This window comes from Pristiophorus japonicus, chromosome 12 (assembly GCF_044704955.1).
Source record: "Pristiophorus japonicus isolate sPriJap1 chromosome 12, sPriJap1.hap1, whole genome shotgun sequence".
Lineage (NCBI taxonomy): Eukaryota > Metazoa > Chordata > Chondrichthyes > Pristiophoridae > Pristiophorus > Pristiophorus japonicus.
In genome coordinates, this window is record NC_091988.1 from 165830975 (window position 1) to 166051993 (window position 221019).

The 221019-nt window shown below is 43.9% G+C and overlaps 3 protein-coding genes across 5 annotated transcripts; all 3 read left to right on the forward strand.

The window, feature by feature from the left end:
* The first annotated feature begins 74754 nt into the window (after positions 1–74754).
* On the forward strand, positions 74755–90715 carry LOC139277040 (protein FAM110A-like). 2 transcript variants are annotated; one of them, XM_070895043.1, is made up of 2 exons: positions 74755–74896; positions 89379–90715. In XM_070895043.1, exon 2 carries the CDS (start codon positions 89600–89602, stop codon positions 90599–90601), a length of 1002 nt encoding a protein of 333 aa, XP_070751144.1. In that variant the 5' UTR covers positions 74755–74896; positions 89379–89599; the 3' UTR covers positions 90602–90715. The 2 variants fall into 2 exon arrangements, with proteins under 2 accessions (XP_070751144.1, XP_070751145.1); XM_070895044.1 differs by lacking the exon at positions 74755–74896 and adding an exon at positions 84535–84565.
* Positions 90716–129288: 38573 nt separating this feature from the next.
* Positions 129289–161497, forward strand: nsfl1c (NSFL1 (p97) cofactor (p47)). The gene is made up of 9 exons (XM_070896105.1): positions 129289–129424; positions 133655–133752; positions 135508–135579; positions 139038–139203; positions 142910–143002; positions 146193–146302; positions 148525–148662; positions 157631–157798; positions 160868–161497. The coding sequence occupies exons 1-9, from the start codon at positions 129320–129322 to the stop codon at positions 161028–161030; spliced, it is 1113 nt and encodes a 370-aa protein (XP_070752206.1). The 5' UTR covers positions 129289–129319; the 3' UTR covers positions 161031–161497.
* Positions 161498–168426: 6929 nt separating this feature from the next.
* LOC139277535 (sodium-dependent lysophosphatidylcholine symporter 1-like) lies at positions 168427–218472 on the forward strand. Of its 2 annotated transcripts, none has more exons than XM_070896106.1 (14): positions 168427–168728; positions 169462–169587; positions 178309–178433; positions 180191–180323; positions 189040–189118; positions 189850–190007; positions 193741–193831; positions 195099–195220; positions 195987–196070; positions 201060–201143; positions 203057–203169; positions 208255–208398; positions 214313–214489; positions 216305–218472. In XM_070896106.1, exons 1-14 carry the CDS (start codon positions 168636–168638, stop codon positions 216342–216344), a joined length of 1569 nt encoding a protein of 522 aa, XP_070752207.1. In that variant the 5' UTR covers positions 168427–168635; the 3' UTR covers positions 216345–218472. The 2 variants fall into 2 exon arrangements, with proteins under 2 accessions (XP_070752207.1, XP_070752209.1); XM_070896108.1 differs by having other exon boundaries at positions 189850–189986.
* The last annotated feature ends 2547 nt before the right edge of the window (positions 218473–221019 follow it).

A 221019-nucleotide genomic window follows, 5' to 3' on the forward strand; every position in this document is an offset into this window, starting at 1 on the left:
AGTTCAGCACCCTAGTCTCTGAATTAACTGCGTCACTCTTCATCTTAATGAAGAATTCTACCATATTATGGTCACACTTCCCCAAGGGGCCCCGCATGACCAGATTACTAATTAATCCTCTCTCTTGCATAAGACCCAGTCTAGAATGGCCTGTTGCTTCCTCAACATATTGGTCTAGAAAACCATCCCTTCTACACTCCAGGAAATCCTCCTCCAAGGTATTGCTACCAGTTTGCTTAGCCCAATCTATATGTAGATTAAAGTTACCCATGATAATTGTTGTACCGTTATTGCACGCATCCCTAATTTCCTGTTTGATGCCATCCCCAACCTCACTACTACTGTTTGGTGGTCCGTACACAACTCCCACTAATGTTTTCTGCCCTTTGGTGTTTTGCAGCTCTACCCATATAGATTCCACATCATCCAAGCTAATGTCTTTCCTTGCTGTTGCGTTAATCTCTTCTTTAACCAGGAATGCTACCCCACCTCCTTTTCCTTTCTGTGTATCCTTCCTGTATATTGAATACCCCTGGATGATGAGTTCCCAGCCTTGGTTACCCTGGAGCCATGTCTCCGTAATCCCAATTACATCATATCCATTAACAGCTATCTGCTTCATCCACCTTATTACGAATGCTCCTTGCATTGAGACTCAGAGCCTTCAGGCTTGTTGTTTTAACACTCTTTGTCCTTTTAGAATTATGTTGTAATGTGGCCCTTTTTAATTTTTGCCCTTGATTTCTCTGCCCTCCACTCTTACTTTTCTCCTTCCTACCTTTTGCTTCTGCCCCCTTTTTACTTCTCTCTGCCTCCCTGCATAGATTCCCATCCTCCTGCCATATTAGTTTAAACCCTCCCCAACATCACTAGCAAACATTCTGCCATAGACATCGGTTCCGGTCCTGCCCAGGTGCAGACCGTCTGGTTTGCACTGGTCCCACCTCCCTATGCAGGGAATCATATTTTCATTGTCACATTTCCAAATGTTTACCAATTTGACCCAGGAGTGATTTTGGGCTCATTTATATTATGATATTGCTATTATGTTAAGTTCAGCCAGGAAGAGATTAACTTCCAACACTGCACAAGACATTTAAGAATATCAATTAGGCCCGCTAGCTGAACCAGACAGCATGAGTAACAAAATTGTGTTTCTCGCATATCATATCAGTTTGAGACAAGCATGGTTTTTCAGTGCATTTATAATATTGGAATGGTTTCATTAATTTGAACACAGCAGCGGTCTTAAACTAACAGGCCATGAAGGTGCCTTGGGGTGGGGTGGGGTGGAGTAGAAGTTCCTAATTCAAGGTAAATGTTTTGATTGGCAGTGCAATCAAAGTGGAGCTTTTTAATCAGGCTTGCTCATGCCTGCAGCAGTATAATCTGCAGTAAATTGGAATTTTGAAACAATGATAGAGGCAGAAAATTGTCTTTTGCTGAAGTTATTACCAGTCAGTTTGATAAATACTGACTTGTAAAGTGGAGCTAATTCAAAATGAAGGGCTATATTTGTGCAATTTGATGTTATGATGAGTGATAGGAAACAAATTATATGTCACTGAAAAGTTCAGCAATGTATTTCATGTAAAATAAACCAGTTTGTTGCTTTAAAATTGGCATTGTCTCACCAGAATATTTAATAGTCTACCTTTCGGAAATTAGGAGAAATCGATATGGGGCACAAGTGAGATCACAGAATCCAGTACATACAATGAGGGGTCTATTAATAGATATTAGGCAGTAAAGATACTCTCCAGGTCATAGGTGATGCCGGATCTGATTACAGGATGATGCTGAACCCAAGAGAATATCTCTTGCAGATCTGAAATTTGTAACAGTCCTTTTATTTCTACAAACTTATGCTAATCCATCCACTTCAAAATTCACAATATTCAAAGAGCATTCTGAGCAAAAGCTTTCTTCTCAGTGTGATCCTGCGTGGGGAGTAACATGGCAGCCACATTTTGGAGAATAAAGACATTGTTGAACAGTGATTGGACGGATTTTTGTGGCAGTGGGATTGAGTGTGATTTGTTTGGGTGCAATGTAATCAGGAAGAGAATTGAAATTGAGGAGTAAAGTTTTCATAATATGATCTAATATAATATTAAAAATAGAAAATAATCCAAATGACCACTTGGAAAAAAAGAACAGTGGAGAGACGTCAACAGTGAAGAAAAGGAAAGCACTTAATAAATTAAGAAAGTTGAAAATTGACACACAATTTCAATGCAGAAGGCAGGCAGAAGTCATTTTGTGATAAAGATAGCAATGTATATTCCATTGCTTATGGATAACAATTTAAAAAGAAATTGAGTACATATATACATCTGTGCTCTTCATCTACTTCACTTCGATACATAAGTACATCTATGCCCTGTGTCCTATTTAAATAAATCTATCCTTCCTATGCGTGGGTATGATATCTGAGAGTAATCTGCATGTCAGCTTGGCCATAGATGATTAATTACAGAGAGAACAATGAGATCTCTATGCCCATGTGCTCCCTTGCATACGTTGCACCAACTGTAGCTCCGCTGGGTAAGGCATCAAGTCAGACTGTAATATATTGGGGAAGGGAATACACAAGTTCCGGGACCGTTCTCTTGAAATAAACATAACAAATAGCCATACAAGTGATGTCAGGCTATGCAGGGAGTGCAAGGTTACTGAGTTACAAAATTATGGTCCTATCACCTATATGCTTGTCACCATGACTAAGTTGGTAGCTGAATGACCAGGAACCTAGTGGAAATATGGGGATTTCAAAACAATAACTTGCTGCTTTAAGTTCTGGCTCTGAGAATTAAGCAGGTCCATAACTCAGTCAGGATTCTGCTTGATTTGGAAAATGGCCAGCTCACCTACCTCTAGTATGCATTAGAAAACCAAATTGTATCTGAAGATTTGTAGCAAACATTAAAATAAATATTAATGAAATGGCAGACTGCATCCATTACTTTGAAAAAATCTATGGAACAGCAGATGTCATCGGAGGCTGAAAAGAAGAGTGGAATAAGATGAAACAAATATAAATCAGTAGAATTCAGATAGCCAATCAAAAATTTGAATGTGAAAATCAGAAACAATAAAGACACTTGGATCAAATGGAACTGACATTTTTTTTTAAATTATGGTAAAAACACTGCAAAGAAATTAGAAAAAATGTTTCAAGCAAAGATGATGGGCATCATTCAAAATACTGAAGTTGTTATTAGATTCACTACACTAAGTTAGAGGCATGGGAATTTATATAGCGCCTTTCACGACCGGACGTCTCAAAGCGATTTACAGCCAATGAAGTACATTTGGAGTGTAGTGGCTGTTGTAATGTAGATGAGAGCAGAAAGTTACAACGGGACATACAGTGAGTGGGCGAAACTGTGGCAGATGGAGTTCAATGTGGGAAAATGTGATATCATCCACTTTAGATCCAAGACAGACAAATTGGAATCTTTTTTTACTGTCAAGAGACTAGAAACTGTGGAGAAGCAAAAGGAGTTAGGTGTCAATCATTACAAAAAGTATTCAAAAAGGCGAATGGAATGTTGGATTTTATCTAAAATGTGTAAGTAGTTTCCCTGAGGTGTTCTCGACGCACCCCCACGTTACACTAATTCTAGACCTGGGAGTGATTACTGTACTGAACAGATGAATGAGTCATGGACAAATACCTCGGTCTCAACCGGCAATGCTTTATTAAAGCTAAATACACACCTGCACCCAGTAAAACCACACACACCCTGGTGTGTAAAACAAACAAATGCAGTACAATACACAGTGTGGCCTGTGTAACAGGCCCCTAACGTGAAGTACCCACGTATGAAACAACCCCCCTGAAAACCCCTAGGAATTTGGTTGGGAGAAGGCAAGATACCCCCTCACACCATGGCTGTGATCTTAAAAGATTGTGTGCGCAGAAAATGCTCACCGATTTCACTGGCTTGCTCACCGCTTCTTCCAATGAAAAGGTGTCCCTTCTGGTTTCTTCTCTTCGTCTCAATATGGAGGGTTGGATTCTTGTAGGGGCGAAGCAGCTGTATCCATATGGCATGCTTTTATATCCCAAGTTCAGGCTGAATAAAGTTTGTTTTGAGGCTACCTGTGGGTGTGCCTTCTGCTTTTACCCAATAAAGTTCCTTGTTTTTGAGGCTTCCTGTGTTTGAATCCAGTGATGGGTTTTCGCTTCCAGGCAGTCTGGGATTAATGGCTCTCTATTGTTCTGGTAACTCATCCAGGTACTCACTGATTGACGAGGTCACCTTGCCTAACAATGGACTCCATTAGCCCACCTCTTGCCTTATGTTGGCCATTGTCATTCCAGACTCCACCCCCATCATTCTAAGTCCAACATGGATCTGCACCTGGGCCCCTCCCACAAACAGCTTCCAGCTTTCTTTCTGTGGTGAGAAAAATATTAAACGCAATGTCCAGACAATGTCCAATAAATCCTTGGGGGTTCGATGCTTCCAGTCCTTCCAGTCCCCCCTATGATATTTCAAGAGTCTTCTAGAACATATTGACGTGCGCTGGTGAGCAAGCATCGTGGTTCCCAACCAATCGTGTCCCTTTTTACTTTTACAACACCCCGAATATACATCTCTGAAATACAACTGTGCCTCGCTCTGTTACCATATAGATACAGAAAGTTACATTCAAGGTTCGTTAACTACGGCCTCCCATTGACTCCGGAGTGCCTGACTTCTCTTTTTACAAGAAATACACAACAGGTATATCACAATCAAAAGCTGCACAATGACGAGAGCATGTGAGCATATCCGGATCCACGGAGGAACCTCCACACTTATACCAAGGTCCCACCAGGGCAGGAAATTTATCCCTTTAATTCTTTCCCGTGTCCTGGTTCGTCTGTTCCAGCATGAAATGGTTTTTGGATAGCTCAACGGCCTTTAATAACGTTGTTAGATGTTCCGGCAGAAAAGGAATCCGAACTGGGTAATGTACTGTTGCAGGTTCGGGATCGTGTAATTTACCGTAATGTGTACCGTGGATGGTTCTGGGATTGGAATAATACGTTCCTGTGCCATTTGAACTTCGGCGTAGGGTTTGAAGCAGAAAGTGCTGTCGGTGACTGGATGCCAAGTGTCCCGGTGCACTCAATACCGGTCCACATTCATGGTTACGCAGTATGTCCCATTGCCCGCATATGCTACCTGAGGTGGAACGTGGCCCTGGGCCCTCACCTCCATGGTGCAGTTGATAGGCTCTCGACTCTCGGATTCAAACCCGCACTCTGGCCGATCGAACGCGTTCAAATGCTGGGGACACAATATGACGTGTGTACCCCTGCTCTGGCACCCCTTGAGGTTAGTGCCGGTCATGGCATGCTCCCACTTTATTACAAATGGTGGGACCGCATGATACTGCACATGCACCCCTTCCCGTATGACCCCGATGTTCTCCACCCTGTATACAGGCGTTGGTTGTGATGCCCCACCCATTACCGGCATACCCATACTATCCCCATGATTGTGTGGTTGGACCGACCGCAATTCACTGGGACTGGGTAGGCTTCGGAGGCTAGACGGAGCTGACACAGGCTCATCGAATTACTATACAGGCTGAGCGCTGAGAGGTGCCGGTTGCTGTTCCATGACGGAACGCGACCTTGCAGGAGGACCTCTAAATTACTGCACCCCTCGCACAGAAACCAGGCACCGTACAACACGCACACTTTGTTTCATGCTGCCTGCGCCGAGGCAGTCCTGTCCTCCCATATTAATGCATTTACAGTCTTTGCATGTGCCTCCAGCTCTGCGATAGCCTCCTTTAAATGGACAGCCATTGCCTGGTCCTCCTCTAACTCCGACCCTACCACCGCGTTCCCTTCCCCCAGGATTTTCCATAGCTGGTCCTTTAAACCACTGATCTGCATCTGCAGCTGCACATCATTCATACTGTTGACGAGAGATGTACACGTGCCTAATGCCGTAGCGACACCATTGAGCACCCCAAGCCTCTGCCCCCTCGGACCAACGTTATCGTACACTCCCATAACGTATAATCTTTCCCAACTCACATCCCCGTAACTGAGTTCAAAGAACTGGCGGAACATTTCTTTAATGAGCACCTCATACAGCTGCTCAGTTTCTTTTGGACACCACTCGGGCAGATGTACCCTAGTTAGGTTTCTGGAACACGGTATGGAAACCTCCCCATATGTGAACCCGGCGTGGCTGGAGTATTTCGTCGAATTCGACCCCAGCCACCCTGGTCACCTTCCCTCATGGAAGTAGGCTGCCATCCCGTTCGTGTCCCCTGTCCTACCTCCCTATGTCATGGTGGGTCCGTTCCCCCCAGTACATCCGTAGAGGAAGGACAACTCAGCGTCCCCCCTCCTGCTGTACCCTGTTCCGGCCAAGCTCCAAAGAATGATTACCAGGGTTGTCTCCATCTTTCTCTCAGCTTTCTGTGAAGATTCAAAGAAACAACCACCTTTCTGTGAGAGGGTATACCTGCACAGGGCTGGCTTCATCAAAAACACACTCTATAAAACACGAAACTGAGAAGGAAACTATACACACCGTCACCCGTCTCTGGGTGGCCCCACTAGATTTCTACGACCGAGGGCCTTTTACGACTCCTCGGTGGTGTGTAAGGAGGTGACCACAGCGCTCTCGGCCGTGGGATTCTGCTACTCCTCCTCACCATCACCACGGGCTCCTCACTGTCCCAAACTATGGGAGGAAGACCCACGGCCAACCTCCTGTTTACAGTAGCTTGGTGCTTCTTTCTGTTTCTCGTTCTTTCCCCCGGGTTAAACAACTTGCACTGGTTCACATGGAACCACTTTGTGCACTTCAGAAGCTTAACCGCGGACACCATAGGACTGGTCTTATCCACCATGCTGTAAGGTCCCGTGTACAAAGGCTCAAACCGAGCGTAATTGCGGACCATGACCTGATCCCCTAACTTCCACTCGTGGGTTCTCCGGGACTCGAGCAACAACCGATTGCTCCGGTGCTGCTTCCCCATGTTGCTGGCAGCTTGCCAATGAATCTGTTTCAAGTGCTTGAACAGATTCTTGACAAACTTGTCCCGGTTTACCTCTCTCACCTGCCCACTGTGAGAACCGGCGCCAGAACATGGGTGGGCGTGAGCATGACCCTACCAGTCATCAGCTCATGCGGGGAATACCCTGTGCTTCTGGAGAGGCTGGCTCGGACCCCCATCAGGACAAATGGCAGGACCTCAACCCACTTTTTCGGGGACTGTTCTGTTTCCTTCCGCAGCCTTTCTTTGATGGTCCAATTAAGTCGCTCCACAATCCCCGATGAGCCACATGCCATTTCCCTTCTATCCCTTGCACTTTCAAGGTAGCCTGCATGACCTGCTCTTTGAAGTGGCTCCCCTGATCAGACTCCACGATCTGTGGTAGTCCCCAACTAGACAATACTTCCCTCACCAAGATCCTTGCCGTCGCCAACGCTGTGGCTGATCGGCAAGGGAAGGCTTCAACCCACTTCAAGAAAACTTCCATTAGGACCAAACAGTACTTGTAACCCCTCTTTGCGGTGGGCAATGTCCCAATGTAATCGACCTGTCCCGACTGCCATGGTCCCTCTAACTTTCTCGTGTGTCCCATGGGAACCTTTCTTTTCTGGGGATCAGGGTTGTTCGTTGAGCACACCAGACAGTCTGCGCAAAAATCGCGGACATCCTCCCTCAGTTGCGGCCACCACCTGTTCTACCCTCTGCCAGGTAGTCTCCGGCCCTGGGTGTCCTACTCCTGGGCCCCCGTGGGCTATCTGGAGGAATTCCCTCTGGTGCTGTTCGGGAACTACCCGCTGATTCCCCCCTGAAAAGCATTCCCTCCTTTAAAGTAATGCCCGCTACCCCGAATGGGCCTTCTACTATTCTCCCCTAGCCAGCTGCTCCAGGACAACCTTGACGACAGGATCCTGTGTCTGGACTTTCCTCAAGTCCGGGGCCAAACCTCCCACAAACAGCTTCCAGCTTTCTTTCTGTGGTGAGAAAAATATTAAATGCAATGTCCAGACAATGTCCAATAAATCCTTGGGGGTTCGATGCTTCCAGTTCTTACAAATGGCCTGGAATACAAAGTGGAGAAAATGCAGCTTTAGTTGTGCAGAATCTTGGTCAGACCCACTCTAGAGAACAGCATTCAATTTTGGGCCCCACATCCCAGGAAGGATATATTTTCTTTGGAAATGGTACAGCACAGATTAATCAGAATGTTACCATTAAAGGATTAATTTATGAGGACAGCTTGCATAAACCTGGCTCTTATTTCTTTGAGTTCAGAAGGTTGAGAGGTGACATCATTGAGATGTTTAAAATAATAAAATTATTCTTCTGGACTAAATACAAGGATTTCATATTCCGGGCCACAGACTTCTCTACGGTTATTGTTAGTGTCACTGCATTATGAACATATGCTTCGTCAGAGAGGGATTGTTAACGCTTTGTTTTCCTTCTTGTTGAAATGGAGAACAGTGCTACTGCAAAATGCTAACAAAACTTTCTCATTTGGACTCAAACGGAAATGGCAGTTGAGGTTAAAGTTGAGCCTCAATCAACCTCAGGAAGAAACCAGGGGGGGCGAAATTACCCTAAATCCCACCCCCGTTGCTGAATTGGGCTGACCGTCCCTCAAAGGAAGTGGAGTGCAAATTATTCTTATGGAGTAGATACAAGGATTTCATATTCTGGGCCACAGGCTTCTCAATGGCTATTGTTAGTGTCACTGCATTATAAACATAGGACGGGTCCTGGGGCGCTGCTGGGGCGGGGACTGAAGTTCTACGCAGATGCTCCGTGTAGCACTGATGCGCTTCAACACCCCTCCCCTTCGCTTAAAAGGGAGGGCCACTGCACACCCTACAAAGCCTCTAATGGTCTCCACTAGGCCACCAGGGCATCATGCAGCCCGACATCCAAAACGGAGCACAGTGCGGTGAGGGGTTACTGCGCACGGCAATAACATCATTGCTGGTTGCACGGCGACTCAGGGCACGGGACTGCCAATTTCCCAGGAGCTGGTAGCGCCCCACCACCCCCGTCCACCCACCCCACCCAAGCAAAAAGTCTCTTCTGCTGTTAGTGCCCCCTGGAAGTACTAACGGGCTTCTAAAAATGGAGCAATTGCACCCCCCATTTTCTAAAATTAAAACGTCCAGACCACTGTTTTTGCTTCATACATTATTTTTAAAATTGAAATGTGAGTTTATCTTGTCCTCCTTTGCTTTGGGCCCATAGGCATAATTCCTCAGTTGAGGTGATGGGCAGCTGGCCTGCTCCAAGATCTCAGTTAACGTAACAAAACCTGGTGAAGTGCATGACAGTAGATACGAGCATTTTACCTCTAGGATCAGGGTTCAAATCCAACCTTTCCTCTGTGTGTTGGCTGTAAGGGTCCATTGTGAATTACATTTGGGCAATCTCCATCCATTTCCTTATAAACATGGACCAACAGCATAAAACTGCTGCCAATTCAGCACTAATTGCCAGCCTCACTCATAATGATATGGGATGGCCAGAGTAGGAAAAGGACAAATGCCAAACTAGAGCAGCAGGAATTACTCTTTGAGTTTTGGACTAAGCCATGTTGTTAGGGTGGAGAGTTTCTCTATCCAGGCATGTTATACCTGATCTATGAGTGCATGATACTGATACCAGGTGCTCTAAAGTCAACGGTTTCCATTCCAAAGTCCAAAAATGTCATAAAGCATAAGTAAAAAAGACATTCATAGAAATTACAGGGAGAATTAAAGGAAATGTTAAATCAAATATTTCACCAACACCTGCTCCGAACACAGTGATAGAAATGAGTATGTCACAGTGATAGAAATGAGTATGAGTACTTTACATTCATTAGTTACATGAAAGCTTTTGATTCTGCAATTTAGAATAAGGCAATATTGGAAAGAGGCAAAAGAGATATTATGGAAAGTGATCTCTCCTCTTACAGTGAAGAAATAATTACTCTTTTTTGCAAAGCACTGCAGAAATAATAAATAGCTGGACAGCATGTGTTCACAGTTAATGACTCCATCTAAACCTCTTAGTTATATTACTGCTTTAAATCAATCCCAGGCATATTCTATATTAATCTGATGTTTTAAGTATCCATCTTGGTACTAAAACTTGCGGTTTTATGTGACATTGTGAACACCTTATCACCCAAACAGATGTCCCACCTTTCATTTGTAAAGCATGTTATTTTAATTGTCAGAGGCAGTCGTATAACTGATGTTTTCAGAATTGACCAGGAAGAGTTGAATGGTATAGTGGATTAGCACCATGTTTTTTCACCTTTTAAGGCCAGAATTTGAATCTCACTGTAAAGGCCTTACATAAAATGAAGTTTCCCAGTGTTAATCCAATTTATATTGGGCTCAAATCTGTAATGGGGCATTCAGCAACTTCTGTTCTCTAGTGGCTTTGTGGGCTGGAATTTTGTGGGGGGGTCAGCGGGCAGGTCGGGTGGGAAAGTGTTTTTTTGTCACAGTGGGCCGGGACCCCGCTGTGAATCTGCCACCACGTGTCTTTTCCGATGTCCGGTCTGTCATCGCTGAGCAGACCAAACACACAGCGGTGACTGACCCAATTCAGATAATTCGTGGCTTGTTTAGAGCCACTTTTGAATGAATTTTCAGCCTACCTTTTCCATTTGACAGCTCACCCATGGGGACTACGTCTGTCAAGCTGAGGCACGAGTTCAGTGCCCACTGAATCAGCTGTTGAGTTGACAGCTTCAAATGTACAGTAAAAGCTCCCATCTTACAAAGATATCTTTCCTCAGCCACAAGCTCTACCTCACTGCATTTCCACAATAGATTCACCATGCAGTAAGTTTTTACACAAGCCTCCATCCAGTCTAACCTCGACCTCTCTCACCATTGACAGATCACTTGTGTCATCCTGCTTCAACTGCCATCTATTCCATTAGCATGGGTGCCCTTTATACTCTCTCACCTTGGTCCTCAGAATCACACCTCAGAATCCTTTCACTCTCATCACCATTGCAGGGGATACTGTTATGTCTCACCATTCACTGCAACTCACTAAGCCACTTCGAAAGTAGCGCACCAATCTGTCCAACAATGCAAAGTGTTGAAAATAAAAGTTTCAATGTTTGACACCACATTAACAGAAATTTTACATGAACATTGCATAAAACATCCAAGTGCCTATACTTGTGTTGTTAGTTGGTAATATTGCACTAGGATGAGGGTGAATGTGAGGAGTGGCTAGTGAGATTGGATGTGGTAGAGAGGGATGGGTGGAGGTGCAAGGTAGGTTGGTGTGAGTAAGGATATGCAGGACTAGGGTAGGCAGAGTGACGGGGATGTGATGAGAGGCACAGCAGGATGAGATTGGGTGTGACTTTGCACTAACATCTACTAAGATCATTGAAACATTTGCGGCAGTGCACCCAGGTCCTCCTGACCACATCCTTGCTTGTGCCCTCTTGTACAATGTGCAACCGGGCTGTGTTGAATCCTGGGGAGGTCTCTTCCACCCATGGGAAGGGAAGAGGACCACCCTGCGTGATGTGACCCTCTCCATGAGCATATGGAGGGAGTCATGGGAGAGCCTGGGTGCAGCCCTGTGCCTTTGTGCAGCCCTGTGCCTTTGGGCAGTCATTGTCACTGTTTGCAGCACCTCAATGCTGTAGAACACTGACAGCACAAATGTCAAGATAAATTTGTCCATGATCCCTTTAAGGAAACCAGCTGATGACACATCATCAAATATCATCACCAGACCCACTTCCTCTAATTGGATTGGGTAATGCGCTGGGCGGGCTTAACAATGGAAGTTTATTTCACAGAGTGGGATGGAGCCAGCAGCGAAGTTGGTATCCGTCACCGACTCGCCGAGGTTAGTAAAATCCCGGCCTTTATTTTTGTTTCATCAAGCACGTAACCAAAGTAGAGTGCACAATAGCTTAACTAATTGTATATTGTGGCCTGCTTTTACATCTGCAGCTACAGTGAGCATTATATCCCCAAATATCCATCTATTCTAATCTTTGCATTATATAAATATTGTTAGATATCACAGCACAAAATGTCCCATAATTCTGCACTCTGATGAGTGTCAGATGTTAGTGAAGATCACAAGTCCTTTTGCCACCCTGATTCCAGCTTCAGCCCTGTTGCTGGAAGCCATGCTGGCGTGAATTGAACATGGATGATGAATTGATTCCTTTACATGTTGTGCTGCGCTCAATCACAACCCTGGTGTGCTGCAGGTCAGGGGTCAAAACCAACGTCGATTTTTTTAAATTCTAAACAAATTGCATATCTTAGATTAACTTACAATCTTTGTGATTGGAGACAGCAGATTTTAGTGCAAAGTATTTAATAAAATGCTGCTGCAAATGATATTTTTGTATTATTTTACAAATACATATTATCAGAAAGTGTAAGTGCCAATTTCAGTTACAGAAAGTTCATGTTAATCATGCAAAATAATAATTTTAATAAATTAAAATACTAAAGAAAAGCAACTTTAAAAGGCTAATTTTAAGAAATGAACCAAACCAACGTGTAAAAATGCTTAAGGTTATTAAATATGTTGCACTTCTTGTTGCAAGAAACATCATTAGAGTTTGCTTACTACATAGATCAACATCTTCATTAAATAAAAAAAGATAATTAATTTGACTAATTACTTCCCATTTCAATAAACTGTCCTAGATCCTACCTAACCATATTATCAATGTTGTATATCTTTTAACCAAACCAAAGGATTACTCTCTTTTTTTGTACATAACATTGTTTACTGCAAAACCATATCATGCATTTAATAAAGATATTGTAACAAACTGTAGCATTGTCCCAATGGATATAGGCTTGTAGAACACTGAGGCTGTAAATTATTGTTGGTAATATTTGGAAAACTTAATGCGTTTGTACAGCCTCCTTTTGACACCTGTGTTAGAAAAATGGATAGAGGAATGTAATTCAAAAATAATAAGCCTTTGTCCACTGCTTTGCCAGGAGTAATTTCTAGCCCTGATAACTGTCACTGTATACCAATATACAGGCATGAGTCATTTAATAGTTGCTAACAATTTCCAAAGTTTGTAAGTATAGTACAACATCTTCATTTTCAAACAATTGTATTTCCTTTAAAATAATATTTTGAGAAGCAATGCAGCTTTTCTGTCATATAACTAATACTTTATGGTTTTAATATTTTATAGTTTATTGAAGAAGAAAATGGCAAAAGCTCTTGCAAACATTTTTATGTTTCTTGCAGAGTTTACTTCTGAGGCTACAAATTACACACATTCATTTTCTTATAGAGCTATGCTTACCTTTTGAACTCTAAAGATGTTATGAACAATTATGCATTTATATAGGAAATACTCTCTTACGCGGTCCCTCGAACCGAGGATGCCTTGCTTCCACGTCAAAAAGGGATGAGTTCAATGAGTTCACAGGTGTTTCAATGAAAGACCTAATATTCCAGGTCCCAAATTGCATATTGAAGGGTGGACGATGCCTGTACGTGAATTTTTTTTAACGTGTGGTGGCCGTTGCACACCAGCCACCACACGGGCTTGACAGAGCTAGGTCTTGGCCCAGTGGCAAGGATTAACCAGGACGACTGGAGACCAGCTCTGCTGCACGGACCTAGTGCGCACGCATATCAAAGTGTAGGCTGGCTCGTGCTGCCCCAGGGCTCTCGCCTCTGCTGGGCCCCGAACTCACACCTCTCCTGGGCCCCGATCCACGTCACTCCACAATCACTCACGGCTCCTTCGCCCCGACCTCGCCGCTCCTGCTGTACCAGCCCACACTCCAATCACCGACCTGGATCTTGGTGATGTCCAATCTAGTTGCACTCTTCACTGACGTCGCCTTCCTGCACCAGCTCGCACTACTCCTTATAGTGGCATGCCACCATGCTGCTCCCGGGCCACCGCACGCCACTCTTTTTAAGGCCCTGACCTGTTGTTGAGGTCCCCACGCAGGTCATGGGGATAGGAAAGACACAGCAGGCCAGACAGCATCTGCGGAAAGAGAAACAGAGTTAATGTTTCAGGTTGATGACAGAAGCACATGCAACGGCCACTCTTCCCACCCACTTCCCCCTCAATGCCACTGACACAAAGCAGTCCTGCAAACATAAAACTACCCCTTGCACATCCCCCCATTAGTCGGCGTAAATCAAGAATGGGCAAGTGGTGCAAAAGAATACAATTTTGGCGATTGAACTAAAGGACAGAAACGTCACAGCAGAACATTTTCTCATACACCCATGTACACACCCTTGTGTACTACAAAACTTTATTCTTCCTTTCCCTACTGCTCCTACATAGTGCAACCCCTGTGGCATCAGCAGAGGTAGAGGCCGGCTGTTCAGATCCCTGCCCTGACTGCTGAAATGCTCTTTGACGATGTCCTTTGTGGCTTGGAGTCTGTGAGGGCCCCTGCCGAAGGCTGCTCCACCTGCACCTTTGCAATGGAAGACTCGGCCATCGAGACACGAGGCAGCAAGTGGGCTGCTGACCGAAGGTGGGGGGGGGCAACGCCAGAGAAGTGGAAGCGCTTTGACTGGAGTTCCCATTTCCATGTCTCTTTCGCCATCATCCCTCTCATGGCCCAGCCGTACTTCATTGCTACCATTCTGTTGGAGAGCACTTTGGTGCAGATCATTGCGGCACTCTAAGGCCAAGGCTAAGGTATATGCCATCCTATTTAAGGTGGCAGATAGGTTAGCATCCTGAGACTGCATGGCTGTGGTTAAGGCGGGCATGAACTCATGTTATTGCCACGATTTATGTTCCATGGAATTGGCCACTCTATCCATGCAAAAATACATCATCGCAATGCCCTGCGACATCAACTCAGTCATGCTTGAGGTGGGCTCTTCCATTCTCTCTGCAGTCCTGGTCAGTGTGCTTGTAAGGCCTATACACACATCACACATTCTCTGCTGCAGCTCAATGATTATCCTTTTCATCGATGGCCTCTGGGTACAGCAAAGATAAACACCGGTTTCTTTTCTCTACTGCAAATCATCTTCTTAAAGCTCTCTCCCCTTTCTTCTCCACCCTCAGCTCCAGCAACAAGTGTGAGGAGCCCATGGACTTCTTTGTCCCTAAAATTGAGACGATCAGATCAAGCTGCCTCTGCCACTTCCCTTACTTCTTCTAGCCCAGTGGGCCAAGCTTCCTCGAAGATATCTCCCTGCCCTAGCCCTGACCTCACATCTTTCTCCAGTTTCTCTCCTTTCTCTCTCCATGCCTGGTCCACACTCCTCTTATCCATGTGACCCACTTCCTGCTCCTTTGACTCTATTCCAACTAAACTGCTGACCACCCATCTTCCTTTTCTGGCTCCCATGTTTGCTGACATTGTTACCGGTTCTCTCTCCTCAGGTACTGTCATCAAGTCTGCCGACATCACAGCATTCCTCAAAAAAAATCAACCCTTGACCCCTCTGCCCTTCTCCAAATCCGTGCCCATCTTTCCCAAAACTCCATGTTTGGATCCCTCAAATCAGGTTTCTGCCCCGCCACAGTACCGAAATGGCTCTTATCAAAATCACAAATGATATCCTATGTGACTGTGACAAAGGTAAACTATCACTCCTCCTCCTTTTTGACCTGTCTGCGGCCTTTGACACAGTTGACCATTCCATCCTCCTCCAACAGTGCATTTGAAAAGCAGTGACACGATTGGTCCAAGTCAGCATGGATTTATGAAAGGGAAATCATGCTTGACAAATCTTCTAGAATTTTTTGAGGATGTAACTAGTAGAGTGGACAAGGGAGAACCAGTGGATGTGGTGTATTTGGACTTTGAAAAGGCTTTTGACAAGGTCCCACACAAGAGCTAATGTGCAAAATTAAAGTATATGGTATTGAGGGTAATGTATTGATGTGGCTAGAGAACTGGTTGGCAGACAGGAAGCAAAGAGTAGGAATAAACGGGTCCTTTTCAGAATGGCAGGCAGTGACGAGTGGGGTACCGTAAGGTTCAGTGCTGGGACCCCAGCTACTTACAATATACATTAATGATTTAGACAAAGGAATTGAAATGTAATATCTCCAAGTTTGCAGATGACGCTAAACTGGGTGGCAGTGCAAGCCGTGAGGAGGATGCTAAGAGGCTGCAGGGTGACTTGGACAGGTTAGGTGAGTGGGCAAATGCATGGCAGATGCAGTATAATGTAGATAAATGTGAGGTTATTCACTTTGGTGGCAAAAACAGGAAGGCAGAATATTATCTGAATGGTGACAGATTAGGAAAAGGGGAGGTGCAACGAGACATGGGTGTCATGGTACATCAGTCATTGAAAGTTGGCATGCAGGTACAGCAGGTGGTGATGAAGGCAAATGGCATGTTGGCCTTCATAGCGAGGGGATTTGAGTATAGGAGCAGGGAGGTCTTACTGCAGTTGTACAGGGCCTTGGTGAGGCCACACCTTGAATATTGTGTACAGTTTTGGTCTCCTAATCTGAGGAAGGACATTCTTGCTATTGAGGGAGTGTAGCAAAGGTTCACCAGACTGATTCCTGGGATGGCAGGACTGACATAGAAAGACTGGATCGACTAGGCTTATATTCACTGGAATTTAGAAGCATGAGAGGGGATCGCATTGAAACATATAAAATTCTGACGGGATTGGACAGGTTAGATGCAGGAAGAATGTTCCCAATGTTGGGGAAGTCCAGAACCAGGCGTCACAGTCTAAGGATAAGAGGTAAGCCATTTAGGACCGAGATGAGGAGAAAAGTCTTCACCCAGAGAATTGTGAACCTGTGGAATTCTCTACCACAGAAAGTTGTTGAGGCCAGTTTGTTAGACATATTTAAAAGGGAGTTAGATGTGGCCCTTACAGCTAAAGGAATCAAGGGGTATGGAGAGAAAGCAGGAATGGGGTACTGAAGTTGCATGATCAGCCATGATCTTATTGAATGGTGGTGCAGACTCGAAGGGCCTACCCTTGCACCTATTTTCCTTTTTTCTATGTTTCTATGTTTCTAACACCTCTCCACTCTCATCCAGCTGGGTGGGACTGCACTTGCCTGGTCCCATTCTTATCTATCTAATCATAACCAGAGAATCACCCGCAATGGCTTCTCTTCCTGCTCCGCATTGTTACCTCTGGTGTCTGCCAAGGATCTAACTTTGGCCACCTCCTATTTCTCATCTACATGCTGCACCTTTACAACATCATCTGAAAACACAGTTTCCACATATACGCTGATGACACCCAGCTCTAGCTCACCACCACTTGTCTCGATCCCTCCACTGTCTCTAAATTGTCAGACTGCTGATCTGACATCCAGTACTAGATGTTAGATCTCTTAATTTCCAATGAAATACGAACTCCGGTTGTAGTTTTAATGTAATTTTATTCTGGCAGCAGTAACAAGCTCTTGGCTTTAAGCCAGGCCTTTGTCCTTCTGAGACCACATGGCCAAAATGGCTGTTTTTATACCTGGTTCAATTTACAGAAAAGAACACGCCTTCTTTGACCGTATTTGCTCAATTGATATACTGTTACCCTTTAATTGGCTCGCTACCAAAGGTCCTAAAATGTCAAGTTGATTGATGACTTAATGCAACATGCTGAGTTGCACATAGCAGCTTTGACTTGGGGTCTGTGAATTTTCACATCCTGTCTGAATGCAGCCTGTTTGAGTTCTCTATCAATCCCCCCTTTGATTCTTTCACAAACTGAATCATAAAACATCAGGTATCACTGGTTAAACATTCTACAAAATAATTTCATACATGTTAATAGAGTTTCCTTCTAAAATTTGTTGATGTGTTTCACCACATGTCCGGACTAGTAGCTTCCACACAAATTTACACCAACCCGAATTCCATCGTGGCCACAATGGAAGTCTGATTTTAGTAGGTTAATTAACCTTATTCCAATTTAATCCAAATCAATATCTTAATTTAACCAGTAAACAACCTTCCCTTAAGCATAACATACCCCTGTGCCACATACAGGGGTGGGACCTGCAAGGTGTCTCACATGCGGGACAGCAGCTGCAGCCGCCTGGTCGCAACAACATTTAATCAACATAAACAAACAATATAAAAGTAAAATAATTACAATGACTAGAATTAAACCTTCCACCAATGAAGTTCCTATTGAACCTAGCCATTCAGTGACTCCGCTCCACAAAGTGAATGATGGGGGTTGCTTAAGTTTTTCTACCTCCTTTTGGACATGCTCCGCTAAGTGGGTAATTTCTTCGGAGCTATCTGGGATATACGGGCAACACTCAGTTCTGAGTAGGGCGCAAGTACCTCCCTTTTCAGCCAGGATGTAGTCAAGGGCCAGTCTATTCTGTAGGGCTACTGTGCGGATTGCTACCATTTCTGCATTGATTTTAACTAGGGCCTCTGAGATATCATTGGCTACCCGTTCCACAACGGATGCCATGTTAATGGATTCCCTTGCCAGTCTGGCGGTCCCATACCTGGGGATCAGAATGGCAAAGAATCTCTCTGTTTCTGTGATATCTCTCTTAGGACGGTGTAAATGTTAAGACAGTGACTTTACATGATACATATAAGGCACAATGTAGGCTAAATAGCAGGATCCCGTCCAATTCTGGGGCAGCCAAGGGTAGGCCTTGTGGCCACACACCCAATAGGTGCCATTATAGGCAATGAATGTTAGCTGTTTCTTTGTCAGCAACACTCCGGGGCCTGAACAGGCTTTTCCATCTGTTTTATTCAGAATCCCCGTTACGTTAAGAATTCCCACATCAGCCCAGTTTGGACGGTTCCGTGGCTTGATTACATTATAATTCCAGGAGCAGTTACTATACCCCATATTTTGGCCTCCTTTGATGTTTCTAATCAGACAGACCGATTCCCCCGGTCTTCCTATTCCCATTGTTTTAGTGATAACAAAAAATGGGGGCCGTTTGGAATTATTGTACCACGGTTGGTAACCACCTTCAAAGGTAGTCAGATTGTAACCTGCTAACTTCCATTTTCGTGCCCAGTTTTCCATATCCTGAAACGCATTGCCTGTTTTGTTTTGATTAATTATCCACTCAGCCATTTCCGAGATATTCAAGGGAACTGGCCTCAAGGGAATCCCTCCCTTTGGGTGAATAGGAATATGCGCACACACCCAACAACTAGAAATGTTACCTTTTTTGGCATAAATGTATGACATATATAAAAAGGTATTTACATGTAATTCCCTTGGTACTCTACTATTTCCCTTTGGTGTAGAGGGTCGGCTAGTAAGAAGTAGGCAAATGCCTAGAATATCTACAATCAGTAATACAGTAAATTTATACATTTTGGCAAAAAGTAATTGTCCTTATTAGATTTCAGCTTCAGTTACGGGTGCTCATTTAACGTGTAAGGCGTGGATCCAGGCTTTCTTTCCTTGGACTTTAACAGCTGTCGGGTGGTCAATAACACTTGATAAGGTCCCTCCCACTTGGCACCCAAAGGTTCTTTATGCAACTTTTTCACATATACCCAGACTCCCGGGATGATGTCGTGTCCTCCTTCGGGTGGATTACCCCAAGCTGCCGATACCTGTCGGGAAACAGAACTAATAGCATTGGTTAGGTTCTGACAGCATGATAACAAAGTGTCACTCATTAAGTGAACATCAGCTTTCCTTAAATCAATAGTTCCTGGCAGTGACATGGGTCTTCCTGTTATAATTTCAAATGGGCTTAGACCTGTAGTTCTGTTCGGGGTTGCCCTAATGCTACATAGCACTATTGGTAGTGCCTGGAGCCATGGTGTTCCTTCTTGGTGATATTTGGCAAGCCGTTGTTTCAGAGTTTGATTCATTCGCTCTATTTGTCCTGATGATTGTGGATGATAAGGACAGTGTAAATCCCACGCAATGTTCAGTAACCTACAGACTTCTTGGCAGACAGCACCTGTGAAGTGTGTTCCCTGATCTGAGTCAATGCTACTCGGGACTCCCCATCGGGGAATGTAATCCTTACACAAAACCTTTGCAGTGTGATTGGCTGTGGCTCTTTTAGTTGGGACAGCTTCTACCCATCTAGGGAATCTGTCGACCATGACAAGAATGTTAGTGTATCCTTGGCATAGAGGAAGAGATATATAATCAAACTGCAGATACTGGAATGGTCCGACAGGGGCAGGGGGCCTCAGCTGGGGCATTACCGTGATGGGTCCAGAATTATTTTTCTGGCAGACCACACAGCGGTCTGCTACCAGCTGGGCATGTTTTTTAAATCCCCGACCCCACCAGCTTTTCTGGAACCATGCTGTCATCTGTTGTGAGGCCAAGTGTCCCCACGAGTGGATCTGTTGGGCTAAAAAAGGCATTTGCACTTGTGGCGCGACTGGCTTGTTGGTATCTCTTTGTCTCCAGATACCATCTTCACATAGCTTAATTCCTGCCTCAATCCATGTCCATGTTTCCTCTCGGGAGTACTCGCCTTGCATTGTTTGAAGGTCTCGTGTCAGAGTCCTGAGTGCTTTCAATCTGCACATCTGTGTTGGTTCTTCTGGGAGAACGCCCTGTGAGGCAGCATCTTTAGCTGCCTGGTCGGCTAGGGCATTTCCCTGTGTTTCCGTGGTATTTTCCTTGGTATGGGCCTTACACTTCAGGATGGACACTTCCTGAGGTAATTGTATGGCCTCTAGTAATTCTCGGACTTCTTTTCCATTTCAGATAGGTGTACCAGCAGCAGTGAGGAATCCTCTTTTCCGCCATAACAGACCAAAGTCGTGAGCGACTCCAAAAGCATCACGCAAATCTGTGTAGACATTAGCTGTCTGTCCTTCTGCTATTTGACATGCTTCTGACAGGGCCCGTAACTCAGTCTGTTGTGCTGATGTTCCAGAGGGTAAACATCCTTTTGCCACTACCTCATATAAGGTTGTAATTGCCCATCCTGCTTTTCTGGTACCATTGTCAACAAAGGAGGAACCATCTGTAAACAGGATGACGTCTGGGTTGTGCAGAGGCTCCTCTGCTGCTAAGGCTGCTTCTTCTGTTTCTTTTAAAATCTCCACGCAGTCATGCTCTTCACATTCTCCCCCCTCTTGCTCCCTCGATTCTGACATCGGGAGCATAGTTGCAGGATTAACCGGGCTGGCCAGGACGATATGGAGATTAGGAGCTTCCAAAACTGCTGTCCAGCGGGTCCATCTTGCTGCTGTCACCTGAGACATTCTATTCATAGACAGCAAAGCGTGTACGGTATGGGGACACTTGACAATCAGCTTTTGGTCGAGGGCTAGACCCGCAGTGATCATTACGGCTCAACATGTAGCTTCCATGGCCCTTAGGCAACTTCTCCATCCGAGGGCTACCGCATCCAGTTTTGCCGAATAATAGCCAATAAGTCTTTGCCGATCCCCATGTTCTTGTGTCAGTATAACTGTCATATATCCTTCTTTCTCATGGACAAACAGGGTAAATGCCTTACCACTGTCAGGGATTCCCAGAGCCGGTGCCGAACACAAAGCCTTTTTCAAACTCAGGAAGGTCTCTTACTGTCCCTTAGTGAGGGTGATGGCTCATTTGGAGGCACGTTTCCCCTTTAAGATATCATTCAATGGCTGAGCAAGCTGTGTGAAGGAGTCAATCCAATTTCTGTTAAAGTTACACAATCCCAAAAAGGACCTTAGTTCCTGACTAGTGGTGGGTTTTTTAGCAGCCCGAATGGCTGCAGTTCTATTCTGGGTAAGTTCTCTCTTTCCTTGTGAAATCTTTTGTCCCAGGTATACAACCTCTTCTTGGGATATTTGTGCTTTGTCGATGCTGGCTTTATGTCCTTTCAGCCAAAGGTGGTCCAGCAAAGCTCGTAAATCTTGTTCATGCTGTTCTTCCGTGTTTGAAGCTAGCAGGATATCATCTACATATTGGATGACTGTGGATGACAGGGGAGGTAATTCTCCCAAATGGCTTTGTAAAGCCATGTGGAATACCGTAGGGCTGTTGTGGAAACCCTGCGGTAACCAGGTCCAAGTATACTGTTGTCCTTGGACCGTGAAAGCAAACCACTGTCGAACCAGAGGCACCGATCAAAATCCGTTGGCCATATCTATAACCGAGAAATATTTATGTTCCGGTTTGAGGGCATTAAAAATGGTGGAGGGATCTGCGACCAAAGGAGCTTTTTGATCAATACACTGGTTAGCTTTCCTATAATCGACAGTCAAACTCCAAGTCTCATTAGATTTCTGTACCGGCCACACGGAGCTATTGGAGGAGCTATGCATTTTAATAAGCACCCCTTGTTTCTCCAATTGCTGAATAAACAGTAAGATTCCCGCAATGGCAGTTGGACTGATGGGATACTGTTTAGTGCATGGAGGCTTGGTCCTGGTAAATGATGCAGGCTCCATCTGGAGTAGGCCACAATCGTTCTTATCTTTCGCCCATATCGGGTGTTCCTTCAATTCTTCTTTCTTCAAAGTTCTAATTGACCATGTCACCCGACCATCCTCAAAATGCAACGATGAATCTACTTGGATTAGAACGTCCATTCCCAAAAGAGGTTGATCTATTGGGCCTATCCAGACCGGCATGGTTAGTTCATGTGGACCCAACCCTATAAGTACTGGTGTTGTCCTTTTAATTTCCATTTTATGGCCCCCAACTCCATAGGCTGTACGTGCCCTACCATCCAACGGCAAAAAGTCTCCATATATTAGAGGGAAAACATGTTAATTCCGCCCCTGTGTCTAAAAGACAGTCCACATCCTTATCGCCCACCCTCACAGTTATATATAGCCCAACTCCCCTTTGTTGTATTAGTGCGAGTAGGGGGGCCAGGGTGGGCTCTAATCATTTTTTGCTATCCCAAGTAACTCCTTCTGTTATTGTATTGTCAGTCGCTTAAATGCTTCTGTGAGGTCATTATCTTGTGACAAGCCTGGTTTGTTGGCTGAATTGTATCCCTGGCTGCATCCTCTTCCCCGGCCGTGACCTTGCTGTTTTGCCCTGCACGTCTTGGCCCAGTGACCTTCTTTCCCACAATAATGACATTTTCCGGGTAATTTTCCTAATGACTGTTTATTGGAATCCTGGGATTTCCATCCTACAGCCTGCAGGGCTCGGACTTTAGCTCCCATATCCCGATCTAATTGGTTACATCGATCCACCAATGCTGCAAAGGTAGTTCCTCCACCTTCCCAGTCCGGTAACACTACCTTAAGCATTTTGGACAGTTCTGGCTTTAGACCTGCTACAAAAGCTGCTTTCAGGGGTCCAAACACTTGTTCATCCATTTTCTCATCCGTATTATTGATACCCAAATATTCTAGCCACGTGCATCTAAACCGCTCGTCATACTCCAGGACCTCCTCTGTTCCTTTCTGTTGGCAGGCTGCAATTTTTCCCCAGTCTGTCTTGGCTGGACTGAAGACTTGCAGCCAGTGTTTAATCGCCTCCCACCCTGTGTTTAATTCTTGTTCATCCTGCCCAAAGCTTCTTCTACCTTGTTGTGCAATTTTTTTCCCTGTGTTTTTGGCACCATTATGGTCAAGATTTGCACTCCGTCCCAGGGATGAAGTTGATATATATTTCTTAAGCGGTCCAATTGGTCCCACGTTTTCACTCCCCCTTTCTTTGGATTGGGAAACTCCTTGGACTATTTATCAATTTTCTATGGGTCTGCCGGATCATGAAATAAGTATTTTGCATACACCCTTTTCCTCGTTTTTTTGGTTCCGCCCTCATCCGCAGTCTCTTCTGATTTGACTACAACTCATCTTTTTTTTAAACAGGGCAAAGCACACCCCTAATTCTTCATCCTCCAACGCTGTATCGTCAGAGGATTCAGAATCTGTATCTATTCCTCGGTCGTGTCCTCGGGTTTATGCTTTTAATTTATCCAAACATGGGTACCCTGGGAATTGACCGATACATTTTTCTTTTCCTATTACTGTCTCTTGACCTAATGATTTTTTCCATTCTTTAATTTCACCTTTAAGATCTTTAACTTCCGCTTCTGACTTTTCAAGTTCAAGTCTTTTCTGTCGCAGCTGTGCACAAAACAGTTTGCAATTGGTCCTTTGTACTGGTCAGGTCCCTATCATGTTGGGAACGCGTTATAATTTCATTCTGCTGTCGGATCTGTCTCATAACGACTAGGGACCATCTAGTTTGCTCTTTATTTTTCATACGGGTCGTTTTTCTCCAAATACTTTTGATCTCGTCCAAGGACCTTTGTCCTTTGGAGGTTCCGTACTTTTGTTCAATCTTAATACAGGTTTTGGATAAGTTGAATTGTTGCTCTATGTATTCTTTCAACTGTTGGAGGATTTCATCTGTCGAAACCTCATGTGGTGCCTGCCCACCTTTAACAGTTGTAGGCAATTCTTTGCTCTTATCTCCTGCTGCCATAATACTGATTTCTTTACTGGGGTCTCAAGTCGTAGGCTTTCCAGCCGATCAGTGTGTCGGTGATTAATTAACTAACACACCGCCGAAGTTGGACGTCTATGGGACCTCGAGCCGACTACCAACCGGAGGGTTCGCAAACCGGAGGCTTTCGGAATCGCGTAGAAGGAGAGACGAATTTAGACTTTTGACCGAGGACTTTTATAAAGAGGAGTGCTTACCTCAGTATGTAGGTCATATGTCCAAAATTCAGTTTCTTTCCTCAGCGATCGTGTTCGTGATACCAAAATTGTTAGATCTCTTAATTTCCAATGAAATACGAACTCCGGTTGTCGTTTTAATGTAATTTTATTCTGGCAGCAGCAATAAGCTCTTGGCTTTAAGCCAGGCCTTTGTCCTTCTGAGACCACATGGCCAAAATGGCTGTTTTTATACCTGGCTCAATTTACAGAAAAGAACGCGCCTTCTTTGACCTTATTGGCTCAATTGATATACTGTTACCCTTTAATTGGCTCGCTACCAAAGGTCCTAAAATGTCAAGCTGATTGATGACTTAATGCAACATGCTGAGTTGCACGTAGCAGCTTTGACTTGGGGTCTGTGAATTTTCACAACCTGTCTGAATGCAGCCTGTTTGAATTCTCTATCACTAGATGAGCAGAAATTTCCTCCAATTAAATATTGGGAAGACCGCAGCCATTGTCTTCGGTCCCCACTACAATCTCCATTCCCTAGTTAGCTGCATCGGGACACACGTTTGGTGCCTGCAGCTCACTGGTTCTATTTAGATGAGTCGCAGACCACAAAATGGCTCCAGCCTCTTCGGAGGCAAAGTCGGCAGAGAGACAGTTCCAGTTGCCAGTCTGTGCCTGCCTGAGGTCTGAGTCAAATCCGGCTTTGGCCTATTAATACCTGAATATGACAGTCCGACAATTGGTGCAGGATCCGACTTGCATTTGAAGCTTTTTTACACCTGTTTCAGGTGGCTGGCCTGCTCGCCCATTTACAGGCCTGCCTGAATATCACATCGGGTGGGCCTTGGGTGTCAAAGGGGTAGCCGAGATGCCTAGAATTGGATTAAGAATTCTTGGGATCCTGGGTACCAGTAATATTTGGGACCCCTCTGCACCCCACTCTCCCCCCTTCATAATAATTTCCGCCAAACAATTAAAACACAAATGTGTAGTAAAATGAATAAAGAAATAGGCACTGTTGTCAGTATTATTATTGTCACAAACCGGAGTGTGCCTTGTCCTCTTCCAACAAATGATGGAATATTTTGATCCAGTTGGTTGCTATGATGAGTTTTACCAGGGGGCCCATAGTCTCGTGCATTAATCTGCATCTGGAAATGCCCCCCCCACCCCACAATTTGCAACTGCCGACTGCCTGTTCTCGAGGCAAAATAAATGGACGGGCATGAGCTGAATTTCTCAGGTAAAGTCTATCTGACTTTTTGACGATTAAAAATTGATTGGGAGCCTGGCAGTTTGATTGAAGCAATCAAGTCCCTGTCCCTATTTTCCTTACAAAGCAGTAGTAAGTCTCTATTGCAACAGTAAGAGGCAGTATCATTGAGTTTCCATTAAAAAAAGAGTCCTTGCCCCTGTGGAGCAAATGGTGCCAAACCATTGTGACTTGAAAATTACTTTTAGAAGAAGTAAAGCAACTGAAACAGAGGGATCCCAGTATCGAATCATAGAAATTTACAACACAGAAGGGGGCCATTCAGTCCATTGTGTCCAGCCAGCCGAAAAGAGCTATCCAGCTGAATCCACTTTCCAGCTCTTAGTCCACAGGTTACAGCACTTCAAGTGCACATCTAAGTACTTTTTAAATGTGGTGAGGGTTTCTGCCTCTACCATTCTTTCAGGGAATGAGTTCCAGACCCCTATCACCCTCTGGGTGAAATAATATCTCCTCAAATCCCCTCTAAACCTCCTACGAATTACTTTAAATCTATGCCCCTTGGGTGTTGACCCCTCTACTAAGGGAAATAGGTCCTTCCTATCCACTTCATCTAGGCCCCTCATAATTTATATACCTCAATAAGGTCTCCCCTCAGCCTCCTCTGTTCCAAAGAAAACAACCCCAGCCTATCCACTGATTCCTCAAAGCTAAAATTCTCCAGTCCAAGCAACGTCCTCGTAAATCTCCTCTTGACACTCTCCAGTGCAATCTTGAAGAAGCAAAATTGCAAAGAAAATTTACACATTTCAAAAAGTTTTTGAAAAAAGTTTTTGCCATGGTGGCAGAAATGCTAAGCAGAGATGAATAGTAAGGACTGGCTGCCACATTCTACTGGTGAGCTGTGTCAGAGAGAACCATGGACCAATCATAGTGCTATAACCCCAATGATAGCCAGAACTGCTGATCGTTCCCAAGAAGCCATGCCATTGGTAGCAGAGGAACAATTGCATTGCTCATTTAAGGACACTTTGGCCCCGATATTAAATCGGAGACATGTTGCAAGCGGGGTGGTGGGGTGGGGGGGTGCAATATCAAGTGGGAAATCTGGAAGTAGGTAACACAGCCACCTCATTATTATTTGACTTCCGGGTTTGTGGTTGATTGCGCAGCAGTGGGTCTAACGAGGACCTGCATGACTCAAACTCAATTTCAGTATTTCAGGGACCAATCCAAAGATGGGATTTTTAAGAGCTTGGAGTTGAAAGCAACAGAGGAAGAACTCTCAGTGTGAGATCAGGATGATCTAAAGCTGCGCCCTGCTTTAATTGTTATATATGTAAACTTGTATATACCTTGTACAGCCACCAGAGGGCTTATCTCCTGGAGTCCCAAGGGATCCCATAATCCCTTGGGAGCACCGGTACTTAAGGAGGCCTCACAGGCTGGAGAGGCACTCTGGAGACCTGCAATAAAAGACTACGGTCACACTTTAATTTGAGCTCACAGCATCCAGTCAGACTCTTTATTCATACATAACAACTGGCGATGAGATACAAATGACGAACCCAACAATGCAGAGAACAGTGGTCATCCTGGAGAAATTCTAGGAGGGAGATGATTGGGAAGCCTTCGTGGAGTGACTCGACCAATAATTTGTGGCCAACGAGTTGGAAGGAGAAGTGATGCTCCCAAACAAAGGGCGATTTTCCTCACTGTCTGCGGGCCACCAACGTATGGCCTCATGAAAAACCTGCTTGCTCCAGCGAAACCTACAGAGAAATCGTACAATGATTTGTGCACACTGGTCCGGGAGCACCTGAACCCGTAGGAAACTATTCTGATGGCGAGGTACAGGTTCTACACCTACAAAAGGTCTGAAGGCCAGGAAGTGGCGAGTTATGTCGCTGAGCTAAGACGCCTTGCAAATGTGAAGGATATTTGGAGCACATGCTCAATGACTTTTTCGTACTTGGCATTGGCCATGAAATGATACTTCACAAACTGTTGAATGTAGAGACCACACCGGTGAGTAAGGCCATAGCGATAACCCAGGCGTTCATTGCCACCAGTGACAATACTAAGCAAATCTCTCAGCACACGAGTGCTGCTACAAGTACTGTGAACAAAGTGATGTTGTTTTCAAATCGTAACGTACAGGGCAGGCCCCACATGCCTGCAGTTGCACGTCCGCAGATGTCTCAGAGTCCACCATCAAGGATGATGAATGCAATGCCATTAACACTTAATGGCGATGCAGGGGTGATCATCGTTTCATTCATGCCACTTCAAAGGGTACATTTGCAAGGGCTGTGGAACAATGGGACACCTCCAACATATGTGCAGGCGATCTGCAAATCCTGTTAATCCTGCAAACCGCTATGTTGCAGAGGAGGACAGGTCCACGGCAGATCACGACAAACCAGAGCCTCAGATCGAGGAGGCAGAGGTATATGGGGTGCACACATTTACCACAAGTGTCCCCTGATAATGCTGAATGTTGAACTAAATGGACTCCTGGTGTCAATGGAGTTGGACACGGGCACGAGCCAGTCCATTATGAGCAAAAAGACTTTCAAAAATTGTGGTGCAGCAAGGCCTCAAGGCCAATCTTGACTCCAATTCGCATAAAACTGAGAACTTACACAAAGGAACTGATTCCTGTAATCGGCAGTGCTACTGGAGGGGGTAAGTGATTGGCTGGTGATTGGTAAGTAGTTTTTCTTTTTCTTTTCTATATCAGTAAGTAACATTTAGCATTGTTGTTGCCAATTTAAGTTTATCTAAGGGTTAAGTCATGGCAGGACAATTCGGACATGTGTTATGCTCTTCCTGTACTATGTGGGAAGTCAGGGACGCTTCCGGTGTCCCTGACGTCAACGTGTGCGGGAAGTGCATCCGCCTTCAGCTCCTGACGGACCGCATTGCGGCACTGGAGCTGCAGGTGGATGAACTCTGGAGCATCCACGATGCTGAGAATGACGTGAATAGCACGTTTAGTGAGTTGGTCTTACCGCAGGTAAAGGGTACACAGCCAGATAGGAAATGGATGACCAACAAGAAGAGCAGTGCAAAGAAGATAGTGCAGGGGTTCCCTGCAGTCATCCCCCTGGAAAACAGATACACTGCTTTGGGTATTGTTGAGGGGGATGACTCATCAGGGGAGGGCAGCAGCAGCCAAGTTCATGGCACCGTGGGTGGCTCTGCTGCACAGGAGGGCACAAAAAAGAGTGGGAGAGCTATAGTGATAGGAATTCAATTGTAAGGGGAATAGATAGACGTTTCTGCGGCCGCAACCAAGATTCCAGGATGGTATTTTGCCTCCCTGGTGCAAGGGTCAAGGATGCCTCGGAGCGGGTGCAGGGCATTCTGAAAAGGAAGGGTGAACAGCCAGTTGTCGTGGTGCATATAGGTACCAATGATATAGGTAAAAAACGGGATGAGGTCCTACAAAACCAATTTAGGGAGCTTGGAGCTAAATTTAAAAAGTAGGACCTCAAAAGTAGTAATCTCACGATTGCTACCAGTGCCACGTGCTAGTCAGAGTAGGAATCGTGAGCAAGATAGCTCAGATGAATACGTGGCTTGAGGAGTGGTGCACAAGGGAGGGATTCAAATTCCTGGGACATTGGAACTGGTTCTGGGGGAGGTGGGACCAGTACAGACCGGACGGTCTGCACCTGGGCAGGACAGGGACCAATGTCCTAGGGGGAGTGTTTGCTAGTGCTGTTGGGGAGGAGTTAAACTAACATGGCAGGGGGATGGGAACCTATGCAGGGAGACAGAGGGAAGTAGAATGGGGGCAGAAGCTAAAGATAGAAAAAAGAAAAGTAAAAGTAGTAGGCAGAGAAACCTAAGGCAAAAAGCAAAAAGGGCCACATTACACCAAAATTCGAAAAGGGCAAAGTGTGTTAGAAAGATAAGCCTGAAGGCTCTGTGCCTCAATGTGAGGAGTTAATGGGTATGATGTAATTGGCTCCAGGGTGACCAAGGCTGGGAACTCAACGTCCAGGGGTATTCAACCTTTAGGAAGGATAGACAGAAAGGAAAAATAGGCGGGGTGGCATTGCTGTTTAAAGAGGAAATTAATGCAATAGTAAGAAAGGACATTAGCTCAGATGATGTGGAATTGGTATGAGTGGAGCTACGGAATACCAAGGGGCAGAAAACGCTAGTGGGAGTTGTGCACAGATCACCAAACAGTAGTAGTAAGGTTGGGGACAGCATCAAACAAGAAATTAGGGATGCATGCAATAAAGATACAGCAGTTATCATGGGTGACTTTAATCTACATCTTGATTGGGCTAACCAAACTGATAGCAATGCGATGGAGGAGGATTTCCTGGAGTGTATTAGGGATGGTTTTCTAGACCATTATGTCGAGGAACCAACTAGGGAGCTGGCCATCCTAGACTGGGTGATGTGTAATGAGAAAGGACTAATTAGCAATCTTGTTCTGCGAGGCCCCTTGGGGAAGAGTGACCATAACATGGTAGAATTCTTTATTAAGATGGAGAGTGACACAGTTAATTCAGAAACTAGGGTCCTGAACTTAAGGAAAGGTAACGTCGGTGGTTTGAGGCGCGAACTTGCTAGAATAGACTGGCAAATGATACTTAAAGGGTTGACGGTGGATAGGCAATGGCAAACATTGAAAGATCACATAGATGAACTTCAGCAATTCTACATCCCTGTCTGGAGTAAAAATAAAACCGTGGCTAACAAGGGAAATTAAGGATAGTGTTAAATCCAAGGAAGAGGCATATAAATTGGCCAGAAAAAGCAACAAACCTGAGGACTGGGAGAAATTTAGAATTCAGCAGAGGAGGACAAAGGGTTTAATTAAGAGGGGGAAAATAGAGTATGAGAAGAAGCTTGCCGGGAACATAAAAACTGACTGCAAAAGTTTCTATAGATATATGAAGAGAAAAACATTAGTGAAGACAAACATAGGTCCCTTACAATCAGATTCAAGTGAATTTATAATGGGGAACAAAGAAATGGCAGACCAATTGAACAAATACTTTGGTTCTGTCTTCACGAAGGAAGACACAAATAACCTTCTGGAAGCACGAGGGGACAGAGTGTCTAGTGAGAAGGAGGAATTGAAGGATATCCTTATTAGGTGGGAAATTGTGTTAGGGAAATTGATGGGATTGAAGGCCGATAAATGTCCGCGGGCTGATAGTCTGCATCCCAGAATACTTAAGGAAGTGGTCCTAGAAATAGTGGATGCATTGGTGATCATTTTCCAACAGTCTATCGACTCTGGATCAGTTCCTATGGACTGGAGGGTAGCTAAAAAGGGAGGGAGAGAGAAAGCGGGTAATTATAGACCGGTTAGCCTGACATCAGTAGTGGGGAAAATGTTGGAATCAATTATTGAGGATGAAATAGCACCCCATTTGGAAAGCAGTGACAGGATTGGTCCAATTCAGCATGGATTTATGAAGGGGAAATCATGCTTGACAAATCTTCTGGAATTTTTTGAGGATGTAACTCGTAGCGTGGACAAGGGAGAGCCAGTGGATGTGGTGTATTTGGACTTTCAAAAGGCTTTTGACAAGGTCCCACACAAGAGATTGTTATGCAAAATCAAAGCACATGGTGTTGAGGGTAATATACTGACGTGGGTTGAGAACTGGTTGGCAGACAGGAAGCAGAGAGTCAGGATAAACGGGTCCTTTTCAAAATGGCAGGCAGTGACTAGTGGAGTGCCGCAGGGCTCAGTGCTGGGACCCCAGCTATTTACAATATACATCAATGATTTGGATGAAGGAATTGAGTGTAATATCTCCAAGTTTGCAGATGACACTAAATTGGGTGGTCATGTGAGCTGTGAGGGGGACACTAGGAGGCTGCAGGTTGACTTGGACAGGTTAGGCGAGTAGGCAAATGCATGGCAGATGCAGTATAATGTGGATAAATATGAGGTTATCCACTTTGGGGGCAAAAACACGGACAGAATATTATCTGAATGGCGGCAGATTAGGAAAAGGTGAGGTGTAACGAGACCTGGGTGTCATGGTTCATCAGTCATTGAAAGTTGGCATACAAGTACAGCAGGTGGTGGAGAAGGCAAATGGTATGTTGGCCTTCATAGCTAGGGGATTTGAGTATAGGAGCAGGGAGGTCTTACTGCAGTTGTACAGGGCCTTGGTGAGGCCTCACCTGGAATATTGTGTTCAGTTTTAGTCTCCTAATCTGAGGAAGGACGTTCTTGCAGCGAAGGTTCACCAGACTGATTCCCGGGATGGCAGGACTGACATATGAGGAGAGACTGGTTCAACTGGGCCTTTATACATTGGAGTTTAGAAGGATGAGAGGGGATCTCATAGAAACATATAAAATTCTGACGGGACGGGACAGGTTCGATGCGGGTAGAATGTTCCCGATGTTGGGGAAGTCCAGAACCAGGGGACATAGTCTTAGGATAAGGGGTAGGCCATTTAGGACTGAAATGAGGAGAAACTTCTTCACTCAGAGAGTTGTTAACCTGTGGAATTCCCTGCCACAGAGAGTTGTTGATGCCAGTTCATTGGATATATTCAAGAGGGAGTTAGAAATGGCCCTTACGGCTAAGGGGATCAAGGGGTATGGAGAGAAAGCAGGAACAGGGTACTGAGGGAATGATCAGCCATGATCTTATTGAATGGTGGTGCAGGCTCGAAGGGCCAAATGGCCTACTCCTGCACCTATTTTCTATGTTTCTATGTTTCTATGTAAAAGCATCCTACACTGGCACAAGCTATCACTCTGGGTGGTACTGGGCGATGGTCCCACGCTGCTCGGCAGGAGCTGGCTGGGAAAAATACGCTGGAACTTGGACGACACCAGAGCGCTCTCGTCTGCTGACGACACTTCATGTGCCCAGGTCTTAAACAAGTTCCCCTCGCTGTTCGAACCAGGCATCGGGAAATTCCAAGAAGCAAAAGTGCCGATCCACCTAATTCCGGGGGTGCGACCAGTATCATACATGATGAGAGAAAGGGTAGAGATCGAGCTAGACCGGCTGCTATGAGAGGGCATCATTTCGCCGATCAAATTCAACGAGTGGGCCAGCCCAATCATTCCTGTCCTCAAGGGAGACGGCACTATCAGAATCTGTGTTGATTACAAAGTAACTATCAATCGTTTCTCCCTGCAGGACCAATACCCACTATCAAAGGTCGACGACCTTTTTGCTACGCTGCCGGGAGGAAAGACATTCACGAAGCTGGACATGACCTCGGTCTACATGGCGCAGGAGCTGGAGGAATCATCGAAGGGCCTCACCTGCATCAACACGCACAAAGGTCTCTTCATTTATAACAGATGCCCGATTGTAATTCGATCAGAAGCGGCAATATTCCAGAAAAACATGAAAAGCTTACTGAAATCCGTCCCACGCAAGGTGGTCTTCCAGGACGACATCTTGGTTACAGATCGGGACACAAGTGTGCATCTGCTGAACCTGAAGGAGGTTCTTAATCAACTCAACCGCGTGGGGTTCAGGTTAAAATGCTTGAAGTTCGTTTTCCTGGTGCCTGAAGTGGAGTTCCTGGGGAGAAGATTCGCGGCAGACAGCATCAGGCCCACCGATTTGAAGACAGAGGCAATTGAGAACGCACCGAGACCACAGAACGTGACGGAGCTGCGGTCGTTTCTAGGACTCCTGAACTATTTTGGTAACTTCTTACCGGGTCTCAGCACACTGTTTGAACCAATGCACACCTTACTGCGAAAAGGAGACGAATGGGTGTGGGGCAAAATCCAAGAAAATGTCTTTGTAAAAGCTAGAAAATTGTTATGCTCAAACAAACTGCTTGTGTTGTATGATCCATGTAAGCATTTGATACTACCATGCGATGTGTCGTCATATGGCATTGGGTGTGTATTGCAACAAGCTAATGATTTCGGGAAATTGCAACTGGTTGCTTATGCATCCAGGAGTCTGTCTAAGGCTGAGAGAGCCTACAGCATGATTGAAAATGAAGCATTCTTGGGTGAAGCAAATGCATCAATATCTGTTTGGGCTAAAGTTTGAATTGGAAACTGACCATAAGCCACTGATATCCCTGTTTTCCGAGAGTAAGGGGATAAATACTAATGCATCGGCCCGCATCCAGAGATGGGCGCTCAAGCATACAACTATGCCATTCGCCACAGGCCAGGCAAAGAAATCTGTGCCGATGCTCTCAGTAGGCTGCCATTGCCCACCACGGGGTGGAAATGGCGTAGCCCGCAGATTTAGACATGGTTATGGAAACATTTGAGAGTGAGCAATCACCCGTCACAGCCCGACAGATGAGAACCTGGAGGAATCAGAACCCCTTACTGTCCCTAGTTAAAAACTGTGTGCTTCACGGGAGTTGGTCTAGTGTCCCAGTGGAAATGCAAGAAGAGATAAAGCCGTTCCAGCAGCGCAAAGATGAAATGTTTATACAGGCAGACTGCCTTCTGTGGGGAAATTGGGTAGTGGTTCCCAAGAAGGGCAGAGACACCTTCATCAGTGACCTCCACAGTACCCACCCAGGCATCGTAATGATGAAAGCGATAGCCAGATCCCACGTGTAGTGGCCTGGTATCAATGCGGATTTAGAATCCTGTGTGCACAGATGTAACACATGCTCGCAGATAAGTAATGCCCCCAGGAGGCGCCACTAAGTTTATGGTCTTCGCCCTCCAAACTGTAGTCTAGGGTCCATGTCGACTATGCAGGCCCGTTCTTGGGTAAAATGTTCCTTGTGGTTGTAGATGCGTACTCCAACTGGATTGAATGTGAGATAATGTTGGCAAGCAAGTCCGCTACCACCAATGAAAGCCTGTGGGCCATGTTTGCCACGCACGGACTACCCGATGTCCTTGTGAGTGACAATGGGCCATATTTTACCAGTGCCAAGTTCAAAAAATTCATGACCCGCAACGGGATCAAACATGTCACATCTTCCCCGTTCAAACCAGCATCCAATGGTCAGGCAGAGAGAGCAGTGCAAACTATCAAGCAGGGCTTGAAGAGGGTAACTGAAGGCTCACTGTAGACTCGCCTATCCCGAGTCCTGTTCAGTTACCGTATGAGACCCCACTCACTCACTGGGATGCCACCTGCTGAACTGCTCATGAAAAGGGCACTTAAGACAAGGTCCTCGTTAGTTCACCCTGATCTACATGAACAGGTAGAGAGCAGGCGGCTTCAACAAAGTACATGATAGCGCAAATGTGTTGTGCAAAATTGAAATCAATGATCCTGCATTTGTATTGAATTATGGACAAGGTCCCAAGTGGCTTCCTGGCACTGTGGTGGCCAACGAGTGGAGCAAGGTGTTTTAGGTCAATCTTTCAAATGGACTCATTCACCGTAAACACTTGGACCAAATCAAACTCAGATTCACGGACTATCTTGAGCAACCCACTTTGGAGCCTACCTTTTTTGACCCCCCAACATATACACCAGTGGCAACTGACACCACGGTTGGCCACGAAACAGAACCCATTATCTGCAGCAGCCCAGCAGGACTCACCACACCAGGCAGCCCAGCAAGGCCAGCTGCACAGCAGCCCAGTGAGGGCCCAACAGACGGTTCCCCACTACCAGCATCTGCACCGAGACGATCAACCAGGCAAAGAAGGGCCCAGATCGTCTCACCTTGCAAATAGTTACACTGTTGGCTTTGGGGGGGGGGGGGGGGAGTGTTGTTACATATGTAAACTTGTATATACCTTGTAACAGAGAGCTCATCCCCTGGAGTCCCAAGGGATCCCGCAATCCCTTAGGAGCACAGGTACTTAAGGAGGCCTCACAGGCTGGAGAGGCACACTGGAGACTTGCAATAAAAGACTACGGTCATACTTTACTTTGAGCTCACAGCATCCAGTCAGACTCTTTATTCATACATAACATTAATGATGCCTCATTTGATGTGCTGCTGGGAGCTGTGAGGAATCGGACAGAGATGCTCTTCCCCAGCAATGGGAAGAAGAAAACTCTGATGCCGACCCAGCCTGCAGGTTGGTCCTGGTAGCTGGGGGAGGTGAAGCAGAGGGGAGTCAACTCAGGCCAGCAGCGGCCTGCAGTATTTTTCTGCACCTAGAAGAAGCACACCTGCTCCTTCTTGCTCCAAACAATATAGCTTTTGCAAAATATTTGTGGCTGTTTTTGGTGCACAGTGTAGGCCGCTCAATTCCAGGACATGTGAGTGGATTCTGTGCAATGCACATTCCACCCGTGTGTTCCTTAAAATTGCAATTAAGTTCCTAACTACAACCGTTGCTTTGGGCTAAAATCCCCTGCTGTTATGAAAGGGTAGGGTAGGTCATTCTGGTTCTGCACCAATGTTCATTTCTAAAGTCCATGTATGTATTAATAGAAAAAATAAGTTGTATTTATTTAATGTAATAAAAAGTAGAATTTTAAGTATATTTCAAGTGAAAAACTTTACGTCTTTCTAGTAATGTAGAAGATTTAGTGCTTCTAAAATAACTTAATGTTAACATGTAAATAATTTTGATGGCAATTTATGTATGATTGTTAAAGAGAAAGCCCCTCTATGTATGAACAGAATTTGAATTTTAGAACCAGTCGGATTTAATCCCAAGCATAGTAAATATTTCAGCCCTTTGCATAATTTCAGGCATTTGAAATAACTTAAAAAGGGATAGAGTTTCTGCTTTGGGCGCAATTGGTAATCTGGGTGTAAATTGCGTTTAAAATTGCGTTAGTTTTCCGCTAGTAAAGTTATGATTCGCGTTTCCGCTCAAACTCATTTGCATAATCACAAAAATATTCGGGCAGTGTTTTAGAACATAATTGTTTATTTTGTTCCATTGCATTAAAAATATTCCTTGATATATTTAAGAGTGGTAACTTATTAACACAGCTGAAAATGGGTTTATCACAAAAGCACAAGTGTGTCTAGTCCACCACCTGTGAGTAACCTGATTTTACATTACCGAAAAGGACTTTAAAATACTATTCAGAGCCATTTATTAGTTTCATTGGTAGTCAGTAGTCAGTTACTTAGTCAATTAAATATTTTTAAATATGTATAAACTTTTAGTGCCCTTGCGACTTAAAAAGTCCAGCTTAATTCTAAGAGCCTCTTCAAAGGGTCACAAACGGGTGATATCATGGAAACTCACCATGCCCATTAATTTGATCTGGGGCTGTGGCCAGTTTTGTGGGCAGGGCCATCTTCCAGCGCAATGTTTTCTAAACTAGCGCAAAAGATTGTGGAAACTCGATTTGCGCTGGACACAACTAGCACTTGAAATTCCTTGATCTTTTGCGCTGGTTTGGACGATTTTGAGCGCAACATAATGGAAACTCTACCTCGTAATCGTTTGCTGTGCATCTATTTAAGTGCCCCAAGACTTGGCGAATTAAAATTCTCTTTCAAAATTTACGTATGCTGCAAAATTTTGAATTTTCTGCAGTTTTGAGATAAATGCAAATTGTTTTTTTAATACTCGTCAATCACATTATTGTCTGCATGCTTTTAGAATAATCTGAAAGTAATAATACTTATATTGGAAATTTAACAACATATAAACTAATTACAGCATGTGATTCGTGCAAATCTTTTGCAACTGGTCCACTTAAATGTACATAGGCTGAAGTAAAATAGACTGCACTAAAATTAGATCATATTTGAATATGAATCTGAACATTTCTAAATATTATTCTTTACAAGATGTTATGGCAGAGAAATTGGCCTGGTTTGCACCTCCCGTTAGCGCCTGTGGCGGGGGGGGGCGGTAACGGGGCACTAAGGGGTTACTGACCGGGCGCGGCAAAATCACCGATGCTTGCGAACTTCCCTAGCAGTTTTGTGCTGGCACTAAGACTTACTGCCTCGATCTCTTGCGCCCATAGATTGTGACGTCATCCGATGCATAGTGCCCCGTTACTGCTACAAATGTAATATTCGCTTCCGACCCATGTAGCATTGCCGGGCGCCAACAATGGCAGCTGTAGAAGGCATTGTCACCTCAGCCGGCCGCTTGGAGAGTGGTAATTAAAGGCAGTGGTGGTCAGGTAGGGCAAAACTTATTTCTCTCCCCATTCAGATGCCTTCAGCTTTATTTTGCCTCCACGATTGCTCAGTCCTGCACTCTCTTAGAATGCTTACGGCTGCTGTGCATGTATCACAGGTGCTATCGCCCAACAAACACAGTCTGAGGATTCATTCAATGCAGCATCGGCCCTTCCCTTTAAGGGAATGAGGAGCCTGTACTGCAGGCAGCATTGCCCCAAACATTGCTCAACGCTCTGCCGCTACTGCTACTTTCACTCTCTTTAGCACTTCAATGGTTGTGGTAACGCTTGATTAACGCTCCGCTTCCCTCCTGGAGCGCTAAGATGGAAGTTCCCGGCAGAATCAAATCTTTACCGCCCGCCAATACTTTTGTGCTGCCTGAGCAGTTATCGCCCCAAACGGATCACTATGCAATTTCTAGCCCTATATGTCTGCGCATATTTTAAGTATTCGGTTAATTTTTACAGTTATCAACCTGTCTTACAAGTAATTGCACATTGTTCAATACCAGTTAGATCTCTGCTAGAGAGAGAGACAACTTTCATCAGTTGTAAATTATTGGAACTGCCTCTGGTGTGAAAAAGAGAATGATATGTCATTATGCTCCATAGCTTAGTCTCCCATAGCTAAAATCTCTACCTTGGATAATTCCAAGATTTTGCAGCAGTCATACCATGCAATTGATAGACAATTTCACTTAATACTCAGGGCTTCACCAGTTGGAGTCTCAAGGCTGTTTGTCACTTGAATCGACTTGTTGCTCAGCTCTGAAGATGCACATACTGACTCCCAAATGTATGCATTAACTTTCAGAGAATTATAAGCAGAGTTCATTCTCTTTCAAGCTGACAATTTTTCTTACACTTTTCAACTTTTAGTATCTGAGCAAGCAATATTAGCAGGAATTTCCTGCCCTTCTGAGCCGTGTGTGATATAATTTCTAGTTTGTTGGCAACTGAACCGTATCAAAAATGTCACAGTTACAAATCAGTTTCAATGTAGGCTTTTGTCAAAAGTTCCAGCAGTACTTTTATTTTACTGGCGATACTGTAAATTATAAGTTGCAGATCAGTGATACAATTCCACCATCTATTGAGATTCAGCGGTACTACAACAGTGAAATACAGCACTTTCAGGGTGAAATTGCCCTGTGCCCTGATTGGGAGCGGTAATCTTCTGGGGCTGGGCCTCTTAGCACCCGCTGCAGAAGTCCCGCCCCTGCCGCGGAATTGCCCTTACCGCCCCTCAAAGGAAGTGGAGTGCAATCTCGCATGCTCCACTTCTTTGGGGGCAGGAACTGGGGCGCTACTGGGGAGCTGAAGGCAATGCTGCATGAATGCGCCACGTAGTGCTGATCCGCATCAATGCCTCTCCTCTTCGATTAAAGGGGAGGGCCGCTGCAAACTCTGCAAGGCCTCTGATGGCCTCCCCTGGGCTTGTGTGACCGAGCCAGAAGCCGGGCACCCAAGACAGAGTGCCGGGCTGCACGATCATGGCCCGGACCACGCAAGGGCCACCCTCATTGAGCCAACCCGAGAGTCGGCTGACAAAACAGATGGCAGCCCGGGGCGCTGAGGCCCTCCCCTTTAAGGAGCGCCCTGATAGCGGATGTCTGTCAGCTTCATGACCTACGAAGCTGGCATTGACATCCGCTCGCGGCCTGCAGGGCAATTTCTCCCATGGGGTATAAAGGGGTCAGCGCAGGTCGGTGAGGGGTCACATTACAGTGCCTCCGCAAACTCCCGGCAATTTTTTGGAAGGTTGTAGCACCCTCCTCCCCCGGGCGGAAAGTGTCTTGCCCCGGAGGCTCTAATGCGGCTATAAAAAGAGGCTCACAGCCTTTCTTTTCTACTCAGTGTGCCTTGCAAAAAGCCACCGAATAATCCACTGGGTTCAAGGATCTGCTTTTATTGGGAATTCAAAAGCAGTTTCTAGTCTAACCGCTGGTATCTGCAGCCAGTTGATTGCCCTGTCTCCATTGTTATGGACATCCAGTACCTGATCCCAACATCAGATCTGAATAGGTTCTGGTCGCTGTGCATTTTGAGTCTGCACATAGCCATTTGCTCTGTCACTATTGCAATCCATACAAAACCACAAATTCCATCTCAGCTGTCTGCACATCTCAGAATATGAAATGTATTGATAGGTAGAAATTACAATTATCTTATAGAATGGGACTGCTGGTTTCTGCAGAACCAACAAATCATCTGTTCTGCACAAAGGTGCATTATAATGTTAGATTCCCCAAGTAGAGAAGGGACAGTTGAAAGTTATTGGTGTCTGCACATGGTGTGTTCAGTCCATAATTACATAGGATTACACAGGATAGCAAATGGCATGTTGGCCTTCATAGCGAAGGGATTTGAGTACAGGGACAGGGAGGTGTTACTACAGTTGTACAGGGCCTTGGTGAGGCCACACCTGGAGTATTGTGTACAGTTTTGGTCTCCTAACATGAGGAAGGACATTCTTGCTATTGAGGGAGTGCAGCGATGGTTCATCAGACTGATTCCCGGGATGGCGGGACTGACATATCAAAAAAGACTGGATCAACTGGGCTTGTATTCACTGGAGTTCAGAAGATGAGAGGGGATCTCATAGAAATGTTTACAATTCTGACTGGTTTAGACAGGTTAGATGCAGGAAGAATGTTCCCAATGTTGTGGAAGTCCAGAACCAGGAGTCACAGTCTAAGGATAAGGGGTAAGCCATTTAGGACCGAGATGAGGAGAAACTTCTTCACCCAGAGAGTGGTGAATCTGTGGAATTCTCTACCACAGAAAGTTGTTGAGGCCAATTCACTAAATATATTCAAAAAGGAGTTAGATGTAGTCCTTACTACTAGGGGGATCAAGGGGTATGGCGAGATAGCAGGAATGGGGTACTGAAGTTGCATGTTCAGCCATGAACTCATTGAATGGCAGTGCAGGCTCGAAGGGCCGAATGGCCTACTCCTGCACCTATTTTCTATGTTTTTATGATATACGGCACAGAAACAGGCCATTCGGCCCAACCAGTCTATGCCGGTGTGTATGCTCCACTCGAGCCTCCTCCTGTCTTTCCTCACTAACTCTATCCCCTTCTCCCTCACATAGTTATCTAACCATCTCTGTAATCATGACCTTTTCCTGTAATCATTACATTTTTGCATCAGCTTGTTATCACCATGGGCTCCGATTTTAACTCCAGGTGGATTCCCCACTCAGGCCTGAGTTAAAATTACAGTTGGGTTTCAATGATGTCATCGGGCTGCAACATGCATACATAAAGATGAAGTACCATTGAGTTCTCCAGGCACATTTTGAATAAAACGCTCCCGAGTTCCTGTGGATGGTTTTGTAATATGATGGCTCTGCAAAATTGTAGTGTCAATGGCCCCAAGTTTCGACATGATATGCTCCTGATTTTTAGGAGCAACTGGTGTAGAACGGAGTATCTTAGAAATCGGAATTCTCGCCATTTAGTTTGCTCCAGTTCTAGTCAGTTAGAACAGTTTCACTTTGGAACAGAATTTTTTTTCAAAAGGGGGCGTGTCCGGCCACTTTACGCCTGTTTTCAAAGTTTAGGCAGTGAAAACTTACTCCAAACTAACTTAGAATGGAGTAAGTGAAGATTTTTGTACGCTCGAAAAAACCTTGTCTACACTTTAGAAAATCAGGCGTAGGTTACAAATTAGGCGTAGGGAACGAGGTGGGGGGAGGGGGGGGAAGGGAAGTGATTAAATTCTACAATCAATCCTTAGTTATACTTATACAAATATTATACAAATAAATCAAACCTGAATAAAAATGTATAAGCAAAGAAAATATTAAATAAACCATCTTCCTACCTGTGTGAAATAGCAGCAGCATTCGAGCTGCTGTGCTTCAGGCAGGCCTTTCATGTTGAAGACAGGCGGGGTGTGGCGTCAGTGTCTCGACGGCAGCAGTAGGCGGGAAGCAGCCTTCGAGCTGAGCTGCGGTGCTTGAGGCAGGCCTTCATTCCCCGCGAAGATGCAGCACCCGGACGGACTTGAGGCCATTCGGCCATGGGATTGCAGCGGCGTCAGTGGCTGGCTGGGAGCCAAAGAATGAACACAGGACACATGCAGCTGATTAAGATTCTTTAGGCTGTTCGGCCACGCTTATGGGGCGGTGTCAGTGGCTCGAAGGCAGCCAAAGAATCAGGAGCGGAAGGACGGACGTGAGGCCATTCGGCCATGAGATAGCAGCGGCGTCAGTGGCTGGCCGAGAGCCAAAGAAAGAACACAGGACACACGCAGCTGATTAAGATTCTTTAGGCCATTCGGCCATGCTTATGGGGCGGCGTCAGTGGGTCCAAGAAACAAATCTTCACTTTTTCTGCAGTCCTTTTAAAAATGGCCGAGTGCCAATGTTTGTTTGAGACTGTGCGTGCGCGCACGCTCCAACGCGCACGCGCAGGGTTGCCGGCACCACGAAGGCTAATTTAAATTGTACCCACCCCCTGCTACTTAGAAAATCGCCGTGAGTGTTAGGCTGCGAAGAGTGCGCCGCGCCAAGCAGACATCGAGCTCCAAGGAGCTCGAGAATATCGGACTTTTTTTAAGCGCAGTTTTCGGCGCGAAAAACAGGCGCCCAGCTCGGAGGTGCACCGTTTTTGCCTCGGGACGAAACTTGGGGCCAATAAGTGGTACTGCAGCTTTTGAAATAGAACCTTCCAATTTGAGTTATTTCTGCTCCAAACACTTCCAACCTGCATGCAGCTCAAAAGTGTCTTCCAAATCCTGAAGACTCCAGCTTCTAACATTGGAAAGTGAACAGCTGTGAAATGGTAGCTTTTATACCATTTTGCAGCTGTCAACTATTCAGAAGAATGGATACTTATTGAAAACCCGACCTATTTACCCAACTTGATCCCTGACCACTGCGAATCTCGTCCAAAAGTTGTAAAAATTATAAGTACATGGTAAAATACTGTTTAAGTCCCGTTAACAAGCTGTTAGTGATGTCAACTGCCTTTCCCATAGCTTGGTGTCGAGTCTATAAAGCACTGATAAACTCGACACATGGGAAACTAGTGTGGAGGTGGGTTGACAGCGGGTTGTCCACCTGCTGTTAATCTTTTCTATTTTGACAGCAGTCTGCCTCCGAATCTGCCCTCTCAGCACCGGCAAAAGTCTTGCCCTATGGATACAGCTGCCTTGGTTTTCACTGCCTCCGTGTCATAAATGGAACCTCACTGGAGGCGAAAAATGGTTTGCATTCAGGTGCACTCACTCACATACCCAAATCACATGGTGCCACATCACATTGTAGAGAAATACGGCAGGAAAATGGAGGCTGCACTGATGGCTAGCACCAGCCTCATTATAACATGGTCTTTTTATTTCAAATGAAATGTTCAAACTGAGGCCCATCCTGCTTTGCAAGTGGGCATAAATTATCTTATGGCAGCAGTTGAAGAAGAACAGGGCATTCTCTTCATGTCCAATATTCCTCCCTCAAACAATATTAACAAAAACATAAATGGATCATTCATCTCATTTGCTGATCCTAAGATTTTACTGTGCACAAATTGGCTGCCCCAGTTATTGACAAAGCAATAGTGACTGCACCTCAAAAGTAATTCACTGGATGTGAAACATTTTGTGATGTCCTGAGATGATGATAAGGTGCTGTATCAAAGTTACATCGCAACAGGAATTGGACATTCAGCCCCTCAAGCCTGATCCGCCATTCAATTCAATCATGGCTGACCTGTATCTTAATTCCATCTACCCATTTTGGTTCCATAACTCTTAAAACACGTGCCTAACAAAAATCTATCAATCTCAGTTTTGACATTTTAAATTGACCCCCAGTCTCAACAGCTCTTTGAGAGAGAGAGTTTCAGTTTTCCATTAACCTTTGCATGAAGAGGTGCTTGCTGGCATCATCCTGGAATGGCTTAGCTCTAATTTTAAGGTTATGCCCCCTTGTTCTGGACTCCCCCACCAGAGGAAATAGTTTCTTTCTATCTACCCTAGAAACTCCTTTGATCGTCTTAAACACCTCCATTAGATCACCCTTTAATCATCTATATTCGAGGTACTACAAGCCTAGTCAATGCTACCTGCCCTCATAATTTAACCCTTTTAAGCCTTTCTTTGTTCTGCATTAATTAAACCCAATGCTAAATTTCACATTCTTTGAGAGAATGTTCTTTAATCTCCAGCTATAACTTTAACCATATAAAATGGCCACGGGGATAATCTATTGACCTGACCTATGGAATGTAGGGAATTCAGAGGTAATACTGGGGACCAGGAGGACAAGCCACTGCTGGAGATGCTCCGGCTGCAATTGGATAGGTAAATGGAGCCAAGTGAGAGCTATCCTACTGAGCTGGACAACAAATAAGAGACATTGGAGGAGGATGGTGTGTTCAACAGGGTCAAAGGCTGCAGAGAAGTCAAGAAGGACATAGAGGAATAATACACAATGGTCAGAGTCACAGATAATGTCACTTGTGACTTTGATTAAGGCCTGATTGGAATGATTCAAACATGGAGTTTCAGAAAAGATGGGCACGAATTTGAACACATGTTCAAGGACTTTGGAAAGGAATGGGAGGTTGGAGAAGGGTAGTTTGAAAGGACTATGGGCCCGAACTTGGTGGAAGCTAAGTTCTGCCCAAGTGCCGCCCAAAGGACCGCCGAGATACCTGACGGCACTTTGGGCTGGAATTTCATAAAAAAGTCCTTGAAAAACTTATTGCCGGCAAAAAAGGGACTTACGCCGTGAATCTGGGCGGCAGCGGGCGGGAGCTCCCAATCTCGGCGGCAAATGCAATTCTCACCAAAGTGCCGCTGAGGATTGAGTCAGGCCCAGGGAGGAGGGAGCACATTAAAAAAAAAATGTACACAAAAAAAGCCCCTGGAAAACCTTCAGGGGACCTCATCCACATAAATCACTGAAAAATAAATAAATAAAAGAAGTTCACTAACCTTTTTTTGCAGCTCTTCATACTTACCGTTGCCTCCACGCGGCGATCCTTCCCCCTGCTGCCGCCGACTCCCGCCCGGAGGAATGTGCCAGCTCGGCGGGCGGGAGGACACTTACGTACCTTGCCCATTAGCGGCCGTCAGCGGGCGTTTCTCAGCGGTCCTCCCCTCCCACCGGCCGGAGGTCCAGTGGAAATTGGCACTGAGGGGAGATCGCCGAAAAAACTCGGCAGAAACAGGCGGCAGCGGGCGGTAAGGCCGCCAAGTTCAAGCCCAGAGGGTTCCAGGGTGTTTTTTTTTGAGAGGGGTGATGGCGGTGGTAATGAAAGGGAGGAGGACAATAGCTGAGGTGAGGGAAACATTGACAATGTCAACTAATATGAGGTTGGGTAGTCAGAAGTTTCGTTGGAATGGGGTCAAGGGAGCTTTTTTGCTATATTGAGCATAATGCCATCATGCAGAAAGGGTTAATGGTTCCTGAAACTGAAGCTGATGAAAATAATAACGAGGAAGAAGTCCCACCATTAGAACCAAGTGCTCTCTATAAATAAAAGTTGCCGATCCAAATACAATTTCTCCCCCTCCCATCTGCATCAAATCTATCAATGAATGCCTGTTTTCTGTACTGAAGAGGTGAGAGCTGAATATCAGCACTTCCACTTTCACACTGAGTTGCATTAGCTGTCCCGTGGCAGAGTGCTTGCTTCTCTCTTCTGCTTGCAAGACTAAGTAAAGGCTTTCCTGATTCAGTAATGTTCCACAGCAGTGCATCTTGGACACATGCAAAATCCTGGCCTAGAAATAACCACTGCCTCAGTGCAGTCTCTCAATATTGTGCCCATGATAGTGGCAAAACAGAAGAAGCAAAGGGGTTAATCTTAAGCCCAAAAATGGGGCGGGGGGGGGGGGGGGGGGTGGTGCTGGTTGGGTCAGGTGGGAGGTTAAGAACATAGGCCACAATTTTGCCCATCACTGGGCGCCGTTTTTGGCGCCGAAGCTCAGTCCAAAGATTCCCCAGTGTTAGGGCGCCAGTGTCTACTACCAGCAACATTCTGGTGTTGGTGTACCTGTAAAAGAAGGTTCTGCGCTATTTCTGTGCATAAGGCAAACTTTCCCATCAACAAAATGTTTTAAACTGGCGCAGAGACCCTAGAAGCACCGTAGGAAAAACCCTTACCTGTAGTTAGAGAATCCGCACTGGCCCGCTGCTATCCCTCGCCGAAGGGACTCCCTGTCTCTTACAAATAAGGTCATTTAAAAAGCAAATACTAACTATATGCAGGTATAAAATTTAAAATAAATATAAACTTACCAATACTGATACACCTGCGATGAAAAATGAATGATGGCAAAAAAAGCAAAAAACCTTACTTTTTTCCATCGATGTTCTCGCTGCCCAAAATCATCCAATTAGTGCAGGGAAACCTTTCAAAACCTGAAATAATGAAAAATCAGAGTCGTCTTCTTTTGGCATCCAGTGCAGCCTTCTCCCCACTCTCCTCGACGTCGAATGCAGCCTCTGCTAGCCCCCGGCCGAAGGTTCTCCACCCACGCGGCCCACTGCAAGCCCAGGCCAAAGGTCTACACACAAAAGACAGTGCAAGACACTCCAGGCTCAAAGGGAAGCAACAGTGATCTCTAATAAAGATGGAACATTACATTGAATAAAAAAAGTAATCCCACCACAAATCTTTTATGTTTTTATGGAGTATTGGAGTGCTTAGGTGGAAAAAACATAATTTATATTAAATATTCCCACCATAAATCTTGTATGTTTTAAAGGAGTATTGGAGTGCTAAGGTGGGCATCACATTATGTTTATTAAATATTCCCACCACAAATCTTGTATGTGTTAAAGGGGTTTTGGAGTGTTGGAGTGCTTAGCTAGACAATAAGACTAAGTTGTTCATGGATCCAGACTGGGTGAGGGTCACTGATACATGCCGATGGTCCTTCGTTGCATGTATCAGTGACCCAGAACAAGACAGGATCCTTAGTACTGGAACCTGCCCCTGTATCATTTAAACCAATAGTTTGCAAGGGGTGAGGCAATTTTACATTTTCAGTCCAGTTATGCTGTAATATTTATTAGTGCAGCATTAAAAAATGAAGTGCAGAAGTCAGGTTCAAAGTCCAAAATTAAAATGTTTATTAAACATTTGTACAGCACAGTTGTAATTAGCTTGACTTTAATTATCTTTAAACCTTCATAACTTTAAAAACTTTATTCAGTACCGTGGCAAACTTTACAAAGAACAATCAACTAAAGCAACCAGAAAACAAATAAGGCATCTATCCTCTTCCTTAGCGTTGTGCGCCAATCAGTAGATGCCACTAGCCCTGCACATGCCCGTAGTTGCAGACTTCTGCTTCCTTGCCCCCCGCTCCCCCCCACTGCCCGCGTACCCCCCATACCCCCAGGTGTAATCTGTTTCTTTTCCGCCGCGGCGTTTCTTGATGCTGGGCTACAACAGGGACAGAGCCAAAATGTGTCATAGTAGAATGCCCGGGTTCCTCTTTGTAGTCAGCCTCAGTTTCAGGATCAACCCTTGAATTTGATGCAGACTGGAAAGCACTCCTCGCATTAAGGACAGCCTGGGTGAGCCCCCGCTATTGCCGATATTACCTCGTTCAACCGTCCCGAAAGTCTTTCCACCTGTAATGCCAGTCCCCCCAACTCTGCCCTCACCCCACCAAAGGCTTCCAGGAGCAATCGAGATTGTTGGATGTCCTCCCCACTCATCCCCACAAGATGTCCTATGTTCTCAGAATCCAGTGTTTCTGGATTAGGTCTGGAATTTGCCCTCCTATGATGTCTCGCAGGTGTGGCTTGCTGCGACACACTTGTATCCGCAGCCTCAGACGTCACACCTCGAAAAGTCCTCTCGCTTGATACACTCATGAAAGGGCTTGGAATTCTCGAGGGGTTCAGCACCTCCAAATCCAGGGTAGCCATCTCATTGTCTATGACTTCTTGCTGTCCATCATTCTCCTGGATTGGAAAATCTGGCATGGCATTTTCTTGAACATTCCCTCCTTCAACATGAGGTGCACCTTCTGTCTACTCCTGATGCTCAACATCTGCGAAACAAAAGATAGACACTTGGTTAGCAGCATTGAGGAAGGAGAAGGCAGTACAAACAGTACGTAACATTTAGCCAAACCAGACTGTGCAATTTGCAGGGCTTACTCTCGAATGGAAAACTGGGCCCAGTTTCCGCATAGATTATTGGTCTTCTCCTGTGACTTTTAATCATTGACGCTATCCTCTGCTCCACGGCTGTTAGTTGCAGCCTACTTGGCGGACCGCCTCCAGTTTGTGACCGTTCGCGGTTGATCTGTGACACCACCTTCTGCAAAGATGAAAATTGCATTTTTTAAGGGAGGGTCCTTCTGAACACACGCGCACACACCCACGCACCAATCACATTTACAGATGTTATTGCAGTGCATAAATATACATATATTTAAAAGCCCAAATAAATGTAAGTTTAACCTGTTACTTACAGTCACTGCTTGTATGAGGTCCTGCCACTTCTTTTTCAGCTGTGCACTGATTCTCGGCGACATGGACATTCCATTAAACTCGACTGCAACCTGGTCCCAAACTTTTGCGAGTGCAGACGGTTTAAGCTTATTTTTACCGAAGCTCCCCTTTTTCTCAAGAACTCCCTATCTACTCTCAATTAAGTCTACCAGGAGCTCAATTTCTTCCACGAGAAATCTCTTCGCCCTTACGGTTTTCCCTTCTCCGCCCCTGGCCCTTTTGCCTTCTCTGCGCCCTTCTATTGTTGGTGTTAACAGTTGGGGAACGGGCAGCCAATCCGCTCGCAGGAGGTGGGTTGGTACTTTAAATATTATAATAAGACTGTGTGCCTCATGGTGATCCACCAATTTAAATTTAACTGTGGGCGAGCGGGTTTCCCTGGCCTCAGGGTACCCACCAGCTCAAGGGAGGCAAGGCATGCTGGATCTGGGAGGTAAATGCTTTTACACTTACCTGCTGGATCCAGCATTCCTGCCTTGCTAACCCCCTATGTTTGGACACCCCCCACCCTTCTGATCTCCCCTAGACCGTCGTGGCGACACCTCTGACCTCTTCTCCCCCCACCCCGCACAATGCCTCCAATCTCCGGTCCCTCCCATCCGATCTGCAGTTCCCTGATCACCCCTCCAACATTTAGCCCCTGACCCCTCTGCAGATATGCAGCCCACGACCCCACCGCCAACCTCCATCCGCTGACCTCTCCAAAGATCCCCAGCCTTTCGACCCCCGCCCCCGCCCCACACCCCGATCTCTCCCTCTCTGCAGCCTGGTGCTGCAAGCCTACCCACCCGACAGCCAGACAGCCTCTCCAACTGGCTGGCTGCGGGTGGGAAACAGAGATTCAAAATGTTAATCAGACCCTGCCGTTAAATTCGTCAGGTCCTGAGGGAAACCTGTTCTCCCGGGTTCCCAATCGCACTGCTGCCACCTCCCCGCCCCTCCCCCCCCCCCCCCCGCCCCACCACCCCCCGCCCACTACCCACTTCCAAATTAAAATTCCAGACTAGATGCTCAATTTTCCCCAATGCCGTTTTTTTGCGTATTGCCAGAGTTACGCCCGTTTTTCTTGGCTCCAACTACTCCCCAAAAAAGTAGCAAGTTTCCTGTGCTATTTTTTGAAACTGGTGCCATGCAGCCTGTCCTGTAGCCTCGAGGGGGTGGAGCCAAATGTCTGCACCGAAAAAATGATGCTGTCACTTCTGCGCATGCGCGGAAACAAAAAAGGACGTTTTTAACGTGATTCCTATGGGCGCGCATGCCCTGTATGGCTCCCAGTGCATTCGGTCATTTTTAAAGAGCCAGTTGCATGTGAGCACATTAATTCTCATTGGAAAAATCACAGCTGCAATACAAGTTGCAACATGGCGCAAGGACCAAGAATGTCTTACAGGATGAAGTGGAGGCACTAGTTACTGTGATTGAGGGCAGGTGGCACAAGCTGGACACCAGCAGAGGTCATATAAGTTCCAACAAAAGAAATTAAGAAATGCTAGAACCAACTTGCAAAAGATTACTGTACAATGGTGACCACCCCGAGGTCTGGAGGCCAGTGCAAAAAGAAGTGGCAGGACCTTGGTCAAGTAGTTAGTGTTAGTAATATTTTCATTTATTCAATGGAATTGCAATTGTAAATGTGACCAGCTGTATATGTCCCACCCAGCAGAAAGACATCCTCTCTAAAAAGTTATGTTTTCATCTTTGAAGAGGAAAGTGGCATATAACAAAGGAGATTCAGGGCCCAACTTTGACCAATCCTTTTTTTCGGCACATTTACCTTAAGTGCACCGACTTTGTGCGCTGGAAAGGGCCCCATCCTGGCCACTTTTCGTTGTCCCAGGAGTCATGGCGTGGCATGGCATGTAGTCTGAAGGGGGGAGGGGGAGGCAGAGCAACAGGCCAGTGCAGAAAGCATTGCCGGCACCTGTGTGCATGCGCAGTGAAGGCTGCGCGCATGCTCCTGCCATCCCAGCGTGTCCTGCGGGCTGTGAGCAGGAACCGATCTCGCAGCCCCCATCCCCGGCCAAAGCGATGCCCGATCTTGCTGCACGCTATCCCCGGCCGAGTGGTCTCCCACACACTGGCCGGCCAGCCCGCTGAGTTCCCGGGCAGATAAGATTTTGGTTTTATTTTTTATTTATTGGTTGTGTGTGCTTGAGAGTTTAGATTGCGGGGGGCGGGGGGGGGGGGGGCGGAAGGAGGAGAGTTTTGGGGAGGAGAGAGAAAAAGTGTATTGGGGGGGGGAGAAAAAGTGTATTGGGGGAGGGGGAGAGTTTTGGGGTGGGGGAGAAAGAGTGTTTTGGGGGAGTGGGGGGGAAAGAGTGTTTTGTGTACCAGCATCTCTCTCTCTCTCTCTGCCTACCGCCCACCGCCCCGCCCCCACCCCCCCTACCCCACACCACTGGCTATCCCTCCCCGTGACATCGTAGCCAGCAGCTTGCATTTCTCCGGTAGGATTTACTTCATTTTTATTTTAATTGTTTGAGCTTTCCTTGCAATATTTGGTGCTTGGTTGTTGAGGTCCTCTCCAGTTCCCTTCCCTCCCCTATCCCTCCCTAATGTCTGCCGAATGTGTGCTGCTTTTTCTTCACTGCCCGGAAGGTTTTTCAGAGCTGGCCACATACGCTGACCTAAGTCGATTTGGAGTACGTTTTTGCTGGCCAAAGTGGCATAAATGGCCAAAACTGGCGTAAGTGTCTGGGAACATCCCCTTTTGAAAAAAAACTGACATAAAAAAATCATACCACACAGACTTACTCTGGAGCAAATTTTGAGGGGAAAATGGCGTTTTTTAACTTACACCAGAAAAAACAACTTACACCAAAAAAATTGATGCAAGTCATGGCCAAAGTCGGGCCCTATGAAGGTATGAAGGCAGAGTTGGCTAAAGTGGACTGGGAAAATAGATTAAAGTGCAGGACGGGTGATGAACAGTGGTATACATTTAAGGAGATATTTCACAACTCTCAAGAAAAATATATTCCAGTGAGGAGGAAAGGGTATAAGAGAAAAGATAGCCATCCGTGGCTAACTAAAGAAATAAAGGACGGCATCTAATTAAAAACAAGGGCATACAATGTGGTCAAAACAAGTGGGAGGACAGAAGATTGGGAAGCATTTAAAAGCCAACAAAGAGTGACTAAAAAATGATTAAAAAGGGAAGATAGACTATGAAAGTAAACTAAATAGTAGTAGTGAGGTTGGGGACAGCATCAAACAAGAAATTAGAGATGCGGGCAATAAAGGTACAGCAGTTATCATGGGCGACTTTAATCTACATATAGATTGGGCTAACCAAACTGGTAGCAATACGATGGAGGAGGATTTCCTGGAGTGTATTAGGGATGGTTTTCTGGACCAACATGTTGAGGAACCAACTAGAGGGCTGGCCATCCTAGACTGGGTGATGTGTAATGAGAAAGGACTAATTAGCAATCTTGTTGTGCGAGGCCCCTTGGGGAAGAGTGACCATAATATGGTAGAATTCTTTATTAAGATGGAGAGTGATACAGTTAATTCAGAGACTAGGGTCCTGAACTTAAGCAAAGGTAACTTCGATGGTATGAGACGTGAATTGGCTACAATAGACTGGCAAATGATACTTAGAGGGCTGACGGTGGATAGGCAATGGCAAACATTTAAAGATCACATGAATGAACTTCAACAATTGTACATCCCTGTCTGGAGTAAAAGTAAAACGGGGAAAGTGGCTCAACCGTGGCTAACAAAGGAAATTAAGGATAGTGTTAAATCCAAGGAAGAGGCACATAAATTGGCCAGAAAAAGCAGCAAACCTGAGGACTGGGAGAAATTTAGAATTCAGCAGAGGAGGACAAAGGGTTTAATTAGGAGTGGGGGGGGGGAAATAGAGCATGAGAGGAAGCTTGCCGGGAACATAAAAATTGACTGCAAAAGCTTCTATAGATATGTGAAGAGAAAAAGATTAGTGAAGACAAATGTAGGTCCCTTGCAATCAGAATCAGGTGAATTTATAATGGGGAACAAAGAAATGGCAGACCAATTGAACAAATACTTCGTTCTATCTTCACGAAGGAAGACACAAATAACCTTCAGGAAGTACTAGGGGACCGAGGGTCGAGTGAGAAGGAGGAACTGAAGGATATCCTTATTAGGCAGGAAATTGTGTTAGGGAAATTGATGGGATTGAAGGCCGATAAATAACCGGGGCCTGATAGTTTGCATCCCAGAGTACTTAAGGAAGTGGCCCGAGAAATAGTGGATGCTTTGGTGATCATTTCCCAACAGTCTATCGACCCTGGATCAGTTCCTATGGACTGGAGGGAAGCTAATGTAACACCTCTTTTTAAAAAAGGAGGGGGAGAGAAAAGGGGTAATTAAAGACCGGTTAGCCTGACATCAGTAGTGGGGAAAATGTTGGAATCAATTATTAAACATGAAATTGGGGAAGCAGTGACAGGATCGGTTCAAGTCAACATGGATTTATGAAAGGGAAATCATGCTTGACAAATATTCTGGATTTTTTTGAGGATGTAACTCGTAGAGTGGACAAGGGAGAGCCAGTGGATGTTGTGTATTTGGACTTTCAAAACAATTTTGACAAGATCCCACACAAGAGATTAGTGTGCAAAATTAAAGCACATGGTTTTGGGGGTAATATACTGATGTGGATAGAGAACTGGTTGGCAGACAGGAAGCAGAGAGTCGGGATAAACGGGTCCTTTTCAGAATGGCAGGCAGTGACTAGTGGGGTGCCGCAGGGCTCAATGCTGGGACCCCAGCTATTTACAATATACATTAATGATTTAGATGAAGGAATTGAGGGTAATATCTCCAAGTTTGCAGATGACACTAAACTGGGTGACAGTGTGAGCTGTGAGGAGGACGCTAAGAGGCTGAAGGATGACTTGTACAGGTTAGGTGAGTGGGCAAATGCATGGCAGATGCAGTATAATGTGGATAACTGTGAGGTTATCCACTTTGGGGGCAATAACACGAAGGCAGAATATTATCTGAATGGCGGCAGATTAGGAAAAGAGGAGGTGCAACGAGACCTGGGTGTCATGGTACATCAGTCATTGAAAGTTGGCATACAGGTACAGCAGACGGTGAAGAAGACAAATGGTATGTTGGCCTTCATAGCTAGGGGATTTGTGTATAGGAGCAGGGAGGTCTTACTGCAGTTATACAGGGCCTTAGTGAGACCTCACCTGGAATATTGTGTTCGGTTTTGATCTCCTAATGAAATGGGAACACTGTCCGCGAACATGAGGGAGGGAAGGGCTTAGTCAGCCGAAACAGTATCGTTGCACATGAGGGAGGGAATGTCACAGATAATTGATGCGCTGTCAGTGAACTTGAGGGAGAGAATGTTGCAGGTAGTTGACACACTGTTGCTCAACATCAGGGAGGGCAAGTCACAGGTAGCTGAGACACTGTCGGCGAACATGAGGGAGGGATGTTGCATGTAGTTGACACACTGTCAGGGCACATGAGGGAGGGAATGACGGAGTTAGCTGCTGCAATAAGAGAACACGCCCAGACCCGTGCCCATTGACAGAATCAACTGCCACTCCCACTCCAATCCCCAGACAGGCCTTTGAAGAGGCCCAAGCCGGGCCCTCCACATTACAGACTGCCCCGCTCTCCCCATCCCTCCCGCCCCCCCAGGCTTCTTTTCAAGCCGAGCCCCGAGCCCCTGTGTCCGGGCGAGGGATCGATTCTGCCGGCCGACGCTCCGACTCTTGAGCCTGGTTTGGAGACGTTCGGTGGTGGCGTGTCAGTTTTTAAAAAACAAAAACTTAAAGAATTCCATTAAACATCTATTTCCTGCATTTTAAGTTTTAAAAATTTAAGGTTGATTATGGATAATCACATAAAAACAACGGCTTCTTTCTGTGCCGATTTTTTAATGTGCACTGATTTCTCTTAAGTGCCTAGAATGTTTTTCGGGAGTGGTCACATACGCAGTCCTAGGAGAAATTTAAATTGGCGAAACTTGCATAATTGTGAAAAACTGGTGCAGACATTAGGTTATGCCCCCTTTGAAGCAAAAAAAATGAACCCAAAAAAATCAGAACTAACTGAGTTACGCTGGCGCACAAAGATTGGGGAAACTTGGATTTTTTAACTTAGGCCAAAAAAAGCGGTGCACGAAAAAAAAAGGCACAAATCATTGGGGGAAATTTAGCCCAATATCTGGGTAAAAGGGGAAAGGAATTTGTGGCAGGACCTGTTCCTGCTAGGTTTCCACCTCTTGATGGGCTTGTTGCTCATTTCTGACAGGAAGTGGATCAAACACTTCTTCAATCCACTTCTCTCCGTTGTGACATCAATTTTGGAGCCACAGGATTGATTGGTTGCCAGACTTCTCTGCAAATCCCACCAGTGCCAACCAGCTCACAGCCAGCAATAAGTAAGTCTGCTTGAAGCAGCCAGCATGTACAAATCTTACATTTGATGAGTTATTGGGGACTGCTCCATATGCACCTGATAGAACAGCAAGGTGCTGCTCCAAAATTCCACGCACAGTAGTGCCATGAATAGCATGGGTGCCTGCCCCTATTGTGCAAATGATCCCCTCCTGGGATTTGGGACAAGGTCAGGGCAAGGAAAGACGGGCATCCAGATGTTCCAGACCAATGCACTTCCAGCACTGGAGTAAGGCACCTGGAATTTCCATATCCTTGAATACTGGCCAAAATTGCCTACATGTGGACATTTGAAGGGCTAAGCTGTAACATCCTCATCTTTTTAATTAAAATCACAGCAGTTCCAAAGTAATTGATCTGTTGGAAGTAACAGTAGGAAAATAATGTTTGACACACTGATACGCTGAAGGAGTTTGTGCTGGGCACTGGTCTGTCCATCAATAGGTTCTGAGATGAAATCTCTTATTATCTTGCCCTCCTGAAAAAAAAATCATAGAATATGCCCCTGTCAACCAGATCCTTTTGGCTGCTTCAATGTGCTATCTCACATCCCATCACTACTGCAGAGCAACTAACCAAGCTAGTTTGTCACCACTCCTTGGAGGTCCCATTCCCACTTTCTGAATTTGAGCTTTCTGTTACGACAAAAGTCCCTATTTTAACTAGGGTGCTGGTGACATTTGCTTCAACTTACCTTTATGAGACAGACTTTTCTGCACCAACAATGATAAAGAAAATCATTGAATGCGCCTAACTGTGAAATGTGATATGCAGGAGTTGTTGTTCCCTTTGGAGCAAAGAATTTCATGGTTTTGTGCAGACATGCAATTAACCAGGCTCACCCATTCCATTCAGGAAAGAACTTGATTCAAACCTTATTCAGTTTTAAATGTGCAGTGCAACCAAAAGAATTGATGGAATTTTAATAGCTTGTAAATAAATATACAAACAACACACAGATGTATTCATTATCGATTCAGTAATCAAATAACTTTTTATATTCTCACAGATAACCACTGTTTGATGGATCCTGCCTTGAAAGGTTTGAGAAGGTAGGGTCTAATTCAAAAGACTTTTTGAACTTTTGGCTTCACTGAGTTCATTTTGATTGTCAGTGACTAATTGCAATCAAGTTTTCAATCTTTTACAGTTGCACCTTTTATATGGTCATTTTTGGCATGCTGTTCTACTTCTCAGTTATCTTCAATACTTCCTTTCTATTGAGATGAAATCTCTTACTTTTTTGCCCTCCTGAAAAAAAAGTCAAGCCATCAGTGGCTTCATACACAAACAGTAGCCTATGTTTTTCTCATGCTCATTTTTATTTCTCATCTTGGATCTTTTCTTCAAATCAGACACAACTGCCCAGAGGTGATGGCCCAGAAATTGCGGTCGGAGGCATACCTCCGGAGTACGCTTTCAACCCAGGAAACAAATCTGAACCTACCTCCAGGCGCCCAAGCTGCGAAGAGTTGGGGTCTCGGGCCTCCAGAATTACGGCAGCGTAAAGGCCCGCGAATCCCAGGTCTGCAGGCAGTTCAGAAGTGACCCTGGGATAACCTGGGCCCGGTCCCCCAATGAGAAAGGAGGATTCCCTTGCAATCATTTATGAAGGGAATCCCTGAATGATATGCAATGGAATCCCCAAATAATTATACAATATACAGAATTCTAATCATTATAAATGTACTGAATTGCAATTCTATTCATAACTCCCTTCATTGCACCAATCTCAATAAAATTAAATTTTGTTGATAAATAGTTTTAAACATCTTAATCCGGACCAATAGTTGTACAAACTCATTTAAAGTCATATATGCATAATTTTTGATTTTTAGATGTTCAATTTAAGGCTTATATATACCCTTATGCAGATGAAAGCAGTCTCTACGACTGATTTTAACAGCTGTAAGAGTTTTGTGGGCACCAATATTGATTTTCCATGAGGTTCAGATGATCTGTCGAGGCATAACCTGACAGATCGCAAGTTCTGGATTTTGCGCATGCGCAAGCACATGTGGAAACCCAGAAGTTGCAGGGCCTTTCAAATGCATTACAATAGCGCAGACTACACCAACAGGGAGACTACAATTTCAGAGCCATTCTTCCCATTGCTCCAGGTACATAACTCCACATTCACTTTCAGAGCAAAAGTCTCTCATTTCTGTTTGAACATAAGAACATAAAAACATAAAAATTAGGAACAGAAGTAGGCCATCTAGCCCCTCGAGCCTGCTCCACCATTCAACAAGATCATGGCTGATCTGGCCGTGGACTCAGCTCCACTTACCCGCCCGCTCCCCATAACCCTTAATTCCCTTATTGGTTAAAAATCTATCTATCTGTGATTTGAATACATTCAATGAGCTAGCCTCAACTGCTTCCTTGGGCAGAGAACTCTACAGATTCACAACGCTCTGGGAGAAGAAATTCCTTCTCAACGCGGTTTTAAATTGGCTCCCTCATATTTTGAGGCTGTGTCCCCTAGTTCTAGTCTCCCCGACCAGTGGAAACAACCTCTCTGCCTCTATCTTGTCTATCCCTTTCATTATTTTAAATGTTTCTATAAGATCACCACTCATCCTTCCGAACTCCAACGAGTAAAGACCCAGTCTACTCAATCTATCATCATAAGGTAACCCCCTCATCTCCGGAATCAGCCTAGTGAATTGTCTCTGTACCCCCTCCAAAGCTAGTATATCCTTCCTTAATAAGGTGACCAAAACTGCACACAGTACTCCAGGTGCGGCCTCACCAATAACCTGTACAGTTGCAGCAGGACCTCCCTGCTTTTGTACTCCATCCCTCTCGCAATGAAGGCCAACATTCCATTCGCCTTCCTGATTACCTGCTGCACCTGCAAACTAACTTTTTGAGATTCATGCACAAGGACCCCCAGGTCCCTCTGCACCGCAGTATGTTGTAATTTCTTCCCATTCAAATAATATTCCCTTTTACTGTTTTTTTTTCCAAGGTGGATGACCTCACATTTTCCGACATTGTATTCCATCTGCCAAACCTTAGCTCAATCGCTTAACCTATCTAAATCCCTTTGCAACCTCTCTGTGTCCTTTACACAACCCGCTTTCCCACTAATCTTTGTGTCATCTGCAAATTTTGTTACACTACACTCTGTCCCCTCTTCCAGGTTATCTATGTATATTGTAAACAGTTGTGGTCCCAGCAACGATCCCTGTGGCGCACCACTAACCACCGATTTCCAACCCAAAAAGGACCCATTTATCCCGACTCTCTGCTTTCTGTTAGCCAGCCAAATCTCGATCCATGCTAATATATTTCCTCTGATTCCGCGTACCTTTATCTTCTGCAGTAACCTTTTGTGTGGTACCTTATCGAATGCCTTTTGGAAAACTAAATACACCACATCCATCGGTACACCTCTATCCACCATGCTCGTTATATGCTCAAAGAATTCCAGTAAATTAGTTAAACATGATTTCCCCTTCATGAATCCATGTTGCGTCTGCTTGATTGCACTATTCCTATCTAGATGTCCCGCTATTGCTTCCTTAATGATAGCTTCAAGCATTTTCCCCACTACAGATGTTAAACTAATCGGCCTATAGTTACCTGCCTTTTGTCTGCACCCTTTTTTAAACAGAGGCGTTACATTAGCTGCTTTCCAATCTGCTGGTACCTCCCCAGAGTCCAGAGAATTTTGGTAGATTATAACGAATGCATCTGCTATAACTTCCGCCATCTCTTTTAATACCCTGGGATGCATTTCATCAAGACCAGGGGACTTGTCTACCTTGAGTCCCATTAGCCTGTCCAGCACTACCCCCCTAGTGATAGTGATTATCTCAAGGTCCTCCCTTCCCACATTCCCATGACCAGCAATTTTTGGCATGGTTTTTGTGTCTTCCACTGTGAAGACCGAAGCAAAATAATTGTTTAAGGTCTCAGCCATTTCCACATTTCCCATTATTAAATCCCCCTTCTCATCTTCTAAGGGACCAACATTTACTTTAGTCATTCTTTTCCGTTTTATATATCGGTAAAAGCTTTTACTATCTGTTTTTATGTTTTGCGCAAGTTTACTTTCGTAATCTATCTTTCCTTTCTTTATTGCTTTCTTAGTCATTCTTTCTGTCGTTTAAAATTTTCCCAATCTTCTACTTTCCCACGAACCTTGGCCACCTTATTCGCATTGGTTTTTAATTTGATACTCACCTTTATTTCCTTGCTTATCCACGACTGGTTATCCCTTCTCTTACCGCCCTTCTTTTTAACTGGAATATATTTTTGTTGAGCACACTGAAAGAGCTCCTTAAAAGTCCTCCACTGTTCCTCAATTGTGCCGCCGTTTAGTCTGTGTTCCCAGTGTACTTTAGCCAACTCTGCCCTCATCCCACTGTAGTCCCCTTTGTTTAAGCATAGTATGCTTGTTTGAGACACTACTTCCTCACCCTCAATCTGTATTACAAATTCAACCATACTGTGATCACTCATTCCGAGAGGATTTTTTACTCGGAGATCGTTTATTATGCCTGTCTCATTACACAGGACCAGATCTAAGATAGCTTGCTCCCTTGTAGGTTCTGTAACATACTGTTCTAAGAAACAATCCCGTATGCATTCTATGAATTCCTCCTCCAGGCTACCCCGTGCGATTTGATTTGACTAATCGATATGTAGGTTAAAATCCCCCATGATTACTGCCGTTCCTTTTTCACATTCCTCCATTATTCCCTTGATTATTGTCCGCCCCACCATGAAGTTATTATTTGGGGGCCTATAAACTACGCCCACCAGTGACTTTTTACCCTTACTATCTCTAATCTCCACCCACACTGATTCAACATTTTGTTCATTAGAGCCAATATCGTCTCTCACACCGCCCTGATATCATGCTTTATTAACAGAGCTACCTCACCTCCTTTCCCTTCTTGTCTATCCTTCCGAATTGTCAGATACCCCTGTATGTTTAATTCCCAGTCTTGGCCACCCTGCAACCATGTTTCTGTAATGGCCACCAAATCATACCCATTTGTAATGATTTGTGCCGTCAACTCATTTACTTTATTTTGAATGCTGCATGCATTTAGGTAGAGTGTTTTAATACTAGTTTTTAAACCGTGATTTTTAGTTTTGACCGCTCCTGCAGCCCCTTTATATTCATACATATTGTCCCTTCCTATCACCTTGTGGTTTACACTTACCCCAGTGCTACTCTGCTCTGTTGCCTCCTGCCTTTTGCATTCTTTCTTGGGGTCCTGTTCATCTGAGCTCTCACCCACTCTAACTAGCTCAGAGCCCTCTCCTGGGTTCCGAATACTCCTCGCATTGAGGCATCGAGCTTTCAGGCTTGCCTTTTAATTACACTTTGACCCTTTAGAATTTTGCTGTACAGTGGCTCTTTTTGGTTTTTGCCTTGGCTTTCTCTGCCCTCCACTTTTACTCATCTCCTTTCTGTCTTTTGCTTCCGTCTCCATTTTGTTTCCCTCTGTCTCCCTGCATTGGTTCCCATCCCCCTGCCATATTAGTTTAACTCCTCCCCAACAGCACTAGCAAATACTCCCCCTAGGACATTAGTTCCGGTCCTGCCCAGGTGCAGACCGTTCAGTTTGTACTGGTCCCACCGCCCCCAGAACGAGTTCCAATGCCCCAGGAATTTGAATCCCTCCCTGCTGCACCACTGCTCAAGTCACGTATTCATCTGAGCTATCCTGCGTCCTACTCTGACTAGCACATGGCACTGGTAGCAATCCCGAGATTACTATTTTTGAGGTCCTACTTTTTAATTTAGCTCCTAGCTCCTTAAATTCGTCTCGTAGGACCTCATCCCTTTTTTTACCTATATCTTTGGTACCAATGTGCACCACGACAACTGACTGTTCACCCTCCCTTTTGGTTGTTTAGGGGTTGCTCTTTCATACCCCTGATAGACCTTTTATCTTTGCCCTTGTCCCATCTACTATGACCTGCAAATCTTGACCTGTAAATGAAAGTTTGTACTGACTGTGGTATTCCTACATTTCTGCCGGACATTGCACAGTCCACAGCTGTCTTTGCATAAAGAATACTATTTATACCAGTTAAATGGGCATTTAGCTATTTAAGTAGGTTTCTTGCTAGTACTTTTGGATTGGCAAATCATGTGCATTGTTTTTGGTGCACTTTAATATACCCAATGTTCCAGAAACTGTGTGAAGTTGTGAATTTCTGCAAGTGCGTAAAAAACAGGGAAAATAATTCCACTCCCATTTAATGCATTGTCTGCATGCTGAGATGAATTTAACATCTCTTTGTGAAGAGAAAGAGCAATGCCTTCTAGTCCAACCTGCATATTAGCTACGGAAAAATTATTTCAGCTTTAATATATTATTGAAATGGATACTTTTCACATTATGTTCATCTACACAACTCAACAGTCCAATAATATCCCCTCCAGTTCAACAAATATGATCTAATGTGGTAATCTTATAGTTACAGCCAAAATATGTTGCAATTTCCCTCCCCACATGTCTTCACAGCCCTGGCACCACTATCCACAAGGATATAAATATGATTCCATCACAAAAATGGTATTGTTTATTTTATTATCCAGGAGGAAAATCTAAATATAGGTTTCTTAACAGTATTGAATAGCAGTATACATACATTTAAAAAAACAGAAAAACTGGCTAAGGCAGAATAGATTTGCAAGTCTAATGCCACGTTTCAGAGAACCTGAAATATGGGACAGCACCACAAAGGGCGATAATGAGCATGCAAGCAAAAAGTGCCTTTTGTTCCATTATATTTGCATTAATCATTAAGGCGCATGCCAACTGCAAAGCTGGAGGGATATCTGGAAGCGCTGGAACTGCCCCTCCTCATTATCAACACAGCTGTTAGTGTTGTTCTAAAACAAAAGATACATTTAACCCTTTGGTGAATAAAATGCTGGTGAATCTTTTCATTTAGCAAAAACATACTATTCCAGTTATGGATCATTTCAAAGATGAATATCAATATCTTTAAAGCTTTTGTACAGATTTATTTACTGATTTCAGAATCTGCCATTTTTTTTATTACATTGACTTGAAATTTTCCTTTGCGTGGTTTTGTCCAGTAGGATTTATAACTTTAAATGTTAGAAACTGGCCAATCAAATAATGTCTGTTTTGCAACACAGAAGTGGCTAAAGAACTACTTATCTAGTCAAATTATAACCTGAAATATTAGTTCAGATATGGCAAAGAGGGAAAGGTAGGAAAATAAACAAAGCATTAAGCTTGTGAAACGTGAATTTGTTTAAACCTCTCATGGTATATCTGCAAATCTACAACAATAGCTAGTAATACGGCTAGTTCTTCTGGACTCGACATAATTTCCTTATGCCTTACCTATATCTTTATCCATGTTTAAGTCCCATGCTAATCTGAAAGGAATAATCTGATGTTGAAATACTTTGATTCCTTTCTAAATGTAAAATATCTATAATGCTTAAAGGTTTCCTAGCAGAGATTCTAGTTCAAAAAACACGTCAAAATTGGTCATAAGCAGCCAATTACAGAATTGTTAAGAGAGGGAATAAAGAGGCATTATAAGATAAAAGTTAAAAGGACAAAAAGGAAAACTTACGTTTCACTTATTGCAAGCAGCATATTCAGAAGAAACAAAAATGCTGAGTTTACTAGAAGTTTTTTTTATTAATTTGCAATCTATTACACTATTGCTGTTTTTGTAGTCCTGCTTTTTGTTGTTACTTATAGCTAACTTTAGTATTAACTGGCTGTGTGCAGCACAGCAGGAAATGATCGCATCCATGGACACCATTTCCTGACCTCATAAGAAGCAATACCCAAGATAATATTTATCTACAGTCTTATATTTTCACATTTTGAATGCAATATTCATAATAAACCTATTTTCCCTACTGTATATACTACTTAATGAGGTAGAAATTCAGGAAAAATCTTTGTCCTTGAATGGAATACATCGATAATGGGCCTCGGGCTTCATTTCCATTAAGCCAGTGAGGCGCAACATGGGCGCTGGGGAGTGATCGGAGATTGAGCTGCTGTTAGCATCACAGCGGCCCTCAGGTAAATGAGGACCAGGTCGGGGAGTTTGGAGGCAGGGGGATTGGGGAGCAGCGGCGATCGGGAGGGTGGGGGAGGCGAGGGTGGAGAGTGGCGCCGATCTGGGTGGAGGGAGTGGTATCAATCAGGGGGTGGCAGATCGGGCAGTGGCGGTGATTCGGGGTGGGTGACAGCGATTGGGGGGAAGCAGCGGCAATCGATCGTGGGGGGGGGAGGGAATGATGGCAATCAGGGAGGGAGTGGCGAAGATCGGGAGGAGGGGGGTGGGGGATGGCAGTTTTGTGGCAGCAGTCTGATCCTGACTCTCCCACCTCCACATTTAGGTCAGTATATTTTAAATATATACATTCTTGGTAATAGGTGGTCCCCGAAAAATAGACGCTGCAAAGCCGAATTGATAAGCCAATGTCTCTGATACATAGATACTGAAAGAATTCTACTTCCTAGGGGCCTATTTTTCAGACGTGGATGCAAAGCCAGTGTAGACACTAACTTCATGTAGTTACTGCTGTACCAATTGAGCATCCTTTCAGGCCGCCTAGATTTTATTATGCTGTTGATGGAAATTAAACCACTCAGCCATCAAAGATTGTTCATAAGTGCAGTTAAGCACCTAAACAAGATCAAATTAAGCCATTGATCCTGTAAATAACTGCAAGGTAATACCTATGGAAGGTTTAAAAGGACAGCACCAAACTTTTAAGATGTATGAAGATAGGGATGCACAGGACTGGAAAAGACTATCGTGATCCATCTGGTCAATCTACAAGTTTGAAAAATATCAAACTGCAAAGAAGAAACTGCGAAACATAATGCTTAAATGATTGCAGTAATCAATTCATTTAGCGAGTTCATTGTAAATCAGTGTGTGGACAAAAAACAGCGGCCGGCTGCTTCTGAATTTGTGAAATTGATTTCAACAACATCATCAGAAAGATGCTGCAGTGTTTTCTGCATTCCCACCTCAGATTAGGCAACATCAAAGAACATGAAGGTAAACTTCCATGGTTGTTTTTCTGCAACATTATCTGTTCACCACCAAAAAACATATAAATATGAACATTCCATTTTGGACTTTGTGAACATACAGGTTGCATCTGGATTAAAAAGTGTTCAACGTAACATAGAAAATCCCTTGATGATCCAATGAGTAATTGCATTGCCTGACTTGGTGCTTACGGGCCAGAAATTCCCTGCTCAGTATCACATTAGTTATGTGTGTTCAAGGGTGAAGACAGAATCAGGATTCAACGATGAAGCCCTTCACAGACAAATAATAGATTTACGTAGTGAATAGTTGTGCAAGAGAGACCAGGAAAGTCACAAGTTCTGCAACAATTAATATTGTTTTTTTTGAAGATTTACATGTAGGATTAATGATTCAAAACCTTGAGTGACTATCATGTGCAAATAATCTCCTACTGACTTTATTATTATATATTTTATCTGTTTAAATATATGGAATAATTGAGCACCAGACAGGCAGAATATATTTATCTGAATTTGCTAAAAGCACCTTCCTAATTCATTACTGAAATAAAATACAGGCCCTGCTATCGAATGTTTAAAATTCTAACTATATAATTATTAATCAGTTATTGCAGAAAATGGTTGGACTAGTCTACATCAGTTCAGTATTATGAGTAACGTGCTATCTCATTATAAAACAGAGTTCTCCAATGAAAAGGCAGACACATGAATAGTCTCAATGGGCATGAACCTTTGCAAATCAACCTATGTACAAACAAAAGGTCTGGCACGTGTGCTGTGACCCAAAGGCTAGAGTGTCTGGTCTGTCTCAGTTCCAAAATTCTGCATTGCTAAACATATTGCACCTTTCTGGGGGAAGCTTTCATGGCAGCTGGCAGTCTGGAAATAAGCCAGACACGAGCCAGAGTGCAGACTGAGTTTGAGAGGACCATTATCAACATGTATTAAACTGCAGCTGTCAACAGACAAAAGGTAACTCCCTGGTTTATAATTACAATGACATCCGTAAATCTCCATCTGCCAGGGCTACAGCAGTCAATGGTCATCCAGTGCATAACCTAAATCTTGACCTCCAACCCAATGAGCACGCCTATTGCATATTAACTGACAGGCAGAGAGGGTGCTCTTTCTGAGGCCGTTACATGCTGAATGCAATAAAGCTGTTTAAATTTTCATGAGGCATATGACATAACATATGTTAGCACATGCTGTGATTGTATTGGGGCATCGAGTTGTCTTTTCAAAATGGAAAATTAATGGCACAGGCCAATATGTGTTAAGAATAGTTTTCAGAATTTATCACAGATAAAATGATATTAAAACATAGTGGATCCATTTTTGAAACACTTATATTCTATTATAAGGACTACCTTTTAATTGAAACTATTTAATAATTAAACCACCATATTTCATAATACCTATGGAAAACCTTGCAATGCTTTAAGCATAGGTTTGTCTATAATTTTGTATTGAACTTATAATATGGAACTCTAACTGTCATAGCTATACGATAAATGAAAATAAATTAGCACAGGGAGACTCAAAGAATTTTGTGAAACAATTTTAAAAGCTAATAGAATGCTGGGGTATATAGCTAGAACAGTAAAATGGAAGTTAACAGAGGTTATGCTAGGATTTTACAATTATTGATCAGATAATAATTGGACCTTGAAAATATGCAAATAATAGATAATGAACACCACATTGTCAACAGTCCCTTCCATAGCCAGGTTGTGCCACACAACAGTCAGGATCTTTACAACCAGTCGAACATCTCTCAACAGATGCGATGTGCAATAAACTGATATTAGTGAAGGTTTTCTTGTCTCGATCGATAACTTCTACCACACCCGCCACACATCGTTTTGCAAAAGGACAAGTGAAAAATGGCTTTTCTGCCTTTGCAATCATGTTTTCTGGAAAAGGAGGTCATGTCTTGCCAAACTTGGTTGAATTCTTCAAAATGGTTACCAGGATGAAGGTAAATCGGTAGGTATTGTATATTTTGACTTTTGATAAGATGCCTCATAATAGGCTGCAATGCACGATCAAATCCTGTGGGATAAGGAATTGGTTTGGTTCTACTAGACAGAGGGCAATGATAGCAGCTCCATGTGGAGATTGATTAATACAGTTGGCAGGGCAATATCTGCAGATTTTTAGATAACACAAAGATCTGTTCTGGTGTTAGATTTCTTGAGGAGAAAACAATTTACAATCTGATCTAGATGCGATGAAGGAATGCATTTCAGATGCATTGTGAATAAAGTGTGATGCCTGTTGGTCGGGCTAATGCCAAACATACGTATACCATGCTGGGCTCTGAAGTAGCATCTGTTGAAATGGAAAGAGACCTGGGTGCATTAATCTCTAATTTATAGACAAGATTACTAAAAATGGCAGGAGTAGGAGATCCTGTGGCATTTGTAATGTAGGAACAGTGATTCATTAATGTTGGCCGATTTTCAGTAATCCAAACACCAAAGGGGGAAAAGGAATTGATAACGCTGTTGCTTTTAGTTTTTAAATCCTCTCTACAGCCAGCAAGTGGGTGAAAACATTTCATTCACAACACTTCCTACTTTAGAAAACTGAATTATGAAATGGCACTGTTCTTAGCTTTGCATCTTAACAATACAAAAGTTGTGTTGTGAGACTGGAGAGTAGCCAATGTAACTCCCTTGATCAAGAAAGGACAGAAGGATAAATTTGGTAATTGCAGAGCGGTTAATCTAATGTCAGTTGTAGGCAAACTCTTGGGGCTGAATTTTCATTTGGATTGCGTCTCTGTTAGTGCCCCGGAGGGGCGGTAATGGGTCTCAAAATGCTTACCACCCAGTCGGCCAGCTTCCAACGCCCTGCCGGGAAATTTGGTGCCGTTTTTGCGATGGTGCTGAGCAGTACCACCCGGGAGCGTCGCGTCAGTGTGCAACGACCCCCGTATCATCCCAATCTCAAAATTTGTTTCACGCTGACCCCGAAGCGCCCCGTAGACAATCGCCAGAGAAAACTGGCGGTCAGAGCTGTACTGGCGACATTGAGGGAAGGACATGAGGTAAGTGTGATTGGTGTTTTTTGTTTTCTTTTTGCGATTTATCTTTATTTGGGGTGAATAATATATTGGGAATGTTTTTGTGTTTTTTGTGCCGATTTTTTTTTTCCCAGGTCCTCTCTTAGGGTGCCATGAATCCGGCTCTTTTGCAACAAATATTCAGTTGCTCACCTAGCATAGCGCCCTCAGATAAATGTGGAACGCTGCCCTTACCACTTCGCTCCACTGTCCGGGCGCAACTGTTGAATTTTGTGGCTGCCGACGCAAACCATTTCCCACCACTAAATTTATCCACTTCCCAACATTACCTCCTTAAAAAGCCTCCAACCGAAAATCCAGCCCTTAGAATCCATAATTCAAGATCAAATTGGTAAACATTAAGAAATACATGGGTTAATCAAAGGCAGCTAGCACAGATTTATTAACTGCAGGTTATTTTTCACATAAAAGCCATGGACACCATACAGTGCAGATTCAGCAGGATGATGCCAGGGATAAGAACCCATTGTTATAATGAGAGGCTTGGAATACTGGGAATTCTTCCATTGGAACAGAAAAGACTAAGAAGAAGTTTGATGGAGGTTTACAAAGGGTTTCAATTGGGTGATAGGGAAAATGTATTTGCTCTAGTTGGCTCTCAGTGATGAGGAGACATGAATTTTAAAGTGTCACTAAGGAGTGAGGAGTGAAGTTCAAAGAAGTTTCTTTACACACAGGATTTTTGGAGCATGGAATTTGCCACAGAGAGTGGTTAAAGGAGAGGCAATTGCATCTATAAAGGGAAAATGTGATAAGTATTCGAAACAGAGGAAAATACAGGACGATGAGGAGAGAGTGCAGCAGTAGGATTATTTTTAGATTGCTCTGGCAAACAGCCAGCTCAAAGATGAGATGAATAACTCTGTGTTGTAAATTTCTATGGTTCTAACACTTGTAAATCCTGCAATTTTTAGATTCTTTTAACACTTGTGAAGTTTAATCACATAGCTATATGTTTACATTTCCCCTGTGATGAGCAAGATGTTAAACAAAATACTTCCAAAACGTCACAGGACTTGTGATGTTGTGTGTTATTTTACAACAATGACAACAATATAAATTTGCTGCCTGCCTGTTCCTACTCGCCTGTTTCATTTTTATCTGCGAGCACAGGAGGAGAAGCTTTTTGAGGAGATGTAGTGGTTGTATTGAGCAAGATATGAATGGAAACAAGAGAGAGCAATGTCATGAAGATGATAGCGAGAAAGAGGTGCTGAGGTTGTTAAAGAACTTTGTTATTATTGGTGGTGGTGGTGACTTTAATAATGTTGTGGCTGGTCAGAAATTGGACTGACTTAAATAGGGAATATTGGGAGAGTTGAGCAGAGAATTCTGGTGTAATAATCTGTTCAAAGAGCAAGTTGAACAAAGGCATTAGTTGGAAAAAATATAGCAGTCTAAGATAAGCTTCTTTTTAGAACTAGTGATATTTTTAAGGGACAGAATAGTACCAGAAGATAGAGAGAGAATGACAATGTTGTCAAACATGGGACAAAAAGGAGGGAGTTGGGTGGTCAGGAGTTGGGCTGGAGGGGTAGTCGAAAGAACAGGTAGGGGGCTTCAGAGAGGAAATGAATTTGATATGGTGGGGGAGTTGGAACAAAGTGCAAAGTGAGATGGGGGCGGGACTGAGTTAATGCAAGGGATGTTCCTAAATTTGGAGGGCAGTGAGAGAAGAAGCAGCAATGGACAAGCAAATGAACTCTATTTTGGAGACAGAGAAGTCCATGAGCTCTTCACTTTTAATATTAGAGTTGAGGATGGAGATTTTGGGAGAAGAGGGGTTGAGGAGGTGCTTGATGATGGAACAAATGAGTTTGGGATTGTTCTTGCCTCACTGGATAAACCCGCAATAAAAGTTGGATTTGGCTATGGAGGTGGAGTGGTGGCACGTTTTGAGATGATCAAACAGATCAAGAGATGGAGCCTGTAGCGCACTATAGTGTCGGCCTCAGATTTAAATCTGATGGGACATGAAAACCTTTGGGAACTAGTGGAATGAGAATGTAAAAGGTGCAGGTAAGGGAGTTTTAATGTAGATCTATTGAATTGTTGATATGAGTGGTGGACCAGGAGAGAAAGAGACAGTGGTGAGGGAGTTAATGTTTTTATACTGGGGCGGGAGGGAGTGAGTAAGAAAAAAGATGAAGACATGATCAAGATCTGCAAATTACTGAGGCTATCTGTAATGATGGGGTCCAGCAAATGGGTATGTGTATGGGTAGAGATGTTAATATGAAGGGTAAGATATGATGGGGGGAATGAGATGGGGCAATATGAGTTCAGGTACAGGGCAGGTTGAAGTTTTTGAGTGTGAGGATTGTACATTGTCGAAACTGAGTGAGGATAGAAAGAATGAGACTTTGGTGAGAAATGTATTTCCTTTTTTAATCAGTATCTTTTTAATCAGTGGTTAGGATTCATTTAACTGCGTCATCTCTGTGTATAAACTTCATGTACCAGCATGTTCCAAGGTTGTTGCTCTGTTGTATTTTTGCAAATACTTTTGTGCCAGTGTTGTATCTCCATTAACAAATGATTCTACTCCTAGTATAAAGACGTTGAGTTAGTAAAGTCAACATGCCGCCACAAATCGGCATCAAGGCTCTGCAATGTTTTTACATTTTTGGTCTAGGTTTGTTTTATTCAAACAGGCCTTTCCCAGGAAGGGTTTTTTTTGCGCTGAGGGACACAATGAATGTATTTCTTCCTATTTGCATTGTCTAGATGTGTTTGCATAGCCATTAAAACCTTGAATGAAATGAAAAAACAAATGGTACAAAGATTATGTTTCAGATGAATGAATTGGTCAATCAAGCTGCATTACTCCTGCCCTTGCATACCATTGTTTATATTCTGTTTTGAAATATCAATCTGTACATGGTCCCTTATTAACTCCTTAGGAGTTCACTGTTTCATATTTTAACTTGGAAATAACTGAGAACTATCTTATAGCATGAAAGTTACATGGTTTATAGCAAATTAATTTATCTACTACTTTAATGAAATATTTGCTTTAGGAGGGTTAACAACCCCATTAAAATAACAGTAATGTACGTACAATAATATAATTCTCAATTAATTTCCAGACGTTCTGTTTAAGGCTTTGTGACATATCTTCTTCCCAAATGTCTGCACATTTTTAGACCTTTGTAACCATCATTTGTAACATTTTAATGCTTCATTACACAACTGTTTAATACCCTATCACCATGAGGTGGGTATAAGAAGCTATTGGATTATTGCAATGATGCAGTGTTTTAGGTCCCAGAGATTTTACAGAAATTCTTCTGTTTTGGTATGTTCACATTTGGATCTCCAATTGCAGTCTGTACTGACAGGCCCTGAATTTGCGATAGGTATGGCAGGGTGCTCTCAGAGTACACCGTCAAACCACTTTTGAAACTGACTGCATTGCGGAAATCCTGAAGTTGCGTTCTCTCAATGAAACTGGCATCGCTGAACACGCCACCCCACCCCACCCCCCAACCCCCTCCCCACAGAGCCAGCAATCAGTGAAATCTTGTAAATCTTTGAAACTGATGAAAACTTTGGCTCGTCCACAGTAAGTACGCTGCTCAATACCCCACTAAAAGGTAGATCCAAAGGGATCAGGTGTAACTGGAGTTTTAACAGCATATTGACTGCTAAACGAATGTTAAAGGCCTAGAAAACTAATTTTAATTTTGTGCAGTGTGAAAATTTTCCATTTGAATAAAAATTAACATTTTTAAAGAAACTTTTTTTTAAGTAATTTTTTTTTAAGTTTTTGCTTCTTTCCCCATGCGAGAACCCCAATCTTTGTCTTGGTCTCTCTAACTATTTTTAAAAGTTTGAATTTTAAGGGCTTACCCACTTCCTTGTTTGCTATCTGTGAGAATTCTGCCTTTTGATTGGTTGCTTAGACAGCCTGTTGACGTCATAGCAGCTCACACTGGGGGCATCCCCAAAAGTTCCGTGGAATTCAATTCAAGGTCAGAAAAAACAAAGTTCTCAACACGATTGCAAGATCCCTGTGTGGAGCGTACTTCGGGGTCAGCGGCGAACACTTTTGCTTTGCTGCTGGCTGCAAATTCTGGGCTATTGTATTTGACTGGCACTGGAGAGAGAAGTGTGCCTAGATCATTACAGGAGGGCCTTGAAATCAGATCTGGACTCTGGTCTTCTGTGATCACCTCCTCCTTCTACTTTCAATAACAAAACCTTCAACTATCACACCCCTGAATCTGCAAAACCTACTTCTTCCACCATGCCTTCTGTCTGCTCCTCTACTCTCTTTTGGAACTGCTGCACAGTGTGTGATCCTTTGTAAAGTACTTTGAGATATTTTTCTATATATGCAAGTTATTCTACAGGTCACATCTGGGATAAATCCAGCTTCATTTTGCTAATAAAAATAAGGCATTGGTTTTGAGTTTATACACTCAGTACAGAAGCAAATTTGACTCAATTTTGAAAAAAAATTAAAAATTGCCAATGATTCTATTTTGAGGATACAAGAAGGCTTTTTTGAAACATTTGGTAATTAATTTGCTTTATTTTGAATCTCACCTGTTGCACCTTTTTTTCCTCTATCCAAACTGACTGTTCTGGCCATACAAAGGCCCATTTGTGAATTAGAAGCCATCTTTTATATCTTTGCTTACCTAACAGACATGAAGATACAAATCTAACCAATGTTATTTTGGATATTGTACAATATAATAGAATGTAGCTGCAAGCAATTGTAACAAGGACAACGTATGATGAACCTGCCTCTATTGGTTGTTGAGAATACAGAACAGATCTGAGGCCCTTTTACCTTGCTGCTATAAAAAAATCAGGTTCCAGGAAAGGTCCAGCTTTAAGGACATTGCTCTCCGGTACTTATTTTATCACGCTTCATAACGCACTAATTGAGAACACAGAAACCTATTTTCTGCATCTGTCTGCAGTGCAATTAAATGATTAAAGGTCTCTGTTTTATTCCAATTACTTTCATTAGGCAGCTTTGACATCATATTATCAACACACTAAACCAGCTCCATGTACTGCGTAGGTGAAAAGTGGAACAAGGAGATCCACACAGAGCTCACAAGGGAAGGGGAAATCAAATTAGTATCAAGGGTACAAAGTTTCTGATGCGAGTTAAAGATGGTGGCTTTGGTCTTCCCAATATTTAATTGGAGGAAATTACATCATCTCGAGCTGGATGTTGGACTAGCAGCCTGAAAACATTGAGGCTGTGGAGAGGTCAAGAGAGGTGGTGGAGAGATAGAGTTGCGTGTTATCAGCATGCATCTTCAGATGATGTCACCAAGGGGCAGCATGTAAATGAGGAAGAGGAGGGGGCCAAGGGTAGATCCCCAGGGGACTCCTAAAGTGGAAGGAAGAGAAGCCATTGCTGCAGTTGTTCTAGCTATAGTTGGATAGGTATGCATGGAACCAAACAAGGGCAATTCCACTAAACTGCACAATGGAGGAGAGGCATTGAATGAGCATGATGTGGTTGACCATGTGAAAGGCTGCAGAGAGGTCAAGAGGTATGAGGAGAGATAATACGCCATGGTCACAGTCAAAGAGAACATTAGTTATGGATTTACAGGGCTGTGCCAGTGCTATGGCAGGGGTGGAAATCCGATTGGAGAGATTCATACATGCAATTGCAGGTAAGATTGGCACATATTTGGCATGCAACAACATATTCTAGAAGGTTGGAGAAGAAAGAGAGGTTGAAGATGGGGCAACAGTTTGCAGAAGGGTCAAGGGTGTTTTTTTTGAGCAGGGGTGATGACCATGTTTTTAAAAGAGAGGAGGGTAGTATCTGAGAATTGTGAAGCATTCACCATGTCAGTCAGCATGGGAGAGGTGTGGTCAGAAAAGGAAGTAGGGTTATCATCAGGTTAGTGTTAATGGAGTCAAGAAAGTGGGAGGTGGGTCTCATTGACAAGATCGGCTCAGAGAGGATAGAGCAAAGGGAGAGGAGATGGGAGAGAAATTATAAGATCACACTGGTTCAGGGCTAGTGCAAGTGGAAACCTTGGGGGAGGTTTGATTTGGTGGCAAAGGGAAATAAGGAATGCAATTGAGGCAGCTGAATGGATGGTCTCAATCTTAGTAACAAAGAAGTCCATGAGTTCCTTGCAATTGTTGTCGGAGATAACGGTAGAGGGGTTTAAAGATACAAGGTTCTAATTTTAAGGGGCTGCATGGACCATTCAAAATACTGTACATGCACGGTTTTTGCAAGCCGACTGTGCGGGATCCCTGGAGTGCTGCCTGGCCGTGCAGCTTAAAGAGAAAATTGGTTGGTAGTGGAGAAAATAAGCCAGTGGTTATCCTTGCTTTCCAGGATTATCCTAGAGTAGTGATCAGTTTTGCAGAGGAGAGGAAGGCCCATGATATGCTGCAGTCAGATCTGGCGATGAATGATTAAACCATTTGTGCGCCAGATGCACTCACCTCTCCTCTCGGACTTGAGGAAGCGAAGATGGAGGCCACAGCAGGTAAAATGACCAGGCTGGGAGAGAGTAAGGATTTTACTGGGGACAAGGACGTCAAAAGTGGAAGTGAGTGATTGTTTTTGCAGAACCATAAAAAGTGGGTCTATGATGCCACTGAAATGATGGTCAGATCCTTAATATCTCCAGTGGCAGGAGAACTGTTTACTGCACTCTAATAAAGTGCATTTGGAGGCATTATACTGAGTACATTGACTAACTTAACCATAGCCTAATGTATCCCCCACAACTCTAGTTCAGTAAGTAATGGTTAACTCTGTGTAAAAAAGGCAATGTCGGTCGGAAGAACACTGTGACTGTGGTTGCTGGTATACTGTGGATTCCGGTTGGGTGCAGAATACTCAGGTGCAGCTGTCTCAGCTGCTGTGCTTTTGTGGTGATGCTGTGTTTGTTCTGTATTCCATAATTCGCACTTAGATCATCAGCCTCCAGCACATCCTTTTCGGGCCCTCACATTGATTAGTAATGAGAGGAAGAGTCATTCCTGCGTCAGAGTTAACCGGCGGTGACACCCCCGCATTGTGAAAATAGTGCCACAAACTGCCTCTGTGTCTCACCATTGGGCCCAAACACCGACTAAAATAAGCGAACATTACCCAAGTCCACTGGCTTCAGGTGGTGTTTTTTGAGGCGCAGTACAAACAATGGCAATCCTCTGACTGTAAACTAATGCAGGGGTGTTCCCCTCATACAGCAGGGAGGGGAGAATTCCCCAAGTCTCTGTCAGGTTGCTGTAGACTGCTGTAGGAAACCAGGCCCCATTCCTACTCAACCTGGCAGCATTTAAAGTTGATATTAAGCAGCTCTTTCCAGGTGATGGGACCCTGGGTTTAGCAACGTGTTACTGCTGTCAGCCCCACAGCATGGTAAAATCTGCATGTTTTCAATAACAAAAAACGTGTACTTGAATATAACACACTGCTTGTTAACATTTACTTCTGCTCACTTAAAATATTTCTGGTGAGATGTAGAACATGTATTAAAGTATTTTTGAAATCTCTATCTTGCCCCATTTGAAATGTATTGACAGCCAGGCGGGGTTCGAAGGGAGGACTGCATCAAATAAACTACAGAGCACAAAGATAAACCTGGCAAAGGTCTGATGGTCGAGGGACGTGAAATAAAACCTACAAGAAAAATAGAAGGGGCGAAGAAAAAGATAAAAGGGAAAGCTTTCGGATTCCCCACTCTGTGGTGTACTGTTGCCGGGGCCGAACATCTGACATTCGCCCCATTGAGAGCAATTCCTGTTTTTTCTGAGATCCGCATCTTGATGGAGGGAAACAGAAGATTCCGGGTGCGCCAAAGCAACCGCTCGTACTCTGCATATTCAAAGCTGGGCGGTGTGAGCGTGCGAGGATGAAAGAGTTAATTCTTTATAATAGGCTGCAGTCCCGCCCACAACATAACAGGAAATGAGTCCTTTGTCAGACCAGCCCCTGACTGCAAATGAAACCAGTCCAGACAAGGTGACAGGCTGGAGAGGCAATGTGGAACTTGCACTTTCCCATTTGCCACAGGGATTCTTCACTTCAAGTTGTACAATCAGCCCACGCTGTCAGTGCTTCGTTGTACTGAAGGAAAAAACGAGCCATTTGCAGGTAGGGAGTTAGGTGTACGCAGTTTCGCCCTGTTCATTAATGTACCTATTGTGCTCAAGTACGAAAGGTAAGTTTGGGTACTGTTTAAAACGAAACTTACACGTTGCACAACTGTCTTTAGCTTTACGTGTGTTTTAATTTGTATTTCTCTTTTTTTTTTACTTACCACCTCTCTGCTGCGAGCGGTGACATGTGGAAGGGACGGTTCGATAGGGAATATCAAGCGGCCCTTCGGTTTCCCACCCAAGCGGCTATTCTGTCTCTTACCCTGGACAGTAAGCATTTGTCAGCTATTTAACTGGGGTTGCCACCAACCCAACTGCTCTCCACGGGACAGATTTGCTCCGTGTGCTAGGTGTAGTGAAACTGCAAACGCATTCTTTATAAATGCATTTGCAATTTCACTGCATGCAGTGCGCAGTTAAAATATTTCCGTCAGGTGACTGCACATAGCTGTTCCGCGACTTTAGCTGGAACGACATCAGTCGATCTGTTTTTTCGCTGCAGCTAGGTCCGGTTCACTGATTTGACTGCCATCACAGCTAAGATCGGCCAAGTCTTCGCAGACCGGCATTTGAGTCCAGGACCTCCGTACACATAATCCAGACTGGCACTTCAGTGCAGTTCTGAGGGAGAGCTGCACTGTTTAGGTGCCGTCTTACGGATGAAACATTAAAACCGAGGCATATCTAGATTTAGGATTGAACAAAATATATAACTCCCTGGTGTCGTGGCCAATATTTATCCCTCAACCAACATCAGAGAAGGAGGGTTTAAACTAATATGGCATGGGGATGGGAATCTTTGCAGGGAGATAGAGGCAAGTAAAATGGGGGCAGAAGCAAAAGGTAGAAAAGAGGATGAGGAAAAGTGGAGGGCAGAGAAATCAAAGGCAAAAATCAAGAAGGGCCACGTTACAACATAATTCTAAAAGGACAAAGTGTTTTTTAAAAAAAAACAAGCCTGAAGGCTCTGTCTCAATGTGAGGAGCATTTGTAATAAGTTGGATGAATTAACTACGCAGATAGCTGTTAATGGCTATGATGTAATTGGGATTACGGAGACATGGCTCCAGGGTGACCAAGGCTGGGAACTCAACATCCAGGGGTATTAAATATTCAGGAAGGGTAGACAGAAAGGAAAAGGAGATGGGGTAGTGTTGCTGGTTAAAGAGGAGATTAATGCAATAGTAAGGAAGGACATTAGCTTGGATGATGTGGAATCTGTATGGGTAGAGCTGCAGAACACCAAAGGGCAAAAAATGCTAGTGGGAGTTGTGTACAGACCACCAAACAGTAGTAGTGAGGTTGGGGATGGTATCAAACAGGAAATTAGGGATGCATGCAATAAAGGTACAGCAGTTATCATGGGTGACTTTAATCTACATATAGATTGGGCTAACCAAACTGGTAGCAATATGGTGGAGGAGGATTTCCTGGAGTGTATAAGGGATGGTTTTCTAGACCAATATGTTGAGCACCCAACTTAGAGAGCAGGCCATCTTAGACTGGGTGTTATGTAATGAGAGAGGATTAGTTAGCAATCTTTTTGTGTGAGGCCCCTTGAGGAAGAGTAACCATAATATGGTAGAATTCTTCATTAAGATGGAGAGTGACACAGTTCATTCAGAGACTAGGGTCCTGAACTTAAAAGTAACTTCGACGGTATGAGATGTGAATTGACTAGGATAGACTGGCGAATGATACTTAAAGGGTTGACGGTGGATAGGCAATGGCAGACATTTAAAGATCACATGGATGAACTTCAACAATTGTACATCCCTGTCTGGCATAAAAATAAAATGGGGAAGATAGCTCAACTGTGGCTAACAAGGGAAATTAGGGATAGAGTTAAATCCAAGGAAGAGGCATATAAATTGGCCAGAAAAAGCAGCAAACCTGAGGACTGGGAGAAATTTAGAATTCAACAGAGGAGGACAAAGGAGGGGGAAAATAGTGTATGAGAGTAAGCTTGCAGGGAACATAAAAACTGACTGCAAAAGCTTCTATAGTGAAGAGAAAAAGATTAGTGAAGACTAATGTACGTCCCTTGCAGTCAGAATCAGGTGAATTTATAATGAGGAACAAAGAAATGGCAGACCGACTGAACAAATACTTTGGTTCTGCCTTCATTTAAGGAAGACACAAATAACCTTCTGGAAATACTACAGGACTGAGGGTCTAGCGAGAAGGAGGAACTGAAGGAAATCCTTATTAGTCAGGAAATTGTGTTAGGCAAATTGATGGGACTGAAGGCCGATAAATCCCCAGGGCCTGATAGTCTGCATCCCGGAGTACTTAAAGTGGCGCTAGAAATAGTGGCTGCATTGGTGGTCATTTTCCAACATTCTATAGACTCTGGATCAGTTCCTATGGATTGGAGGGTAGCTAATGTAACCCCACTTTTTAAAAAAGGAGGGGGAGAGAGAAAACAGGGAATTATAGACCAATTAGCCTGACATCGGCAGTGGGGAAAATGTTGGAATCAATTATTAAAGATGTAATAGCAATGACAGGATCGGTCCAAATCAGCATGGATTTATGAAAAGAAAATCATGCTTGACAAATCTTCTAAAAAATTTTGAGGATGTAACTAGTACAGTGGACAAGGGAGAACCAGTGGATGTGGTGTATTTAGACTTTCAAAAGGCTTTTAACAAGGTCCCACACATGAGATTATTGTGCAAAATTGAAGCACATGGTATTGGGGGTAATGTATTGATGTGGATAGAGAATTGGCTGGCAGACAGAAAGCAAAGAATAGGAATAAACAGGTCTTTTTCAGAATGGCAGGCAGTGACTAGTGGGGTACTGCAAGGTTCAGTGCTGGGACCCCAGCTATTTACAATATACGTTAATGATATAGACGAAGGAATTGAATGTAATATCTCCAAGTTTGCAGATGACACTAAGCTGGGTGGCAATGTGAGCTGTGACGAGGCTGCTAAGGCTGCAAGGTGACTTGGACAGGTTAGGTGAGTGGGCAAATGTATGACAGATGCAGTATAATGTAGATGAATGTGAGGTTATCCACTTTGGTGGCAAAAACAGGAAGGCAGAATATTACCTGAATGGTGACAGATTAGGAAAAGGGGAGGTGCAACGAGACCTCAGTGTCATGGTACATCAGTCATTGAAAGTTGACATGCAGGTACAGCAGGCGGTGAAGAAGGCAAATGGCATGTTGGCCTTCATAGCTAGGGGATTTGAGTATTGGACCAGGGAGGTCTTGCTGCAGTTGTACATGCCCTGGTGAGGCCACACCTTGAATATTGTGTACAGTTTTGGTCCCCTAATCTGAGGAAGGACATTCTTGCTATTGAGGGAGTGCAGCGAAGGTTCACCAGACTGATTCCTGGGATGGCAGGACTGACATATGAAGAAAGACTGGATCGACTAGGCTTATATTCACTGGAATTTAGAAGAATGAGAGGGGATCTCATTAAAAACATATAAAATTCTGACAGGATTGGATAGATACAATGCAGGAAGAATGTTCCCAATGTTGGCCATGTCCAGAACCAGGGGTCAGTTTAAGGATAAGGGGTAAGCCATTTAGGATCGAGATGAGGAGAAACTTCTTCACTCAGAGAATTATGAACCTGTGGAATTCACTACCACAGAAAGTTGTTGAGGCTAGTTTGTTAGATATATTCAAAAGGGAGTTAGATGTGGCCCTTACGGCTAAAGGGGTATTGAGAGAAAACAGGAATGGAGTACTAAAGTTGCATGATCAGCAATGATATTGAATGGTGGTGCAGGCTTGAAGGGCCGAATGGCCTACTCTTGCACCTATTTTCTATGTTGCTATGTAAGCAGATTGGTAATTGTCACTTTTCTATTTGTTGGAGCATGCTGTGTTGTAAATTGGCTGTGGTATTCCTTACATTACAACAATGATTACACTTCAAAAATACTACTTGACTGTAAAATGTTTTAGAAAGTTCTGGGGTCATGAAAGGCACTATGTAAATGCAAGTTCATTTTTCTTTCTTATATGATAGATTTATTCTCAAGTCCTTGGAAAATCCTTTTAAGTTTGGGGTTTAAAAGGCAGTATGTACTTGACACTCAGAATTAAAAACAATGGAAGAATGCTATCTGCAAATGGGTACAGCAAGTTCTTCATAAAACCAGTATATTCCAACTGATATACTGGAAATCCACTCTACAAGCTGACTTCTTTGGAAATCCTGTGGAAGAGATTATATTGAAGGAAAACGTTGTTACATTAGAGAATGTTCTGGGGAGACATTACTCAATCTGTATTTAAAGTGTATTTCATGGAAACTCGATCAGTATGTTGGAGGTATACACTTCCTGCTTCCGATCCTGTAAAAGACAAGATACCTCTGACATAAACAGAATTCAATGAAAGTGAAATGTCTGGTTAGTTTTAAAAAAAAAAAGTTAATTTAGTGTTGCATCACAAGTAATCATGTGAATCTATTCTTCAGCTACTTAAAGTTTCATATAATCTTTGACACCATTCAAAGACATTAACTGAGCAGAACTTGCCATCAAAAATCACTCTCAATGTGAACTTTGTGATTACTGTTCACCTTATTGAACAGAAGCAAAGTATGATTTTGTGACTTACCTTGCCCTCGTGATTACAAGGTGAAATTTCTCCATCTATCAGAAGAATCTCGTCTTTGAGTTCAGAATGCCAATTCTGGCAGTAGACTAATTCCTAGGTAGCCTTATCCATTATCGTCCCATTCATTCACATTACCAATGGTCACCATCTTGCCTTAGATTTAAGCTTCTACTCTATACTCTGAAACAGACATCTTTGACCACAATAATTTCATACATACCTCAGCCTTTTGCCTACATACTACATAATTTCCTCAAATAATTCAATTAATGTACTATTCGATTTGTATTCTATTCTCTACAATAACTCAGGGTTTTATGGGATTCAATGGATGTTGTTGCAACTATGATTGCAGACAGATTTATGAAAAGTGGGTACCTTATTAACATGCATATCTAGATTTAGGATTGAACAAAATGTACAGTGGTTAGCTTTATCCCATTCATATTTGTATTGGCTTCTTGTACATTCAAATACTTGAAGTGCATAAAATATTAAAATAAATTCACTGATTTGACACTCCCTATAGGGACTGCGAGTTAATGAGTACTTTATTCTTGTTGCAGCCTGCAGATAGGGGGTTGCATTTCTCCTCTTCTGCAAATAACTTTTTATATGTTGTGGTGTAATAGCCAGTGGGGAGTTAAGGCATTAACTGGATCAAGCTGCAACAGAAATAACTCTGAATGACTGACTCTTTTGCTACAATAAAATGTATTTTCTCACTGTTTGAAAAAAAATTGATTGCATTCTTTCAATAAGAGTTATCTTGCTAGATTGTGACATTACAGACTGAATCAAACTGGCTAAATATTAGCAGACATGGTGTAGTGCCATATGACTCGGACAGAACTTATTATTTACATGCAACTTCCACTGGGAGATTCATCTTGTCTCTTTCTTCTCTTCCATGATCTTTTACTTTCCTCTTATCTTTTGTTCATTCGATTTTGAGGATCAAAGGTATCTTCACCTTGCATGTTTGCAGCTTTTCCTTTTCCTGTTTGCTCCTCAAACTGATGACATGGGATACATAGTCTTTAACATCTTCCCCTTCTGCTTCAACTGTTCCTTAAGAGTTTCTGGAATGGCATTGTTTAGGTTTGATTTGAACCGATCCAGTAATCCACTATTCCTCAGTGGATGGTCTGTTTTAGAAATATAGAAAATAGGTGCAGGAGTAGGCCATTCAGCCCTTTGAGCCTGCACCACCATTCAATATGATCATGGCTGATCATGCAACTTCAGTACCCCATTCCTTCTTTTTCTCCATACCCCTTGATCCCTTTAGCCGTAAGGGCCACATCTAACTCCCTTTTGAATATATCTAACAAACTGGCCTCGACAACTTTCTGTGGTAGAGAATTCCACAGGTTCACAATTCTCTGAATGAAGAGGTTTCTCCTCATCTCGGTCCTAAATGGCTTACCCCTTATCCTTTAGACTGTGACCCCTGGTTCTGGACTTGCCCAACATTGGGAACATTATTCCTGCATCTAACCTGTCTGAACCCATCAGAATTTTATGTTTCTATGAGGTCCCCTTTCATTCTTCTGAACTCCAGTGAATACAAGCCGAGTTGATCCAGTCTTTCTTGATAGGTCAGTCCCGCCATCCCGGGAATCAGTCTGGTGAACCTTCGCTGCACTCCCTCAATAGCAAGAATGTCATTCCTCAGGTTAGGAGATCAAAACTGTGCACAATACTCCAGGTGTGGCCTCACCAAGGCCCTGTACAACTGTAGTAACACCTCCCTGCCCCTGTACTCAAATCCCCTCGCTATGAAGGCCAACATGCCATTTGCTTTCTTTACTGCCTGCTGTACCTGTATGCCTACCTTCAATGACTGATGTACCATGACACCCAGGTCTCGTTGCACCTCCCCTTTTTACTAATCTGTCACTATTTAGATAATACTCTACCTTCCTGTTTTTGCCACCAAAATGGATAACTGCACACTTATCCACATTATATTGCATCTGCCATGCATTTGCCCATTCACCATGTCCCACTGCAGCCTCCTAGCATCCTCCTCACATCTCACACTGCCACCCAGCTTAGTATCATCTGCAAACTTGGAAATATTACACTCAATTCCTTCGACCAAATCATTAATGTATATTGTAAATAGCTGGGGTGCCAGCACTGAACCCTGCAGCACCCTACTAGTCACTGCCTGCTATTCTGAAAAAGACCTGTTTATTACCACACTTTGCTTCCTGTCTGCCAACCAGTTCTCTATCCACATTACCCCCAATACCATGTGCTTTAATTTTGCACACTAATCTCTTGTGTGGGACCTTGTCCAAATATACCACACCACATCCTCCGGTTCTCCCCTATCCACTCTACCAGTCACATCCTCAAAAAAACTCCAGAAGATTTGTCAAGCCTGATTTCCCTTTCATAAATCCATGCTGACTTGGACCCATCCTGTCACTGCTTTCCAAATGTGCTGCTATTACATCTTTAATAATTGATTGCAGCATTTTCCCCACCACCGGTGTCAGGTTAACCGGTCTATAATTCCATGTTTTCTCTCCCTCCTTTTTTAAAAAGTGGGGTTACATTAGCTACCCTACAATCCATAGGAACTGAACCAGAGTCCATGGAATGTAGGAAAATGACCAACAATGCATTTATTATTTCTAGGGCCATTTCCTTAAGTACTCTGGGATGCTTCCTATCAGGCCCTGGGGATTTATTGACCTTCAGTCCCTTCAATTTCCCTAACACCATTTCCTGACTAATAAGGATTTCCCTCAGTTCCTCTTTCTCGCTAGACCCTCGGTCCCCTAGTATTTTCGAGAGGTTATTCGTGTCTTCCTTAGTGAAGACAGAACCAAAGTATTTTTCAATTAGTCTGCCATTTCCTTGTTCCCCATTATGTATTCCCCTGATTCTGACTACAAGGGACCTACATTAGTCTTCACTAATCTTTTTCTCTTCACTACAGAAGCTTTTGCAGTCAGTTTTTATGTTCCCTGCAAGCTTACTCTCATACACAATTTTCCCCCTCCTAATTAAACCCTTAGTCCTCCTCTGCTGAATTCTAAATTTCTCCCAGTCTTCAGGTTTGCTGCTTTTTCTGGCCAATTTATATGCCTCTTCCTTGGATTTAACCTGTAAAGTAGAAACAAAAAGCAGCTGTAATAGTAAATTCTTCCACACATTTTGTTGTTGCACCCCCCCCTCCCCCCCCCCCTGCCGTATCTATTCCTTCCATGATCAAAAGCAACATACATTCTCTAAGCAAGTATAGAATAACTTGCTTGGAGAATGTATGTTGCTTTTGATCATGGAACAATTTTAATTGTTCCATTTTGTTAAATATACAGTGAATGTACTGAGGAAATTAGAGGTATAGCAGCACAAGACATGTCTTTATATGTCTTGTGATAATTTAGTTCTGGGAACTATTACACAAGTTTGTTGATATGGAATTATACAAGTCACCTTAGATTGAGCTAGTTGTTTTTTTTCCCAAAATATTCATGTGTGGACAAAAATGGTTTTGGACCATAAGTTTTAGGTCAGACTAATTCAGAACAGTACACTTAACGGGATCAGACTGAATTATGAGGACAGGTTGTATCGGATTCCCTTGAGTATAAAAGATTTAATAGCTTCTCTAATTGCGATGTTTAAGATAATCAAAGGATTTGATAGGGTAGATCGAGATAAACTATTTCCTTTGGTGGTGAGTTCAGAACAAGGGAAATAACCTTTTAAAATTAGAGCTCAGCCGTTCAATGGTGATGTCAGGAAGCACTTTTTCACACAAAGGCGAGTGGAAATCTGGACATTTTTATCCAAGAAACTGAGGCTGAACGTCAATTGAAAATGTCAAAACTGAGATTGATAGATTTTTGTTAGGCAAGGGTATTAAGGGTTATGGATCCAAGGCAGGTAAATGGAGATAAGATGCAGATCAGCCATATTCTAATTGAATGGGGGAACAGGCTCGAGGGGCTGAATGATCAACTCCTGTTCCAATAAAACCCATCCATCAGCAGCAGTACACAACCCAGTAAGTAAAATGCAGCATTGACATAACCGTTGGCTAGAGTTCAACCTGATCACCATAGTAACTGACTAACAGTTATCACTTCAAACTGAATTTATTTTTTAACTGACAAAAGGTTCAACAGGAGGTTTGGAATAAAGGTACCTAATATTCATCTCCTATAATTTGATCTCTCTGAAGAGATAGTCCAGGGGGCACCCTTCAACTCACGATTTATATATTACAGGCGTAGTACCAACTAGGATTATCTAGTCAGTTGTTTTAATGGTGTATGTTTTGGGGAGTGAGGAGGTGAACTGGTCACATAGGCCTATATTCTTCTCTTGTAGCCACAGTGTTGATATGGCTGGGCCAGTTCAGCTTTGGGTCAATGATAACCCTCAAGATGATGGGACACTTGACAATGGTGGTGTCATTTGAATGTCAAGAGTACATGGTTAGCTTACTTGTGTTTGAAATGGAACATTACTCACTTGTGTGACGTGGTTGGTACCTGCCATTTCTCTTCCCAAGTGTGGATGTTATCCAAGTTCTTCTGTAGGCTGTTATGAGTTGTTTTGTTATCAATGGCGTTGTGAATAGAGCTGAACACTAGAATCATCAGCAAGCAGCCCTGGCCCTGATCTTATGATGGAGGGAAGGTCATAGATGAAGCAGATAAAGATGATTGGGCTGAGTACACTTCTCTGATGAACTCCCGCACTATAATGTCCTTAAAGAAGTCAAGGATGATTGTCAAGCTGATTTTATCTCTTTAAAATCCATGCTCATTCTTTCCTATTAAGGTGTCGGCCTTGGCTTAGTGGTAGCACTCGCCACTGAGTCAGAAGGTTCAAGCCCCCCTGTCATAGACTTGAACACACAATTTAGGCTGGCACATCAGTCGTACTGAGGACGTGCTGCACCGTCAGAGGTGCTGTCTTTCGGATGAGATGTGAAACTGAAGCCCATTTGTTCCCTCCAGTGGAAGAACAGCAGGGGAGTTCTCCTGGTGTCCTGGCCAACATTTATCCTTCAAGCAATACCCAAACACAGATGATCTGGTCAGTAATCTTTTTGCTATTTGTGGGGCCTTGCCTTATGCAAATTTGCTGCTGCACTTCCAACAGCAGTGCTGACACTTTTTTTAAAAGTACTTCATTGGCTTTACAGTGTTTTACAAGCTCCTGAGGACTTGAAAGGTGCTATATAAATGCAAGATTTTTCATTCTAAGTTAATGCGACAGAACTACTCCTCCAGTGTATTTGCCCCAGCCTAGCCTTTGAGATAATTTCCATTATTTTATATTCTATTAGGTTAATAGACCTATAGTTTCCTGGGTAAGTTCTGTCACTTTTTAAGTATAGATACTAATTTGCCTGTCTTCTAATTTGAAAACTCACTAGTGCCCTGGGATTTATCCATGACAAGTTATATAGTAAGTAAGCCCAGAATATTACTTCAAATTAAGCCAAGAAAATGGAATCGGAGGACATGTAAAATAGAGATATTTGGAAGAACTCGGTCCGCTCCAATTAAATTGACTCAATCCCCTTGGGGCTGTGTTTCACAATCCTGGATTCTGCTCCACTCTCTCGGATTGTGTGTGTGTCTGTGTCTATGTCTGTCTGTCCTTTTTTGCTTTTTGCATCTCTCGCTCTCTGTCTCTCTCCTTGTCTTGTTCTGTCTCTCTCTTACTGAAGAACTATGGCATTCACATTAGCACGGTTATTATTGCAAGCCTTATATCAGGCAGAGATTCTTTAAGACCAAGTATCTTTTATTTAATGTTACATTAAATGAATGTATTTAATTTCTAATTACTGCAACTAACTTGTTCAGTCCTGACTTGGCCATTTGCATAGCACCAAAGTAGACTTTGTGTGACTTTGAAGGTGTAGAACAATGTCCCCGCCCATCGGATATTTACTGTTCCATTCTAAAAGCATTACCTCTGCTTTGGTTCTGCAAGAACATGTGAATCTATTAGTTAAAGTGCACTTTAGGTTTGATACTCATTTATTGATGTGCCCACAATTTACATTAAGTCATAGGAAACTTTGTAAACCTGTCGCAATCTCTATACAAATACTAAATGGCTTTAGTTTAGAAAAAGTAAATATGTATCGGCTTGCCTAGTTTGGTGAAGTTACTCTGTAAAAGACACTTGATTTATACTTGGAAAGAGAAGAGGCCACTACAGGGCAAATTCCTTCCATTGAGAGAATGTGGGGCATACGAACATAAGAATTAGGAGCAGGAGTAGACCATACGACCCCTCGAGCCTGCTCCGCCATTCAATAACTTCATAGCTGATCTTTGACCTCAACTCCACTTTCCCACCCGATCTCCATATCCTTTGATTCCCCTAGAGTCCAAAAATCTCTCTCTCAGCCATGAATATATTCAGAGCCTCAGCATCCACAGCCCTCTGGGGTAGAGAATTCTAAAGATTCACAACCCTCTGAGTGAAGAAATTCCTCCTCATTTCAGTCTTAAAAGGCCAACAACCCCTTATCCTGAGACTATACCCCCTAGTTTTAGACTCTCCAGCCAAGGGAAACAACCTCTCAGCATCTACGCTGTCAATCCCTCTCAGAATCTTATGTTTCAATGAGATCACTTCTCATTCTTCTAAAATCCAGCGAGTATAGGCCTAATCTACACAATCTCTCCTTTTTTAGGACAACCCTCTCATCCCAGGTATATAAAAAAGAAAAGAGTGGCTAAAGTAAATGTTGGTCCCTTAGAGGACAAGACCGGGCAATTAGTAATGGGGAACATGGAGATGGCAGAAACTCTGACCAAATATTTTGTATCAATCTTTACGGAAGAGGACACTAACAATATTCCAACAGTGGATAGTCAAGGGGCTATAGGGGGGGGGGAAGAACTTAACACAATCACAATCACTGAGGAGGTGGTACTCAGTAAGATAATGGGACTAAAGGTGAATAAATCCCCTGGACCTGATGGCTCTAGGGTCTTAAGAGAAGTAGCAGCAGGGATTGTGGCTGCATTGGTTGTAATTTACCAAAATTCCCTGGATTCTGGTCCCATCAGATTGGAAAACTGCAAATGTAACACCCCTATTTAAAAAAGGAGACAGACAAAAAGCAGGAAACTATAGGCCAGTTAGCCTAACATCTGTGGTTGGGAAAATGTTGGAGCCCATTATTAAAGAAGCAGCAGCAGGACATTTGGGGAAAGCAAAATTTGGTCAGACAGAGTCAGCATGGATTTATGAAGGGTAAATCATGTTTGACAAATTTGCTGGAATTCTTTGAGCATGTAACAAACAGGGTGGATAAAGGGGAACCAGTGGATGTGATGTATTTGGACTTCCAGAAGGCATTTGGAAAGGTGCCACATAAAAGGTTACTGCACTGATAAAAGTTCACGGTTGGGTGTAATATATTTTCATGGATAGAGGATTGTTTCTGTTCGTTAGCCAGAGAGTCGGGATAAATGATTCATTCTCGGATTGGCAATCAGTAACTAGTGGGGTGCCACAGGGATCGGTGCTGGGACCCCAACTATTTACAATCTATATTAACAACTTGGAAGAAGGGACTGAGTGTAACGTAGCCAAGTTTGTTGATGATACAAAGATGAGAGGAAAAGCAATGTGTGAGGAGGACACACAAAATCTGCAAAAGGACATAGACAGGCTAAGTGATTGGGCAAAAATTTGGCAGAGGTTGGAAAGTGTGAGGTAATGCACTTTGGCAGAAAAAAATCAAAGAGCAAGTTATTATTTAAATGGAGAAAGATTGCAAAGTGCTGCAGTACAGTGGGACCTGGGGACACTTGTGCATGAAACACAAAAGGATAGTATGTAGGTACAGCAAGTGATCAGGAAGGCCAATGGAATCTTGGCCTTTATTGCAAAGGGGATGGAGTATAAAAGCAGGGAAGTCTTGCTATAGCTATACAGGGTATTGGTGAGGCCAAACCTGGAATACTGCTTGCAGTTTTGATTTCCATATTTACGAAAGGATATCCTTTGGAGGCAGTTCAGAGAAGGTTCACTCGGTTAATTCTGGAGATAAGGGGGTTGACTTATGAGGAAAGGTTGAGGAGGTTGGGCCTCTACTCATTGGAATTCAGAAGAATGAGAGGTGATCTTATCGAAACGTATAAGATTATGAGGAGGCTTGACAAGGTTGATGTAGAGAGGATGTTTCCACTGATGGGGGAAACTAAAACTAGAGGGCATGATCTTAGAATAAGGGGCCGCCCATTTAAAATTGAGATGAGGAGAAATTTCTTCTGAGGTTTGTAAATCTGTGGAATTTGCTGCCTCAGAGCTGTGGAAGCTGGGACATTTGAATAAATTTAAGACAGAAATAGACAGTTTTTTAAATGATAAGGGGTTATGGGGAGCGGGCGGGGAAGTGGACGTGAGTCCATGATCGTATTAAATAGCAGAGCAGGCTTGAGGGGCTGTATGGCCTACTCCTGTTCCTATTTCTTTTGTTAATCTAAGCCTACCATTATCTTCCAGGTGTTGGTCCCGGGAAATTGATAAGCCAACAAGAAGCAATCCTCCAGGTACCCAGACCCTGCCTCCACCCTACTCCACCCCCACCATTTGTGCTATGGAAGGAGCAGCCAGCAGCAGTCCTGATAGAGGAAGGGCGGGAGATAAATCCTGGTTATGATTGTGGGGTGGCGGTAGTGTTCACCACCTGAATTTTTACTTATCCTCCATTGCGGAGGAGAACCCTAGTCACAGTCTCTACTGATTTGCAGTAAGCTTTCTACGAGAAGTGAGCATCGCAGGATTTTGAATGTTTAATTGACCCAATTTCGCAGTTATTGTGTAAAAGGTGTCTGTTGATTAATGATAATCCCCTAATCCCAAAGTGGTGCTTGAATTTATTTCACCCATTCCCTGTAGGAAACAGGAGATGCCGTCTTTTGGATGAAATATTAAACAGAGGCCCCATCTGCCCCCTCGGGTGCATGTAAAAGATCCCATAGCTCTATTTTGAACAAAGGTAGGGGAGTTCTCTGTGGTATCCTGGCCAATACTCATCACTCAATTAACATCACTAAAACTGATTATCTGATCATTTATCACATTGCTGTTTGTGTGAATTTGCTGCTATTTACAAATTCACTGTCGTATTTCCTACATTACCACAGTGGCTACACTTCAAAAGTACTTCATTGGCTGTAATGTGCTTTAGGGCATCCTGAGGTTGAGAGGTGCTATATAAATGAATGTTCTTTCTTTTACATATATTGCTCTTGCAAACTCTTCACTTCCTCGCCTTTGTCTTTCACCAGAATACTCCTCGGTGGGAAGTTTTACCATCTGTGATGGGTTAGGGGTCCAAGGGTCCCTATGGGAGCTGGGTATGAGTACTTGTGTCACCTCACTGGGTCTTTCTGCCAATTATCCATAGGTATTTGTAGTTATTGTCCTGTTTCAGTATTTGAAAGGGCTGCTCGCTAACCTCCTCGGATCTTGCTTATTTTAAGTCACCCACTGTGCAGGGTCAAGAGGCTGGTCGAATTCCTGGTGGATCTATTCCTTGGCTTGGGAAAACCAGCCATTCACAAGTCCAAGCTGCAAAGGATCACTGGAGAGGGTCTCTCCAACTGCTGACACATGTTTAGAGTTTTAATATGTGCCTTATTAATCATGGCACAGGTTAATAGATAAAGTATACTGATTCAGAAATCGCCAATTTTACTTTGGCTAGAGCAGCCAATGTATTCATCTGGCAATGTCGATTCAGTGGACAGTGGGTGGGGTTCATTTAATTTTAAAGTGTTTAACTCAGCGAGCAGCGTTTGTTTGTTGAGGTTTGTGGATTTTTGGAGATCAAAGCTTAAATTTTATATTAATATTTCTTGTCTTTCAGAAAATAGCCTCTGACTGGAGACGGTGACAAGATTGTAAACAGGAAGCAACTTAAAGCAGGAACCAAGAATCAGGCCAGTGATTAGTTACCTGGTGACGCTCTGCTGGAAACTTCACTGATGCACTCAGCTTGGTTTGGACTCCAAGCATGATGCCCCAGTAACACGGAGTCAGAGTGGACACTGAGTCTAAACCCCTGGTGACAGCAAGCAGAAAGTGGTAATGCAGGAAATGTTAAAACAAGTCTCTGGTCCCCCTACTTTCACCTCAGCCAATCCTTTCCGGATCCTGAACAGGGGACCCGACTATTTTCGAAAGCAGGTGGAGAGCAGCAGTCGGAAGCCGAGCGCCGTGGAGCGACTGGAAGCTGATAAATTAAAATATGTGAAGAGCCAGCATGTAGCAAGGACCCGACAGGAGCCAGTGAAGGCAAGTGAACCTATCCTGTCCCCAGCTGTCAGGCGGACCCTCCACAGCCCCAGAAAAGCCTCCAGTGCTGGGGCCCGCAGGACAGAGAACACTGATTGGAGAGGAGCCTTAAACCTGGAGACTCTGAGAAACCTAATCCACATCTATGAGACACCAAATCCGCCAGCGAACCAGCCAGGCACTGCAGAGCGGGCCACCAACTCCACCTCTGGAAACTTGCAGAGCCGCAGTGACCTGAAGGCTGGGAACCGCCTCAGGCCTGAGCTACACAGCAGCGTTTTTGTGCCGGCTCATAATGCAGCAGTGAGACGGGTGGATGTACGCCCCAGTGTGAGCAGGTGTGTCCGGAAGCCACCGTGTCCCTCTCTGGTCAAGTCGAGGCTTTCATCTGCCACCAGCCCCAGAGGCTCGCCGAGGAAGGCCTGCCCCGAGCTGGTTGCTCGGCAGCAGCTCTCACTGCACCGCTCCAAGTCTGACCTGAGTGACCGCTACTCCCGAGTCAGTGCCAACTTGGAGCGATTCTTCAACTACTGCGGCTTGGACCCTGAGGAGCTGGAGAGCGCGGGGATGGAATGCTTGGCCCGAGCCAGCTCTGACATAGTGTCCCTCAAGCTCCACAGTGCTAGCAACCGCAGCTCGGAGTACGGCCGTTCCCAATACAGCAACGCAGTTGAGGAAAGGCCGAGCGAGCGCATCCCATATGGGATCTCCATTATTGAGCGCAATGCCAGGGTCATTAAATGGCTATACAGCTGCAGGGAAGCCAAGGAGTCACCAAGAGTGTCACCTGTATAAGAGAAGAGGTCCTGGGAAAATGGAGAAGTAGTAGGAACTGAGACTTCATGATCTTGTCTTTGATTCATGATATTGAGACATTGAAACTCAAACCGTATTTGCTTATTACTGCCAGTGGTGATTTTTAAAGGGCTCTCCTTTTTGAAGTGTATAAACTGTGAAAATAAGACTGCAGATTAAAAACTTTAAATTGCAGTGAATGTGTTCTCAGCCTGTTGGATATGAACTGAATTGAACTGGATGTGTCATGTGATTTAGTTCATAAACATGCAGAAGATCTTCAGGAATCCACAATGTACTGATTATGTGAATGAAACTACCACTAAACCAAGAAACTGGACCAAGTTTTTTACACCAGATTTTAACTGAATAGGTTTGGCTATTTTCAGGTAAAGAATACATACAAATCTACTTCTATCTGGTAAGTTTTATTAAAGCTTAAGGGTAGTAAATAAACCATATAAGCTAGAAATGTACAACAGGTCCACTAACATCTGAGAGAAAAAGACAGGATAAGCCTTGGGTACAAACCCTTTGTCTGGATGAAGGGTCTCTACCTCAAACATTAATATTATTCCTGTTTCAGATATTGATAGACCTGCTGTGTTTCAGATTTCAATCACTAGCATGTTACTTTTTTTATCTGTACTGTAAATGTTATACTTTATCTGGAGTTAGACTACATTACAAATCCTTTCCTGTCACATGCATCTCGCTTAAGGAGGCTTTTGTTAATTCTGTATCTGTGAATTTTGTATATATTTAAAGATTGCAATTTGATATTTTGCTACTGTTTTTAATTAAATGTCAATAAATGTAGGAATGACTTTTCAATATTTTGAGTTTCATCTTTGCCGAGTATACTTGATATTCTATGTAAAGGAATTTGAGTATCAGAATTTTAATCAACACTATACACTATTTGTCCACCTAAATTCAGCTTACCAGTTCAAACCAACTTTTAAAAAGCTTCAGTTACAAAGAGCCCAGGACTAATAATCCCACCATGAAAGTTTGAGAATTTGAATTCAGTTTTACATATTCTGAAAATAAACAGCTGATATCAGTAAAAATGACCATGTAGCTGTCAGACATTACTTGAAGGGGCTGCTCCTCAAATTTTGGCTGCACTTCAGTCCCACGCTCCTGATCTTTGGGAACCCTGTGTGGAGGGGAGCAGGCTGGTTGGAGGGCCTCATCATGGGACTGCTCCTGGGCCTGGTCAAGGTGGCCATTAACCAGTCCAGGCAGCGGGCGGTCAAGGGGGTGGTTCAGCCCGACTGCCTGCGCCTCTTCTGCAGTTATGTTCGCGCCAGGGTGTCCCTGGAGATAAAGCATGCGGTGTCCACCAGTACGCTCACGGCCTTCTGAGAGATGGGCACCAGAGAGACTGGAGTGCAGCATCACCCCCAGCAACCAAATTTTAGTTTGACCGTTTAATGTCCACAATTTAATTTTTAAATTTGTCAGTTAAAGGGGGCACTTGATTTATTGTTTAATTAAAATAGTTGTAGCTGTCAGATTGTCATTAAAAACCCAACTGGTTCACTAGTGTCCTTTTATGGTAGGAATCCGGTCATCCTTACCTGGTCTGGCCAATATGTGACTTCAGTCCCACACCAATGTGTTTGACTCTTAACTCAGTAGAAGAAGGCTCACCACCACCTTCTCTGGGCAACTAGGGATGAGCAATAAATGCTGACATTACTGATAATGCCCAGATTCCAAGAATGAATAAAAAATAATCTTGAGATGCACTTGCAGGAAGATAAGCAGCTGTTGTAAAACTTAAACTAGCTGTGGACATTGCTTAGCTAGATTATAGCTCTGATCGGCAGTTTGAGACTAAGGGGCCGAAATTGCCCCGCGCTGGATTTGCAGCACATAATTCAAATTAGTGGGTTGAATTGCACCAGCACGGACTTTCCCTCTTTTGTAGAAAAAATGGTGAGGGCAGTACCTATGCCTTCCATCGGCGCTCCTGGTGTGCGACACACAGTGCCGTGCTACTCCTTGTCTTTAAGGGGAGGGCCACTGCCATCTGAGCAGCACCTTCAGTGTCGCCCACAGGTCCACCAGGAAGGGTGTCAGCCCGGTACCCAAGTGGGGGTGCCAGTCTGCCTGTTGGCAGCCCGGTTGAATCACCGGCCGCCATTGTCTGGCTGGCTGAAAAGTCGGCCGACACAAAAAAGATAGCGGCCGCTGTGGTGACCATTCCCCTTTAAGGGCGACCGCGGCACCACAGCCAACACAGTTTCTCGCATCGAAGACAGTGAAGACATTATCGCCGTGGCACAGCGCAAGCCCTTTTTTGTCATTGGAGCCCTGGGGGCAATTCCGGGGGGGGTGGGGGGAGCCCTCTGTGCACAGTGCCTGGACAAAAATCCTTTAGCGCATCCTTATCGACCAGGCGCTGGTACTAACTGGCCCTGTGCACAGGAGCACTTTTGGCCCCCCAAGTCTACAGAAAGAACTTGCATTTATATAGTATCTTCCACATCCTCGATGTTCCAAAGTGCTTCATAGACAATTAAGTACTTTAGAAGTTGTAATTATTAGAAAATGCTGCAGCAAATTTGTGCACAGCAAAGTCCCACAAGCAGCAACGAGATAAATGTCAAATAGTTAGTGGTGCAGGTTGGGAGATAAATGTTGGTCAGGACATCAGGAGAACTCCCCTGCTCTTTTAATAGTGCCGTTGGATCTTTTTCATACACCTGAAATAACAGATGGGGCTTCAGTTTAACTCCTTATCCAAAAGACAGCACATCTGACAGTGTAGCACAAGTGTCAGCCTAGATTATGTACTCAAGTCTCTGAGTTGAACCCACAACCTTCTGACTCAGGCGAGTGCCACTACGAGCTATGGCTGATTCTTAAAACTTCAAAGAGACCATGGTGGTTAACCTGGCTAGTCCCAAAAATTGTATCTCCTGAATTACTTTCTCTGCCAAATGTCTATCGAATCTTGACTTCAATATGCTGACATTATTAGGCTCCCTGGTGACTCTGTCCATATATTCATCACTCTGTGCAAAGTAGTTAAGTCTACACTGTTCACCTTCCCTCATCTGAGAGGAGTCCTGCCCCTTTGTAAAGTTTGTGATTATGATAAACATTATTAGGAGTTTATCTACACCATCTTAAATGGGTTTAAGTTTATCCCTGATCCAGCTTTACTGCAGTATAAACATTGCCACTTTCCATACTACATGTAGACCAGAGGATTGAAAGGCTAAAACAACTGCATATATTGAGATAATTAGACTAATATTAGAGTGCAAAACCACGATGATTTACAGTATACAGTTCATTAGAACTCTTGGCAGAAATTCTGCAGCAGTTCAAATGTTCATAGTCCAATCCTCTCATGCCGTTATCTCAAAACATAATCCCTTTGGTAGAGTTTCGCATGGAACGCTTAAACCAAATGCTTATGCTGCTTTTTATTCTGAAAATCCAAATCCAGCAAGAATGAACTAACTTTTTTAAAATTCACTTAATTTCTTTGAAGAAAGATGAGTTTTAAAGTCCTTGAATGTGTTTTCGTCTCCCAGATCCATGCACATCTTTCCCAGAACTCCACATTTGAATCCCTCCAATCACATTTTCACCCCTGTCGCAGTACTGAAACAGCTCTTATCAAAAGTCCCAAATGACATCCGATGTGACTTTGACGAAGGTAAAACCATCCTTTCTCGTCCTCCTTGACCTTTGAGCTTTTGACGCGGTTAACCAGACCAGCCTCCTCCACGACTCTCCACTGTTGACTAGCTGATTGGGACTGCACTTGTCTGGTTCCATTATTAGCTATTAGACTATTTTGATGTCGCGGTTTTATGCATTATGGTGAGTTTTACCAGGAGCCTCAGTTGCACAGAGCTGCTGGTTGGGATTCTATATTTTGATTGAGCACAGGCTCGTGTGTTAATTCGCCCCCTGCTTCCAGGTATCGGTGAAGCACAATTCCATGCTCCCGGACTGTCGGAGAGGACAATTAGCCCTGGGATCTCCAACAGCATGTTTTATATTCATCCTGCCCCTCCCCCCAGCTTCCAGTCTCATTCCTGTACAGACACCTGACTTCTTCAGTTTTACCTTCCCCCTCAACCTTCCTTTTTTCTGACTGAATAATCTCACCTCAGCAAAGGCCTTAGTTTCGTTATCCTATGCCCTCACTACAACAAATTCTTGATGATGCTGAACTCTTCCACCATCTTTGCCTCAAGGAACAGCACCTCACCTTTCGATTAGGCACTTTACAGACTCCCGGCCTAAATGTTGAATTCAAAAACTTTGGATCATAACCACCACTTCCATTTTCTCATGCAGCAGGTGCTGGTTAAGGTTCTATTACCATTTACACCTCTCGAAACATCTTTTGTTCCTTTATGTCCAGTTACCACCCTCTTCTGCCTTCCACCATGATCCCTTTTGCCATTTAATCACTCCTGGTCTTTATCCTTTTTGTCCTTTCCACCCTGATCCCACCCACTCTGCTTTCTCTGGCTTGGTACATGCTCCTAAACTGTCAAATTTCTAACTTCTTCCAGTTCTGACAAAAGGTCATCAGCCTGAAACGTTAGCTACCTGACCTGCTGAGTGTTTCCAGCATTTTCTGCTTTTATTTCAGATTTCCAGGATCTGTAGTAATTTTGCTTTTGCCTCCATCTATTTTGGATTTGACCCCTATGTCTCCAGTTCCTGGGCCCTTTCCTCTAGCCTCTTGTCTTGTTACAAAATATGCCAGTTTAAGGCTATCTCTAATCACTTTAATAATCAGGATCGACTGTAAACCAATCTGGTGGATATATTGTGTTTAATCAGAGTTTAAGATGGAATATAACACATTAGTTGTTATGTCTGTAATGCATTTATGAATGACTCCACGAGGCAATATGTTGTACTCAAACTTTTAGTGACCTTGGTCCTTTATTCATAACTCCAGTGTGAGGCAGCCGCATGGTAGCTTCCCTTTTATGCAGCCCCTGCCACCAGGGCAGGAAACCCTGGTCTCCACTAGTTGCACCCTCTAGTGGTGCCAGTATGTATATACACCGTGTAAACCTTATTGATAGTACATCAGGTAAACAAGTCTCCATATTATACAACTATACAGTGACTACACAGAGTATATCTATAGTCTGCATATATAACATTAGTTATAATAGCAAAAACATACAACAGTAACGGGTATTAATACCCATCCCGATCGGACAAATGGCTGGCGCACGTGAGCAGTTCTTTTTCTTGCAGTCTCTTTCTCTCGTCTAGAACTCCCTTCGGTAAAGCATGGGATCAGTCAAAAAGTGTTCGACCAGCTCGATTTTGGTTCTGCTCTCCCCTCCACCATCTGTGCTAAACAGATCTCTAAGAGTTACTTTTATTCTCTTTTTAAGGGTCGACCTGACCCTGGATATTGACAAGACCTTTTGACCTATTGAGGTTCCTCTAAAACCTTAATATCCAATAAGATTTCTAGTTCTTTGTCTTGATTCTTGTTTCAAGAACCCACCTTAAAGATGTCTTATGATTCTGGCCATGTCACTATCTGTTTACACTAACCCAGGGTTTCTTCCTGTGGAAATCTCTCATCTCTCGCTTCCTGATCCCCTCTTTGATCCCAGAGGCCAAACCAAAAAAACTGCTCGCCCCAGTGTTAACTCTTTTGTGACATAGCAACATGTTTATGTTCATTCTTACAATTTCCATCAATTCTAAGCCTTTTCTATACAACTTGTCTTCAAGATACATACATAAACTGAAGCTTTAACTTGAAAACCACAGTTAATGGTTGTCATCGTGGAAAATACTATAAACAGGGTACCAAGACATTAGCATTCCTGAGCATCTTCAATAGACAACTTGTCTCCAGTTCAAAACAACAATTGAAACACAGCATTCGTATCAGTTTTATACATTCGTAACAGTTTGATACATTTTTAGGTATCACTGATTTCTAACAGTCTTCTCTCAATCTCATCACTCAAAACTGCTTCTGCAATATCAGCCATTTTGACTTTCTCCATTTGTCTTCTTACAATCCATCTCCCTCTGAACCTATAGTCTTGTCTCAGTTTCAACCCTGACATTATCATCAAAACTACTGACACAGATGATGTGGTTGTTGTATGCCAGAAGGACCACCATCTGGCTGAGGCCAAATGTCAACTATCTGATTTCTCTTATCTCCCTCTGGACCACAAACCCAATGCTAAACATCGAACCATAATTCCCTTATGACATCTCTTCCTGAATTCTTTCCTTTGCCAACTCCATTACAGTAATCTCATAGGGCTTCCCACAGTTCCCAATCCTGCATAGCTCATTTCTCAATCCTCCCCAGGGTACATAAACACAAGTATCCCAGCAGACATGTTGGCCCTGATTTTAACTCCTCTCACCTGGTGGAAATTGGGCAAGGAAACAGTTAAAATGAGGCCGGTCAATTACCCTCTCATATCCTGCTGCCTTTCTGCTGTGTCCTGATCTTAATCTGCTTTTTTGAGCCGGCGAGCAGGACACCCAGAGGAAGGCAGTGGGGTCATTTTTTTAAATAGGCAGATCTGTCCAATTATGTCAATTGTAGTTGAAGGTCTGAGCGGGGGAGCAGTGGTGCCTTCACTGTCAGACCATACCTGCTGGTAGTTGGATTGTGGGTCAGAAGAGGCCCGGGCAGATAAGTTAATACGCATTTTACTTTAGGTTTCCTTGTGGGCCAGGAGTAACGCTCCTCCATGCCCCACAAGGAAGCCTTCGGCCTCCCTTGCCCCAGGCTCCCCCTTCCCTCAATACCCTCCGGATCCATCCCCCCTCCCCCCGACTGACTGCTAGAACATAAGAACAGAAGAATTAGGAACAGGAGTAGGCCATCTAGTCCCTCGAGCCTGCTCCGCCATTCAACAAGATTATGGCTGATCTGGCCGTGGACTCAGCTCCACTTACCCGCCCGCTCCCCATAACCCTTAATTCCCTTATTGGTTAAAAATCTATCCATCTGTGATTTGAATACATTCAATGATCTAGCCTCAACTGCTTCCCTGGGCAGAGAATTCCACAGATTCACAACCCTCTGGGAGAAGAAATTCCTTCTCAACTCGGTTTTAAATTGGCTCCCCCGTATTTTGAGGCTGTACCCCCTAGTTCTAGTCTCCCCGACCAGTGGAAACAACCTCTCTGCCTCTATCTTGTCTATCCCTTTCATTATTTTAAATGTTTCTATAAGATTACCCCTCATCCTTCTGAACTCCAATGGGGTAAAGACCCAGTCTACTCAATCTATTATCATAAGGTAACCCCCTCATCTCTGGAATCAGCCTCGTGAATCGTCTCTGTACCCCCTGCAAAGCTAGTATATCCTTTCTTAAGTAAGGTGACCAAAACTGCATGCAGTACTCCAGGTGCGACCTCACCAATACCCTGTACAGTTGCAGCAGGACCTCCCTGCTTTTGTACTCAATCCCTCTCGCAATGAAGGCCAACATTCCATTTGCCTTCCTGATTACCTGCTGCACCTGCAAACTAACTTTTTGGGATTCATGCACAAGGACCCCCAGGTCCTTCTGCACTGCAGCATGTTGTAATTTCTCCCCATTCAAATAATATTCCCTTTTACTTTTTTTTTTCCCCCAAGGTGGATGACCTCACATTTTCTGACATTGTATTCCATCTGCCAAATCTTAGCCCATTCGCTTAACCTATCTAAATCTCTTTGCAGCCTCTCTGTGTCCTCTACACAACCCGCTTTCCCACTAATCTTTGTGTCATCTGCAAATTTTGTTACACTACACTCTGTCCCCTCTTCCAGGTTATCTATGTATATTGTAAACAGTTGTGATCCCAGCAACGATCCCTGTGGCACATCACTAACCACCGATTTCCAACCCGAAAAGGACCCATTTATCCCGACACTCTGCTTTCTGTTAGCTAGCAAATTCTCTATCCATGCTAATACATTTCCTCTGACTCCACGTACCTTTTATCTTCTGCAGTAACCTTTTGTGTGGCACCTTATCGAATGTCTTTTGGAAATCTAAATACACCACATCCATCGGTACACCTCTATCCACCATGCTCGTTATATCCTCAAAGAATTCCAGTAAATTAGTTAAACATGATTTCCCCTTCATGAATCCATGTTGCATCTGCTTGATTGCACTATTCCTATCTAGATGTCCCGCTATTTCTTCCTTAATGATGGCTTCAAGCATTTTCCCCACTACAGATGTTAAACTAACCGGCCCATAGTTGCCTGCCTTTTGTCTGCCCCCTTTTTTTTAAACAGAGGCGTTACATTAGCTGCTTTCCAATCCGCTGGTACCTCCCCAGAGTCCAGAGAATTTTGGTAGATTATAACGAATGCATCTGCTATAACTTCCGCCATCTCTTTTAATACCCTGGGATGCATTTCATCAGGACCAGGGGACTTGTCTACCTTGAGATCCATTAGCCTGTCCAGCACTACTCTCTTAATGATAGTGATTGTCTCAAGGTCCTCCCTTCCCACATTCCCGTGACCAGCAATTTTTGGCATGGTTTTTGTGTCTTCCACTGTGAAGACCGAAGCAAAATAATTGTTTAAGGTCTCAGCCATTTCCACATTTCCCATTATTAAATCCCCCTTCTCATCTTCTAAGGGACCAACATTTACTTTAGTTATTCTTTTCCGTTTTATATATCGGTAAAAGCTTTTACTATCTGTTTTTATCTTTTGCGCAAGTTTACTTTCGTAATCTATCTTCCCTTTCTTTATTGCTTTCTTCGTCATTCTTTGCTGTCGTTTAAAATTTTCCCAATCTTCTAGTTTCCCACTAACCTTGGCCACCTTATATGCATTGGTTTTTAATTTGATACTCTCCTTTATTTCCTTGGTTATCCACGGCTGGTTATCCCTTCTCTTACCATCCTCCTTTTCACTGGAATATATTTTTGTTGAGGACTATGAAAGAGCTCCTTAAAAGTCCTCCACTGTTCCTCAATTGTGCCACCGTTTAGTCTGTGTTCCCAGGCTACTTTAGCCAACTCTGCCCTCATCCCACTGTAGTCCCCTTTGTTTAAGCATAGTATGCTCGTTTAAGACACTACTTCCTCACCCTCCATCTGTATTACAAATTCAACCATACTGTGTTCACTCATTCCGAGAGGATCTTTTACTCGGAGATCGTTTATTATGCCTGTCTCATTACACAGGACCAGATCTAAGATAGCTTGCTCCCTTGTAGGTTCTGTAACATACTGTTCTAAGAAACCATCCCATATGCATTCTATGAATTTCTCCTCCAGGCTACCCCGTGCGATTTGATTTGACCAATCGATATGTAGGTTAAAATCCCCCATGATTACTGCCGTTCCTTTTTCACATGCCTCCATTATTCCCTTGATTATTGTCCATCCCACCGTGAAGTTATTATTTGGGGGCCTATAAACTATGCCCACCAGTGACTTTTTTCCCCTTAATATCTCTAATCTCCACCCACAATGATTCAACATTTTGTTCATTAGAGCCAATATCGTGTCTCACAACTGCCCTGATATCATCTTTTATTAACAGAGCTACCCCACCTCCTTTCCCTTCTTGTCTATCTTTCCAAATTGTCAGATACCCCTGTATGTTTAATTCCCAGTCTTGGCCACCCTGCAACCACATTTCTGTAATGGCCACCAAATCATACCCATTTGTAATGATTTGTGCCGTCAACTCATTTACTTTGTTTCGAATGCTGCATGCGCTTAGGTAAAGTGTTTTAATACTAGTTTTTAAACCATGATTTTTAGTTTTGACCCCTCCTGCAGCCCCTTTTATATTCAAACATATTGTCCCTTCCTATCACCTTGTGGTTTACACTTACCCCAGTGCTACTCTGCTCTGTTACCTCTTGCCTTTTGCATCCTTTCTTGGGGTTCTGTTCATTTGAGCTCTGACCCACTCTAACTAGCTCAGAGCCCTCTCCAAGCTAGTTTAAAGCCCTCCCAACCGCACTATCAAAACCACCCGCGACTGTTCCCACAGTTCCCGGCTATGGCCGGCCAGATAATGGATTTAGCCCAGTTTGGGCGAGGCTCCAAGAACATTTATGTAATTAAGGCCCGGCTATAAAGCTCAGCTAGGCCTCCACATTCCCGCCATCCCCCATTCCCCCTCAAATTTGGGGCAATAGACCACTGAACTGGTCTCATATCCTGTATGGTCGCTACCTAATTACAATTGCAACTGTTCTGATGCTCTACACCACCTTGACAATTTCAGGTTTTCTGGGCTTTTTTACCTTGGACATAATGGTCTCAAAACACCTCCAGCTGCTCAACAGGATATCTCTTGGCCCTTGTTCTTTAAACCAGTCCCCATCCACTGCCACCACTTGGACAAATTTGTTCTTGCTCTGAATAACTCTGCTTCTAAGTCCACTCACATCCTCCAAATCAAAGTTATCGCTATGGGAATGAAAAATCGCAACTATTCCTGTCTTTTTTTGTAGGATTTTGTTTAATTCCTCGGGCCCACTTGCTCCAATACATTGATGACTTTGTCAGTGCTGCTTTCTGTCTTGCCCTGATCATTTAGAATGCTTCCAACTTTCACCCATCTCTCACCTTTACATGGTCCATCTATGATTCTCCCTTTATCTATCTGGATTACTTCTCTGCTTCTGAGTGGTCTTTCCACAGATATCTATTATCTCAGACTCCAAAAAATACTTGATTTATACTTCTTTCCAAACTGATCCTGTAGATACTCCATCTCTTTCTTGCAGTTTGTCTCTCTCATATCTGCTTGTCAAATCTGCTCTTTTTTCCTCAGCCACTATTTGCCATTCACTGTAATTGACCGTGTGCTGTCACCCCCTCTCCTTCCTCCTTTGCCTTCGCCTTCCATCCTGCTAGCCTCTGCATTGGGCGGATCATCTTGTGCTATTTCTACCACCTACAACACGAGCCCACTACCAAGACATATTTCCTAACCCTGTCTGCTTTCCAGGACTTTCCCTTCAAGATACGTCTTTTCATCCTTCTATTGCCCTGCCTTCTGACTGTCCTTTCCCTGGCACTTTCATGCACAACCATAGCAGGTGAAACACCTGTTCTTTCACCATCCCGAACACTTCCTCCATATGAGACTGCATTTTGTGTATACATTCTCCAATCTAGTATGCAGTGTTCAATGCCCACCCTGCTACCTCCTCTACACTCATTGTATGACTGCTTTGATGAACATCTCCATTTTGTCTGCAAATGTGATTCTGACATCCCTGTGGCTCATCACTTCAACCCAGCCATTCATTCCCAGTCTGATTTTTCCATCTTTAGTCTCCTACACTGTTCCATCTAAGATCATTGCAAGCTTCAGTATTTCATGGGCATTCTGCAGCTCTTTGATCTGCACACTGACTGTAGCAACTTCAGACCTTGGCTATAGCCCCCATGTACTTGCTTGTTTCTTCCATCCACCAGCTATTCTTACATGCTGCATTTGCATTCAAGGTAGATTGCCAGTCGGTTTTAAGCTCCAATTGTTATTTCCTTAGCTAGGGGAGTAATTGGGCACATGGCATGGAGAATCATTATGTAGAAGTTTCTGAATTATGAGGTCATTTTAAAGGAACATAAGAAAACCTATTGCCTACTCCCCATCAAATGGTCAAGGGCACCATAAGCTCTAAAAACATAAATAAAATTAGATCAACTGGTTTATGTACTGAAACAGAAGTTATTTTTTTCTTCAATTTACACCAAGCTGACCTTGGGCAGTTATTGGACACCACTAAGCAAGTAAAGCTAGTCATATTTCCGTCACTGTAAATATGTCCTTTTATGGTGTCCAATGTGGAGCACATTTGAAGCTCTGCAATAGCATCTCTGCTACCAATACTCTCCAGCCCACAGCTCTCCCTTGATGCTATTGGCTACTGATAAATGCATCCTGTGCTGGTGACAAATGGTGCATATCTATCACTGCTGTGAAGGAACAGACCTCTTGTCTGTTCTTTGCATTACTCACATACAGGTCCGAATGAATGCAACTTAAGCTTTGTTTTGTTGGTCTAAGCTGAGGAATTCTGAAAGATTCTATGCTGATTGACCTTTAACAATTATACACACACTTTTCTGAGGCAGCGATTTTTATAACACATGGGAGCTGAACTGTTATCTGGTGTAAAAATGGAAGGAAGGTCACCTGTTTATGCAAAATGATTTCTCCTTTAAATTTAGAAAGGAGAGAAAATTGTAGCCCTTTATTAGATACTAACTGATCTCCCATGGCATTGCAAATGTAGTCAAGACCAAATGTAGTCTTCAGATGGTGGAATTAGAAGATCGGGGGCGGGGGGGTAATTGAATAGGGTGCAATGAAGTTATGCCAAATGTTCCGAAATCACTGGGGCCTCAGCTAGTGTATTGTATCCAATTCTGGGTGCCACACTTTAGGAAGGATGTCAAGACCTTGGAGAGGGTACAGAGGAGAAGTACCAGATTGCTACCAAGGATGAGCGAATTTGCTGTGTATGCAATAACTCAAAGGCTTAATAGCGTGAACTCAATCAGGTGCGACCTGACTCTACTTTATTAGCTCTCAAAGTGAAGATTAAACATGAAGACTTTCTTTATATACAAGGGCTGCACGTGTGTGGCTGTGGCCCAATAACCTCTGCCGGTTGCTCCCCCTGGTGACTGGTAAACCCAGGCATACACACATTACATCATTTCCCTTCCCCCCCGCCCCCCCTCCCAAGATCTTGGTATCAGTCCTATTTACAAATTGAGACGGTCCGGGGCTTTCCGCTCCCTAGTTGATCGTCTCAGTTCAATTCCAGATCTGGGCGAGCTCTCCGAGTTATTCATGACTTGAGGCTGGGTAGCAGATCTAATGGGAGTGGCAGTGTCCATATCGGGGATTGAAGGTCCAGATTCATTGACAATAGCAGGGTCTTCTGATGGCTGAATATGAATCGGTTGGTCATTGATGGTGTCTTCTTCAAGCTGTTCTGGTTCATCTGTGTGCTGCAATTTCGTCTGATCAATGTGCCTCCTGCATGTTTACCCGACAATAAGCAGCCTGTTACCCTCCTTGGCCGTAACAGTGCCAGTGACCCACTTGGGGCCTTGACCATAATTTAGCACATACACAGGATCATTAATAGAGATGTCACGTGACACGGCAGTGCGATCATGATACCACTGCTGATGTTGACGTCTGTTTTCGATGTGATCGTTAAGATCAGGGTGGACAAGCGAGAGCCTGGTCTTGAGACCTCTCTTCATCAACAGTTCAGCAGGGGGGACCCCGGTAAGAGTGTGGGGTCACGTCCTGTAACTAACCAGTATGCGTGACAAGCGAGTCTGCTTGATGATTTGGACAGCCCGCTCCGCTTGACCATTGGACACAGGTTTGAATGGTGCTGACCTTATGTGCTTGATACAGCACACGTGTGCTGAGAGATTTGTTTGGTATTGTTACTGGTGGCAATGAATGCCTGGGCTATCGCTATGGCTTTACTCAAGGTTGGGGTTTCTACAGTCAAAAGTTTGCAAAGTATCACTTCATGGCCAATGCCAAGTACAACAAAGTCCCTGAGCATATGCTCCAAATGTCCTTCAAATTCGCAATGTCCTGCAAGGCGTCTTAGCTCGGCGACATAGCTCGCCACTTCCTGGCCTTCAGACCTTTTGTATGCGTAGAACCGGTACCTCGCCATCAGAACACTTTCCTTCGGGTTCAGGTGCTCCAGGACCAGTGTGCACAAATCATCGTACGATTTCTCTGTGGGTTTCGCTGGAGGAAGTAGATTTTTCATGAGGCCATACGTTGGTGCCCCGCAAACGAGGAGAATCGCCCTTTGTTTGGCAGCGTTCGCTTCTCCTTCCAGCTCGTTGGCCACAAAGTATTGGTCGAGTTGCTCCATGAAGGTTTCCCAATCATCTCCCTCTGAAAATTTCTCCAGGATGGCCACTGTTCTCTGCATCGTTGGGTTCGTCATCTGTATCTCGTCACCAGTTGTTATGTATGAATAAATAGCCTGATCAGATACTGTGAGCTCAAAGTAAAGTGTGACCTTAGTCTTTTATTACAGGTCTCCAGAGTGCCTCTCCAGCCTGTGAGGCCTCCTTAAGTACAGGTGCTCCGAAGGGATTGTGGGATCCCTTGGGACTCCAGGGGATGAGCCCTCCGGTGGTTACACAAGGTATTTACAGGTTTACATATATAGCAGGTACTGTGTAAATCCCGTACAAATTTCTCCCTGCCTTTCTTGGGCATAACAATACGATTACCCCATAGCAAACAATCAGATTGAATGGATAGTTCATATTTGCGACAGTTGTAAGGTTTGGTCTCATCACACATCCCTGGGAATGGCCGACCAATCACCACTAAGGACATAATGTTTTACAACCGATAAGATCGGATCCTGGCTGGTCCAGGTCCTAACTTGTTGAGCAGTGACAAGCGACCCTTCACTCTCACAGGCATCCATGACCAAAAGTAGGTCTGCGGGCTGTGACGTTTCCACCTCCGGCATAGGCAACGGTAAACGGCATTATGCATTGGCACAATTCTCGGTGTCAGGTCTATGGCGAATGACATAATCATAGGCAGATAATGTCAGCGCCCACCTCTGAATGCGGGATGACGTGTTGGTATTAATACCTCTATGCTCTGAAAACAAAGATATGAGCGGCTTGTGATTGGTTTCAATCGAAACGAAGCCCAAACAGATACTGGTGCATCTTTTTAACCCCACATATGCAGGCTAAAGCTTCTTTCTCTACCATGCCGTAGGCTCTTTCCGCTTTAGACATGCTTCTCGACGCGTACGCAACGGGTTGTAGTTTGCCCGACTTATTGGATTGTTGGAGCACGCAACCAACCCCATGTGATGAAGCATCACAGGCCAATACTAAATGCTTGCAAGGATCAGATAATTCCATAGATACCGGTACGCCGTTCAATTTTACTTTAATCATTATCGGTTGGCTCTTTGTCAGGAACAAATGTACACTTTACACTTCCTCTTTGGGTGTCTCTGGTTGCATTGCTGGAGCCGCTCCAGATCGGTCATCATCATCCACGTGGTGTGTCGCAGCACGCTTGCTGAGCTGTGGACACATCCACTGAAGGTGCCCCATTTTCGCACAGCCTCTACAAATATACTGTCTGAAACGGCACTGATGAGGCTGATGATTGCCCCCACAATGCCAGCAGGGTGAAATCGGATTTGTGCCCAATGGTGGACTTCAAGCAGCTACAGGTTTCGCAAACACAGTTGGGTAGGCCCTGCCAAGTACTTGCCATGGAACTCCGACTCTGCGAGGATATCTGCTTTGTACTATCGACCGTGGTCAGGCAAGCCTGGGCGATCGTGGTGGCCCTGCTCAGATTCAGCGTCTCCACAGCCAGCAGCTTCCACAGGATCACCTCGTGGTTTGTGCCTATTACAAAGACGTCGCGCACCATGTCTTCCAACGCTGTTCCAAACTTACACGGCCCAGCGAAACGTCTCAGGTCGGCAACAAATTCCGCCACGTCCTGGCCCTCAGAACGAACATGCTTGTAAAAGCGATATCTCGAGATAATGATGCCTTCTTTTAGGTTTGAGATGGTCCCGAATCAGAGCACACAATTCCTCATTGGTCTTTTCCGCTGGACGTGCAGGTGCGAGCAAATTCTTTATGAGGCCATAGATTTTTGGACCACAAACCGTGAGGAAAACCACCCTGCACCTAACTGCATCAGCGTCTTCATCCATCTTGTTGGCCATGAAGTACTGGTCGAGGCGATCTGTAAAATCCTCCCAGTCTTCTCCCTCCATGAATCGCTCCAGAATTCCAACGGTGCTCATTTTTTTGTTTTGTGTGTGAAAGTTCATATTGTGCCTCATCGCCAAATGTTGCGTATGTAATAACTCAATAGGTTTAGTACCATGAACTCAATCAGGTACGACCTGACTCTACTTTATTCGCTCTCAAAGTTGAGGATTAAACATGGAGGCTTTCGTTATATACAATGGCTGCACGTGTGCGTCTGTGGCCTAATGACCTCCGACGGTCGCTCCCCCTGGTGGCAGGTAAACCCAGGCATACATACATTACAGAATTCACTTATAGAAACATAGAAATTTACAGCACAGGAGGCCATTTCGGCCCAGCGTGTCCGCGCCAGCCGACAAAGAGCCACACAGCCCTCGGTCAGCAGCCCTGAAGGTTACATATAAACCTATGAATAATGAACAATGGCAGACAAGTAAGAGCATCCGGCCCAACCAGTCCACCTCACACAACCGTGATACTCCATGTATCGCAACATTTTATACTCCACCCCACCTTGAGCCATTCGATCTCCTAAGAGAGGCAAAAAAACAGTTAAAAACCCAGGCCAATTGGGGGGAAAAAAAGGGAAAATTCCTCTCTGAATCATCCAGGCGATCGGAACTAGTCCAGGAGATCACTCTGGCCATATTCGATTCTCTGAAATAATTACCATTGTGTCTGCGCCAACCAACAAGAGGTTATCCAGTCTAATCCCACTTACCAGCTCTAGGTCTGTAACCCTGCACATTACGGCACTTCAAGTGCACATTCAAGCACCTTTTAAATGTGGTGAGGGTTTCTGCCTCCACTACCCTTCCAGGCAGTGAGTTCCCCACAACCCTCTGCGTGAAGAAGCTTCCCCTCAAATCCCCTCTAAACCTTGCAGCAACCACCCTAAATCTATGCCCCCTCATAATTGACCCCTCCACCAAAGGATATAGACCCTTGCTATCCACTATATCCAGGCCCCTAAACATTTTATACACCTCAATGAGGTCTCCCCTGAGCCTCCTCTGTTCCAAGAAGAAGAAACCCAGCTTTTCCAATCTGTCCTCCATTCCAGGCAGCATCCTCGTAAATCTCCTCTGCACCCTCTCCAGTGCAATCACATCTTTCCTATAATACGGCGACCAGAATTGCATGCAGTATTCCAGCTGTGGCCTAACCAGTGTATTATACAATTTAAGCATAACCTCCCTGCTTTTGTATTCTGTGCCTCGGCCAATAAAGGCAAGCGTTCTGTATGCCTTCTTAATCACCTTATCCACCTGGCCTGCTACTTTCGAGGATCAGTGGACAAGCACTCCAAGGTCCCTTTGTTCATCTACACTTCTAAGTGGCCTACCGTTTAATGTGTATACCCTTTGTTTATTAGCCTGCCCCAAGTGCATTACCTCACACTTCTCCGAATTAAATTCCATTTTCCACTGTTCTGCCCATCTGACCAGTAGATTGATATCCTCCTGCAATCCATGACTTTCCGCTTCATTATTAACCACACAGCCAATTTTAGTGTAATCTGCAAACTTCTTAATCATACCCCCTATATTCAAATCTAGATCATTGATGTATACCACAAAAAGTAAGGGATCCAGTACTGAGCCCAGCGGAATCCCACTGGAAACATCCTTCCAGTCACAAAAACATCCATGAACCATTATCCTTGCTTCCTACCTCTAACCCAATTTCGGATCTAACTTGCCACTTTGCCCTGGATCCCATGGGCTTTTACCTTCATGACCAGTCTGCCATGTGGGACCTTATCAACAGCTTTGCTAAAGTCCATATACACTACATCGTACCCACTACCCTCATCGACCCTCCTGGTTACCTCCTCGAAAAATTCAATCAGGTTAGCCAAACACGATCTCCCCTGAACAAATCCATGCTGACTGTCCCTGCTTAATCCTTGACTTTTTAAATGTAGATTTATCCTGTCCTTTAGGACTTTTTCCAATAATTTTCCCAACACTGAGGTTAGGCTGACAAGCCTGTAATTACTCGGCCTATCCCTTTCTCCCTTCTTAAACAAGGGTCACCATGCCTGAATCCAAAGAGGACTGGAAAATGATGATCAAAGCCTCTGCTATTTCCTCTTTTACTTCGCTCAACAACCTGGGATGCATTTCATCCGGGCCTGGGGACTTATCCACTTTCAAAGCTGCTAAACCCCTTAATACCTCCTCTCTCACTATGTTTATTCATCCAGAGTTTCACACACACCTCCTCGATAACAGTATCTACATTGCCCCTTTCCTTTGTGAAAACAGATGCAAAGTATTCATTAAGAAGCATACTCACATCTTTCGCCTATACACACAGACTACCCTTTCTTTAGTTGTCCTCTTGCTCTTAATATATTTATTGACCATCTTTGGGTTTTCCTTGATTTTACTTGCCAAGAATTTTTCATGCTCTCTCTTAGCATTCCCAATATCCTTTTTAATTTCACCTCTGAACTTCCTATATCCCTCCAGAGATTCTATTGTATTTGGCTGTCGGTACATGACATAATTTTCCCTTTTTTTCTTTATCCTCCCCTGTAGGTCCCTAGACATCCAGGGGGCTCTAGAATTGTTATTCCCACCCTTTTTCTTTAAGGGAACATGTTTGGCCTGAGCCCTCCGGATCTCCTCCTTGAATACCTCCCACTGTTCCGACATGGATTTAACTTCAAGTAGCTGTTCCACGTCCACTGTGGCCAAATCACTTCTTAACTTAGCAAAGTTAGCTTTATCCCAATTTGGGACTTTTATTCCTAGTCTATCCTTGTCCTTATCCATAACTACCTTGAATCTCACTGAATTATGGTCACTGGCATCGAAGTGCTCTCCCATTGATACCCCTTCCACCTGCCCAGCTTCATTCCCCAAAACTAAATCCAGAACCGTGTTGGGCTTGTTACATGCTGACTAAAAAAGTTCTCTTGAATGCATTTTAAGAATTCCTCACCATCTATACCCTTCACACTATATTTGTCCCAATCAATATTAGAATTGTTGCAAGCCCCTATTACTGCCCTATGGTTTTTGGAAATTTGCCTACATATTTGCTCTTCTATCTCACTCCCACTGTTTGGGGTCTATAATACATACCCAGCAGTGTGATCGCCCCTTTTTTGATTCTCATATTGCCTCATTTGATGATCCCTCTAATATATCATCCCTCCTCACAGCTGTAATAGTTTATTTAATCAATACCGTGACCCTCACCCCCTTTTTTATCCCCTATTCTGTCCTGTCTAAAAATCGTGTAACCAGGAATATTGAGCAGCCAAACCTGCCCCTCTTTCAGCCATGTCTCTGTAATGGATATAATGTCATACTCCCAAGTGTCTACCTGTGCTCTCAGCTCATCCGCCTTATTCACTATACTCTTTGCATTGAAGTATATATCATTTAGCACAGGAAGACCTCCTTGGTTACTGTTGTGTATCTGTAAAGCATGCACTCCCAGGTTCCGCCACCAGGAAGTTCCAAGGGATCCCAGCATCCCTTGGGAGCACTGTATATAAGCGAGCCCCTAAGGCCTGTTCCTCACTCTGGAGTGTCTTAATAAAGACTGAGGTCACTGTTACTTTAACCTCCCTGTGTGCAGTCCCATCTGTGTTAGGAACTCAATAACTGGCGACGAGTATACGAATCCAACGCAAAGATGCAGCAAACTGTGGGCATCCTGGAGAAGTTCTCGGAGGGTGAGGACTGGGAAGCCTATGTCGAATGGCAAGACCAGTTCTTTGTAGCCAACGAGCTGGACGGAGAAGGAAGCGCTGCAAAAAGGAGAGCGGTCCTCCTCACGGTCTGCGGGGCACCGACCTACAGCATCATGAAGAATCTTCTGGCTCCGGTGAAACCCACAGATAAGTCATATGAGGAGCTGTGTACACTGGTTCGGGAGCATCTTAACCTGAGGGAGAGCATGCTGATGGTGAGATATCGGTTCTACACGTGCCAGCGATCTGAAGGTCAGGAAGTGGCGAGCTACGTCACTGAACTAAGGCAACTTGCAGGACAATGTGAGTTTGATGGCTACCTGGAGCAAATGCTCAGAGACTATTTTGTACTGGGCATTGGCCACGAGACCATCCTACGAAAACTTTTGACTGCAGAGACACTGACCCTCAGTAAGGCCATTGCGATAGCACAGGCGTTTATGTTACCAGTGATAACACCAAATAAAGCTCTCAGCACACAAGCGCTAGCAATGTTCATAAATTAACTGGAACTGTGTTTGCGAGCAGAAATGTACTGGGCAGAAACCACGAGTCTGCAACTGCCAGCAGGCCTCAGGTGACCCAGATGACTCAGAGTCCGCAACAAAGGATGAATGCAAGGCAATTCACACCTTGTTGGCGTTGTGGAGGCTTCCATTCAGCCTATTCATGGCGCTTCAAAAGGAATGTTTGCAAGAGCTGTGGAAGAATGGGGCACCTCCAACGAGCTTGCAGATGAGCTGCAAGCTCTGCAAAACCTGCTAACCACCACATGGCAGAGGAAGATCGGTCCAAGGTGGATCAAAGCAATTTCGAGCCTCAGAGAGAGGAGGCAGATGCTGAAGTACACGGGGTGCACACATTTTCAACGAAATGTCCACCTATAATGCTAAATGTAAAATTGAATGGCTTACCCGTAGCCATGGAACTGGACACTGGCGTTAGCCAATCCTTCATGAGTAAAAAGATGTCTGAGAGACTGTGGTGCAACAAGGCACTCAGACCAGCCCTGAGCCCCATCCACATGAAACTGAGAACGTATACCAAAGAGCTTATCACTGTCTTGGGCAGCGCCATGGTCAAAGTCACCTACGAGGGCACGGTACACGAACTGTCACTCTGGATTGTCCTGGGCGATGGCCCCACACTGCTTGGCTGGGCAGAATGCGCTGGAACTGGGATGACATCCGAGCGCTATCATATGTTGATGAGGCCTCATGTACCCAGGTTCTGAACAAATTTCCTTCCCTTTTTGAGTCAGGCATTGGAAACTTTTCCGGGGCGAAGGTGCGGATCCACTTGGTCCCAGAGGCACGACCTATTCACCACAAGGTGCGAGCGGTACCTCACATGATGAGGGAGAGAGTGGAAATCGAGCTGGACAGGCTGCAACGCAAGGGCATCATCTCCCCAGTGGAATTCAGCGAGTGGGCCAGCCCGATTGTTCCAGTACTCAAAAGTGATGGCACGGTCAGGATTTGCGGTGATTATAAAGTAACTATTAATCGTTTCTCGCTACAGGGCCAATACCTGCTACCTAAGGCAGACGACCTATTTGCGACACTGGCAGGAGGCAAGACATTCACCAAGCTCGACCTGACTTCGGCCTACATGACGCAGGAGCTGGAGGAGTCTTCGAAGGGCCTCACCTGCATCAACACGCACAAGGGACTGTTCATTTACAACAGATGCCCGTTTGGAATTCGGTCAGCTGCAGCGATCTTCCAGAGAAACAGGGAGCGCCTACTCAAGTCGGTACCACGCATGGTGGTTTTTCAGGACGACATATTGGTCACAGGTCAGGACACCATCGAGCACCTACAAAACCTGGAGGAGGTCCTCCAGCGACTGGATCACGTAGGGCTGCGGCTGAAGAGGTCGAAATGCATCTTAATGGCAACAGAAGTGGAGGTTTTGGGGAGAAGGATCGCGGCGGACGGCATTTGGCCCACAGACGCCAAGATAGAGGCTATCAGGAACGCGCCCAGGCCACAGAACGTCACGGAGCTGTGGTCGTTCCTGGGACTCCTCAACTATTTTGGTAACTTCTTACTGGGGTTAAGCACCCTCTTAGAGCCTCTACATGTTTATTGCCTAAAGGTGAGAACTGGGTATGGGGGAAAAAAAAGTAATTGCTTTTGAGAAAGCCAGAAACATTTTATGCTCCAACAAGCTGCTTGTATTGTATAACTCGTCTAAAAGACTTCTGCTCGCATGTGATGCGTCGTCGTACGGAGTCGGGTGTGTATTACAACAAGCTAACATTGCGGAGAAGTTGCAACCTGTCGCCTATGCCTCCAGGAGCTTGTCTAAGGCCGAGAGGGCCTACAGCATGATTGAGAAAGAGGCATTAGCGTATGTGTTCGGGGTAAAGAAAATGCATCAGTTTGGCCTCAAATTTGAGCTGGAAACCGATCACAAGCCCCTCATATCCCTGTTCGCTGAAAACAAGGGGATAAATACTAATGCCTCAGCCCGCATACAAAGGTGGGCACTCGCGCGATCAGCGTATAACTACACCATCCGCCACAGGCCAGGCACCGAGAACTGTGCGGATGCTCTCAGTCGGCTACCATTGCCCAACACGGAGGTGGAAATGGCGCAGCCTGCAAAGTTGTTGATGGTGGCGCTGCCCACGGACTTGTTGATGGTCATGGAAGCGTTTGGAAATGATAAATCACCTTTCACGGCCTGCCAGATTAGGACTTGGACCAGCCAAGATCCTCTGCTGTCCCTAGTAAAAAAACCTGTGTACTGCATGGGAGCTGGGCCAGCATCCCCGTTGAAATGCAAGAGCTAATTAAGCCATTCCAGTGGCGAAAAGACGAGCTGTCCATTCAGGCAGTCTGCCTGTTGGGGTAACCGCATAGTGCTACCCAAAAAGGGCAGGGAGACGTTCATCTCGGATCTCTACAGCACACACCCGGGTATAGTAATAATGAAAGCGATAGCCAGATTCCACATATGGTGGCCCGGTATCAACTCTGACTTAGAGTCCTGTGTGCGTCAATGCAGCGTGTGTGCTCAGTTGAGCAACGCGCCCAGAGAGGCACCACTAAGTTTATGGTCCTGGCCCTCCAGACCATGGTCGAGGGTCCATGTCGACTATGCGGGCCCGTTTCTTGGTAAAATGTTCCTCATGGTGGTGGATGCTTTTTCAAAATGGATTGAATGTGAAATAATGTCGGGAAGCACCGCCACCGCCACCATTGAAAGCCTGAGGGCCATGTTTGTCACCAACGGCCTGCCTGACATACTGGTCAGTGACAACGGGCCATGTTTCACCAGTGTCGAATTTAAAGAATTCATGACCCGCAATGGGATCAAACATGTCACCTCGGCCCTGTTTACACCAGTCTCCATTGGGCAGGCAGAGCGGGAAGTACAATCAATCAAACAGAGCCTTAAACGAGTCACAGAAGGCTCACTCCAAACCCGCCTGTCCGAGTACTGCTCAGCTACCGCACGAGGCCCCACTCACTCACAGGGGTGCCCCTAGCTGAGCTACTCATGAAAAGGACACTTAAAACCAGACCCTCCCTGGTTCACCCCAACCTGCATGATCAGGTAGAGAGCAGGCGGCAGCAACAAAATGCAAACGATGGTCACGCCACTGTGTCATAGGAAATTGATCTGAATGATCCTGTGTATGTGCTAAACTATGGAAATGGTCGCAAATGGATCGCGGGTACGGTGATAGCTAAAGAAGGGAATAGGGTGTTTGTAGTCAAACTAGACAATGGACAAATTTGCAGAAAGCACCTGGGCCAAACGAGGCTGTGGTTCACAGACTGCCCTGAACAACCCACAGCAGACACCACCTTTTTTGAGCCCACAAAGGATCGACGACACTACCCCAGACCAGGAAATCGAACCCATCATGCCCAACAGCCCAGCAAGGCCAGGCTCACACAGCAGCCCTGCAGGGCCAACAACACACCAGCCCAGCGAGGGCACAGCCAACACACCAGAACAGACATTTGTACTGAGGCGGTCCACCAGGGAAAGAAAGGCTCCCAACCACATCACCTTGTAAATAGTTTTCACTTTGACTTTGCGGGGGGGGGGGAGTGATGTGTATCTGTAAAGCATGCACTCCCATGTTCTGCCACCAGGGAGCTCAACCCTGAAGTCCCAAGGGATCCCAGCCCCTAAGACCTGTTCCTCACTCTGGAGTGTCTCAATAAAGACTGAGGTCATTGTTACTTTAACCTCCCTGTGTGCAGTCTCATCTGTGTTAGGAACACAATAGTTACTACTTACTAACCCTTGTTTCCTCTGTCTTACAAATTCACTTTCTACATTCTTGCTTTGCAATTTTAGCTTTACTTCCTTCCCTATTGAATTTGTTCCCAGGTTCCCATCCCACTACCAAGTTAATTTAAACTCTCCCCAACAGCACCAGCAAAACCCCCCGTGAGGATATTCGTCCCGGCGAGTTGAGGTGCAACCTGTCCGGTTTGTACACGTCCCATTTCTTCCAGATGCGGTCCCAATGCCTCAGGAATTTAAAGCCCTCCCTCCTGCACCAACTCTCCAGAACGCGTTCATCCTCTCTATCGTTCTATTCTTGTAAACGCTAGCATGTGGCATCAGTAGTAACCCAGAGATTACTACCTTTGAGGTCCAGCCCTTTAATTTTTCTCCTAGCTCACTAACTTCTGCCTGCAGGACCTCATCCCTCTTTCTACTCATATCATTGGTCCCAATATGGACCACGACCTCTAGCTGTTCACCCTCTCCCCCCAGAATTCTCTGCGTCCTTGACCCCGGCACCAGGGAGGCACCATACCATCCTTGAGTCACATCTACAGCCACAGAAATGCCTCTATATTCATAAGAACATAAGAACATAAGAATTAGGAACAGGAGTAGGCCATCTAGCCCCTCGAGCCTGCTCCGCCACTCAACAAGATCATGGCTGATCTGGCCATGGACTCAGCTCCACTTACCCGCCCGCTCCCCAAAACCCTTAATTTCCTTATTGGTTAAAAATCTATCTATCTGTAATTTGAATACATTCAATGAGCTAGCCTCAACTGCTTCCCTGGGCAGAGAACTTCACAGATTCACAACCCTCTGGGAGAAGAAATCCCTTCTCAACTCGGTTTTAAATTGGCTCCCCTGTATTTTGAGGCTGTGCCCCCTTGTTCTAGTCTCCCCGACCAGTGGAAACAACCTCTCTGCCTCTACCTTGTCGATCCCTTTCATTATTTTAAATGTTTCTATAAGATCACCCCTCATCCTTCTGAACTCCAACGAGTAAAGACCCAGTCTACTCAATCTATCATCATAAGGTAACCCCTTCATCTCCGGAATCAGCCTAATGAATCGTCCCTGTACCCCTTCCAAAGCTAGTATATCCTTCCTTAAGTAAGGTGACCAAAACTGCATGTAGTACTCCAGGTGCGGCCTCACCAATACCCTGTACCATTGCAGCAGGACCTCCCTGTTTTTGTACTCCATCCCTCTCGCAATGAAGGCCAACATTCCATTCGCCTTCCTGATTACCTGCTGTACCTGCAAACTAACTTTTTGGGATTCATGCACAAGGACCCCCAGGTCCCTCTGCACCGCAGCATGTTGTAATTTCTCCTCATTTAAATAATATTCCCTTTTACTGTTTTTTTTTCCAAGGTGGATGACCTCACATTTTCTGACCTTGTATTCCATCTGCCAAACCTTAGCCCATTCGCTTAACCTATCTAAATCTCTTTGCAGCCTCTCTGAGTCCTCTACACAACCCGCTTTCCCACTAATCTTTGTGTCATCTGTAAATTTTGTTACACTACACTCTGTCCCCTCTTCCAGGTCATCTATGTATATTGTAAACAGTTGTGATCCCAGCATCGATCCCTGTGACACACCACTAACCACCGATTTCCAACCCGAAAAGGACCCATTTATCCCAACTCTCTGCTTTCTGTTAGCCAGCCAATTCTCTATCTATGCTAATACATTTCCTCTGACTCCGCGTACCTTTATCTTCTGCAGTAACCTTTTGTGTGGCACCTTATCGAATGCCTTTTGGAAATCTAAATACACCACATCCATCGGTACACCTCTATCCACCATGCTCGTTATATCCTCAAAGAATTCCAGTAAATTAGTTAAAAATGATTTCCCATTCATGAATCCATGTTGCATCTGCTTGATTGCACTATTCCTATCTAGATGTCCCCCTATTTCTTCCTTAATGATAGCTTCAAGCATTTTCCCCACTACAGATGTTAAACTAACCGGCCTATAGTTACCTGCCTTTTGTCTGCCCCCTTTTTTAAACAGAGGCGTTGCATTAGCTCCTATTCCCCTAACTATAGAATCCCCTACCACCATAGCTCTTTTATTCTTTGTCCCTCTTCCCTGTGCAGCTGAGCCACCTGTGGTGCCTTGGACTTGGCTTTGGCTGCACTCCCCAGAGGCACCAACATCCTCACTGTTGCTCAAAAGAGAATATCAGTTGGAAAGCGAGATAGGCTGGGGGGGTCGGTGGGGGGGGGGGGGGGCGGGGGGGCTCCTGCACTACTGGCTACCTGCCTAGCATTCTTCCTCCATCTGGTATTCACCCACTGCCCCTCTGCCTGCACGCTTTTAAGCTGCGGGGTGACCACCTCCTGAAATGTGCTATCCACGTAGCTCAAGTAGTTGAAGCTGGAGACACCTCCTGCACACATGGTTGTCTAGGTCGCATGAACTGTCCAGGACTTCCCACATGCACTCCACAGGGCTAAGCTGCCCTGCCACCCCTCTAATTAGACTTATCTGTTATAAAAGAGAAAGAGAAATACTTCTCATTCATCTGCTCGCCGACCCCAGGGCCTCGCGCTCAGGCTGCGTGTTCCGCTCTCTGGCCTGTGCCTCCTGCTCTCTGGCCACGTGTTCCGCTCTCTGGCCATGTGTTCCACTCTCTGGCCTGCGTCTCCCGCTCTCTGGCGTGTTCCGCTCTCTGGCTGTGTGTTCTGCTCTCTGGTCGCGTGTTCCGCTCTCTGGCTGCGTGTTCTGCTCTCTGGTCGCGTGTTCCGCTCTCTGGCCTGCGTCTCCTGCTCTCTGGCGTGTTCCGCTCTCTGGCTGCGTGTTCTGCTCTCTGGTCGCGTGTTCCGCTCTCTGGCTGCGTGTTCCGCTCTCTGGCCTGCGTCTCCTGCTCTCTGGCCTGTGTCTCCTGCTCTCTGGCCACGTGTTCCGCTCTCTGGCCATGTGTTCCACTCTCTGGCCTGCGTCTCCCGCTCTCTGGCGTGTTCCGCTCTCTGGCCTGCGTCTCCTGCTCTCTGGCGTGTTCCGCTCTCTGGCTGCGTGTTCTGCTCTCTGGTCGCGTGTTCCACTCTCTGGCTGCGTGTTCTGCTCTCTGGTCGCGTGTTCCGCTCTCTGGCTGCGTGTTCCGCTCTCTGGCCTGCGTCTCCTGCTCTCTGGCCTGTGTCTCCTGCTCTCTGGCCATGTGTTCCACTCTCTGGCCTGCGTCTCCCGCTCTCTGGCGTGTTCCGCTCTCTGGCCGCGTGTTCCGCTCTCTGGTCGCGTGTTCCGCTCTCTGGCCTGCGTCTCCTGCTCTCTGGCGTGTTCCGCTCTCTGGCCTGCATCTCCTGCTCTCTGGCGTGTTCCGCTCTCTGACTGCGTGTTCTGCTCTCTAGTCGCGTGTTCCGCTCTCTGGCTGCACGTCCCGCTCTCTGGCCTGTGTCTCCCGCTCTCTGGCCGCGTGTTCCACTCTCTGGCTGCATGTCCCGCTCTCTGGCCTGCGTCTCCCGCTCTCTGGCCGCGTGTTCCACTCTCTGGCTGCATGTCCCGCTCTCTGGCCTGCGTCTCCCGCTCTCTGGCCGCGTGTTCCGCTCTCTGGCTGCGTGTTCTGCTCTCTGGTCGTGTGTCCCGCTCTCTGGTCGCGTGTCCCGCTCTCTGGCTGCATGTCCTGCTCTCTGGCCATGTCTCCCACTCTCTGGCACCTATGTAGCGAGAATAGGGATGCTGGGATTGTTTTCCTTAGAGCAGAGAAAATTAAGGGGAGATCTAATAGAAGTGTTCAAAATTCTGAGGGGATTTGATAGAGGCTGAATCAGAGTGTTCACAACCGTGACATTCTATTTGACCCCATGTTGAGCTTCTGACCCCTAATCCTCCATCTTTACCTCAACACATCTGTTGTTGAAACTCTCATCGATGCCTTTGTCATCTCCAGACTCGAGTATTCCAATGCTCTTCTGTCCAGCCACCAATCCTCCATTTACAATCTATATTAATGACTTGGAGGAAGGGACTGAGTGTAATATAGCCAAGTTTGCTGATGATACAAAGATAGGTAGGAAAGCAAATTGTGAGGAGGACACAAAAAATCTGCAAAGGGATATGGACAGGCTAAGTGAATGGGCAAAAATTTGGCAGATGGAGTATAATGTGGGAAAATGTGAGGTTATGCACTTTGGCAGAAAAAATAGAAAAGCAAATTATTATTTAAATGGAGAAAAATTGCAAAGTGCTGCAGTACAGAGTGACCAGGGGGTCCTTGTTCATGAAACACAAAAAGCTAGCATGCAGGTACAACACGTAATCAGGAAGGCAAATGGAATGTTGGCCTTTATTGCAAGGGGGATAGAGTATAAAAGCAGAGAAGTCCTTCTACAATGGTACAGAGTATTAGTGAGGCCACACCTAGAGTACTGCGTACAGTTTTGGTCTCCGTATTTAAGGATGATATACTGGCATTGGAGGCAGTTCAGGGAAGGTTCACTAGGTTGATTCCAGAGATGAGGGAGTTGAATTATGAAGATAAGTTGAGTAGGTTGGGCCTATACTCATTGGAATTCAGAAGAATGAGAGGTGATCGTATCGAAACATATAAGATAATGAGGGGGCTCGACAAGGTGGATGCAGAGAGGATATTTCCACTCATACTAGATCTAGGGGACATAGTCTCAAGAATAAGGGGCCGCCCATTTAAAACTGAGATGAGGAGGAATTTCTTCTCTCAGAGGGTTGTAAATCTATGGAATTCTCTGCCCAGAGAGCTGTGGAAGCTGGGTCGTTGAATATATTTAAGGTGGAGTTAGATTTTTGAGCGATAAGGGAATAAAGGGTTATGGGGAGCGGGCAGGGAAGTGGAGCTGAGTCCATGAGCAGATCAGCCATGATCTTATTAAATGGTGGAACAGGCTCGAGGGGCAAAATTACCTACTCCTGCTCCTATTTCTTATGTTCTTATGTTCTTATGAAGGACTTCAGTTATGTGGAGAGACTGGAGAAGCTGGGGCTGTTCTCCTTTGAGCAGAGAAGGTTAGAAGAGATTTGATAGAGGTGTTCAAAATCATGAAGGGTTTTGATAGTGTAAATAAGGAGAACCTGTTTCCAGTGGCAGAAGAGGACACAAATTGAGAAAATTGACGAAAGAATCAGAGGCAACATGAGGAAAGAAAATTTATGCAGTGAATTGTTATGATCTGGAATGCACCACCTGAAAGGGTGGTGGAAGGAGATTCAATAATAAGCTCCAAAGGGAATTGGATAAATACTTGAAGAGGACAAATTTACAGGACTATGGGGAACGATCAGTGGTGTGGGATTAATTGGGTAGCTCTTCCAGAGAACCAGCATAGGACAGAATGCTGGATGAGCATGATGGACAGAATGGCCTCCTTCTGTGCTGTATTATTCTAAGATTCTATTATCCGGTTCCGGGTATCTGTCTGTAACTATTAGCTGACATACTGATGCTCATAAACCATTTTTAGGAATATGCAAAGAATAGACTTAGGCTAAAATTTCGGCACAACATGCTATTTTAAATCCACAGTTTGTTTCAGTTGCTTGAAGAGTATTGTGTGTTATTAGTTTTAGATTTCGGCATTTAAATAATGCCATTTTAATATGGACTGGATATCTTAATTTCAGGCAGTAACTTCTTGTGATCACAGTCAGTGTGTCCTCATCAATATGTTGGTCTACAGAGCCAGTGCTATTCAACATCAACTTACAATGTCAGTTCTTTTTAAAAGAGCTGCTCCAAAACCCTGTGTCAGCTGTAGTACAGTTGGTCGCGCCTTTGCCTCTGTGTTAGAAGGTTGTGGGTTTAGGTTCTGTCATGTATGTAACCACAATGTAACGCCACTGTATTACTGTATTCACTCAACCTAGATGCATACCTTGACCACAAGGGGTGAACTTGTGGGAGACACTTCTTACCTGATCACACAGGTATAAAAAGGGAGGTACCATGCAGGGTCACTCTCTTTGGAGTCCTGTAAATAAAGAGAGCAGGTCACAGAGTGAACTTGTCCCCAGAATGTGCCTCGTGTGGTTTCATGCTGTAGAGTAAGGACTTGCCATTGGCGACGAGAAACGGGAACTCACGGCCCATGAGAATGGCCACCGGTAGCACAGAGGAATGGTACTGTGCTGGGGAAGACTGGGACGATTTTGTTGAGAGGCTTCAGCAAAGCTTTGTTACGAAAGACTGGCTGGGGGATGCAGCGGCCGACAAGCGAAGGGCTCATCTTTTGACCAGCTGCGGACCAAAGACTTACGCGCTCATGAAGGACTCACTAGCACCCGAAAAACCGGCGGACCAAACCTTTGAAGAACTTCCCACATTGATCGGGGAGCACCTCAAACCGGCGAGCAGCATACATATGGCCCAACACAGATTCTACACCCACCGTGAAAGACAGAGCATACCGGACTTTGTAGCGGACCTCCGGCATTTGGCCAGCCTCTGTAAGTTCACAGACGCCTGCAGGGGGGAGATGTTAAGGGGCTTCTTTATCGAGGACATCGGTCATGCGGGAATTTTCCGCAAATTAATTGAGACCAAGGATTTGACCTTGGAAGTGGCGGCGTTGATGGCTAAAACTTTCATGGCAGGGGAGGAAGAGACGAAAATAATATACGCGCGCAATTCTGCCTCTAACGAGGCGATGGATCAGGGAGTCAACATCATCAATGCGACTCAGAGTCCCGCAGGCAGGCAGGGGCAGTCTGACATTCCCCAAGCAGCAATAGACCCCAGAGTAGGACTGCAACAGAGACAATGGCAGGCTGAACGGACATTCACGCCATCACAGTGGACAATGCAGCCCGGGATGGGGCCATTGACACCCACTAGTAGGGTACTTAAGAGCAGTCAAAGCGACAGTCAGCGCAGAATGCCAACAATGGAAAGTTTAACTCATGCTGGAGGTGTGGGGGAAAACACTCAGCTAGATTTTGCAGATTTCAAAAGTTTACCCCTGCAGGAACTGCAATCTCAGTGGCCATTTAGCTCGAATGTGCAGGAAGTCTGCAACCAGACTAATATATGAGGCGAATGGACCAGAAGAGGGTTCTTTGAGGCAGGATGACTTTTGGGGCAAATCGATGGACGCCGAGGTTCAACGGGTCCATGTGGCGAATAGTCACAGTTCATACACCAGAATGCCACCAATGATGATGAGGGTTTTATTAAACGGTATCCCTGTACGCATGGAGCTGGACACTGGGGCCAGCCAGTCACTCATGGGAGTTCAGCAATTTGAGAAGCTATGGCCACTTAAAGCCAGTAGACCCAAGTTAGCACGTATTAAGACACAATTACGGACTTACACTAAAGAAATCATTCCGGTGCTAGGCAGTGCAATGTTGGCTGCCACACACAATGGGTTAGTGAATCGGCTGCCGCTCTGGATTGTCCTGGGCAATGGTCCCGCACTGTTGGGGAGGAGCTGGTTAGCCGAGATGAACTGGAAATGGGGGGATGTTCACGCAATGTCATCTGTGGAGCGAAGTTTGTGCTCACAAGTCCTACAACAATTCGATTCACTATTCCAACCTGGCGTCAGGACTTTCAAAGGCACTAAGGTAGTGCTACACATCACCCCGGATGCCAGGCCAGTGCACCACAAAGCCAGAGCGGTGCCGTATGTGATGCGGGAAAAGATCGAGAGCGAATTGGACCGGCTGTTGAGAGAGGGCATCATCTCACCTGTTGAATTCAACGAGCCCCATCGTTCCCGTCCTAAAAAAGGATGGCTCTGTCAGGATCTGTGGCGACTACAAGGCCACCATCAATCGGGTGTCCCTACAAGATCAATACCCATTCCCGAGGGTGGCAAACTGTTCACCAAGTTGGACCTCACTTCAGCCTATATGATCCAGGAACTGGCCGACGAATCTAAACTACTGACCACCATCACCATGCACAAGGGACTGTTAGTTTATAACAGGTGCCCGTTTGGCATTCGATCAGCGGCCGCAATTTTTCAAAGAAACAAGGAAAGCCTGCTTAAATCCATTCCTGGAACGATCGTATTCCAGGACAACATCCTCATCACGGGTCGAGACACCGAGGAACACCTCCACAACCTGGGGGAGGTGCTACGCTGACTGGACCGGGTAGGCCTGCGACTCAAGAAGTCTAAATGTGTGTTCTTAGCTCCTGAGGTTGAGTTTTTGGGCAGGAGGGTTGTTGCAGATGGCATTCGGCCCACCGAATCCAAAACAGAGGCGATTCGACGAGCACCCAGGCCCTGCAACACATCGGAGTTGTGTTCATTCCTGGGACTGTTGAATTATTTCGGGAACTTTCTGCCGAACTTCAGCACGTTGTTGGAGCCGCTACACATACTCTTGCGTAAGGGTTGCGATTGGTTTTGGGGGGACTGTCAGGAACGGGCTTTTGATCAGGCGCGAAACCTACTTTGTTCAAACAAGTTGGTGACCCTGTACGACCCCTGTAGAAAATTGGTTCTGACATGTAATGCATCGTCCTATGGGGTCGGGTGCGTGTTGTAGCAGGGCAATGCTGAGGGTCCAACTGCAACCTGTGGCTTATGCCTCCAGGTCGCTCTCTCAAGCTGAACGGGGATATGGGATGGTTGAGAAGGAAGCACTCGCATGTGCCTTTGGGTGAAAAAGATGCATCAGTACCTTTTTGGCAGGAGGTTCGAATTAGAAACGGACCACAAGCCGTTAACATCCCTGCTGTCAGACAGCAAGGCTGTCAATGCCAATGCGCCAGCTCGCATACAGCGATGGGCTCTCACGCTGGCTGCTTATGACTATTCCATCCGGCACTGGCCTGGCACTGAAAATTGCACTGATGCGCTCAGCAGGCTTCCACTGGTCACCACTGAGGGGGCAGCGGAGCAAAACGCCGAGGTGATTATGGTTGTCGATGCCTTTGACAGCGCAGGCTCCCCCATCACAGCCCACCAGATCAAAATCTGGACAAACAGAGATCCCCTCCTATCCCTGATTAAGAAATGTGTCCTGACTGGGGATTGGGTGCCCACACACGGAGCATGCCCTGAGGAGGTCAGACCGTTCCACAGACGGATGGATGAGCTCTCCATCCAAGCCGACTGCCTACTATGGGGCAGCCGGGTAGTTATGCCCCAGAAGGGCAGGGAGGCATTCATCAGGGAACTCCACAGCGAGCACCCAGGCATTGTGCTGACAAAGGCCATTGCCCAGTCACACGTTTGGTGGCCTGAAATTGATTCAGACCTGGAACACTGTGTTCGCAGATGCAAGACGTGTGCCCAGCTGGGCAATGCCCCCAGGGAGGCCCCGCTCAGCCTGTGGCCCTGGCCCACCAGGCCATGGTCACGCATTCATGTTGACTACGCGGGCCCGTTCATGGGTAAGATGTTCCTTATTGTGGTAGATGCGAACTCGAAATGGATCGAGTGCATCATTCTGAATTCATGCACGTCATCCATCACCGTGGAAAGCCTACGTGTGATCTTTGCAACCCATGGCTTGCTGGACACCCTGATTAGTGATAACGGTCCATATTTCACAAGCTACGAAATCCGAGAGTTTATGTCGGCAATGGCATCAACCACATCAGGACTGCGCCGTTCAAGCCAGCCTCCAATGGCCAGGCGGAACGAGCGGTCCAAATCATTAAGCAAGGGTTGCTACAATGCCGCCTGTCGCGCCTCTTGCTGGCCTATAGATCCCGACCGCACTCGCTCATGGGGATCCCGTCCGCAGAGCTACTAATGAAACGGACACAAAACTCGGTTCTCCCTCATTCACCCAGTCCTGACTGACATAGCTGAGGGCAAGCGCAAGTCGGAAAATGTGTACCATGACCGTAATTTGAGGGGGAGATATATAGGAACATAGAAACATAGAAACATAGAAAATAGGTGCAGGAGTAGGCCATTCAGCCCTTCTAGCCTGCACTGCCATTCAATGAGTTCATGGCTGAACATGCAACTTCAGTACCCCCTTCCTGCTTTCTCGCCATACCTCTTGATCCCCCTAGTAGTAAGGACTTCATCTAACTCCCTTTTGAATATATTTAGTGAATTGGCCTCAACAACTTTCTGTGGTAGAGAATTCCACAGGTTCACCACTCTCTGGGTGAAGAAGTTTCTCCTCATCTCAGTCCTAAATGGCTTACCCCTTATCCTTAGACTGTGACCCCTGGTTCTGGACTTCCCCAACATTGGGAACATTCTTCCTGCATCTAACCTGTCTGAACCCGTCAGAATTTTAAACGTTTCTATGAGGTCCCCTCTCATTCTTCTGAACTCCAGTGAATACAAGCCCAGTTGATCCAGTCTTTCTTGATAGGTCAGTCCCACCATCCCGGGAATCAGTCTGGTGAATCTTCGCTGCACTCCCTCAATAGCAAGAATGTCCTTCCTCAAGTTAGGAGACCAAAACTGTACACAATACTCCAGGTGTGGCCTCACCAAGGCCCTGTACAACTGTAGCAACACCTCCCTGCCCCTGTACTCAAATCCCCTCGCTATGAAGGCCAACATGCCATTTGCTTTCTTAACCGCCTGCTGTACCTGCATGCCAACCTTCAATGATTGATGTACCATGACACCCAGGTCTCGTTGCACCTCCCCTTTTCCTAATCTGTCACCATTCAGATAATAGTCTGTCTCTCTGTTTTTATCACCAAAGTGGATAACCTCACATTTATCCACATTATACTTCATCTGCCATGCATTTGCCCACTCACTTAACCTATCCAAGTCACTCTGCAGCCTCATAGCATCCTCCTCGCAGCTCACACTGCCACCCAACTTAGTGTCATCCGCAAATTTGGAGATACTACATTTAATCCCCTCGTCTAAATCATTAATGTACAATGTAAACAGCTGGGGGCCCAGCACAGAATCTTGCGGTACCCCACTAGTCACTGCCTGCCATTCTGAAAAGTACCCATTTACTCCTACTCTTTGCTTCCTGTCTGACAACCAGTTCTCAATCCATGTCAGCACACTACCCCCAATCCCATGTGCTTTAACTTTGCACATTAATCTCTTGTGTGGGACTTTGTCGAAAGCCTTCTGAAAGTCCAAATATACCACATCAACTGGTTCTCCTTTGTCAACTTTACTGGAAACATCCTCAAAAAATTCCAGAAGATTTGTCAAGCATGATTTCCCTTTCACAAATCCATGCTGACTTGGACCTATCATGTCACCTCTTTCCAAATGCACTGCTATGACATCCTTAATAATTGATTCCATCATTTTACCCACTACTGAGGTCAGGCTGACCGGTCTATAATTCCCTGTTTTCTCTCTCCCTCCTTTTTTAAAAAGTGGGGTTACATTGGCTACCCTCCACTCGATAGGAACTGATCCAGAGTCAATGGAATGTTGGAAAATGACTGTCAATGCATCCGCTATTTCCAAGGCCACCTCCTTAAGTACTCTGGGATGCAGTCCATCAGGCCCTGGGGATTTATCGGCCTTCAATCCCATCAATTTCCCCAACACAATTTCCTGACTAATAAGGATTTCCCTCAGTTCCTCCTCCTTACTAGACCCTCTGACCCCTTTTATATCCGGAAGGTTGTTTGTGTCCTCCTTAGTGAATACCGAACCAAAGTACTTGTTCAATTGGTCTGCCATTTCTTTGTTCCCCGTTATGACTTCCGCTGATTCTGACTGCAGGGGACCTACGTTTGTCTTTACTAACCTTTTTTTCTTTACATATCTATAGAAACTTTTGCAATCCGCCTTAATGTTCCCTGCAAACTTCTTCTCGTACTCCATTTTTCCTGCCCTAATCAAACCCTTTGTCCTCCTCTGCTGAGTTCTAAATTTCTCCCAGTCTCCGGGTTCGCTGCTATTTCTGGCCAATTTGTATGCCATTTCCTTGGCTTTAATACTATCCCTGATTTCCCTTGATTGCCACGGTTGAGCCACCTTCCCTTTTTTATTTTTACACCAGACAGGAATGTACAATTGTTGTAGTTCATCCATGCGGTCTCTAAATGTCTGCCATTGCCCATCCACAGTCAACCCCTTAAATATCATTCGTCAATCTATCCTAGCCAATTCAGGCCTCATACCTTCAAAGTTACCCTTCTTTAAGTTCTGGACCATGGTCTCTGAATTAACTGTTTCATTCTCTATCCTAATGCAGAATTCTACCATATTATGGTCACTCTTCCCCAAGGGGCCTCGCACAATGAGATTGCTAATTAATCCTCTCTCATTACACAACACCCAGTCTAAGATGGCCTTCCCCCTAGTTGGTTCCTCGACATATTGGTCTAGAAAACCATCCCTTATGCACTCCAGGAAATCCTCCTCCACCGTATTGCTTCCAGTTTGGCTAGCCCAATCTATGTGCATATTAAAGTCACCCATTATAACTGCTGCACCTTTATTGCATGCACCCCTAATTTCCTGTTTCATGCCCTCCTCAACATCACTACTACTGTTTGGAGGTCTGTACACATATATATAGAAATAAATGATCTTGTATTCATCCTCAATCACGCCTTGGGGCCCAAATGTCTTGAGGGCACTGTAATTGACAAAGAGGGGAATAGGGTCATTGTGGTAAAACTCAACAATGGTCAGATATGCCGTAAGCATCTGGACCAAGTAAAAAAAAGTTTCAGCATCGACATGGAGGAACCTGAAGAAGACCATGAGATGGAGCTCACAACATCACCAGTGAACGAGCAACAAGAGCAATCAGAAGAATGCACAGTCCCTGCGGTCAGCCCGGACAGGCCGGAATCACCACAGGTGACAGACACTCACATCAGTGTCGAACAACCAGAGCCCCAACTGAGGCGCTCCACGAGGGAGCGTTGACCACCTGAAAGACTAAACCTATGATCCCAATAAGACTTTGGGGGGGGGAGGAGGTGATGTAATGTATGTAACCACAATGTAACACCACTGTATTACTATATACACTCAACCTAGATGCACACCTTGACCACAAGGGGTGAACTTGTGGGAAACACTCCTTACCTGATCACACAGGTATAAAAAGGGAGGTCCCACGCAGGGTCGTCGTCTTTGGAGTCCTGTAAATAAAGAGAGCAGGTCACAGAGTGACCTTGTCCCCAGAATGTGCCTCGTGTGGTTTCATGCTGTAGAGTAAGGATTTTGCAGGTTCCACTCTAGAGACTTGAGCACAAAATTCTAGGCTGACATTCCAGTGCAGTACAGGTACTGAGGGAGTGCTGCACTGTTGGAGGTGACGTCTTTCAGATGAGACATTAAATCGAGGTCCTGTCTGCTGTCTCAGGTGGACGTAAAAGATCCCATGGCACTATTTCGAAGAAGAGCAGAGAAGTTACCCCTGGTGTCTCAGCCAATATTTGTCCCTCAAATCAACATCACTAAAACAGATTATCTGGTCATTACCACATTGCTGTTGTGGGAGCTTGCTGTGTGCAAATTGGCTGCTGTGTTTCTTACATTATAACAGTGACTACACTCCAAAAAGTACTTAATTGGCTGTAAAGCGCTTTAGGATGTCGGTGGTTGTGAAAGGTGCTCTATAAATGCAAGTCGTTCTTTCTTTTTTTGAATTAGAGCAATTTTGTGTCGTAGATTTTGTACCCACAAAGAACAGGATTGAGGTTGTCCGAATTCACTTAGGATGCTTGCAGTCAACAGACACCCTAAGAACATTAGTCTGTGTGGGTTTCAAGGCCAGGTCCAGAAATGAACTTTTTAACTCACCGTCATTTCTGAATTTTCAGCTTCAATATAAATATAGCTACACTTAACCTATTACTTAGTTCTAGTTTATATCAAATAGAATAAATGAAAGCTTTGTGTCAATTGAGAGCTTTTGGGATTGTACATTCTCTGCTATTGTTAGCACACTGTATTGTTGTAACAATTTGATAACCTAGGTTAAAGGCTGTTTTAAAATAATGCCCACGGGAATTTAAAGTGTGCTTTAAAAATTGTACACAGAACAAGTTCTGCCCACAGCGAACTGAAAGTAGCCCCTGAATACCCAACCAATATATCTAATCAGGTTGGTAAGGTCTGCAGGCTCTTCTTCTTTCGTATGGTAGTTGCAAAGTAAATCAAATGTTAATATCTAAGTTGGATATCCAGGCCAAAGCTTCTGGTGTAACAGCATGGATATCTTGTAGGCTGCCTGCAAATTTCCTCTGAGGGCAGTGCTCAATAATGTGCTCCAGGGTCTGATTAGGAGCTCCAGAGTCATATGATGGGGATGCTTTAATCTTCCATCTATGGAGAAAATGGCAACACCTACCATGACCTGTTTTGAGGCGGTTGGCAAGAAAGGTTTAATCCTTCAGGTTGTCCTGTGGGGTCCTCTATAAGGAACCCATTCCGTATGTCGCATTTCTGCCAAGCATTTCGCCATCGCTCAAGGCTGAGGGGAGATCGCTGAAGGACTTAGGCGACAGAATATCCTTCTAGATTTGAGATGGGTTGGTGGTATGTTGTTCAAGTCAGCCTAGATCGGCATGTCTTTGCTGGTGTAGCGGTTGTATTCTCTGGAGACTGCATATTCGATGCGTAGGTGTGATGTTTGCAGGCATAAAAGGGCAGTGGAATGGCAGGTAATGTTCCCTTTATAGAAGCATCCCTGTTTTCGAGCTAATGGTCAAATATCATAATTCAGTGTTAATAATTTTCTATTATTTCAGTTAGGGAAGTAACCTGTGTCTGAATTTTATTCACTTAGCACACTTTTTCTTTTTAAAAGATGTTACATTGTGGTAATTCATAAATTGTTTATTAAATTTGAGTAATTGAGGAACGATTTATTGTTAAACAAATATCAGACAAACCAACTGCAAGGACAAACGAAGTGTTTGGAACTGTTATTTACATCACAGCGTTGCACACTGCCAATGATTGCTGCATTTGTTAGAATGACTGAGCTCCTTATCTGCACTGTTAGCGGTGGGATAAGTTGTTCCCCCCGGAACCTTTGTGCGTGAGGTTTTACGTGGGCGAACAATACGGCTGTGACACGGGAAGATGGCGGCGCCGGAGCAGGAAGCGATTCGTGAGTTCGTGACAGTGACAGGCGTCGAGGAGGAGCGGGCCCGCTTCTACCTGGAGTCCGCGGACTGGGACCTGCAGGTAAGGCCGGCACTTGGGGAAGGAAAGCGTGGCGACGGTCTCTCCTCGTCTCCGCCCCGCTGCTGCCGGCCTCAAGTTTGGGCCTGTGGCAGTGTCCCGTTAAATGGCGCCGGGTTAGCGCGGTTCCCCCCCGAGTCTGATCCTGCGCCCGGGCCGCAAAATGCCGGCCTGATTCCGCTCCCTCCCCCCCTTTGGGTTGGGCCGGGGTTTTGAGCAATGATTCAGCAACTTTTAGTCGCAGTGCGGGATCCGGGCCCGTACCAGGGGGAGATCTGGGTTCAGTGAGTCAGTGGCCCCTGGGTGGGTTATAAGAGGAGAGCATTACAGATGGAAAAGTGCAAGGTTTGTGCCTCGTGAACTATATGCCCAATGTTCTCTATCAAGTGTTAGATACAACTGAAGGACTTCCTTTGGCCCATGTATGAGGTCCATGGCCAGGCTTTAATGGTAGGTTTGCTTAAAAAGGGGGGCACTTTTGCGGGGAGGCAGGTCCTTATTCTGCAGTGACCCACCACACAGCATATTAAGATGGAGTCAGTCTTGTCCATGAAAATCCCTAGAAATGCTGGTACCTTAGATGTCCAGAACTTCAAGATGACTAGCACATCACCAAGCAGCCTTTCATCATGTAAAAGCAGATGTCTGTAATGTAACTGATGAGAAACCGAGGCTTGGAATGACAAGCCATTCAATGCTGTATGAGCAAGCACATACTGATATCCAGAGTTTGGTATATAGTTAAATTGTATTGTAGAGAGGTAAGAGTTGCAGTTGAAGCTCCACTCCCAACTGTTGGATCACAGTTTGATATAGTATGGGGGTGATTATGCTGTGGTTGGGAGCATGGTGACCATGCACTCTATTTTATTGTGCTGCTTATCTAGCTGCTTGGGGAAGAGAATAAATTCCAAGGGCTCAAACTGTAGTTGTCCAGTAACTGTCCTCCTTGGTGGGAAGTTCAGCAGGCTGCCAAGGGACAAGCTGGCTTCAAGATGATGCACATGTCAATGAAAGATTGGTACCAAATTGATCCTTGATGCCAACTTCGATTAATCTAATAACTGAACTAGACCGGTTCACTGAACTCAAGTCACTTTTTATTGATCAATTTGCTGGCTCATTGATGGGACATGAAAGGAATAACCTGTCACTGGGATTAGGATTCATCCCACTCTGCTCTGGATAAACCCACAAACAAATGCCTTAAAACGTAGGATGGTCTTAACCAGACAAGCCGCACAAAGTTTACAAGTGCTCTGTGTTTTGAAGTGGTGTAATTAAACTCCAACCACATCCCATCACACATTTGGCTGTTGCCAACCTTCACTGAAGTTCTGAAATGTGCCCTTTCAGGGAGAATACACTCTATAATTAAGCAGAAACTAACCGTCTATCGATTTCTCAGTAGTTTGATTTGGAGATACAGGGTATGGGTGAGATTTTGCACTGGTCGGACACTGGGCAGTTTTGGTTTCCATATTTGCAAAAGGATATACTTGCTTTGGAGGCAGTTCAGAGAAGGTTCACTAGGTTGATTCTGGGGATGAGGGGGTTGACTTATGAAGAAAGATTGAGTAGGTTGGGTCTCTACTCATTAGAATTCAGAAGAATGAGCGGTGATCTTATTGAAACGTATAAGATTGAGGGGGCTTGACAAGGTGGATGCAGAGAGGATGTTTCCACTGATGGGGGAGACTAGAACTAGAGGGCATGATCTTCGAATAAGGGGGCTGCCCATTTAAAACTGAGATGAGGAGAAATTTATTTTCTGAGGGTTGTAAATCTGTGGAATTTGCTGCCTCAGAGAGCTGTGGAAGCCGGGACATTGAATAAATTTGACAGAAATAGACAGTTTCTTAAACGATAAGGTGTTATGGAGAGCGGGTGGAGAAATGGAGCTGAGTCCATGATCAGATTAGCCATGATACTGAATGGCGGTGCAGGCTCGAGGGGCCGTATGGCCTACTCCTCCTGTTCCTATTTCTTAGGTTCTTATGTAAAGGAAAACGGAGTGTGAGAGCAGAAATTATTCCTTGTAAAACAGAAAGTCTCAAGTCATGATACAGTGATACAAATCAGTTAGAAGAAATGAGGTTCAAAATATGGAATGTATTTTTACTGAAACAATGGCTAAGGAGGGGTCTAGTAGAGGTTTTCAAAATTATGAAAGGTTTTGAGAGGTTAAATAGTGAAATGCTTTTCATTTTTAGCTACTCCAACAAGAAGGTATAAACTCAGGAATTGCACGGAGAATGAAAGGAGAACTTCAAATACTTTCTTCACTCGGTTTTTGGAACATGGAATGTTTTATCATCAGTGGCTACTGAGGCAGATAGCACAAATTAAAAGGGAAATGGATAAGTATGTGAAAAAGGAAACATAAAATGGATAAAAGGAAGGAAAATGAGATTAGAGCTGACAGTTCTAGTTGTGAAGCTGACACATACTCAGTGGAATAATTAGCCTCCACGTTTGCTATCCTGTTTGTGATTCTACTTAATACATGGGGAAAATAAATAACTGAAGGTGAAAAGAACATAAACTTTAAAAATAAAAGACCTAGGAAAAAGATGAGGAAGCTTAAGGGACAAAGAAAAAAAACGAGAAAAGCTAAAGCTAAAAATATTTAGATTGAAGAAAATGTGGTAAAAGTGAAGAGCAATCAAATTACTATTTTCTGGGACCATAGAAATATTTTTTAAACTGTTGAGTTATGCTCCACGATGTACAAATTTGTGCAGTTCTACAACACTCCTGGTAATTTAATCATGCAGAGCTGTCCTCACAGACTGGGACAGAGACCCACAGAAATAGAAGGAAAGAAAGACTTGCATTTATAAAGTGCTTTTCACGACCACCGGATGTCTTAAAGCGCTTTACAGCCAATGAAATGCTTCTGTAATGTAGGAAACGTGGCAGCCAATTTGCACACGGCAAGCTCCGACAAACAGCAATGTGATAACGTGACCAGATAATCTGTTTGTTTTTTTTGTTTTGTTGATTGAGGGATAAATATCCCTCCCAAGACACCAGGAATAAATCTTGCTCTTCGAAATAGTGTTGTTGGATCTTTTTACGTCCACCTGAGAGAGTAGTCGGGGCTTCGGTTTAAAGTTTCATCTGAAAGAAGTTAAACCGAGGCCCCATTTGTGCTCTCGGGTGGACGTAAAAGATCAGTTCCCTGGTGTTTTCATTGTGTTACTGTGTGTGGTAAAGGAAATGGTTCATCTGAATGATTGGGAAGTTTTACACATTTGTTTTTAGACAGTTTGTGAACCAAATACATTAAAAGCAAAGTTGCACCTTGGCAGAGTCAGTCCTGTTTCATTCAGAGTGGATTCCACTTGCATTGCTGAGCCAGAACTACATCTGACTTATCTGCCCTTCAGTCCAGATCCAACTACAGTGCTGCCTATAACTCCACAGGCATCAGTTACTGTCTGGTACCTCACTCACATGGCTGTTCTTCATCTGTTAGCCTAGAAAGCCAATATTGGTAGGATATTTGACTGTGGCGATATCACAGATGAGCTGTCTCTTGTTCTGACCCAATATCCACACTTTCCGGCAAGAGTCACTGGTTGGGGTTCAGGAGTGGAAACCCTGGTTGAATTTTTTCCTTGCTGGCCTAAGGGCACTGAGGCCATTTGTAGCATCTTCCTGCTATCACCATTGGCTGAGATCAATGAACTTGCACAGACTGCAAATTGATTCGGTGACCTTCTGGGTCTGTATGCACACTGACTTACTAATTGAACCTTTGAGGGTGAGTCATCAAATCTTTATAGCCATGTTGTTAGATTTTAATCAGATCCATTTTTGAAAGCAGTCTGATTTGGTATAGACAATGCACATAGTCTTGAGTTGACTAGTGTAATAAACAGATTCAGATTTGAGTGAAGCAAACAAAATGCAGCAGTAAGCTGCAACAATCGGGAATAGTTACGGTCTGCTTAACATCAGTTGTTAATTCTTATTATCTTGGCATGTTTTCCGAACATCGGACAAGATGTTCGCCTTGCAGATCAATGACATAACATTGATGATCTAATCATTTTGTTTCCATTTCAAATTTCTCAAACACTCTATATGGTCACATAAAGGGTCTATGACTGGCCTGGGTGCCATTTTTAAATGATGATTGAAATTAGATTTCTTGTTCTATCACATTAAGTTAATTTGATGCTCCAAGAAAGGTATCAAATATCGTATGTTTCCGATTGCTTGCAGCTCGCCCTGGGCAGCTTTTATGAAGAAGGTGGTGACGATGATGTTATAACTCTTCCACAGCCTGAACCCAGCACAGGTTCCAGAACTGTGGCATCAAGGTGAGGGCCTTCTGCTTTTATACAACTCTATGATTCTTCGTGCTTCCCCCCTCATTATTCTCCTCCATCATCTCCTTAGCTGCTAATACCTTACTGGGGTATTGATCCGCTGTCTTTGCCCAAGCTGGCAGGTTACACTAATGTCCACATGTATTCATTTCCAATGCGGGTCACTGGATGATGACTGGGAACAGGAACCTGTGGCCCGCTAAAACAATATGTTTTATCCCTACACTATAGCCTAAAGTTGTTGGGAAATAGGAATGCCCACTGGCGCAGCAGGTGGTGCTTGCCTGAGATGAAAATGAAAACCTGTGACTCGGGTAGAGTAGAGAGTGTTTCCCTCTATATTTAACTCTTGCTATACCTGACCTAGGTGAACTGTTTGCTAATAGTGGATGTCAGGCATTGAAAGAAATGTTCCTTTTCCCTCACCACAGACATTTTATTATGATGAGTACAAAACAGAACACATCAGTCTTGGGGTTCCATCCCCTGAACTTGCATTCTACAGCTATATGTGCACATGCCACGACCTAAGTGAACTTTTAAAACTGTTTCCAACACTGGTTCTTGATTTGTTTCCAAATTATGTTATGGCCGGCCTTGTGATTAATGTTATTCTTGAGGCTGAGTGTAACAATGCTGCTGCCAGGATTTATCTTTAACACTTGCAGTACCAAATCTGTTTGTTGGCATTTTTCTAATGGCCAAGAATACAAAAGCTAATTGTAAAGTAATTGGTTGTGTATCTTCAAACAATTGTTGGTTATTACAGGTATGCAGTGGAAATACCCCTGTGCAAATGCAAGGGATGGGAAAAAGATTCCCTGATTTAGATGTGGTGTGTATGTATATTTGGATAGGTGGGAATGTTGAGGTCATAGATTATTTAATTTACCTTTATTTCTGCTTCCTTTATATTGGCATCCTTTACCGCAGTCCTCTTTGATTCCATCCCAGCTTTTACTCTTTTCTGCACTATTTGCTGTCTTCTGCCTTAGTTGAATGTTATATCCAGAAATGGATTTAGTGCTTCCGTTTGCATACAGTGTATGGGCCATGATGCAATGTACCTCGTTTTAAAAAAAATAATAAAAAATCTCATCACCAGGGAATTGTCAGTTGCCATGCTGGGTGAGAGCCTTCTGGGATATTGGAACAATTGTTCAGCCACTTCAAAAACACCCCAATTAATCTGTGTTTGAGCAGGGCAATGTGCTTTGACAGTTCATCCTGTAAGGTATCTAACAGGAAGTGAAATGGGTATTGCTCTGGGGTGGATTATGTTTCCACTAGGAGATTGTACTTGTTTAAGGGCAGTAACAAGTTTCCAGTGTAAATGTAGACCTCATGAATTGGCAACAAGAAAGAAATTGTGTCTTGGTGACACCACCATAATCATGTAATGTGTTTGTGAGTACAGTAGCATGCTATTTAACAGCCTGTACCTGGTATATTTTGCTGCCGATCTATGTCAAATAAAATTTGTTTAATCAATCATTTTTTGATTTCTGACTGGCTCTGTTTTAAACATGCCATCAGATCATTTTTTGCTATAGTATAAGCCAATGTTCTGTGCCCTAGCTAACTTCACTTTGTCCTCGGAGGGGAGACTTAATGGGCATTTTTTCAGTTAATGAAGGGTAGTTAACATGATTATACCTTATTTATTTACTAATATTGAATGGAAATAATTGGGTGAAGTGTCACTTAGCTAATTGTAGTAATGTATCTCCTATATTTAAATTGCAGTGATGCCCGAGTAACCTCGTTCAGAGATTTGTGGCATGAAGAGAAAGATGACGAAGAGGACGAGGGCCAAAGGTCTGCAGATCAATAATTTCTCAACTGCAATTTTGTCATTGTCTGTACTGTACAATGCACTGAAGTCTTTTTCCTTATTGGAACACATCAATATATTTTACATGCTGTGACTTCCAAACACCAAAAAAGAATTGGATAAATACTTGGAGAAAAAAAATACAGGCCTATGGGGAAAGGGCAGGGGAGTGGGACTCATTAGATAACTTTACCAAAGAGGCTCAATGGGCCGAAGATCTCCTGTGCTGTATCATTCTATGATTCGAAGTGTGAGGGGTCCAGGCAGTCGACACAGTTGTACTCTGTTCCTACTGAGCTTGGTACATGATGAGCAATGATGTATCAAACAGTCGAATAAAATGTACATTAGAGAATGTCCTGGTAACCTCCTCCAATTCATTACTGTCTGACTTTTACTGGATTACGGCCTGTGCCATGCCCCTACTTGATTTTTGTGGGGTGGTTATCACTACTGAATTTTACCAATCTGATCGAGGCTTGCCCCTTATTTACCCGATGGGGACCTTGAATGCCTCCCATTGCTCTGATACTAATTTACCTTCAAGTAGCTGTTTCAGTCCATTTTGGCTAAATCCCATTTCAGCTGAGCTAAATTTATTTTCCCCAATTGCAAACTTTTATTCCTGGTCTATCTTTGTCCTTTTTCATAACTACCCTAAATCTAACTGAACTATGATCACTACCACCAAAATGCTCTCCCACTGAGACCCCTTCCACCTGCCCAGCTTCATTCCCTAAAACTTAAGTCCAGAACCGCCCCCTTCCTTGTTGGGTGTGTTATATACTGGCTAAGAAAATTCTCCTGAATGCATTTTTAGGAATTCTGCACCCTCTACATCTTTCACACTAATTTTATCCCAGTTAATAGGGTAGTTGAAATCCCCTACTATTACTGTCCTATAGTTTTTGCACCTCAGAAATTTGCTCTTCTATCTCCCTATGACTTTTTGGGGGTCTACAAGTATACTCCCAGCCCCTTTTTTGTTCTTCAATTCAACCCATATAGCCTCATTTGATGATCCTTCTAACATAGCATCCCTCCTGACAGCAGTAATTGTTTCTTTAATCAATACTGCAAACCCCCTCTTTTTTTTAAACCCCCTCTCTATCCCGTCTGAAAACCCTGTAACCAGGAATGTTGAGCTGCGATACCTACCCTTTCAGCCATATCTCAGTAAAAGCTATAATGTCATACTCTCCAGGGTCTATCTGCTCTCAGCTCATCTGCTTTATTCCCTATACTTCTTGCATTGAAGTATATACCATTTAGCACTGACAAACTCCCTTGTTGTCTATTTTCTAGCCTTTGTTTCTTCTTTTTTCCAAATTCACTTTCTACTTTTCTGCTTTCCAATTTCAGCTTTGGTTCTCTCCCTTCTGAATCTATTCCCATGTTCACATCCCCCTGTCAAGCTAGTTTAAACCCTCCCCTACAGCACTAGCGAACCCTCCGTGAGAATTCTGGTTCCGGCTCTGTTGCGGTGCAACCCGTCCAGCTTGTACAGGTTCCACTTCCCCCAGAAACGGTTCCACTGCCTCGGGAATCTAAAGCCCTCCCACCTGCATCATCTCTCCAGCCAAGCATTCATCTGCTCTGTCCTATTCTGTACTCACTAGCACGTGGCACCGGGAGTAATCTTGAGATTACTATCTTTTGAGGTCCTGCTTTTTAATCTCTCTCCTAGCTCCCTAAACTCTACCTGCAGGACGTCATCCCTCTTTCTACCTTTGTCATTAACCTCTTAATTGTTATGGACCGCGACCTCTGGCTGTTTACCCTCTTCCCCCCAGAATGCCCTGCAGCCGCTATGTGACATCCTTGACCCTGGCAACAGGGAGACAGCATATCATCCCGTCTTCACTCGGGCTCCTTCGAGGGCCGCTCTCGCCGCTGCCAGTAAGTTATGTACCCGATGGGGACCTCTCCCTTATTATTTACCCAATGGGGTCCTCACCCTTATTATTTGTAGAGTATGCAGTCAGACAGCAAAAATGAGTCACATACTGTAACTTAGAAGTATTACGTAAAGGGATTTAACTGGCCCATTTTGAATATGGATTGTTGTGAGTTGTCTTGTTGGAGACTTTTAGGATTTGGCAAGTGGGGGGGGGGGGGGGTCCTCTGAAATATGAATCAAATATTGATGTGGACTTGTATTTGCAAGCCATTGAATTTCCCACCTGATTGCTGCAGGTGAGCTGAGGCTACCTAGCCAGGTACTGAGTGTGTGCACTCTGACACAGAGCAAGGGACAGGTCATGGGAGAGTTGAAACTGGACTCTTGCACACTTCTTAATGCCGGGTTCAGATGTCTGTACACACATCATTAACCTCTCAATTGCTAGCAAGTTCAGGAAATATCTGTAGTTATGTCTGATTTGACAGGCCTTAACCCAAATTGTATTCAGAGACACAGTTCTTATCATTTTCAACAGCGCTCCATTTTTGTTATCCCTTTCTTTGAAGAAATAGCAATCAATCTTTCGGTCACTGTGGTTAGTTTGTTCTCCAGAACTTTAAACCATAACTACGTTCACTTTCCATTTTTCATTTATAGCCATTAAGAAGCCATAAAATAAAAATGTTCTTCTCTTGCGGGGCTTTCAGAATCATGTGGGCTGTTAACTAATGCAGGATTTATTCTCATTTTATTGCTATGTTCCATTACACATTCATTTAACTGTCAATGTTCCTGTTGTATTTTATGTCTATGATATACAATTCCATGATTGTGCAGGTAGAGTTCCTTCCTAGTGCATGTAGCAGTGTGAAGCCTGCGGTACATTGGTTGGTTGGAGATGATGTAAAATAAAAATATGTTTAATCAGAGAGGCTTTGGCCCACTTGCTGGTGTGACATGGAGGGGGTTGGGTGGTTTATAAAGCATGCTGTGGGACATCAACATTTGGAAACAAACACTCTTTTTTGATGCAGTATTGTGAGTCCCAATTTTAAGTCTGTTGTTGTTCAGTGAGTTTACTTTTTTTTTTTACAGTATTTGATTGGTCTTAGGGGGAAAAAAATCATTAAACACCACTGCTTTATTGACTTTAAACACTACTCAAATGCTCAGGTTTTTAAGTGTTGGCTTTGAAACCCTAACTTAGTATGTGCCCTATACAAGGAAACGAGTTTACAGTACTGTTCTAGAAATTGTTTAATGCTGAGATTTAGTGCTACTGTGTACTTGTGCAAATACAATTTGTGGCATTGGTTAATCCTGTAATAAGCAAAAGTAATTATTGCACAGTGTCCCATTGTTAGAAATGGGGTGAGCCAGCACATCTGACAACTAAAGTACACCATTGAACAAATTGTACTGAAATAAACATTTGGAATTGTTTGTTTTATACCATTGAAATGCTGAAAACATGAAGCAAATTGAATGTTTCCTATAGGTTAATACAAAGCGGTTATATGCATGTTTGTTATTTTAAAGGTTTTATGCTGGTGGTTCAGAAAGAAGTGGACAGCAAATTGTTGGTCCTCCAAAAAAGAAGAATTCTAATGAAGTAGTAGAAGATCTGTTTAAAGGAGCAAAGGAACACGGTGCGGTTGCTGTTGAGCGAACTGGCAAAGGTCCTGGAGAATCCAGCAGATCTAAAGTATGTATGGTATTAAAAGCCTTCAAGCAGAGTGTTGAGGCCTGTGACTGCCTAGCCTGTTGTCAGTACCAACAGTACAGCTTTATGCTGATTTCATAGTGATAATCAATTGTGTCCCAGCATATGAGATGTCCATTTGAGAATACATCTGAGAATCGGGCTGAATATAGAAAGTTCAGAGAAGTGAAAAAGAAAATAAGAGGGACAAAGAGAGGGTATGAGAATAGAATGGCAGTCAACATAAAAGGTAATCCAACAGTCTTCTATAGGCATATAAATAGTAAAAGGGTAGTAAGAGGAGAAGGGGACAGGGAGGGACCAAAAAGGAGAACTACGCATGGAGACGGTATGGCTGAGGTGCTAAATGAATACTTTGCATCTGTCTTCACAAAGGAAGAAGATGCTTTCATAGGCATAGTAGTGGAGGAGGTCGAGGAGGTACTGGATGGGGTAAAGACAAGGTACTAGAAAGGCTGGCTGTACTTAAAGTAGCTATATGAATAAAGGTATAGGGCTAGGAATTGAACTTTTGGCACTATCGGCATTTTTGCGCAAAAATACCGTTACAAATACCGCTATTTTTTTTAAAGGGGTAAAATTGGCAACAAAATGCGCCGATGGTAAAAAGCGGTGTTGCACAAGGATTTGCGGTAGAAACCGCGGTCCTTGCCAACTTTAGTCCGAGGCTGATTACTGCTAAAAAGACAGGCCCTGGGAAGCAGGAAAACACACACACAAATTGCAAAAAATCAAAAATCACAAACCATTTACAAGATCCTTAACTAAGTAATTGCTGCAAAAGAATTAAAAAAATAAAAACTTTAACTTGCCTTTTTTGCAGGTCTTTGTACTTACTGCTGTTTCTGAGGCTGCAATGCAGCTTTTTACCTGGGGTTTATTTTTACGCCAATTTAAAGCAGTTTTGTGTTTTTTTGGCGTTGCACGCCGGCGATCCACTTTTCAGTAGTATTTCAAAACCGCCGGCGCATAACTTTGGCCAATTTAGGTGAGCATCTTTTAACGTCAAAAAAGGCAAAATATTGCCTAAAAAATGGGCGCAAGGCTGGCCAATTTCCAGCCTGTAAGAGTGCAAAAGAGTAGAAATTACGATGAACCTGTATAAAACACTGGTTCGGCCTCAACTGGAATATTGTGTCCAATTCTGGGCACTGCACTTTAGGAAGGATGTGAAGGCCTTGGAGAGGGTGCAGAAAAGATTTACAAGAATGTTTCCAGGGACGCGGGACTTCAGTTATGTGGATAGACTGGGGAAGGTGGGGTTGTTCTCCTTAGAGCAGAGAAGGTTGAGAGGAGATTTGATAGAGCTGTTCCAATCATGAGGGGGCTGGACAAAGTAGTTTGAGAGAAACTGTTCCCATTGGTGGAAGGGTCAAGAACCAGAGGACACAGATTTAAGGTGATTGTCAAAAGAACCCAAAGGCTACATAAGAAAAAACTTTTTTACGGAGCGAGTGGTTAGGATCTGGAATGCACTGCCTGAGAGTGTGGTGGAGGCAAACTCGATCACTGCTTTCAAAAGGGAGCTGGATAAGTACCTGAAAAAAATTGCAGGGCTATGGGGAAAGGGCGGGGGCGTGAGACTAGATGAGGTGCTCTTGCAGAGAGCTGGCACGAGCTTGACGGGCCGCCTTCCGTGCTGTAATCGTTCTATGATTCTAGGTTGATTATAGTCCATGTCCAAGAACTCTAAATTTCTTCCGCACCACTTTTTACTGCTCATTCCAAAAATAGTTTTCCCATTATAATTGGATAGGAACAAATAAGTTGGTGTTTACAATTTGTCTGTGAACTGACTTTTTTATTTAAGGGTTATTTTAAAAAATGTTTACAGAGATGTCTCCCAATGTTGGACAGACATGCCACAGACGCTATATTCTGATGCAGAATTTGATTAGGACTACTGCAGAAATTCGCCTTGAGGTGCCAGAGTTCCTATGGAGCCTGGCTATTATATGTTTGCTTATTTTATTGCTTACAAATAACAAATCAGCAAAGATATTTGAGTTACAAACTGGTAATGATTTTTGAAGCATGTTTGTGTATTGAGCCTTTTTTTTCCTAAATGCTTTTCTCCACATTCTCCACACCTCTTCCAAAAATAGTGTTGGTCGGCTTTCAATTGTGACACTCGGCCAAGCTCTACAACATATAAATTTCAGTTCATCCAAAACTCTGCTGCCTGCGTCCTACCCAATATTAAATTTCGTCCCCAACCACCACTGTCATTGCATAGTATTTACAGCACAGAAGCAGGCCATTCGGCCCAGCAGGTCCATGCCGGTGTTCATGCTCTGCAAGAGCCTCCTCCCACCCTTCCTCATTGAACCCCATCAACATATCCTATTCTTCCTCGTATTTATTTAGCTTTCGCTTAAATGCATCGATGCTAGTCGCCTCAACTACTCCTTGTGGTAGCGTGGTCCACATTCTAGCCACTCTCTGGATAAAGAAGTTTCTCCTAAATTCCAAATTGAATGTATTAGTGACTATCCTATATTTATGGCCCATAGTTTCTCACATTACAACAGTGACTACACTCCAAAAGTACTTCATTGGCTGTAAAGCGCTTTGAGACGTCCGGTGGTCGTGAAAGGCACTATATAAATGCAAGTCTTTCTTTCTTAGTTATGATCTCCCCCACAAGTGGAAACATCTATGTCTACCCTATCAAAGCCTTTCATAATCCTAAAGATCTCGATCAGGTCACCCCTCGGTCTTCTCATTTCTAGAGAAAAAAGCCCCAGCCTTTACAATCTTTCCTGATGGGGAAAACCTCTCAGTTCTGGTATTCTTCCAGTAAATCTTTTTTTGCAAGTTCTCCAGTGCCTCTATATCCTTTTTATAATATGGAGACCAGAACTGTTCACAGTACTCATCAGCACCCTGTCCATCAGTCTATTGAATTCAAAATCTGCAGCCTCACCCACCCTACCTCTTCTAGCTCTTTTTGCTGCCCTTGTTCTTTGGTCCTGTGATTTTGGCATCCTGTGTATTCCCAACTCCCTCCATTCCACCATTGGTGGCAGAGCCTCTAGCCATCTTCGTCTTGCTCTTTAGAACTCTCTCTGTAATCCCTTGCTGTTTCTCAATTGGTTTTAAAAGATTTGAAATTACGTCCTGAGGTTGGGAAAGCTGCTATGTTAATACAGCTCTTTTTTATTCTTTACTGCTCGGCACCTCATTTTGAGGTGTCTTGGAATTCTACATCTTGCTGGGATATTGCAGCCAAGCCTGATCCTTGGCAACATTCATACATGGGCACTTACCAATCAGATTTTCCAGATAGAGATAGGAAATGGGCATCCTGTATTTATTTTTGTATTCTTCTTTCTCCTCTTGACCCCCTTTCAGTCCAACACTGCTGAGGTCAATTGTAGCACCCCACGTACAGCTATCTTAATGTGGACTCGAATTGAACCGTGCGACACTAGGTGGGACATAAGTCACTGGATTTTCTATGCACAATTTCTTGATTCCTTGTGTATCAGATTTGTTTTGTTAATGAGTTAACTTCCAGTTTCAGCTTGACAGGTGATATGAATCTAACCTTTTGATATGGCTGCTGTAGTTTAATGATGTACGGTTTTAGTTTTTCCTTTAACACAAGAAGGCAGACTTCATATATTTTTTGATTGAACTTTTTTTTTGGCCAGGCTGTGAAACTTTCATTTTTTTTCTTTCAAAGCCGTTTGGTGGTGGTGGATACCGTTTGGGAGCAACTGAAGCAGAGCAGTCTGCATATGTTACAGGAGAGAGGAGACCAGAGACAGCACAAGATGTAAGTTTTATAAGAAGGTGTATATTGGCTTCAGTGTAATCTAAATCTCTGTTGGACCAGAGTGGAATAACTCCAATGAGTCAGTGAAAGTAATGTTTAATGTCATTGTTTTCAGTTAAAAATGTCATGAATAAACTATGCAATTTAAACAACTGTAATATATAGGGATAGATTTGAAACACATCATTGTTAAATTGCTGGTAGGTCTGTATTTTTTGATCTTGACCTATCTAGACTGTAGATGACCCTGAGAATCGTACCTTTACCATACACTTGCATTTCAAATTGAGGTGAGCACTAAGTTGAACATAAAGTTGTGTTTTATTTCCAAAGTTATTGCTCCCACTGTTTAATATAGATCAGATATTGTCAGGAATGTTGTTGAGATTCAGTCCGTGAGCTAATCGGGGAACTGGGGCAGTAATGCACCCTTCACAATAAATTGAAGGTAAATGTGTGGGATTTTACACCTGTGAGTATTGGCAATTAGAGAAGGGGTCAGTTTGCCTGTCAGAATCTATTGTGCTTTATTTAAAAAGATTGGATTCCAGATCTTTCTGAATGTTGTTCAACTGGTTCATGTTATACTGAAGCTTTTGGAAAAGTGGTTTCAGTGTTGATGCTCAGTTCCTAGAAGCCATCAGAAAAGAACTTAATTTTCAGTTCAATCCCTTGCAGAATTAGTTAATTCTCAAGTACTGTAATGCATATTTCAATGATGTAAAAATGTTTCTAGCCAGATTCCCAGCCAGCTTTAAGTCAAGTGTCCTCTCCAATTTCAGAACTGACAAGTATTTCCACATGGTGTTCTCCTTTTTTTAAATTCTCTGGATGTGATCAATACTGGAAAGACAGGATTTATTACACATCCCTAGTTCCACTGAAGTCATTTATAGTCAACCGCATAGTTTGGCTCTTGAGTCACCTCTAGACCAGGCCAGGCAGGGGTGCCAGGCCCCTCCCCGAAGCAGGGAACCAATTGGGTTTCTGCTACCCCAGAAATTCTTAGATTTGAACCCATGACCTTGGTTGCTAGTCCACTGCTATAACCATAAGGCTACGGTACTGCTGTGAGCAGAGGAGGGAAGAAACTTGTTCCAGTTCCTGATCAATAAGTAGCCTTAGAATGAATATTGAAACTTTCCGCAGGCATTCAAAACTTGGTGGAGCTGATCCCCCAAGGTAGGTCCCTTGCAGTCGGATTCAGGTGAATTTATAATAGGGAACAAAGAAATGGCAGACCAATTGAACCAATACTTCGGTTCTGCCTTCACGAAGGAAGACACAAATAACCTTCCGAATGTACTAGGGGACAGTGGGTCTAGTGAGAAGGAGGAACTGAAGGATATCCTTATTAGGCGGGAAATTGTGTTAGGGAAATTGATGGGATTGAAGGCCGATAAATCCCCGAGGCCTGATAGTCTGCATCCCAGAGTACTTAAGGAAGTGGCCCTAGAAATAGTGGATGCATTGGTGATCATTTTGCAACAGTCTATCGACTCTGGATCAGTTCCTATGGACTGGAGGGTAGCAAATGTAACAACACTTTTTTTAAAAAGGGAGGGAGAGAGAAAACGGATAATTAGAGACCGGTTAGCCTGACATCAGTAGTGGGGAAAATGTTGGAATCAATCATTAAGGATGAAATAGCGCATTTGGAAAGCAGTGACAGGATCGGACCAAGTTAGCCTGGATTTATGAAAGGGAAATCATGCTCGACGAATCTTCTGGAATTTTTTGAGGGTGTAACTAGCAGAGTGGACAAGGGAGAACCAGTGGTGTATTTGGACTTTCAAAAGGCTTTTGACAAGGTCCCGCACAAGAGATTGGTGTGCAAAATCAAAGCGCATGGTATTGGGGGTAATGTACTGACGTGGATAGAGAACTGGTTGGCAGACAGGAAGCAGAGAGTTGGGATAAACGGGTCCTTTTCAGAATGGCATGCAGTGACTAGTGGAGTGCTGCAGGGCTCAGTGCTGGGATCCCAACTCTTTACAATATACATTAACGATTTAGATGAAGGAATTGAGTGTAATATCTCCAAGTTTGTGGATGACACTAAACTGGGTGGCGGTGTGAGCTGTGAGGAGGACGCTAAGAGGCTGCAGGGTGACTTGGACAGGTTAGGTGAGTGGACAAATGCATGGCAGATGCAGTATAATGTGGATAAATGTGAGGTTATCCATTTTGTGGGCAAAAACACGAAGGCAGAATATTATCTGAATGGCAGCAGATTAGGAAAAGGGGAAGTGCAACGAGACCTGGGTGTCATGGTTCATCAGTCACTGAAAGTGAGCATGCAGGTACAGCAGGCAGTAAAGAAGGCAAATGGTATGATGGCCTTCATAGCTAGGGGATTTGAGTATAGGAGCAGGGAGGTCTTACTGCAGTTGTACAAGGCCTTAGTGAGGCCTCACCTGGAATATTGTGTTCAGTTTTGGTCTCCTAATCTGAGGAAGGACGTTCTTGCTATTGAGGGAGTGTTCCCGATGTTGGGGAAGTCCAGAACCAGGGGACACAGTCTTAGGATAAGGGGTAGGCCATTTAGGACTGAGATGAGGAGAAACTTCTTCACTCAGAGTTGTTAACCTGTGGAATTCCCTGCAACAGAGATTTGTTGATGCCAGTTCATTGGATATATTTAAGAGGGAGTTAGATATGGCCCTTACGGCTAAGGGGATCAAGGGGTATGGAGAAAAAGCAGGAAAGGGATACTGAAGGAATGATCAGCCATGATCTTATTGTATGGTGGTGCAGGCTCGAAGGGCCTACTCCTGCATCTATTTTCTATGTTTCTATGGCTGTATATTTTATTCAAATCGATTCATGTTCTGGGAAATGTTAATAATGTTCAGAGTAAGACAAATGACCTTTACCATACGCTTGCATTTCAAATTGAGGTGAGCATCAAATTGAACATAAAGTCGTGTTTTATTTCCAAAGTTATTGCTCCCACTGTTTAATATCGATCAGATATTGTCAGGAATGTTGTTGAGGTTCAGTCCGTGAGCTAATTAGGGGACTAGGACAGTAATGTATCCTCCAAAATAAATTGAAGATAGGTGTGTGGGATTTTATACCTGTGAGTACTGGCAATTAGAGAAGGGATCAGTTTGCCTGTCAGAATCTATTGTGCTTTATTTTAAAAGACTGCACTGGATTCCAGATCTTTCTGAATGTTGTTCAACAGGTTCATGTTGTACTGAAGCTTTGGAAAAGTGGTTTCAGTGTTGATGACGGTGAGCTGAGAAATTACACTGACCCTGCCAATGCCCAGTTCCTAGAAGCCATCAGACGAGGGTAAGTGTCAAGTGACTTCTTCCACACTTCTGGTTATGAATGGCTACGTTGGAATTTAATTGTATGCTGTGTTTGCTCTTGGTGCATCTTTATTTGTAACCAAACTAACTTGTCTAAGATGATTGGTACTGGATAAATTCTAGCTACAGGAGCAAAATGTATTTAAATCTGACCAATATATCTAGTAAAAACATGGGGAAACCTTGAGTTACATAACTGGGTTGTTGTAAAAGATGCAACATTTATTAAATATGGGCCATCTAGTGGCAGTAAGAGGACACTGCATGAGCTAATGCATTTTCTTTACATTTCACTGTGCTGCCACTGGAGGCATTAATTAATCCAAGCCAAGGTTGTTCCATAACCTGATTCTTTGAATCAGCCACCTTGGTCTAATCTTTAGCAACCAAACGTATTTATGTTAACATTAGAACAGGAGTAGGCCATTTAGCTGTTCGAACCAGTTCTGCCATTCAATGAGATCATGGCTGATCTGTATCCTAACTCCATCTCACCTGCCTTGGCTCCATATCCTTTTATACCCTTGTCTAGCAAAAATCTATCGATCTCCGATTTAAAACTATTAATTGAGCTAGCATCTACTGCTTTTTGTGGGAGAGTGTTCCATACTTCTATCATCCTTTGCATGGAGAAATGTTTCCTAACTTCTCCCCTGAATATCCTAGCTCTGATTTTTAAGGTTATAATCCCCTTGTCCTCGACTCTCACTAGTAGAAAATGTTCCTCAACCCTATCAATTTCTTTCAAAACCCTAAAAACCTCAATCAGATCACCCCTTAACCTTCCATATTCCAGAGAGTACAAACTCATCATCGAATCCTTCAATTTTTTAATCTCTTTCAATTAAGTGCATCTTGAAATGGCATTTTCATTCCTTTTCGGGATAGTGCCTCCTCTGATGTCAGATCTGTTCCATTCTTTTACTGTAGAGAAGAAATCAGTAGTTTTAAACAAATAAATATGACCAATTCTTGCAAAACTCTTTTCTGGCCTTAAATAATATTGTTTACCTGGATTCTTGGTAATTATACACTTTCAGCTTTCCTTTATTGGGTATGAGTATTTTAGCAGCAGGTGTATAAGTCTTCAGCATTTTCAAATTAAACTAGATAATTTGAAGCTTTTTGGATTATAGGTAGGAGATGCACACTCAATGTTGCAATTGGTTATTTTAACATTCTTGTTGACTGCAGATAGTTTGAGAAATTATCAGTACTGTTGATGGTTAGAGAAAAAAAGAGACTTGCATTTATATAGTGCTTTTCACAACCCAAATCGCTTTACAGCCAATGAAGTACTTTTTGAAGTGTAGCCATTGTTGTAATGTAGGAAATGTAGCAGCCAATTTGCACAGAGCAAGGTCCCACAAACAGCAATGTGATATCGACCAGGTAATCTGTTTTAGTGATGCTGATTAAGGGATAAATATTGGCCAGGAGACTGATGTTAACTCCCTGCTCTTCTTAGAAATATGAGATCTGTTACTTCCATCTCAGCGAGCAGACGGGGCTTCGGTTTAACTTCTCACCTGAAAGACAGCACCACTCCCTCAGCACTGCACTGGAGTGTCAGCCTAGACTTTTGTGCTCTAGTCTCTGTTGTGGGATTTGAACCCAGAACCTTCTGACTCATGTGAGGGTGCTACCTACTGAGTGCTCTAACTTCATGGTTAGGACCAAGGTTCTGTCATTCTAGAACAAAAAGTGAAACTTTTGGATAATCCAATTTATTCTGGAATGCTTGATAAACTATCAGTGATAAGCTGGCTGGCAGAATTGAATCTCCTATTCTGGCGATGGCCACTCATGAACAGATATAACATTTATATAGCACCTTTAATGTAATAAAGAGCCTTCTGTCAGGGAGGTAGTTATACCAGTTTACCTTGTATTTTTCAATCATCATTGTTTTGATCCACCTGCCAAGGTCAGTGCATGTATTTTGCATTAGTACTGGTCTCTCAGCTAACCTCTAGAATTCCCACCACCTGATTTTAGTGATGTTGCAGTGCAGCTCATTTGAATTCAGGAGAAAGTTAAGGCTGCCTACTTTCAGAGCAATTCCGAAATAATACTTTTCAGAAATTAATATTTTTAATTCTTTATATGGAACATTGAGTAAAACGGAGTAAGTTCCAGTTACTTGCATTGATTCACATTTGTTTACATTAGAATGAGTATCTTTTATTCTGCCATTCACAGTGAGATTCCACTGGAGCTTCGGAGATTGGCCCGAGGTGGGCAGGTCAACCTGGACATGGAAGACCATCGAGATCAAGACTTTGTAAAATCAAGGGCTGCATTTAAGGCATTTGGAGGAGAAGGACAGAAGTTGGGGAGGTAAATGTAGTAACTTGCACAAGTATTTTTTTTAAAGTTAATAATTTAAACCCCTTCCACCACCTATGTAGGATCGAATTTAAATGTGTTTGACCATAAGTTGCTCGAGTTGGTGTGTGAAGCACTGATATTTGGGAATAGTTATGTTGTTGAGCGCTAGGTATTTTGGTGCAATGTCCTTTTTACTTATGAGAATTGGCCAAATTGAGGGGAAGTCTTTTCTCTCTGGCTAGAAAGTTTGTGTGAAACTAGTTTGAGTTCACACCACAGAACTAAACTGCTAACCCTGCACTGGTTGACTTTACAAGGTAGATGGGAATTGCTCAATAGTGTTGAGATAAAAGAAATTCTTCAACTTGCAGCTCCTTCAACTCAACTCCAACTCAACTCCTTTATTGTATTCAATTAGTTACTGGTGTAAGCAGTTTTCTTTTAATGATTCTTGCCTCTTCCCAAAATTTCTGACCTCTATCAAGGGTCAGCCTAGCAAATGTTGCCTGCACGCTGATTGCAATAGCAACTTGCATTGCATAGCATCTTTTAATATAGAAAAATGGCTCAGATGTAATCAGAAAATGGATGCATGTGGGTACCGAGGTGCACCCCTGTGAAGATGAAGGATGCAGGTTCAACCTCCCAAAGAATCAGACTTTTTTCTGCAGAGAGGGAACTTCAGTACTTTGGGGCTTGGTAAGACCTCTAGTGGTGGTGGAGCGGGATTAAAGTTGTTCATCGCTTTTTCTGTTGGCAAGCTGTGTGATGGGGGGGGGGCTTCTGAGGGGAGACTGATGTGTTGAATAGTAAGCAGTTCCCTAATTCGAGGGTACTGGAAAGGTGCAAGAGTAAAAGTAAAATCTAGAGGGTGTGGTGATTCTCCCATATTGGTGCACCTGGAGTACCTAGTACAGAAATGGCAGCACAAGTAGAGGAACAAAATGAGTGTATTAAACAGCCCTTGGTGAATAAAAAGGGAAGCTGAGTGAAAATAAAAGACTGCTGAAGAATGCTCCAGTATGCGAATTTCATATGTAGCATATAGTACTATTTTGGGAAATGTAACCACAGTGGGAAAACTGAGGATTGAAAATCTACAGTATACTGCTGTACATTATTGGAGTTCCTTTGTACCATCTTTTGTGAACTGAAATCTCAAACTTCAGCAAAGGCTGCTTTCTTTGAGTAATTGTCAGCAGCATAAGTGAAAATGAAACCAGCTTACACAAGAAGAGGAAGAATATTTTTACACAAACCCATTCAATTGGCACACATTATATTTGGATCACTTCTGTTTTAGAAGTTAGCAGCAGTCTTCATATTGCAATGCACGTAAAATCAAGGAAGTTTTTCAAATTCAATTTCTCAGCAGCATTGATGGAGTACAGAGTTCAGCATGTTTGCCAGTTTATACAGAATGAATAATTCCATATAAAATACCCCATATACTGAAAGAAAATGGAATTAATAATTCCATATAAAATACCACATACACTGAAAGAAAACAAAGGTCTGTTTGATATCAGTCTATTGCATTTCTGAATGTTTTTCTCCAGTTTCAATTTTGTGGAGGGAATTAACTTCTATATGAAAAGACATTGACAATCTGACAACCTGCAGCACTTCCACAAAACTGTTTGCGCTGTTGTTTATTGGTTGGCATAATGTGTATCAGCTGTGCATAAAAGTGGCTAAATTATAGTCAATATGGTTTGCTATTTTGAGATGTAATCACAGTAAGTTTATCTTCAAGAGGGAGTGCTGACTATTTCTTTCATCCCCTATCCTCAAGAAAACAAATTTATGGTGATATTTTCCTCCTTTCTGATGGGAGATATTTAATCTGCTTTAAGTCCAGATGAGTCCCAACTTCCTTCAGTAAACATCAGGAAGAACCAAAGTCAGCATCTTTGGCTCCACCACAAACTCTACTCTCTGGCCATTGATTCCATCCTAGTGTCAGCTGCGGTTCAGTGGGTAGCACTTGTGCCTCTGAATCGGAAGGTTGTGGGTTCAAGTCCCACTCCAGGGACTTGAGCACAAAACATCTCGGCTGACACTGAGGGAGCACTGCACTGTCGGAGAGGCAGTATTTTGGATGAGACGTTAAACTTGAGGCCCTGTCTACTCTCTCAAGTGGACGCAAAAGATCTCATGGCACTATTTTGAAGAAGAACAAGGGAGTTAATCCCTGGTGTCCTGGTCAATATTTATCCCTCAATCAACAAAACACAAAACAGATTATCTGGTCATTATCACGTTGTTTGTGGGAGCTTGCTTATGTGCAAATTGGCTGCCGTGTTTCCTACATTACAACAGTGACTGCACTTCAAAAGTACTTCATTGGCTGTAAAGCGCTTTGAGATGTAGGGTGGTCGTGAAAGGCGCTATATAAATCCAAGTATTTCTTTTCCTCCTCATTCTGACCATTCTCTCAAGCTGAACCTGGTCTGCCGCTCATATCCTGCAGTCTTGATGTCTTATTCAACCCGGAGCTGACCCACATCCTATCATTCATCAATACCATTTGCACCTCTGCAACATCATCTACCTCTGTCTCTACCTCTACCCCGACATTACTGCAACCCTTATACCACCATCCATCCCCATGTCTCCTCAAGACTTACCTATTGCAGTGCTCTCCCTGCTGACTTCCCATCCTCCTCCCTTCAGAAACTTCAACGTGTCCAAACCCAGTCACTTGTATCCTGTCTTGATTGCTCGTTACCTCTATCCTCACTGATCTACACTGGTTTGTAATCCCTCAACACAATATATTTAAAATTCTTGTCTATTAATTTCTCCCCATTCTATCTCTGTCGTCTCCTCCAGGCCTATGTCCTCTCTGGAAAATTCCATTCCTCTCATTCTGGACTCTTGTGCATTCACTGCTGTTTACCCCAACATTGGTTGCAAAGCCTTCAGCTGTCTCAGTCCTTCTATTTGGAGCTCCTTTCTTGAATCTTGCTACTTTTCACCTACCTTTTTAGAAATCTCAAAAATCTATCTCTTTATCTAAGCTTCTTATCACCTTTTCTAAAGCTCCCATCCTATATTGCCATCTATCTGCTTCCATCTATTTGTGAAGCATCAAATTGTTGCCACTGCTTCTCTCCCTTTCTTGCCTTCTGTCAAATAAGTTGTTCCCACACAGCTCCATAGGAAGTGCAGCTGATCAGTGTCTGTGCGGTTAACTCAATACCAACTTCTCCAGCAACACAGAGCAAATAACAGATTCCTATCTACATATCTTCCTTTGCAGCCTCTTTGGACTCCAAAAAGAGCTTTGGTGTGGAGAGTATCCCTTCCCTTATGCTCAGTATATGTGCCTTTAAACTTGCTTCTATTCTATGCCATCTCCATTTTCTTACTCCCTTTCCCACCTTTCCTCCTTTGAAATTTACATGTGTTCATCTTATGCCGAAGAAGTTATCTATTTTACCCTTCTAAGTACTGCACTATTGTCCTTGCATCAGTACTTTCTAAGTAAAGCTGGTTAGCAGGGAAGATTGAATGCAAGATATTAGTGACATAATATCCTTTAAGTTGCCATGAAATGAGATGGCCTCCAGGCGAAGGTGGGTGGGTAGTAAGGAGTGACATAGCAGGAGAGAATAGATTTTTCTTTTGGTCACACTGGCGCGTCTGCACGCGCAGTGGCCTCCATTCTGCAGCTGCTCAAAGTTAAGTATGGATAAGGTAGCTGTCTGACTCGTGCTTCTATAGAAATTTATTGTGTTTTTCCCTTCTTCACTCTTTGCTTCCTCCTCCACCACCACCGCCAAAAAAAACTCCCACAGTATCTAGCTTGCTGTTAAATGATTCTGGAGTGTTTGCCTCCGGTGCTCTACTGTAAGACTATTCCAGCCATTAGTCACACTGTATGAAGAAGTGCTTCCTTATAAGTCCCAAGTACCTTTAGTCAGTTTGTACCTATATCTCCTTGCCTTGAAGTCGCAATATAACTTGAAATACTGCTTTTGATTTAACTCTTTCTGTTCCACTTTATCAAATGTATACAGTTCTCTTGCATTCATCTTTCAAGACAGAAGAATCGCATTTTTCTAATCTTTCCTCGTAACTCAGTCCTTTGACATCAGGGATCAGCCTCTTGTCCCTTTTCTACATTGCTTCCATTGATTGGATGCTTCACATGCCTCAGTCACCAGAACTGATTGCAGTACTTGAAGTGGAGGCCTATACAGCTTGGATATGATGGTTTCAGACTTGTACTCTACAGCCTTCACAATAAACTCAGTGTTCTGTTTACTTTGTTGTTTGATAATCTAGTCATTGCAGAGCATCACTACAAGATATCCATTGATCTCTCTCCAGTTGATGCCAATCATTAAGTATTTGCCCCTTTTTTATAACGCCTTGCCAATATTAGATTTTGTTTGACATAGTTTTGCCCATTTCAAATTGTCTCGGTCAGTGTTTAATAGAAATCACTAACTAGCCACAGGCGTGGTTACAACAACACCACTTTAGCCACATGTACTAGAAAACACCTTGCACACTGTAGGTAAATATACTTCACATTTTATTTATTTATATACTTAACAAACATCAATCACCATTCAGTACAAACTTGGATGTCTTTCTCTTTCACCTAAGTTTGGAATTCTGTCAAGGATTTATCAGACACAGCACATCTTTGTGCACCTTCTAGGTTTTTCTCGCAGTTGTGAGCAGTACTTTCTCAGCAGTCACTCTGATGAAGTCGATGTTGATTTGCTCAACCAGATGTACTCCTGTTCTTCATCTAGAACACGAGTGGGTGTTACTTGTCCTTCACCATTACATGTCCTATTGGAACAGCTCGTTATTGGCTGGGCTTGCTTTCTTCTGCAAGGGGGTAGGGAAAGCCAATTCCAGCAGTACCATACTCCTGACAAAATGTCTAGAACATGAACTCCTCATTACCAACATGCTGTTCTGCCAGAGGGACAAATACAAGGCATCGTGGCAACACCCTCGCTCCAAACACTGGCACCTGCTTGACGATGTCATCGTCCGAGCCAGGGATCGCAAGGATGTGCGCATCACTCGCGCTATGACAGGAGCTGATGACTGCTGGACGGACCACCGTCTAATCCGATCCATCATCAACATTAACATTGCCCCAAAGCAGAGGGGACAACAGAAGCAGTTCCGCAAAAAAGTTAATGTCGGGGCACTTAGAGACCCAGCTAAGAGAGCCCTATACAGCCAGCACCTCACAGCCAATCTGGCGTGCCTTGATGACCCTAAGATGCTGAATTCCCATAGCGTTTGGTCTGCCCTCCAGGCCTCTATAACCAGTGCCTGTGAAGAGACACTTGGTCACTCAACCAGAAAACATCAGGACTGGTTTGATGAAAATGATCAGGAGATCGAAGAACTAATAGATCGCAAGCCAAAGCATTTCTGAGCCTCAACCAACAGCCCAACTCGGGAGCTGCAAAACCAAATTACAGACTGCTCAAGGCTCAGGTCCAACAAAAAACTCGGGACCTAAAGAACAGATGGTGGATGGAGAAAGCACAGGAGATACAACAACTGGCCGACAGCCACGATATGCGAGGATTCTTCACTGCAGTCAAGGCCACCTATGGTCCAAACTCCCAAGGCCCCACCCCACTCCTGGCCAAGAACGGGGAAACACTCATCAAGGACACCGAGGCTGTCGGGGCCCGATGGAAGAAGCACTTTGAAGATCTCCTCAATCAAGACTCTGCCTTTGACTTGAGTGTTCTCGATTCCATCCCGCAGCATGTCACCCGCCAGCAACTCAGTGAAACTCAACGTTGCACGAGGATGGCAAAGCCATAAAACAGCTTAAGAATAACAAGACAACGGGTACGGATGGAATCCCTGCTGAGGCGCCAAAATATGGTGGAGAGGCACTGTTAGCATGGATACATGACCTCCTCTTTCATTTGGAGGGAGGAGAGCATGCAGGGAGATCTCAGAGATGCAGTGATTGTGACCATTTTTAAAAAGGGGGACAAGTCCAACTGCGGCAACTACAGGGGAATCTCCCTGCTTTCAGCCACTGGGAAAGTTGTCACTCGAGTTCTCCTCAATCTTCTTCCTGTGGCCGAGGAGCTCCTCCCGGAATCACAATGCGGATTTATTCCCCTATGGGGCACAACGGACATGATCTTTGCAGCATGCCAGTTGCAGGAAAAATGCAGTGAGCAGCACCAGCCCTTATACATGGCCATTTTCGATCTTGGAGGCCTTTGACACTGTCAACCGTGAGGGTCTATGGAACGTCCTCCGTTTTGGATACCCCCAAAAGTTTGTCAATATCCTTCGCCTGTTTCACGATGTCATGCAGGCCGTGATCCTTACCAACGGATCCATTACAGACCCAATCCATGTCCGGACCGGGGTCAAACAGGGCTGCATCATCGCCTCAACCCTCTTCTCAATCTTCCTCACCGCCATGCTCCACCTCACAATCAACAAGCTCCCCGCTGGAGTGGAATTAAACTACAGAGCCAGTGGGAAGCTGTTTAACCTACGCCACCTCCAGGCCAGGTCCAAGATCACCCCAATCTCTGTCATTAAACTGCAGTATGCGGACGATGCCTGCGTCTGTGCACTTCCAGAGGCTGAACTCCAGAATATAGTCAATGTATTCACGGAGGCATATGAAAGCATAGGCCTTACACTTAACATCCGCAAGACAAAGGTCCTTCACCAGCCTGTCACCACCGCAAAGCACTGCCCTCCAATCATCAAGATCCACGGCGCAGCCCTGGACAACGTGGACCATTTCCCTTACCTCGGAAGCCTCTTATCAACAAAGGCAGACATTGATGCGGAGATTCAGCATCGCCTCCAGTGCGCCAGCGCAGCCTTTAGCCACCTGCGGAAAAGGGTGTTTGAAGACCAGGCCCTCAAATCTACCACCAAACTCATGGTCTACAGGGCTGTAGTAATACCCGCCCTCCTGTATGGGTCTGAGGCAAGGCAACTCAAGTCGCTGGAGATATATCACCAACGACGTCTCCGCAAGATCCTGCAAATCTCCTGGGAGGACAGGCACACCAACATCAGTGTCCTCGCCCAGGCTAACATCCCCAGTATTGAAGCATTGACCACACTCGATCAGCTTCGCTGGGCAGGCCACATAGTACACATGCCAGATACGAGACTCCCTAAGCAAATGCTTTATGCGGAGCTCCTTCATGGTAAACGAGCCAAAGGAGGACAGCGGAGATGTTACAAGTACACCCTCAAAGCCTCCCTGGCAAAGTGCGACATTACCACTGACACCTGGGAGACCCTGGCCGCAGACCGTCCGATGTGGAGAAAGTCCATCTGGGAGAGCGTTGAGCTCTTTGCGTCTCGACCAAGGAGCATGAAGAGGCCAGGCACAGGCAGCGGAAGGAACGCGCGACAAACCAGCCCTACCAACCCCTTGCCCCGACGAATGTCTGTCCCACCTGTAACAGGGTCTGTATCGGACTGTTTGGCCATCAAAGAACTCACTTAGGGAGTGGAAGCAAGTCCTCCTCAATTCCAAAGGCTGCCTTTGAATGAATTAATTAATTAATTAATTTCTTCTGCAGGTCTGAAGCTGTTATTTCGAGCTGACCACAATGACGGCTCCCCTCACCATACAGCGTTGCTCCAGACTAATCTGTAGCATGTATTTACATATATGCTCTATGATATGTTCTTAAAGGTATTCATTTTGTCCTCAACTGTGCTTTTCTTGAGTACTATCACCCAGTTCATTATTTCCTTATAGTTGGCCGTGCTAAACTTGTACACTTGAGGATTGCTTTATCCCAGATCATGTCAAATTTAATCATGTTGCTGTCACCAAGGGATGCCACTATTTCTGTTCATAGTATGCTATTTGGGTCACTTGCTATTACCAGATAAAGATGCCTCCTGGAATCCCTCGTGCACTGGCACAGAAAGCAGTCAGTTATGCATTACGTGTATTAGTTGAATTCTAGACCCTTCTTGGGAATTAGCAGCTTATATTAGGTTGGTTAAAATCCCCTGTTAACATGAGCTTTCAATTTGATTATATTTATGTAATAACCTGGCCTTTTTACTTTAGTGGTCTACAGCAAACCTAGAGCTATTTTTGCTCCTATTGCACTGCATATTTTCAAACTGAATAGTTTGTTGGGAAGCACATTCTCTACCAGTGGGTATATACCTCCCAGGGATCCCTGATATATTAGTTTACTTTGTCCGTTGACCCACCTATTCTGCCCTTCCTGAACATTCTCGATCCGTGTATGTTGCATTTGTTAGATCACCGATTATTCAGGTTTCCGAGGCCCCTATCATAGCTCCAACTCCTACAACAGCCTTGAATTCAGCCACCTTGTTGGAAATGCACCTGGCATTTGTATGTATATGCTGTATGAGGTTAAGCCTATGCATCAAAACCCACCTTTTCTTGATTTTTTTTGCTAGTAACTACTACTAATTTTGTTGATGGTGGAAGACTACAATCAGGCCTTGTTTTAGAACATTTGCGATTAAAGCTTTTTAAAGCTCTATATTTTGGACCATGTTTAATAAAGTACCTTGCAGCTGGTTTTTCTTAACACCTTTTGGCTCAGATCAGCATTTGTACAGGTTGAACCTCCCGTATCCGGAACTACCCCTCGTCCAGAACCATTCCCGGCCACTGGGTGGCGCATGAGCAGAACTCTGACATGAACAAATTGAAGTCCTTCCTCACTGCCGACGCCCGCAATCGCTGGCCTGACCCTGCGATCCACCACCCCCCCAATGATCTCTGCCACACTCCCAGCCCCAAGCCAGCCAGCCCTGATATTCCTTCGCTCAGTACCATCCAATTTAACGTGACCACCCTTCGTCTAGAAAAATCCCTTATCCAGAACAGGCCAGGTCCCAAGGGTTCTGGATAACGGAGGTTCAACCTGTATTACTATAGGGGCCTTGAGTACAAATTTGGGAAATGGACCCAATTTTTGTTTCTCTTTCACAGTGCCACACCTCAGCTAGTCACTACAACAACATCTTCAGCACAACAAGCAGAAAATGAAGCAAAGGCAAGCTCTTCTGTTGATGTAAGTGACTTGCAACCGACCACCAGTATCCAGATACGGCTTGCAGATGGAGGACGTCTCGTTCAGAAGTTCAATCACACACATAGGTAAGATAATGGAAACCACTGTCATTTTCAAGACCATTCCCTAAATTTCAGAAGTGAGTTGACATTGTTAATTGTCTTAAAGCAGCCTGTGTATGATGTATTGCATTTTGTTCCCATGTCACTGAAATAGTTGCTGCATTATAATATACAAGTGCTACAAAAATGTTTACACTGGACCGATGTCCATGTTGCATGGGAAACCTTGCAACCACAAAAAATAGAGAAAATGCCGTTTTCTTTCTGCCACTCTCTTGAAAATGCTGACTGGAGTATAGTTCAAGATACCATTTTCCCTTCAGTATCTCGTCAAAGGCCCATTCCTTGGGTGTGTGCTGAATTATTATATCCTGAACATCATTTGATCCTTCCCTCACCTGAGATCCACTCCGAACACATTCTATATATATTTCTCCTCCTGTCCCTCGAGCTCTGAGGCCAATAGTAGTCCCCCTATCACCGCCACCGCCGAGATCAATTAACTTTTTTTATTAATTCATGGGATGTGGGTGTCGCTGGCAAGGCCAGCATTATTGCCCTTGAGAAGGTAGTGATGAGCCGCCGCCTTGAACCGCTGCAGTCCATGTGGTGAAGATACTCCCACAGTGCTGTTAAGAAGTTCCACGATTTTGACCCAGCAACGATTCAGAAACGGTGATCTGTTTCCAAGTCGGGGTGGTGTCGAACTTGGAGGTGGTGGGGTTTCCATGCGCCTGCTGTCTTTATCCTTCTAGGTGGTAAAGATCGCAGATTTAGGAGGTGCTGTCGAAGAAGGCTTGGTGAGTTGCTGCAGTGCATCTTGTAGAGGGTACACACTGCAGCCATGGTGCAATTGTGGTAGAGGGAGTGAATATTTAAGATGGTGGATGTGGTGCAAATCAAACGGGCTGCTTTGTCCTGGATGGTGTCGAACTTCTAGAGTGTTGTGGAAGCTGCACTCATCCAGGTAAGTGGAGAGTATTCCATTATACTCCTGACTTGTGCCTTGTAGATGGTAGAAAGCATTTGGGGAGTCTGCAGGTGAGTCATTTGCTGCAAAATACCCAGCTGCTGACCTGCTCTTGTAGCCACAGTATTTGTGTGTCTAGTCCATTTAAATTTCTGGTCAATGGTGACCCCCAGGATGTTGATTGGTGGGGGAATTTGGCGAAGGTAATGCCATTGAAAGTCATGGGGCAGTGGTTAGACTTTCTCTTGGTTGGAGATGGTTATTGCCTGGTACTTGTGTGGCGTCAATTTTACTTGCCATTTATCACCTCAAGCCTGAATGTTGTCCAGGTCTTGCTGCATGCGGGCACAGATTACTTCATCTGAGGAATTGCGAATGCAATCATCAGTGAACATCCCCCAATTCTGACTTTACGATGGAGAGAGGGTCATTTATGAAGCAGCTGAAGATGGTTGGACCTTGAATACTGCCCTGATGAACTCCTGTACCAATACCTTATATAGCAAGACTTCCCTGCTTTTATACTCCATCCCCTTTGCAATAAAGGCCAAGATACCATTGGCCTTCCTGATCACTTGCTGTACCTGCATACTATCCTTTTGTGTTTCATGCACAAGGACCCCCAGGTCCCGCTTTGCAATCTTTCTCCATTTAAATAATAACTTGCTCTTTGATTTTTTTTCTGCCAAAGTGCGTGTCCTCACATTTTCCGATATACTCTATCTGCCAAATATTTGCCCATTCACTTAGCCTGTCTATGTCCTTTTGCAGATTTTTTGTGTTCTCCTCACACATTGCTTTTCCTCCCATCTTTGTATCATCAGCAAACTCGGCTACGTTACAAGTAGAATGATGGGGTGGTAATTGGCAGGATTGGATTTGTCCTGCTTTTTGTGGCAGAACATGCCTGGGCTATTTTCCACTTTGTTGGGTAGAAGCCAGTGTTGTAGCTGTACTGGAACAGCTTGGCTAGAGGCGCAGCTAGTTCTGGAGCACAAGCTTTCAGCATTATGTCCCGAATGCTGTTGAAGCCCATAGTCTTTGCTGTATTCAGTGCACTCGGCAGTTTCTTGATATCACATGAAGCGAATCGAATTTACTGAAGACTGGCTTCTGTGATGGTGGAGACCTCAGGAGGAGGGCAAGATAGATCATCCACTCGGCACTTCTGGCTGAAGATGATTGCAAATGCTTCAGCCTTGTCTTTTGTACTCGCATGCTGGGCTCTGCCATCATTGAGGATGGGGATATATTCATGAAGCCGCCTTCTCCTGTTCGTTGTTTAATTCACGACTGGATGTGGCAGGACTGCATAGCTTTCATCTGATCTGTTCATTGTGGGATTGCATTCTATATTGCCACTGTTTAGCATGCATGTAGTCCTGTGTTGTAGCTTCACCTGGTTGACATCTCATTTTTAGATACAGCTGGTACTACTCCTGGCATGCTCTTCGACACTCCTCATTGAACCAGGGTTGGTGCCCTGGCTTGTTGGTAATGGTAGAGTGAGGAATATGCTGGGTTATGAGGTTAGAGATTGTGGTGGAATACAATTCTGCTGCTGCTGATGGCCCATAGTGCCTCATGGATGCCCACTTTTGAGCTGCTAGATCTGTTCTGAATCTATCCCATTTAGCGCGGTGGTAGTGCCACACAACATGATGGAGGGTGTCCTCAGTGTGAAGACGGGACTTTGTCTCCACAAGGATTGTGCGGTGGTCACTCCTACCAATATTCTCACGGGAAAACAACAGAAGCATGAACCCTGGCTGAATTTGTTGTTGTTTTTCTTCACCTGTGCAGCTGGAGTGCTGAAGTAGATTGCAACAAATCCCTACTGTCACCCTAGTCGAGATAAGCTGACTCAGCATAAACTAACTCACTGGATTAAATTTATTGAGCCATCAAGTCAGCGAATCCAGTGGAAGGGGAACAAGGGTTTGTCCTGATTTAGATACGATTCTGGATTTGTTGACACAGTAACAAACTGTCAGGAACAGGTTAATCATGGCGATATGCTCTCTTTGGAAATGTTCAAGAATACAATCTCTACAGAAAACCAGAGATTTGTTTTTAACACTTTTTTGAGGAAACATAATTGGTGTTTTTCTTTTTGTCTACAGTGTTCAGGATATTCGACATTTTATTATTGATGCCCGTCCGGCTTTGGCATATACTCCTTTTGTGCTGATGACCACCTTCCCTAGTAAAGAGCTGACAGATGAGAACGAGACCCTGAAAGATGCCAATCTGCTGAATGCTGTAATAGTACAGAGGCTGAAATGAATGCACTTCTCCATCAAACCTCATGTTTGTGGAGTATTTGAACTGTTCGGACTTTCCATTAGTTTAACTCACTGGTTGTGATAAATTGGAGAAAATGCTTTTAAATGAAACTGTTTACCCTTAGGGTTATTCAAGTAATAACATGTGAGCATTCAGTTACACAGCTTTAAGCGTGACTTTGTGATATAAACCCTAATTGCGTATTTCGATTTGTAATTTTTTTTGCAGTTTTTAAGTGAAAATAATTTACATTAAAGTTCAAATCCACAAATATAAGTTGATGCAACCCCACTAACTCCTATTTTCTTGTGACTGCTATTGTATTGGGGATGGGGTTGCAGCTTGATTGAAAATTGCATTCTAAAAATCAACTCAAATTTAAAACATTCTATGTTTGTGAAATGGGTCTTGTACCCAGCATTGTTCATTTTGTACACTACTGCATCGAATGAATAATCTGAGCAGAATGTTATTGAGAGTTTTATTTTCAGCCTGTGTAATGACTTTCCTTGCTGCATGATGGAACGGTTTGCAGAAGATTTTTATTAAGCACATTGTAAGTCCAAAATTCTGGATGGAACTGCTTCCTTTCTCCATCAGAAGTATCTCTAAATGAAGTTCAGTATTTGAGCTTATTTTCTCCTGTGCCTGAAATTACCTTAAATCATATCACAGAAACAAGCCGTTTGACCCATTCTGTTGGTGTTTTTCTCCATGTGACTCTAATCCCACTCTTATAATCTTTTTTTCTAAAATCCCTTTTAAAATGACTTTTCGATGCCATTTGAACAGTGGACATCCAATTCTGGATGAACAGAAATTTTCTCCACTTGAGTTTTGGGAAGACCAAAGCCATTGTTTTTGGTCCCTGCCACAAACTCCATTCCCTAGCCACTGACTCTATCTCTCTTGAGGCTGAACTAGATGTTTGCAACCTTAGTGTCATATTTGACCTTGAAATGAGCTTTGGACCACATCCGCAGCATAACTGAGACCACCTTTTGCCAGCTCCGTAACATTGCCCGTCTCTGCCCATGCCTCAGTTCATCCACTGCTAAAGCCCTCACCCATGCCTTTGTTACCTCTGGACTTGACTATTCCAACGCACTCCTGGCTGGCCTCCCACATTCTACCCTATGTAAACTAGAGGTGATCCAAAACTTGACTGCCTGTGTCCTAACTCACACCATCACCCCCTGTGCTCGCTGACCTACATTGGCTTCCGGTTAAGGAACACCTTGATTTCAAAATTTTCATTTTTATTTTCAAATCCCTCCATGGCCTCGCCCCTCCCTATCTCTGTACCATAACCCCACAGCCCTCAGAAATGCCTGTGCTCCTCTAATTCTGCCCTCTTGAGCATCCCTGATTATAATCGTTCAACCATTGGTGGCCGTGCCTGCTGTTGCCTAGGCCCCAATCTCTGGAACTCCCTGCCGAAACCTCTCTGCTCCTCTACACCTCTTTCTTCCTTGAAGACGCTCCTTAAAACATATGTCTTTGACCAAGCTTTTGGTCACCTGCATTAATTTCTACTTAGATGGCTCGGTGTCACATTTTCTATCTCATAATACTCCTGTGAAGCACCTTGGGGCGTTTCACTATGTTAAAGGTGCTATATAAATGCAAGCTGTTGTTTGTAGCATAGAATTTTATATTCTAATCACACACACTATTTTTTTCTAACTGCTTCTATCATAAATGTCTGTCCTCTTGCTAACTAGTGGGAACGATCGGAGTATCTAACCCTTCATAATCTTCAACCTCTTAGGTAGAAATTGGGCCCAGAATGGGAGCAAAAAGCATTTAATTTTTCGCCGCCTGAACTTTTTTTTAGCAGAAGAGCTATGATAATGGAGCATGTGGGTTTCTGTCTGCATGTTTCACAGTTTGGTGTTATTGCCATATAGTTGAAAACTGCCTTGATCTCTGAAGCACGTATGGCACTCCACTGCATCTGTTAATTTCTGTGACTAAAGAATGAAAACATCATTGTACTGTGATCTGTTGTGTTAAGCAGAGCGTGCTGTCTAAAACCGTTTGGCTGAAGGAGTCCATTTTATTTTGGTGCAAATAACAAAAATGGTTTACATAATGTAACTCCTTTTTAAAGTAGAATAATACCCCAAGGAACTTTACAGAAGAGTATCATAAAGCAGAGCAGCTCAGAATGGAGATGTACTTCATCTTGGGACTTTAAAGGAATTGTGGCAGAATTGATGATGCTGAGGTATTTGAGGATTTAGCAGTACTTGTTTCACTTTGATAAATTCAATGGGGTAGAGTTTCTGCTAGTAAGCGCTAGTATTTTCAGCGCAAAATAGATGAAATCGGCTGAACCAGCTCAAAAGATTGGGGGAATTTAGAAAATAAAAATCTTAATGGGGTAGAGAAGAAAAGGGATCTGGGAGTACAAATTCACAAATCACTAAACATTGTGATGCAGGTTAATAAGGTTATAACAAAAGCAAACCAAGCACTAGGGTTTATTTCTAGAGAGACAGAATTGAAATAGAGAAGTAACGTTAAACTTGTATCGAACCTTGGTTAGACCACACTTTGGAGTACTGTGTGCAGTTCCGGTTGCCATATTATAAAAAGGATACAGAGGCACTGGAGAAAGGGAAAAAGATTTACAAGGATGATACCAGAAATGCGAGGTTATACTGATCAGGAAACAGGCTGGGTTTCTTCTCTCAAAAAGAGAAGGCTGAGGGTTGACCTAATCGAAGTCTTTAAAATATGAAAGGTTTTGATAGAGTAGACACAGAGAGTGTGTTTCCACTTATGGGGAAGAACAAAACAAGAGGCCATCAATATAAGATAGTGACCAAGAAGTCCATTAGGGAATTCAGAAGAAGCTTCTTTACCCAGAGAGTGGTGAGAATGTAGAACTCGCTCAAACAGGTAGTTTAAACGAATATCATAGATGCATTTAAGGGGAAGCTAGATAAGCATACGATGGAGAAGGGAATAGAGCGTTATGCTGATAAAAGTTAGATGAGGAAGGATAGGAGGAGGCTCGGGTGGAGCATAACCATGGCACAGATTGGTTGGGTCAAATGGCCTGCTCTATATTCTATGTAATTTCAAGCATAAATCAAGGTTAACGCTGGTTTAAAAATCATTTTGCTGGATGCCTGCCCCACCCATAAAACTGGTCACGCCCCCAGATTAAAATAATGAGGATCAGTGCGTTTCCACTGATTAAGCCGTTCAAGGAGGCTCTTCAAATTGAGCTTTTGTTAAGCCCATGGGTACAAGTAGGTGTGTTTTAAAAGCTTTTAACCTATTGAAAAATATTTAATTTACTAATACACTGATGAGTGTACACCACTGAACCTAGTAAATGGTTAGTTATTTAAAATCAGGTTACTCACAGGTGGAGGACTTGAAAATGTTTTTTTTTGTGATAAACCCATTTTCAACTATTAATGAAACTGCACCAAGTTACCACTATGCAAAAAAAACTTATATTTTATTATGCTGCCCAATTGCACTGGTTCATGGAAGATTTTACATTTGTGATTATGCAAATATGTTTGGGCGGCAACTTGCATCATGTTACTTTGGGAAAACCGTGCAATTTCATGTGCAATTTGTGCCCAAACCAGAAAATCTACCCCATGTCTTAGAGGTGGAAAGTATATAAATGTATCCAACTATTAGCTGTTTGTTACAGGTACAGTAGCCTCAACTGTGAAGTAATTGTTTCATTTATGACTTTGTTTCCTCCTGTTTCTTGCGTTTGACTATCCTTTGTGAAATGTTATTCCTTATGAAAGAAAAGTGGCATTTATACAGTGCCTAATCACATCATCAGGAATCCTCCAAACCACTTTATCTCTTATGAATTCCTTTTGAAATGTAATCACCATTTTGTAGGCAAACAAGGCCACAAGATCTCTCAAACAGCAAATAAGATGAACAGCCAGTTAATTTATTTGATGATGTTTATCAGGGTGTACACTTCAGAGAAGGTTAAGACATTAAACCCTATTGAACTTGCTCCTTCTTTCGCTCATCTACAATCTACCCTACAATGGATGCTGTCCCATCCATTTAATGAGGGAATGTGTTCCATAACTACCCCTTAATTCCCCCAAAGGTAATGAGGCAGAACTCAAATATTCACCCATGGCCTGAATATTTCCTTAGTCTGGTCTCAATTGCCAGTGCTCTATTGATAATCTGGTAATCTCTGGTACATAGCCTGACATCAGGATTCCAATGAGTTATATTCATAATTTAACAGGGGTGAGGCAAGAAGAGTGTAGCAACTGGATTCTTCATTGGTCTGTTACACCAAGGGTCCCCCACACCCCCAACATCAGCAAAGGAATTAAAATCAATTCAGTGCCCTTGTTGCATTTTTGGGTTTTATACCAGATGTTCTATTCTGTTTCCGTGTCACCAGTTGAACCCAAAAGCAGACATCATATCGCCTATGTTGTGCAGTGTGCTGTTACCTTCCCAATATCTAGATAAGTGAGAGAGACACTCAGGAATTTAGTCTTCATTCAGTACAATTTACTGGAGTGTACCGTATACCACCATATACTTCTTGGCTTTGGTGGATGAATTGAATATACACTTTATTGGAGCTAGACACATACCAAGAAATGAGATAATTTCTTTCAGAAAATAACATTTTGGGATACAGTATATTAGGTAATTTGAGACATGATGTGAGTGTAGTATACTTGGGGACCAGGCGACTTTGGACTTATGGTTCCCAAAGCTCTCCTCCACAGGTTTTCCTTGTGTCTGGGTCTGTTGTAGTTTAACTGACAGAGATTGATCGCTATAATTAGTCAACAACTCCCATTATCATATCATGTGACTACCAGGATGGTAGAAGTCAAAATAGATGGACCTCTGTCTTTATTGCATCTAGCAATTCCTATGTTCCTAACATATCCTTTATTTAACTTGGTTGGAACAGGTTATTTAAAAAATATTTTATTCATTCATGGGATGTAGATGTCGCTGGCAATACCAGCATTTATTGTCCTTCCTCAATTGCCCCTGAGAAGGTGCTGGTGAGCCACCACCTTAATTTGATGAAGGTACTCTCACCGTACTGGTAGGGAGATAGTTCCAGGATTTTGAACTGGTAATGGTCAGTATTCAGTTGAAAAAAGTATATGTACAAAATTGTTATTCATAGTATATCATAAAATACAGGTGCTTCTCCTTGAGCTACCTTTCTACATTCATTGGAAGTCCCAAATCACTTACAGGAGCAGTTGTGAATTTAAATTCTATATGAAAAGATGTGAAATTGAATTCAATAAATCAAAGTTTGCAGATGATACGAAACTCGGAAATGTAGTAAACAGTGAGGTGAATTGTAACAGACTTCAGGAGGATATAGACAGACTGGTGAAATGAGCAGACGCATCGCAGATGAACTTTAACATAGCGAAGTGGGAACTGATACATTTTGTTGGGATGAATGGGGAAAGAACTAAATGGTACAATTTTAAAGGGGGTGCAGGAACAGAGAGACCTGAGGGTGTATATACACAAATTGAGAAGGCTATTAAGAAAGCATATAGGATTCTTGCTTTATTAATGCAGGAATAGATTACAAATGCAAGGAAGTTATGCGAAACCCTTATCAAACATTGCTTAGACTTCAATTTAGAGTACCACACTTTAGGAAGGATGGCCAGGCCATGGAGAGGATGCTGAAGAGATTTAATAGAATGATACCAGGGATGAGGGATTTCAGTTCTGTGGAGAAGCTGGGGTTCTCTTTAGAGCAGAAAAAGTGAAGAGATTTGATAGAGGTGTTCAAAATCATGAAGTGAATAATTCCAGTGGCAGAAGGGGTGATAACCAGAGGACACAAATTTAAGGTTTTGGAGCAAAAGAATCAGGTGACATGAGGAAACTTTTAAGAGTGAGTTGTGATCTGGAATGCACTGTAAAGGGGTGGTGGAAGCAGATTCAATAGTATTATTCAAAAGTTAATTAGAATAATATTTGAAGGGAAAAAATGCAGGGCTATGGGGAAAGAGCTGGGGAAGTGGGATTAATTGGATACCTCGACCAAAGAGCCATCACAGGCACAATGGCCGAATGGCCTCTATGCTGTATTCCATGATTCTATCCAGTAATTTGCAGACTAACAGCAGAAAATGACCATGAAAACTGCCAGGTTTTTATGCTTGAAGCCTTATGTGACTGGTTTTCAAATCCTTACATGGCCTCACCCCTCCCAACTCAGTAACCTCTTCCAGCCCTACAACCCTCAGAGATTTCTGCGTTCCTCCAATTATGGCTTCTTGTGCTTCCCATATTTTAATCACTGCACCGTTGGTGACTGTGCTTTTAGCTGCCTAGGCCCTAAACTTTGGAATTCCTTCCCTAAACCTTTCCGCCTCTATCCTCCTTTTAAGATGCTCCTTAAAATCTACCCCTTTAGCCAAGCTTTTGGTCATTTGCCCTAATAGTTCCTTATATGGCTTGGTGTCAAATGTTTGATAATGCTCCCGTGACAAGGCACTATATAAATGCAAGCTGTTGTAGGCACCGGTGACATTGCTCTATTATCATTGAGAGGAGCTAGATTATGATTTCATTTCAATTTTAATATACTTAAAGTGGATCATTTGGTTTTAGTGGTACCCTCCTCCAATTTAAACCTGTGTTTACATTGGGTAAACCCAGTGCCACGTTATTGGTCCATTTCAAACTTGTCCCATTCCAAGATCCAGGGGAAACCACTACAACGGTCCTCGCAAACAACCGTCGGCCTGAAACACTAACTCACTTTTTCTTTCCACAGATGCTGCCTGACCCGCTGAGATTTCCAGCATTTTCTGTTTTTATTTCAGATTCCAGCATCACAGTGTTTTGCTTTTGTAACAATTTATCAGTGATGTAATTGACTTCTGGGACAAAGCCGCAGGACAAAGTTGTCTCCTCTCCAACAGCGTTCACGGTGAGCGCACTGGAGTTCGATATATCCAACGTAACTTCTTAAGTTGGTCCTTTGGCATTTGCGAGATGAAATCTTCATATGATGCCCTGTTATCTTGGGAGTAGGTAAAGAATGGGGGGCAATGTGGGACTTACTGTAATAAATTAACCAACCGATCGGAGGTGCTGCTGCACTGCACTTTCTTAAAATCGAGAAATTGAAAGCTGTTGTAAATAAATATTCATAGAATTCATTTCAATCATTCATGTCAACATTCAAACGAAATGAGCAGAAACGCGGGTTTAGCGGGCAGCTTTTAATAACTTATAATTTTAAGTTTGCGTATAAAACAAATTGCAAATAAACTTTTGAAAAGTTCTGCAGCTGGTACAAGTCCGGGACGTTGGACAGAAAGCGGCCGTGTGAGCGGGCGGGTCTCAGCCTTGCTCCACCCCTTGGAGGGACAGCGAGAGGGGGAGAGAGAAAACCCAGAGCCTGTCCAATTCACCAGCTGAATGTGGGGCTGGAATCAAGGGTGCGAGTCCGGGAGCTCCCGTTAGCGGTTCGCTGACGCTGCTCCGGCCGCGGCTCGATCACAATCCCCGGGGCTGTGACGAGGCGGCGTCTCCGGCTGAAGTTGGCGAGATAGGGGAGCTGGCCCTGTTACCCGCGGGATGGGGTCTGAAGAGCAGAGCCTGGGCGAGAAGTTGCTGGAGGAAGAGGCCGAGCCTGAGCCTGAGCCTGGGGGTTCAGTTCGGGTCCTGCAGGTGAGAAGCAGCCAGTAAAAGAAGTGTTAAAAACATCGGGGCAGCTCCTGTATCCAAGAGAGTAAAAGGGGAAGTGTAAAACTGAAATTAGAACAGAAAATGCTGGAAATACACAGCAGGATGGTCAGCATCTGAAAGCGAAAAGACCAGTTGATGTCTTGCCTGAGAAAGACCCTTCCACAGGACTGGGATTCTGTCAGACCCTCATCATCATCATAGGCAGTCCCTCGAACCTCAGCTACTTATCCAGCAGTGATAATCTCAGAAAAAACAAAGTGATTTGAGAGAATTATTGACCCATCAGCTGAAATATTGGAACAAAATACAAGTCTAATTCAAATGTAATGAGAGAAGTTTGCAGTCACTTCTGCTCACGAACTCTAAGGGTGGCAGCAGTAGGTGCTACAATTGCCACAGTGTTTCCTCGTGGAATGTGTGCACGAGTTGACGGAGTGAGATCAGGATCAGACTTGACTGAAGCTCCCCATGGTGAAATAGCCGACCACACTTTCTTTCCAAGCTCGACTCACCCAGAAAGGCTATTTGGATGAGGTACCAAAGGGCTGTCAGTGATTGTGAAACAATATCCCAGTAAGAGGCAGTACCTTTGAAAGACATGGGGAGAATACAAAAGCAGCATTACATCAGAGATAACTTCACTGTTTGATCCTGTCTCTATCCGAATCTTTCGTCCTCCCTCCCAGACTTTGACCCTTTTATCCTCTCTCCACAGAAGGGCAATGGACGAACACTGCCACTCTGCCGGAAGCTCTGCTTTGCTGTTGGAGGTGCACCATATCAAATGACAGGAAACGCTATTGGATTCTTCCTCCAGATCTTCTTGCTAGATGTGGTTCAGGTAGGATCCATTCATACAAATCATTCCAGTTCATTTCTAAGTTTGTATCTCTGGTGAGGCTATGGTTACGTAGTGGTTATGTTACTGGACTTGCAACCCAGAAGTCATGAATTCAGAATCTCCTGTGGCAATTTGTGAAATAGAATTCAATAAATGTATTCAAATCTGTCATTGTAGTTAAAAACCCAACTAATTCACTAATGTCCTTCAGGAAAGGTAACTTGGCATCCCTAACTAGTCTGGTCTATTTGTGACTCCAATCCTATATGTGGATGATTCTTAATGCCCTCAGTTGCATACAAGCAGAGCATTGTATAGTACCACAATCTAACCTTGGGCGCGACATAGAAAATAGGTGCAGGAGTAGGCCATTCGGCCCTTCGAGCCTGCACCACCATTCAATAAGATCATGGCTGATCATTCTCCTCAGTACCCCTTTCCTGCTTTCTCTCCATACCCCTTGATCCCTTTAGCCGTAAGGGCCATATCTAACTCCTCCTTGAATATATCCAATGAACTGGCATCAACAACTCTCTGTGGTCGGGAATTCCACAGGTTAACAATTCTCTGAGTGAAGAAGTTTGTCTTCATCTCGGTCCTAAATGGATTACACATCACTTACTCCTCCATTACTATCAAGCTGAGAGACCAACCAAGGTTAGTGGGAAATAGAGAAGGGCAGGTGGATGATCTCACTTGGCCTACACTCGATATCGTACACCTGATATTCCTACCATCGTGGATGCCAGTATCCAGCTGCATCGGTTCACTCCATATGACAGTTAACAACGGGCAGTGCACTGCACACAAAAATGGATATGGGTCCTGAAGACATTCTGGCTGTGGTGCTGACTACTCGTGCACCAGAACAAGCCTCGCCCCTCGTCAAGCTGTTCCTGTGACTGTTTTATCTACCTAACAATGTGGAAAATTGCCTAGGCATATCCTAACCATAAAAAGCAAGACAAATTTAAGGATGGTGCTATCATCAGCAGCAAAGTGATGAAAAGTGTTATCAGTGCCATCAAGTAATACCTACTCATCAATAATTTGCTCACTGAAGATCAGTTCAGGGTATACAGAACTACTCCGCTCCAGGTATCATCACAGCTGTGATCCAAGGATGGATACAAGAGTTGAATACCAGTGGAATGGTGTAAGTAACTGTCCCTGGAATCAATGTTGCATTCATCATAGGTCAGTGGAGGTCAAAAAGAAAATACTCCAGTAGCTGGAATTTTACTTGAGGTGAAGTTGGCTTTGGTTGTTGCACGACAATCCTCAAAGCCCCAGAACCTCGCTGCAAGAGTTCCTCTGGGCAGTGTCCTCAGTCCAACCATCTTTATCTGCTTCATCAATGGCCTTCCCTCCATCATGTGGCCAGGCGTGATGACTCCACAATGTCCGACTTCATTCACAACCAATGTTCCCTGTAAGGATGTCACAGAGTGGACGCAGGGCATTCTGAAGTAGAGGGCAAACAGCTAGAGGTCGTGGCCCATATCGGGACCAACGACTTAGGAAAAAAGAGGGATGAAGTCTAACAGGCAGAATTCAGAGAGCTAGGAAGAAAATTATAGGGTAGGACCTCAAAGGTAGTAATCTCCGGGTTACTACCGGTGCCACGTGATATTGAGTACGAGATTAGAAGGATAGAGAGGATGAACACGTGGCTGGAGAGTTGATGTAGGAGGGGGGCTTTAAATTTTTGAGGCATTGGGACATCTGGGGGAGATGGGACCTGTAAAAACCGGACGGGTTGCATCTTAACAGCGCCGGGACCAATATCCTCATGGGGAGTTTTGCTAGTGCTGTTGGGGAGAGTTTAACCTAGCTTGGCAATGTGATGGGAACCTGAGAACAAATTCGATAGGAAAGGAAGTAAAGCAGAAAGTGGATAGTAAGAATTTAGAAAGCGAATCTGTAAGACAGAGGAAATAAGGGTTAGTAAATAGTAATCAAGGAGGTCTTCCTGTGCTAAATGTAATATACTTTAATGCAAGGAGTATAGTGAATAAGGTGGATGAGCTGAGAGAACAGGTAGACACTCGGGAGTATGACATTATAGCCATTACAGAAACATGGCTGAAAGAGGGGCAGGTTTGGCAGATCAATAGTCCTGGATTTTTAGACAAGACAGAGAGGGGAATAAAAAAGGAGGGGGGTGCGGGGCGTGGCGGTATTGATTAAAGAAACTATTACAGCGGTGAGGAGGGATGATATATTAGAGGATCATCAAATGAGACCATATGGGTCGAATTGAAAAATAAAAAAGAGGCGTTCGCACTGCTGGGCATGTATTTTAGACCCCCATACAGTGGAAGGGAGATAGAGGAGCAAATATGTAGGCAAATTGCTGTGAAGTCCAAAACCATAGGGTAGTAATACTAGGAGATTTTAACTATCTAAATAGTGATTGGGACAAATATAGTGTGAAGGGTATAGAGGGTGCAGAATTCTTGAAATGTATTCAAGAGAACGTTTTTAGTCAGTATGTAACAAGCCCAACCAACATGAGAGGGGGCGGTTTTGGATTTAGTTTTGGGGAATGAAGCTGGGCAGGTTGAAAGGGTATTAGTGGGAGAGCACTTGGGTGCCAGCGACCATAATTCAGTCAGATTCAAGCTAGTTATGGATAAGGACAAGGATAGGTCTGGAATAAAAGTCCCAAATTGGGGAAAAGCTAATTTTGCTAAGTTTAGGAGTGACTTGGCCATAGTGGACTGGAAATAGCTACTTGTGGGTAAATCAGCGTCAGAACAGTGGGAGGCATTCAAGGAGGAGATCCGGAAGGCTCAGGCCAAACATGTGCCCTTAAAGAAAAAGGGTGAGAATAACAAACCTAGGGATGTCTAGGGACTTACAGGGGAGGATAAAGAAAAAAAGGGAAGCTTATTTCATATACTAAATACTATAGAATCTCTGGAGGAATATAGAAAGTTAAGACGCAAAATTAAAAAGGATATTAGGAATGCTAAGAGAGAGCATGAAACATTCTTGGCTAGTAAAATTAAGGAAAACCCAAAGATGTTCCATCAATATATTAAGAGTAAGAGGGTAACTAAAGAAAGGGTAGGGCACATTGGAGACCATGGGGGTAATCTTTGTGTGGAGGCGGAAAATGTTGGTAAGGTTCTCAATGAATACTTTGTATCTGTTTTCACAAAGGAAAGGGGCAATGCAGATACTGCTATCGAGGAGGAGTGTGATATTCTGGATGAAATAAACATAGTGAGAGAGGAAGTATTAAGGGTTTAGCAGCTTTGAAAGTAGATAAGTCCCCAGGCCCGGATGAAATGCATTCTTGGCTGTTGAGCAAGGTAAAAGAGAAAATAGCAGAGGCCTTGACCATCATTTTCTGATCCTCTTTGGATCTGGGTATGGTGCCGGAGGATTGGAGGTTTGCTAATATAGTACCATTGTTTAAGAAGGGAGAAAGGGATAGGCCGAGTAATTACAGGCCTGTCAGTCTAACCTCTATGGTAGGAAAATTATTGGAAAAAGTCCTGAAAGGCAGGATAAGTTTATATTTAGAAAGGCAAGGATTAATTAGGAACAGTCAGCACAAATTTGTTAAGGAAAAATCATGTTTGACTAACCTGATTGAATTTTTTGATGAGGCAACCAAGAGGGTCGATGAGGGTAGTGCATACGATATAGTGTATATGGACTTTAGCAACGTTTTTGATAAGGTCCCACATGGTAGACTGGTGATGAAGGTTAAAGCCCATGGGATCCAGGGCAAAGTGGCAAATTGGATCCAATATTGGCTTAGAGGTAGGAAGCAAAGGGTAATGGTTGATGGATGTTTTTGTGACTGGAAGGATGTTTCCAGTGGGGTTCCACAGGGCTCAGTACTGGGTCCCTTGCTTTTTGTGGTATATATCAACGATTTAGATTTGAATATAAGGAGTATGATTAAGAAGTTTGCAGACGACTCTAAAATTGGCTGTGTGGTTGATAATGAAGAGGAAAGTCATGGGCTGCAGGAGGATAGCAATCTACTGGTCAGGTGGGAAGAACAGTAACAAATGGATTTTAATTCAGAGAAGTGTGAGATAATGCACTTTGGGAGGTCGAATAAGGAAAGGGTATACACATTAAGCGGTAGGCCACTTAATAGTGAAGATGAACAAAGGGACCTTGGAGTACTGGTCCACAGATCCCTGAAAGTAGCAGGCAGGGTGGTTAAGACATACTGAATGCTTGTCTTTATTGGCTGAGGCATAGAATATAAGAACAGGGAGGTTATGCTTAAATTGTATAATACTTTGGTTAGGCCACAGCTGGAATACTGCGTGCATTTCTGGTCACCGTATTATAGGAAGGACGTGATTGCACTAGAGAGAGTGCAGAGGAGATTTACTAGGAGGCTGCCTGGAATGGAGAATCTTAGTTGTGAGGATAGATTGGATAGGCTGGGTTTGTTCTCATTGGAACAGAGGAGGTTGAGAGGAGATCTCATTGAGGTGTGCAAAATATTGAGGGGCCTGAATATAGTGGATAGCAAGGGCCTATTTCCATTGGTGGGGGGCTCTATTACAAGGGGGCATAGTTTTAAGGTGGTTGGTGGAAGGTTTAGAGAGGATTTGAGGGGGGGGGGCTTCTTTACGCAGAGCGTAGTGGTGATCTGGAACTCACTGCCTGAAAGAGTAGTGAGTGCAGAGACCCTCACCACTTTTAAGCGATGGTTGGGTGGGCACTTAAAGGGCCCAAGTTTCCACATGATTTGCGCCTGATTTTTAGGAGCAACTGGTGGAGAACGGACTATCTTAGAAATCGCAATTCTCCACATTTTTTTTCTGCAGTTCTAGTCAGGTAGAACAGTTCTACTTTGGAACAGAATTTTTTCTTCAAAAGGGGGCGTGTCCGGCCACTGACGCCTGATTTCAAAGTTTCCACAGTGAAAACGTACTCCAAACTAAGTTAGAATGGAGCAAGTGAAGATTTTTGTAGAACTGAAAAAACCTGTTCTACACATTAAAAAATCAGGCGCAGGTTACAAATTAGGCGTCCAGAACGAGGTGGGTGGGGGGGAAGGGAACTCATTAAATTCTACAATAAATCCTTATTTATATTTCTACAAATATTATACAAATAAATCCAACCTGAATAAACATTTATAAGCAAAGAAAAGATTAAATAAACCATCTTCCTACCTATGTGAAAGTGCTTCAGGCACGGAGAATTCTGCAGTCAGCCTGAGGCGCCCGTTCTTCCCGCGGGGGGGGGGGGGGGGGGGAGGCGCCCGTTCTTTCCCGCGGGGGGGGGAGAGGAGGCGCCCGTTCTTTCCCGCGGGGGGGGGGGGGGGGAGGCGCCCGTTCTTCCCGCGGGGGGGGGAGAGGAGGCGCCCGTTCTTTCCCGCGGGGGGGGGGGGGGGGGGGGAGGCGCCCGTTCTTCCCGCGGGGGGGGGAGAGGAGGCGCCCGTTCTTTCCCGCGGGGGGGGGGGAGGCGCCCGTTCTTCCCGCGGGGGGGGGGGGGAGGAGACAGTGAGAAGGCTGCAAGTGCTGATGTGCTGATGGCAATGTGCTTTTATTAAAAAAATTTTCAAAAATTAAACAGCTACAAAGAACTACAAAAATGTCCGAGTGCCAATGTTTTTTTCACACTGAGCATGCGCGAACGCTCCAACGCGCACGCGCAGTGTTGCCGGCAGGAAAAAAACTAATTTAAATAGTACCCGCCCCCTCCCACTTACAAAATCGGCGCGAGTGTAGGCTCTGCCCCCCTGGGCGCCGCGCCAGGCAGACATGGAGCTGCAGGGCGCTCCAGAATCGCGAGGTTTTTTTTTAGGCGCCGTTTTAGGCGCGAGAAACGAGCGCCCAGCTCGGAGGGGCGCCCGTTTTTTATCGTGTGGAAACTTGGGCCCATAGTGCCGTAACCTGCAGGTTTATGGACCTAGAGCTGGTAATTGGGATTAGACTTGATAACCTCTTGTTGGCCGGTGCAGATATGATGGTAAGTACCGCAGGGAATCGAATACGACCAGAGTGATCTCCTGGACTAGTTTCGACTGCCTGGATGGGTCGGAGAGGAATTTTCCAAGATTTTTTTTCCCCCAAATTGGCCTGGGTTTTTATCTGGTTTTTGCCTCTACCAGGAGATCACATGGCTCCGGTTGGGGTGGAGTGTAGAATGTTTCAGTTTAAGGGGTGCCGCAGTTGTGTGGGGTGGACTGGTTGGGCTGGATGCTTTTTGCCTTTCCGCCATTGTTCATAGGTTTATATGTAACCTTTCAGGGTGCTGATCGAGGGTCGGCCGGCGTGGACACAATGGGCCGAAATGGCCTCCTTCTGCACTTTAAATTTCTATGTAAATTTGTTTGGCGCCACTTGCCTCTTTAAGCTTTTCTCATTGCAAAGCCAGCAAGCCACATAGCAGAATCAAACAGTCCAGAACCAACTCGCAGCAGAACCTGAACAAGTGGCAGCTAATGTTTGTGCCACATAAGTGCCGGATAATGATCATCTCAAACAAAAGAAAGCCCAGCCCACTCTGATCTTCAATGACACCAATGAGCCTCCACCATCAACATTGACCAGGAGCTTAACTAGACCAGTCATCTCAGCACCATGGCTACAAGGTTAGAGCAGAAGCTGGGTGGTTTCCAACAACAACCTGGACAACTTCCAAGTTTGACCCAACAAGTGGCAGGTAACATTCATACTACATAAGTGGCAAGTTCCATCACCAACAAGAGAAGATCCAGAAAGCTCAGTGCTATGCAGGGAAGAGGAGAATCAGTGGGGGGAAAAGGGAAAGTAAAAGAAATAGAGCAAGTGGCTAAAGGAACTGTAATTAGAACGCCCTTCTTCCTCCTCACTGAATACCAAACCATTAAAATCCTGAGGCTTACTATTGAACAGAAGCTTAACTGTATCAGGCATATCTACAGCGTGGCAGGACAGCGACTGAGTGCTCTATTGAGCATCTCACCACCTCACCTTTTTAAGCCTCTCCACCATCTACAAGACACAAGTCTGGAGCATGATCGAATACTCACCACTCACATGGATGGACACAGCTGCAACAATGCTCAACATCATTTATAACACTTCATCAATGCCCCGGCCACTGGCCTTAGATATTCACCCACTCCACCACTAGCACGCTGACTGCAGTATGTACAGATGTACTATAGCAACTCACCAAGCTTAAATTGATAGCACTTTCTTTAATGAGATGCATGTATCGCATATTGCTAATGCTTTAGTTTGTGGTTTGAATAACATTTGTACACTTGCTAACACCATAACATACACAGTAGGAGAGAATGTTCTTCAGTCATGTTCTCCAGTTAGATGTTCCCGCTTGCATCTTCTGCTACTCTGCCACATGATGACTCCTTGTTTCCCACTTCCTCCATTCCACCATTGGTGACCATGCTTTCAGCCACTTATGTCCTTTTCCCCCTGGATCCCTCACCTAATTACAGTTCCTTTAACTGCTTGCTCAATTTCTTCTACTTTCCCTTTTTCCACACTGGATGTCCACTGATTCTCCTCTTCCTTTCAAAGTACTTTGAGCTTTCTGTGTGAGGACTATAGAAATGTTCCTGTTAGTGCTGAGAGTAGTGGTAGTAGACTTGACTATTCCAATGCTCCCCAGGCTGATATCCGAACTTGCACCTTCCATTAACTTAAGCTTGTCCAAAATTCTGCTGCCAGTATCCTAATTCTCAGTAATTCCCTTTCACCCATCACCACTGTGCTCGCTGACCTACATTGGCTCCCAGTCTGCCAACATCTCGATTTTAAAATTCTCATCCTTGTTTTCAAATCCCTCCATGGCCTCCCCCTGCCCTACTTCTGTAACCTCCTCCAGCCTAACAACCCTCTAGGATCTCTGGACTCTTGCGCAGCCCGATTTTAATCACAGCAGCATTGGCGGTCGTACTTTCATAAAAACATAAGAAATAGGAGCAGGAGTAGGGCATTCAGCCCCTCGAGCCTGCTCTGCAATTCAATAAGATCATGGCTGATCTTCTACCTCAACACATTCCAGCACTATCCCCATATCCCTTGATTCCCTTAATATCCAAAAATCTATCGCTCTCTGTCTTGAATATACTCAACGACTGAGCTTCCACAGCCCTCTTGGGTAGAGAATTCCAAAGATTCGCAACCCTCTGAGTGAAGAAATGACTCCTGATCTCAGTCCTAAATGGCCGACCCCTTATTCTGCGACTGTGACCCCTGGTTCTAGGTGCCCCAGCCAGGGGAAACATCCTCTCTGCATCTACCCTGTCAAGCCCTGTAAGAATTTTGTATGTTTCAATGAGATCACCTCTCCTAAACTCTCAAGAAATCAGTAGCCTAGGCCCTAAGTTCTGCAATTCCCTCCCTAAACCTCTCCATTTCTCTCTCGCTCTCTCTCTATCTCTCTTTCTACCTTTAAGATGCTCCCTAAAGCCTACGTCTTATCTGTCCTAACATTTCTAAGTAGCTTGGTGTCAAATTTTGTTTGCTAACATTCGTATGAAGTGTTGTGGGATGTTTCACTATGTTAAAGGCGCTATATAAATGCACGATTTTGTAACTATGTACTCGTGTGTTTTGTAGCTGAATTATTGGAGGTTTTGTGTGGACTTTTGTTTCCTTTAGTGCTGTTGCAGCTAAGAGTTCAAATCACTGACTTCTCATGATTGTGATCCAAATGTGCAGGATGCATATTTGCAGGTTAACACTTATGTTGTGTATTTATGAAAGTTCTCTGTTTCAGATGGAGGCTTTCTATGCATCTCTGATTTTATTCATTGGTCGAGTTTGGGATGCTTTCACTGATCCCATTGTTGGATTCCTCGTCAGCAAAAGCAGAAGAACAAGATTTGGCAAGTTGCTTCCTTGGTGAGGAGATCTTGAATCATATTTTCTTACTACATTTCGGGGTTTACAAGAAGCAGTACGTCTGGAGCTGGGGTTTGTAATGGTCTCTGAGATCCGAGGAATGCTACAAGCCATATGCTAAAATAATCTATTTAAAGAAGCACCAACTATTGATTGAAACAAGTTATCCAGTTCTCTCTCTTGCAGCAGAAGTTTTAAGATCTGCACTTTTGGATAGAGGGGCTTCTGCCAATGTTGCATGAGTTACTAGGCTCAGGGTAACCATCTGATGATGTGTTGAAACTTGCATCCACTTTGAATTTAAATGACTGGATCCATAGTCTTCATTGGTGAAGAATAATGCGAAGAACTGACTTAAAACAACTACTATTTCCTGATCTTTTACAATTTATCCTTTAGGAACTTTCTAGGCTTTAACATTCCTTGAGAAATGGATATTGCTAAAATGTACTTTAGCTTCTCCTCACTACTATCTACAGTCCACCTTTCTATTCCCTTTTTACCTCTACTAATATTTATTCTGCTTATCTTGAACTGACATTTATACAACTCCCAGTCTTCTTGACTGTTTATTTTTTTAAATATGTATTCTTTAGATCTTGAGGTTTGATCTAATTTTAAAGCTAGTCCCAGAGTAGAGAATATTTATTGCGACTGCCCTTCAGAAAACGTCTTACTTCATACCCAAGATTTATCCTGCTTAATCTGCTTGTACAAATTATGGTCCAGCTGTGTGCACAAGGAGGAAGTATTTTGTGATGGGGCAGAACCTGAACTCTAATGGGGACTATTTAGTAAAACACAGATTGAAGTTCTGATAATGTGAGGTTAAAATTATTGATGAAATTTCACCAACAAATATTCAAAGCAATATCAGCGCATCAACAAAACTGAACAGCAGCTATTTGGTGGTGCGACTGATATTCGTGAAATAATCACTTGTAAATGCACAGCTGAGAACACACCAAACACAGGTCATTGTGGTGAATTAAATCTTGGGAATTATAAGTAGACGGTGATGGATTCTGGATGAAAAGATCTTGGGCTAGAATTTCCCCAAAGCCCGCCAGCGCCCGATTGTCACCCAAAAAACCGCTAAGGCTGGGAAGATTATCACCGACGTAAACTTCCTGAAATTTTTTTTAAAAATCTGCCCAGCGAAAAACATGGTCCTTGCACCCTCAATCTGGGCGAAAAAGTGCAATTTAGGGTAGATTGGGCGGTGCCTAAAGAAAATGGGCGAAAATTTTTTAAAAATCTATAAAAATTTACCCCGAGGTTGCGGGTTGGGCCTCACGCCTAAAAAAAAAAGAATAAAACTAATTTTTCAAAAAAAACGAACTAAAAATATCCAAAAAACATTCCCAAGACACTTTTGAAAAATTAAATCACCCCAACAGACTTTGAAAATAAATAGTAAAAAAACAATCACTTGCCTTTTTCTTGCAGACCTACTTACCCACTGCCCAATTCCGCTGATCCTCGAGGGCGTTTTTTTTTTAATACTTGCCTACGGGTCACCGCTCAGCCAGAAATCACACCAAAGCTCCCCAGTGGTACTTCGAAACCGCCGGTGTACTTCAGCTGGGGAATTTTTCACCAATCCGGTTCTCGCCCAGAATGGCCAATACCGCCGAGAAACCAGACGGTGAACCACTGGAAATTCTGGCCCCATGCAACTAAACATTTGGAGTGTATTTAAAAAAAAATGATCATTGGTTGTGAATAATTCCCACGTCTTCTCTGTTTTTCTCTAGGATACTGTTTTCCATGCCATTTGGAGTTGCTTCTTATTTCCTGTTATGGTTCAGTCCTTCATATACAATGTCCTGGGAATACAGCTTTTTCTGGTACCTTATAACCTACTGTGCGTTTCATACCTGCATGAGTGTAAGTATTTTAATGTAACCTAAAACTGATGAGTCACTTAAACCCAGCAGATGTGAGACTGGCTGATGTTTGCACATTTGTGTGTCAGAGGCTCAGCATCATCTCCCTGCATCTGAATAATGAGATTTTTATCCTCCCCGTAACAATATGCAAGTGGCATGAGACAGGTGTTTAGCATGGATATATAACATTAAAATGTTAGATAAATGCATATAGTCCATTTTAAGACCAGCAAGCTGTACAAAATCTTTTCCTAACACCACAACCAATTACCAGATATTAAAGGGAAAAAAGCAGGGATATGATTAAACCATTTTTTTGCTATCATTTTTCCCCAGGTCAAGTACAGCATGAGTTATATGCAAAGAAAAGCGCTTCTACACTGTCTGATCAAGATAAATTGGGTACAGCATGATTAGATGTAGCATAAAGCTCCATTTGCACTGTGCCATTAAGCATGCCCAGGTTGTCTAAAGCTTCCTCTGCACTGTCCTATGTGCCTTAGCCTGAACTTCTGATCACCCCTATTGTACAATATTTCAGTTTCCACACCATCCACCAAGATTGCCAAAGTGGGGCTGAATTGTGAGCGGTTTTATGCTTATCGACTTGTACCATAGTTTGTCAGTTCATCTATATTTAGACTTCCCTGGCTGATGTCTCCATTTGCAACTGAAAGTCAGTGGATTCGAACGTCCCGTGCAGCTTTCTGCAGAGCCATCCTCTGAGTCACCATCCATGGCTCAGTTGAGTTTATAATCAGTGTTCTGTGATACTGGACAGCCATGCTTGGCAGTATAGGAGACAACACAACAAGCATAGCTTTGGTTAAAACACAGGCAGTATTCATTTCTCCGCTCAAAAAAAAAAAGCATGCCAGTGGTGCCACTGAAATAACTGACAGAGAAACAAGAGCAAAATGTACTGAGCTGAAGCATAGTTGAGGAAATGGCTGGGATTATGGGGCTCAATTTTCCCCAAAGCTTTTTTTTTGGCGTACTTGAAGAGTTACGCCCATTTTTTGGCGGCCCAAGTATGCCAAAAAAAAAGGTTCTAAGTTTCCCCGTTGGATTTCTTCATTTTGGCGCCGCCTAACCTATCCTTTAGTTTTGAGGGTGGAGCCTTGATCTGCGCCAAAAAGATTAGATTGCCACGGTAATTAGGGACACAATGCGAGCTGAGGCTGCAAAGTGAAACATACAGCCAGCTCGCAACAAATTAAAACATATTGCACCAACTTAAAAACACATTAAATCTCATTGCATCAACTTAAAACCACATTGAAATATATTGCATCAACGTAAAAACATATTAAAACTCATTGCATCAACTTAAAAACACATTGAAATATATTGCAGCAACTTACCTCCAATTATTAAAGCCGGTCCCGCCCCTATCCCAGGCTGAATGGCCTCCTCCCAGTCCCCGAACTACACCCGAAAGGCTTTCCCCCACCCCCACACCCTCTTCCACTCCCTCTTCCACCCCCCACCACACTCTCTTCCTCCCCTCCCCCCCTCTTACCTCTCCTGCTGCTGCTGTCCGGGCATCTACTGCACTTACCTGCTCCGATTTCTTTAACTCTCCAGAAGGTTTTTCTGCAGAGGCCACATACGCTGGCCTAAGCAGCTCTGGAGTAACTCTCAGCTGGCCAAACTTGCCTAAATGGCCAGAATTAGCGCGGGTGGCAGGTTACGCCCCCTTTGGCTGTAAAAAAAGTACCTAAAAAAAATCGTAACTAACCGAGTTACGCTGGTGCAAATTGATGAAACTGTGGATTTTTAACTTAGGCCAAAAAAAGCAGCGCAAATCACTGGGGAAAATGGAGCCCATGATGCTACTTACGATGAATACTTCTCTAACAACATAAGCAGACTCATTCATATCACATCCCGTCGCCAGGTGGTTTGGATCATGTGATTTACCTAATAATTGGAAGTGCTTTTTTTCACTTCATATAAAACCGAGTGCAAGCATGACTCTGCATTCGTTGACTCTGCATTCGTTATCTCAGCGCAGCATCCGTATGGTATATTTCCTCTTCAAGACCTGTTGTAGCTTTTTTTTGAGCCAAGGAGAGTGTTCAGCGGTGTAAATACGTGTAAATATTTTTAAAAGAAGGAAGGAAGAGAGGTTGTGAGGCTGAAGGAGATTACAGAGATAGTGAGCAGCGAGGCCATGGAGGGATTTTCAAACAAGGATGAGAATTTTGAAATCGAGGCGTGGCTTAACTAGAAGCCAATATTGGTCAGCGAGCACAGGGGTGATGGGTGATCGGGACTTGGTGCGAGTTAGAACACAGGGATGACTTCAAGTTTATGTAGAATAGAATGTGGGTGGCCAGCCAGGAGTGTGTTGGAGTAGTCAAGTTTAGAGCTAGCAAAAGCATGGATGAGGGTTTCAGCAGCAGATGAGCTGAGGCAGGGGCAGAGATAGGCAATGTTACGGAGAAGGAAATAGGCGGCTTTAGTTATGCCACGGATATGTGGCTGGAAGCTCATTTCAGGGTCAAATATGCACCTAGGTTGCGAACAGTCTGGTTCAGCCTCAGACAAATGCTAGGGCGAGGGATGGAGTCGGTGGCTAGAGAATGCAGTTTGTGGTGGGGACCAAAGACAATGGCTTCGATCTTCCCAATATTTAATTGGGGAAAATTTCTGCTCATCCAGTACTGAATGTCGGACAAGTAGTCTGATCATTTAGGTACCATGGAGAGGTCGAGAGATGTGGTGGTCAGTTAGAGCTGGGAGTCGTCAGCGTACATGTGAAAACTGACGCCGTGTTTTCAGATGATGTCACCAAGGGCAGCATATAGATGAGAAATAGGAGGGAGCCAAGGATAGATCCAGAGGTAATGATGCGGGAGTGGGAAGAGAAGCCATTGCAGATGATTTTCTGGCTATGATTAGATAGATAAGAATGGAACCAGGCGAGAACAGTCCCACCCAGCTGGATGGTAGTGGAGAGGCATTAGAGGAAGATGGAGTGATCAACCGTGTCAAAGGCTGCAGACAGGTCGAGAAGGACGAGGAGGGATAGTTTACCTTTGTCAGTCAAAAAGGTTGTCATTTGTGACTTTGATGAGAGTCGATTCGGTACTGTGGCAGGGGCGGAAAGCAGATTGAAGGGATTCAAACATGGAGTTCTGGGAAAGATGGGCACGGATTTTGGAGGTGACAACACGTTCAAGGACTTTGGAGAGGAAAGGGAGACTGGAGATAGGGTGGTAGCTTGCAAGCACAGTGGGGTCAAGGGTTGTCTTTTTGAGGAGTGGGATGATGACGGCAAATTTAAGGGAGAGGGGGACAGTACATAAGAACATAAGAAATAGGAACAGGAGTAGGCCATACGGCCCCTCGAGCCTGCTCCGCCATTCAATAAGATCATGGCTGATCTGATCATGGACACAGCTCCACTTCCCCGCCCGCTTCCCATAAGCCCTTATCCCCTTATCATTAAGAAACTGTCTATTTCTGTCTTAAATTTATTCAATGTCCCAGCTTCCACAGCTCTCTGAGGCAGCGAATTCCACAGATTTACAACCTCCCTGAGAGAAGAAATTTCTCCTCATCTCAGTTTTAAATGGGCTGCCCCTTATTCTAAGATTATGCCATCTAGTTCTAGTCTCCCCCATCAGTGGAAACATGCTCTCTGTATCCACCTTGTCAAGCCCCCTCATAATCTTACACGTTTCGATAAGATCACCTCTCATTCTTCTGAATTCTAATGAGTAGAGGCCCAATCTACTCAACCTTTCCTCATAAGTCAACCCCCTCATCCCCAGAATCAACCAAGTGAACCTTCTCTGAACTGCCTCCAAAGCAAGTATATCCTTTTGTAAATATGGAAACCAAAACTGCACGCAGTATTCCAGGTGTGGCCTCACCAATACCTTATATAGCTGTAGCAAGACTTCACTGCTTTTATACTCCATCCCCTTTGCAATAAAGGCCAAGATACCATTGGCCTTCCTGATCACTTGCTGCACCTGCATACTATCCTTTTTGCGTTTCATGCACAAGTACCCCCAGATCCTGCTGTACTGCAGCACTTTGCAATCTTTCTCCATTTAAATAATAACTTGCTCTTTGATTTTTTTTCTGCTAAAGTGCATGACCTCACACTTTCCAACACTATACTCCATCTGCCAAATTTTTGCCCACTCACTTAGCCTGTCTATGTCCTTTTGCAGATTTTTTGTGTCCTCCTCACACATTGCTTTTCCTCCCATCTTTGTATCGTCAGCAAACTTGGCTACGTTACACTCAGTCCCTTCTTCCAAGTCGTTAATATAGATTGTACCTGAGGAGAGAGAGCCGTTAATAATGTCAGCTAACATGGCAGCCAGAAAAAAAAAGTTGGGTGGTCAGCAGTTTAGTGGGAATAGGGTCAAGGGAGCAGGAAGTGGGTCTCATGGACAAGATGAGCATGGCGAGGTCAGTCGGGGAGATCAGAGAGAAACTGGAGAGAAATGAGAGTTCAGGGCTAGGGCAGCGAGGGGTGGGGGAACCTCAGAGGAAGTTTGGCCCAGTGGGCTAGGGGAAGGAAGGGAAGTGGCAGAGGCTGCTGATCGGATGGTCTCAATCTTTGATACAGAAGTCCATGAACCCCTCACACTTGTTGTTGGAGACGAGTGTTGCAGCGACAGGGGAGAGGGGTTTAAGAAGATGGTTAGCAGTAGAAAATAGTTGTCTTTGCATTCCAGAATGATCCTGCAATAGTGAGCAGTTTGGACAGATAAAGAGTAGGATCATGCTTGACAAATCTTCTCGAATATTTTGAGGATGTAACTAGTAGAGTGGACAAGGGAGAACCAGTGGATGTGGTGTATTTGGACTTTCAAAAGGCTTGATTTTGCACCAATCTCTTGTGTGCAAAATCAAAGCACATGGTATTGGGGGTAATGTATTGGTGTGGATAGAGAGCTGGTTGGCAGACAGGAAGCAAAGAGTAGGAATAAACAGGTCCTTTTCAGAATGGCAGGCAGTGACTAGTGGGGTACCGCAAGGATCAGTGCTGGGACCCCAGCTATTTACAATATACATTAATGATTTAGACGAAGGAATTGAATGTAATATCTCCAAGTTTGCAGATGATACTAAGCTGTGAGGAGCATGCTAAGAGACTTCAGGGTGACTTGGATAAGTTAGGTGAGTGGGCAAATGCATGGCAGATGCAGTATAATGTAGATAAATGTGAGGTTCTCCACTTTGGTGGCAAAAACAGGAAGGCAGAATATTATCTGAATGGTGACAGATTAGGAAAAGGGGAGGTGCAACGAGACCTGGGTGTCATGGTACATCAGTCATTGAAAGTTGGCTTGCAGGTAGAGCAGGCGGTGAAGAAGGCAAATGGCATGTTGACCTTCATAGCGAGACGATTTGAGTATAGGAGCAGGGAGGTCTTACTGCAGCTGTACAGGGCCTTGTTGAGGCCACACCTTGAATATTGTGTTCAGTTTTGCTCTCCTAATCTGAGGAAGTACATTCTTGTTATTGAGGGAGTACAGCGAAAGGTTTACCAGACTGATACCCGGGATGGCAGGATTGACATATGAAGAAAGATTGGATCGACTAGGCTTATATTCACTGGAATTTAGAAGAATGAGAGGGGATCTCATAGAAACATATAAAATTCTGACGGGATTAGACAGGTTAGATGCAAGAAGAATGTTTCCGATGTTGGGGAAGTCCAGAACCAGAGGCCACAGTCTAAGGATAAGGGGTAAGCCATTTAGGACCGAGATGAGGAGAAACTTCTTCCGTCAGAGAATTGTAAACCTGTGGAATTCTCTACCACAGAAAGTTGTTGAGGCCAGTTCGTTAGATATATTCAAAAGGGAGTTAGATGTGGCCCTTACGGCTAAAGGGATCAAGGGGTATGGAGAGAAAGGAATGGGGTACTGAAGTTTCAAAAATGATCAGCCATGATTATATTGAATGGTGGTGCAGGTTCGAAGGGCCGAATGGCCTACTCCTGCATCTATTTTCGATATTTCTGTGTTACCTGATAATGCTTTCAGTGGTCCAGCCAGATCTGGCAGTGAATGGCCAAACCAGTTATCTGCCACATCCGTTCAAGTTTGCGCCCCTTGGACTTGAGGGAGTGAAGATGAGGGAACGGCCCGGGTGAGAGAGAGTAATGGTTTTAATAGGGACTCGGGCATCGAAGGTGAGTGTGTGGTTGAGCAGATCAGTGGCTGCGGAAATATCATGGTGAATGGAGGGCCAAAGGCTGGACAATTTGGAGTTGATAAGTGCAGTTGTAAAAGAGTTTGGAGAGAGCTTTTCCCAGGGGCGGATGCAGAGGGAAGTAGGGTTGGGTGTGGGGAAGGCGGATGTGGGTGGAGAGCGAGACAAGGAAATGGTCAGAGATGGCCTTATCTGCAATTGATTCGGTAGGAATAGCGTGGCCATGAGAGATGGCAAGGTCAAGGGGGGTGGCTGTGAATATGGGTTGGGATGTTCACATGGAGGGAGAGATTAAGGGAGGATAGGAGGGTAGTGAACTCAGAGGCGAGAGAGCACGATGAATTGAGATGGAGGTTGAAATCACCAAGGATGAGAAGTCGCTCGTTGCAGAGGATGAGGGAGGAAAGCAGTGAGGATATCTCAGTGATAATTCCAAGGTACTTGGGTGGGCCGTAGAGAATAAGAATTTTAAATAAGAGGTGAGAGGGTGGAATAAAGTGAGATGTTCAAAGAAGGAGAAAGTGCCGGAGGAGTAGTGGGACAGACCCAGGTATGATTGGTGATGAGCCACACCGCCACCACGGGGGTCTGGGCATGGCAAGTGATGGAAGGTGGGGAGGCTTCGTTTAAAGGTAAGGCGTCATCACCCCTCAGCCAAGTTTCCATCAGGGCCATGATGTTGACGCAATCACGATAAGCACATGGATGGCAAGTGCCTTGTTCGCTTGCGAACGGACATTCTGGAGAGAGATGCGGAGAGGATCGATGATGGCTGATCCACTGCCAGCGTCCACAGGGCCAGCGCTTAGAGGGATGAGTTGGACAGGGAGGAGATTGGCAAGATTAGCCCCCCTGTGGGCAAGCTTGGTTGCAAGGTCAGTGAGAGAGTAGAATGGGACAATTGAGGTTGCTACTCGTGAGGAGACAGCGATGAGTGCCACGGTGGGCCCTTCCGAGGATGCCAAGAGAGGCACAGAGGGAAGCTGTTAGGCTTATCCAAGAGGGAGTCAAGCCTGGGATGGCAGCAGGAGAGTAGGAAGGTCGAAGAATAATGAAGGGAAGGGTTGGGGTAGGGATTTGGGAGGTCCAAGAGAGGAGAGATGAAAGGTGTCATGACCACAGAAGAGACTGGTCAGGGAGGGATAGAGAGAAAAGAAAAAGCGGGAAAAAGAAGTGGAAATAGAAGTGAATGGCTCGGGTCCGAAGCGGCAGCCAAAATGCACATGCAAATGGACACCGGGAAAGGCTCAAGTTACATGGGCCTGGTTCTGTAGCAATTATAGGGATGCATATTTCCTGGTAGTAACACGGAATAGATTGGTGACAATAGTAAGGAGTCCAGAGTTAAAGTTCGAGGTCCTGTGGAGGGCAAAAGTTGACATCGATAAGATTGAATCGGTTTGGGGTATCAACGAATTGTTGTCCAAGTTCAGAGACAGGTGTAGCAGGCGAGAGAAGTCCAGAAGGTATTTGAAGGGTAGAAAATTGAAGGATGGAGGTTATTGCTGTGGTAATGAGAGTCGTTTTCAGTGCAGGAAGATGACGCAAAGTTCCCGCGCAGTTGGAGGTCATCGTAGATCAGAAGCAGCGGAGAAAATGTAAAACCACACAAGCCAGTGACCAACAAAGCAGAAAACCAGTAGAGCAAGTCACCCAACTCAGCAGAGAAAACAGCCATAGTGAGGAAGATTTTTTTTGTTTTAGCAGCAGATTTTTGACACAGCAAATGAGTCTTACAGTGCAGAAGTGTAGTCCAATGCAGATACGTAGTCTTGATGTTCAGTGAAGCTCAGGAATTCAGAACCCAAAGTTGAGAAGCAGACAGCGGGGATGAGTGATGACGGTTTAAAGCAGTTAACTTGTAGTGAACAAAACGATGGTCAATAAATGTAGCCTTGCCAGTGTCCCCACATCCAAGAACAAATATTGTTTTTTGGATGGTTGCGGGGGGGGTGGGGGGTTTGGAAAATCTCTCACCATCAAAAATTTCTAAATCCACTACTATTGCAAACTCTGTTTTGTGCACTTTAGACTTTTTTTTTCTTCCAATACATGAAATGTGTACATCTGAAGCTTAACTATGAATAATCAATATCTGACTGCACTTTGAGGAACTATTCTTTTCATATGTAGCCTATACTCAGGGCTTTTTCCTTTGAGTTATCAAGTCGTTCGTCAGCAATAACTACATTTCAAGGTTGAAATGCCTGTCGTGCATAAGAAAAACTGGCCTGGGAGCTCCCTGTAATTATTTTATTTAGGAAATTTACAGCCAGCCGAAAGAAGATACTTTTATCTCTTGTCATGGGATAGATTTGTAATTCAGATTCCAGAGGTGAAACCGAATGTCTGACCTGGTCAGCCTCTAATTTGAATTTTTAGTTGTTTATTCTGTGTTGCCTATAAACACATAGCATACTTGATGGTGGAAGCCAGCCTTTCACCTTCTGATGAGAGTAATAAAGCAGGAAAATGTTTTTTTAATATAATGTTTATATATGTTGTGAATATTTGTGTTCCTGTAGTGTTTCCACGTGCCCTATTCTGCTCTAACCATGTTTCTAGGCGGCGACCAGCATGACCGAGATTCAGCAACAGCATACAGTAAGTATGCCCCTCAATCTGAATTTAAAACAATAATTTTTCTGCTCCCTCTAGTTTTTTGAGAATTTCACCCGGTTCCCATATTCTTGCATTTGTATGTTTTGCTTGTCTGATATTAATTACTTTGCTACAGTGGCTCTGTTGGCACAGTTGTCCTCCAGCTGTTAGTTTTGTGTTGCTCTAGCACTGGCAGTCATACAGTCCAGGAAGCTCCCACATTCCACCTCTGGACTGTGCTAAGTTTAACAGACTTCAGCTAGGACAGCAGTGGATGTATTACAATTGACTTCCATCGCTCTGGGCAGAATTCCTCCTGATCACTGTCCCATGGCTCCGGTTGGATAGTGCGTGGATGTTGGATGAGAAACGCAATGGGCAACACAGCTGAACCCAATAGTCAGGTAGCTTACCTGTCTAGGTTTACAAATAATGTATTGACCACTCCAAATGATTATAGTGTAAGACAACCTGTACCCATTTGATCTGCATCCCAGCAAGAGTTCAAGAAAGACATAGTGCAAATATATTTGTTGAGAGTTTGAAACAAAGGACGGTATTGATGTTTTCACCCACTAGAGATTCTTCTTGTAGGCTAGTGAAAAAGGTGTAGGCTCATGAAAAGTAAAACCTAAGCTGCAGGTTGCGTTGTAAAGCTAGTAGGCTACTGTAGTGTGTTATGGGACAGCTGTGTGAGGATGGGCCATTTATCCGCATGTCTGTCTCTTTTTCAGGAATGGGAGTGGAGGTTGTGGCAACACTGGCCGGTGCTGCCATTCAGGGTCAGATTGTGGGAGCATATCACACACAAACTGCAGAAGCCTGCCTTATGATCCAGAATGGGACAGCATTCAACGACACCTCTTCATTGGTAAACAGCCTCAATAACACGGTCAGTGCTGCTCATTGAGTGACCTCAGTACTGTCTTTGGTGTATTGCAGGTTATTTTGTCTTGGTTATATTCAGAGATGGGTGGATGACACTGTAGGTTGAGTTCAGTGCTGAAATATGTTACGAATAAAAATTACCTGAAACCAGCATCGCTCTTCTTTTTGAATCAACAACTTGCATTTATATAGTGCCTTTAACATAGGAAAACTTCCAAAGGCGCTTCACAGGAGCATAATCAGACAAAAAGTGATCCAGCAGGAGATTGCATGTTAGTATTCTAATAGAGCCAACACTCTGACCTGCATGCCAAACCTGTACCCTCTGATACAATGAGACCTCAGACAGGGACACTATTTCCGCCCGCAACATGCATTGCTCCCACTTATCTGCGTTAAAATCCTAAGCCCAAAGTGCCATTTGGTGCAGATCCCCTTGAATGTCAAACTGTTTTCTACTTACACTGCAAAGTTTGGTGTTGCAGGGACAGGAGGAGGCCATTCAGCCCCTCAAGCCTGTTTGCCATTCAATGAGATCATGGCTGATCTGCATCCTAACTCCATCCACCTGCCTTGGCTCCATATCTTTTTGTACCCTTGTCTACAAAGAAATCTATCGATCGCAGATTTAAAATTATTAGTTGAATTCGCATCTGCTACTTTTTGTGGAAGAGAGTCCCACGCTTCTACCACCTTTTGTGCGAAGAAGTGATTCCCAACATCTCTCCCGAATGGCCTGGCTCTGATTTTATGATTATGTTCTCTTGTCCAAGATTCCCCCACCAATGGAAAAAGTTTCTCTATCTACCCTATCAATTCCTTTCAAAATCCTGAAAACTTCAATCAAATCACCCCTTAGCGTCTATATTTCAGGGAATATAAGCCTAGTTTGTGTAATCGCTCCTCATAATCTAACCCTTGGAGCCTTGGTAACATTCTGGCAACTCTGCGCTGTGCTCCTTCCGAGGCCTTTCTATGGTGCAGTGCCCAGGGCTGTACACAGTTCCCCAGATGTGGTGTAACCAGTATAGCAGCAAAACTTCCTCCCCTTTATATTCTAGCCCTCTAGTTATAAAGGCTAACATTCCATGAGTCGTCATGGTTATTTTTTGTACCCAAATACTACATTTTAGTGATCAATGTACATGGACCCTAAATCTCTTTGGATCTCCACTGTTCCTAGATTTTCACCATTTAAATAATACTCCGATCTATCCACTTTTGGTCCAAAAGGAATTACCTCACACTTGCCTGCATTGAAATCCATCTGCTGCAGTTTCACTCACTCACTTAAAGAGAAAATGTTATACCTGTATTACCAAAGTACCCTCCTGTATATTATTTACATATAGTGTGAACGGAAGACCCAGAACCGATCCCTATGGGAATCCTTTAGTCACCCCCCTTAAGTAGAATTGTTTTCTATTTATCATCCCCACCTGCTTCCTGCCAAGCCAGCTTTGAATCAGCTCGCAAGAGGTGGGTACTGGAGGGACTGGAGTGCATCATCACCTCGGCAACCAAATTTTAATTTGATCATTTAAGTTTCAAGTTTAATTTGTTTAATTTGCAGGTTTTAGTGCCCCCCCCCCCCCCTTTTAGCCAGGGGGCATTTGTATAATTTCTGTTTTTAGTGCCCTAAACACCGCCCCCCCCTCCCCCCAAAAAAAAGGGGGCACTGGAAAAAATATATATTTTGCAGTGTTACCCTCCTTGCAGGGGGCATTTGTTTAAAGTGCACAACTAAAATAGTTGAATCAGCTCGCTAATTTGCCTTTAATTTCATAAACAAGTCTCACATGCAGAACTTAATCAAAGGCTATCTGAAAATCCAGGTAAATTCAAACTCCTGGATAATCCATTTAGTTCCCTTCCCAAATAATTCCAGCATGTTCATCAGTTATATCCTCTTGCTTCCATGCTGACTACTGCTAATGGTCTTGGATGCACATTGATAGGATTCACAATAATGTACTTTGGCATTTTCCCATTATGGTTTCTGGGTAACTGGTGAATAATTTTGGCTTTATGCCTCTTCTTTCCTTGAATATAGTAATGGATAAGAAGCAGGCCAAATAGCGGGAAGCAGTTGGATGATAGTGTGGGGGTGGGGAGGTTAGATGAGTGAAGTGCCCTAAGGTTTGGAGTTGGGACATCTACTGTTTCTAAATTACATTAAAAATTTGGATTCAGAAGCTCAATGTAACCTGATCAAATTTACAGGTGACCCTAAACAAAAAGGATACTTAACTCTGAAAAGTCATGTGGAGGTCAGGGCAGATTAAATTTACTATGCGCAAGTATTGCGCATAAGTAAATTGGGCAACACACATCCTCCATGAATGTTGAAATAAAGATGAATGTGCAATATGTCTTCGGGGTTTTAGCGGACTCAACGCACAATGTGGTTACATTCTCGGAGTCCTTTTGGATATGGATCTGGAGTCATGTAGAACTTCGACTGCCCGCCCTATGGATGTGTCTTGACCCAAATTCGAGGGTCTGAAGCTGTTGCGTACTGTTAGTGGGGCGACTTTACCAATCACAAAAGCAACTGGGATGTCTGGCAGGAGGAGATTGACAATACAAACCAGCTGCAAGATAATTATGCCAGCAGACGCCAAAAAACTTTAAACTTTAAGGTGGTTTCACTGCAGGCCAATTTTTCCAAAGCAATTGATTGCCTTTCCTTTCACTTTTAAAGCCCTTTTGAGAACCTTGGCAATATGTGATGCAGGCATCACTTGCTCTCAGTGTTGCTTAGGGTTAAAGGACATATGTCATGTGATACATTTCCCTTCATTTTTATGACAATGGTACATTATCCACCCACCTCGAAATGAAAGGGAAATTTTGATGGGCAGAAAAAAAGACCAGGACACAGTGTAACAACACAGATCCTACCTGGATTTCTACACCCCCAGTCTAGATTTTCACCAATACCTCAGAGGAAATTAAGGGCCAATGTTTCCAATCACTGCAGAGCAGCAATCAAGAAGGTAAATAAAATGCTCAATTATATAGCAAGAACTATAGAATACAGGTTGAAAGAAGTCATTCTCAAACTGTAAAATGCTTTGGCTAGATCACATCTCCGATGCAGCTCAGACCTGGTCAAAGTATTAAGTTTGTATTTCTGTAGGTTTCTCTGCACATCCCATTCCCAACCCTGCTGCCATTGTTTGCACCAGTCCTCTTGCCCCACATCTTGTTCCACTACTCCTTCAATCTTCTGCTCCTTCCACTGCTGCAGTAAATAGTATTCAAGCCCTGGACATGGTTCAGAGAAGAATCGAAGAATAATCCTTGGAGTTAGGGCATTGAGTTATGAGGAAAGACTAAAGAAACTTGGATTTTTTAAGCTTTAAAAGGAGGTAACTACGAAGTGTTCATATAAAGGTACATATGATAGTAAATAAAAAAAGATAAACGTAGAACACCACCATACATTAAACAACCATCACCATAGGACAAGGGACACGTAATGTAAAGTTAGGGCTTTATAAATTCTTTACACAAAGAGTGATCAATAAATGGAATGGGATTGTGGTTAGGGTATTGGAGGTAGAAATCATCTGTTTGGAAAATAATTGATTGGTCTGATTTTTTTTTTGTGGGTGGGTAGCTGCATGATTTTTCTGGATATTTAAACTAGAATGGGCTAAAGGGCCATTCTTTTCTGTAACTTGTGTGTCTGGGGGTATCCCTGTAAGAAATGTGGTTTTTTATTTCCACAGAAATGGGCTTACATGGTTGCAGCCATGGTGATCGGGAGCCTATACTTTCTCTGCTCAATGATTCTGTTACTTGGAGTAAAGGAGCACACAAGTAAGTGGCTGGGTGAGATCGCTACACTGAGATGTGGAAATAACATGCAGCATACCAAACCAAGTTCATCCCTCATCGTGCTAAAATTCTTAACCAGCATCTGGAGTCTGGTGTTGTGGAGCTATCTTTACTTTTACTCTCTTATTTCTCCCCCAAATTTTCCCCTATTTTCTTTCCTTCCTGTCCATTAAGCATCGATTCCCACTGGGGCCCACAGCCTCCCAATACCTTATCCAAGTGCCCATTCTTCATGTGTGAGCCCAGGCAGTGAGTGCTGGCAAGGATTTTGACTGTGGGGAATATCACAGCAAGCCCAAAGATGTCCACAAAGATGCACTTTCTTGTAGGGATCACTGGATAGTGATCAGGAACAGAAACTTGGACTAATTTTCCCCTTTGTAGCTCCGGGACACTGGGGATAACATTTTTAATATTCATTCTCTGGATATAGACGTCTCTGGCAAGGCCAACGTTTATTGCCCTTGAGAAGGTGGTGGTGGGCCTTCTTGAACTGATGCAGTCCAGCAAGTTAATCCCCTAACTTGTGCCCTTGCTGAGATCAACTAACTTGATGTAGACCTATTCCAATTGATCTGACCAGTCCTTAGCCACATATTTTACTTTACTTGACTTGTTCTACTCACCAGCCCCTACACATGCACACGCCATCACTGACCTCGTGCACCAATGCTCAACAAGAAGCTGGGAAAGCTCCCTCACGCTCCCCATAGAGTATTGTTTCTGTACCATTTTCATTTCTCAAATTTGCCAGGCAGCCATCCTGAAATGAGCGTGTCTGGTTAAACTCCAAACAGTGATGATGGTGACAACCAAACTTCTTTGCACATCATTCTAACATGAAAACAGGTTGTCTCAATAATACTAACACATGCTGATATCATTTTCTTTGTAATCTGGATGTCGTATGGATGGTTCCTGTTATAATAGACCACTTGAGTTAATGGTAACTTTGCTCAAAGTTGCAAGTCCATTTATAAGTACAAGATTTGGGCAGATGTACTGGTAGTGCTGGGTGATCTGCCACGTGCCTCTGATCAATTACAACGCTCAAATATTTTTCTAAATATAACTAGAAATTGAAAATGGATAATTTGGCTTGTTGCAGAAGACCAATGGATTAGATTGGGCAGGTTTAACTTTTACACATTGTATGATTCAGATATCTTCAGGTGCTTGATTGAGCCATTTACCTGTACAGAGAGCACATTATGTGCATATTGATTGGCTGTTTTTGTGAATATTGCAGGTTGCTTTGCTCCTAAAGATCATTTCCACGTGTCATATCTAACCGGCCTGAAGCTGGTAATGAGTCACAAGCCATACCTGAGCCTGACCTTTGGCTTTCTGTTTATCTCATTGGCTTTTCAGGTAACTGAACAAGTGAAAAATGTTGCAGTGGTATTTATTGGTAGCATAAGTTGTCATCAGGACGTTTGCATTTTTGCATCATTCATAAACATAAGAACCTGGAAAACCGACTACCCGGTGTTCACTAAACATGACTGGCACAAAGAAAATCCTTGTCCAACCCCCTTTCCCCACCATGAACGAGTAGCTAGTTGACTCTTGGTCTAGGCTCACACATGAAGAATGGCCATTTGGGCAAGGTGCTGGAGGGCTGGTGGCATCCGTGTCCTTGCAGGAGTTAGTGTTGAGCCACGAATCAAACCTGATTTGTGTGTGTGTACTTGGGGTATTGAGCATTCCCTCTGGGCCATGAGTGTTTGCAGTTGGGCTTTGCATTCAATGAGGAAAGGGGTTTGCATGAGTCAGTTTAACACTAGCACCTGGGAATCCCTGGCCCAAGACTGCCCAAAGTGGAGAAAGAGCATCCGGGAGGGCACTGAGCACCTCGAGTCTCGTCGCCGAGAGCAACCAGAAACCAAGCGCAGGCAGCGGAAGGAGCGTGCAGCAAACCAGGTTCCTCACCCAACCTTTCCTTCAACCACTGTCTGCCCCACCTGTTGCAGAGACTGTAAATCCTGCATTGGATTGTACAGCCATCGGAGAACTCACTGTTAGAGTAGAAGCAAATCTTCCTCGATTTTGAGGGACTGCCCATGATGATGATGATGATGAGTTTATATCAAAATCTCATGAACATAACTCTTCTCTCCATTGTTTTCCCGCCTAGCTCGTCCAGAATAACTTTGCTCTGTTTTGCACTCATGCTGCTGGTTTGGGCGGTCACTTTCAGCACATCATCTTTGTGATTTTGGTAGGTAAAGCAATTCACTTCCCTGCATCTTATTCTCTCAAAGAAACGTCAGTGAATAATTTGGTAAATGTATTTCTGTTAAAATATATTTAAACCTCTTCAATTTTGTGCCCAATTTAAAATTATTTCTCTTGCCTGTCTGCATAGTATGGGCATTTATTTGTTTGTTATCTGACTTAGATATTTTGATCTCGTGTATGTACGGTCCATCTGAAGATGTGCATGCTGACATTGTGCGAATACCAAAACCCATAGCAACTGGACAACTTCAGTCCAAGCTTATCTAAGAATCATCCATGCAGTCACTGGATTTGTAGAAGTTTCTGTATGTCAGAATTGACTTTGGTGTTTCTTGAATTAGTTAAGTATTTATTACCTGTGATCGTCCACTCAGTAACCTTCCCATTTCAGTTGTGGGACGACATATTGTCGAATCTTGTAGGTCCCCATACAGAGGGCAGGTAATCTCAGCAGATCTTCCAAAGCTATTTCATAGCAGCGGTTGCTGAATTTTCAGATTAGCCTCTCTGGAAGACACCACATGTCGCACGGGGAGAACTAGTTTGGCAGAACGTAACAGAATAAGGAAAAAAAGCAACATGATCAAAACAAAACTCTCAAATCTTACAAAATATCAAGTGGTGGCTATTTGTTGGGCACAACTATCCCCTTTTCTAGTTATTCAGCCTCACCTCAGTGGATTCTGTACCACGGTAGAGGTCATAGGGATGCATTTGTATTTAAGTTTTTAAAAGGATTTTCCATTGCATTCATTCAAACCTCCACATGCACATGATTAGATCCAAATGAGAGAAAGGAGATGCAGGACTATAGGCCAGATTTTGCAATAAGAATAACGGTAAGGCAAACAGCTCTCACCGTTATAACGGGGTAAATAGGACAGCAGCTTCTGACATCCGCACGTGCTCCGTTAAATGCGGAAATCTGGAAATTACTGTCAGAGATAACCTGCTCCTCCACAGGATGTGCGGTTGCAGACCTCGCCGATAGACTTGGCACTGAAATAAATGCAATGGTGTGATCTTGGGGTACCTGCCCACTAATTCCACACTAAAACCAGCAGAAAAATTTAGGGCTGGTGCATTCAGGAATGTGAGTTTTTAATGGTTTTTATTTAAGTTTTCCTTATAACTTAAATTCCTATTACCCAGAATCATCTTTGTTGCTTACCTCTGTGCCCTCTCAAGGATGGCAATATTCTTATTATGGTTAAGTAACTAGAATAGCACATATTACTCCAGTTAGAATTAGTGCTTGTACGGCAACAATGCAACTTCCAGCTTATTAGCCTTTTGCTGCCTCTGTGAAGAGGAGAGAGGCCATTGGTTGCTTTTGGGGAAGTGATGGTTTGGTTGTATTTTTGAATATGTATAAATGCAAATGCCAATTTTTTTTAGATTAAAAATATTAGGTGTGTATTTGAGAAATTTAAAAATGATCCTGAATGCAACATTTTTAGTGTAAAAAATCAAAATATTTCAGAGGAGCATGATCTTGAACGTTACTAGAAAAGCACAAATTGAAGAAAGGGACAATATTTGGAAGAAATGTATAAAATTTTAAATTTGCTGCCTCTGGTCACTGCTATGCAGTCTTCCTTCCTTCACTGCAGTGTCCAGGTCCCTGATAAAGTGCGACATCCCACTGACACCTGGAAGTCCCTGGCCCAAGACCGCCCTAAGTGGAGGAAGTGCATTCGCGAGTCTCAATGCCGAGAGCATGCAGAACTCAAGCACAGACAGTGGAAAGAGCGTACGGCAAACCAGTCCCACCCACCCCTTCCCTCAATGACTATCTGTCCCACCTGTGACAGAGTCTGTGGCTCTCGTATTGGACTGTTCAGCCACCAAAGAACTCACTTCAGGAGGGGAATCAAGTCTTCCTCGATTCCGAGGGACTGCCTTGATGATGATGATGATGCAGTGTCCAGGATAGCTTGCACTTCCCACGTTTGCAATGTTAAACTAGGAGTTTGAATTGTCAGTCTCAAGATACAGAGCCAACTCTTTAGGGTGTGACATCTTGGCTCATCTGCATTATTTGAAATTGTTGCACTCAAGAGCATGACTCCCTTCATTGCAGAATGTTTTGTTGGAGATTATCCAACAATGTGCAGTTTACAAAGGTCTTTTTATTCGAGCAGTTCCCACAAAAAACAGACTTACCAAACCTGTTTTGATAAGATAGTGCCCATTGAGTTTGTCATAGAGACATAGAAAAATAGGTGCAGAAGTAGGCCATTCGGCCCTTCGAGCCTGCACCGCCATTCAATAAGATCATGGCTGATCATTCCTTCAGTACCCCTCTCCTGCTTTCTGTCCATACCCCTTGATCCCCTTAACCGTAAGAGCCATATCTAACTCCCTCTTGAATATATCCAGTGAACTGGCATCAACAACTCTCTGCGGCAGGGAATTCCACAGGTTAACAACTCTCTGAATGAAGAAGTTTCTCCTCATCTCAGTCCTAAATGGCCCACCCCTTATCCTAAGACTATGTCCCCTGGTTCTGGACTTCCCCAACATCGGGAACATTCTTCCCGCATCTAACCTGTCCAGTCCCGTCAGAATCTTATATGTTTCTATGAGATCCCCTCTCATCCTTTTAAACTTCAGTGAATAAAGGCCCAGTTGATCCAGTCTCTCCTCATATGACAGCCCAGCCATCCCTGGAATCAGTCTGGTAAACCTTCGCTGCACTCCCTCAATAGCAAGAACGTCCTTCCTCAAACTAGGAGACCAAAACTGAACACAATATTTCAGGTGAGGCCTCACTAAGGCCCTGTACAACTGCAGTAAGATCTCCCTGCTTCTATATTCAAATCCCCTAGCTATGAAGGCCAACATACCATTTGCTTTCTTCACCGCCTGCTGTACCTGCGTGCCCACTTTCAGTGACTGATGAACCATGACACCCAGGTCTCGTTGCACCTCCCCTTTTCCTAGTCTGCCGCCATTCAGATAATATTCTGCCTTCATGTTTTTGTCCCCAAAATGGATAACCTCGCATTTATCCACATTATACTGCATCTGCCGTGCATTTGCCCACTCACCTAACCTGTCCAAGTCACCCTGCAGGTTCCCTTTCGGAACTATCACACTTTTAATTTCTTCTCAGTTACTCAGCTTCATACTCTGCTGACAGGTAGACCTGGACATTTGGATAGGGCTTAAAACCACTCTCTATCTCTGTTTTCCCTATCACAGGACATCACAGAGATGAAGTCTTGCTCGTCACCATGTGACTGACTCACCAGAGACATGCAATATTATCACTGTTTTTAGAGTTTTCATTTATATGTGGCAACCAGGGATATCCATCCAATATGGCCTGTTGTTTGGTAACAAAACACCAAGTAAATCCATCACCAAGCAATGTACACCTACATGGTGGTAGGATGTGTCTCCAGGTTATTTTCCACTCCAAGCCTCATTCTTGCCAGGTTATGTTACTTCTCATTCTAATATGCAAAGGCTTTATCTTAAGAACATAAGAAATAGGAGCAGGAGTAGGCCATACGGCCCCTCGAGCCTGCTCCGCCATTTAATACGATCATGGCTGATCCAATCATGGACTTCCCTGCCCGCTCCCCATAACCCCTTATCCTCTTATCATTTAAGAAACTGTCTATTTCTGTCTTAAATTTATTCAATGTCCCAGCTTCCACTGCTCTCTGAGGCAGTGAATTCCACAGATTTACAAACCTCAGAGAAGAAATTTCTCCTCATCACAGTTTTAAATGGGCGGCCCCTTATTTTAAGATTATGCCCTCCAGTTCTAGTCTTCCCTATCAGTGGAAATATCCTCTCTGCATCCACCTTGTCACGCCCCCTCATAATCTTATACGTTTCGATAAGAGCACCTCTCATTCTTCTGAATTCCAATGAATAGAGGCCCAATCTACTCAACCTTTCCTCATAAGTCAATCCCCTCATCTCTGGAATCAACCTAGTGAACCTTCTCTGAACTGCATCCAAAGCAAGTATATCCTTTCGTAAATATGGAAACCAAAACTGCACGTAGTATTCCAGGTGTGGTCTCACCTATACCCTGTATAACTGTAGCAAGACTTCCCTGCTTTTATACTCAATCTCCTTTGCTATAAAAGCCAAGATTCCATTGACCTTCCTGATCACTTGCTGTACCTGCATACTATCCTTTTGTGTTTCATGCACAAGTACCCCCAGGTCCCGCTGTACTGGAGCACTTTGCAATCTTTCTCCATTTAAATAACAACTTGCTCTTTGATTTTTTTCTGCCAAAGTGCATGATCTCACACTTTCCAACATTATACTCCATCTGCCAAATATTTGCCCACTCACTTAGCCTATCTATGTCCTTTTGCAGATTTTTTGTGTCCTCCTCACACATTGCTTTTCCTCCCATCTTTGTATCGTCAGCAAACTTGGCTACATTACACTCAGTCCCTTCTTCCAAGTCGTTAATATAGATTGTGAATATTGGGGTTCCAGCACTGATCCCTGCGGCACCCCACTAGTTACTGGTTGCCAACCAGAGAATTAACCATTTATCCCAACTCTCTGTTTTCTATTAGTTAGCCAATCCTCTATCCATGCTAATGTATTACCTCCAACCCTGAGAACTTTTATCCTGGCTTTATGATGCCTCAGTCTTGTGTCATTGGAACTGTGGCGTTCATATGCTTTCCACAGTTGGGGCAAATTCTCAATTCTTCAAGGAACAGTATCTTGTGATCGTATTGTTATTTCCTCTCCTCTGTTGGCAATCGGCAATTTCAATTGTGTATGAAACATGAATTGCACTAAAAACGATGATGACCACACTAAATGTTAATAATGAAATGTAAGCACCATCAATTTTGCACCTATGACGGGCAATAGCCATTCCCCTAGCTGGGTGGCGCTGCTTGTAATATCCCAAAGATCTCTCTGCTCCATTCTAATTTAAATCAATTAGCTTGTTAATTTTCCTTTTCTGTCCCTGTAGGTCTCTGCAACTATCATGGTTCCGTTCTGGCAGTGGGTCTTGGTCAAATTTGGAAAGAAATTAGCACTGTTTGTGGGACTGATTGTGAGTTAATTTGTTCATCAACAGAGTTGAATTCTTCCTCTTTGTGCTTTCTGTCTGCCTTAGAAAACATGTGGACTGAGACACGTGTCTTGCTATGCTGCAGATGCTATCCTTAAATAGTCTGTTTTAACATGCAGGCCACTGTGTAAAAATGTAGTCGCGTGTTGGGAATTTCTGATTATTTTCCTGTTTATCTGTTTTCCTTTTGTGTGTGTTTGCGTCTGTGCATTTATATAAAAAAATATGCATTTTTATTTTAAAGTGCAAGTGCTGATGACTTCATCAGATGATCGTACAGAATAAGAAAGTTATGTTTGAATCAGTTATTAACCCAGTGCGTGTTTTGGTGGTGAATTCAGTTGTGATCTTCCACTGCCAATGCAGTACATCTGCCATGCAAGTTCCTTTGATGAGGTCACCAGCACTTGCTGTTTCTTGGGGGGGAAAATTATCATAGTATAATTTTTTTTAAAGGGGACAGTGATTGTAAGAGTCTCCCTGCAAAGGAATACATCCCTGCAGAGGGAGCATTTTCAATGTAAAGTGCTAATTTCAACTAAGTAAATACAGTGTTGCTTAGTACCTAAGAAGGCTGCTGCAGCTTCTGCTAAAATATAACTATAGCATTGCCAGGAATACCTGGAGGTCATTTAACATCTCTCTTAATTTAAATGCTTCCTTATGCCATTCATTGTGTTTAGCTGTTCTTGTGCGAGGATCAGTTTACAGGTTTCAGGACTCCTGACACTGACCTGGGAGAACCCTCAGATGCAGACTGCAGATCATGTCAAACAAATTCATGTATTGAATTCCCACCTGCAGTCATGCAGTGATTGTGCTGCTATATGTTTAATTCAGAGGAAAGTAGAGCAATGTCTTGGTGCACTACAATCGAGTGCAGATGAGACAAACCGTGTTCACCAAAAGAAGGTTCATGTCAATAATTTGTCAGAGGCTCATTACATTTAAACTAAGTGAATACAGTGTTGCGTAGTACCTAAGAAGGCTGCTGCAGCTTCTGCTAAAGTATAACTATAGCATTGCCAGGCATACCTGGAGGCATTCAATGTTTGTCCATGCTAGCAATTAGTCACACAGGGGGACTAATGGGGCTGTCACCACTGCCAATGGCAGGGTGTTGCAGTACTTGCTGCCCAGTGTGGCACTGTGCATGACAGGTTCCTAGGAGCAGAGTTCATGCCTCCACTCCCTTAGCTGAAGTAATTGCGCTTGGAAAGGCAGGGATTAAAGGAAATAAATCAATTCCACACTTGTGTAAGGTAAAAGAAAGACATGTGGAGATAAAGCTAAGAAAACATTGACTTAGACCACTTTTAACCCGTTCTACTCCATTGCCAATTATGACGGTGAAAGAACTCCAAAGTGAAACCGTGCGATGAAACCCACATTGATCAGAATATTTTTAAAATATTAATATATACATTTTTATGATGTCAAGCACCAGCTGCGTTGTCAATAGTCACTCTAAAATATTTTGCCTACGTCACTGGTAGCGGGGCGAGTGGGAAGGTATAATTTGTAAAATGTGTGTGTACACATATATATATCACACTTGAGGTGAGGGTGCGATATGCTGCATCCTTAATACCGCCACCAGAATGCGTAGTTTGCTCTTAAAATACTGCTGCTTCGAAGTAAAGTCTCTTGATTTAGTTCTGTTTTTTTCATATTTAGGCTTAGGCATAGATTTACATCTAAAGGAACCATTGTTCATGCTACTGTCTAATCTGTTTAATACATTGGCTGTTCATATTGTATTTTGGTCAGTAATTCTTAGTTGAATTTATTTATTAAAACGAAATGTAACTTGTGATCTCACCACTCAAAGGCGGGGTGCTGCTTGCTCACTGACACCTGTTCTTTTCTTTTTTTTCGCTCTCACTCCCTCTCAGTGGTACATTCCACCTTTGATCACCATCGCTACAGTTAATGGTAATCTGCCAGTTATTATCGTCATGGCCGTCGCTGCTGGTGTTAGCCTTGCTGTTGCTTTCCTGTTACCATGGTAAGTTTGTGCAATCACTGACATCATAATTTAGATGGAACCTTTGATCCAAAGGAACTATAATAATGAGGTAAATAACTGGATAACTATTGCACAGATTTCTGCTTCCCTTCTCACATTTAAACTGTACCCACCAATATGGTACCTTCCCACTATGTTGCCATGCTCTCGGTTATATTCTATTTACCAGCCTTGCAGGTATACACCAACACTGTTACCAGGCTCTTGATGAGACAACAATAACTTTGCATTTATATTGTGCCTTTAATATAGATACTTCAGAGGCACGATGAAAAAATGAACAACAAACCAAAAGAAAGATCAGAAAGGGTGATTCAAAGCTTGATCAAAGAGGTGACTTTTAAGCAGGCCTTAAAGGAGAAGATGGAGGTTGAAAGACGTGGGTTTAAAGAAAAAATTTTGAAGGGGGACCTAGACGACTGAAGGCATGGATGCCAAGGGTGGAATGAAGGGAGATCGGGGTAAGAGGAACTCAGTTTTGGGAGGGTTGGAGGAGGTTAAAGAGTTCGAGACAGGTGAGGCCATGAAGGGATTTTAACACGAGGCTAAGAATGTTAAATTTGAGGTATTGAGATGCTGGGAGCCAGTGCGAGAATGGGAGTTGATGGGCGAGTTGGACTGTGCAGGGTGGGATATAGGCAGCAGAGTTTTGAATGAGCTGCAGTTTATGGAGGATGAAAGAAGGGAGGTCAACAGTGAGAGCACTGAAATAGTTAAGTCTGAAGGCAAAGACATGGATGAGGGTTTTAGTGGCAGATTGGGTGGAAGGAGGTGATGTTAGAGTGGTGAGAGTGGGTGGTGATTGGGATGGTGAGAATATGGGGTCATAAACTTAACTTGAGGTGGAACAAGATGCCCAGATTGCAAACAGTCTGAGTCAGCCTGACAGTGGCTAGAAAGAGGGTGTAGTTGGTGACATTGGTATGGAATGAGGGTGGGGCAGAGGCAATGGCTTTGGGTTTTCCAATGTTTAGCTGGAGGAAGTTAAGGTTGAGCCAGAACCGGATAGAGAATGAGCACAGGCAGTGGAAGGGCCGAGGGAGATGGTGGAGGAGTCGCAGGATAGTGGAGAGGTAAGGCTGGGTGTTATCACCATACATTTGGATGATGGCATTAAGGGGCAGCATGTATATGAGAAAAAATAGGGGTGCTAATTATGGATCCTTGAGGGACTCCCAAGGTAACAATGCATGGGTGTGAAGAGAAGCCATTGCTAGAGATGCTCTGGCTATGATAGGGTAGGTAGAGTAGAACCAAACACGGGCAGTCCAGTGGAGCAGGACAGTGAAAAAGAGGCATGTATGCACCAATATTGTCACCTAGCTGTGTTAATTGGCTTTTCTAACATTTCTTTGCAAGACATTCACTGTAATCAGCAAAATACCTGATTTGAGCAACGTACTTAAAACTGTCGTACGGTCTCTGACATACATATGCAATTATTTCAGAGATTTGAGATCATTTTTGAGAAAAGTAAGAATTTCTTTCTTTAGTTTTATATAGTCATAAATATTGAGGGTAAAAAATAGAGACTGCTCTTTTCACTAAGTACAAACTGATGACTAAAGACATTCTGTCTTTGTGAACCGATTAGTCATGAGGAGGGGGAGGCAGATCCCACAAAGGATCACATAAGAAAGCATGGAATAAGATAAAAGCTTTTAAGCCATTTCTTCCACAGTCCATGTACAAATACTTGATCATGCACTCTACCACACCCATTAATTTTCCATGGAAAAATATTCCCCAGACCTCCTGCAACATTTCTCATAGACTTCCAAAGATTTATCCTATAGTATTCAACCCTGACGCTTCCATCATCGATTGTGCTGCTGTATTCGAGAATTCTCCACTCTCAGTATATTTAAAACTGTGCTCATCCTTCCCCTGGATAGTGTGGGTGTATCTTTGTTGCATCACCGCAGCAACAGCTATTCACTGAAACTCGCATGGCTTAATCTCCTTGATGTATGAAAATGCAAGAGAAAGTCGGTTTATAATTGGATTTTGTAATTTTATGGTTTATTTTCATTAAAATGCCATTCTGATTTGACAGATATAATCTCACCAGGTGTCTACACAGTCCTCCTCCCTGAATGTCCCCTCAAGAGACATAAACTCTTTCTGTGGCATCTGTGATGGAAGTAGGAGTCTATTATTCTTTAAACTGAGATTTCTATATTAAATCATCTTGCGTAACTATAAGGGTGATCATTGATTATGTAGGGCTTTTCACACGTCTCAAAGCACTTTATAACGAACAGATTACTTTTGAAGTCCAATCACTGTTATGTAGGCTTGCGTCTGCGCACACTCTGAGACCGTACTCCCAAGTCATCATCAACACCTTCAATGAGGCATACGAGAGCACGGGCCTTACACTAAACATCCGTAAGACAAAGGTCCTCTACCAACCTGACCCCGCCACACAGCACTGCACCCTGGTTATCAAAATCCACGATGAGGCCTTGGACAACATCGACTATTTTCCATATCTCGGGCAGACACCGACGACGAGGTCCAACACCGCCTTCAGTGTGCCCAGTGCAGCCTTCGGTCGCCGGAGGAAGAGAGTGTTTGAAGACCAGGACCTCAAACCGGCACCAAGCTCATGGACGACAGAGCAGTGGTAATACCTGCCCTCCTACATGGCTCAGAGACATGGACTATGTACAGCAGTCACCTCAAAACACCGGAGAAGTACCACCAACGCTGCCTCCGCAAGATCCTGCAAATCCATTGGAAGGATAGGCGCACCAACGTCTGTGTTCTCGCTCAGGCCAACATCCCCAGCATCGAAGCATTGACCAGGCTTGATCAGCTCCGCTGGATGGGCCACATCGTCCACATGCCTGACACGAGACTCCCAAAACAAGCACTCTACTCGGATCTCCAACACAGCAAACGAGCCTCAGGTGGGCAGTGGAAACATTTCAAGAACACCCTCAAAGCCTCCTTGAAAAAGTGCAACATCCCCACCGACACCTGAGAATCGGTGGCCCAAGACTGCCCTAAGTGGAGGAAAAGCATCCGGGAAGGCACTGAACACATTGAGTCTCTTCACCAAGAGCACGCTGAAGCCAAGCGTCGACAACGGAAGGAGCGCACGGCAGCCCAGGCCCACCTGTTCCTTCAACCACCATTTGCCCCACCTGTGACAGAGACTGTAGGTCCCACATTGGACTCTTCAGTCACCTGAGAACTCATTTTTAGTGTGGAAGCAAGTCATCCTCGACTCTGAGAGACTGCCTATGATGAGGCAAGCATGGCCATCAATTTGCGCACAGCAAACACCAAATCACTGCCGACCATATCATCTATTGCGAACGTGAGATATTGGCTGAAACAGAATTCATTTGCACTTGGGTAGAATTGCTGCAATGTGTTTTAATCTCCTCGCGTAACTTCAGCGGAAATCCTAGGGAAAAAAGTCCTAAACAGCCATTTACATTTCTCTGGGGTTTTTGCTGATCTTCCACTGAAGTTACAGTAGGAGATCGGAGAACCCCTGCAGAGGTTCCAAAATATCTGTAAATATCCTCAGATCCTATTAGCCTATATTATTAGTAAGGTCATTCGTTTGAAATGTTAAATGCATGTAAACTTGCAGACTCCTTTTGGAATGATCAGAGATTGTTCATGGAGCCAAGCTGCGAGGTAAGTAGCACATCAAAAACAAACCTAACCCAGCAAAATGGTGTTAAGTCTGCTGTGCATCATTTCTTCTTGAATGATAGAATTAATTAATATTACAATGGCCTATGTATTGAGATGGAATTTCTTTGACCTGATGCATCAAAGTCTGTCTTTCGAACTTACAAGTGCTGCTGGTCTTTGCTATGTTTCTAGTTTCCTGTTTGATGGCCTGTTTCCATGTTGACACAGTAACGCTGTGTGGCAAGACTTTGCCGTGTGACATCCCATCCGAAACGCAGTTATTGGAATGCAGCTCTAAAGACATAACTCTCTTGTTTTGAAAAGGTTTAAATCAAGGACGCGACTGGTGCCAACGAAGTAACGTACGCACGCACCGTTGCATTGTGTTTTGGGCGCTCTCGCCAGACTTCCCATCGATTGGTGAGAGAGAAAGGCGGGGAGGGATGGGGAAGAGAGCGCTGTCACTGAACTGCAGAAAATAAAAATTAAACGTTTGATCACTGCTGCCGAACTGAGTCGTGTCAGGCGAAGAAAATTAAAATTCTAAGTTGAATAATATTTATGCACTGCTGGACTGAGCCAAGAGAGCAAGGAGGGCAGGGGGTGGGGAAAATAGATCACTGCTGCCGAACTGAGCTGAGAAAATTAACATTTGTGCGTAAGGGAAAAGTGATCTGCTGCTTGTAAATAAATTCACCTGTTGGGATTAGCATTAGTGATGCGGTCTGACAACACTTTTCAGAGTGGGTAGGGGAGTGGTGGCCACCCCAGGCATCTCGAGTGTAGAATAGCAAGGTAAAGCTGTTCTAATTCCTGCTGTGCACAAGAGAGCAGTAAGAACATTTATAGGAATCATGGTTCTGTTTATGGAAGCTGGTTCTTTGTTGCATGCCCAAATTTAAACTGTTGGAAAAGAGTTTCAACCATAACAACACAAGTCCGAATACAACAACAATGTATTTATATAGCGCCTTTAACATAGTAAAACGTTCTAAGGTGCTTCACAGGAGTATTATAAGACAAAAAATTTGGCACTGAGCCACATAAATAGAAATTAAGGCAGGTGACTAAAAGCTTGATCAAAGAGGTAGGTTTTAAGGAGAGTCTTAAAAGAGAATAGAGAGGTTTAGGCAGGGAATTCCAGAGCTTGGGGCCTAGGCAACAAAAGGCACGGCCGCCAATGGTTGAGCGATTATAATCAGGGATGCTCAAGAGGGTAGAATTAGAGGAGCACAGGGGTGGACAGTTGTGGGGCTGGAGGAGATTACAGAGATAGGGAGGGATGAGGCCCTCATGTTTGATCAATTGGAGCTACATTTCCATCTGTGTTGTGCCTTTACCCATTTGCCTGTCTGCTATTCATTCAAGACAAGAAGCACGTTTGATTATTCTGAATTCTTTCTCCAGGTCGATGCTCCCGGATGTAGTGGATGATTTCAGAGCCAAGAACCCTCACTGCTTAGACCTGGAACCATTGTTCTACTCCTTCTACGTGTTTTTCACTAAATTTGCTGCGGGAGCTTCCCTTGGATTTTCTACTTTATGTTTGCAGTATGTCAGCATTTTATATTTTTACATATTCACTTGATCCAAAGGCTTTTTATGTTACTGTGTTTCAATCTTGTATTAGGCTTTGTCTCTTTCATAATACTAGGTACTATTCATGATTTAGTTCCTTAAGTTTACAATAGGCACTGGTGCATCTCAATGTTTAATCTTTGGCTCAGATAATTTCGTTACATAGTTTTCCACCTCAAGCCCTCCTTGTGGAGAACATCTTTAATTTTTTGAATGTTTGCATCCTCCACACACCACTGAAGTTGAGCTCAGCGGGGTTGCATTCTGGGGGAATCGAGCTGTCAGGTAATGATAATGGAGTGTGGTCATCAACATAGTCCCAGCCACACGTGAGAGCTAGAAATGCCAAAGGCGTCATGAAGTAGCTGTTCAAGAGGTTGTACTAGGTGATCGCAAAGAAGTATGCAATTTACCAATCAGTAGATCTTTTGTGTTTCAAAAGTATATGGCCTATGACCTAAAAAAAAATATATTGTCAAAAGCAGCAAAATCCCAAAGTTAATGAATAAAACATCATAGTGCTCTAAAGGTGTAAACACAGCGCAGTTTGTTTTCAAGGACATGGCAAACTCCTGGGCTAAGTGAAACTCAAAGGCCATCTTAAGTAGGAAGCAGTGTTGGCTCTGAGTATTGCTCGATGAAATAAAGTTGGTTAATTCAATGGCCTCCATTTTTACGGAGGGGGATGGGAAAGGTGCGTGTGAGTCTGGTAGCGGGTGGCGCACCCAGACAGGGCCTCATTTAAATCAAACTTCCCAGAGTCTCGGCTAACACCCGGCCACATTCACTGAGAATTTGGCCACAGGAGGCCACAGCCGGGGATGTTTGGAAACAGTGGGAGGAGGAGTCCGTAGAATCAACGAAATTAACAGCATAGAAGGAAGCCATTCGGCCCAACGTGTCTGTGCCGGCTGAAAAAGAGCTATCCAGCCTAATCCCACTTTCCAGTCCTTGGTCCGTAGCCCTGTAAGTTACGGCACTTCAAGTGCATATCCAAGTACCTTTCAAATGCAGTGAGGGTTTCTGCCTCCTCCACCCTTTCAGGCAGTGAGTTCCAGACCCCCACCACCCTCTGGATGAAAAAAATTCTCCTCAACGCTCTTCTAATCCTACCAATTATTTTAAATCTATGCCTCCTGGTTGTTGACCCCTCTGCTAAGGGAAATAGGTCCTTCCTATCCACTCGATCTAATTCCCTCATAATTTTATTCACCTCAATAAGGTCTCCCCTCAGCCACCCCTTCAGAGTTGCAGGGCAATTGTTGCCCGCGATCAGGTGGCTGGGAATTCCTTGGCCTCTCCTAGCCAGTCGGCTCCTTCCATTGTGGCTCTGCTGCCAGGCTGCAGACTGTGCGAGTATCCCCTTGGCTTGACATTAATATTATATCATGGCACTGACGACATTATCAGGCCGAAATGTTTGCATCCCCCTGCTTTTAGTGGGATCTGAATCACTGCCCTGAATCGCCGCCGTTCTGGCAACGGGAATGCGGTGGTTTGGAGGCGAGATTTTGGTTTTCAGGACTTTAATCCCTTTCCTGCCCATCGGGGGAGGTTTAAAATCGAAGCTAAATTGTCTGGACCTCCTGATTTGCTGGGCTGAGATTGGGGCCAGCCAGTGCACAGTCTTCCCATGACACAAATTTAAGATTGTGTGGTGACAGATTTGGAATGGATAGCATAGACTGATTTAGCTCCCAAATGGGATAAAGAACTGATCTAATAAATTAAATTTCCATCTTGCTTGATGACACTCTGCCAATGTGCTGCAAAGTTCACAAAGCATTCCTCCCAATGAAGGGGGGTTACTGTCTATATGAAAGGGATCAAGTCATTGTGTGGGTAATGGGGTGGACCCACGTCCACAAGAGTGTCTACAACACATAAACTCTGGCTTGGCTCATTCAAGAATCCAGTTATGAGAGTTTTGGGCCAACGCTGAAGGAAATGTCAACATCATAGGGAACAGGGGTAGGTCCTTCAGCCCTTCGAGCCTGTTCTGCCATTCAGTGTACCTCAACTCCATTTAATAGCCTTTGCTCCATATTCCTTGATATCCTTACCTACCAAAAACCTCTCAGTCTCCGTCTTGTCTCAGTAAATGTCAATTGACTCAGCATCCACAGCCTTTTGTGAGGAGAGGAGGAATAGTTCCAAATTAGCATTACTGTTTTGTGTGTAAAAGTGCTTCTTGATTTCACACTAAATGACTGAGCTCTAATTTTAAGATTATGCACCCTCATTTCTCGATATCTACTCTGTCAAGGCCTTTTTAATATAATATAATTTAAATGGAACAAATTTAAAGGCAGTGCAGGGATGGAGAGACCTGGGGATTCACGTACACAAATCTTTGAAGGTAGCATGACAAATTGATACGGCTGTTAAAAATAATATGGATCCTGGGCTTTATAATTATAAGTACAAAAGCAAGGAAGTTATGCTAAACCTTTAGTAAGCCTTGGTAAATCCCTCAGTTGGAGTATTGTGTCCAATTCTGGGCACCACACTTTATGAAGGATGTCAAGGCCTTGGCGAGGACGCAGACGATATTTATTAGAATGGTACCAGGGTTGAGAGACTTCAGTTTATGTCTTGAGATTAGAGAAGCTGGAATTGTTCTCCTTGGAGCAGAGAGAGTTAAAGGGATATTTAATAGAGGTGTTCAAAATATGAAGGGTTTTGATGAAGTAATTAAGGAGAAACTGTTTCCACTGGCAGAAGGGTTGATAACCAGAGGACACAAATTTAAGAAAATTGGCGAACGAACCAGAGGGGAGACGAGAATTTTAAAACATTTTTACACAGCAAGTTGTTATGATCTTGAATTCTTTGCCTCTGTGGAAATTCATGGCTGGTTAGTTGTTGATGCTTGACTTTTAAAAGCTTTTTGGAGAAACAAAAAAAAGTAAAGGAGTTGCATTATTGATGTCCTGAAACAGAATGAGTTGGAGTGAGAATTGCGATGAGTCTTAATTGCAATGCAACGAGGCTGGAAGATTAGTATGCAGGTACAGCAAGTAATCAGAAAGGCAAATGGAATGTTGGCCTTTATTACAAGGGGTATGGAGTATAAAAGTCCTGCTACAACTGTACAGTGTATTGGTGAGGCCACACCTAGAGTACTGCATACAGTTTTGGTCTCTCTATTTAAGGAAGGATATATTTGATTTGGAGGCTCTTCAGAGAAGGCTCACTTGGTTGATTCCGGAGATGAGCAGGTTGACTTATGAAGATAATTTGAGTAGGTTGGGCCTATATACATTGGAGTTCAGAAGAATGAGAGGTGATCTTAGTGAAACATATGATAATGAGGGGACTGGACAAGGTGGATGCAGAGAGGATATTTCCACTCATAGGGGAAACTAAAACTAGGGGGCATAGTCTCAGAATAAGGGGCCGCCCATTTAAAACTGAGATGAGGGGGAATTTCTTCTCAGAGTTGTAAATCTGTGGAATTCTCTGCCGCAGAGAGCTATGGAGGCTGGGTCATTGAATATATTTAAGGCGGAGATGATAGATTTTTAAACAATAAGGGAATAAAGGGTTATGGAGAGCGGGCAGGGAAGTGGAGCTGAGTCCATGATCAGATCAGCCATGATCTTATTAAATGGCGGACAGGCTCGAGGGGCCAAATGGCCTACTCCTGCTGCTATTTCTTATGAAACAATGGTGGAAACAGATTCAATAGTAACTTTAAATTAGATATATATTTGAAAAGGAAAAAAATGCAGGGCTATGGGGAAAGAGCTGGGGAGTTGGACTAATTCGATAGCACTTTTAAAGAGCTGGCATAGCATGATGGCCTGTGCTGTAAGATTTTATGATTCTATCATTTTAAACACCTCGATTTAGATCACCCCATAATCTTCAAGGGAATACAACCCATGTTTATGCAACCTGTCCACATAAATTTAACCCTTTAAGCCCTGGTATCATTCAAGTGAATCTGAACTGTACCCTTTCCAAGGCCAATATATATATATTTCTTGAGGCTCAGTGCCCGAAACTGAATGCTTTACTCCAGAGGGGGTCTGACCAAGGCACTGTGTAACTGAAGTGCCACTTCCTCACTTTTGTATTTCCTTGAGATAAAGGCCAACATCCCACTCGTCTTTTTTACTGTGCAATAGTTTTTAGTGATTGTGTACATGGACACCCAAATCCCTTTGCTCTTCCACAGTACCTAGTGTCTCACCATTCAGAAAAACATCCAATTTGTCTTTCTCTGATCCAAAGTGGATAACCTCGCTCTTCCCCACATTGAACTCCATCTGCCATGGTTTGAACTCCATGTCCCTTTGTAACTTTCTGCTCCCATCCACAGTATAACTTACTGTGCCTCCAAACTTAGTTTGAGGCCCTATTGTGCTTTGCCAACAGGCATAGTAAGTACAGACTGCACCTGAAGCATCTTGAGCTCTGGTTAGAGATTTTTTGAATAAATAAATTTGAGACTGTGTGTTGGCGATGAATAATGGATTTGAACAGCTTACGAAAGAATGATTAGTCGCAGTATCTTTGTTTTTCCTAGGAATAATAAGCTAGAGATCTTTAAGATTTATTGATTTTTAAACCTTTTTTCGGAATGAACAATATGCAAAACTGCTAAGAGAACTAAATGGCAAGTAGAACAGCAGCTATTGTGTAACTTAACAACAACTTATTTCTACATTGCACGTAGTAAAATGTCCCAAGGCGCTTCACAGGAGTGTTATAAAAATTTGTCACCGAGCTACATTAGAAGAAATTAGGGCAGATGGCCAAAAGCTTGGTCAAAGGGGTAGGTTATAAGGAGTGTCTTAAAGAAAAAAAAGAGAGGTGGAGAGGTTTAGGGAGGAAATTCTAGAGCTTAGGGCCTCGGGAGCTGAAGGCACGGCCACTGATGGTTGAGCGATTATAATCAGGGATGCTCAAGAGGGCAGAATTTGAGGAGCCCACACATCTCAGGGGAGAGCGTGTTATGGGGCTGGAGGAGATTAGAGATATGGAGGGGAGAGGGGAGGGAACAAGTGGTGGGTTGAGAAATGAGCTGTTACTGGAAGAAGAGAAAAGGAAAGAATTTTCATTCATATACCTTTCATGTTCTCTTGATATCTCAAAGTGTTTGACAGCCAAAGTAGTACATTAGTACATTAATCTCTGCTGTAATGTAAGAAAATACAGCAGCTGACCTGTACACAGGAATGAGATAAATGAGCAGATAATATGTTTTGGTGGTGGTGTTTGAGGGCTAAATGCTGGCAGGACACACAAGACCTCTCCAGCTCTTTGAATAGTGCCATGGGATCTTTTACATCTACCAGAGAGAGCAGTCAGGACCTCAGTTTAACCTTTCGTCTGAACGACAGTACCTCTGACAGTGCAGCACTTCCTCAGCACTACACTAAAGTGTCAGCCTAGATTTATGTGCTCAAGTTTCTGGAGTGAAGCTTGAACCCACACCAACTGACTTGGAGGCGAGAGTGCTATCATTGAGATTGCCAGTGCTACAGAGAGAGAAGGAGGGGACTAATACTGGTCGGAGGAGACTAATGCTGTTCTGTGGGTGCTACCCACTTACATTGTACATTGGATTCAAGACACTTGATCGTTAGTGCAACCTGGCATTTGTTCTAACTGATATTAGTGTAAGTGAGGTGCATGGTGGCGGATGCTGATTCATTGTAACATGCAGTGTTCCAGAATAACATAGATACTTCAGAAGGTCAGGGGTGAATGGACACTGGGCTGTATTGTTGCACCATCCAGTCCCTTCATGGGTTTATATGTTCTTTGTTAAATATATAATTGTGCAGAATATCACTGTGCATAGAAGCTTTCATAATATGTGACATGTTACGAACATAGAGCACTCAGGAGTTCTATCATTTGTGTGTCTGCTCAGTTTTTCAGGTTACAGACCAGGTTCCTGTGAACACATTCCAGCCGTGGCAATGACACTGAAGCTGCTGATAGCACCGGTCCCAATAACGTTGCTGTTGATCGGTTTAATAATATTTTATTTTTATCCTATAAACGAGGCACGAAGAAAAGAATTAAAGGTGGAGCTTGAAGGAGTTGTGTAAGTGTCTGGTCTAATCATCTCTGTAAATGTTTAGTTTATGTATGTGATGAAGAAGAAATGGATGAAACAGCGATTTGGTTCAAGTCTAATTCAGAAGAGTACTACCACAAGGTTTAAAAGTCAGTAAAACTTCACTATAAATAGAACTCTCCTGAATTAGACTCAAGCCAAATCACTGTTGCATCACTTTAGCCAAAGTGTTGCTAGAGTGTCCGTGTTGATGTGTGGAAATGAAGTAGGAGTTTTAGCATCTTTGCAGAATGGCGATGCATGAGGGAATAATTTAAATGTTAACTCATCTGTAGTGTGTACTGTTACTAGAGACAACTAAACAGGTTTTTGTAAGTAGTAGCAGTGAACAACCTCTTCCGCGGTGTGGGGGCAAGAGAAGTGATGCAACAAAATGTATTCAATTTCACATAGTTTGGAAGCGTTAGAATGAAAATGGAAGTTGCCTTTCCTTGCCATATTTGAAATTCTCAGTGCCCCAAATTGGTCTTTAAATGATAGTGTTGTGGGGTAAGCATCTGCACATGAACAATGAACTAATGTAAGGATAGCTTCTCAATCACATACCATCACTGTGGTCCTTTTACACCTTCAGCAGGGAAGAATCAGTTAATTTATCTGTAACTGACACCCTGCTCATGTTAGAAGTAGCAACATCCTGCAGCTTGCCTCACAAGAAAATAAACCACAGAACAAAAATTGTCCATTCCACGCATCAAACCCTTTGACAGACTTTGTACCATATTATGGACACTTGCCTCTCACCCATCTAATCACCTGAGAGAATCTTCTGATTTCAAAATTCTTATCCTTGTTTTCAAATCCCTTCATGACCTCGCTCCTCCCTACCTCTGTAATCTCCTCCAGCCCCACAACCCCGTGAGATGTCTGCACTCTTCTAGTTCTGCCCTCTTGAGCATCTCTGATTATAATCGTTCAAACATGGGTGGCCGTGCCTTATGTTGCCTCGGCCCCAAGCTCTGGAATTCCCTGCCTAAACCGCTCCACCTTGCTCCCTCTCTTTCCTCCTTCAAGACGCTTCTTAAAACCTACCTCTTTGACCAAGCTTTCGATCACCTGGCCTAATTTCTCCTTATGTGGCTCAGTGTCAAATTTGTCTCATAGTACTCCTGTGAAACGAGTTGTACACAAGGTGGAACTCTGTATTACACACAAACTGTTCTAAACATGCGCACAAAATCTTTTATTGGAAGAAATAATGTTTGGGTTATGGCTTCCTCTGATAGTTTCCCTTGTTTTTAATCCCCTGGACCATTACCCACTTTGTGGGCAGAGGCAGGGCAAGGAGGAGGGAGCTGCTGCCCTCTGGCCAATGTTACTGTGTATCCAGCTGTGAGGACCTGTGCAGCTGTGCCCAGTGATTACTATGCTTTCACTCCCCCTGGTTAGTGCCTTTCCACAACAATATGGCTAAAATTCAAGAGTTGGGAGTGGAGAGGAGGGGGATTTAATCATACCTCCTGCCAATGCATACTCTGCTTTACTACTCTAATACATTATATCAATGAATCATTAAGCTAACTTTTCTTAATGATTGAGCAGCTATTCAGAGCTCATTGCTGCAGCATTTTTTTCCTTGTGAGACACACTTTTGCACTGGAAAATGGGCCCACAATGTTGCACATGAAAAATTACAGTACTAATTACAATCATCAAACACAAAGGCAAATGAAGGAACTGAAACGATCAGAGAGAGTTGCTTTGTGCTGGTGTCCTGAATCGTACTGTTGATTATTGTGTAATTTTATAACCGATGACTTTGTCTCTCTCTCTGTCTAATAGAAAAGGCTGGGAAGTGGAACTGGAAGAGAATTCACTTTAAAAACAAGCACGTTTATTGTAAGAACTGACCGTTGTGGATTCTGGCTTCAGTTGGATTGAGGCGCAGAATTCTTGGAATGCAGATGTGAGGGCTCGTGGTCAGCAAAGTGCGCCTCCTTGTGTAAATAACCGAATGTGGCTGATCACTGAGCTGCCACATAGATACAGCACTAAAATGGAGACTGAAGCAGACCTTAACAAACCAAACATCGCCTCTTTACCCATCACGGCCGCAACACAACCTGAAACTAAAATAAAGGGAGTTTATGTTTTAGTATTTTTATTTTTAAAAACCATGTTTCCCAGTTTGTATCAAACCGCACAATAAACTCAACCTTCTGCATGCAGGGGAACTTCCTGAGAAGAGCTGAGCAGCCTCCGGTGCTTTGAACGGAGGTGTGGGGGCTGTGTGAGTAGATTACTTCTTAGTTGCTGCCTCCTCCCTTTGTCGCTGCTGTGCTGTACCTCATAAATAAGGTCACTGATTTGTGGGTTTCACTGAAAATGGACAGAATATGAAATGTGATCCCACAAAAGCAGGTAAAATGTTCAGTCTCATGTAATAAAAACAGAATTTAACTTATGTAATCACAGTTAAGCAGTTGGCCAAGTAATAAATGGATGGAATCACAGAATGCTAGCTGCAAAATGGAAGTTTTAAAACAAGAAATTCCTTGTAATAAAAATTGAATTTTGCTTTTACAGTCATTGTAAACCAATAGTTGAGAGACCTTGATCCTTTATAAATGGGTTCCTCTAGTGACACACATGCTGCATTTACAAACACAGGAGAAGTATTTATTGTATTTTTCAGCAAACCATTATAAGTATGTTTGTTAAAAGGAGTTAATCCTATACATATTGCCACAAACAGCACTCCACATTGGAACCAAACTTTTGTTTTTGCCTCTATGTAGGGAGGGGGTGGGGAGGGGAGGGGAGAGAGGTGTGGCTCAATCAGTGCTGTCGTCTAATCCCGAACCCTCTTTTGTGCTTTTGTTTCTGCACTGAGCCATTACCTAAAACAGTAGTACCTTATGCTAGAAAAAAGATGTCATCACAGAACCAGGACTCTTGAGATGAACAGCTGTTTTCATTTTATTTTTTTAAATATAACCAAAAGCTCTCGCGATAAATGCTCCAGGATTCTTGTACTGTTTCCAGAGGAACAATTGCTCAGTGCATCAGCCAAATGATAATTATATAAAAATACATGACCAATAGGAGCAAGGTGGATGTGTGCCATGAGATATGTAAATGCTGCAATGTTGCTTTGGTAATGTTAACGGATTTTTATAACTTTGAAGATAACATGCTTCGGAGGATGACCTGTTCTGTTTTTGCCCCACTGTACAGCTGGTGATGGTTCTGAGAATATTCTGTTGCTGTTGGATTTGTTTTTAGAGCACTGATGTCATTCATGTTGCAAGCAGCTTTTTGGGCACGCAGCTAAGCATAACCACTTCCTGCCCACATTTATTACTAACATTTAATGACTTAAAATAAAAAGAATTGAGCTGACTGTCGATACTCGGATGCATAATGACTATGGACAATGAGTAACCTTTCAATGTGGCTCAATAGGATTGTAACGTTTATCATCACAAAGTAGGTGAGATATGCCTCAATAGAGAAAATTAACAGATGCAAGGTATAAAACATGGACGGATGTTTATCTGCACCGGACTACAATGAATAATCGTGCTGTATCAGCCTGAGATAGTCACACAATCTGTGCATTCAAGTAGGGAAACATTTGACACCTCCATGAGGAGACTTGCAAAAACTGCGATGAAATCCAGTGAGCAAAATGATTTTGTGCAGTAAGGCAGCATAAACCGGTTGTTCCCAATAACTGACATGGGATAACCAGATCATGATGATTTAAAAACCTAATTAACATCAGAAAAATATCCCTGGGAGAAGGGTGAAGCAACCAAAATGAGCCTGTATTAACTGTCCAGCGAACAATCTGTGGCATAATTTGTATTATGATATTTCCACTGATTGTGTATGTGTTTAGGAAATAACAATTTATTGTAACCATTTCTGAAAACTTTAGTTCTGTGTAAGAATTTGCTCAACATTTTGTATTTTGCAGGGTGGGACTTGATGTACATTTATTTTTTGCTGTGCTCAAAATCTATATATTAATTAAAAAAGCATATTGGTCTCTTCTTTTGAGCGTTCTTATTGACCAGTAATAATTATGTGACTGTAGTGTCTCTTTCTAGCAAATCTTTTTAGCTTAGATAAACTTCTGATTTTCTGTATTCCATTACCGGGTTCTGGGCCAATGTTGGTTAAAGGCAGGCTGCGTAGGGTTTTGGTGGTTTCAGTTTGGACAGCAATAACAACCTACACCAATACTCATAAATCCCAAACTCGATTTGTTAGACTTGAGCCCCCATAATGAACATCAGCATTAAAGTAAGTCCTCTTTTCTTTTATCAGACCTCACTCTATAGTTTCTCCCTATCCCCACCCCAGCCCTCACTAACTCTTCAATGAGACACACCTCATTAATGCTTGACCCACTCCCGACTCAGTTTCTGGCCATGCTACTATGACTCCCCTCATCTTGGGCATTGCTTCTCCCTTTTCAAAACAACTACACTTGCTCTACTTCTTAAATAGCCTATCTCAACCCTTCTGTCCTATTCCATTATAGCTCCCATTTCCAACTTTCCTTTTCTCTGAAGGCTATTCATTATGTTGCTATCATAAACTCATGCACACCTCTCTCGCAACTCTGTTTGAATACTTAAATGGAGCAAAGCCAATGGATCTGGCCCAGATAACTTGGAGTCAAAGATTGGCAGGCAAAATTGCCTTTAAAGAGGAGATGATTCAGGTACAGTCGAGGTACATTCCCACAAGAAGGAAAGGGAGGGCAACTAAAGCCAGAACTCCCTGGATGATGAAAAAGATAGAGAGTAAGATGAAGCAGAAAAAAGGGGTGTATGACAGATGTCAGGTTGAGATACAAGTGAGAATCAGGCTGAATGTAAAACATTCAGAGGGGAAGTGAAAAAGGAAATAAGTGGCAAAGAGAGTATGAAAATAGATTGGCAGCTAATATAAAAGGGAATCCAAAAGTATTCTATCTGCATATAAATAGTAAATGGGTACTAAGAGGAGGGGTGGGGTCAATTAGGATCCAAAATGGAGACCTATGCATGGAGGCAGAGGGCATAGTTGAGGTACTAAATGAACGCTTTGCATCTGTCTTTACCAAGGAAGAAGATACTGCCGACGTCATAGTGAAAGAGGAGGTAGTTGATATTGGATGAGATAACAATTGATAAGCAGGAGGTATTACAAAGGCTGGCTATGCTTAAAGTAGTTAAGTCACCAGGACCAGATGGGATGCATCCCGGGATGCTGAGGGAAGTAAAGATGGAACTTGCGGAGGTACTGGTCATAATCTTCCTTGGATACGGGGCTGGGCCAGAGGACTGGAGAATTGCAAATGTTACACCACTGTTCAAAAAAGGGGGTAAGAAGATGAGAAGGGGGATTTAATAATGGGAAATGTGGAAATGGCTGAGACTTTAAACAATTATTTTGCTTCGGTCTTCACAGTGGAAGATACAAAAACCATGCCAAAAATTGCTGGTCATAGGAATGTGGGAAGGGAGGACCTTGAGACAATCACTATCACTAGCGGGGTAGTGCTGGACAGGCTAATGGGACTCAAAGAAGACAAGTCCCCGGGTCCTGATGAAATACATCCCAGGGTACTAAAAGAGATGGTGGAAGTTATAGCAGATGCATTCGTTATAATCTACCAAAATTCTCTGGACTGGGGAGGTACAAGCGGATTGGAAAACAGCTAATGTAACGCCTCTGTTTAAAAAAGGGGGCAGACAAAAGTCAGGTAACTATAGGCCGGTTAGTTTAACATCTGTAGTGGGGAAAATGCTTGAAACTATCATTAAGGAAGAAATAGCGGGACATCTAGGTAGGAACAGTGCAATCAAGCAGACGCAACATGGATTCATGAAGGGGAAATCATGTTTAACTAATTTACTGGAATTCTTTGAGGATATAACGAGCATGGTGGATAGAGGTGTACCGATGGCTGTGGTGTATTTAGATTTCCAAAAGGCATTCGATAAGGTGCCACAAAAAAGGTTACTGCAGAAGAGGAAATGTATTAGCATGGATAGAGAATTGGCTGGCGAATAGAAAGCAGAGAGTCGGGATAAATGGGTCCTTTTCGGGTTGGAAATCGGTGGTTAGTGGTGTGCCATAGGGATCGGTGCTGGGACCACAACTGTTTACAATATACATAGATGACCTGGAAGAGGGGACAGAGTGTAGTGTAACAAAATTTGCAGATGACACAAAAATTAGTGGGAAAGCGGGTTGTGTAGAGGACACAGAGAGGCTGCAAAGAGATTTAGATAGGTTAATCGAATGGGCTAAGGTTTGGCAGATGGAATACAATGTCGGAAAGTGTGAGGTCATCCACCTTGGAAAGAAAAACAGTAAAAGGGAATATTATTTGAATGGGGAGAAATTACAACATGCTGAGTTGCAGAGGGACCTGGGGGTCCTTGTGCATGAATCCCAAAAAGTTAGTTTGCAGGTGCAGCAGGTAATCAGGAAGGCGAATGGAATGTTGGCCTTCATTGCAAGAGGGATGGAGTACAAAAGCAGGGAGTTCCTGC

Bases quoted from the DNA above. Each gene is read 5' to 3' on its own strand.
- LOC139277040 (XM_070895043.1), top strand. From the start codon at position 89,600: ATGCAGGAAATGTTAAAACAAGTCTCTGGTCCCCCTACTTTCACCTCA.
- nsfl1c (XM_070896105.1), top strand. From the start codon at position 129,320: ATGGCGGCGCCGGAGCAGGAAGCGATTCGTGAGTTCGTGACAGTGACA. The intron at 133,753-135,507 runs GTGAGGGCCTTC...TTTAAATTGCAG, and splicing joins TCCAGAACTGTGGCATCAAG to TGATGCCCGAGTAACCTCGT. The intron at 135,580-139,037 runs GTCTGCAGATCA...GTTATTTTAAAG, and splicing joins GAAGAGGACGAGGGCCAAAG to GTTTTATGCTGGTGGTTCAG.
- LOC139277535 (XM_070896106.1), top strand. From the start codon at position 168,636: ATGGGGTCTGAAGAGCAGAGCCTGGGCGAGAAGTTGCTGGAGGAAGAG. The intron at 169,588-178,308 runs GTAGGATCCATT...TCTCTGTTTCAG, and splicing joins TCTTGCTAGATGTGGTTCAG to ATGGAGGCTTTCTATGCATC. The intron at 193,832-195,098 runs GTAAGTGGCTGG...TGAATATTGCAG, and splicing joins TGGAGTAAAGGAGCACACAA to GTTGCTTTGCTCCTAAAGAT.